We start from the raw sequence: 288,358 nt of genomic DNA on the forward strand, positions 1-288,358 counted from the left end.
AACCAGTGTAAGTCCCCCTGAAAGAGGCATTCTGGGGGTATAGCAGGGGCAGGACAGGGCAAGAAGACCTAGACCAACTGGCTTTAAGCTCACTCATATAATGTAGCACCTTGGTGGAACTTAACCAACAAAAAAAGTAGGGCATAAATGACACCAGCTTTCTATAATTAGGGTTGCTCTGCTGCTTGGCTGAAGTTAGATCCATTGAAATCAAGGAGACAAGATCGTTATGATTTAAGTCCCATTTATTTTCTAAACGCTAACAATGGCTTAGAATGTCTCCAGACAGCTGCTGCAATGCATATTCCTAGCAACAACAACAAAAGAGCAAAATGCAAAATATGAATGGTGATAACTTTTGAATGCAGAAGGAAAACATATGGAATAGAGATGGACTCTTGGTGAATTATTAGGATAATTATTAGGATTGTTAGGCTCATCCACACTTTCTCTTGTCCCACTGCTTTCCCCTGAGGAAAACTGCTCTTTAGCACTCAGTCGGAGCAAATGGCAAACCTTGTTTTCTCCAGATTGACTTTTGCTCTGATTTAGTGGTAAAGAGCAGCTTTTCCCTATGTAAGGAGCAGGGCAAGGGGAGAACCACTCAGACCTATGCTATCTAGGCAGGAGACAAGCAGATGTGTGGACAAGTCCAATGTTGGGCAATGTATTATGTATTGGATATTATACATTGTCCACAGTACTGAAGCATGCAACACCTCCCCCCCCCCACTTATATTAAGCTCATTGTATTATAAACACACAAAAACTGGATTCTCAGATACTTCCTAGAAAAATAAGTGCTATTTTATATGTAGACAGATACAGCTCTCCTTGTTTAAAAGGTTGGGAAGAACCATAGGAAAAAACATGTTCCGGCAAGCTTTGATCAGTCTGAAGACTGTTCACAAAAGTTTTTTAGCAATTTAACAACCATTGAGAAAGAGATCTTCCACAAAATCCTCCATTGATTCTACAAAGTCGTGGCACAAAGCACAAGATGAGTCAGTAGGCCACCATTCAATCCATGTCATGGCATCTAATGGATACTGGTATCTACAAAAAAGGGAGAAGGATAGGGGCATTTTAAACCAAGTGAAATAATGGAAGGAAAGCAAACTGCTAAAGTAAATTTGATGGATCTGGCCAATGATGTGTGTCTTGGTCATTTACAGTTAACACTACTGCAAGATGCACTACATGGGACTGTCTTTGAAGAGTGTTCAGATACTTGCGGGTGCAAAAAAATTCATTCTGTTTTAATGCTTAATTTGTTCTAGCAATTTCATTAGTTTCCAAGGGTGGTCATACACCATGTAGGGGGCCTTCTTTGCATCAAAAGGCAGTCTAAAAATATTATCATAACTAAATAAATAAATAAAAACCTGCATGTCTATTTTCTACTGTAGGTAGTACACAGGGCACAATGCTAAAACTGTACTATACATTATGGAACGAGAGATCTCCATTGAACATTTAACTTTATACATTTTAAAGGCTGTCACCAATTAAGTTCTACTCAGAGAAGACCCATTGAAATGAATGGTTTCTCTCTCCACCTCTCTTCACCCCAGTCTGCAAAAAAAACAAAACACCTTTAACTGCTCCCTGAAATACTTTGGGTTGTGACCAACTGAACTGTACTGTACTGAACTGTAGACCTTTTGAAAATAATGGAAATAGTCTGACATTGGGTACAACTCTTTCTCTTGCAATGCAGAGGTGAAGAATATATTTGGGTAATCTCCAAAAGAACACTATTACCACCTCACCTCTTCCCCATCATCCCAAATATTGCTGCTACAATCCTAATGTGTAGAATGGAGTACCCTGTTCAGGTTTCTAAGCAGCTAGCCCTGTTCTCTTCCTGAATACTCCATTTCCCACCCCCTCTTCATTGGGCTATTTATTGGGATCCCTACTTAGGTTTCTCCCCACCCCCACCTACATAAGATACCCTCGACTTTTCTCTAAATTAAAAAAGCCCCGAACATATTCTTTACATATCATGCACTGTAAATCCAAGCTTACTTACTTAGCATTGGCACCATCTCCTATCTTCAAGGCCTCTTTCCCCATGATCAGGTAATTCTCTCCTGGATTAAGCTGAACATCGACACACGAATTCTTTTTAATAAAGATGACTTCTGAGTTCTTCTGAGCAAAAGCCTCCCCTGGAGTAAAAATAGAAGGTTAGAAGGAGCCCAAAGGCCAGCTAGTAGTTCTGTCATTTCTACAAGACAGAACCACAAAGATAAAATTTATATTTATTGTTCTGCCCATGTTTGCCTCTGACCCTGGCATGCAGCCCTCAGAAGGCTGCCCAGATGGGAAGGTGGCCCTTGGGGTGAAAAATGTTTCCCACACCTACTGGGGGCAAAAGAGAAGGAAATGGCCATGACTTCATGCTCTCTTCATGGAATACTTTGGGAGGGGTGGGGATCTTCCTGAGATTAGTAAAGGTAAAGGGACCCCTGACCGTTAAGTCCAGTCGCGGACAACTCTGGGGTTGTGGCGCTCACCTCGCTTTATTGGCCAAGGGAGCCTGCGTACAGCTTCCGGGTCATGTGGCCAGCATGACTAAGCTGCATCTGGCGAAGCCAGAGCAGTGCACAGAAATGCCATTTACCTTCCCGCCAGAGTGGTACCTATTTATCTACTTGCACTTTGACGAGCTTCCGAACTGCTAGGTTGGCAGGAGCAGGGACCGAGCAACGGGAGCTCACCCCGTTGCGGGGATTCAAACCACCGACCTTCCGATCTGCAAGCCCTAGGCTCTGTGTTCCTGAGATTACTGGATGACGACTCCCACCATTCCTTTGGCTAGTTAAACAATCTATGGCCTTCTAAATGGTGGTAGGGTGTTGTTACTATGTTATGTGTTTTTGTGTTTTTATATTGTAAACCACTCTGTGGTCCTTGGATGAAGGGCGGTATAGAAATTTAATCAAACAAACAAACAAATCTCTGGCCATTGGCTTGATGGGGATTGGGACTCCAACAGTAACTGGAAAGCCACAGGGTTTGCTGCTCCCGTTGTATCTTAATGGAATCAATTCAGCTCAGGATAACAAATGCTCTCACCTCTTTTATAGAGATCTAGGACAGTTGCAGTGTATTTAACAAAGCTTCCTTCTGGCTTGGAGGACAGGATATTCACTTTATAGACTACAGAGGAGAAATAATAATAATAAAAAACCAGTAACAACAATGCTGGACAAAGGTTCATTCTTGAGTGTGTTCATTAAAAGTGATGGTAAGAGTCTCTGCATTTTCTCTGAGCAGAGGTGGAAGGCTGCTATCACCAATTCCCACCATCAATAGCAGACAGCATGTTTTCATCTGTGACATCCTGATGATGGAAGTCCAGTTAAGTCATTTTTGTTCCCCTGGGGATTTTAAATAATTGTTTGTATTTTAAAATGTTGTATTTTAAGTTTTGTATTCAAAGTCACAAGAGGACTACCTTCAATGTGGGCTGAGGAGGATCCAGTTGTTCAGCTCCACTCCACTGCCACATGAGCGGGCTCTGATGCATAGTAGGAAAAGGTCAAAGGGCAACACCAGGATTCCCCCATGGTCATCTTGTAGGTTTCCCTTTGGGGCTTCTGGTTGCTACTGTGAGAACGGACTAGATGGGATCTTTGAACTGACCCAGCAGGGCTCTTTTATAGTCTGAAGACCAGCCTTAGGGCAGGAAATGCCCCCTAAATAATCCTGGCACCTTGTTACTTATATTCCTGAACCAGATTTGAGCGCAACTTTTGCTGTGGGGGTCTTTTGTAAGTTGTCTGAGAGCCTCCTGGTGCTATAACGCAGGATATAAGTATTCTAAATAAAAATTTAAAAGGGCTGAAAGGTTGCTGAATTTTAAACACTAGACATTAAATTTTCACTGTTGGTTTAGTTAGTATTTGGGCCATTTGCTTACAGGATTTAATTTGCTTTATTGCACACCTTATTGGGATTTTTTTTTAAAAAATTAAAATTTAAAATTAATTTTAAAAATTTAAAATCAGTTAATTAATTTAATTAATTAATTAAAATTAATTAATATTTCCCCATATTACAGTAAAATAACAACTACAAAAATCAAATAAATAGAATATGGAGTCATCTCTTAAAAGTAATTATTGGATAACTCCCAGGTCACCCTTAACTACAGAGTGATTAAGTAGTCAGACTATCTGTCTCACTGTTATCAATCACTAAATAATTATCTTCTGTCAGCAGGAGCTAACAGAGAGACAGCCGAATCACTATTCCTCTCTCCTGGAAGTCCACACATCTTATTGTTTTAATTGGCATTACAAACTGTCCTGACATATATAAATATAAAATTAAAGATCATCTCCAGAGGGTGGAAAGTTTGGGCATTTGCTAGAATCCCAAGAACAGCAGAGGAGCCTGAAACCCTAAGAGTGCAACCATTTCCATATTTTTCAGAGTATCCAAGATAATCAAATGCAATACAAGAAAATGAGTACTTTTAATACCCTGCCTTTTTCACATGGGAGGGAGGCTGCACCCGAGGGTCCCAAAATCACTGGCCAGTAAGATTTTACAATATCTGAACCTGATTTCCATGTTGCATGCTTGCCGGAACACACTAAAATGGAGGCAGCCAATATGTTGCCCTCAAGATGCTAGACTACAGCTGGCAACAGCCCTGGAGATCTGAACATGCTCATAAAGGTAAAGGTAAAGGGACCCCTGACCATTAGGTCTAGTCATGGCCAACTCTGGGGTTGCGGCGCTCATCTCGCTTTACTGGCTGAGGGAGCCGGCATACAGCTTCCGGGTCATGTGGCCAGCATGACTAAGCCACTTCTGGCGAACCAGAGCAGTGCACGGAAGCGCCATGCTAATAATTTGCTCTTAAACATTCTCAGGCACAATCTGAGGCCACTGTATCATACTATAGTACCCAACTCCAAACCACAGTGTTGCTCCTTTACTCCAGTGTTGCTCCAATCCCATTTTTGATGGGGGGGGGGTGTTCTGAGCATCATTAAGCCCTAACTGAGAAATAAAATAATTCAGTTGATAATTAATGCTAGATCAGGCTGGAAGGTCTCCTAGATCAAGCTGACCCAGACACTACCACCTAGAATCTTACAGCAGCTCTGGAGTGCAGAATATACTTTTCCATGGGTCTTGAAGCTTGCAAAGGATGTGGACAGAGGCTGAACCTCTTCTGAGCATGCTAAGACTGGTCAGGTCTCTTTAAACAGAGGTTGGATCAGTCAGGACCATGGACAGCTCCCAGTGGGCCCTACTAGCTCAAGGATTCACTCCTGTTGGGGGTGTTGTCTAGCAGAGAGCTGGAGCCTTCAGCCTTTGAGTCAAGTATGAAGGCCCACATCCTCAGACTGGGAGATCACAGGGGGAAGTGCTGAAGGGTACTGTGTCTCTTTGTGACACAGCCTGTACCTCTTCTGCTTCATGGCACCATGATTACACAAACATAAGAAGAGCCCTGCTAGATCAGGTTGTAGGCCCATCTAGTCCACAATCCTATTCTTCTTTAGTCCACAACCCTGTTCTCACAGTGGATGACATGATGGCAAGCACATAAGTCTCAACAGGAAACACACAATCAGGACCTGATAGCAACAGAATTCTCCCTGCTTGTACTTCCCAGCAACCCATATTGCCTCTGACTCTTGAGGGAGAATATATCCATCATGGCTAGGAGACATTGATGGCCTTCTCCTCCATGAATTTGTCTAATCCTGTATTCCAGCTTCCTGGACGGCTTTTAAAACACTGCCCTGCTAGTCAGATTCTAGCTGTCATCAAGTCAGCTGTCTGAGGGACAAACTGCCCTGTGCTCCTGGCTTGGTCATTAACACCAGTTCTGTTCCTGGATCTGATGAAGGAAGGGTGCTTTCAGGGAAGAGGCTGTTCTTTATCAAGCCCAAGATCACAATAACCACCACTGACACTGGCTGTAACTTTAATAACTATAACTTGGAATACCTTGTGTTTGTGCTTGCTTTCCCCTCCTCCCTCCCACTCCTTTCTCCTTGTGTGTCGTGTATTTTTAGACTGTGAGCCTGACAGGAGGGGCTACCTTCATACTATTTTTAAAGCCTTTCTTGAACCCTTTTTAGTTGAAAGGCAGAGTAAAAATGCTGAAAGTAAATATGTGTGTGTGGGGGGGGGGACGAATAGCATGCACCAACCCTCAAAATCTTACCATATGCAATGTCCTTCTGGCATGCCACTTCATTCCGAGAATTGAAACTTATAGACCCATCCAGTCTTTTCTGCATGCGGCCACATTCCGCTATATTTGATCAAAACAGAGAAACAGCACAAGAAGAAACTTTTTGCCTTATTCCAACTTCCTTCCCCCATCCCACCCCAATTTCTGCTTAAGTTGTTCAAGTTCAGCGAACCAAGAGAATCTTTTAATTCTTCCTACAAATTAAAGGACAGGGGTCTAAAAAATCAGCCCAATAAGGCTGAGCGACCTCAGCAGCCATGGAATGCTGAATTACTACTGTGGGAGGGGAACAGAATGGAATGGCTTGAAGGTTGGTGTTGCTGGCTGGAACATTTTGTTGTAGCTCACACTTATAAATTCCTATTAACAGCAGGAAACACTTTCACACTAAGGCCCTCAATGCAATGAGTCACATTACACGATCCTGTAAAATATTAGCAATTTAAACGCTGGCAGCAATGTCACTTGGGAAGTGAGTTACACTGAAGTCAGTAGGAATTTACTTGCATGTAGAGTGAGGGAGATATTTGATTCCATTCTTATTTAAAGCCGAATTTATCAAATTTGCACTTTCCAAAACAATATGAGAACCAAAACACGACAACCCTCAAAATGTGCACTTATCTGAAATTTGCTATGCTGTTCTACATCCAAACAGTATTTTTATATATTAGGGGAACATGTGCACAAATATGAATATATTAGTGAAAATAACATACAAAAAGGCATTCTGCAAGCCATTTCTCCTAATATATTAGTCAAAACTGATTTAAAAATTGTTTATTGGAAAAAATGTTGAAGAAATTTTATTAGGTTTTTTTTTTAAGGAAAATTTGCAAATTGCTACAGAAATGTGGAGAACTGAACTGAAGATTGGAAAAATCAAACAGAGAGAACTAAAGCTGGCAAATTATTCCATCCCCATTTGCAGGGAAACATTTTTACCTTCCATACATTTGCACTCTACCCCTTCACAGAGTCTTACGAGTGAGTCTTCTCCATAAGGATCGTAAAATACAGAGCACTGTTTATCTGTGGGAAATCAAAGTTTCAGAAAGACAGAGAGTGGTGGTTGCCAAAGTCCCACGAGCCAAGATGTAAACAAGAATACAGAGCAATTCTACTCAGAAACTCAGAAAGAATTCGGAGCCCTAATGAGGACCAAATAAGATGTGAAATTGTGGACATGACTGCAATTAGCACACGTGTCTTTTGTTATGTAAACAGCAGCAGATAAAAAGCCTGAGAAGCTTTGGAGTAGTGTGGTGTGGCTAGGGGGAGTTTTTCTCTCACCTCTTCAAAGCTACTGTTTGCATTTCAGGGGAAACTCCTCTTGACACCAAAGGGAGTTGCTTCCCACGAAAAGCAAACAACTACAGAGAGGAGATTTTTGTTGCGATCATGACAAAGAGGGAAAGAATTCAACTCCCCCACCCCACAGCTCCATGGCCACTCCCGACTTCTTCATAGCAACTATTTCCATAACCGAGAACCCTGTGTAATTAATTGCATTCGTGCAATTAATGTAATGTCACATTTGGTCCTGGAGATCACACCACTCTGACTGGTGCATGACTGGCTTCAGACATGACAGAGGTGTGGCTCAAGTGCCCTTGGGCTGGCCCTCTGATGGTCTTACCCAGCGGAGGCAGCACTAGTGTAAGCAGCACCAGGTGGCTAGGGGCAGCCCCCATTCCCAGTAATATCCTCTATATAGTGTTGCTCCAGGGCACTGTGGGAAATTAAAATGGCAGCTAAGCCCAGTCACCTGCTTGGGGAGCTGGGCCAGGCAAATTTATTTCCAGGAGGGCTCAGGGCAGGGATCAATGATGGACCCTCCTGAGATGCCAGAGTCCTGGCAGCTGCTCAAGGATGCAAGCACTAGTGCAAGTCCAGCTGTGAAGATCAAGTGGGGAAAGGGAACAGAGGGAAGCTGCCTTAACCCCTGTCAAACCACTGCTTCATCTAGCCCAGCACTGTCAACACTCAATGGCAGTGGTCCTCCAGGTCTTCAGAAAGAGGTCCTTCCAAGACCTGCCTGGATTGAAATTTGGACCTCTTGCACCCAAAGCCTGCTATATACTGCCATAGAGCAATGGTCCGTTGCTTAGGGCAGAGTTCTCAAAACTTTTCATGCTGGTGACACACTTTTTAGGCATGCATCATTTCGAGACACAGTAATTCAGTTTTACTAGCAAACCAAACTGTTATGTACTGAGTTGAATAGGATCCAAAATGCAGCAGTCTGATTGGTCCTAGAACAATAGGATTCAGAATGCAGCAGTCTGATTGGTCCTAGAACAATAGGATCCAGAATGCAGCAGTCTGATTGGTCCGCAGGAGCCACCCAATCCAGCTCCACGTGGAAGTGAATCCGCAACCTGACTGGCCTACAGGAGAATCCCGGAATTAGCCAATCATGTGGGCCCCATTGTGTAAATAATGTATATAAAGCAGGCATTTTGGGGGAACTTCCATTCCTCGCTACTATGAGCTGAATAATGAGCATGAAATCCACGCTCGACTCCGAGTATATTTCACAAACTAACTCCTTTCCAGCCCTGGTAGAAGAGCAGAGAGCATTCACACGACACACCTACACACTGCAGCCAACACACTAACGTGTTGTGACACACAGTTTGGAAAGCTCTGGCTTAGAGGAACTGTCTCCTTACCAGGGGTGTGGTATTCATACACTGTGAAGCTTCCTGGGCTTGCCATTCCAACACGGAATACTTCTGTTACTCGGAACCCAATGCACAGAAATTCATTTGCTGGAATCTTATTGGAAACAGAAAACAAGTTAGGATGGATTGACTTGAGGAATTTCCCCACAACCATGGGGCCTATTTTTCCCCAATCTCCTTGCATTGTAAGTCCAGAGAGCCAGAGTTCATTCATGCAAAACAGTCATGGGGAAGAAATTTAAATTTAGCCCCTGCAAAAAAATATTCAATGAAATCTACTTGTGGTGTATGGCAAAAAGGTGGCATCATGCAGGGCAATGTGCCCCCCCCCCCGCTAATTCCACACAAACATCCTCCCTACAAGTACAGGGCAGTATCCAAATCACTCTTTCCATTAGTATAAGGATTTCCATTCTTACAATGAAACCTCATCACAGCGCCCTCCCCAAATCTGCTCTGAATGGTTAGTGCTGAGCTAAGCAATGGCTTGGTGTGTTGTCCAAACCCAGGTTCATGGTTTAGCTCTCTCCAAACTAACCAAATGCTGTATGCGACAGCTAAACTGCAACCTCAGGAACCTGCCTTATACAGAGTCAGATAGGAGGTCCATCTAGCCCAATACTGCCCACACTATCTGAGAGTGGATCCCCTGGAAATCAGGCACGCGTGTTTCTGAGCCCTATCTGGAGACACCAGTGATAAAGCCTGGACCTTCTGCATCATCATCATCTTACTGACCCAGAAACTCCAGCGGGTGCAGAATGCCGCGACGAGACTCCTTACAGGCTCCTCACTGCGAGATCACATTCACCTGGTGCTATACCAGCTGCACTGGCTCCCGGTGGGGTACAGGATCAGGTTTAAGGTGCTGGTTTTAATCTTTAAAGCCCTATACGGCCTAGGACCCTCGTACCTACGGGACCGCCTCTCCTGGTATGTCCCACAGAGGAACTTACGGTCTTCAAACAAAAACATCCTGAAGGTCCCAGGCCACAGAGACGTTAGGCTGGCCTCAGCTAGAGCCAGGGTTTTTTCGGCTGTGGCTCCGATCTGGTGGAACGCTCTGTCACAAGAGACTAGGGCCCTGCGGGACTTGACATCTTTCCACAGGGCCTGCAAGACAGAGCTGTTCCACCAGGCCTTTGGTCAGGGCACAGCCTGACTCCCTCCCTTGGCAATCTTCACAGAACTTTAGCCTAATGGTTGCCATCAATTTGAATTGAATTAATTTTATAATGAAATGATTTTAGAATGTTGTACTATTTTATTGTTGTTAGCCGCCCTGAGCCCGGCTTCGGCTGGGGAGAGCGGGATATAAATAAAATTTATTATTATTATTACTTTTATTTGTACCCCACCCACCTGACCCAACCACTCTGGGTGGTTCTGCCACCAAGCTATGGACCTTCCCATGGCTCAGCTCAGCATAATAGTGCAAGCAACAAAATGCCCAGGGAGAAGCAAAGTGGCCATAGTCTTCTCTTCCAGAGCCTACACATTTTGCACTAAGCCATGGACTGACTTAAGTGCAAATCAGGCAAACCTAACCACCTCTCCCCCTGCCACTGCAATTTGGAACACAAAATGCAACTGTATTTGAGTAAAAGGTGGAAAATATTGGGATATCCGGTCATGGCCAGCTTGCATCACATTGTAGTCTGGCCTCAAGTATCTCAGTCGTTGGCACGTTTTTAATTTGTTTTTAAAGTTTCTAGCCATTGGTTTTCACTGGTTAGGAAAGATGCCTCAGTACCCTGAAAAACTCAGTCCTCTACAGTGGTGCCTCGCAAGACGAAAAGAATCCGTTCTGTGATTCTCTTAGTCTAGCAGTTTTTTTCGTCTTGCGAAGCAAGCCCATTGAAGGATTAGCGGATTAGCGCTATTAGCGGCTTTTAGAGGCTTTTAGAGGCTTTTAGCGGCTTATCTGCTGATCGGATCAGCTGATAAGCGGCTTAGCGGCTTAGAAAAGGGGGGGAGGGGAAAAAACCAGCAGGAACTCGCAAGACATTGTCGTCTTGCGAAGCAAGCCCATAGGAAATTTGTTTTGCGAAGCACCTCCAAAACGGAAAACTCTTTTGTCTAGCGAGTTTTCCGTCTTGCGAGGCATTCGTCTTGCGGGGCACCACTGTATTCCCCTTTTTTGATACCTGAAAGAATGCTCTATGCAGATTTGGAAACCTGGCATAACAGATCATAATTAATTATTAATAATACACTGCATGATGATAATGATAATAACAATGAATTACAAGTCAACCCTACCCTTCCTCCCAAGCAACAAACACCAGACTGGTAAAACAATGTTGCGTGTCAAGACCCCAAGGCCTCCCCCTTATGTTGAATAATGTGGACACTGTATATTGGGTTAATGGGCAAAATTTAGGCCACAACTTTATTGGTTGCAGAATGTGAGTGGTATTGGCTTAGGCGCTGGAATTGAACTGACTACCGGTATATCTGACTCCTGCATGCCATGCAGGAAGTCTCACAAGGGTTAACCACCAGTAGGGGGAGCCCTGTTGATGTACATCAGGGACGTCCAACAGGTCGATCATGATCTACTGGTAGATCCCCGGGAGGTCTTGGTTGATCGTGGTCAATCGCTGGGTCCCTTTCCTTAGCGTTGGTAAAATAGAATCTTGCCCTGCCCACCATTGTTGCATGAGCTGCAGAACAGAAGATGGAGTTTACTCAGCGAGTAAGCTCTTTCTCCCTTGAGCTTAGGCTTGAATTCACAAAAATCTGTGCTTTCCTCCTACCTAAAAAAGCTCAACAACTTTGACCTGAACCCCCAAAAAGATCAATGCCAGTTTTTAATTCTGTGAGTAGATCGCAGTCTCTTGGGAGTTGTCCACCCCTGATGTACATCAACTCAGAGCTCCCCCCAGGGTCACCAGAAGGTCGTGCCATGGCCCTAACCTCCACCTGGGTTTCGGACAGGAACCACGACCCCCGGCTTCCTTTAATGGAATACCCTTTTAAATGGAGGGGCAGGTGATGGCCACACCTCCCCTCCCCCAAACCAGGTTTTTACCAATGCCTAACCACCAAACCTTGGGACGTGGGTGGCGCTGTGGGTTAAACCACAGAGCCTAGGACTTGCTGATCAGAAGGTCGGTGGTTCGAATCTCCACAACAGGTGAGCTCCCGTTGCTCGGTCCCAGCTCCTGCCAACCTAGCAGTTTGAAAGCACGTCAAAGTGCAAGTAGATAAATAGGTACCACTCCGGCAGGAAGGTAAACGGCGCTTCCGTGCACTGCTCTGGTTCGCCAGAAGCGGCTTAGTCATGCTGGCCACATGACCCAGAAGCTGTATGCCGGCTCCCTCGGCCAATAAAGCGAGATGAGCGCCGCAACCCCAGAGTCAGTCACCACTGGACCTAATGGTCAGGGGTCCCTTTACCTTTACCTAACAACTAAACCTTACAAAAGTTGTGACGAAAACCAAATGGCCAGTGCCAATTTGCCAAGTGGAAAAATTCCTACCAGGCCCCTCAACAGCAACCAACTGAGGTCCATAGCAAGGCCAATATGACGAACACATGAAAAGAGGGCGGGAGATCAGCGGAAGCCAGAACCAGAAGGGAGACCCCCCCCCACGCAGCTGTTTAAAAGGGGTAAGCCATGCCCCCCAGCCAACCAGATTTGCTGGCTGGGGGCCGTGATGTGGCTGGTGTCTCCCTAATGACGAGGGGGCTTAGCCCAGCCCCCGCTTAGTGGGCCTGCCGGCAACACCACCCACTGGGAAGTGGACCAGCCTTATCCAAAAAAAAACAACACTTTAAAAAATCAAAAACTTATGTTTTTGCCCAAATCAGTTTCCCCCTACACCAGTTGCACAACTTGGTGGATAATTCTGAGATACTGGTTCATGATAAGAATTAGGAGAAGATCCAGCCCTGTCACAGAAGAACTGGAAAATGATTATAACCGATGAAACATTTTATTTTAATGAAAAGGACAGAGAAGCCATAGAGAACCTACCGAGTCTATTTGCACCAGAACATGTCCATTGGTTATCTCATAGCTTGCAATCAACTGGTCAATGTTATTTGCAAGCTGAGCAGGGAGAGAGAGAGAGAGATAATTCAGCAACTAGTTTTGGTTGTGACCACAAGAACAACTATATTAACATATACAGTGCCTTCTTTCTAGGGAAAAATAGTTCCAGTACTCACTGACAGCGCCTGCACCCGCCCCGCCACAACCATCATGAGCTCTGCCAGCGAGGCAACCAGGGCACATGTGGCTAGCAGAGAGGGCAGGGCAGTGTGTCACATGCTGTGTCGCCCACTCTCACACTCCTTGGGGAGTGGGACACTTGCATTCCAGCCAGCCCTGGGGAGGAAAAGGTGTTGGTAGTGCATACTAGAGCATACTACCAGAAAAAAAGCACAGACTCTATAGCAGAAAGCCGTAAAAATAGGCTATGATGGTGCAAGTGGAATTGGGTTAAACTGGTAATCTAACCTGAACTGGGCTGGTTTCAGCTTGAGGGAGGCCTTGTCAAGAGGTTGCCTGATGGACCGCCTCTTACACTGGAGGATCCCCAGACTTGGGGTTACCCAGTGGCAGTGGAAAGTGACAACATGCTGCCATTTTATTTTTTTCACAATGCCCCAGGACAACATGGTGCATAGGACTGCAGAGCTACTAGCCACAATGGCCATGTTCTCCCTCCAGAGTCAGAGTCAGAGTTGCCAGGAATCACAAGTAGGGGGAGATCTCAGGTCCTGCTTGGGGACTTTCCACTGGGACATCTGGTTGGCTGTTGTGAGAACAGAGTGCTGGACCAGACGGGCCTTTGGCCTGATCCAGCAGAGCTATTCTGGTGTTGTTATTTATTTAACAGGTGTGACCACCTTCCTTACAATAGATAAGTCTTCTGTGTTTGCTTCCAATCCACTGATAAGAGATATATCCATCACGGCATGGGAGGAGGCAGACTGGGGTTCTCCTCTGATAGGCTTGTACCTACACAGGGTGAAAGCAGAACAAGACCCTGATTCCATGAAGAGAACAACCTTCTCCCACTCTGGTTCCAACATACATCCTCTACCTATTCATTACTAATATGCCTCTGAATACCAGCTACCCCTTCCATTGAATACACCCACTTAAACATGCCCAGCTTTCATGCCAGAATCAGATACTTACCTTCTTTCATTCTGAATAGAGAAGCACATAGATGACAAGTGTATATGCAGGGGCAAAGGGAGTATACCCACACTATGTTGTGGTCCTGTCTTTTTCTCCGCTCTTAGTTGTGGCAGCTATTATGCCATGCTCCCCATGGCAGCCATTTTGTGACTGCTGCCATAACACTCTAAAATTCCAAATGCGCCCACTCACTCAAAAAGGTTCATGGCCCCTGGCTTAGATGATTTGGGATGTATCCAACTAAGTTTCTACCTATAGACCTACTGAAATGGGCCCAAATCAGTCATGACTATTAATTTCAACAAGTTTACTCCATGTAGGACTAACAGTGGATGTAACCCTTGGGATGTAATGATCTCTGCTACATCCTCTGCTACGCTGACTTAAAAAATATGGCTAGCCAGCCCTGCTGCATTTGGGAGACACACGTACCTATCCTGCTGAGCTGGTTCTTGACAGGTGTGCCAAGGTCCAACACTGGGCACATTAATGGATGTGTTTCCAATTCATGGAGGGTGGCAGAAAGCCCTAAAGGTTCCCCAGACTAGAACAATTCTATGAATTCAAAAATCAGTGGTGTTGTATCCAAACAAGTTTTAGACTAGAGCCCATGAAATGAATGGAACGAAGTTAGTCATGCCCATTGATTTCAATCTGAGTAAGACTTATATGGATGTAGCACAGTAAAACTATATCTAAATGGAAAATGAAAACCAGAATAAGCAATCATATAAGATCAGAAGGTCGGCGGTTCGAATCCCCGCAACGGGGTGAGCTCCTGTTGCTCGGTCCCTGCTCCTGCCAACCTAGCAGTTTGAAAGCACGTCACAGTGCAAGTAGATAAATAGGTATCGCTCCAGCGGGAAGGTAAACGGCGTTTCCATGCGCTGCTCTGGTTCGCCAGAAGCGGCTTAGTCATGCTGGCCACATGACCCGGAAGCTGTATGCCGGCTCCCTCGGCCAGTAAAGCGAGATGAGCACTGCAACCCCAGAGTCGTCCGCAGCTGGACCTAATGGTCAGGGGTCCCTTTACCTTTACTTTAAGACTCAAAAAGAATGGATCGATCTAATATCCCTAACCCTTCTGTAACAGCTATTCTGACCACCAACATTATAATTAATCCATCTTTTCATCTCTTCAGCTCCTGTTTAACCGCCTGTCTTTCTCAACAGACCCCCACCCCATCCCACCCCCTGCAAAAGTCATGCATTCTTGGCTCCACTCACTATTTCACCACACACCACAGCTGCCAATCATTCTTCCATGTGTTCTCCTTTGACATGGAGACTAGTAGTAGGGCCAGTCCTCAGCCAGCCCCCACCTTCCTGCCTTCTTATATACAAACATACATACATGCACACAAACATTTTACTTGTAGGCCACCTTTCCATAGTTCAAACCATGCTCAAGGCACCTGGCACCTTACAACATGGGGGGGGGGGGAATTATGTAATTACAAATGTAACAAAAATAGCCGTAAGCAATAAATAAAAGAGCAAAAAGTACACAGCCACATCAAACATTTTCACATAAACCATAACCTCTAAAATAAAGATACAAAAAAGTAATATCAATAACAGCAACAGCCCCCTTCCACATGAAAGCCCCCAGCCCAAGAGTCTGTTCGGCAGTCTCAGCCTTTGTAGCTGGAGTCAGTCAGGGCCCCTCCCTCCCAGGCAAGGTGGGAAAAGGCCTGCAAAGAAAGGATCAGGTCTTCGAGGACTCACAGCCAAGATGAATAACCAGTTCAGAGGGTCGCACTGCCTGTTAGCCTCTTCCTTTCTAGCCTCAGTGTTGCCCTTGCAAAACTCAGAAGTACATAAACAAATCCAAAATAAGACACTTGTTTCCCAACCACCCTACCCTGGCATTTCTGACAACTGGCACACAGAGTGACAGGCGCTCTCTTGGCTCATCTGGACTTACTTTGCACAGGCCGTCAAGTGCTTTGCTTCATCCAAGTAGCTGGAGGAAGAGCTCCTCCCGTCGATATTCATTTCTGCAAATGCAACAGCAGGATGTATTTGCCCAGGCTTTTCAAATCCATTGTCCAGTACACAGATTTCTAAATGGTTACAACAACCCTGAGTCCTGGTTCTGTACACTCAACTGGAGGAAACTAATTAGTTCCAAAGTCTGAGCTTTTTTAAAATAACAACAACAACAACAACAACAACAACACCACATTGGCTCCCAGTACGTTTCTGAGCACAGTTCAAAGTGTTGGTGCTGACCTTTAAAGCCCTAAATGGCCTCGGTCTAGTATACCTGAAGGAGCGTCTCCACCCCCATCGTTCTGCCAAGACACTGAGGTCCAATGCCGAGGGCCTTCTGGTGGTTCCCTAACTGCGAGAAGCCACGTTACAGGGAACCAGGCAGAGGGCCTTCTTGGTGGTGGCACCTGCCCTGTGGAACGCCCTCCCACCAAATGTCAAAGAGAAACAACTACCAAACTTTTAGAAGACATCTGAAGGGAGTCCTGTTTAGGGAAGCTTTTAATGTTTAACAGACTTTGGATTTTAATATTTTGTTGGAAGCCGCCCAGAGTGGCTGGGGAAACCCAGCCAGATGGGTGGGGTTTAAAATAATAATAATAATAATAATAATAATAATAATAATAATAATAATAATAATATACAGCCCTGCAGTTCAAACCAGGATTTCAGAAGGTGCTCATCACTCAGGCAGGTGTGGGGAAACCCTTTACATCCTAAGCACCACATTCCTATCTGGACAACATTTTGGGGGCCACATGGCAGTGTTAGGTGGCAGGCCAAGGCAAAAGTGAGTGGAACAACAAATGTAAAATTTTACTTTTGCACGTTAGGGTATGTTCTACACATATTCACACACCTTCATTCAGGCAAGCAGAAAGAGTTATCAGAATTCAAGGACACCTTCAAACCTGGCATAAACACTCACAGAATATAATCATAGAATTGTAGTGTTGGGAGGGACCCCGAGGATTATGGAGTCCAACCGCCTCACTAAAGGTGTGAAACAAGGCTGGTGATGGGGGTGTGACCTGGAGAGAGTCTCAAGGGCCAGGCTGAGAGGCCTGGTGGGCTGCATCTGGCCCTGGGACCTTAGGTTTCCTAGTCTTGATTTATGGAATTTGAACACAAATACACTCCTCCAATGCAGAATTGAGGACACCAAATCCCATTTTAAAAAGGAAGTGCTATTGGAATGTTATTTCCCCCACCCCCACCCCACACACCCTAAATTTCAAATTAGGGTCAGGAGATCACTGGCAAATTAGGAATAGGCTTCTATACAGTCAAGAGATCAGCAGAAGAAGTTGAGATAGGTACAGCTCCTGGAACAGGAGAGGTGTGCAGGGATCAGAGAAAGGTGAGCAGATGGGTGTCAGATTTACCATATTTTGGACTCCTTGAGAAATTCGCCCACCTGAATGGGACACAGCTGTGGGCAGCCTGAGGAAGCACCTTCTGCCTTGGTACCTGCCCATAAAAGCAAACCTAGAGGGAGAGACTAGAGTGATGCCAGCAGATTCTGGGAAGCTTTTTTCTTGTGAGAATTTGGAACAGGTGATTGGTGAGTTTCTTTGAGCTATGGGTGAAAGCCAAGGTGGATGGTGGAGAGGTGTTGGGTGGAGAAGTGTGTTAAAGGAAGACGGAAATGCTATCTGTACCTATTTATTACTAATTTGTATTAATGGCTTTATTGTGTATTTTTTTAACATCATAGTTTTTAGCTTTCTGCACACTGTTCAGATACGTTTTTACATATTAAGCCATATAGAAATATTCTGAATAAGAGAAAAGAACTTATTCATGCAAGCAACATGAGAAAAGACGCTTGTAGCAAAATCCCCTCTTCTTCACAGTTTGATGAAAGAGTACAGAAGAACCACTCTGAGTTCTTCAGATAAAGGGTAAGATACAAAATTCAAAATTCAATTCAAAATTCAGAAGACCTTGCTTGCAACCGACCACCTTAAAGTACGGGGCTACCAGGTCCAAACTCTGAAATGTCTCTTGTCTCTTCATGAATTATTTTATTTCCCCCATACCTTCATTTATTTATGCTGCTTATAGACAAAAGTTGTCCGGGTGGCTTATGATAAAAGCATAATCCAAAACACTTTAAAACAGAAATTATTACTTTCTCACCAGATGGTGACTTGATAGCAATCTTCAGCTCAAAGTTGCAAATATCTTCAGAGGTGCTGATCTTATAATATACGCTCCTCACCTGTACAAGTCCAGATTAAAAACAAAACAGAACTCAAATTACATTTTAAGAGTTTGAACTCACCAGCCAAGTATTTGGCACCCAAGAATCTATCCATAATTTGTGTGAAAATCTCAGACCCAATGAAGAGTGAACTTCTAAGGCAATCTATTCATGGAAGCGAGTCTTACCTAAATAAATTCAGTTCATTTACAGTATTTAGGTCCAATAGGTTGCTCTCTGGAGCCCACTTTCTATAGGTGCTTCCAGACTCTCATTGTTTTCAGATGGGGTTCAAATAAATTACCAGTAAATTCACATTTCACAATTATAGTTGAGGGAGAGGCCTTCCATCACAAACCTACTTCCTCCAAAATATCAGACTTTTTTCAACAAGACATTGGGAAATGCACTGGGAAAGTTGGGATTACACATGATTTGGCACATGGTAATCTAACCTCCCCCACCCAAAACAAATCAGAACACATCTTCATTAAATAGCCAATGTCATCCATTCTCCCTGCAAACAAAACAGTCCTCAGCAAACAGGTCATCTGGAAGGGACCCAAAATGCTTAATTCACGTACATTCACTGTTGCTAAGCCGGTGTTGCTGCCTGTGCGAACCTCTAAGTCATCATTCAGGGGAGCCTGGATACGTAAAAATAATAATGCAGAAAGTGATGTTAGTGTAAATTAGATCCTCATTAAGTGTGGGGGCTTAAAAAAAAAAGTCTTCATGATAACTCATCAGCAAATTTTAATGCAAATTACTTCTAACAGACACATATTTGTATCTGGTTCTGCCTAATATCCACACATTTTTGCAAAGCAGTTTTCCTAAATAAAATAACATACAAAAATGCATTCAAATAATATACGCCATTTTTATGCATACTTGACCCCAGTACGCGCATTTGGCTGCACTTCAGTTCATGCATTCTCAGAAAGTGCAAATTAGGTAGGCTTGCCTTTAAATGCGAACCAAACCAAATTTCTCCCCCAGTCCTAGTGGTGCTGTTTTAGCCACAGAAGCAGCAATGCACCATTTTAACATTGGAAATAGAAGGGATAGTGATTCAAAAGGCATTTCAAAGCCATTTTTAAAAAGATTAAAATCCAGCCAAACATCTACAGTGGTACCTCAGGTTACATACGCTTCAGGTTACAGACTCCACTAACCCAGAAATAGTACCTCAGGTTAAGAACTTTGCTTCAGGATGAGAACAGAAATCGTGCCGTGGCAGCGGCAGCTGGACGCCCCATTAGATAAAGTGGTGCTTCAAGTTAAGAACGGTTTCAGGTTAAGAACGTACCTCCGGAACGAATTAAGTACTTAACCTGAGGTACCACTGTATTAGTCAGCCAACCATTAAAGAAAGTACAAACTGCAATACGGTGTCCAACTAAATTCTACTCAGAGCAGACCAACTGAAATTAGGTAATGTAGCCGAATTAGTAATGCCCATCAGTTTCAATGGGTCTACTCTGAGCAGGATTAACATTTTTATTAATTTCATAAAATTTATATGCTACTTGGTTGTGAAAAAAACCCAACAACAGCAAACAAACTCAAAGAGGTTTACAAAATGATTTAAAAAAACATTGAGAGAAATTTACAACCCTACTTAAAAACATACAAAGGTTAAAATACTAAAACAGATTTAAATTAGCTCAACTATCTAAGCATCTGGGTAAAGGTAAAGGTAAAGGTACCCCTGCCCGAACGGGCCAGTCTTGACAGACTCTGGGGTTTGTGCGCCCATCTCACATCTATTGGCCGGGGGCCAGCGCTGTCCGGAGACACTTCCGGGTCACGTGGCCAGCGTGACAAAGCTGCATCTGGCGAGCCAGCGCAGCACACGGAACACCGTTTACCTTCCCGCTGGTAAGCGGTACCTATTTATCTACTTGCACCCGGGGGTGCTTTCGAACTGCTAGGTTGGCAGGCGCTGGGACCGAGCAGCGGGAGCGCACCCCGCCGCGGGGATTCGAACCGCCGACCTTTCGATCGGCAAGCCCTAGGCGCTGAGGCTTTAACCCACAGCGCCACCCGCGTCCCAAGCATCTGGGTAGGCTTGTCTAAAGAAGAATGTTGCAGGGAATTCCAAAGTGCAGGTGCTGCCATTCAAAACAATCAAGGTCTTATAAATGTAGAACGGGTATAATGTGGTGCATGTAGAAGTGTCAATTCTGACTTCCAGTTTGGCTTGCCATGGTGGAGGGTGTTGATTACATCTGAGCCATTTCGCACAGGATATTTTGAGGATGAGATGGGAGTAATCATTCTTCCAACCACACACACACACACACACACACACACACACACACACACCCGGAACGTGGGGGCAGCTTCACCTGCAGACTGCCCAACACCTGCCCCCAATATGAAGGGGCAGGTGGCACTGGGTGGAAAACACCTTGTGTCTCTTTGGCAACTCTCCAAAGTCGCCACATGAGCGAACGAACTCCTGTTTTTAAGATGATAATTCGAACTTAATTAAAGGCCATGCTCTTAGCGAGGGGAGATAAACTGCTCTGCTAACTGATCAGCCACTGAGGAGTTAGAGGATTCTTAATCTTAATTATGGACTGGTATGTCGGAACAGAAAGGGGGTGTCAAGAGCAGAAGAAGGGAACTGAGGCTTCTAACCAAAGTACAGGCTTATCTTTTCTGGTGTGAGATGAAACGAAGAGGTTTAGACATATGCCTGAAATAATTGGCAGAAAACCAGATTTCCACCATTTTGGGACGTGTTGCAGGGATAATTACAGGTACGATAAAGAATCAAAAGCGAAAGACACAGATGAAAATAATCACCCACACAGAAACAAATCGTTTTGATATAACTCGCTTGCTGTATGAACTCAGAGGCTGTGAAAACGAACGAAGGATTGACATTGGGTTGATTTATGGGAACCCCATGGACTAATTAAGAAAGCAGTGCAAATGAGAGATGATCGCAATCCTCCGACCTAAGAGCCTGGGAAGTCAAACAAAGATTTATGATTTGGCTTAATATTTGGACTGCTTGATTATTGTATAATTTTGAATGTTTTTAATGTGGCCTTTATTGGATTGTTAATTTGGAAAACTTAATAAATATTGTTTTTAAAAAAAAGAAGTGTCATTTCTGCTAATCAAGGTGGTCAAATGGGCACATGAGGGATGACATGATCTTGTAGGTATACTGATTCCAAGTTGTTAAGGACTGTATATGCTAATAGTAACACCTTGAACATGGCCTGGTAGCAAATTGGCAGCCTGTGCAGATCTCTGAGCACAGGTGTTATACACTGACAAGGCCTCACTCCTGTCAACAATCACGTGCAACATTCTGCACTAACTCCAGATCAAGTGCGAGGGAAGCTCCGCACAGAGCACATTGCAGCAGTCCAGTTTTGAAGTAGCCAACACATAAACTACAGTGGTACCTCAGGTTACATACACTTCAGGTTACATTCGCTTCAGGTTACAGACTCCGCTAACCCAGAAATTGTACCTCGGGTTGAGAACTTTGCTTCAGGATGAGAACAGAAATCGTGCTCTGGCGGTCCAGCAGCAGTGGGAGGCCCCATTAGCTAAAGTGGTGCTTCAGGTTAAGAACAGTTTCAGGTTAAGAACGGACCTCCAGAACGAATTAAGTTCTTAACCTGAGGTACCACTGTACTGTGGCAAGGGTTTTCCCAGTCCAGGAATGACTGTAGCTTATGAACTAGTTGCAGTTGGTTAAAGGCACTTCTAGCCACTGAGGCTACCAAGTCTCCAGTGACAGAGCTGGATCCAGAAGCACAGCAAGCAGCAAACCTGCTCCATCAAGGGGAGCGCAACCCCGTCCAGGTAGGCAACGGATCCATTTCTCAGACATGGGAGACACTCACTTGCAGCAATGAACACATCAAGTGTGTGCCCTGCCTGGTGTATTGGCCCAACAGCAGCCTCCTCATGGATTCTGGATACAACCCATTAAAAATGCTAAATCATAGCCCCAGAAGAACAAAGGGAACAAAGTTAAGAGTTAACAGTTATAGCAGGTAGCAGGTCTAAGAAATATTACAACATTCAGATATGCTACCGCCTGTTCAGTAATGGATCTATTAGACCCTTTCAAGGAAGGCACTCAAAAGAGTCCCCAAGGATCAATGATTCCATCTTAATGTTGTAAGAAATCCAATGTTTAGTGTGGCACACTCATACTTTGGAACTCCCTGCCAATTGACACCAGGCAAACACCTTCCCTATGCTCTTTTGCTAAAACCTGCTAAAAACATTTTTGTTTAGACAAGCCTAACCAGATATGAAGAATGTTTACAAGTATTTTAATCTGTTGTGTTTTTTTAGCATCACTGATTTTAATTATTATTTGAAAGTTTTAAATAGCTGTTTTTAAACAGCCATCTATTAATATGATCTAATAACAATAGGCAATGTTGTTGTTTTATTTGATTTGTGAATTGCTCTAGGTTTTTCTTTACAATTAAGTGGTTTATAAATTTTATGAAATAAATAAATCTTCCATAGTCAGGACTTAAGATGACCGCTCATTGGAATTGCAGGTTACTGTATTAACCAGTGGAGAACACATGTTATGGCATTTTCTAAAAGGAAGGCTAACTATTCCTGGACCACGGATTACCACAGGTTGGTTCTTGCAAGTACCTTGGGTCCTGGTTTCTTGTTATTTATAATTCATACACTTACTTCCACAGACCTGCCAACATAATTGTTTTTTGTAAGCCTGTACTGATGAAAATCCCCATGGTTCTTGTAGGCCACTTTGATGTTCATGAACAGTGTCATCCGCTTAACGAGGATGGAATATTCGGTCAGGGCTTCAAGAGCAGTGATTGTGTCCTGTCAAATACAGCAAGGGGTTAGGAATTAGGAGCTGAACCATAGCCAGGTTTTATTTAACTAAGACATTTATGTCCTGCCTTTCCAAATATTCCGGCGGTGACATACAATTAAAAACAGCAAAGTGCTACCATACTAACAAGGAGGAAACAGCAACACAATGTGAAAAATCAGCAAAACTATAAAGGCAATAAAAAACACTTATTGTTCATTAAAAGCTCGGGAGCACAAGGCATTTTTAGCCAGACAATTGCATGGGATAAAAGGAAAGCTGTCTTTGGGCCAGTCCAGGCAGGTAGTAGAGTTTCACGGGAGTAGTCTGCAACATGTCATTGATGTAAGTATTGTGCACTAGCCATGGATTTATACTGGACTGTCCACACAATCTTCCTCCTTTTTAGTAGTTCTGTGATGCTGTCCCAACGTTGCTACATTATTACTGCTTATAGAATAATTCTTGCACTAGAGTGTAACAAAAGCAGAACATAATAAACTGCAACAGGTTGGAGGATTTTACTAGGAAGCTGAAGGATAGTAAGTAACTAATAAAAATTTTATTTATACCCCTCCCTCCCTGGCCAAGACTGGGCTCAGGGCGGCTAACATCAAATATATTAAAACACAATCAAACAATTGATTAAAATACAGCTTAAAAATTAGAATCAGGATAAAATTAAATGATTGCCCATGAATTACAACCATAGGGGTTGGGAACCTCAAGTATTCATCAGGGCCAGCTATCCATGTTGGTCCCACATGAGCCGATAAAAGAGCCAAAGAGGGAACTTACAGGGTCCCAGAGGGGGGTCAAACTGGGCCCGGACCAAAGGCCAGGCAGAACAGCTCTGTCTTACAGGCCCTGCGGAAGGATGTCAAGTCCTGCAGGGCCCTGGTCTCCTGTGATAGAGCGTTCCACCAGGCTGGGGCCAAAGCCAAAAAGGCCTTGGCCTGGGTTGAGGTCAGTTTAACCTCGAGGCCTGGGACCTCCAAGTTATTTAAGGACCATAAGGTCCTCTGCAGGGCATACGAGGAAAGGCAGTCCTGATAATGGGGGATGATAGGGAACAAAACAGGTACAAAACACTATGTCCACCTCAAATTTTTTCAGGCACAATGTGGGTTTGCATATAACAGTCCCCGATATCATCATGAAGACAAATCATTATGAATGCACGATAAAAACAATGTCTGTAGGATATTTTATAATCCATCAGGCTACTTGTACATCTGGCCCAGGTGTAGGAGCAGATCAGCAGGGTCACAGGGGAAGAAGGGTCTTTCCCACACCTCACATCTTTTCTTTTCTTTTCAAGGACAAGTTATAGATACTATACACAATATGCATACGCAATGAAACCAACCATAAGGCTGCTTGGAAAGGGACATTTGGAATGCTACCCATATATTATCTCAGCAATGCTTACAAGAATCCTGAAAGTAGGTCACCATGACTGTCCTTCTCAAATGGAGAATAAAAATGGGGCTGAGTTTGGGAGATCACTTTGGCTTGCCCAAGCTCGCATGGTGATCTTCATCACAACTGGGCTGCCCACATTCAAGTCCAGTACTAGGGTCTAAGCAGGGGTAGGGAATGTGTAGCCTTCCAGATGTTGCTGGGTTGGATGTGGGCAGCCTGGGATCAACGCTGGGCAGAAGATGGGTTTTCATCCCTGTCTATCATGGCCAAAACTTAGGGAAGATGGGAGTTGAAGCAATGTCTGGAGGACCATAAGTTTCCCCATCTCTGGCTGAAAAGATTCAGGTAGGTAGCCATGTTGGTCTGACACAGTCAGGATATATGAAAAAATGAAAAAATTGTCCAGTAGCACCTTAGAGACCAACTAAGTTTGTTCTGGGTATAAGCTTTCATGTGCATGCACACTTCTTCAGATACTTTTCGTGTTCATGCACACTTCTTCAGGTATCTGAAGAAGTTTGCATGCACACGAAAGCTTATACCAAGAACAAAATTAGTTTTGCTCTAAGGTGCTAAGGAATGCGGGTGGCGCTGTGGTCTAAACCACAGAGCCTAGGGCTTGCCGATCAGAAGGTTGGCGGTTCGAATCCCCACAACGGGGTGAGCTCCTGTTGTTCGGTCCCAGCTCCTGCCCACCTAGCAGTTCGAAAGCACGTCAAAGTGCAAGTAGATAAATAGGTACCACTCTGGTGGGAAGGTAAACGGCATTTCTGCACAATGCTCAGAAGCGGCTTAGTCATGCTGGCCACATGACCCGGAGGCTGTCTGCAGACAAACGCTGGCTCCCTTGGCCTATAGAGCAAGATGAGCGTGCAACCCCAGAGTCGTCCAGGACTGGACCTAACAGTCAGGGGTATCTTTACCTTTACCTAAGGTGCTACTGGACAATGTTTTCGTTTTTTTATATATTATGGCTGAAAAGAAATGGAGCATACCACAGCCTTAGAACTGCTACTGAAAACACATATGAACATAAGATGAGTCTGCTGGGTCATCTGGTCCAGCCTCTGATTTTCACAGTGGCCAACCAAATGCCTGTGGGAAACCTGCAAGCAGGACTTGAGCACAACAGCGCTCTCCTTTTACTGTGTTTTCCAGCAACTGATATTCAGGAACATTACTGCATCTAACCATGGAAGTAGAGCACAACCATCATGTTTAGTAGCCACTGATAGCTTTCTCCTTCAAGAATTTGTCTAATCCTCTTATAAAGCCATCTACACTGGTTGCCATCACTGCCTTCAGTGGGAGTGGGTTGCATAGTTTAACTATGCTCTATGCGAAGAAGGACTTTCTTCTCCAACTAATTGTGCTTCTGAAGGCAAAAAGGATTCATAAATGGTTTGCAGACTAATGGAAGAAGACAGTTCTTTGAATAATGACCAACCTGTGTTGGGAGGATTTATTTATTTATTATTTATCGCAGAGAAGTACCTGTGTGGAGTAAAATCCACCACCATATCTCTGTTGTTCCGACAACCACCTGATGATAGGAGTAGCGTAGTTTTGGTCTCCTTGCATTAGAGTGGCAAGCAAGGCATAAGCTGTAGTTTCAACCATCCTGGCAGTGTCCTCTGACGGAGCGCTTGGATCTAATTTGTTGAGGGTTTCTTTCCAATAGCGATACATAGGTGGGCCTGCTATTAAAGGAAGGCTAATGAAGATAAGTCACAGCGGGGAGGGGCAGAGTAAGGGACGGCGCCAGAAAAAAAATCACCTGGATGTATGTACATATGTATTACAGTAAGCCAGTAACTTATCCAGGGGTAACATTCCAGGGATTATTCCTAAAGCCAAATTGTGTATAGTTAAAACCCATTGGGTTCAATGAGGGGGGGGGGTTGCCAAAGTCATTTTTCCTGGAATCCCACTCCCTTGCCACCCCTTTTTAATGTTTACTGCCCACCCACCCCAAGCTGAATGTGCACAAGTTAAATGTGTGCAAGTTGCTGGCTTACTGTATTTACATTTATAGATTGCCTTCCATACAGACATAGGAAGCTGCTTTATACCAATTGATCCATTTTAATCCAGTATTGTGTGCACTGACTAGCAAGGGCCCTCTGGGGATTCAGGGAGGGCATATTCCCAGCCCTTGCTGGAGATGGCGGGGATTGAACCTGGGACCTTCTACATGCAAAGCAACATTGAAAACCATATACAGTGGTACCTCTGGATGCGAATGGGATCCGTTCCAGAGCCTCGTTTGCATCCAGAGAAGAATGCAACTGGCATGTGCGCGTGCGCGGGTCGCGATTTGCCACTTCTGCACATGCGCATGACATCATTTTGAGCGTCTGCGCATGCGTGAGCAGAAAAACCCGGAAGTAACGCGTTCCATTACTTCCGGGTCGCCACAGAGCGCAACCCGAAAATGCTCAACCTGAAGCAACTTCAACCTGAGGTATGACTGTAAAACAAATTACAATCACAATAATACACATCTCAAGTGTCAAAGGACAGAGTGAAAAGAGGTGCACCTTCATCATTAGGTGAAAACTGTATAGAGAAGGTGCCAGACACACCTCTATGGGGATAGAGTTCAGTAACTTAGGGGCTGCCACAGAAAAAGTCTCCTCTCCTTGGTAATCATTTTCCATACTTCTGAAGGTGCTGGAACTACCAAGAGGGCACCCTCTGCTGCTCTCAACACCAAAGGAGTCTGTAGAGAAGGAGGTTGCCTTTCAGATATTTGATTGAGATCAGAATCATTTAAGGGCTTTAAACACTAATGTGAGCACCATGAATTAGGCTTGGAAACAAGCTGACACAGCTCTTTTAAAACAGGTTATATGAGATTTAAATGAAACCCCAGCAAGTAACTCTGGGCTGCTGCATTTTTCACCAGCTGAGGTCTAGTGCCACCATCACTACAGGAAATCGCTATAAGTTGGGGAAATGGACATTCCTTTTTACCTTTCACAAGGGCTTCCCTCTTCAGTGCAAGGTAGGCTGCGCGTGTGCCAGGCTGCCTGGATCTTGTCAGAGTGAGTGCATAAGTAACTATTGCCAAGGAAAACGTGCTTTGTACAGAATGAAAATTTTGTAGCAAGTAATCTTTAGCTTTGTTTTTTGCATCTTCAATTCTCTGTGAAGACAAGAACCAAATGTTCTTATTTTATTTTATTTTTTCCTTGCTTCTGGTTACATTTGTACCACTCCACGAAGGAGGCAGCAGCAAACATGGTTCTCCCCCACCCTCATCTTATCATCACAACCACACGGTGGGGCAGGTTAGGCTAAGAAATAGTGACTGGCCCAGTGAGCTTTGTGAATAATACTCTTAACCATTACATAACAAGACATTGTACTGGAAATGTGCCTGGTGCTTTTCTGTTCTGCTACGAAACATCAAAGCATCAAACTATCCAGGTCATGAACTAGCCAAAGCTGAGCACCTTAAGGAACACAAGAAGCTGCTTTAGACTAAGTCAAACCATTAGTCCAACAAGCTCAGCATGATCTACACTGATTGGCAGTGGCTCTCCAGAGTTCCAGGCAGGGGGCATTACCAGTCTTACCTGGAGATTGCAAGGATTGAACATGGAGCCTTATGAATGCAAAGCAGACCACTGAGTTATGACCCTTCCTCAATGGCCTTTGGTCTATGTAGCTCAGTATCTACAATATATAGTTCTCTGGGGTTTCTCAACCCTGCCTACCAACATCAAGAATTGAACCTCAGGCCTTTTGCATGTAACGTTGATGCTCTACCACCAAGCTATGGGCCTTCCCCAGTCCTTCCTTTAAAAATCCTGCTGATCTCTACAGGGGCGAATGAAGGCATCGTGACACCCGGGGCGTGGCATTGCTACGTAGGGTGCATGCACCGTACATAGCGACACCACACATGTGCTGTACATAGGGGGTTGCTGGCAGTGCTGCTCCAGTGCCATACCGATGGTGCTGGAATCCTCTGCTCGCAGCTGAGATCCCACCACCATACATACGATGCGCGGGCGGCACCGGCAGCAAACCGCTATATGCAGCACATGTGCAGCACCGTTACGTACAGCGCATGCGTGTGACGCCACACATGCGCTGTACATAGCGTCGGGATCCTCTGCTCGCGACTGTAGCCACGAACAGAGGATCCTCCACATATAGCTGATGCGGCGCAGTGGCTGCTTGCCTCCGTGGGATGCCTTCTTGTCACCCCCTCAGACATGGCACCCAGGGCCCACACCCCCCCCCCCGCACCCCCATTGCGATGCCCCTGGATCTCTAGCATTCTTGGAATCTGATTGTTGGCTTGGAGTACAAAAATGCAGTCTGTGGGAAGAAGGAAGTAATCACACTACACGCACCTGCAACGGGCAGATATGAATTGATTTTTCAAATCCAATCAGAGAGAAAGCGGTGAGATACAAAGTCTTTTCTTTCTGTTCCTTAGGCAGTGTACCCTTTTAAAAAGCAGCATATATAAACATGCAGTCAGACAGATGATGATGGTGATAATAATAATAATAATAATAATAATAATAATAATAATAATAATAATAATAATAATGGTTACCCACCCTTTATCAGCAGGCCCCAAGGGAGGTTGCAACTATTTAACATTCAGAAGTTAAAACAGATTACCAACACAGGAGTAGGCCAGGCCCTGAAAACACACACCTCGGGTGTCAAAGGTATTGTGTGTATTCAATGGTCTTTATGATATACCTCACAAAAGCAACACACAAAACAAATCTGAGAGTAAATTAAAACAAAGCCATTTTCAGAACTGCAAATAATTAAAACTTAAAATTGCAATTGTTTTCTTGAAAGAAATCCCCATGGCAGGTGACAGTGTTCGGGGTCAAAAAAGTAGTAGAAAACTTAATTGCTGCTCCTCCATATATTGCTGCCCTATAGGTAGGAATGAGATGGAAATTCGATTCATTTCACAATTAAAGATGAATCCATCCAATTTGCACTTTCTGAGACAATATGAGAACTGAAACACAGCCATCACCCAAAATTCAGACTTATCTGAATTTGTAATGCAGTTCTCTAACCAATATGTACAAAAATGTATATATTATGAGAAAGTGTTCATAAAAATGCATATATTGGTGAAAATAATAAACAAAAATGCAAAGATACAAAAATTCATTGCATTAGCCAAAACTGCATACAAAAATCTGCTTGGAGTGAGATTTGCACCAAAATGCTGAGAAATTTCCAAGAGTCTTTTGTAAAACAATAAATAAATAGCAAATTGCTGCAAAAATATGAAAAACCAAGTTTACAGTTAGAAAAATGAGAAACTGGGGAAACAAATTGACATGTTTGTTTACCTCTATTCCCTCTCTCTGTCTAATGGTGGGGTCAGCCCTACAGTGGATGCGTTGTGCTAACAAGAAAGGCCTCATCTAAATCATAACTTTCTGTCAGTTGTTAGTTAGAAAACGAATTCCTAAAAAAAAAAAAAAACAGTTTCCTTACCTGTAGTTTTACAGGTTGGTAGCTTGAAATCTCCCTGAAAGATCCATCTGCCATTTGACAGTTGTCAATCATCCACGTCAGAGAATTGCACACAGAATTCTTATCAACAGCCACATACTGGCTCACTTGTCCCAAAATCCTTAAGGCAAAAGCTGTCAGCCTGCCCCATCAACAAAATAAAACAAATATATTTCCTGAGGAAAATCTGAGCTGGCTGCTAATTTTGAAATTAATTCCACCCACACCCTGCACACACACATTTGGGTTCTGCAATTCTGAAAGTACAAATAAAGTATTCCATGGCAAATATTAAGGTTAATTTTCTGACTGAGCATCAAACTTGATGACTGCTGTATTTATACTGTGCTGCTCTATGGCTTTAAACATTTCACTCATTCACTAAGGTAGCAATCCCATATGCAATGACCAGGGAGCAAGTCCAGAGAACCCAGCGGATCTTACTTCTTGGTAGATTGTCTAGGATTGCACTGTAAATGTGTGACCTTTCCAGCCCATGGACATATAATCACAGCTGCTGTGAATCACTCTTTTGCTTATACCAGGAGCTCCAGAGGTAGGAAGTGTGTGATTTTGCCACAACTTTGGGTGTGAACTTAAGGTAGAAAGATGGCAGCAGATGGCAAAGTGCTGCTGCTACCTGTAAACAAACTAGCAAGAAGTGCTTGATATTGCTTGGGAATTCTAAGAAGCCAACAGCAACCCTGAGTGACAATTGATGCAGCTCTGGAAGATTGTGTCTGCCACCTTGATGCAAAATGGTGCCCAATAGTATCCAAACATAGATGGAAGCCTGCTCATTGATCTCAGGAACCCGCTTGCAAAATGTTTTATAATATCTTGAGAGATGTCTAACTCGGTGCAGATTTGAAAAGTTGAGTCTGCCATCTTGATTCAAAATGGGATCCTACGGTATCCAAACACAAACAGAAACTTGCTCCTCAACCTTAGAACCCATTGTGTCAAATTGTGTTACTATATAATAAGAAATATATTTGTTAATATATATGGAGAACTCACCAGGCACTGGGCTCTCCGTTCTCCCACATACTGTATGAGAAATCTTTCTTCTGGAATGACAGGATGCTGACAAGTCCTATAAGGTACATAAAGCAGCGTATTCAACATTTATTCCACTCATGCCACTACTTCAAACATTAGGAGATCATTCACATTGACTATTATCTCCAGAAAGAGCAAACAAGATCTCGATAATGCCAAAGTTCCCTGCAATTATGCCAATCATAAGCCTCTGGCTAAATTATCATCACAAGGCACATTGTTTTGGTGATCATGCAAGGACTTCAGGTCTACCTTACCTTGAAAGACCACAAGGGAATACTAATTTACCTTCTTTCATCTTCCTCCTCAGGTTAACTTTTGGAGTGATAGTCTCTGGGCCAAGTATGTCCCAGCTGTCTGTCCTTTCCAGGTAGTCATATGCATAAAAGACTGGCACAACATTCATAAGCTCAGTTTCTGCACTCCCCTTTGGGAGGTTGACAAGAAGTTTTAGCCCTTCTGGGCTGACAGCTACATTAATCACTTCGCCTAGAAGAATTCCTGCAAAAGAAAAATGGTACCATGAAATCCTGTCCTTTTTGTTGGTGGGCGGATGGAGGTTGTCCATGCTGCTGAGCTGGTATAAAATACGGGGCCTTTATGGTGGTGAGGCCCAGATACTGGAACACCCTCCTAGGAGAGCTCTACTGTTAGCTACTTCTCACAAGGCAGTTAACACTCACTTTGTTCCCATTCTCTGAGTAACAGGTTAGATTACACCAAGGGTGGGGAACCTCAGGCCCAGGGGCCAAATGTGGCCCTCTAGATCTCTATCTTGCCCTTGGAACTCTCGCCAGACCATACACTCCTCTTCCCAAGCCACATGCCTCACTGGCCCTGGTCTGAACCCATAATGTTTTTGCCTGGCTGGAACGTGTCCTTAAACTCTCGCTTACTAGGGTAGAGGAAAGAGAAGCATGTGTGAGTGTGTGTGGAGACTAACCTGCTGTACAAAGTTAAAATTTACATTTGTTGCTCCACTCACTTTTGTCTCTGGGTCTGCTCACCACTAGCCAGGGGCCCTTAAAAGGTTGCCCACATGGAAATGTGGCCCTCAGGCTGAAAAGGGTTCCCTGTCCCCTAGGTTAGATACCAGATACGGAGCCTTCATAGTGGTGGCCCAGTATCTGTGGACTTTCTTTCCCCAGGAAATGTATATGACCCTATCATTTGTTTGTTTGTTCATTTATTCATTGCATTTATACACTGCTTTTTCTGCCAAGGCACCAAACTAAAACAAACAAAGTTGAATGGGCAGGGAGGGAGCAGGTTCTGTTGTTGTTTATGCCTTCCTCACTTGTGCTCTTCTTCCTCAAGACTGTCGACCTTTTAAAAGAAGCTTTTGTTTCAATCCACTTTTAATTCATGCCCCCACTTAGATGCGCTTTCTTACTGCTCTTTTTGAAATATTATAGTATTAACTCTGTTGTCTGCTGCCTTGTGACAGGTAAAAGATTGTTTTAAAACCCTTTAATTAATAAATGTAAATAAATATTTCAACAAGCATTGCTGCTGAGCAGAGTATGATTTGTCTGGTGTTCCTTGTGCATTTTACTTCTTACTCTCAGGTTGCCCTTGTAAAAGGAGGAAGGGGAGGAAACTAGAATTAATTGGCTCTGCTCGTCATTGGCTCTGGCGCCACCTACTGTTGTGGCCCTTGCCTTACTCCCTACCCATCTAAATGGGCACCAGTCACCACAGTTACATCTTATAAGCTGCTTCAATCATCACCAATAGAGAAGCAGGATTTGTAAACAGAAGTCTTCAGAAGAGATATGAACATAAGACAAGGCTTGCCAGATCATGCCACCAAACCAGTATTCTGATGGGACTAGTGGCCAGCCAGATGCTTATGAAAAGCCCACAACCAGGGCATGAGGGCAAGAGACATATCTCAATCATATACCCCAGCAACTGGAATTGTCAGAGGCATCCTGCCACTGATCCCAATATGAGTAGAATGCCACCATTACAGTGGTACCTCAGGTTAAGAACTTAATTCGTTCCAGAGGTCCGTTCTTAACCTGAAACTGTTCTTAACCTGAAGCACCACTTTAGCTAATGGGGCCTCCCACTGCCGCCACCACCGCACGATTTCTGTTCTCATCTTGAAGCAAAGTTCTTAACCCGAGGTACTATTTCTGGATTAGGGGAGTCTGTAACCTGAAGCGTCTGTAACCTGAAGTGTATGTAACCCGAGGTACCACTGTATCAGCAACCACCAATAAGCTTATCCTCCATTACAAATAAATGACATGAAACCTGATTCAAGGATAAAAACACTTGTAATATTTAGAGGCTTAAAAGCAGCAAGAAAACGTGATTAAAATAACTGTGCTCCACCCACTCCATTTTACCTTTTATATTCAGAGTCCTCTCAACCTTTGTCTTAGGGACCATGTTTGATGGTATCCTGTAACGAAATACTTGCTCTCTTTCCACTGTCCCTGTTGTTGAAAATATATGTGGAGAAACCATGGAAATTTATTGTGTTACATATGCCATTACTAGAGCTAAAAAATAATAATTGTGTACTATGTTAGCCTTATTTATTTCACATTTCCATCCTGCCTTTCAAAGGTATACATTTGCAATGATCAGACCTAGATCTTCAACAATGTGGTGTGCCTGCAGACTAAGGTTGAGGGAGTAATTTTGTTTGATTCACATTTAAAGCCAAATCTACATAAATCATACTTCCTGAAACAATTACAGTGGTGCCTCGCAAGACGAAATTAATTCGTTCCGCAAGTTTTTTCTTCTTGCGAGTTTTTCGTCTTGCGAAGCACGGTTTCCCATAGGAATGCATTGAAAATCAATTAATGCGTTCCTAGGGAAACCGCCTTCAGACCAGGTCCGGGGACAGTCTGTCCCCCGACCTCTTCTGAAGGCTGGGGGGGGGACAAGGGCTTTTCTTCCCACTGCCAGCCTTCAGAAGGCTGTTCTGAAGGCTGGCGGTGGGAAGAAAAGCCCTTCTTCCCACCTCCCGCCCCGCAAGCTCCGGGGACAGGAGGGCTTTGCTGCCGACCGCCAGCATTTTAAAAGCCCCTGCTGTCCCGGGGCGATTTTAAAATGCTGGCGGGTGGGAGCGAAGTCTCTGCTGTCCCGGGGAGATTTTAAAATGCTGGGGGTCGGCAGCGAACGCTTCGCTCCCGCCCGCCAGCATTTTAAGATCGCCCGGGACAGCAGAGAAGTCTCCGCTGCCCCGGGCGATCTTAAAATGCTGGCAGGCGGGAGCGAAGTGTTCGCTGCCGACCCCCAGCATTTTAAAATCTCCCCGGGACAGCAGAGACTCCCGGGGAGATTTTAAAATGCTGGAGGTCAGCAGCGAAGTGTTCGCTGCCGACCCCCAGCATTTTAAGATCGCCCGGGACAGCAGAGACTTCTCTGCTGTCCCGGGGAGATTTTAAAATGCTGGGGGTCGGCAGCGAACGCTTCGCTCCCACCCGCCAGCATTTTAAGATTGCCCGGGGCAGCGGAGAAGTCTCCGCTGTCCCGGGAAGGCAGGCGGGGGGGAGCAAAGACTTTTGCCCCCCGCCGGCCTTCAGAAGAGGTCCAGGACTTCTTCTGAAGGCCGGCTGTGGGCGAAAGTCTTTGCTCCCGACCGCCAGCAATTTAAAACAGGTCCCCGGAGATTTCCCTATGGGCTTTCGTCTTGCGAAGCAAGCCCATAGGGAAATTCGTCTTGCGAAGCGCCTCCAAAACAGAAAACCCTTTCGTCTTGCGGGTTTTCCGTCTTGCGAGGCATTCGTCTTGCGGGGTACCACTGTACATCAGGGATGTCCAACAGGTATATTGCGATCTACTAGCTCAACAACTTTTGTAGATCACTGCCAGTTTTTTTTTATAGTGGGAGTAGATCTCAGTCTCTTGAAAGTTGGACATGCCTGAATTCACATTCATATGAACTTTTCAATGCAGTTTGCCAACCAAGCAATGTGTATGGAAAATGCATATACTGTACTAAGAAAAGTGCACTTAAAAATGCATCTAGTCATGAAAACAAATTGCTCCACAAAAATGTATGTGTTAGAATAAGACTGCATACAAAACGTGTATATTAGGAGAAACGCACACTAAAATTCTGATGAATTTTCATAAGGACTTCTATAAAATTGCAAAATGACATGGAAATGTGGAAAAGTGAACTTTAGATTACAAAACTGGCAAATTCACCCACCCTTCTTACTGTGGGTGCTCATATATGATGTCAATGCTATAATGATGCTAACGTACATGGGAATGAGCTCCATTTAATTCAATGGGTCTCACTTCTACATAGATATAGTTAGGATTGGGACTGGCTTATAACGAAAGGATCACAGCAGAGTTTGGGAGGCAGGAGGCATGCTATGCAGTGACTTAAAAATAATAATAACCCACATGCTAGTTCCCTTTGTAAAATACCAGCAGCATCCTGCCTGGCATTGCTCATGAAGTCTAAGTAACCAAATAAAAAATAAATTTTAAAAAATCACTGCAGTTTTGAAATCAATGCATTTTTAAAAGTTTCATCCTGCTGCCTTGATTTAAAATGGCATCCAATTGTATCTGAATATAGACAAAAAAACCCACCCCTTAATCTCAGGAACCATCATGTAAAATTTTGTTATATCTGAAGAGGTGCCCAAATGCCGAGTGAACCTTCCAAAATAAATAGTGTAATCCATACAGTGCAATCCTTTACATGTCTACTCCTTAGGAGACTCTTCTGGGATCAAAGGTACTTATTCCCAGGTATGTGTGTACAGAACCCATGCCCAAGTGACTGTTCTAACAGCAAATCACATGAGCATGATAATGCTTATCTGAAAGAGAAAGAATGGATCAGGAAAACTGAAAGGAAGGGAGGGGGGAAAGGGTAATTTGCCATACCATAAACACCCTGTGGGTCCAGCGTGTGACCTTCGTGAATTTCCTTTCTTATCCCTTCAGGCTAAAACCAAAGAATAGGGAGATAACATTATGCAGGCCTGTCAAGCAACATTTGCTTATTCATTCCTCAACCCCAAGAATCTCTAGCAAAAACTAGTTTTTAAAAAGATATCACAGTTGTACATGCAACACACACGAAACACCCCAACAACTTTATTTGGGAACTGAAGTCCCTGCTAGTGCTGGTTACAGTTCATTTAAAACTGAATCAACAGAGTGAAATATTAAATTACAACTAGCGAAAGAAGTTACAAATGTTCCCTGCAAAGGGGGACTGAGAAGCCACCAGGAGGAAAGGCACCCTCCATCATTCCAGGTACAGGTACAGGTATAGGTAACGGTAAAGAATAAAGGGACCCCTGACCATTAGGTCCAGTCATGACCGACTCTGGGGTTGTGGCGCTCATCTCGCTTTATTGGTCGAGGGAACTGGCATACAGCTTCCGGGTCATGTGGCCAGCAGGACTAAGCCGCTTCTGAGCAGCGCACAGAAACGCCGTTTTACCTTCCCGCCAGAGCGGTACCTATTTATCTACTTGCACTTTGACGTGCTAGGTGGGCAGGAGCAGGGACTGAGCAACAGGAGCTCACCCCGTTATGGGGATTCGAACCGCCAACCTTCTGATCGGCAAGTCCTAGGCTCTGTGGTTTAACCCACAACACCACCCGCGTCCCACAGGTATAGGTACAGCTCAATTTTTTCCTCCATCTACCAATGCCCTCCCACTAAGGTTACCAGAAGGAGAGGAAGCAGCAGCCTTTCCACTCTCCTTAGACCCAGCTATGTGACTTGCATTCTGTTGAATTTTGCAACTAAGAACTTGTCGTCCTGGGTTTGCTTCCCCCCCCCCATCCCTCGTCCCTTTAATATGTTGTGAGAGGGATTAAAATCACGAGTGCAATCATTCATTTCTGATTTGCAGGGGTGGGAAGGCTTTTCAAGAAAAATAGCTTGATCTTACCACAACTCTTAATGTTCTCACAAGGACTTCATTGACAGAATCACCCTTCAGTGTAAAGTTGATGGTGTGGAGGCCTGTCTCCAGAGGGAGAATCTTGAATGTTGCTAAGGCAACGGATGATCCCTGGAGATCCCGACGCCTGCAAATGGTTTCTTGGATACCGTGCTGTCCAGTGCTCGTGCCTCCAAAAAGGCAAATGCCTTCACCCACAGATACCTTAGTGCAGTACTAAAGCATGTGTCAAAAAGGGTTAGAAGGGGTTTCCATCAGCTGACTCAGTAACATGTAGCTTATAAGCATGTGCAAAGAGGTATTTTATTTCGTTTGCCCTGAATCTTCCAGCATTAAGCTTCATTGGATGTTGCTTAGTTCTAGAGCTATGACAGTTCTAGTGTCCGCACCTCTTTTCTGATTCAGAATGGAAAGGAAGGTGGGTGCCCAGTTCTAGCATCCAATGAAATGTGGATATGTTTCAGTGAATGTATTCAACATAGCAGAGATCGACCCAGTGTAAATAGCAACTAAGCAGGAAGTGCAAATTATCTCACACACACATTACAGAGTTTTGTGAGGCTACTTAATGAGACTTATGGATGTGCCACAGGCACCCACAGGGATTCACATTATAAAGTGATTTTTTAAATAGAAATTTTGCATTCATAATCTCAATGCAACAATTGAAATTTTGGTAATTTTTGAACTGTTGCGAAATTTTGTTTCACTTGCTCTTCCAGTGTTAAGTCTCATCATTTACAGGGAACAATATACACTTTGTAGGGATGGAAGGATCTCTCAGTTTTGGTTCTCAGTTTCTCATTTCTCCAATACAGTGGTACCTCTACTTACAATCCGTTTTGGGGTGTTGTTCACACCCCGAAAAGTCTGTAAGCAGAGTGCCGCTACTGCATGTGTGCAAAGCGCAATAGAGCGCTTCTGCGCATGCGTGAAGTGCGCAGGTCGCTTCTGCGCATGCGCGCATGGTGAACCCGGAAGTAAACACTTCTGGGTTTGCCGCGTTCATAACCTGAAAAGCCGCAATGTGAAGCAAACGTAACATGAGGTATGACTGCATTAAATTCAGTTCTTCACATTTATGCAGGAATCTTTTTTTTTAAAAAAAAAACCTAATGAAAATTACTCAGCATTTTAGTGCAAATTTCTCCTTCATAAGCACTTTTTTGTAAGCAGTTTTGACTAATGTATTAAGAGAAATTGCTTGCAAAAAATGCATTTTTACATGTTATTTTTCATTAATATATTTATTTTAATGCACACTTTAAATTTTTATGTGCAGTTTTTAACAAAACATTGGTTGGAGAACCATATCATAAAACTGAGATAAGTGTGAATTTCAAATGACGGCTATGCTTGGGTTCTGATATTGTTTTGGAAAGTGCGAATCTGAGAGATATATACTGAATCCAACATTTCCCCCATCCCTAACTCTTAGCAACATTTTCTGTCAGAGCCTTACCCTGGTTCTGGAACCTTTGTAATTGTAAACAGATCCTCTCAATTCTATCTGTTCTCCACGGACAACAGAGTAGGGAACATGCACATCTATGAAGATGTTTTTCATTACCTGCACCTGAAGTGCATCAGCAACACAGATACCTGTGTGAAAATCGAACAGGCAAACAAACAACACCATTTGTAAGTAGTATTTAGTATTTAGTAATTAATTAACCAGTCAGTATTTAATAGCATTTACTAATGCTTTTTTAAAACTACTGATGCACTTTATACATATGGGTGAGCAATATGGTTAGTACTAACAGAATTAATAGCTTAACATGTTTATTAAAATACCATTAAAATGCTTTTTGGGAAGGAAGTGCTTTTTGTTTTAAATCTGCAGATTGATGTAGGAAATGGAACAGAATGGAATTATGAGTCAAATACGTGGAAGTTTACCCATTCCTTATGATGATGGTTAACATCATGGACGTTTTTAATGCTTTGATGGAATTGCTTTGTTTTGTTTTTTTAATTATGTATGGATTTTATCATTGATGTTACAAACAACTTAGAAGGCCATATTGGCATGTAAGCAGTATATAAAACCCATTTTCTGATCTTAATGCCCTTACAGGGGAAGATGGGTTTAATGTTGTTCAGGTTGGCAGCCATCTTGTGCCAAAATATTCCATGCTTTAACTATGCACAATACAAAGAAAGACTTCCTTTTTTCATCCTGAATCTCCCACCATTCTCTCTCTCCCTCTCTCTCTCTCTCTCTCTCTCACACACACACACACACACACCTCTCCTGAAAGACATCCCAATTCTCCTCTGTGTATTGGACAAGTAGGTCAAGCAACGCTGGAATCTCAGAGGTCCCCAATTGTCTCATTTTTCATATAAAATTTCACTCGCTCACTAAGAAGGGCTACAACAATATGAGACATTTTATACATACCTTTGTCTGAAATGCTAACTCCTTGTATTTCCCAGGTGGTGATAGAATCTGGCAATGTCACAGGAAGAGCCTTTGAACTGCATTTATTAGGAGGGGGAAATGCAAACACATCAAAAAAATGTAGCTAACAAGCATCAGTCAAAATTTTTAAAAAATATGCTACAAAAATGCATTATCTTATAGCAAAAAAATGTGTATATTAGAAATTTGCACTAAAATGCTGGTGAATTTTCAACAGGTTTTTTAAAAAATAAAATCACAGATTGTGGCAGAAATCTGGAAAACTGAAAAATGAGGAACTAAGAGAATCAAAACTCACAAATCTGTCCATCCTTACTTGAATAGCTGGGGATTGTGAGACCTCCAGGTATAGGGCGGTATATAAATTCAATAAATAATAAAAATTGAACTTGGGACCTTCTTCATGTAAGTTGTATGCACCGAGACAGTGCTCAATCCACTATAAGGAAGCTACCAGACAACTATCAGACCACTGATCCATCTAGTTCAGTCCTGTCTATACTGGCTGGCAGCAGTTCTCCTGGGTTTAGCTGTGAAAATGTTCTCAATGGATACTTCAGCTCATTCAAGAGAGCAGTTTCACTCTAGGCCACAGCTGAAGTCAAAATGACTGAGTCTCTCCCAGAGTACTGTACCTGTGAACTGGGTGAACCTCCCATAGCCAGCTTTCAGGAAAATAGCTTCGGATCTCTGGATCCAAATTCAACATGGCATCAAGGGCTGGAAAATATTTTTTAAAGGAATTTCAGAAAATTAGAAAAGTCAGCCAGTAGTCAGGAACTGCTAGGACCAGCACAGAGATGTGGAACCTGTAGTCCTTAGAGATGCTGTTGGACTCCCGCTCAAATCAGCCCTAGTCACCATGGCCAGTGATCAAGGGTGACATGCTCATTTGTATGGATCAGTTCCATATAGTGCGTACAGTGGTACTTCGAGTTAAGAACTTAATTCATTCTGGAGGTCCGTTTTTAACCTGAAACTGTTCTTAACCTGAAGCACCACTTTAGCTAATGGGGCCTCCTGCTGCTGCCGCGCCGCTGGAGCACGATTTCTGTTCTCATCCTGAAGCAAAGTTCTTAACCCGAGGTACTATTTCTGGGTTAACGGAGTCTGTAACCTGAAGCGTACGTAACCTAAGGTACCACTGTATTGCATTTTCTCTCCTGCCTCCCCGCCCCGCCCCTTTTTGGCAATGGAGGCTAGTTTTTAATAGGTGCACCTTGGCTATAGGTTGTGGAAGACCTTTCAGGCCTTTTCTACCTATCCTAGGAGAACAGCGCCCTGGCTAACTCCCGCTACAAAAGCTGAGGCTGCTGAGCAGACTCTTGAGCTGAGGGAAGGTTTAGTCAGTGGGTGTTGTTGTTTTTTTTGGGGGGGGTTGCTAATGTTGTTGATGTTAAATGTGGAAATTGTTCAATTTGATTGTGTTCTTTTTGATGTTTTGTTGTGTATGACTACTTCTGTTATGTTCATTATGTAATTTTTTATATTTTGTGAGCCACCTTGAGCATTGAGTTTTAACTTTGGAAAGGCAGAATAGAAATAAAACGATTGACTGGTTGATTGTCATTACAGCAAATACTATTTACGTACTAAACATTTATAACTATAATAGGAAACTTGCACGTTTAGGAGAATCTAATGGGAAATCTTGAGGAAATTTTGTAGTTCCATCAGCATCTCCACACTGTCAACATTTTGCAATAAGGATTCAATCAAAACTGTATCCAACTAAGGTTTACCCTAAGTGGACACATTGAAATGAATTGACCTAAGTTCATCATGCTTGTTAAATTCAGTAGTACTACTTGGAGGACTAGAATCGGCTAGAACCCTGTGTTTATGTAGTTAAAGTACTCAACAAATTTGCTTAATAATGAGGAATTGCGATTGGGGAAGTGCATTAAAAAGTTTGAGATGAATGAATGTCTCACAGGAAGATGTGTAAACACCCCAAAAGCAAATCAGGATGAAGGCAGTATGAATGCTCATTGCCATACAATCTTCCCATGAACAAATCAGTAAAGACAGGATATACCGTATTTTTTGCACCATAACACTCACTTTTTTCCTCCTAGAAAGTAAGGGGAAATGTCTGTGCGTGTTATGGAGGGAATGCCTACGGGTGGCATGCCTACGGATTTTCCTCCTCTAAAAACTATGTGTGTGTTATGTTCGGGTGCGTGTTATAGAGCGAAAAATACGGTAATCTGTTATGAGTTTGGGGAAGGTTGGGGAACCAGTCAAGAATGTTCATCTGTGGATGAAGACTAGATGGTCACTTTAGTACTCCACTTTAAAGGAATGAGCTGGGCTGCAGTTAGCTGCCTCTAAGTGAGAAAGAATCAAAGGTGTAACAAGTGGGACCAGGCTAAGGAGTTGCATGTGAGTGAGCTGGAAGAGATTGATGCTGCAGGAACTGGGGATAGAGACATGACTTGCTCTGTGCGGGATCTAGAGCTGTGACAAATGGAAAAGCAATATATTTCGGAGTGTTGATACAGTGAGCCCCTCCATCCTATGCCCAAGGTGTGTGTGTGTGTGTGTGTGTGTGTGTGTGTGTGTGTGTGTGTAAATCAAACTGTATATCCTAAAGACTCCACAGTCTCTGTTGACCTTCTTACCAGAGGAACCGAGCCCTGGATAAGCATACAACCCCACATCCACTGCTTAGGGTGGCATGCAACATCTAACATCCACACAAGCTTTCTGCAAGCAGATCAGGGTGACTGCTTGAACATCAGACCCCAATTTGATTGGCTGACCAAAACATCTGTTCGTTCCATTCATCTCCTTTGTTTAAAATCCCCTGTGAAACAGTAGCATGCCTCCAAATGGTGTCAAGGGGTAATGTTACCTTTTCTCGCCAGTATTAAAACCTTGTGAGTTTCATTCCGCCGCAGGTTTTCTGCAGTTTCGCAGCAGCGCTTAAAAGCTGCTATGCAAAGGCGACCACCAGACTTAATGCGGTTGGCTCTCTCGGCACAAGTTTGCATGATGGGATACAGTTCTGCTCCAGTTCTACAGCAGCTCCGAAGGTCTTGTCTTTTAAAGTATGTTACTGAAATGACAATGCATAATGCTAGTCTCTTTCTCATGGCATAGTAAAATCAGTACCAGTTTCAGGTTTCGGGTGTGTCCCTGTTAGGGATGTGGATAAAATTTATTATGGGAGTCCCATTTCCCCATTTTCATTTCTTTTTGAATTTGCATACTGCCTTCCTACATTGCTGTTAGGGATGGAGGGAATCTGTATGCATTTAAAGCTAAATCTTATCAAATTCAGACTTTCTGAAACAAGATGTGCAATGAAACACAAGCTGGCCTTTGAAATCATCTGAGTTTTGCAATGCAATACTCCAGTGAAAAAATGCTTACAAGAATGTATATATTAGATGGAAGTGCGCATAAAAATGAAAATATAAGTGAAAAATAAGATACAGAAATGCATTATCTTAGGGATATTGCTTCCAAGAATGATGGATTTAAAAGAGGATTTTTTAATATTCCCAAAACCCCTATAGAATGTGGAGAACTGAATTTAAGATTGAAAAACCAAAACTGATGGATCCTTCTATCCCTAATTTCCAAGACAGTTTACAAGTCGTTGTGAAAAACATGACTATAAAAATAAATACAACAGTTCCTCAACAGGGAGAAATTTAATTTTGTTTGCATTTTTATGAGAAACTTCCTAATTTATGCTTCTCAAACCAATTATGAGCTGAAAAGCAGCTTTCCTTTGCAATTCATACTTCATCGAAGTTTGTGATGCAGTTCTCCAGCCAAATAATGTATATAAAAATGCATATAATTGTGTGCAGTAAACACATATATAAGTGGAAACAACATTAAAAGTCATTATCAGGGAAAATGGATTTCAAAAGTGTGCATATTAGTTAAAGCTTTACACAAAATTTTGTATAATGGGAGAAATGTTCACTAATATTTCCATGAGCATTTTTTAAAATTGCAGATTGATGCAGAAATGTAGAGAACTGAATATAAGTTTGGAAAAATGAGAAGCCAAGAGAAGATGAAATAGACAGATCTATCTGTCCCTGTCCTCTGGGCAAAATGTTACGCTCGACTCCCATCTGTGGCAGCCACCCCCATCTTAAGTTACCCATAATGCAGTGCCCAAGCCCTTAGATCTATGAAATCATAGATATGATTAAGAAAACCAAATATATTTCCCACAAATCGCTTGGTTCCCCTCTTCAACACAAAAAATGCTATTGAGTAAAACATCTGGCATATGCTGTACCCATTTTGTCGATTTCCTCTTCGATGGTGGACCGTGAGGATCTTACAACAGATTGACAAGCTTCATCTGTGGAAACAAATCAAAGATAAAACCAGTGGCAATGGAGAGAAACGTGTTTTTATAAAGCTGGCAGCGAAATGAAAAAGCCTTGACACCCCAGATATTTAGGGAGGACTTGCGAAAAGGTGTCACTTTGTGGTTAAAAGGGATGGGGGGCACCTGTTTCTGTTGAATCATCAGCATTCGCATTGGTCAGGAAGGTGAGTCCAGCCCTTCGAAACACGTCGACATTGCTTTGTCCCCCACCAGCACCACAACCAAGGTCACTTGTTTCCAACTGCAAAATTGCCTATGGGGGGAGGAAAAGGACAAGAGGGGAGGACTATTTTCAGCTTATATTATCAGGGGTAAGAAACCTGTGAGCCTCCAAATGCCACTCCCACCTTCCCTGACCATTGGTCATGCTGGCTAGGGATAATGGGAGTGGGGGGGGGCTTAGGAAACACCATATACAGTGGTACCTCTGATTACATACTTAATTCGTTCTGGAGGTCCGTTCTTAGCCTGAAACTGTTCTTAACCTGAAGCACCACTTTAGCTAATGGGGCTTGCTGCTGCGGCCGCGCTGCCGAAGCCTGATTTCTGTTCTCATCCTGAAGCAAAGTTCTTAACACGAGGTACTATTTCTGGGTTAGCAGAGTCTGTAACCTGAACCGTATGTAACCTGTAATTTAAAACCACTGTACCACTGTAATTTAAAACAAGGATGAGGAACCTGCGACCTTCCACATGTCACTGGACTACAACTCACATCTTCTACTACCATTGGACTTCAACTTGCACCTGCCCCAGCCAGCATCGCCAATGGTCAGAGATAATGAGAGTTGGAGTCAAACAATATTACATTCTGTATATTTAAATGAACTTATTCAAATATTATATGTTCATTGTCAAAATACGCATGCTGTAAATATGAAACATAGACGTAGGGAAACTCAGGCGCTGGAGCCGAATGTGACCTGCACCCAAGGTCAGATTACTCACTGGCCCTGCTTTGCACCCTCCTTGAGTGTTTTTGCCTGGCCGGAATGTTTCCTTGAGCTCTGGGAATGCTCCTTGTTCGTCTAGCTAGAGAGAGGTATGTGAATGTGTGCAGTAACTAGACTACTGCATGAAGTTAACATTTATATTCACAGTTCTGCCCACCATGGGCATTTGTGCCCCCGGAGGGTGGCCCCAGAGGGATTGAGGCCCTTGGGCTGAGAAAGGTTCCCTGCCCTTGGTGTAACAAAATGCAAACAGGTTTTTGTTTTGTTTTGTTTGGAGCATAAGTACGCAACTCTTTCCATGGGCCTTGTCTTCGATCTTGTGATGCCGTAGATCGCCACATCCATAGATGACAAAGCAACCAAAGAGTCAAACTGGGTTTTCAAAGAAAGCAAAATGGAATCTCCTGGGCTGTGTGACCTTTCACTTGTTAATAATTTAACCTATATAGGAGAAGAGAGGGGGAAAGAGGATTCACTAAAGGAAATCCATTATTTCAATGGTACCTAACTGGGTCCCAGTTTTCTCTAAAGTGTGTGCATTTAAAAAAAAAAATACACACACACACAATGGAGAAATTCACACTCCTCTAAGGTTTGAAATTCAGTTTTCCCCCCAAGTAGCAAACCTTGAGTCCTAGTTCTGGGAGAAAGGCAATACATACATACATACATACATACATACATACATACATACATAACTGGGGCTCAGCATACACATACACCCATATATTAGTTGGAGGTGGGGAATTAAAAATGCATTATTATTTTTTGCAAGATTACTTTGAAAAAATGTGCTTTTAGGCAATGTTGCTTTAGAAAAAGGTGTTCGCATAAAATTTTTCATGAGGACAATTTTAATCTTTTTTAAAGATGCAATGAAATAAATTGCAAAGTGACGTGGGGAAGTGTTCAGAAAAATGGGAGAAACCAAACTGGTCAGTGTCACCAACCCATTACATGTTACTCACCTCAAGGCTGTTTCCACATTTCTGTTCTACATTTAACCAGACTGAATCAGCTACCAACTCTGCAGCTCCCTCTCCTGTAACTATGTAGTAGACAAGTAGGCGGGCTGAAGGGACCATTTCCTTCGTTAGCTGAAATCTTAGACTTTGATAAGTGGAGTCTTTAACTCTCTCCTGAGTCCCGTGGGTTTTTATTTTCCCTTTGGATAAGATCTAAAGGAAAGGAGGAAAGGAACTAAGTTAAAAACAATGGGCTTTGGATGAGAGAGAGAGAGATCTCCAGGGAAGGCTGGGAGAGAACCCTACTTGAAACATGGAGAGCTGCTTCCAATCAGTGCAGACCATACTGGGCTTGGCCCTGACTCAGCCACTGGCAGAGGAAGAGGAGTGCGGGGGGAGCACACCACCCCCAGCAGCATGATCCCAGTGGGGTGCCATCGCGGCTGCCCCCCACCTGCACTGGGCGCCACGCCCCCGCAGGTGGTGTGCCATGCCCCCAGGACATGCGCCACACCCCTGTAGGTGGCATGTCACACCCCCGGGACGCGCGCCAGCCCCGCCCCCGCTTGCTCCCCCCCCCCTGTGATGGAGCATGAAGCTCCGTCACTGGACTCAGCATAAGGCAGTTTCCTACAAAACTGACATTGAGAATCAACAATGTGCTTTGCTTGATGAAACCCTAAAAATGCCAGAGTAATTGGCAGTGAAATTGAAGAGGGCAATTTCAAAGAGTTAGCAGAGTGTAACGTGCTCTAGAGCTACAATGATTAAGGTGTCGTATCTTTCTGAGACACATCATTGCAGGAGGTGATTTACAGGACAACATGTTGTGTGGCAAGTCTATTGGGTTGTATCCAGTGTTAGTCCTACTCAGAGTAGACCCATGGAAATTATTTGAACTAAGTTAATCATGGTCATTAACTTCAACAAATCCACTCTCAGTAAGACTGGTACTGGATACAATCCTGTATCCACTGCTTAGAAAAAGCTTTTTGCACTTCTCTTCTCGTTCAGAGTGGAAGGGTAGGCGGGTGTTCAATCCTGGCAGTAAATGAGATGTTGGCATGTTTAAGCGGGGAGGGGGGGGTTGGTTCAATGTAGGAGAAAATGAGCCAGTGCAGACCTGAGCAGGAACAGTGAAAGGTCTCATCCACATTATGAGTGACTGAGACCCTTTGTGAGCACCATAGGAGGTATATGTAAGCAACACTGGTGCCTCTGCTTTAGTATACATAACATTGAAGAAAGCATAGTGAGAGACAGACTTAAATACTTGTGAATTTGCTGGTCTTTTGTGTCACCCAAAATCTCCTGGTTGAGGTGGCCGCTTCATAGCATGCAATGGCAGGATGAGACCTGGAAGCTTGAGGGACAATTCAATGCAATTAAAGACAATACATTAAGAGGCAAGTGGGTTGTTTTCTTCTGTGCGTACCAAATAGCTATAGTGATGTATTTTATCAAGATAGTGGCTTGATGGGTGTATGTTGATGTGAAGGGTATCACCCACACGTAGCAACTGGTGGTTTGAAGCCCAGTCGATGTAAAGGTAACTTCCACTGAGGGAAGCATATGATTTTGCCTCGTAGCTTTCACTGGCCTGATTTTCTTCTGGTAAACTGGTATCTGCGGTTTTTATCTGGAAATGATAGGAAACAAAATGAATTTAAATCCACAGGGGCAATAAGAGTCTAAAAAAGTACAAGTCAACAGGCAGGAAGGTCTAGGAAACATCAGTCGCTCAGAGGATAAGTGTTGGATGCAGAAGGTCTCTGATTCAATCCTCAGCATCTCCATGTAGGGCTTAGAGTTCCAGCTACATGAAACCCTGATGAGTCCCTACCAGTCCGTGTAGGCAATGTTGAGCTAGATGGAACAATGATCTGACTCAGGATAGTGCAGCTTCCTTGGTTCCTATAACCTCCTATCAGCTGAGGGTCCACTTATTTTGTCATGACTGCCATTCCTTCCCCCACACTCTGGGAACCTGAGGGTGCCTTGAGAGCCACTGACAAGTCAGCACTGACAATACCGAACAAGGTAGACCAATAATCAATATAACAGATGAATCAATTAAATGTTGTAGTTCAAGTCTTAACATGAAACACATCTCATTTTCCCAACACCTCTTGCTGTCAAGTTTCTAAATATGGTTTAAGACAGGCACTCTCCCTCCCTTTGGGGGGGGGGACACACACTCAGTATACTTTTTAGTAGTATTTTTTGTTGTAATGCACTGTGTTTAAATATAAAAATCCAGTTTTCAAGGTCACCCTTCTGAACTAGAAAGCGGGGCGGGGAATGTTCCAAATGCGCTGCACACAGGCCAAAATATACAGTCTCAAAGTACAGCCTGTACAAGAACGGAAACCCGAAAAGAATTTAACTCACTCGAAACTCCAGCACTTTGCAGTCAGAAGGAATATTAACCACAAATAAAGCTGTCCCGTCGTTCTGGCTTGTTTGCCTTCTCCCAGATTCTGCACCTTCTTGAACTAACACGTTCTCTTCCATTTGCTCATTGAAAGCAGTAGCCGTGAAGACAATGGGTATGTTTCTAGCAGGGGCATCTGCCGTATCCTTCACCTGCACCTATTAGCACAGAAACAAAATCATTTCACTATAATATACAATCTTCTTTTAAAGAAGGGATGGGAAGCTCTTTTCAACCTGAGGGCCACCTTCCATGGGCCATGGGCCAGCTGGGGGCAAAAGTGAGCAGAGCAACAGGTGTAATTTTTACCTTTGCACTGTTGAGTAGTTTACAACACAGACACATACTATCCTAAAATTCTCCAAAAAAACCCCCCACAAGTTAGCTGTTCTACATACACTTGCTAGAAAACTTGATACTGATTAGGATCCAGTCAATGTCTAAATCTCAGGTAAAGATTTTTGTGTGAGAGAGAAAGCTTCTATCCACAGAATCACAGCACTGTAGAGTTGGAAAGGGACCCTAAGAATTATCTAGCCCAACCCCTGCAATGCAGGAATATGCAGCTGTCCCATAAGGGGAACGAACCTGCAACCTTGGAGTCATCAGCACCATGCTCTAACCAACTGAGCTATCCTTGAGATTTTCTAGGCTGTGCCCATGTATTAAGACAAGCCACCCGAAAGTTATCTGGAGTTAATTACTTTCGCTTCAGGCAAAATGAGTCTTACAAAATTAAGACTTCATGTTATGCCCTCAGTGTTTCCAAATGGTGTCTATAAGGAATTGCCCTTGGGGCACCATTTCTTTGTGTTTCATTCCACTCGCTACACCACCCAGTGTCCTCTACATAAATATCTGTCTGAGTGCGCTGCTCTGGTTCACCAGAAGCGGCTTAGTCATGCTGGCCACATGACCCGAAAGCTGTACGTCGGCTCCCTCGGCCAGTATAGCGAGATGAGCGCTGCAACCCCAGAGTTGTCCATGACTGGACCTAACAGTCAGGGGTCCCTTTACCTTTACAATAGCTGCAGCAGGTGGGGATCATAACATCAAGTGATTTTGTGTGCATTCTGCTATCGGACAAAGAAAATTATGTTACCTTGCATGCATCTCTATTTGATTTAGCTGCCAGAAATTTGTGGCTTTGCTGGGAATGTTATGGCTTACAGCTAAACAAATAAAATTGTTAATACTCTTATTACTGCTGAACTCTACCCTCTGTACAGGTAAACAACAAGGGTATGAAGCACAGCCAGATAAGGTGTGACCTGGGGAGAGTCTGAGGGCCAGATAGTGAGGCTTAGAGGCCTAAATTCTCTTCTCTCTCTCTCTCTCTCTCTCTCTCACTCACTCACTCACACACACACACACACAGGCCTGACACACATCACCCATGTTTTAAACCATTTTCTTGTACAAAATATGTGTATTCTTTTATTATTAGGAATCAGAGACAGGTAACTGTTACCACATATACAATGGCAATCAAGGGATCCCCAGTTCAGTTGCAAATCTGAGCTGAAACCCTCTACAGTTTTTCACAGGCATTGACAGCAGTGTCAAAAATAACATCCATTTTCAATTATTTTTTGGCATATTTATTGTTGTGAACCACCATGAGACCTATGGATATAGAGTGGTATACAAATTTAGTAAATAATAATAAAATAATAATAGTTGAGTAAATGTTTGCTTATTTATGTATATTGCCTTCACTTTCAGTTGCCTTCAGTTGCCCTCAAGCATGCTATCACATAGCCAAATATGATTGGCTATGTGGTGCTGTGATGCCATCCTGTTCACTGCTGTGGGATTCCTGATTGAATGGGACCAACCCATGTGACCAGGAAGCACAAAGAAACAGCATCAATGGAAAATCTGTCAAAGGAGCAGCAGCCAGATGAAACACTGGCACCAAACAGAGTGGGGTGGGGAGAGAGATGACAAATATTTGCACAAACAAGGTGGATTTATTTGGGATCATTTCTTCCTCACTATCACACCAAGTAATAATGTTCTACTATATGCTTTATACTTCTCCAATTTGGAAAAGAGGGAGAAATTTTATTTAGTTCACTTTTAAAGGAAAATGTGCCAAACCTGCACTTTATAAAACAACACTATGCCAGCCTGCATTCGTTCCTCATTTAATCTGGATTTACCCATTCTCATTCATTCATTCATTCATTCAAAGGATTTATACTGTTCGCTTCAGCTGGAAAACCTCCCAGAGTGGCTTACAAATTGATTAAAAAAACAAACAGTCCCTGCCCTCTTACTTAAAATCTAAAAAGACATGGCAGGTGGTGGGGAGGGAAGAGGAAAACAAGGAAATTAATTTTTCTGGGGGAAATCTAATTAAGTTGTGTTTGTTTGATCCTGTTACTGGTGATCAGCTGGCAATCTCTGAACAATCAATTTACATCTTTAAGCCCCCTCATTTTAGTTTGGACACAAACTAAGATTCTTTCTTTTGAAGGAGTAGATGCTGCGTGGGAGTAGGGATCTCATGATGTTGTTATTAACGTATTATGGTAATTCCACTGAGTGTGCATTTCCTTTAGTCACATTAACCAACCTTAATATAGAAGGGGAGTCCAGGCTTCACAAAAAGAGGAGTAGCAACCAAATTGAGTTTGTAAGGTGACAGAACATAATGGACACTGAAAAGTTCACTGTCTTCGCTATGGCCACCTGGAAAAAAAAATAGATGTTTCTTGTGAGAACAGGACTGAATACAAAAAACAACACCAGTGTCATGTTAGCCATCCTGAGTTTCTTTCAGAATAAACTTTGTTTAGAACAAAATAATTAACCATTCTAGTATGAATTTTGACAAATAAATGAACGTTCATGGTTTGTTTAAGAAATATTGCTTTTATTGATAATTTAAGTATTTATTGTAAACAACTTAGAGTTTTTCCTACAAGTAAAATGGTATATATCAAGTGGTATATATTAACAAATAAATAGATAGTAAATTTATATCATGGTTCCCCCTTACTTTTCTTTAAACTAAAATGTTCCAAATATTGCAACTTTTCTTCATAGGCAAGTTGCTCCACCCCCTTGCTAATTTTGGTTGCCTTTTTTCTGAAACTTTTCCAACTCTTCACTATCCTTTTTGACATGAGGTGACCAGAACTGAACACGGTATTCCAAGTGTGGTCACACCCAGTGATTCCCCCCCCCAAAAAAAAACACGTTTAGGGATACTCTCATTTTCCTGCTCATATTGAAAAAGTGCCCCTCAATGAGGCCAAACTTAGATTCACAAAATGTTTAGGGGTATGCGTACCCCTACGTCCCCCCAGAAAAAAGCACTGGTCACACAATATGGCATAAGTGGGGCCAGAGATAGTGTGTGTGTGTGTGTGAACATGAGATAATTACCTGTGGATTCCAGCACTGAAGCGGCAATATAAAGTATTGCGCCATCAAGCTCTTGGAGACTGCCGTAACCTATTTCATCAACAGCCACTTTGCTGTTAAAATTGCACTCTGCTAATCCGTTCTCCATCTGATGATCAAGATGCATAACAGTATCAGAAACTATCCAGGCACAGAGACAGTTTTATTCGTTTTATTTACAAAAAAAATTCTATACCACCTTTTATCCAATGATTTCAAAGAGGTTTTTAAAAAATACAGTTCGGTTTCATCTGCACTATACATTTAAAGTAGTATCATACCACTCTAAACAATCATGGCTTCCCCCCACAGAATCCTGGGAATTGTGGTTTGCTAAAAAATGCTGAGAGTTGCTTAGAGAACTCCTTTCCCCCTCATCTATATACAATTCTCAGGGTGCTTTTACTGTACAACCCTCTTCCCAAGGAACTCTGGGAACTGTAGCCTTGTAAGGTGAATAGATCTACTAATTTCAGGGGGTCCAATCTGAATATAACTTAGTTGAATGCAGCATATACTGCCAATTCTGGCCCAACGGCATTGGCTGCCAATCATTTTCTGGGCGGCACAATTCCAAGTGCTGGTTTTGACCTACAAAGCCTTAAAGACTCAGGACCACAATACCTCCAGACCTGCCTCTCCCCTTACAAACTGACCTGGACCTTGCAATCGCCACCTGAGGCTTGCCTGGCACTTTCATTATATATTGTTAGACACTAGGCAAAAACATTCCTATTCTCCCAGGCTTTTAGCTAATTAAACAATCTATGGCCTTTTAAACAGGGTGGGGGTATTGCTTTTGTTTGATAATAATAATAATAATAATAATAATAATAATAATAATAATAATAATAATAATAATAATAATATTCTATATTGTAAACCGCCCTGTGATCCTCAGATGAAGGGCGGTATAGAAATTTTAACAACACTGAAAGAGCTGTGGGTTCCTTATCCCTGGCATAAAGCAATTCAGTCAACCAATTAGACTTGGATAGCATCCTGCAACACAGTACCAACATAAGCCATTTCACACTATTGCGATGATACCCATTTCCAGCACCAAAGTGTTCATCAGTGGGATGGCTGACTGATTCACTTTTGAAATCAGGACACTAAAAAGAACAAAAATAACTTCATTCGTTGACCTAGTTTTTGGGACAAATGCTTCTGAATCCTGAAAGGAGCACAAAAATAGTTGGCAGTTGCTTGCCGAATTACAAATCCCGGAAACTCTGAAGTACGTTTCTCATTTTTAGCTGATCTGAAGAATGAAAAATTCTAAAGAACACCAACGTTTTCTTGCCTGGAAAATATATTGGCACCCGCCCAAGTAATAGCAAATATTTCAAACTGAGTTCCCAGAAGCAGCTGGAAATGGAAGCAGTTCAAAGACGTGCACTCTCACCCACTCAAGGGAGGACCTGGCTGGAAGCCGGGTCTGCATCATCTTAAATCCAAGTAACTGATGTTTAAGTGGCTTGTGGACTGGGCTGTTAGTTAAAATGTGGAAACGGTTGGCTTCCAAGTCAAACCATTTATATATTTTTAAAGAGTGGAGATTTGGGATGGGGGGAGAAATTCAGTTGGGTTTGCATTTTAATTAACACCGAAACAATGCACAAACCAAAATGGTTTTGTTTTGTTTTTAAATTCTCCAATTCAAAAGTGTCCAAATTGCATATATGTACATAAATGTGTATTATTAGTAAAAATATCCACATTAAAAATGCACGTATTGTAATGTGTGTGTGTGTGTGTGTGTGTGTGTGTGTGTGTGTGTGTGTGTGAAAATAACACAAAAAATATTACTGGAAAGAACATTGGGAGAGACTTTGCAGTTGATTCCAACTCATGGGCTAGTGGTTGTCTATTCCTGCTATGAGACAATCTTCCTCATAAACATTTCTGGATGCCAATGGTGGCTGGTGCCTACTTGGGACAGGTAGAGCATAAGGCAGGGAGCCCAGCAGCAGCTGGCACCAGAGCTAGTGACAGGCAGAGCCAACAAATTATAATTTTGTCCCCATCTACGTCCCTGCTGAGTCCTGAAAAGGGCAACTTTGAACCTAAAGAGGAGGAAGCTGAGAGGCAGTGCCACCCCCTGGACTGCTTGTCAGTAAGAAGCCAGACTGAGATTGGTGGAGAAGTGCCCCCCTCACCCTAACGGATGAGGTACCACTTGTCTGTTTCAAGAGAGTGCACCTCTGGGGATGAAGTCAAACTGCACAGTGACCTCTCCAGGATGCTACCCTGGGGAGTGTACAGTCATACCTTGGGTTACAGATGCTTCAGGTTCCGTTTTTTTCAGGTTATGGGCATGCCAAAACCCGGATGTACTGGAACGGATTACTTCCGGGTTTTGACCGCCGTGCATGCACAGAAGCACTAAATTGTGCTTTGCACATGTGCAGAAGAGCTAAATCGCGATTTGCACATGTGCAGAAGAGCCAAATCGCAATCCGCGCATGCACAAACGCAGCTCTGCAGGTTGCGAATGTGCGGGTTGCGAAAGTGCATCCCGCACGTATCACGTTCGCAACCCGAATGTTCACTGTATACAGAAGTCCTAGGCTGCTCAGATAACAAGACTCCCCTCTCAGCCTCATCCTACACCAAGAGCGAAATTTATCCTTTACTTTTGAAGCATGGATGTAGGAAAAGCTCAAGTTCAAGCAGGCAAAATATACTGGTGAGCTGACTACTGTGAACCTCTCATATGTGTTAGAATTGGTAGCTTTTCCGTGCACACATGCAGAAGTGGCAATCAGAAAATGACAACAACAGCAAAAATCCCCTCACACAGTTTCATGTTCGCTAAAGGGAAATTCAAGCGCACTTCCATCATTCACAGCTGACAGCAAACCAGAACTATGTTTGCTCAAACAAAGTGCATTTCTGTAAACTACCCTGTGATCTCTGATGGAGGGTAGTATCGAAATTTACATAATGATGATGATGATGATGCACCTGGCACAACAAATCCAGAGTTTTTGCTGGGAAATGCACTGAAAAGCATAGGATGAATGAATAATTAGCAGGAAGATGTTTAAATGCTACACAAGCAAATCAGAACAAAAGAAGAAGAAGAAGAAGAAGAGTTTGGATTTCATATGCCGCCTTTCACTCCCTTTAAGGAGTCTCAAAGCGGCTCACAATCTCCTTTCCCTTCCTCCCCCACAACAAACACTCTGTGAGGTGAGTGGGGCTGAGAGACGTCAGAGAAGTGTGACTGGCCCAAGGTCACCCAGCAGCTGCATGTGGAGGAGCGGAGACGCGAACCCGGTTCCCCAGATTACGAGACTACTGATCTTAACCACTACACCACACTGGCTCCCAAAAGCGCAATAAAGTCCAGATATCGTCGAACCACCACGTAAACTTTGTGCAAGCAAATCAGGATGGATGCTCAATAAATAGGTCCTCTGAGAGAGCCCTTAAATGTGCTCTTTCAGATTTAAAAATGAAAAGCATTGACTGTGAATACAAATATTAATTATTATAGATTTGGGGACACACACCCCAAATCCTAGAAATTAATAAATGGTAGGATTTTGATTATGTGGAGTGTTGAAGGGAAACTTGCAGGCCAGTGGGAAAATACAGGCTAAGCTTTCTTTCCAAGCCAGGGCCTCACCTGGGATCGAGGCATTAAAATGACGAAATGTCATGTTAGCCCATCTGAGAGCCCGAGCGTGGGAAGACAGGGGTTGCCGTGGTGACAGGATGTGGGTTCACAGTGACAGGAAGAGTCTTTTGGAACAAGGTGTGCTAGGAAGAAGATGGGGAAGAAGAAAGACTGGAAGAGATGCCTTTGACTCCACGGCTGCACTGCTGTAGGAGACAAGCCTTGCTTGAAAGGACCATGCTGTAAGATCTGGACTTTTTAATAAATTGCTGGTCCAAATGTGTTTTGTTTTGTTTTAAAATGTTACATGGTCCTGCTAGAGTACGGCTTACTTTCATGGAAAATCAACAAGGCATCAACTGATGTGGCCTGGCTTCTCAAGCCAAGATAAAACCGTTCTGTGATGAGGTACTGTCTGCTCAATTTCAGCCCAAAGTAGCCTGTGGTTTGTTCATGTTTTCCTTATACCCTTGATAATACTAGTTTAAAATTGGAATGCTGACACTCAGTAACTGTCAGGGTAAACCTGGAGACAGATCTAAACCTCAGAAGCTACACTGGGAACTGTGACAGGAGGCCTGATGTAATTATTTTTGATCCAACCTTACCTCAATGCGTTGCAATGCTCTGGGAAGCATCTTTTTTTCAGCTCCTTGAATTATTCCAAAACGGACATAAACTTGAGCATTAGCCAATCTCTTGTTGTAAAAATATCTTGAAAATAACAGCAAAGTAGAAGTATTATTATTATTATTATTATTATTATTATTATTATTATTATTATTATCACTACTATTACTACTGCTGCTGCTACTGCTATTATTATTATTTCAATTTAGTACCCACCCTTTATCATAACACCACAGGGTGAGATACTACAATTTAAAAGACATTATTAAAAACAGTTCAAAACAAAACCACTCCACCAGTTATTGACACTGTTTCACAGAAAACTATAAGCTAAATTTATAGTAGTAACTGATTTATTTCAGACAAGAAGGGCTTTGTTTCTTTGTTTAAAAAATGTATCACAATGAGGTAAAGAAATTTCAGAAGCACTGGGTTCTGTCACATTAGTCCTACTTGGAGTAGGCCCACTGAAATTAACTGACAAGAGTAATTTAGGTAGATTAATTTCAGTGGGTCTACTCTGAGTAGAACTTAGTTAGATTAACATGTATTTTGAGCTATAATTTTAGCTTCAATATATGTTTTAACGATTCATTATTGTTCTATTTTGGGGGTTTTAAGCTCTTTAACTTTGATTTTTATTGACAATTTTAATGTATATTTTATATTGTATGTAAACCGCTAAAAGGTTTTATGTTGTATCCATTGCTAGTCCTAATCAAAAAGGACCCACTGAAATTAATGCTCGTTACTTACTTAGATCTAGAAATTTCAATTTGTCCACTCAAAGTAGCAGTTAGATGAACACAACCTTTTATTCACAATTATTTGGTATATACATTTTGTTAGATAAATAACTTCAACCAATTATAGCAGAAAACAAGAGTACAAACAATTAAGAGGAAGAAAGCCATGTTTTACATTCCAGAATCCACTACAGCTTTGCGGTGGATACAAGACAAGACTCTCACATTGCAAATCCCGCCCCCCCCCATTAAAAATAATTGCTTTTAAAAAGCAAACCCAAAGACAAACAAAAAGGATGCAATATGCACAAGCCCGCCTTACCTCGCTTTAATAATGATCCTGAATTGTTCAAATTGCTGAGAGCTTATAAAATTCTTTTCTGGTTCTATCATGACAGAGAAGCTTGGCAATGCTTGAAATGTGAAGTGGAAGAAAGCTCAGTTAAACCCTTTTACTTTTAAGTACTGTATAAAAGAGATCAAATCTATTTCTGCAGAACATTCACTGCTAGGGCTAGCACCTGTTTTCACCGGCCCTCCTTCCAGAGTTTGGAGGCATGTGCTTAGACCAGCTCCTTGCTTAAGAGCAGGAAAGGGGGAGAAATTTGATTCAGTTCAAATTTAGAAGCAAACTTGCCTTATTCTCACTTTTTGAAACAATATGTGAATTGAAGCACAATCCCCCTTCAAAAACTGGCACTACTCTGAATTTTGCAACATAGTTCTCAAATTAAGTAATTTATACAAAGATGCATATATTAGGGTAAAGTATGCATATTAATGCAGTCATTAGTGAACATAATATACAAAAATACGGGAAGCTGCTTTTCAAATATCTGGATATCAGGTAAATCTGCTTATAAAAATGTGCATATTAGGAGAGATAGCACCCAGTGGGTGCTATCATGTCCTAATGGGTGCTTTCATGTCCTCTCTCAGTTCTCTCCATGCTGATAACCAGCTGGAAGTTTTCCTTGCATAATTGTAGAACATGCTTCCAATGAGCTTATTATTAATTAGATTTCTTACTCACCCAGGGCTGGTTACAGCAATTAAAAAATACATAATGAAAACAGTTTGAAACACATTATAGTCAAGGGGATAAGGTGGGTGCTAATCTATATATTTGTATATCTATACGGTGTTAAAGGCCAGGGTGAAGATGTCTGACTTCTGCATAAACCAGAAACTACATAACAAGGTTGCCAAATACACCTCTGTGGGGAGGGAATTCCATGCCTTAGGGGCTGTCAAGAGAAGGCCCTCTTCTGGGCCACCAACCTCCATACTTCTGAGGGCAGCAGAACTACCAAGATGGCTCCCTCTGCTGATCTTAACACCTGAGAGGGATTGTAAGGAAGGACGTGGTCTCTCAGATATTTGGGGCACAAGTCGTTTAGTACTTTAAACAGATAATTAGGTATGGTAGTCCTCAACTGCTTAACCATTCATGAAATTAATCCACTGATGAAATTCATTAAATTTATATCCCACTCTTCCTGCCCCCACTCCCTGCCAAAGGAGCCTAGGGCAGCAAACCATGAGCAACAAAACAATACAATTAAAAGCAAAACAAAACATTTACAAACATCTAAGGACATCTAAAGACAGTTAACAAATAAATATGTCCATCTTACTCATTACCAATTGAAAGAATATTATAATGCACCTCCCCCAAAAAGAGAATTAGTGAATTGGCTTTATAGTATCCATATAAATATCCACATTACCATATTCTTTAACTTGAAACCCTGTTTTGGCAGAGGTTGTGAAATCCTTTTGATACTTGGCTTTTATTGTCCAGTAACCATATCTATGGGGAGAAAGATAAGATTTTTTAAAAAAAATATGGGGAAAGGGAGCCTTAAAGCCACACACTGGGCTTCTTGGCTGAGCAGGAATTTGGATCCAGTTTCCCTGGTCAAGCCTCTAACCACTAAGGTTGTGCCCATGGGCCAGGCTAGGGAAACTTTTTTTCTTTTTCTTTTTGCAGAAAAGTGGCCCCTGTGCTGTTTTAGACTTCAAACACCTTTTCCTCTGTATTTTAGTTCCTCCTCCTCTGCAAAACTGCACAGACAGAGGGTGACCTACAGAAACGAAGATGTTAATTTCTCTTTATTTCCTTTCAGTAACGTTTTACAAATGCTTGTGGTTTCAGATCGGTTCCAAGAAATTGGGGGAATTGTTACTGTGAAGTTCCTTCCAGGCTTGCCTCTAAGCAAATAGCTTTACAAAGTTTTACCCAGCAGAGCTCTGCTGCGCGTGTAGTAGCCACTGCGTTTCTCCTGCCATGCCCCTATGTGCCAAAACTCCAACAAACTATATGTTTCCCTGTCTTGTGGCAAAATCCCAACTCCTTTCCCTATTATGTTTGAAGGCAAACCACTGCTTAATGCAGCAAGAAGTGACAGAAAGTAGTCAAGGAAGGTGAAATGGAGAGAGAGAGAGAGAGAGAGAGAGAGAGAGAGAGAGAGAGAGAGAGAGAGAGAGAGAGAGAGACTATATTCTCAAAACAGAATGACTTGCTGCCTGGCACTTTCCACAGAAACAAAGATGTTAATTTTGCTTAATTCCCTTCCAGTATTGTTTGAGGTTACAAACAGCTTGCAATTGATTGGGCTGAACACCATGCAACTGTGATGTTCCATGCTGGTTTGTATCAAACCAATTAGCATTACAAAACCCAGCTATGGCATGTAATATGCAATATTTTCCTTATAGTTGTAAATTAAAGTGCTTTTGTTTTTTTAGCTTTTTTCATTGAATAAAGCACTGTTAACTGTGTGTGCCATTGTAATGGATTGCTTTGAAGTCATTTCTGCACCAAGTAATTTTTAGCCTCCAATTCCCCCCCACAACCCATCCCGTATTTTGCCCGACCTGTCCTTTATTTTGCCCAACCAAAAGTGGCAACACTACCATGGGCCCTACGACCCTACAACATTTCTCTGATGAAAATAGGGATGTCCTACCATACCCTTCAACATTTCTCTGATTAAAATTAGGACATCCTAAGGAAAAGCAGGGCATTCTGGGATCAAATCAGAAACTGGGGATGATGGCTTCTGTAAATCCATGACTGTCCCTGAAAAATAGGAATACTTGGAGGGTCTGCCTTGAGGTCTTCACCTTGCACTCACAAAACCTGATTCACCACACACAGAGAGACACAGCTCCTTTGAGACGGTGAAAGTTATTTTTTTTTTTTAATCCTTTGAAATTTACACAGAGTTTAAGAAGGAAATTAGAAGGGTGACTCTCTTGCCCACTTCCTCTTTCAACTCTGTGTGCTTTTCAGCACTTGGATTAATTCTACAGGACCTGGCTTGTGCATTGATTGCTTGGAAAACGTAGTCTGTGTGCATGCATTTCCAGCGGCGTAGCGTGGGGGTGCAGGGGGGGCCGGCCGCACCAGGCGCAACATCTGGGGGTTAGGGTTAGGGGGCGCAAATCCACGGGTTAGGGGGCACAAATTACTTGCCTTGCCCCGGGTGCTGACAACCCACGCTACGCCACTGTGCATTTCATTTCTTTCTGTTTTGGGGAAGGGCAATTGCAGGCAGAATGGGGAGGCAAAAAGTGGCCAGGGGGGTGGCACCCACAGCACTCGCTCCAAAATCTAAATGTGCTGCGGGACCTAAAAAGCTCAGCAACCCTGATCTAGTCACTGAACCACATTGGTGTTGTTAAGTGTGAGAGAGTTCTTGGGAGACCCCCTAATCCCCTCTCAAAGCTGGGAGGAGGGATTGATAGTTACCGTAATCACTCTGAGTATTGTAGCTGTTTGATGGGGATAGCGGTCTCAGCACCCTGAATAAACTACAGTTCCCAGGATTTGGGGGGGGGGAGGAGGCAATGACTGTGTCGTGTGCTTTGAAACTGCTTTAAATGTATAGATGAATGTATCAGATGGGGGTCTGTGCGTGTTAGTATCTCTCTTTTGGAACTCGTGCCCATTCATACCCTCCCAACATTTCTCAGATGAAAATAGGGACATCCCATCCCAGAATAATAATTTTACTATGTATACCCCGAACATCTTACTGGGTTGCTCCACTCTAGGCAGCTTCCAACATATATAAAACAATAATAAAACATTAAACATTTTTTTTTAAAAAAACCTCCCTATACAGGAATGCCTTCAGACGGCTCAGGGGTCAGATAACGCCATACCCTCCAACATTTCTCCAATGAAAATAGGGACATCCTAAGGAAAAGCGGGACATTCCGGGATCAAGTCAGAAACCAGGACGACTTCTCTAAATCAGGGATGTCCCTGGAAAATAGGGACACTTGGAGGGTCTGCACAATGAAGCCTACAACAACTCTATGATTCTATGACTGCGGTCAGTTAAGTCTGAAACAGTGCAATGTAGCATGCGATTAGAGAGGGCTGGCGGACAGCGTTAAAAAAACAGAGCTGTCATCTTTTCCTTAGGCAAGAAACCAGTTACGTTGCTCCTTGCTTTCAAACACCAAATGAATTTCCAGCACCCCCTCGAGGGCTAAAAGGATACATGTTTTGCACCCTTTCAAATACAGTGGTACCTCGGGTTACATACGCTTCAGGTTACATACGCTACAGGTTACAGACTCCGCTAACCCAGAAATAGTACCTAAGGTTAAGAACTTTGCTTCAGGATGAGAACAGAAATCGCGCTCTGGCGGCCCGGCGGCAGCAGGAGGCCCCATTAGCTAAAGTGGTGCTTCAGGTTAAGAACAGTTTCAGGTTAAGAACGGACCTCCGGAACGAATTAAGTACTTAACCCGAGGTACCACTGTACATTGAGAATGCTGCACATCTCCTTTATTGTATCTTTAAGGCATTTTGTAAGGGCCAAGCGAGATGTGATGTGATGTTAACTGCACAGGTGACATTAAAATGCATGGTTTTTTTAAAAAAAATCTAAACAGCAATCGAGGTGGAGCTGGAGTTCCAGGAAGACCACAATGGTCAGGGAAGAAGAATCAAAGTATTTTCGTCACAGCTGTAGTTCCAACCAAAGGCCCTCCCCTTAAAACTGTTCTGTGGGACTGGTAGGGTGGAAAGCAGGTGGAAAGGGGGGGGGGGCAAAAGTAGGTATAGCTAGAGCCAATGTGTCAACTAATTCTAGTTTTGTCTCCATCCTCCTCCATGTGGAATTCGTAAAGGAATAACACTCTCTGGATTGGTTGACAGTAAAGCGAAATGAGCGCCACAATCCCAGAGTCGTCTGCGACTGGACCTAATGGTCAGGGGTCCCTTTACCTTTACGGCAAACAGGTAAGGCAGGGTAAGGGCAGGCGGGTTGATGGGATGGTGTTCCCATCCCCCTAATGGAACAATCTCCACTGAAGCTGCTATTTATACATTGTTAAACTATGGAAAAAGGGATGCGGGTGGCGCTGTGGGTTAAACCACAGAGCCTAGGGCTTGCCAATCAGAAGGTTGGCGGTTTGAATCCCCGCGACGGGGTGAGCTCCCGTTGCTCGGTCCCTCCTCATGCCAACCTAGCAGTTCGAAAGCACGTCAAAGTGCAAGTAGATAAATAGGTACCTCTCTGGCAGGAAGGTAAACGGCATTTCCGTGCACTGCTCGGGTTCACCAGAAGCGGCTTAGTCATGCTGGCCTCATGACCCGGAAGCTGTACGCCGGCTCCCTCGGCCAGTAAAGTGAGATGAGCGCCGCAACCCCAGAGTCAGCCACGACTGGACCTAATGGTCAGGGGTCCCTTTACCTTTACCTTTAACCAGTTCTGCCTCGCTGGGTACAGAGCCTGGGCGTGGGTGGGTACTACAACTATGATGTAGTGAATTGAGCAGAATGCAAGAGGCAATGGAACATCAAATTTTGGACTTGCAGAGGGTGCCGCTGAGATTTGAAAGACCGAAGTCCACCCCTGCCAGACAGTCCAGCAGGTGGATCACTGTCTCTTACTGGGAACCTTTGAAGGCAGCCCTGTATCAGGATGCTGTTAATGTTTGATGTTTTACTATGTTTTATATATGCTGTAATCTGCCCAAAGTGGCTGGGGAAACCCAGCCAAATGGGCGGGGTATAAATAATAAAATTATTAATCATAATAATAAGGGATGGGATGGAGTAAGGCAGTCAGGAGGGTTTCAGGGTGCAGAAGTATCAACAGGAGTACTGGATGGGCTCAGCCATCATGTTTGCACCTCACCCCTCGCCCTCTCAGAAATGAGCAGCAACTCACCTGTCAGATGGTCAGGTAAGTGCCTCTGCCCCATCATATCATCCACTAGTGGAGACAAGCCTTCTTCCTTTCCCTTCCACTCAATTTCTGGTCTCCAGTTTTGAGAGGTTTTATCTAATGAATGCATTTGTAAAACAATACTGGAACCCCCACCCCCCTCCACCATGTCAAGGCTCTAAAATTACTGATTTGACAGTAGTGACAAATATTCGCTGCACCATGGGATAAGTCGTGATCAATCCACTTGGATTCAGGCTATATAAAAAAGATTTTTAAGCTGACTGAGCACACATCCCTTATACTAAATAAAGGAAAGGTTTCATTCAACCTGTAACATTTAAAATATGAACAGATCTACTTAGGATATGGTGGGATTTTGAAGTCAGGGAAAGATAAAATCCCAGTGATGTCCTCTTCCTCGATAATATCCACTTCTACTCCATCAGGATCCTTTACAGAAAATAAAAACAGCTTTTACAGCTATGGCACAATGTTAATTATCCAAATGAATAAGATAGCATATATGTCTTCGGATAATCAAGTATAGAAATCCACAAAGGTTGTATGCTCTTTTGAATCTTTTTACCAATTTTTTAAATGAATTATCTCAAACTTAGGATATTTTTGAACTGGACAAGGCTATTACATCCACACCATATGTTTAAACTACCTCTAATGAACTTTAAATCACATTGCTTCCCACAAAAGGAATCTGGGAACTGTAACATACCTATTACAAGAACTGCAACTCCCAGCACCCTTAACAAACTACAGTTCCCAAGATTCTTTGGGGTGAGCCATGTGCTTTCAATGCAAGGTGTGACTGTAATGAAGCAACGAAAGAACACAATTATATTCCATGAAGAGCTTGAGCATTCCCCTAGCTGCTCCGTGAAAACTGCTAATTCAAGTTCTTGGCGGAAATGGCCATTCCAGGCCACAAAAGGACACCTGGTGTTCCTAACTATTCCTGGTGCTCCTTGACTGCTTTGAACGGCAAAGTGTGGCAGTGCCTGTACTTTGGAACTCCCTGCCTATTGAAATCAAGCAGGCACCTTCCCCATACACTTGTTGGTGCCTGCTAAAATCACTCCCATACTCCACATGGCATAATTATGAAGCTGAGCCCGCCTCAATCCGAAACAGAAGAATTTTTCACATGCGCACAGAATAATGTGAGGAAATAATTTTTCACATGCACTATGGCATAACTGCATGATATTCTGCTTGTTTTCTAATTGCTTGTAACCATCGTACACCTACATATATGCTTTAGAGTTCAATATGAGTCAATAAACCCCTTTGACTAGTCAAGTACCGTATTTTTTGCTCTATAAGACTCACTTTTTCCCTCCTAAAAAGTAAGGGGAAATGTGTGTGCGTCTTATGGAGTGAATGCAGGCTGCACAGCTATTCCAGAAGCCAGAACAGCAAGAGGGATTGCTGCTTTCACTGCGTAGCGATCCCTCTTGCTGTTCTGGCTTCTGAGATTCAGAATATTATTTTTTTTCTTGTTTTCCTCTTCCAAGAACTAGGTGCGTCTTGTGGTCTGGTGCGTCTTATAGAGCGAAAAATATGGTAATTGGTTCCATAATACAATATTAATAAAAGCTTACAAATACTTCAAGAGGACTGGTTTCACCATCTTCTTCTTCTTTTTCATTTTTTTCTCATCTGTCCCTTTTAAAAATAAGCTGCCTAGCTCCTTAATAAATCTCATATGCACAAGTGCACAAAAGCTAATTTCACACTGCAAAAATTAATATTTTTTGACACAGCATAAAATGTGTCTAGCTGCATGTTAGACTCACCACAAATGTTAAGGTGGCAGATCGTCGTGCTGGCTTCAGCTCTTCATTCAAAGAATAGACCCTGACCTTCACTGTAATGTAAAAAATTTTATTTAACTTACTTTATTTATAAGGAAATCTTTCCCTCACTTTCAGTCCCATTAGGGCCTCCCAAGGCAGCTACCGACAAAATCATAAGCACAAGAAAACCATTTGCTTTGCATTTCTGTGTGTGGGTTCTATTTTTTATTTATATCTTGCCTTTCTCCCAAGATGAGATTCAAGGCTACTTCCAAAATTTAAAAACATCAATTAAAAAAAGAAAGAAAGTTAAAAGCAATAGTTAAAATACATCAAAACACATTTAGAACCAACAATTATCTCAATAGGAAGGTTTTAGCCTGCTGGTGGAAGGCTATTAAGGAGAAAATGGCCACAATATGGGACTGTTAGCAGACCTTGTAGCTTGGATGAATTATATTGGAATAATCACTTGCAGTTTCTGGAGTTCAAAGGATATATTCATGCTGTAACGACTTATAGGATGAGAGGAGATGCAAGAGAGAAAGTAGCTGACATCTTGTCTCAATAAGTTGAAAGAAACAACAAAATAGCTAAGCTTGTAGGAGTGGAGTTAACTTTGACAGAGATCATTGGCTAGATCACTGGACAATCAGTGTCTTGTGTGGTTTAAAGTAACACATGCAGTAACTACAAACTCAAGAGAAGGAAATTTATTTGCTTTTCTGCAACAGAGACCTACTACTACCACACTATTATTGTGTCAATGACACATAGCAGAACACACACAAGAAGTTTGGAAGACCACAAGCTGAATTATTAATTGATTCAGTGTTATAGGTTAAAAATGTTTGGGACTTTTAAATAAAAAAAGATCAGGATAATGTGAATTGCCACCAAGTGTTTAGCAAAAGGAAACTGACTTTACCTGACTGATCCGGGGTGTAAACAGGTTTATCAGTCTGAATAAAGAGAAAGCCATTCTCATATGTAATAGGCATTTTCTTCTCTCTTGTAAAGTGTGGAGAAATGGCTTCCAAATACACATGCCCAATTGAATTCTTTGGGTCTCTGCTTGACAAATCTTTTGGCTGAATCTAGAAATGTGATAGAGAATAGTTTTAAAAACATGCATGCCAGAGTAACCCATTGGAGGAAAACAGTGACAGATAGCATTTTGTGGTTGCAAGGGTATTGCCCTGCATATGCTAAGTCACGATTTATTTATTTAAACATTTTAAAATGTTTTTGGGCAAAGCCTTCACACGAACATAAAGAAACTATATTAAATACACATATAAGCACATGTAATCAAAAATACAAACAAAAAATAATTAAAAGAGTATAAGAAAGCTAGAATGGACTTATGATTAGGTTGATGTACTAGGTATTAAATAGTGGGTAGACATAGCAGACGACACAGCGATTTCTCCAAAGCAGCTCTTTATTAGTAAGCTGGAACAGAACTGAACAGCAAACAGCTCAGCCGGCCTGCTTTTATAGGCAGCCTGATGTCAACATTGTAGCAACAACAACCCAGGGTTTCCTGCCTAAAATAACTGACGTGGACCTGAGTGAAAACTATATACACGATACTCCTGGTGGCCAGGGTGAGAACTTCAATACATAACACCAGGACCTAGGAGACCAAGGTTCAAATTCTCACTCAGCTATGAATCTATGGGATGGGCCACCCCTGCAATGGTGGGCATGACCAGAGGCAAAAGTGGATGGAACAATGGATGTATTTTTGTACAGTAGGTGACTTTCTATACACAAATAACCCTTCTTTGTCCTCCAACCAGGCAAGCAAGAGGCATTATTAGAATTCAAAGACACATTCAAGCCAGACAAAAATGCTTTAAAGTACAAAGCAGGGCCAGTGGTGGGTAAGGTCTGTGGGGAGTTCTGAAGGCCACATAGAGAGGCCTGGAGGGCCTGAAGTTCCCCACCATTGTTATAAACCAAGCACATACATGTATCAGAAATGCTGTACTACGTACCGTTAACGTTACAGCTCCTTGAAACTTATTGGCAGGTGTCAACTGAACACGACCAGAGGCAAAAGTAGTTTGCTTATCTGGGAAGCTTTTCACAGATATTGTGACTGGAAACTCTTGTTCATATCCAAAGGCTTGAATCACCACCATCTCAGAGGCCCCAACGCGGAACATTTTGGGTGAAGAAACAACGTAACTGTAAGAGAAAGGGGCATCAAAAAAATTTTTAATGGATTCCAAGGAAAGCTGATAAAGTACTGTCTGAAAAATGGGGGTGGGGTAGGTTTATTAAGCACTTAAATGACAGTCAACAGCAGGGGGCCCATGTACTCCGTTTATATAAGGATAAACTGTGCTCAGTTTCCATATTTAAAACAAACTGACCATACCCTATAAGAAGACATTTTTTCTCACAACCTCCTCTTCCTGTTCTTCTCTAGGCAGGTAATACTTCACCACATCCTTGTGAATACCCCTCAAGTACTTTTTTCTTCTTCTGCATCTATTAGTTACTGAATTGGGGTAGGTAAGAACTTCTGGCTCCCCTAGAGAAACCCGAACTGACTGTGGTGACTTTAGAGCAAGCAGGGCACAGGCCTTCCATCCCAAATGCTGCCAGCCACCACTGCTAATAGAGGCGCAGTTATACAGGCAAGTTAAAAAGGTGGCAATCCTAGTTATACGTATTCACTTCTGCACTGAGTTTATTCACATCTCACTTTATAGCAGCTGAGAAAATACTCTCAAAATAAAACCACGCTCACAACTGCTACAGGAAATCTGCTCCACAACTGAGCTATTTAAGGTGGCTTAGGTTGTGCCTTCCCAACCGCTATTCTGATCCTAAACAACAAAGGGCATTAGGCTGGATCCATAGCAAGGAGATCATTGTAAAGGTTCTTCAGGGATGGCACGCCAACCCTAAGCTGTAGCTCAGAAGAGAGGGCAGACTGCCACTTAGGGCTCATCCAGACTGCCTTTTGTGCTGGACTTTAAAGCTCTGTATCCAAGCTTCCCCGCTTTCCCCAGGCGAAACTGTGTTTTACTGCTGAATGGTGAAATGTGAGTTTTCCTGGGGAAAGTTGCAGGACAAAAGAAAAACCACTGAGACACAGACCTGTGCCTGGGAAATGTGGTGCTAAAGGAAGTCATCAGTGGTGCTGAGTTGCCCCCTAGAGTTGCCATGCCTGCACAACATGATAGTGAACCACCTCTCTTTATCTTTAATGTTTCTTATCTCTCTGTTCTCTCCCCCTTCCTTCCTTCCTTTCTTTTTTCCTTTTGTTTTCTTTTCCCCTTTCTCTCTCTCCTCTCATGTCTTTTCAATTCTATCTGTTCTAGATATTATTTTATTGTATTGTGAAAACTTTAATAAAAATAATTATGAAAAAAGAAAGGAAAGCACATTTTTAAACTTACCAAACATGTAGTCTTTTTTTTCTATGCTAGGGGAATAGGGAACCTTTGGAAATCAATTTGAAGTGCATATTTTAAAGGTCTTACAGCCTATATTTCCATACTTTACTTTGCTGCATATTTTGTGATTTCGGATCTCTGCTGGGGTTCTCTCGCCAAAATGTACATGCACCAAACTTGAATATCCACAACCAGAAAGAAATATTGAAAATAAGGTGCCTCATATCCTTAAGTGCTGCAGGCTTTGCGGGGCTGAATTCCTGCCCAAAATCACATGGCCATTGTTTCCATGAGGGTTGTCAGATAAGTCAGCATATTGCAATCAGCATATCGTCTTCCTGATCTTACCCTGGCTGGCTGGCTGCCACTGTGTATCTGACCTTATCCTCTTTATTATTCTTTCTTACCTGGCTTTTGGCATGAAAGGAGCCCTCAAGGTGAATTACACAAATCACGTAAACAACACCGTCAGCCCGTAATCATTTAAATAAATAAGACAAACAGAACCAGTCTGACAGCAATATTAAAATGTCACAGGGGGATCAAAAGAGTATCTGAAAACACAGCTGAAAATACAAGTGACATAGAGTCCTATGCAGGTTTCCCCTGCCTGAGGTTGGTTAAAAGGAAGAGGAACATAACTGTGAAGGCTGACTGAAGCAACTCCCCCCCCCCCCCAAAGAAAGGAGAACATATTGTGCAGATGGGTTCTTAACTATTTTCCCTCCAGCTACTGTTTTTCCCAGCCCCAGATGTGGTAGAGATGGGGAACTTCAGGCCTTAGGGATGGATGTGGCCCCTCCAGACCACTCTATCTGGCCCTTGCGACACTATCCAGGTCACGCCTTCTCCCTAGGCCATCACTGGCATTGCTCCATGCATTTAATTGACTTCAGCTGCAACAATGCCTTTGTGGTTCAGTATGCACCATACCTTTAAAAGCACATAAAAAGGTAAAGGTGCCCCTGCCCGTACGGGCCAGTCTTGCCAGACTCTAGGGTTGTGTGCTCATCTCACTCTATAGGCCAGGAGCCAGCGCTGTCTGCAGACACTTCCGGGTTACGTGGCCAGCGTGACGAAGCTGCATCGGGTGAGCCAGCGCAGCACACGGAACACCATTTACCTTCCCGCTGGTAAGCGGTCCCTATTTATCTACTTGCGCCCGGAGGTGCTTTCGAACTGCTAGGTTGGCAGGCGCTGGGACCGAACGACAGGAGCGCAGCCCGCCGCGGGGATTCGAACCGCCGACCATGCGATCGACAAGTCCTAGGCGCTGAGGTTTTACCCACAGCGCTACCCGCGTCCCACTTAAAAGCACATACACCCCCCCAAAAAAAGAATCCTGTGAACCGTTGTTTGTTATGGGTGCAGGAAACTGTAGCTTTGGAGGGGGTAAAGTACACTTCCCATGGGGTTTTTTGGGGGGGCGGTGCTTTAAAGATATGGCGTTGGCACAGCCTAGTTTGCTTGCCTGCGTGAAGATCTGAGTTTCATCTTGCTGGAATGTAGCCTGGAATGTAGGGAGGGATTGAATCACCCCTGGAGAATCAGGGTTGTGGTCTGAGGCTGCTCTTGGATTCCAGCTGCCACTCAATTCTCAAATTGCTTCTGCAGTTAAGAGTGCTTATGCCCAGGGTCAGTTGTTCATACTCCTGTGAACTCCCACTTGGACTATGTGGGGCTGCCCTTAAAGATGGTCCAGAGACGGCAGCTACTGCAGAATGCAGATGCTAGATTGATAAGTGGAGCAGCCTTATGGGACCACGTGACACTGTCCTGAATGCACTGCACTGGCTGCGCATGAGCTACCAGGCACAATGCAATGTGTTAGTTAAAGGTAAAGGTACCCCTGACCATTACATCCAGTCGTGGACGACTCTGGGGTTGTGCGCTCATCTTACTCTATAGGCTGAGGGAGCTGGCATTTGTCCACAGACAGCTTCCGGGTCATGTGGCCAGCATGACTAAGCCGCTTCTGAGCAGTGCGCGGAAATGCCGTTTACCTTCCCACCAGAGTGGTACCTATTTATCTACTTGCACTTTGACGTGCTTTCGAACTGCTAGGTGGGCAGGAGCAGGGACCAAGCAATGGGAGCTCTAAAACCCTAATTGGCTTGGGACCCAAATACTTAAAAGGGTGACTTCCCCTCTACCAACTATCTCAAATCCTACAATTCGCAGGTGTGGCCTTATTGGTTGGCCCTGATCCCTGACAGGCCTTTTCTGGTTGGCTCTGATCCCTGACAGGCCTTTTCTGTGGTGCCCCCCCCCCATTTGTAGACTGCTCTCCCTGATGAGGTGCATCTGTCTCCATCATTAATAACTTTCAGGAGGAGTTTGAAAACATTGCTGTTCACCCAGGGAATTGCAAACCAAATAATCCTGATCCTGGCAACCCTGGAAACACTATTTCGGAGAATGTTTGTTACTGTAAACTGCTTTTAGATGTTTTAAATTATAATTGTTTTTAAAATGTTTTAACTGTTTTAAAATATTTCTGTCTTTGTTTTAAGTTGTGTATGTGTTTGCCAGCCTGGCATCTTTTGGGAGGAAGGGTAGAATACAAATTAATTAATAATTAAATGAAACAAACAAACAATAGTATAAACATAAGCATTGCATATATTACTCCATCCACTTTTCTGCCTCTGACACTCAGAAGGTTGCTCATGAGGATATGTGGCCCTGTGTAGGGAAAAGGATTCTCCACCTCTGGGAAAAAAACAAGACCCTATAGTTGTTCCCCTGCTGGGAGGGGAAGCATCTTGAGAGGGAGAGGGAGGTCTGATGAGAAAGCAGCTGAAGAGAAAACAAGCAAGCAGTAAACTACCCAGGATTCAGAACTGCATATAATTTGAGCGTCACATCTCCAAATGCCTTTTTGTACCATGACAGGCTAGTTGGTGGGCATATTTGGGCAAGGAGCTCAGGAATGAGGGTGCTACCACTCAAAAGGTGCTGCTTACCTGAGGCAGGGTCTCAGGTGATGCCAGCAGCAGCGGAGACTAGTCCATAAGGACAAATGGGGTACTGCCGCACTACCTTCAGCCTGTTCTCAGCCAGCCCCCATCTGCCTGTCTTGTTGCTTTCAACCATTGGCTCTGACCACCTAAAGGTAAAGGTAAAGGGACCCCTGACCATTAGGTCCAGTCGTGACCGACTCTGGGGTTGCAGTGCTCATCTCGCTTTATTGGCCGAGAGAGCCAGAGTACAGCTTCTGGGTCATGTGGCCAGCATGACTAAGCTGCTTCTGGCGAACCAGAGCAGTGCACGGAAATGCCGTTTACCTTCCCGCTAGAGTGGTACCTATTTATCTACTTGCACTTTGATGTGCTTTCGAACTGCTAGGTGGGCAGGAGCAGGGACCGAGCAACTGGAGCTCACCCCGTCGTGGAGATTCGAACCGCCGACTTTCTGATCAGCAAGTCCTAGGCCCTGTGGTTTAACCCACAGCGCCACCCGCGTCTGACCACCTACTGTTGGCCTTATACTATCAGTACAAAGCTATGGAAGAAGAGGCTTTTTGAAGTGCAAAGGGTCCATATTACGGCTTCCAAAATCAAAAGCACCACTTTTGCATCAGCAATGGTAAATGGAATCCAGCAATACTCTTGGAGAATTCTTTGCAATCTTGTCATAGTTAGCAACCCGACAGCCCCATTCTGCATCTGCCCCATTTTAACACAACAACAGACACAAGCAACCCTTACTTACGTTTGCTCCTGAGTCAAACCTCTTCCACAAAAGGCCAGAAATAAGAAAATACCAAGAAGATTCATGTTTGCCCTGAGCAGCTGAGACTGATGGGGAGACAAGCCTTTTGGTGTTCTGGTTGCCTGCAAGTCTGTAAATGGAATTTGCTATCAAAATTTCTCTAAGTTAATCATTCATCAGATCTCTGGTATCTGAAGAGGATTTTCATTTCATCACAGAAAAATTCCCCTTCCCTATTCCAGAAAAAAATTAAGTTGGCTGGGTCAAACTGGAGCACCTAATTCGGAGATTTCATTTCTGTATGTCTTTAATCTTGTGCATACAGAGGAAGATATTGTCGAGGGAGGCACTCCTTCCTCCCCAGAGAATACAAACCTTTTAGGAAGTAATGCAAGACCTTCCTCTTTTGAAAGGTTTGCAGAGATTGGCTGGAACATGATGCTTCATTTTGGTTTATCTTTTCTATGCCTAGCTTGATGTTGAGGCAACTGCGTTTTTTAAAAGTTAGCAAATATGTCTCAGGATAAACTCACTGTATAAATAAAGATAAATAAAGATTACACAATTATTGAACTGTCTAATAGTTGTCAACTGTGTTTTTTAAAAGTTAGAAAATATGTCTCAGGATAAACTCACTGTATAAATAAAGATTACACAATTATTGAACTGTCTAATAGTACCACACTAAACATATGTTTTTAAAAACACTAAACATGTTTTTTTAAACAACAACACGGTTGCTTAACATCTTTTATTCATTGTTATTTCATGTATATGCCTTTTTAGAATTTGCTTGTTTATTTAAAACTAGGAAAGCCACTTTGATAACCTCCTTATTTCATTTCTCAATCCATCAAAAGGAGAAGTGGGGCTTTAAGCCTGCAGATCAAATGCAGCCCTCCACACTTACCGGTAGCTATCAGGCCCCTGGAACTGTTTCCAGCCACAACCACTTTCATCAGGCCATATCACCTCACCACACCCTGTTCCAGACCCTTCTTAATTGCTTTTGCCTGGCTGGAATGTGTCTTTGAAGTGTCATTATGCCTCTTACTTGACTGTATGCTGGTGAGTATGTGTAGAAACTTCTGGCTTCAGCATGGCTGGAAAATACCCTACCATATAAAGATAAGAATCATATCCATTGTTCTGCTCGCTTTTACATCTAGCCTCACCCACTTTTGTTTCCGATCTCATTCAGCACTGACATGTACGTATCCAGAAGGTTGCCTGCAGTGAGAGAATGTGGCCTCTGGGATTAAAAAGATTCCTTAAAGGTAAAGGTAAACTGACCATTAGGTCTAGTTGCGGACGACTCTGGGGTTGCGGCGCTCATCTCACTTTACTGGGCGAGGGAGCCAGCATACAGCTTCCAGGTCATGTGGCCAAGCTGCTTCTGGCAAACCAGAGCAGCGCACGGAAATTCCGTTTACCTTCCCGCCAGAGAGGTACCTATTTATCTACTTGCACTTTGACATGCTTTTGAACTGCTAGGTTGGCAGGAGCAGGGACCGAACAATGGGAGCTCACCCCGTCGCAGGGATTTGGACCGCCAACCTTCTGATCGGCAAGCCCTAGGCTCTGTGGTTTAACCAACAGTGCCACCCGCGTCCAAAAAGATTCCTTTGTTTAGTCGTTTAGTCGTGTCCGACTCTTCGTGACCCCATGGACCAGAGCATGCCAGGCACTCCTGTCTTCCACTGCCTCCCGCAGTTTGATCAAAAAAAGATTCCTTACTACTGCCTATATATTGATGCTGGAACCTTACTTCCAGTAAAACCTAGAGCCATTATTGCCACACTGTGTGCAGTATCTAGGGCACACTAACATGCCAGGCTGTGTACACACCATACAGTTGGAGCATATGATTCCCCCTAAAGAATCCTGGGAACTGTAGTTTGTTAAGGATGCTGGGAATGGTAACTCCATGAGAGATAAAGTGCAGTTCCCAGGATTCTTTGGGGGAGCCATGTGCTTTAAATGTATGTTGTCTGAGCATCTAAATAAAGCTTGTGAATAAACTCTGGAGTGAGTTTTTGTTTGAAAGAACCATGGACTGTGATATGAGCTGAACAGAGGGACCCTTTCCCTTAATTCTAAGATCGTATGGCCATACCCACCCACCCCAGCAGCAATTTTGCACTTGCCTTCATTTGCTGGATGTTAGACTTTTAGTGTAAGAACAAAGTTGGTATTGTAAGCTTGCTGTCTTCCGCTTTTTTAAATATAGTATAACTGTGTAGACATGTGCCTCTGTAGATGTCTGTCTTTGATTTGTGCACACTAAGTGGAATGTCCTAGGAAAACAGATGTTATGCAAGATTTTGCAAGTTTAAACAAATACTTTAACCAACGTTTACAGGAAAGACTGTTTGCAAAAGAAATCATTGACCAATGAAATCATACCCATACCCTTCACACTTAGCAGGAGGTCACTCCTCCCTCCCATGTGAAAGTAAGAAAGCTATCCCTTGTCATGTGCAAAGAGGGGAGTCATCCTAGCTTTCTTGGGGCTCCCTCACAGGTTAGAAAAATATTATGTGGAAGAAAAAAAATCCAAACACATGGGACACCATACCCAGGAATGGGAGATCTATTGTAAACAATACTGTATTTGATAATATACTGCTACAAAGTGCAACAAAATGTTGCAGCATGGAACCACAACAAAAAGTTGTTGTGTGAAATCCTTCAGGCCCATTTTCAGCATACTGCATTCCAGAAACCAGAGGTAGCTTGTGAGGTGAGCGGAGACAGTGGCATCCTCCCACCACCAGCACTGCTGCACACAATACGGATCTCCTTCACTGTTGTTGTGATTATCGCCCTGTTGTTCGATATAGTCTAATTGTAGGCTCTGAAAGGCCTTGGGGGGAAAAATTAACCTCAAACTTCTTTATTTATTAATTTTTATTGAATTTTACAAGAAAAGAAAAAGAAACAAAAAGCAATACATAACATTGTAAACACATTTATATACCGTATTTTTTGCACCATAACACTCACTTTTTTCCTCCTAAAAAGTAAGGGGAAATGTCTGTGCGTGTTATGGAGGTAATGCCTACGGGTGGCATGCCTACGGATTTTCCTCCTCTAAAAACTACATGCGTGTTATGGTCGGGTGCGTATTATAGAGCAAAAAATACGGTACATGTTTTCCAAAATGCAACCTAAAAAAGAAACTACTTTTCATAACCAATAATATTACCAAATTCATGCCTGAAACATTACAATATATAAATCTTAGTTAAAATATTATAAAAGGCCTTCATGTGGCAACCACATTGCTGAAGTTAAACAGGTCTCAGCCTGCTCAGTGCCTAGATGGAGTAGCCTGATGTAAGCACCCTTGTAAGTAATAAATAATAACTATATATGCTTACTTACAAATCACTATGATCACAGAACCTAATTAATTGTTACAGCAATGAATTTGTGTTGCTGATCATTAATGCATAGATTAAACAATAGGAAACTTGATATGTTTACTGAAATTTTGATTAAAGCAGTCCTTGTACTTCATGGACCACCTCTCCCCACATGAGCCAACCTGAACCCTGCAATCATCCATCTGAGGCCCTTCTTCATCTGCCCCATAGGAAGTTCAGAGGGTGAAAGCACAAGATCTGGCCTTTTCAGTGGTGGGCCCTTTCCAGTGAGGCACACTTGGTGCCGTCTTAATCCGTCTTTAGGCACCAGGTAAATACTTTTATTTTCCCATGGCCCTTAACTTTGGCCCATAATTTGAAGGGTAGCATGGTTCTGCCTTTGTTCGGCATAGCTATTTTTTTTATATTTTTATGGCATGTTCTTACTGGCTTTAAAGGAAATGTAGTAGTGTACTGAAATTTCAGGACATTTTAGAATTTCCAACATCTCCTCTCTTGCCCATCCTTTAGCCTTTCACTATAAATTAGACCCTTAGGCACTGCCCCTTACTTCAGAATGAGTATTTATAGTTCATCATAAGCTGAACATGAGATTGCAGAGTGATGAGACTGCAAAAAAGATGAATGTTTACCACATTTCTCGAGATTTTCTAGGTACTGAAAATATACACAAGATATAAAACTACTAGAATAGTGTTTACAGTGAGATAAAACAGTAGCCTTCTATTTTTCAGAGCCATGCTGACAGAAACAATAAATCATGCTATCAACTGAGATTAATACAGTGGTACCTCGGGTTAAGAACTTAATTCGTTCTGGAGGTCCGTTCTTAACCTGAAACTGTTCTTAACCTGAAGCACCACTTTAGCTAATGGAGCCTCCTGCTGCCACAGTGCCGCCGGAACACAATTTCTGTTCTCATCCTGAAGCAAAGTTCTTAACCCGAGGTACTATTTCTGGGTCAGCGGAGTCTGTAACCTGAAGCGTATGTAACCCGAGGTAGAACAGCTTGCTCTATGGTATTAACCCCTTCGTGCATTAATTAGACTTTTGCATGTTGGTTATACGAGGCTGGCTATCCCACAATATGAACCTGCCAAGGTTTTGAGATCTTCAAGGAGGCCCTTCTCCCAGCCCCAGCACCCTCACAGGCATGCTTGGGAGGGCGAGGCCTTCTCGGTGGCTGCTCCCAGACTTTGGAACACCCTTCCTAGAAAAGTTGGATGGGGCTCCCTCCTTGTTGTCATTCTGCTGGCAACTGAACATTTTTCTGTTCCAACAGGCTTTTGGGAACTGACTGCTTTTGATGAAAGGACTGCGTGCACTACTTTTTTATTGTCATTATTTTCATTGTTTTAATAGTTGTTATTCATGCATATAGTTTATTTCTATAACTGTTTATTTTATTTTATTTTACAATTGTTTTGAAATACCTGCCCAACTCGACAGGCAAGGTGTTCATTTGTTAAAACTACTAATTTTATGAAACAATGCATTTCTAGAAATGAAAAATTTTCTATTATGAAAAACCTTCATCCTACATCACTGATTATTTAAGTTACTTTGAACTCTTTAAAAAAGCAGCCTAAGACATGGCAGGCCTGTATTCGGAAATTTTAAATGTCTGGTTTTTCCCCCAATTTTTTTATATGTGATGTAAGCAGCCCAGAGTGGCGAGGGAAATCCAGCCAGATGGGCGGGGTATAAATAATAAAATTATTAATTTTATTTCCTATATTTTTAGTGGTTCTTATTTTAATGTGTACTCTGCCTTGAGTCTCTGTCAGGTAAAAAGATGTGGTGTTTATGTGCTATATATAATCAAATATCGAGAGAGAGTGAGAGAGAACATGTTCTGTACAACACTTTTCCCAAACAGAGGGTCTGCATTTTGAAAGCTGCCCTCGGAGGCTTCGCCCTGAAAGGCCTTTTATACATGTGTTGAAATAAATACAAATAAACAAAACAACAGTACCAACCTATACACAAGCCTCCCACTGAGTTAAATGGGGCCTACCCCAAAGTAAGTGGATCCAACATTGCAGCCTGAGGCTATAACCTTAGGCTCATTTAACTTTAAGTCCCATTTAACTCTCTAGGACTCGCCTCTAGATGGGGCTAGTTAGTTATAAGAGCCATAGTAAGAGACGCGGAAACAGTAGGCGGGGACATTGACAATAAAAGGCGGGAAAGCGCCCAACGACCTAAATCTGGACGAAGAACAGTTAAAAAGAGACAGCGAGGAGGCGGGGCGGGGGCGTGGTCACTGCGGGCAGCCCCGCCCCCGTGCTCCAACCCTCTCTCTCCTTTTCAAGGCATCAAAGATGGCGTCGCCGGGCTGTTAAAAGGTTCCGCTTGTCAGCGTGAGGCAAATCCTCACCGGCGTGCGCTGAGCCGCCGCCTTCCTGTTTAATTTCCATCAAGTTTCAAAACTGGAGGGAAGAAGGAAAGGGGAAGACGGTCGAGAAGACATTTATATAAAAGCGAGCTGGGCCAGCAGCGGCTCCCCCGCAAGCCCTCGATGTCAGCCGCGACGGTGAGGCTCGGCCCGCGCCCTGAGGGGTTGCCATGGCGACGGGAGTAATCAAAGCGGCGCCCTCAGGGAACGCAGGCGGGAATAGGCCGTTGGGCGGCTGCCGTTGAGTGGCTTCGTCCCTTCAGCGCATCCAAGGGGAAAGGAGGAGTCGGGACGCCCTTACTCTCTTTTGGGGAGGTGTGTGGGGTGTCGGACCTCAGGGCCCCCACACAGGTTAAGGGAAGGAGGAAGGATTAGTTTATTTTCTCTCTCTCTCTCCTTCTAGATATTTGATTATTTGGCTTTCTGTTGACTTTTAGAAGTAAGCGGATGGGATTTTTTAAAAAATGTGTTTCTCTTTCCTCATGGTTTTAATGTATCTAAGTGGGCTTTATTGTCTGTCTGGTTGTAAGTGGTTTAGGGTTGCCGTGGGCAGGATCATTATACTGCAAATCGCCCTGTGCTCCTCAATTAATTAATCAATAATAAACAACGGGCAACTTTGATAAATAATAAATAAATAATTTCTATCCCACACACTTTCAGCATAAATTTATGTTTTAACAGGGTGAATGGTAAGAGTAGTTTCAGGGGGGTGGGGCCAGAGGAAGAAAAGGAACGAAATAAGCTCTGACCTTTCCTTTTTAAACAGAAAGAAGCTCCGGTTGTGTGCACTTGTCACATATGCGATGACAAGTATTACTACGAGTGTTCATTTGTTAAGGTTTCGTTTTGGTTTTAAGTGTAAGTAAAGGTAAAGGGACCCCTGACCATTAGGTCCAGTCGTGGCCGACTCTGGGGTTGCGGCACTCATCTCGCTTTATTGGCCGAGGGAGGCAGCGTACAGCTTCCGGGTCATGTGGCCAGCATGACTAAGCCGCTTCTGGCGAACCAGAGCAGCGCACGGAAATGCCTTTTACCTTCCTGCCGGAGCGGTACTTATTTATCTACTTGCACTTTGACGTGCTTTCGAACTGCTACGTTGGCAGGAGCAGGGACCGAGCAACGGGAGCTCATCCCGTTGTGGGGATTCAAATCGCCGACCTTCTGATCGGCAAGTCCTAGGCTCTGTGGTTTAACCCACAGCGCCACCCGCGTCCCTTCTGTTTTAAGTGTACCTGGTTATAATTGTTTTATCTGTAAATTGCCTTGAGATGGTGATTTATAAGGTGATTAATAAATCAATAATAATAGTTCCTACTGAGAAAACAGGCCTACTGAAAATAATGAGCATTACTTAGATCTGTTATTTTCAGTGGGTGTCCTCAGTGTAGAACTTAGCTGAATACAACCAAATCCTTTAAAATAAAGCACACTACATGTCTTCCAGGGTTGCAAACAGAATACAGTCGTACCTTGGAAGTCAAACGGAACTTCAAAACGTTCAGAAACCAAAGCACAGCTTCCGATTGGCTGCAGGAAACTCCTGCAGCCAATTTGTAACCGCGGAAGCCCTGTCGGACATTTGGGTTCCAAAGAATGTTTGCAAACCGGAACACTCACAGGTTTGCAGCGTTTGGGAGCCAAAAGGTCCGAGTACCAATGAGTTCAGGAACCAAGGTATGACTGTAGTAAGAAAGAGAGAAGTGCAATTTAAAAATAATGTTCATAATAAAAAATACTCACATTACATGTCAGTCTTCTTTTTTAAAAAATAATCATAATAATTTCATTGCATATCAGTGCAATTTAAATATGATTATCCTATACCACTGTTTCTATGTCCTGCTAAATAAATAAATGATGATGATGATGATAAATGATAATAATAATAATAATAATAATAATAATAATAATAATAATAATAATAATTAATAATAGAAAAATATTGTTATGACCTTCCTTTTTCAAAAATCCTTTAAAGTAGAGATTTTTATCCCAGTCTGTGTCTGTCTTGGATTTGAAATTGTTTTTACTGTTGATTTATTATTGGTGTTTTTATTGTTACTTTCTTCAAGGTGTTTCATGGGAAGCTATTCATAAATGAAATGCAATAATAATGCACACTAATGTAGCAAATTAAAACAACAAATTCAAGCAACAGCAGCCCTATTTTCTACCCAACTTTCTTGGTAATCCAGAAAAGATGAGGAACCCCACCCACTGAATGAACTTTTAGTTCATTTAGAGAATGAACTAAAGCTCCCACTGAACTGAGTCAGGTTTACCTGAGTATAGTATAGCACAGTTAAGAATCTCCAATGCAATCTACAGTGCATGTCTATTCAGGAGTAAGAACCATGGAGTGCAAGGAATTTATTGTCAATATGCGAGTATAGGATTGCAAGCCTTTCATGACAGACGTTTCATTGGTGAACAGACAGCATGCTAAGAGCTCGAGGCTGGTGTCTAGTTCCCAATTTCTTATGTAAAAATTTTAAATAGAGCAGCATGATTAAAAGAAGCAGTTCTTTTTAAGGATAGTAAATAAGCTGCCTCAATAAGGTACTTGTTCTGCACACCAATATAATCACAGGGCTACCCTATTTCATACATCACAATGACCAGAAGCAACAGCATTTTCTCTGTTTAAAAGTGTTGTTTTTGCACAAGGGACTTTAATATTTAATATTTCATTCATGCCACACATGAATGAAAAACTGGGGATTTCCCACCCCAGAATAAGTGAAAACATGCACTACAAGAGGGAAACTGCCCTGTATGAAGCACAAGAGGGAAACTGCCCTGTATGAAGCACAATAACGTCATGTCCAGTCCAACACAGTTTTGATACAAGATGCTGTTAAACATAGCACCCCTATGCTAATAATACACATATAGATGAATAAAGGTGTGCAGCCCCAAATAAGCTTTGGGCCACTGCAAATCCTACTCACACACACTCCAAAAAAAGCTTCCTCTAGGAAATGCCTTTGTATCACATGTGGCCCAATGCTTCTTGAAGAATGATTGGGATAAAGATGTAAAAAATAATCTGCCCTTCTTTCAAGTGCCACATTGTTGGGGGAGGCTGTTCATGTTTCCCAGCTTCTTCAACCTCTCTGCTTTGAGCGTTTCATGTCTTCCATATTTTGGAGACAATCTACTTCTAGGAGTGTGTGGGATTGTGATGTACAATATGGTGATTGTCGTCCAACATCATATGGATATGAAAACAAAGTTCTGTCTGAAGTTACATTGGCTTGTTTTATTAAGCATCATCAAAAAGACAGCTCTTAAAAAAATAAGCTACTCTGAGTGATGTGTCTTTTAATGATGCTTTCAGTAAACAAGGATAAAGAGCAGTATCAAACGAGTCTGAAGTATTTAACCACCAACCACAATGTTAAATAGCTAGGAAAGAAAAAGTGAAGATGAAAGAAAGATAATATGTGGGCAGATTAAACAAATCAATGAAGCTGTTTGCAGGATATGTAGAATTATGAGTATTAAAATCTAGGTGAAATAAATTAGAGCATGTATGACAAAAGGGTTTTTGTCAACCGAGCTCTACTCAGCAGGGCTTTTTTTTCAGCCGGAAGTTGCCAGAACACAGTTCTTGCACCTCTCAGGTGAGCACCTTTGCCATTCTAAGAGAACAAGGGAGGTGTTCATTGTAAGTTCCAGCATCTCTTTTTCTAGAAAAATAGCACTGCTACTCAGAGTAAACCCATTGAAATTAATGCATCTAAGTTACTTTTGTCCATTATTTTCAATAGTTCTACACTGAGTGGGATTAGCATTGGCTAAAACCCCCCAAAATACTCTTTTTTTGAATTTTCTTTTTCATCTCAGCCTCACAATGTTAGTTTTGTTAGTTATACAAGTGTTTAAGAAGCTAGTTAAAATAATAAATGTGCTATTCTTACCTTATAAAGAACCCATTGTTTCCAAGTGTTGCAGAGAGATTAAAAGATAATTCAGTCCTTGCCTGCAGACTCACAATCTAATAGACATGTATGAAAAAGAATGGGTAGGGGAAAGGAAAGAAGCAAATTTAGGCACCAGTTCTTGATGTTCTTGTTCTCTCAGCATTAATACTATATTTCAGGCATGTCCAACAGGTCAATAGTGATCATCTGGTTGATCCCGGGGTGTTCCTGGTCAATCTATGGAGTTGGACGTCCCTGCTGTATTTGATCTGGAAAACTGAGCCTCCCTGCCTTTACATTCACACAAATAAGAAGCCTTTGGCAGAGACCAACTGGCTGTGCACACTCAGGGCAACTGGCAGTTGGAGCTGAGTGTTATTTCTGCCAGAGAGGACAGAAGCAAGCTTCTCCTTCTGCAGCCAATGAATTGGGCCACATTCATTTCTCTTTTGCCATGATGTGCTTCCTAGGAGAGGGGACACGGGTGGCACTTATGTCTAAACCACTGAGCATCTTGGGCTTGCTGATCAGAAGGTTGGTAGTTCAAATCTGCACGACAGGGTGAGCTCCTGTTGCTCTGTCCCAGCTTCTGCCAACCTAGCAGTTCAAAAGCATACCAGTGCAAGTAGATAAATAGGTACCTCTGCCATGGGAAGGGAAACAGCATTTCTGTATACTCTGGCTTCCGTCATGGTGTTCTGTTGCACCAGAAGTGGTTTAGTCATGCTGGCCACATGACCCAGAAAGCAGTCTGTGGACAAACACTGGCTTCCTTGGTCTGAAGTGAGATGAGCGCCACACCCCATAGTCGCCTTTGACTGAACCTAACCATCCAGAGGTCATTTACCTTTTGCCTTACCTGCTTCCTAGGAGACAAGAGGTATGGTCTTCCCTGGCCATTGGATCCCTGACTGGTGGCAGAGGTTAAAATGTACTTTCCTTTCCTTCTGCAGACTCATAGCAGCAGAGAATGTTAGAGAGAAGTACCTTAACATAGCAGTTTAATAAACAATGGCCTTAGTTTTAAGTTAGCTTTGGGCAATATGACTGGTTGCTTTGAAGAGCCTACAGCAGAGACCATATGAGTCATCAAAAGGTGCATGCTTTATATATCAAGTGAACTAAAATTAATGTTGTGATCTGCTTTTTGTTACTGTCCAAATGAGATGGCAGATAGTAGATGTGCTTTACAACAGAAACAGTTTGAACTGCCTTTAGGTATTCTTGGGAAGGCAATGTGTTATGTAACACAGGGTATTACATATAATACACACAGAGGGACACACATGCTGGGCACAAAACACTCTTAGGTGTAGACTTCCACCCTACAAATCTCAGTTTTAGTTGTTTGTTCTCTGGTGTATATGTGTGTGTGTGTGTGTGTGTTTACCATTTGTCATCTGTTTGCCTCCCATTTTGCTGAAACAGTTAAGGAGAAAACAGGCCTGATGTTTGCCATTCATGTTTATAACTGTAATAGGCAGGCAACTGACAATACTCTTCCTCAAGAAAGTAGTTGTAGGTGGAGGAATCTCTAAGGTAGTTTGCTTCTTTGGCTGGTTTTCTTATCCTACAACTCTAACAGAAACTGTTCATATAAGCTAAAGTGTTTCTGCACTAGTGGGGGTGGGGTGGGAAACCACAGCTTCCTGAAAGCAAACTGAGGACGTGGTAAGTAAGCAAAGATAGAAGGCATGAAATTTGAGTTAGCTCTGGCTGCCTAGGCAAGTTGCACTGAGGAACGTGTGCACTAGTGGCTTTCCTTATTATTTTTTGGTTTATCCTCATTTTTAAAGTTCATTTTGTAAGTCACTTTGAGTTTCACTTTTTGAAAGAACAGTTAAAAATAAGGATGAAGAATGAGAGTTGTAAAAGCTCTGAAAGAAAGTTTCTTTAATGTTCATTTAACATAACCAATAATTAAGATCTGTAGATTACATTTGAGCAGCTATATGAATATTTTTATGCCCTTGGAAACGATTTAAAGAGGATCTTGTGTTTGTCTGCTTGTAGCTTTTCACCTAATACTATGCAGCATTCTGTGCAATAAGGAAAGGCCAGCCACAAAGAGCACCATTTAGAAAGAGACTGTTGTCTTCATCTCAAACTCTGAGTCCAATGTCTACTGTGAGTTCAAGCAGCAGGTCACCATCTCCGTTGAGCAGACGAGGTATTCCAGCTACTTATCTGACAAAGGGGAAAAGGCGTCAAGGAAATGCACCTGAAGAAAGTGATACAGGAATTCCCTCTGAATCTTCAATTGGACAAGGTATAGTAGTTAATAGCATTTTAAACTATACATTTTTGACATTTAGATCTAGACATATGCCCGGATTTTATTTTATTTTACTTTGGTGGGGGAACAATATAATATGGCTTTTGAACTAGCTTTTATTTCTTGATTGTTTGATAACTAGGTATTCCACTATAGAGCACGGTATTTCCAGGCACCTCAACAAATTATAAAAATAAAAACAGTAATACCAAGATAAAATTTCATATAATAATAACACAGGAAAAAAAGAGTTAAAGACAGGAAATAACACAATGCCTTGTTTCACCTGGCATGAAAATGACATCAACAGAAGGTACCAGGTGATGCTCCCTAGGAAGAGCATTCCAGAAACTAATATCTATTTAGAGCATTTTGTAGATAATAAGAGCACAACATGTTCTCAGGCAGGTGCAGCTGAGTGTGTTTAGAGGTGCCAGAGGGCCCACTAGAGAGTTCTTTTGTTCAGAACTGGAGGTCCTTCTCCATGTGCCCCATCCAAAAGAAGGTCAGAGGTTGGTGACACAGGAGAGGAGCTTTTCAGTTGTCCCAGCACACCTTGCCCAAAACTATGACATGTTTTAATGTGGCAGCAAAAAGTTGTTGAAGTCAGCACCAGGCAAGGCACACTGAGAAGAACATGGTTGGTGGAAGGACCCTGAGTGAGTGACTGGGAGAAGAAAGGAAAGAGGTGGGAGGGTCCACCACTTTCTGTGTGAGACAAAAGTTAAGAGCTACCTTTGAGAGAGGACTTTCTCTATTTTTGTTTTTGTTAGATTAGTTTCTTTTATCTTGCTGTATTATTTGGAACTCTGTCCCTACTCTCCACATTAATGGATGGTGGAGAAGTTAGCATAGTGCTTATAGAGAGCAGCAATGCTGGGTAGTTGGACTTGCCATGGTGGAGAACTTAGCTGCACCCATGTGGGTGGTAAGCTGCAGGAAGCAGTTTTCCCACCAGCAATAATTCACAGAAAGCTCTGAAAGGGGGCATTCTAGGCCAAAGACAAAGACTGGCAGCTTTGGAACATAGGATCTGGGTATGTTCATGTTGGGATAAGTGTTCTGTCAGGGTATGCCTGCTTGGTTTCAGTTGGGAGTGAAATCTAAGCATTAGGCCAAAAGGTTTTATGGAAAAGTAATTTTTAAGAATGCCTTTAAAGTAAGAGATGTTCAGGAAGAGAGTTCAGGAGAAGAAGTGAGGGGAAATGGAAGGAACCATAAAAAATAGAAAAAGAATTATTGAAAGATAATACCCTTCTTTGAAAAGACAATTACTGAACTTTTAAAATGGATGGAGAACCTGTGGCCCTCCAGATGTTTTGCCCTCTCCAGCTACTATCACCCCTGACTTTTGACCATACTAGCTGGGGCTAGTAGGAATCGGAGTCTAATGATATCTGGAGGGCTACATGTTAGGCACTCCTATTGTAAAGAGACATGATAATGGAAAGCAAAGGGGACAAATGGCAAGTTTGATGGTCAATAAACATAGACCATTATGAGGTTCATGATGGAAGTGTCAGTATCCAAAGTTATTAGCTCAGTGATAGAAACAACTCACTAATAGGTTTGCTTTGTCATACTACATATTTTATGAACATGCTAAAAGCACTTTTTGATGCAATCAGATATTTTGTCCTTTATGACAAAACTTTCAGTTGAATGCTTTTCTTTCTATTATTGTATTGTCACACACAGCAACACCTTATTGTTCATTTCAGATGACAACTGTATCAGTCCAGGTATCAGATACATAACTGAGACTCTTATCAAGAAGCTGTCCAAACAGGAAAATCTGGCACGCGTAACTATTCTAAATCTTTCCCTTGCCAAAGATGGGGGAAAGAAGTTTAAGGTATAATGTTTATTATTATTTTTCCTCTCACCTTTCCCCCTGATGGGTCTCAGGGGAATGTCACACTTGTGTCTATTCACCTAGAACAAAAAAAAATGCTGCATATAGAGCTACCACTGCACATTCCAATTTGCCTACAAAAACTAACCATAGAGTCCTTGACTTTATATCATGCCTTTTAAAAAGTATACAGTCGAATTTTTTATACTATATATTGCTGGTACTCCCTGTTCCAGTGACTTGCTTCTGGGGCTATTTATCAAGGCAGATTATCCAGACCAGAAGAAGTGAATTCCCTAGCTTAGAGGTTTTATCTAAAAGCAATAACCTTTCTACAGCCCAAGCAAGGGTGGAAAACCAGGCTCTCCAGAATTTATATCGAGTAGTCAATGCAGAGCATTCATACAAATTGCAAATCACAGAGGCTGATGTTCTACACCTTTATTTCCTTCTGTGCCTGAAGAGAGTAGTGTAAACAAAAAGACTCCTAGTGAGTTCACTTGGCTGGATCCCATTCTGAGAGGGCAGGAGGCTCCCCAAATAAGTCCTGACACCATTTTAATAAACTAAATACAATAGCATATTTCACATTTCATTGTAGACCAGGAGTTGCTAGTATGCCCTATATATGTGGGACTAAAACTCCCATCAGCCCCAGCCAGCATGGCCAATGGTAAGGGATAATGGGAACATCTAGAGGAGGTACCATGTTGGCTATCTCTGCAGTAAATCATAGTTAATGGTTTACCCTGAATATTGTTTCCCACTAGCACATGGAGAAAACAAAATAAACCCGTGACTTAGCATTATGTCCCTGATAAAAGGACCCCAGTCAGTAAACCAAGAACAAACCATGGCTCCAGTTCCTGATTTTGGGGGTAGTGTAACAAAGCATCATCCCTGATTTGAATGTAAAGCTACACCAGCAATTTGTTTCTTTCTAGCATGAGTTGGAAAGAGCAAAAATTGGCCAAGATCAGCACATTCACAGCAAACCATTGACTAGTTTACCAGGAAGTGTGAATAAGACAATTGGAAGAAAAAATAAAACGTGGTGTCCTGTTGAAGAGAACTAGGCACAGCTTAAAATAACTTTAATTCAATTGAGTTCATTAGCTTAAAATGATGAGTAACCACATGAGTGTAGCCAAAGGTTTGTAGGGGAGGGAAGGTGCCCTTGCCCCAATTCAAATAAGTAAATAAAAATATTTAACTAACTAACTAACTAACTAACCAATTGCATCACAAATAACTTGGTTCTGCCCCCCCCCAACATAAAGTCTGCCACCCTAAAATAAATCGTGGCTATGTCCAAAGGTAAGCAGAAAACCTAGTAATGATGTCTTTCTTTGCAATTTCTTTCTCAGTATCAGACTGAGATAAAGCTGGTTTTTTACAACCGTTTTACATCTCTGAATTTGGCCACTTGAGAAGCTGCCTCCAAATATTTAAGATGCTCAAAATAAGTTTTTAAATGCCTCTTGGGTTAAACTTAAAAAAAATTTCAAAATCAGTTGGTACAATTACACTCAATTATTAATCTCAGTTGATAGCATGATTAATTGTCAGCATGGCTCTGAAAAATAGAAGGCTACTGTTTTATCTCACTGTCAACACTATTCTAGTAATTTTATATCTTGTGTATATTTTCAGTACCTAGAAAATCTCGAGAAGTGTGGTAAACTCGAGGTCCTCAATCTCAGTAACAATTTGATTGAGAAGATTGAAAAACTAGACAAACTTTTAAAGCTACGTGACCTCAATCTATCATTCAACAAAATATGGTAAGCAAGATTATAGCCAAATACTGTTTTCTTAGTATGGTGCATTAAAAGATTCATTGTTGCAAAATGTTGCTACATTGGGATTGTGAACCATGAAACAGGAACAGCTTCCACCAAAGAGAGAACTAAAAATAACCCAGGCTGTAGGAGTCTGTAGCTCTAGTGCTTTTGTTTTGGTCCTGGTACTTTTTTAGCAAAGCAGCTTTCATAATTTGATGCAGAAATGGCATCAAGGTATTAAAATCCTTCATGATTGTAGAGGTAGAACATGGGAAGCTGTCTTATGCCACATTCTATACCACATTGGTTGTGTTCCTGCTCACTCTGGATATGTAAGTTATACCTTGGAAGTCGTACAGAATCCATTCTGGAAGTCCATTTGACTTCCAAAACATTCAAAAACCAAAGCGTAGCTTCCAATGTGTTATTGTGGGGTCCAAAGTCCCCATGGCCCCTAGGAATTGGCTCCTTTAGTGGTCAGTGGACTAGGGGGACTAGGCTAGTCCCCTAAATGTTCCCCTGGTGCCTCCTTCCCAAAGTCTGGGAAACTTCTTCCCAGCTTAAGGAGGCACAAGGCTCCGACGGGTCCAGGATCCCTTTTGTTACCTTCCCAAAACCTGGGAATCTTCTGCTTGGCTTAGGGAGGGAGGCGCAGTGCTCACATACATGATGTCCTCCCCACAATTACTCTCTCAAGCTGACACCTCTGACCTTACTGTTGCCCTACAGAAAATTTTGCTGCATGCCGCTGCTTTGAAATACCCAGCCAGATGGGCAGGGTATAAATAATAAATTGTTTGTTTGTTTGTAGGTCAGAGCGAGAACATAGATTTGCAGACCAGGTATTACCAAGTGTCTGTATTTAAAATGACAGGCTGCAATCCTAACCCCATTTACCTAGGTGTAAGCATCATGGAATATGATAGGACTTTGGATGACACCGGTTTTCGCTGTCGGGCTGCAACACTTCAGAATAGATATGTCTAGGATTGCACAGTTAGCTCTGTGAAGTTAAGTTGCCTAAACCTGAATGCTACCATTTAACTATCTTTTTGGATCAGGCTGCCCATTGATTTCTACACACTACATTTGATGTAACTTCCTCACTTGGTGAAACAGCTTTTCTATGATGAAATGTGGATTAGAGCAATGAGTTGTGGGGTTTTTTTTAAAAAAAACACAACAACACCACCAAGGCATAACAACGCAGGCATGATAAACCTTTTCAAACGAAAGCAGAGAAGGGCACAAGCAATTTCCCTCCTACCATATGCTGATTAGAATGGTATAGTTTTTGGAGCGTAAAATAGAACCTTTCCAAACAGTCAATAGTATTTACAATAATATTTTAATGAGTTTTGCTTAACATTCCTGAAAATCCCCAACAATATTGCAACAGTTTTCTGATTTCAGAAATTTTATTTACTGGCATAGTACCTTGATAGCTATCGTTTGTCCTCCCTAAATATATGTTTTATTCTATATTTGTTTTAAAATGGCAAAATGAAAACAGTTATGCAAACACCAAACCAGGTATCAAGCCGAAAAGCTGCATATAGTTTTGGAGGAACTCAATTTACATGAAATAATCATTTATCAAACATCTATTGTAATTGCATCTTATTCTTGTGCTTGCTGTAAATTTAATTCCTCAAAGCTTTTTGGCTTGGAGTCTCATTTTCTGCTTGTAGACTAAACAAAACATACTTTACAGATGCAGAGCACTAGGATTCCATGACTCCAAACCCAAAGGTTTAGGAAGAAATAGCAGAATATTCAACAGGTCTCCAGTGTTTGTGGCTAAGCCTTTTAAAAAACTATGAAGCCAGATGTGAGCACGTATGAGAGTTGTTCCTGGTTTTATAAATCATGGTTTGAAAATGTTCCCTGTGTCCTAGGAGAAACTTAAAGGTATACAGATGTTGTTCATCTTATAATATATAACTTCAATATTTCTCTCTGTTCACCAGTAAAATAGAAGGTATTGAACATCTACAGAATTTACAGAAGCTGAACCTTGCTGGGAATGAGATTGAGCACATCCCAGCATGGGTAGGGAAGAAACTCAGGTCCTTGCGCATCCTGAATTTGAGAAAAAACAAAATATCATCAGTAAGTGATTTCAACTTAGAGCGATGCTTGCAGAACACTCCTTGTTTTTGGATTTTAGTTGTTGTCTGCTTACTTCTTTCTTTAAGCCTTTTCCTTAAGATAACAGTTATAGACATTTGAAAATCGCTGTCTCTGTAGAAGATTGATAATAACCATGTGTACCAGTTAGCTATATTTAATTATTATTTCTTTACTTTTAAAGAATGAGCCTTCCACCTTTCATCTGGTGACAAATCACAGAAATACATGATTTTAAAGGAAGATAAGATGAAGTAGGGTACATTTCTCATGTGATGAAATGTAAAGAGGACTAGAAAATTAGAGACAATCATATAGTTCCAGCAATTTTTCCATAAAGCCAAGAGCAAGTGTCAGTGTAAGGATTTCCCCTCAGAGATTCCCACTGTATGATGATTAGAATTATATGTTGACATATGCTAAGGCAGTAGCTTGCAAAACTATTTTCCAGAAGGCCTTTGGAGCTTTTCAGGAGTTCTTCAGTGAGAAGATTAGTAATTCTGGCTGAGTGCCCCTGATAGGCACATGGCACTCTCTCCAGCAATGCGCAGCTGGAGGAGAGTGGGTGTGTTCTCCATCCAAGTAGAGCAACAATAAGGTTGTATACATCAGTTCCCTGTATGAGCTTAGTGACTGTCCTAGAATTTATCATAGAGTGCTACGTGGAGCACTGAGATCAGTGGCATAGCGTGGGTTGTCAGCACCCGGGGCAAGGCAAGTAATTTGCGCCCCCTAACCCATGGATTTGCGTCCCCTAACCCGTGGATTTGCACCCCCTAACCTTAACCCCCAGATGTTGCGCCCGGTGCGGCCGGCCCCCCCTGCACCCCCCACGCTACGCCACTGACTGAGATTCCATGACAGTCACCTTAGAATGCCCCAGCAGACACAATATGCTAAAGGATTCCTGAAGTTTTTTTTTTAACCTATTGAACTGAGGCCTTTTGTCTTCATTCAGGTCCATGTATCACAGATGTTGGGATCCTTTGACCATCAGCCCCAGCAAGCATGGCCAGTGGGTAGGGATGATGGGAGTTGCAGTTCAGCAAAATCTGGAGGGTCAAAGGTTCCCCACACCTGATATATTTTCTCCATTTTAACTAGGGCTGAGTCATAACTATTCAGTTTTGCTTTAAGTTTTGGATGTGCTTCACTGAATTATTTAAACTTAAGACCTTCACAAAGTTTCTTGCACCATTAGAAACAGCTCTTGGAGGCATTTTGTACAACACTCTGAACAATACTTGTGTTTAGGACTTGGATGAAAACTCGAGAAACAGTTCTGATGGGGGGGGCATATCTCTTCATGGAAAGATACGCCTTGTTGGGAACACATGTTTCAGCACTCAAATGAAATCTCCTAACATTTTGACTCAGGAGCTCTGGTGTTTTTTTGCCTTTGTGTAACACTGTTAATGCCTTGTTATCACTGACACAGTATGATTTCACTGGTCTGGGTTCAGTTTTAACATAAATAATTGACTTAATATTTTATGTTAGATTATGTGTCTATAAGCAGAAAATGGAATATGTTTCATGCTTCAAAGGATATCTAATTCTTGTACCTCCCCTCCTTTCTTTCAGCTCCATGAGGTAGCTAAACTGAAGTCTCTTAAAGACTTGACTTCTCTGTTTCTGGCAGACAATCCTGTTGTAAACCTTCCTCATTATCGTCTGTATACCATATTCCATTTGAGGTCACTGGAAGATCTTGAGGGACAGCCAGTGACAAAGCATGACAGAGAAGAAGCTCTTGAGAGGTTTAATTTAGGTAAATATGATAATCATAGGATTACAAAACAACAGTTCTAGCTAATACATGTCTACTCAAAAGTCATTCCTGTTGAGATCTTACATGATGAGGGGCTGGAAGAATAAAGGAAAGCTCTCAGCTGAAAGCTGGGAGGGTCCACCACTTTCTATGTGAGACAGGAATTAAGAGCTACCTGTGAGAGAGGACTCTGCATGTTCATTTTCTTTAGTTTATTTTTTAAATTGTATTGTATGGTTCGCCAGAAGCGGCTTAGTCATGCTGGCCACATGACCCGGAAGTGGAACACCAGCTCCCTCGGCCAGTAAAGTGAGATGAGCACCGCAACCCCAGAGTCGTCCATGACTGGACCTAACAGTCAGGAGTCCATTTAACTTTACCTATTATAAGTACAGTAAAAATGTTTTAAATCTTGCCAAAAATAGGAAAGTGAGAAAACTATAATAAACATGAGTAACAACAATTACTTGGGAAGCCATGATTGGATGTGACTCTTTTTATTGTCTTCTTGGCAGCACACATGGGTAGTTTGTAAAGTGACCTAAGATTCAAAATATATAGGCAGTAGATATAATTTTACTTTGGGAGTATCACATCTACGAAAAGCACAAGGCATGTTCATGCATTCACTTGAGCATGTGAATCTGAATCTTTAAATGAAAGGGTGGATCTGAACACAAATCCTGCCTCCAATGTCCCTACCACGTGTGGCCCTGCCTCATAAGTCCCCAATGTTCTCTATGTTGAGCAGAGACAGTTGTTATTCCACAGTCATACACCATTCAGAAATAGGTTGGCTCTTCCACTTATTCATATAGGCCAGGCTTCCTCAAACTCAGCCCTCCAGATGTTTTGAGACTACAATTCCCATCATCCCTGATCACTGGTCCTGCTAGCTAGGGATCATGGGAGTTGTAGGCCAAAAACATCTGGAGGGCCGAGGTTGAGGAAGCCTACAATAGGCGGAACTTATGCAAATAAGCTTTGGAATCTTTGTCCTTGGCAGTTAGAAGGACAACTGCTCTTTTCTGACCTGTCTGCTGTGTGGTGACAGGGCTTCAGAGGAGTTCCAGCTTCCCTGACTTTTTTAAAACAACAAGTGTGAGGGTGGTAGGTATCTTCTCACCTGAACCTAGATTAGATTGGATGGGAAGACCTCTTCTGTCTATTAAACTGTGAGACTTGGTGTTGATTTTATGCCCATCAAGTAATTTGCAGGCTTTAACCACATGCATCTTTGGGAAAAGCCACTAGTGTCGTTGGTTTCCTTTTCTGTCAGTGATCAGTAAATGTAGCAAAAGGAGTGTATATGATTTGCTGATTTGCCTTATTCTGCAGAAGAGATAGAAAATCTAGAAAAGGACTTGGAGAAAACTGTGAAAGAGTTGGAAGACCTTAAAACCAAACACTCTGACCTGGGTGAACAACTTCAGCAACAAGATGACCTTAACAAATCATTAAAACAAAAAAATCTGCAACAGAAACAAAGCTGTCATGACCTGGAGAGTGAACTAGAGACAAAAAATGAGCTGGTAAAGCAACCTTGGTTCTTAAAATCCCAGTAGACTGTTGAATATCTCTAGAAATTTCTTATGGCATTGAATGATACTGTTTTATCTGTTTATTCTGTTGAATGACACTAGGTTAACATTTACAGTGTGGTAGTACAATTGACTCCAGTAGGACTACAGCAGTACAGTTGTACTTCGGGTTACATACGCTTCAGGTTACAGACTCCGCTAACCCAGTTTAGAACTTTGCTTCAGGATGAGAACAGAAATTGTGCTCCGGCGGCGCAGCAGCAGCAGGAGGCCCCATTAGCTAAAGTGGTGTTTCAGGTTAAGAACAGTTTCAGGTTAAGTACAGACCTACGGAACAAATTAAGTACCTAACCCGAGGTACCACTGTATATCAAGTCGTGGGAATAATCTCATTATTTGGCTTTCTATTTGGTTTATTTGACAATAGCCATCATTATATTATCATATTTGTATGTGTTATGTTTAAAATTATTAGAAAGCTAAATGTTTTCTAGCCTTAGTACACATTTTTTGTCTTCAGATAGATGGATTAAATGTTTTCTGGTTAGGCATTAAGCCATGTGTTCTGTTGTTGCATAAATCCCATTGTATCTATGGTTTATTTCTAACATTCAATGTGCTTCTGAACAGAGCCCCAACTTTTATTTCTGGATGTAAAATCCACAGGTGGTTTGGTGGATTTTGTATGCAGAAATGAAAAATTAGGATTGTATTTAAAAACCTTAATGGCTAATTAAGCTTTGAGTTTCTTTATTAAATCATTATTTGTCATGTCTGCAATAATTACTGGGAGTTAGGTCTTCCCTTTTAATTAAGATTCTTCAGAGCTGGGCTTACTGAAAACTGGCTTTGTAAGCTGCGTGTCTTTATGACCACACTGTCATTATCCCACTGAAATGAATGGGAGCTAGATTTTTTCAATGGATTGTATTCAGTAGATAACACACACATCCAATTGAATAAACAGAACAAACAGTTTAATCTTATTAGTATCTTGATCTGGTAACATATATTTTTCAGCACTGTCTTCTCTTGTCCTTCTGGTGACTGATTTAGTTTGCTCCTCTTTTCATTTAGCCTATATCTTGGTTTGTTTGATCCATTTCCTTTATTGCTGACTGAGCCTTTATTCTTCACTAAAGGTAGCCTCTGTGTGTATAAGCTTGACTACGCTTTTTTTTGGCTGCAACCCATAGTGCTTCTTTGCATGGTCCTGTTTCGAATTATTCAATAATGTGAAAGCTGTACTTGTTTTATCATTTGTTCACCAAAAACACTTCCCTGTGTCAAATATTTTTCTAAATTAGAAGTTGTGCATGGTGTTGGATACTTTGATTTAGAAATCTAATTCTTTTCCTTCTTCCAATCTTTCCTGTTTCTACCCTTTTCTTTCCCCGTCCCTTCAGTTCTTCCTACTGCTACCTATTGGAACCTTGCTGCATGCTCTCCTACAGGTATCTAACAATAAAACAGTCAAAAGAGAGAGAGCACCCACTTCTCTTCCAGATAAACGAAAATAATAGGATAGTTTCAAATTGGGACTGCTTATGTTTCCATCAGTCTGTTTGGTTCTTCAAATATATTTGTGAATATAGGTAAAGGTACATACAGATTTAGGTGGATCCAATGCATTTATTATTCTTAAGCTTTGTTTGTTTTCCATAGTTCATGGTTAGGCACAAATCAATATATGAAACCAAGGTTTGCGTGAGCTGTGGTTAAGTGTTATAGTTGCACTTGATCAAGTCAGAGTTAAGGCAGTTTCTGCATCACTCATAGTAAGAAGGTCTCCCAGGTGGCTCTGGAGTATGCATGAACTCTGGGGCAGGATGAGCTGCATTTGACTGTTAACCAGGCTTAGGCTACAAACCATGGTTTGTGCTTACCATCATCAAGTATTATATCTGCAGAAGGCTGTAGTCCCAATACAACTTACATGCAAAAATTAACTGGAAAAATATGACCAAGACAGCATTTTTATTTTTGTTGTGTTCTGCTAGCTTCTAAAAGTAAGAGAGGGGGGGGGGAATGCTAACAGAGTAAGTACCTCATTCTATTCAGTTCAGAAAAATTGAAATAATGAGGCTAGAGCACTTGGTGCCCTATTTTTATTTTAGTATCAGATTTATCAATATTTGAATACTATAGTAAAGTGAATGACTGGTTAATTCTTTTTTATTTTGAGTGTACATGTATTTTCAGCATTGTGCATGACATACCATTTGCAGATACCTTAACGTGATTTGCATTAGATAGTAAATTGTTGTGATGCAGCAAATCTTGCATACAACTATTGCCAGCCGCTCCATAGCAGACAAGCCACTCGATAGCTGACAATTTGAAAAGACTCGAAGTGCATGCTGGGACTGGCTTGCTTTGTCATGGCCGGTGTGTTTGTGTGTGTGTGTGTGTGTGTGTGTGTGTGTTGTTTAACTATCTGTATAAATGCAACATCTAAAGCAAATGCATTTTGTTATGCAAGTCTGACTAGTGTACCCTGTATTTTTACTATATAAAGATGTTTGTGTTGTGTCATTCATGCATGGATCATATAGCGACCCATGACACTGGCATTCCATTTAAATATATATGTTTATAAGACACAATTTGTTAACCTTTTGTTTGTTTTTTTTGTTTGTTAGCTAAAGCAGAAGACAGTGGAATTAACCCGAGCCTGTCAGAAACAATATGAGCTGGAGCAAGAACTGGCTTTTTATAAGATTGATGCCAAGTTTGAACCGTTAGGTTATTATCCAATAGAGGTAATTATTTGAAAATAGTATTTTCAGTTTTAGAGAGCCTACTTGATCCCAAACTTGTGCTGCACATCTGAATCAAAGTACAAAATCAGAACTGACACTCTGTTCCCCTCCTCAACTCCAAACTGATGGTGAGGATGGTAGAAGAGCATATCTCCAGTTGCACTAAACTGCCATGGCACTCCAGTCTGGCTGAATTTGTACTATTATGTCCTATTTCAGGATGTTGAACTTGATGATGTACCGGGTGAAAGCCCTTACATTGGGAAATCTAGATACAAAAGGAACATGTACGCTGTAGAAGGCTATATCCCTAGCAAGGCTCAGAAGATGCAGATGGGAAATCTGAAAGAAGCAGAAGAACAAAAGATTCAGAAGCTGAAACTGAATATTCTTCAGTCACTAGATGCACAACTAGAAGAAAAAGAGAGAAAGGTTAAAGGAGGTACTTCCAACCTCACCTCCCCTTGCAAAGTTAAATGTAGAAAACCTTTCACTCTGTGTGTATTGTCTTCCATCTGATGCTCTTGATTTCTGCTGAATGTTAAAGCTGACAGTTAAATTACTGACTCAACAGCATCTGAGTATCAGTCTAGTGAGGCGAGGGCTGTGGTGACATTTGAATACAAGACTTCCCAGTTTACACTCCTAGCCATTACAGTAGGTTTCAGTAGGCCAAAGGAATGGGTTTTACCAAAGCAGCTTCAGATCTCCTTCAAAGTGGAGCAGTTCAGCAGTTTTAGGCCCTGAACCTAATGGTCTAAAGAGGGGTGGCCATATGTGTTACATCAGTGTTATGTTAAAGCAAAATCCAAACAAGTTTGCCAACTCTGATGAAAAGGAAATGCTCTGTGCATGTTCCACAGTTTAAAGCCAAATCATGACCATCATGACTACAGAAATAAAATGTGGCTTGCTTCTGCCACCCCAATTGTAAAGAATCATTTAGTTATGGAAAAGGATAACATGTTTATCTAGTAACAATAAATAACCATGTGCAACCATGTACAAGTTTAGTCGGTTATCTCTTGATTATAAAACATTTTACAATATAATAAGAAAACATGCTGTAGCAACCAGAAGCAGGCCAGCTACAGTACTGGATCTGTTTGTCACTGTCCTCCTCATCTGCTGTTCTCTGGGTGGTTATTTGGGGCCCCAGATTTAGTCTCAAGACCCAGCTCTAGTCTGCACTATTATTCAGTCACTTGAATGCAACTCCATTCAAACTGGCTCACAATTGACCTTTTTCCTAACACCTTCCTAATTTTTGACCTGCTAGATCTCATTCAGTAAATCTATGTAAGCATATACATAAAAGACTACATATAATGCAATCCAAGCCTGCTCAGAAGCAAGCTCCATTGCCTTCAATTGAATTTATTTCCAAATCAGTGTATATAGCACTATAGCCTAAAAGACTTGCAGCATCGACAAACTTTCCTGTGCACTTCCCTGGATTGTGACCGCTGCTCTCTACCCTTCTGGAGACATTCACCATAACTGCAACATATGTCCATGTTGGCACTGGATAGCTGCAATTGGCATGTCTTTATCATTTGTTTCTCATTTTCCCAGCCCAAGAAAAATTAACAGAATTGCTAGGTGAAGTAGCCAATGCAGAGCACTGTGTTTTAAAAGCAACAGAGGAGCTTAAACTAGTCCAAGATGTTGTGGCTCAGAAAAAGGTATGTATATAAGCCTCTACTCCCCTGCTAGGTTCTCCCCTGGAGCATTCTGTACATATTTATAGTCACAAGGTGAAAACATTTCTCTGTAACTATGGCCTTTTAAATGTGTTTGTGGGAGGGGGGTATTGATTCATTTTTGTTTCATTCTGTATGTTGTGTTCTCAGTTTGTATTTTTATGTTGTATATGCATTAATGCAGTATACAAATTTAATAAACAACAATGTGGCAATAAACTGAAACAACTGAAAAGACCTGTTTATTTTTTTGTGCATAATTGCCAAATTTCAAGCATTCCAATCTAATGCTTTGGGGCTGCACAGTAAAGCTGCATACCTTATTCCAACACTTGGCCATATGTAGCACTAAGGAAAAAGGCAGGTTTTCATAGATGATAACTTTTCCCTGTGAAATGCAGTGATAGACTGATAGCCCTGTGGATGTTTACTTGAGATGCACTGGCTGCATTGGGACTAACTTCTACGTAAGCATTTATAGAATCGGGCCCACACTGCAGAATTCAAGTTCACAAGGAAAATCACTGAATCATATTTTTAAACCATACAGCTTGTGTAGTCTCTGAATCCTTTGTATCTCAATCTTAGTTAGGTGTGTTTTCTGTTTGTTCAAATCTAGATGTCAGACGTGGAAAAGGATTGTCTTAGGCAAGAGCTAAGCAACAAGATACTTCTCCTAAATCAACTACGAGAAGAAGCTCTAGAACTAGAGAAACAGATGGAAAGGCAGCAGGAAGACATGGCCAAAAAAGAGAAGGAGTTAGGAGAACTGCAGCGTTTTATAGATTCTCTAGATCCTGAAGACCCAAGACATGTAAGTTTTACACACACATATATACATGAATTCAATATATATAGTATTAATAGGAAATGCCAATTAAATTATTGAATACATATCCAGTTAGCAGAAATAAAATTAGAATCTAGTTTTGTTTGACACTGTAAATGACACTGTGCCCACAGGATTGTAGGAAAAGAGTTCTGCTAAATTTCAGTGGAGTATCTTTGCCCATTAAAATATATTTTTTCTAAAGAATTGTTTCAAAAATATTTTAATAAACGTATACAGTGTTTGACATTTAACTAGCACATTGCTGAAACATCATCAGAAAAGTTCATAGGTTCAGATGCAGTTCCCTAGGTTCTTTCCTTCATATAATGAAACAAGCTTCATTTATGAAAAGAAAATATATGCATTCATGGGGTGGTGAATATGTATTAGTACTGCATCTTAGGGTGATATTATTATTAATTTGATCATTTTATGTTTTTATTTATTTGATATGGTACAGAAGATACATTTTGAGAAAACCATTGCTACCACAGTAAACAATAAGCAACATGTCCCAATAAAATTACTGACTTTGGTCGCGCTATGTAATAAAGTTGAATTAGATTAAGAGATTATGCCATATTTTCCCATGCGTATTGGGTGGATTCCTGCCATAGTCTGAACAATTTATGTATTAAATAAACATTTGCCCTATGTTATAAAAGGAATAGGAATTGTGTTTGCCCTTTGCTGCTCTGTCCTAACATGATAATTTCTTAGCCAATATTATTGTCCATATTCTGGTGTACCAAGAATCAATGTTAAGCCCAGTGCCAGTTTTCCAACAGCCAGGGCAATTATTAATTTGATATTGGAACTCTGGAGTCCTGGTCACAACATTTTCAAGTAATAAATGGATTGGAAGCAAGCTACTTCAAGGTCTGCTTCTTTCTCTATCTGGTATGGAGAGCCTCTGGCCCACTGGGCCTTTTTCATCCACACCCAAACATTCTTCCTGAGACATGCTTGCTTCTTCCATACTATTCTGCAGAAATCTAGCCATGCAGGAATACACCTCTTCCTACATGGTCAGTTTGTTTTATTTTGGGTGTGTGACAGGAGTTTCCCTTTCTCTGTGCACAGCAAGCGAATGCAGAAAGAGATTTCCTGCCTAGTCAGCTTGCTATGTTTCATCTCTAGGCATTGAGAAAGGAGATACAGTCATACCTTGAGTTAAATATGCTTCAGGTTGAGCATTTCCAGGTTACACTCTGCAGCGACCCAGAAGTAACGGAACACATTACTTCTTGTTTTCGCCGCTCGCGCATCCGCAGACGCTCAAAATGACATCACACACATGCACAGAAGCGGTGAATTGCGACCCGTGCAGACGCACAGTCATGGGTTGCATTCTACTCAGGATGTGAACAGGGCTCCAGAATGGATCCCGTTCGCATCCAGAGGTACCACTGTACTTTTTTCCCAGGCCTGCCTGCCTTCTCCAGAAGGAATGTTTGGGTGGCCTCAGGGACCCATTCTACATTGTTCTTTTAAAAGCATGGCTGCAGTCTTTCAGATCATGTGACAGATAAAAAATACCATGTGAGAACATTCCAGATAATGGACTATGCATGCTCAAGATGGTCAATCAGCCATCCTCAGTCTGCATGGCAAACTGCTTTTGAAACTGAGTACTGTATGGAGATTTGCTATTCCAAAAAAAAAGTCAAAATGTTCCACAAGGTTCACCTAATAGCTCTTTGTATTCTAGCCATTATCCTTTTTAAATCAATGTAGTAAGCTGCCTTATACTGAGGAAGTCCACTGTGCCATATAACTCAATACTGTCTACATTGACTGGCAGCAGTTCTCCAGGGTTTCAGGCAGGGGCCATTTCCAGCCCTACCTGAACATGCTGGTGATTCACCCTGGAAGCTTCTGCATTCAAAGCAGATGCTCAGCCACTGAGCTATAGTCCTCCCTCTATTCAGGTGCTTATATTACCCTCACATGAAATTTCAATCCATATTCACACACAAATATGATTCATTTGTGCCCTTGTCTTAAGAAGCAACCATGTGGCATGACCCTAAGCATGTTTATGCTAAGTAAGCCAACCAAGCTCAGTATTATTTGTTATTAAACATATTTTTTGAGCTATTGCAGATGAGTTTGTGGTTTTTTGAAATAGTATGCACAAAGTCTTATTTCTCAGGAAAAGTTGATGCAGTCTGCTGCACATCCTAGGCTAAGTTCTAACCTCACATTGGTTAGAAATATTTTAGCAGGACAGAAACAAGGAGAAGTAACAGATTTCCTTCTCTCCGCAAGGCAGCATGTGATGCAGACACACCCTAAGAGAAAAATTGTCATTCCTTCTAAAACAATGTAGATTGACTGGTTTCTTAATCTAAAGATGACTCATATTTTAAAGTTGCCTTTAACTATTTTGGGTGTGGACAGCTTTGTTTAACTGATCACACAGAATAATGAATGCAAACTGGACCTACATTTACTGGTGTAACTGTATAAGCTTCTTGGTGTCACAAAGCTCTAATTAGGCAGACCGGACCATTCCATTGTCCCAAGAGAGCAGTTATGCATAATTAAGGCTGCAATTCAGTGCACACTTTGGACTACAGTAGTTGCACCAAGCTTAGTTGGGCTTGCTTCTAGCTAAACATGCAAACAACTGGGCTACAAGAATCTGATACAAAGTTACCCCCATAAATATTAGTTTCATTAAAAAAATGCATTCCTTTTAATAAACCAAACAATTTTATGTTGGCACAAACAAACTATAAATGTTAAGAGATCCATATTTTGCAAAAAGAAAAAAAAGTTTTGCAAAACAAAAAGTTAGTATAGCCTTTCATGCTTTCCAGTTATGTGGATATACTTGAAGTCTCATTCATATCTGGCTTATTTTTGAAGCTCAGAGGCTGATTATAAAAAGAAATTGTGAAGTCAACAGTCCAAGACCTCAGTCTCTCCAATAATAACTTTCCGTGTGTTTCAGGGAGGCTTTCTAAATGAAAGGAAACTGCTTTATTTAAGCTCAGCCTCTTGGAGAGTGGAGCTGCCTGTTACAAGCTGTAGAGTTGATTGGCTGCCTGCACTGCTTCCTGTGTTGTGATTTGAAGCAAACAGGACGCAGCCCAGCTAGCTGAAACAAGTAGGGATTGGAGCGCATGTTACCACTGTGCAGGCCTGACAAAGAGCTCTCACAGCTCCTGGGGCTTAGTTTCCCCCTTTCAAACCACATCCTAACCAAAGTGCAACTGTCAAACAGAAAAGTTTGGTGTACGAGACTAGAGACTAGATAGAGATTAAGAGAAACCGTGTTTGAGCTGAGCTACTTTTTTAGTACTGCTCGTCTTTCACAATGAATTCCAACTTTTAAGTGGGGCTTTCAACACAGGATTTGAAAAGAAGAAAAGACAAAGCAAACGCTGTAAGTGCCTCCCTCTCCCCTCCCTCAAAATACCATTGAGGAATCTCAACAGCAGCATACAATTTTAGAAGATAACATTGCTAAGTTATAGATACTTTTAAAACAGGACAAACTTGACTTGGCTTATTATGGATATTTGGACATTTGCCTCTTTTGTTATCTGCTCAGAAAATTAAATGAAGATTTGGTATGGGGATAGTCTGATAAAGTGAAACTTTTGCTTCAGCCATTTTGCATTACCTCAGTATTTAGGAAAGCATGCTTTTTCCTGGGATTTTAACTAATAAGGTTTTTGTTTTAAGTGTAATTGGTGGAGTTGTGCATTTATTTTAAAAGTACCATCGGATAGTTGGATTGCATTTTTGTATTAACTATTTTTTGTGGGGGCTGGTTCTGTACTCTTTATGCCAATTAGCACTCTGCTATTTTTGGTTCATAAAAAATATGTACCATGTTGGATGCCTAAAACCATGAATGGAAGTAGTCTGCCCTGTAAGATTTGACACTGTGTTTCTAAGCCAAGCAAACACTATCAAGCTTATAACCAAACTTGTCATTGTAACAGTTTCATTCAACTGTGGTTAAGTATAGCAGCTTGAATAAATGTGCTATTGACAAAATAAAATAAAATCTGGGTTGTAGATTTTGGGGGGAGAAGTATACAAATAATATTTTGGCATGAAACTGAAATTATTGGCTTATATTTTAATGCAGAAGATCTAGTATCCAATTTCTTTAGCACCCATTGGAGAGAGGCATATGAGGTTAGTCTGACTGGGTTGAGAAGGGTTTACAGAATGGTCTGTGTAACTTAAGGGGAGAATGGTAGTGTATAAGAAGCACTGGGCTGCAGCTACAACACCCGTGGGTTGAGTTGTATCATTCTGTAAGGCAGAATACAAGTTACATTATACCCTGATGTCATCACACTGTACACTTCCCTATTTGGAGGTAGAGGGACACTTAGCACAGTGACATTGGGAGTGAAGGTTAGAATTACACTTCGATTTTACAAGATACTATGTACACCATCTCCTAATTACCATGCTTAATCTGAGGGCACAGTTGAATGAAGCTGTCACAATGGTATGTTTTATTATTAGTGCTCAACTTTACAAGGAATGCATGAATCTCATATTGGTTAGGCATTCAGTATATATTGGGCATGCTGAGTTGCCCCCAACATTGCAGGGGCCTGTCATGTGTGTAAAACAACATACATGTGCCACCCCCCCAACCCATCCAGGCCAACTCAGCGTGCCACACACCCCTTCACCACATCCCTAGCAGAGGACAAGCCAGCTTCTCGTTGGCAATCTCCCACTCTCGCAATCTCCACCAGAGCACTTTCCTGGAAGGTGGCCTGGTGATCATCAAAGGGACGGGCCAGCGTTTTCTACTGGTGCATCCCTTTGAGGATCATAGTGGATATTTTTTTTAAAAAAAAATTGAGGCAGTGCTGCTTGAAAATTTTAGGGAGCCCTGCTCCCATGGCCCCTCCACAGATGGCACCAGTGGTATGTATAGAGGCAAGAGAGAGAGAGAGCACAGATTAATAAATTCTATGTAAGCTGCTAGCCACTTTAAGGATTTTGTTTTAAAAAACAGGCTTCAAATCTTAAAAATAAAAGTTCTTCCAGGTAGAAATTCCAGGTGTGCAAAGCCAACTCAACTAATGCAGAAGGAAATAGTTTGGAGAAAGGTGTAAGAAATGATGTGGCCTACCAGTTTCACAAAAGTAGATCCCTGTGGGCTTCTCCCAGAAGGATATACTGCTTATAAATGATTTTTCGACCGTTCAACAAAACAAAATAAAAAACATACACATTTAATAAAATAAAATAAAAGATTTTTCAATCATTTTCAAACTTCCTGCAAATTGTTTGCTTCTAAGAATTTATATATGCTGTGGTCAGAATTGTAAGAAACTTGAAGCCCATCTAGCTGAAAGCCCTGTGACTGAAGTAACATTGTCCATTTACATAATTAGGTTAATCATATAGGCAAAGCAACATACTTCAACGGTAGAGCACATGCTTTGCATGCAGGTCCCAGGTTTCATTCTTGGGCTTTAAAGACCCCATCAGGAACCCTGGAGAGCCCCAGCCAATACTAAATTAACCAGTTGCCTGACTTGGCATAAGATAGCTTTCATTGTTCTGTACTGTGAAGTAGAGATGGTGAAACTTCCAGATGTTGTTGAACTACCAACTCTCATTAGCCCCAATCAATACAGCTAGTGCTCAGAGATGATAGGAGGTGTAGTCCAGCATCATCAGAAAGTTCCCCGTCCCTGCTGTAGAACATTTGTGGCAAGGGTGCAGGAAGATCAGGATTGTTTGGGGTGCTTTGTTTGTTTTTAAACTACTGCCCTGAGATGTCCATTTAACTTCCACTCACAGGCTCATATGAAGGCTCAGAAAGCAAGCAAAGAACAACAACTTGACATGATGAACAAGCATTACAAGCATCTTGAAAGTCGCCTGGATGACATGCTGTCTCGGATTGCAAAGGAAACTGAGGAAATTAGGGACCTGGAGCAACAGCTCACAGATGGTAAAAAATGTTATTCAAAACAGACTTTAGCTCAGAGGCTTTGGGCTTTTCGATAGTTTACATAGCATATACAGATTTTACACTCTACAGGCAACAGTTCTTAGAAGTACATATGCATGCTTTTAAGTATTTGCTGTAGGAAGTGCTCACTTAATAAATGCAGCAACCATGTTTGTTATTTGAAATGTGGAGCTATCCTTAATACGTGGCATGAGATTAAACTCCATCACCTTGGCTCTCCCTTCTGAGCACACCAATACCAGCCAAATTCTGAAAGCCTCAAAGCAGCATTCTGCCTCTCCTAGCAGGAAACCCATAAGTGGCATCCAGGTTATCTTTCCAGCTCACTGAAGAGGTTTGTGGGATGACTTTATTTGATGGATTCAAGTGAGGTCACCTACTAGTGTAAGATACCTACTACTGTTGTTTAGTCAAGTAGAATTTTTTTATCCTGACGTTATTTCCCATTTGTAGTATGAGAACTCTTGGTGGAAGTCTCTGGAGATTAGTTTCCTGAAGAACTCTTGTTGATTTTCTCTTAGAGCAGTTAGGAAAGTGAGGAAAAGTGGCACTACCTAGAGAAATGATGAGATCCTCGTCAAGAGAAATGGAACTTTCCACCTAACTTAAAATTTGTGAACTTTTACTGGTTAGGTTTAAAGAAAAAATGTATAGTTTCTGGGGGAAAACATTGTCATTGCAATTCCTGGTTATCCAGTACTGTATTTCTCCCTCCCTTCCCCACTTTATTTTAATGTTACTGTGCTGATTTAACAGAGTTACAAGCACAGTAAAAATGTACATGGCTGCCAGTCTTATTGGACCAGATTTCTTCTTTAAAACATCAATGTTGGGTAAATGCAAATATGCTATCACTTCAGATACTGAAATCAAAGTTTGTGTCTCCTATGTAAGTCTATTTTGAGACATACTCAGTGATGTCACCTCACCTTCAGATAATCAGGGATAGCTCTCATGACTTTTTGGTGTTCCCTTGCAAACTGAAATACTTCTTTTTTCGTATTTCTTAACTCTTTCTCCTCTACCATTCACAGGCCAAATAGCAGCAAATGATGCACTGAAGAAAGACCTGGAAGGAATTATCATTGGGTTACAGGAATATCTAGAGAGTGTTAAGAGTCAGGCCAAACAAACCAGTGATGAATGCAAGGAGTTGCAGAGGGATAAAGAGGTGTTATTGCAAAGGCTGGAAGAACTCGAGGAGGAGAGAAACCAGCTGGAGATAGTTGCTATGGATGCAGAAAACCTGAGAAAAGTAAGATGCAAGAACTGTTATATTCCAAAAAGTCCTGATGCTTTTCCTCACTGGCAAACATAATTTAGAAACCAGGACAAAACAATGAGGTTAAGATTGGCAGAATCTTTTTATTTATTTCAACAATTTATATACATTGGTACCTCGATTTACGAACTTCTTAATCCATTCTGGAAGTCCGTTCTTAAACCAAAGCCGTTTTTAAACTGAGGCACGCTTTCCCCACTGAGGCCTCCTGCTGCCAGTACCCTTCCACCAATCGGCTTCCGTTCGTAGACCGATGTAAAGTTCACTAACCGGAACACCTACTTCCAGTTTGTGGAATTCGTAAACCAAATAGTTCGTTAACAGGGCTGTTCGTAGACCGAGGTACCACTGTAGTGCTTAACACCATAGTCTCTAAGAGGTGTACAGTGAAGTTACAAAACTGGTATAATGGAGATAAAATCAGTTAAAATTAACCGAAACATCAGGAAAAAAATGCTTACTAAATTGAGAACGTCTTCACTAACCTCTGGAAGTTCAAGAGAAAGGTGGCCTGCTGGATCTCAGCCAGGTGGGAGTTCTACTGGGGTGGACCCACAATACTAAATTCCTCAAAGACCTCAGTGATTGGACAGGGATATATGGAATTGATCAGTCTTTAAGGATCAAAGTTGTTATGAGTCTTCTAAATTAATATAGGAATGTTGAACTTGGCCTGGTAGCATATGGGTAGCCAATGCAAGCTTTTAAACACCAGAGTTTTATGCTAGAGTAATGTTTTGCCACACTCATAAGGTTGGTGGGTGAGTGGTTGTGGCCCATCAGAGGACATTCTCTTTGCTGGCTCCAGATTTGTGGAATCTCCTGACTGAAGTGCATCCAGCATCTTCACTTTACAGCTTTTGTCATGTGCTGAAGATCCACTTCTCTACCCTTGCCTTTGATGGTTAAAAAGTATTTATGACCTATTCAAAAATGTGATTAAATGTGGTCATTTTTTTATTTTAGTGTAATTGTCTTTGTTTGTTTTAAACTGTATTAATAGCTGGTGGGCAGCTCAAAAGCACCTGCCACTAATCATGGTATTGCAGTTTCCTGAATCAGAGCAACTGCTGATGCTCTGTAGACCTTGGCATGTTTGACCATCCTGCTTGTCATCCTGGCAACACCAGGATGTTTTCTATCACTGGGGGGGAAGGAGCTGGTAGGGAAAGCTTGATCATCCTTCCCATCCCACTTTTCCTCTGCAAACATCCATTTTTCTGTCACATCACACACTGGGATAATATGCAGAATTGGGAAACCCACATTTGCCAACAATTATGTACATCTTATCCTATGGACTTCAAAATAGTATGTTGGGGAGGTACGCCTCCAGTCCAGCAGCAGGGGTGGCTTAGCTCCCTTCCCCCCACTCCTTGCCCCCATGGTAGATGTATAGGAGCACAGTCTCTGTTTCACAGGGATACATGCTACAACCATGTTACTGGAGAACTGATGAACTCAAAATTATAAAACACACTTTCGGTTCCAGGAAATTGCAGACCTTGAGCAGGCACTTGAAGAACAAAGAGAGCTCAATGAAGCCCTGCATGAGACTCAAAGGGAACATATCACATATGAGGCTGAGCTGGAGGCTGAACTGAAAGCCCGAGACATTGAAGCCAATCAGCATGAGGAAGAACTGCAGAGGCTAAAACAACACAGTCAAGTAAGTGGACATTCAGAGAGAAATGTCTCCTTTCCTTATACCTTTCATGTTTCTCCCAATCCATATAGGTTCCAAAACGTGACTTCTTTTTTCTAAAACTTATCTGTAAAGAATCCAGGTTGGTAGTAGTCATAGTGAAATGGAAAGAGCTCTCAGGTAGGTGGGTGGCTGAGGGACATTTTGTCTGGTTTTCCTTGCTGCCGCAGTCCTGCCAGCTCTTCCAGTAGCTTAAACTGATTGGACTCTGGCTTTTTAACACAGTAGGGAAAGAAGACATAGCACTGTGCTGATAATGCCAAGGTTGCAGGTTCAATCCCTGTATGGGACAGCTGCATATTCCTGCATTGCAGGGGTTTGGACTAGGTGATCCTCAGGGTCCCCTCCAGTTCTACAATTCTATGATTCTAAGACAGGGAGTTGAATTGCTGAAGCATTGCGATTGAGGAAGCTGGGGGACTTTATCTTACTCAGTGAACAGTTTCCTGCTGTGAGGATTCCTGTTAGGTTTGTGTTACCTTGTCACCCACCAATCAAAAAGCAGCTATTAGTATTGTCAGAAATATGTTGATGTGCTCAATCTTTCTCCCAATGAACCTTTTTAGTTCCATGAGAAAGAGTTTTGACCCTCTTAAATGTGATTCAACTTGGTAGCAGAGGCTAATCTAGGCGTGTCAAATGCATTGGCCCAAGGGAGGTGTACTAGGGTCATGGGGCTGGCCCAATCAAAAAGAGTAAAGGGTCCACCCAACCCAACCCATACAGCATCCTAAATTATTGATTAAGGTTCAGGACAGATTTATAGTACTAGGACAATCAAGACATGGTCACGGTTTGTACATTGCCCATGAATACATTTTGAAGTGTGAAAAACTCTTGTGGGCACAACCCACTCCATACTGCAACTACACATGCACATGCATGCACACATTCCCCCCAGCAATTAGGCTTGAAAAAGTGTTTTTCTCCACCCTCCCCACCAAGATAGGTGGGGCATGATCTCCTGGGGAGTGCAACTGGAGAGGGAAGGTTTATCTTCCTTTTCTAGGTGCTATCTCAAGGAAGATCTCTCTCACACACTGCTGCGTTTAGGTTTGAAAAATTATAGGTAGTAACAATTTTTTCAACCCTTATGGCAGTTGGTAAGAGGTGACATCAGGGTGACAACTCCCCTGCCAACTGTGACCCTCTGCCTCTGAAATTGTTCCTCTGTTGTAATTAGACTTGAAAGAAGCCTTCTATTAGCTACAATGTGGCTTTTTCAAGCCTAATTGCAGTGGCAAAAGGGATGGTGGTGATGATCCTCAGGCATCCATGAAAACTTTGGTGGACCAATATATGCCCACAAGTGCTGGGTTGGCAACTCATACAATATCCCATGGTTAATGGCATATTCGGATTGAGCAGCATGTTCATACTAGCATGCTACTCAAGCCTGATATCATTATGCATAAAAGAGGCCAGTCATGACAATAGGGCAAATGGAAATTGAGAAGTTTGCTTGTTTTATGGACTGTCAATGTCTTCCTTAGAAGAACGAGCTGTCCTTGCAAAATACATATTCTATTCAAATGTTACCTAATTCATTGTTTTTTTGTAGAGGAAAGTGAGAATTTTTTTCTTTTTTCTTTTTGGGATGGGGTAGCTGGAGCACTCTGCTCTCCAGGCTGAGCTCAGCAAAGAAAGGCAAGCTTTAGAAAATGCCTTGACTAAAGCACAATTATCAGACGAGAGAGAACAGGAAAATAATAAATTGCTTTCTCATCTTAAACAGCTACAGGTACAGTATTTTTTTCATTTTTTTTGTTTTTGTTTTCAGAGAGCATGTCTGGCATTCTGATATATAACCTTCTTCAAAAGGCTCCAGCTGTTGAAAGTCAATCATGCAACCACCTTGTATATTCTTTCTTGTGTGTCTGTTAAAGATTAACAAGAGTTGTATCTTGGAAATCATCCAGAGTTAATAGGGGAAATTATCATGCTTTATTTATTGATTGTTTTCTGTAGTAACTAGTCATTTAGCTCCACAGGTCAGCTATGCTAGTGAAGAAATGCAGTGAAATAAGTGTTATGTTTAGTCTTCTTACATTCTTATACAGTCAGTGCAAGACGAAATCATTGAAAGCATATAATGGTAAAAGTGACCTCTGAAATCTCTTTTGTTACAGAAAGATAATAACCTTTTGAAGCAGCAGCTTAAAGATACTCAAAAGCAACTGAATCATGCAGTTGACAGCTTAATTCATCCTGAAGAATTCTTGGCTCGTGTGAGAGAACTCAAAGAAAATCTACAGACTGGGGCAGAATTCAGGTGAGCTAAATTCAGAGGTTTCATACCTTTATCAGAAGGGGAGATCTAGCTGCAAACACTTGGCTAGTTAATGCCTAGGCAGTTCCCAGCTGTGTATCTGTCAGTGTTTGAAGATAAGCATCACTCTTTCAGATGGAGAACACTCTGCAGAACACCTCTCTTTTTTGGTAGTTGTATGAAATGGCCTTCAGTCTCAAAGTAATATGTTGCTGTCAAAATGGATGGAAAGACTTGAAACTGGGAATCTCATAGAATCATAGAGTTGGAAGAGACCACAAGGGCCATCGAGTCCAACCCCCTGCCAAGCAAAACATCCAAAAACTGAGAGACCCTTCTCTCACCTATTCTTCACAACCCTTATCTCCCTCCCCCTCACTTTTTCCCCATCTTGAGTTTGCAGATGTGTGTTTGCTGTAGCTGGAAAATAACAGTCTGGGCATGGGAGTGTGAATGGGGTAAGAAGTATCTCTTACCTACCAACTTGCTACTTCTCTTCGAATTCTGCTCTGCCACTGCTTTTTAGATGTTTTGGCAAAGACGTCCAACATTTAGTTTAGCCATAAGACACAGGTCTTCAGATGAGCATTGATGGTAAGCCTAGGTAGCAATTCTCCATAACGCATTTTCCTTTTTTTGTATAACTGATTATTTCAGGTGCCATAATGCAAAGGATATTTTAGGGAAAAGCCTTGCAGATCTACAGAAAGAGTTTGGTAAGGTCCTTGCTCAATCTCATCAAGAAAATGAGGCCATCCAGGCCAGAGAGAGACAGCTTCAGAAGGAGATGACATCCCAGCAAGCTAAGTTGGAAGAGGCACAAGAAAAATACAAGCTGGCCTGTAACAAAGCTGCAGAAGCCAAAGTAAGAGAACCAACTACAGTCATACCTCGGGTTAAAGTAGCTTCAGGTTGAGCATTTTCAGGTTGTGTTCCGCGGCAACCCGGAAGTAACAGAATGGGTTACTTCCGGGTTTTGCCGCTCGCGCATGTGCAGACGCTCAAAATGACGTCATGCGCAGAAGTGGCGAATCGCGACCCGTGATTGTGTTCTGCTCAGGATGCGAATGGGGCTCCAGAACGGATCTCGTTCACATCCAGAGGTACCACTGTATTACCAAAAGGCGAGAGAAAGGAACTTCCAAGGAGATAGCCATTCTGGTCTGTTGCAACAAAGTGTCTTGTTGTATTTCAAAGACAGAGAGGTTTACTGTGGTATAAACTTTCATAAACTAGAGTCTACTTCATCAGGTGTCCACAAAAGTTTTCGTTGTAAAATTATTAAGGAAAGAATTGCCACAATTATTTTGACAGAAACCTTGTTTAATGGTCAAATACATGTCAATCCTTCATGAATATTTGCATGATTTGTGTCTGTCTTCCTTCAATCCCTCCTCAAAATCAAACTTTTCCATAAAGTACTTACCTTGAGTGGTAACTAAGACTTCAATTATTTGCCATAATTCCTGGGAGTGAACCCCACTGAACTCAGTGAATTTTCTTTTGAGACAACTCCTATAGGATTGTGCCTCCATCCCAATTACCTTGTTTTTCTCTTCTTTGCCTTGCTGTTGAATTTAGATTATATTTCCTTGAGGGCATTTTTTTGATATGGAATCATGAGTGATCGTGTGCATTGGTGACCCTGAATTATTATATTGGAAAACTTCAAATTGGTGATGATTTTATGTTGCCTTTTTCATGGTGTGTCTACTATTTGCAGTTTTGGAAAAGGACCAAATGTACTTGTTTGTAAAGGAGGTAAAAAGCAGAGGCTTTTGCAAAAGATTCCACATGCTGCTAACTTTATGCCCTGGGAAAGATTACAACTATCCTCAAGCTCTCATCATCTTCCCTTTGTTTCAACTTCAGATTAAATCTGAGAAGATGATGAATGAAGCCAGAGTACATCAACTAGAGAATGAAATCCAGCATCTAAGTGAAAAGCTGAAGAATATGGAAGAAATCCAGGGCCTAACAGATCAACAGCTGCAAGAGGCTGATGAGGAGAAAGAAAGAATTCTTGCACAACTAGAATATCTGGAGAATAGGGTAGGGCTACTCCTGTTAAAAAGCCTGTGACTAGTAAGGCATGTCCCTCTGTACAACACTTTAAAAAATACTGCACTATTTGCTTATATTTTAATGTGAATGCATCCTACCAGAGAAGAAAGCAAGATATACATATATTTGTGTGTGTATGTTGTTTGTTTTGTCACATCTGTTGAATAGCATTTTCCCGCTCTTTCAGAAAAAGGTGGAAGATGCTAAGGCACAAATGCAATTCATTGACATTGATAAAGAGCTGCAGGAGTTAAAGAGAGCGATATCTACTTCAGATAAACAAGCAGCAGCAGATCTCTGTGCAGCCAAAGATCAGCTCAGGTCACTCCGTGGAACTGTATGCAAAATTAATCAGGAACGCAGTGAGGTACATAATTGGTAAAATTGTAAAACCGAATTGAAACTACTTCTCTTGCACCACATAGTGTGTTTCAGTCTCTATTAGTCATTCTTATCATTAAGGTATACATTTCTGCATGGAAGCAACTTTCTTGATTTCATTTAATAATAAAATATCATGTAGTTGTTGTTATTATTAACAGAGAAGGCTCTGCACCTGACTGTATTGAGAACCTAGAATAAGCATAGTGAAAGAGGAACAGAGAAGGGATGGAACCACTGCTCTGGTCAAAGTATTGATTTCTTATAATCAATACTATCTTGTTTATTATATGTTTTGCTGCTATTTTATTGGGACAGTTTTGTGTTTTAATGTATGATTGTTATTGTAATGTATTGTTTCTTTTTTATTTTCTGTTATACTTAATGATTGTACAATTTTGTAAGTCACTTGGAGTTTCTTTGTGACAGGCAACTACTAAATTTATTAAATAGTAATAATACAAAACATCAACAATTGCATCAAATAAGCTAAGTAAAACACCTTTTCCTCTTCTGTAGGAACTTTGGGAAGCCGAGAAGTTCTGTATGCTTGCTACTCAAGCTTCTAAAGATCTTGCCAGAGCAGAATCAGAAATAGAATTGTTGCAGAAACTTCTGAAAGAAAAGGAGGAATGGGTAAGTTATCAGTCCCCTTACTGTACACATTGATAAGAAACACGAAATAGAGGCAAGAGTGAAAAATTCTTACATGAATATGAAAACTATGAGGCTTAGTGATGTGTCTCCCATTGAGTTCTAAAAATTCAAGTCCTGGTCAGATATATTGATTTCAAGGGACAGAAAATCTCAGTGATATACAAATGTTCAAATTGACTGAGCCAGTAATGATTTAATCTGCCTGGCGAGAGAGAAGTCAGGACATGGCATGTGAGGCCAAGACTTGCTCATTTTAAACCCCTTTTCAGAAAATAGGATCAAAATGGCCTGTAGAATCTTCGTCTACATTTTTTTTACATTGTGCACTCTGATGTTGCTTTACTCCAATGTACACAAGGGCAAAACATGAGAAAATATGACTAAGATGCTTTTTAATAGTTTCAGAGTGAAGTGGGAAAAGCTGATGCCGAGACTGCAGCTTCTGCTTTTCAGAAAGAGGAGATTGGTAAATTAAAGCAGCTATTGAAATGCCAAAAAACAGAAATTGACCGACTGCACCGTGTACTAGATCAAGTTCAGACAGGTAATGCTTTCCTTCCATTTTTTCCTGGAGCATGTTTTCAAACTAATTCAGATGTCTTCCCATCATTCTCTGTCCAGACATGTGTTGTTCCACCCATTGTCCAGGACCAGCAAGGTCATGTAGTCCTGCTTTGTAGACCTAGGCAGGCAGACGAGGTTCCACCCTAGATTTTTTTTACTGCCTCTCTAGGTCAGAGCAGCTTTCTCATAATTTGTCTTCCAGTGGGGGGGGGCGGGGGTGGGTAAGTGTTGTGTCTCAGAGTCTTTTAAAGAAACAATTGGGGTCTACCCAACTAAGTTATACTCAGAATAGACTCATTGAAATTGATGGATCTAAGTCATGTCCATTATTTTCAATGGATCTACTCTGCCTTGGATACAGCCCTTGTTTTTTCTTCCTTCTTAAGTTTATTTTCCCTGTTATTTTTTTTTGCCCAAGCATGGGGCTGCTAGAGATTGCACATGTCAGCAAAAAGAAAATAGTGTATGAAAGGAAGTCATTTAAACTGCTGAGATGCAGGTTTAAAAGCACTGCTTTGAGTGTCAACCTCCTTACTACTATCTCAGCTATTGAGATTCCATCCAGCAAAGGAAGTATTGGTATAAATGGAATGCTGAGCCTGATTTTTTTCGGGGGGGGGGTTTCTTTAATTAACTGTAGTCCTCACAAATATAATGGGCTAAAAATCTAAATTCTTCTGCAGGCAATAGGGAAGAAATTGATAGCATATTGGATGAAATTGCTGCACTCAGGCATGCTATATCTCACCAGAATGACGCTATCACCAGCATAATGAATCCACTGCAACGGAGGGGCCATCTGTATTATGTGCCATCATCGCAAGTATGAAAACTAGAGTGGCAAATGATGGAAAGGAATCAGATATGGAGATCTTTCCCCACCTACTTTAGAAGCACTTAAATTAATTTAGAAAAATCATATTCGGAGATAACTTGTAATTTTCCATTAATATAGTTGGGAAAGGTCATTTTATTCAAAGTCCTTTGCCTCAAGGAGAGCCCCTTCAAAACAGGAATTCTCCAAAGTTAACCATTGAAATATTTTGAGCCTTATGGATCTGAGGCCTAAACTACACATTTATTTAACAAAATTTATATACTGCCCAGTTGTAAAAAGAAAAGTTTACACTTTTCTCCAAATTCTTGCTTTTTCCCTTTCTCAGCCAATTCCCTCACCCCTTTGGATAGCAGACATGTGGAAACATGCCACAACCTGGAGAAAGAAGAAATGCTGCAGTTTCTGATAGCTATTTGTGATGAAAATATATATGCCTTGCACAAATAGCTGAATATAAATCTTTACTTGTCAGGCTGGCAACATTTGAACAACAAGTATTATTTACAAAATCCTCCAGACAGTGTCTGCATGAAGTCCCCACACCTGTCACCTTCACAGTGAAGACAGAACTACGTAGGATAACCAACCAACTTCCAACTGCCAGCTGCCATCTCCTTTCTCCAATACCATCTATTCTTTGTGAAATACATTCCCAATGAAATTACATTACAAATACTAACAGTTTGTTGAATAGCTTCAAGCAATGCTTAGACATGGACTGCCTTCATTTTATTAATAGAATTCTTCAGTTTTTGTGCAGTGCATTTCCAAACATGTTGCTCAAGTCAGTAACTTTTTGCTTTGTGTGTGTTATACCTGCTTGGAGTTTAACCCAAGCCACCACTCAAAATGAAATTTACTTAGTCAAATCTCAGTCACGTTAGTTGCCACTTTTAATAGGCTTATATATTTATATAATCACTGCTGTTGTTTATTTATACATGGATAGTTGTTGCATGCTTTTCTGTTTGTGTCCATGTATATTGATCAAGAAGCATATACTTTCAGGCAGCATAGTGTTGCCCTAGTGTTGGCTATTCATTGTAAATACCGCTTACTAGAACAAAAAACTTTCTGTGATTTGCAAGACAGAATAAAATACTCACTTAAAATACCAATCAAAAATGGAAACAAGAGACATTAAAAAATGAAAATATAAAACAAAATCAGTATTTTTAAAGGACTTACATCTACTAAAATCATGTGTCAAAAATGCATGCCTGGGTATGTTTGCTGGAACAGAAATGTTTTTAGCAGATAGACATGTTTAGCTTGGTGGAAGAGCTAACTTTGGCATTGACCAAACTATTAACTAGCTTATCTAAGTTGCACATAGGAGAGTATTTCCTTCCTTCTGCTAGTGCCTTTAGATTTTTTGCTCCTTTGATGAATGGCCCTTGTTCACCTGTCTTTGCCTTGAACTCTTCCAGTTTCTTATCAAAGAGCACACAGATGGCAGCAGGGACTTTCTCCATGTAATATTTGCCTCAACACAAATTGTTCATTATTCTTACTTTCACTTTCTTAAAAATCTTTTAAAGACATCCACTCCTGCATCTCAGAGTACCAAGGATTCTGGTGTTGGCCTGCAGTGTCCTATGTTGACCCCAATAAAAAAAGGGCAGAGCAAGAAGGAATGTTCCATGTGTCCTGCTGCCAGAGGGTGCTTGGTGCATGCACCAGGCAGGAGTGACCTGCAAGACTCTCCTTCCAATGGAGGTAAGTCAGTTGGCTTGTCTTCCCATGTCTGGCAGTTGTTCTTGTGCTTTTGTTCATGGCTGTCTAGCAAGAAACTGTTCTCTGTTGGTGTAGGAAAGTCACTAGGTTGGCCTTTTCTCCTCTTGCTAGCTGAAGAGGCATGGAGGAAAGCTAAGATAGTTGTCTTCTTAGAACCCCTTTCTGCCTTCCTACTTTGAAGCCTGGCATGGGCAGACCACCCTATTTTTGTAGCCATTCTTAACCAATATCCTGACTGCATAGGAGCAGCTCCATATATATTGCTCTTATGCATTGCTATTCTAGAGATTATTTGTTATTATATTTTATTTTTTGATAAGTATGGCCTATTTAATAGCCCCCCCCCCAAAAAAAAATTTCATCATGGCACATAAAAGCATTTCATAAAATTGCAATAAAATTAGACAGGTAAACAACAAAAAATAACATCAAATATATAATCAACTTATTAATTTTATGTATCTTATCATTTTTATCATGTTTCTGTCTCCATCTTATATTAAGGGCTTTTAAACTATGCCTTTAATCTCTTAACGTGGATTATTTTTGTTGAAACCCAAAATTCAGGGATCCAAGAAAATGGAGAAGTGAAGATTCACAGTGCCTCATCTTTTGTGCCACCCCCTGGCTCCATCATTTACACTCTACTTCCAGATGGTGCTCCAGCCCCTCCAGCAACAGTGGTGTGTGGCCCACCTTCTCCTGTCTCTGCCAACGGAGGACCACTTGCTGCTACTACAGTTATATATGGTTCTTGTCCTGCTGGAGCTCAGCTTGTATATAGCCCTCTTCCTGCTAACTGTTCAATGTCTTTTGGAACACATCACTGCAACATACCTGAGCATCATAACTTGGTAAGATTCTTGGCTCATTTGAAATTAGAGTAAGCATTTTGCCTTCCCATTTTCGGCAATGGGAGGGAATTAACTGTGTCATCCCCAGAGCTGGTTTCTGAGATGTGATTGAGAAATGAAGATGTTTAGGACATGTTCTTCAATATTTTCCACCTCTCTGCTGGTAAAATGACTACACCAGTGGAGTTTCTGTAGGTGGGGGCCAAGGGGACTTCAGTGTCATCCTGCTGAGATACCTACATTTTCACTGGCAGAGCAGCACTTACACTAGCAACTAGAAGTTCCTTGGGCCCTTTAGTCAGGAAACTGGTGAGGCTAAGATTTTTCCCTTAGCCAGGAGTTTATAATTTTTTAAGACCAACTGATTTCAGCTTTATAAAGAAGACTCTTTTTCCTGCTGAGTCTTTCAAACAAAGAAATATGTACAGCAGAGCTTTCCAAACTTCCTGTTGGTGACACACTTTTTAGACATGAATCATTTCGTAACACAGTAATTCAGTTCTACTAGCGAACCGGAGATTCCAGCCCCAGGTGGAGCAGTCACACAACACACCTACACACTGCAACCGACACACTAACGTGTCATGACACACAGTTTGAAAAGCTCTGATGTGTAGTAATGTACTTTGCACATATTGGGAGAGAAGTACCAGCTGATAACACGTGTTGCCAGCAGTGCATCATTTGTGTAGAAGTAAATTGTGAGTATATTCTTAGAAATAAGTATTTACCAATACTGTAGGTAATTCCAGGGTAGTGAATCAATATAAAACTGGGGGTTTATTCTTTCTCTTTGGAAGTCTTTATATATCCATTTTGTTTTATATATCTGCAATTGCCGTATTTTATGTAAAATACACTAAACCTCAAGAACGGGTACAAATGGTTACCTGCAGCACAGTTTTCCAGGCATTATTATTTCTATTTCACTTTCATGTAGTGAACACTATAATAACTGATGCTAAGATTCATATCTAAATATACAGTGCACAGAGCCATGGCCAACTGTGACTTCCCAGGTTGTCTCTGCCATGTGCTTCCACATCTTTTCAGACATGTATCTTCATTTCAGACCTTTCTCTGGTCTGATTCACACATAATGCTTAATGATAATTAATAAAACTTAGATGAAGCTGAGGCATCTGGCAGATGTTCACTTAAATTTTGGTTTAACACATCACAGAATAGTTAAAAGCACCAGCAAAAGCCTCTAGAGCAGCCTGATTTTTTTGCAACTCACAGCTTTATAGCTTTTCATCACGGACAGTCCTTTATAAACCTTGGTTAATAAGCAATCTTTAACCTTTGTTAATAAAACCATAGTTAAGCTGCTGGGCTGGGTTCACACATAACACTAAGATGCAGTTTAATATATCATAGTTTAATAAACCATGGTTTAGCATTCTGTGTCAATCAGACCACTGCTCAATGCACATCATGCAGTGAACAAGCTGGAAGCATCATGTCAGCAAGTGAAGCTCCCTTATATAATCAGCAAGAGTAACCGTTTCATTGCACTGTTTATATTCATCTGTGGCAGGAGAACGAAATCTCAAGGCTAAAAGACAGCATAGAAAACTTAAAGTCTCAACCCAAAAGCAGTTGTCCTAGATCTTCTCATCGTGAACATGATCAAGAGATGGATGAATTGCATCAGGGCATTCAAGATCTGTTGAATGAAAGAGAAGAGCTGGAGTACCAAGTAGCAGAGCTGCGTAGAATAGCCCAGAAACGGAATAAGCGAAAGTGAGGATGCTGTATTAAATCTTTAACAAGTCTCCTAAGTATTTTTCCCTCTTTGCTCTCCACTCAACAGTGCCACAGAAGCCTGTTGTGTATGCGCTTTCAGCAGGAAGAATCTAAAAACTCCCTGTAGGAAGTTGCTTTCTTCCAAATCAAATTGTCCAGTTCTGATTCAGTATTGCTTACTTTGACTGGCAGTGACTTTCTGGGGTCTCAGGAAGAAGAAATCTCCCATCACATGCATAGTCTTCTTTTCTTCTTGCAACTCAGCCCAACTCCTCCACTTCAGTCTACAGTATATTGGGGGTGAAAGTTGAATTGCCACCTGCTTACCATGACACAGTCCTATTTTGGTTCAAACAAGTCATCCCCCCCTGCCCAGTTGAATTTGCCTGCCCATCTTTTATTTTACTTTGCCCACAGATTTCTTCCAATGTGAGATCCTTTACCCATAGGGTAGTTGCTCCCCCCCCCTTTTTTTTTTTAGAGCTGTGGAGAAAGTAATAGTATAGGGTTGCAGTATTGGGGAAAACAGTGCTTGAGTTCCCAGGGGTCAGCCACTTTTTGTTATTGTTTTTAGAAAGCTATATAGGGAGATCAGCTAAAATTGAGGGAAAGACAGGGAGTGGGACTTGGGGGTTTTTGTTTGGGTCACCTTCCTTAAGAGAATCTAGAATTTTAAAAAGCTATTGATGGCTATTCACTTTCTGCATTAACTTCTTAACCCTCTTGTGTTTTAGAGACTTCATTGATGGGCACCTGAGTGGCCTGATTTCAGAACTGGAGTTAGAGAAATCTCTCCAGCACCATGAAAACATTGTGGATGAAATAGAATGCATAGGAAAGACTCTCCTAAAACGACAGGCAGAACTAAGGGAGGCCGACAGACTTCTTGCTGAAGCTGAAACTGAACTTGAAAATACTCGGGGGAAAGTAAGGATTTTTATTACTTTGTTTTAGGAAGATGCAGAGAAACTTTGAATTACAAAGGAGAGCTTAGAACTCCCCACATCTCTACACTTTGGCTACAAGTAGAATAGTAGTATATGAAATAGGAGGTATTTTTTCTAATGCTTTTTCTTTCTCTAGACCAAAGAGACTATTCAGAAATACAACAGTGCTAAGCAGCATTTGTCTCGGATGGAGAAAGAAGCTGAAGAGCTTGAACGGCGGGCTCAGGTGATGGCTCTGAAGCTTGTAAATGCAGATCAGCAACTAAGGTAAACCAAAAATGTTAACATCACATTATTTGGTCCTATATAGCAAGGGTGGTCATGCTGTGGTTTAGGAGGCACTTGTGGCTTCTGGGCAGATGCACCACACATGACTGAAGAAAGATAGAAGCTACACACCTGTTTATGGTTTCACTGGATCCCCTCATTCACCACAGTAACTATGTAACAGCTACTCTGTGAAAGGGACTAGAGTGACAGGCAGACAAAGACACCCTGGTTTCTGGATCAGCTGGGAGCCTGTTACAAATGACATGATTGTTTTAATTTTTTTTATAATGCAGCTGCTTTGGTAAGAATCATCAATATTTCATTAATAGTGTTGGTTTGTTTTCATGGTGTGCTTAGTCATTTTATTATATGCCTCATCTGGAGCCTTTTTGAGCCAGCATCCTATATACTAATAGCAAACTCGGCCTCAAAGTGTGGATCCTTATGTAGGACAAATAGAACAATTGTCTCATAACAGGGATATATTAGCAGACTAAAGCTGGGATGGGGTAGAGGAAATATACCCCTCCAGCAGCCCGGTAAAAGTTGAGCATGTTCAATAAAGTTAATGGAAGTTGATGAGAAAGGTCTGTTTCTGCATGCATACATGTCTCACCACATCATCTGTCTTCCAGACATAAGCTGTGGGGCCAAAGCAGCTAGGTAGGGTGTACTCACTTTAAAGTGATCGGTGTATTGAGGGTGTTGGCTGCATGAAGATTCTGAAGTTTTGTTCTTTTGTCTTAGATTCTAGAACTTGGAACTTTGATGGCCCATGATTTAAGAATAAAAACCCTATAAGAATTTGGACCTATCATTGCAATGCTACTCAAAAGCAATCAGCACTAGAAAGAGTTTTTTTAATGCATTTCAGATTGCTTCAGGCAGATGCAAAGGACCTAGAAGAGCACAAGGTAGAACAAGAAGGGATTCTGAAGGAAATCAACAAAGTTATATCTGCAAAAGATTCTGAATTTCAATCCTTGAGCCAGAAGATTGAAATATTGACTGAAAGGCAAGTTAAATTGGTTTGGTTTCAAACTCAAGTATGTGAAATATCAATTTTTCATGTTAACTAAGGCAGTCCATGAGAGTTTTTGTTTTTAATTCACTTCAAAAAAAATCCTCTTGCTACTTTATACTGCAACAAATACTCATAATATGATACTCCAAAAAGCCGCACATAAACAAACAAATACATTTGTCACTACCTCTGAAATATGCCTACACTTGGACAGTCTCCACCTATCTACAAGTCCTCACTGTTCAAACTTGGTGTTGTGAAAGACTAGATTCTAGTCCTAGAAAGTGGGTGGCAGAAAGAGAAATAAAAGGGATGACCCTGTCCATTGGTGACATATGCCACCCCAACAGTAAATGAGGCCTTCAGTAGAACACAGGGTTCCCCATTCCTGAACTAGAGCTTTGTTCTTCATTTGAGCCTCACACCAGGCCCACCTATTTAGATATTCCTATCCTCTCTCCTCTATAAATTTGTCAGCTGCTCTCAGTGGCTACCAGTACACCAGGCCCTAGAAATTCTCTTCTGACAGCAGTGTGCTTCAATGGGCATGTGGCATCAGCAAGAGAGGCTGATTGGATGCTGAGATGAACTGAACCAGTGACAGTTCCATGTGGCTGACTAGCTCAGCAATTCAGATGATCAACACTGGACCACAGCGTATTTTCATTTCCTCAAAATCATTTTTTTGCTTCTAAACTTTTCTAGCCTTCAGAAGCTGCAGGCCGATATACAAGTTGCAGAAGGTAATGAAGATCACCACCTCCAAATTCTTAAAGAAGCAGAGAATATTCTTCGGAGCAAAAAGAGTGATCTAGTGAGGCTGAAGGATCAGGTGAGTAGAATTGGTGGTACAGCAAATCCTTCCTCACCCACACTTTGAAATGCAAGTGGCCCAAGATGCCAGGCCCAAGAGTAGCTTTCATGAGAAGGGCAGAAGTAATAATAATAATAATAATAATTTATTATTTATACCCCGCCCATCTGGCTGGGCCTCCCCAGCCACTCTGGGCGGCTTCCATAAAAACCAAAAATACAGTAAAATATCACATGTTAAAAACTTCCCTGAACAGGGCTGCCTTAAGATGTCTTCTGAATGTCAGGTAGTTGTTTATCGCTTTGACATCTGCTGGAAGGGCGTTCCACAGGGCGGGCACCACTACCGAGAAGGCCCTCTGCCTGGTTCCCTGTAGCTTTGCTTCTCGCAATGAGGGAACCACCAGAAGGCCTCGGCGCTGGACCTCAGCGTCCGGGCAGAATGATGGGGGTGGAGACGCTCCTTCAGGTATACTGGACCGAGGCCGTTTAGGGCTTTAAAGGTCAGCACCAACACTTTGAATTGTGCTCGGAAACGTACTGGGAGCCAATGTAGGTCTTTCAAGACCGGTGTTATATGGTCCCAGTGGCCGCCCCCAGTCACCAGTCTAGCTGCCGCATTCTGGATTAGTTGTAGTTTCCGAGTCACCTTCAAAGGTAGCCCCACGTAGAGCGCATTGCAGTAGTCCAAGCGGGAGATAACCAGAGCATGCACCACTCTGGCAAGACAGTCCGCAGGCAGATAGGGTCTCAGCCTACGTACCAGATGGAGCTGGTAAACAGCTGCCCTGGACACAGATTTGACCTGTGCCTCCATGGACAGCTGTGAGTCCAAAATGACTCCCAGGCTGCGCACCTGGTCCTTCAGGGGCACAGTTACCCCATTCAGGACCAGGGAATCCTCCACACCTGCCCGCCTCCTGTCCCCCAAAAACAGTACTTCTGTCTTGTCAGGATTCAACCTCAATCTGTTAGCCGCCATCCATCTTCCAACCGCCTCCAGACACTCACGCAGGACCTTCACCGCCTTCACAGGTTCTGATTTAAAAGAGAGGTAGAGCTGGGTATCATCCGCATACTGATGAACACCCAGCCCAAACCTCCTGATGATCTTTCCCAGCGGCTGCATGTAAATGTTGAAAAGCATGGGGGAGAGGACAGAACCCTGAGGCACCCCACAAGTGAGAGCCCAGGGGTCTGAACACTCATCCCCCACCACCACTTTCTGGACACGGCCCAGGAGGAAGGAGCGGAACCACTGTATGACAGTGCCCCCAGCTCCCAGCCCCTCTAGACGGTCCAGAAGGATGTTACGGTCGATGGTGTCAAAGGCCGCTGAGAGATCCAGCAGAACTAGGAAACAGCTCTCACCTTTGTCCCTAGCCCGCCGGAGATCATCAACCAGTGCGACCAAGGCAGTTTCAGTCCCATGATGAGGCCTGAATTCCGACTGGAAGGGATCCAAATGGTCCGCTTCTTCCAGGCGTGCCTGGAGTTGTTCGGCAACCGCTCGCTCAATCACCTTGCCCAGGAATGGAAGATTTGAGACTGGGCGATAGTTGGCCATCGTGGCCGCATCTAAAGATGTTTTTTTAAGAAGCGGTTTAATAACCGCCTCTTTCAGCGGGTCTGGGAAGGCTCCCTCACGGAGGGAAGCATTCACCACCCCACGAAGCCCATCGCCCAGCCCTTCCCGGCTAGCTTTTATAAGCCAGGATGGGCAAGGATCCAGGAGACAGGTGGTTGGTTTCACTCGTCCAAGCAGCCTGTCCACATCCTCGGAGGTAACAGATTGGAATTGATCCCACTCAACTTGACTAGACAGAACTCTGGTACTCTCCCGCCCCGGTCCTGCTCCCACGGTGGAGTCTACTTCTTCCCGAATCTGAGCGATTTTATCTGCAAAAAACTTTGCGAAATCATTGCAGGAGAACATGTGGCCCGTACTGGGCCCCGATGTTGCAGGTGGTTCCGCTAAATTGTGAACCACCTGAAAAAGTCTCCTGCTGCTGTTTTCTGCAGATGCAATAGAGGCGGTGAAGAAATTCTTCTTCGCCGTCGCTATCGCCACTTGGTAGGCTCGACGTTGAGCTCTAACCTGTGTCCGGTGTAATTTTTACTGACCAAAGAGAATGAAATATATCAATCTTATTAGCTCACATTGCTTTTTTAAAATAAAGCACCTACAGTTACTAAGTACTGTAGAAACATTTAAAACATCACAGGCTTTGCTATCAGGTTTTCAACCTAAAGGCAAACACAAGATATGTTGGTGAGGAAAGTGAATGAAGGTCATTTGAAAGCAGCCATAGTGAACAAAATGTGTCTTATGGAGATGCTCAAATGCAAGCATGAAGAGAGCTGGATGTGAGATGGAATAGGAAAAGGGAATAGAAAGGCATAACTAGAAAATTGGTACTTGCAGAGTGAAAGAGGATCACATAGGAAAAGTAGATAGATGTACAATGAGGCATTTGAAAACTCGTATTTTAGTCTAGGGTGATCTCACAGTAAATCAGTAGAAAAGAAAAAGAGATACATTGACTAAATATAAATAGCTTTATGTTATAAAATGTACATGAGAGAGCCTGATTGTTTGTTGCTTGCCAACAGCAGACTTCACACTCATAGGGCCCCTGCACCTGTTTCCCCTGCTGAAGCTCAGCATTTCTTTTTCTTTCTTTTTTAATCTGTGACCCCTTTTAGCTAACATAAAACAACCCCCTCCCTTCAAACCTGGTTCCTCTAAGTGACTTTTCAAAGGGGTCAAAATGTTGTGACTATTAATTCGAAAGAAAATCCAGGGCTTAATAATGGGGGGGGGGGAGTTTTTAAAAAGTGCATTGTGCATGATAAACTGCTGTGCACAGTATATCATCTGGTGCAGTGCTTGCAAGATCATGCCAAATGTGCAACTGTGATGGCATGCAGATCATGTAATAAGCTGCATACAGTCTTCTCACCTTCTGAACCTAACACTTAATACTTTTTTATTTTAATATGCTTTGTTGCTTTTTAACTAATACTGTGTGTGTGTGTGTGTGTGTGTGTGTGTGTATGAAAATCCCACCCTGAGATGTTCATATGCCCCCTTGGGGGTATATCCCCCTTCTGAGAAACACTGCTTATAGGTGGTAGTGATTGTGGTGGTGGTAGTGGTGCTGATGATAAGTATTTAGTTGTGCTTTAGGGTGTTCCCAAAATATAAAAATAATGTATTATCTCAATAATCCTTATAACAATCCTATAGACTTACTGTTTTATCTCTTTATTAAAGTTAGGAAGGGAACAGGGAGGGGGGTTAGGGATTTACAGACAGAATAATGGACTGCCTGAGACTACCTTGTGAGTTCACAACCAGGAGTGAATTTCAAAGCAAAATCCCCTTAGCCCAATAGCTCAGCCATCACACTCAATCAGCTCTTGAGAATAGCAAGTGTCCTCTGCTCAAAGAATCTCAGAGGTCACATAGGGAGTGCATAGTCCCAAAGTGTGACCGATAAAGACCCACATTGTGTTTTTCCCTCCTCCTCTCCTAATTTTTGTAGACTGCAGCTCAACAGCAGGAGCTGCTAATTTTGGACAGACTGCTTGGTCAAAAAAATAAAGAGCTCCTCCTCCTCCAAGAGAGCATTGCTCAGAAAAATGCTGACCTAACAGAAGCTCTTGGGCATGGCGAAGCTGAAGTGGCTGAAAAACGGCGACAAATAAAGGTTTTCTAGTTTCTTGTTTATTTTGAAGCCAGTTTGGATTTTTCTTGGATACTGTTCCCTTTTGAAGGTTTATATTGAAACTATTCCATTGTCTTAAGTCACAAAAATTGTGAATCAATGTCCAGCTGATAGTTACAACAATTTGAATTTTGTAAGTAAGATTATTAGGGGTTGTATCAAGTGCTAGTTTTACTCGAGAGTAGACCCATTGAAAGTACTGTGCATAAATTAGTCATTTTTTATTTTCAGTGGGTTTACTCTTGAGTAGAATTAGCATTGGCTATCATGCTAAGGTTGCAGTCCTGTTCACACTGACCTGGAAGTAAGTTCCATTGAACCTAATGGGTTTTGCATAGGACTGCACCTAGTGGTGGAGGAGAACTTCAATTCTGATCTCACTTATAGGTGAATCTACCTAATTCACTCTTCCTAAAATGTTATGCAAACATAATAATAATAATAATAATAATAATAATAATAATAATAATAATAATAAATTTTATTTATATCCCGCCCTCCCCAGCCGAAGCCGGGCTCAGGGCGGCTAACAACAATAAAACAGTACAAAAGTACAGCACAAACAACACTCTAAAATCATTCATTATAAAATTAATTCAAGCCACTGGCAACCATTGGGCCAGAGGGAGGGAGTCAGGCTGTGCCCTGGCCAAAGGCCTGGTGGAACAGCTCTGTCTTGCAGGCCCTGCGGAAAGATGTCAAGTCCCGCAGGGGCCTGGTCTCTTGTGACAGAGTGTTCCACCAGATCGGAACCACGGCCGAAAAAGCCCTGGCTCTAGTTGAGGCCAGCCTAACTTCTCTGTGGCCTGGGACCTTCAAGATGTTTTTATTTGAAGACCGTAAGTTTCTCTGTGGGGCATACCAGGAGAGGCGGTCCCATAGGTATGAGGGTCCTAGGCCGTATAGGGCTTTAAAGGTTAAAACCAGCACCTTAAACCTGATCCTGTACTCCACCGGGAGCCAGTGCAGCTGGTGTAGCACCGGGTGAATGTGATCTCGCAGCGAAGACCCCGTAAGGAGTCTCGCTGCAGCATTCTGCACCCGCTGGAGTTTCTGGGTCAGTCTCAAGGGCAGCCCCACGTAGAGCGAGTTACAATAATCCAGTCTGGAGGTGACCGTCGCGTGGATCACAGTGGCTAGGTCAGGGCGAGAGAGGTAAGGAGCCAACTGCTTAGCTTGGCGGAGATGGAAAAATGCCGCCTTTGTTGTAGCTGCAATCTGCGCCTCCATGGAAAGGGAGGTGTCGAAGATTACACCCAAACTCTTAACGGACGGTGCTGGCACTAATTGCGCCCCCGCAAAAGATGGGAGTTGCCCCCCCCCAATCCCATATCGTCCCGTCCCAGCCACAGGACCTCTGCCTTCGAAGGATTTAGCTTCAACCGGCTCCCACGTAACCAGCCAGCCACAGCTTCCAAACATCTGGTCAGTGTGTCTGGGGCCGAGTCAGGATGGCCATCCATCAACAGATAGAGTTGGGTGTCATCAGCATACTGATGGCAACCCAGCCCAAAACTCCAGACAAGCTGGGCGAGGGGGCGCATAAAGGTGTAACACAGCCATTATTTGAAAATCACACTTCTCTGAATTTTGCAATACAGTTTCGTGGCCTAATAGTTTATAAAACAATGCATATACTAGGGAAAGTGAACATAAAATCATAACTGTCAGGGAAATAGCATTGCAAAAATGTGTATATCCAGGAAAATTACATACAAACATGTATATTAAGAGAAAGTCATTAGAATGCTGATGAATTCACATGAGGACTTTTTTAAAATTGGAAACTGGTGTGGAATATGGAGAATAGAACTTAAGAGAAACTTAAGAGAACTTAAGAAAACTGAGGGAAACTAAAATTGACAGATTCACCCATCCCTAAACTGTACTGTCTGTATAAGCATACTTTTTAAGCATGGCAATTTTTGTTCTTTTGCTTAGGAAGTAAAGTCTTTTCTAGAGGATCTGAGTGTTCAGAAAGGAGAACTCAATGCCCAACTAAGTGAGAAAAGATCCCAACTTTCTCTAGTAACTCAGGATATCCAAAAAGAGGAGGAGAAACTGCAAGACGTCCTGGGACAAATAATGAAGCATAAGACAGGTTTGGCTTAAAATGATTCCTATTTTCTTCACAATATACCCATTTTTGCAAAAACAACCAGGTGACAAGATTGTGGGTTGCTGTTCCAATGATTAAGCTAATTGCTTAGAAACAACTAAAAAGAGAGACCAAAAACAGTTGGCTTAAACGTAGGTTTCTTGCTTCTTAGGTTATTTGATTGCGGATAGTTTAAAACCTTGAAATAAAGATGAATGTTGTTTTAAACCTATTCCCAAGACTAGTTTTGCATGAGAATGCATGGGACAGCACTAACACCGTGTGAGGAATGTTGAGCTGACAGTTCTGCATGGTTAATAGAGCTACTTGAAGTCTCTTCTATAGCAGCCTCTGGCTAGTTGCACATATCTTAGTTTTTGACAGGGGACGTGGGACTAATCCCACCTTCAGACCCCACACCTGCTGGAAGGCTACAACTTTTGCAGGATCTCTGTCCCTCTGTATAAATATTGCAAATGAGGATCAAATCTGAACAGAATGTGATTTCATAGGTTGTGTAAATTCACAATGAAAAAATTATTCATAAAGCTCTCCTCTACCAATTCAGGGTGTAAGCCTGTCTGGCCCAGTATGGTAAGGAGCTTAAGCCTCCAGAAGTTGTTGGGCTCCAGCTCCCTTCTCCCATCAACTACAGCCATCATGGTGAAGTCAGGGGTGATTGGAGTTGGATATCAGCAACTTCTGGAGGGTTGCAGGTTCCCAGCCCCAGTTCCAATAGGGGGGTCTTTCCCAGCATTATTATCTGGGGTTTTTTATTGTTGATGTTTAAACTGGAGATAGTAGAAACTGATCCCGGGGGGCTGTGTATGATTCAGTTGGCTTATTTGGAACTTACCTAGTTTTGTTTCTGCTGTCAAATTATTAGAACTCAGGCATGTTCTTGAAATGTTGTGCCTCAAAAATGATGAACTAGAAGGCCTAAAACTCCAGCAAAGCCAAAAAGTTAATGAATTGGAAAAAATGCAAGTTGCAGTCCTGGAGGTAAGTGAGGGTTTATTTTGCCATGATTCATACCAGAGAGAAAGCATTTTACAGAGCAGTTTGCAGGCATCTTTTATCTCAGCAAGATCTATGTTCACACATTACCTTTATAAGTTCTATCCCATAGATAGGCTATATGGAAATGACATAGGAAGTGTGGTTTCTCAAACTTACTCAAAGTATCAGTTGGGCAGTCAGAGTGCAGGTGTATGAAAACTTTCATAAGTATATATCCTAAAACAAAGGAGCTGGAATAATAGTGTACAGAAAGCTATGTCCTACTAGGCACAAGGCAAGCATGGCAAATAGGAACACTGTGAAGTAAAATCCAGTCTGCTCCACTGTTTCATTTGTGTTTAATTTCTAGAAGAAACTTGAGTTGGAGACTCTCCAGCAAGCATCTCAGCAGCAGTGCAGGGAAGTGGAACATCAAAGACAACTTCTTGAGAGGGCTCAACAAGACACTGAGAGGCTTAGTTCCCAGCTCCATTCTCTGCAAAACAGTATCAAGGCATTGAGCACTGAGAAGCAAAAGCTGGAAGAAAACTGTGAGAGTCTAGAGGAGAAATTGTCACAAACCAAAAGGTGAAGGGGAAATGTTGCTTTGAAAAAATATATTGTGGTATTATGAAGGATATTATCTTTTTGGATAATTCCATGATTTTGTGGCATGATTTTTGTTCTCTGGATTGGGTAAAGGAGGCGTCCACTAATGGGTTAAGTTTTTCCCATCCAGCAATTTTGTAGACTATCCACTGCCTTCTGGTCACTCCCCGGTTTCCATTTGTGGCCTAGCCTGTAGGCAGAAATCTGATGGGGGGAAATGAAAACTTTTCACTTGAGAAAAATAAGTATAAAGAAGATAGAGGGGAGCATGACACTTGGAAAGAATCTGGCATGAACATGCAAGCATCAGGTTAGGCTTGAAAAGCATGGATGGGAACTGTGTGGGAATAAGTGAGAGGTAGACCGGTGCTTCTTTCACTCCAGAGAATGTACTTCTTTTCTCTGGTAAGCTGGAACATGTGCATAGGATGGCAATATGATCTAGGGTCTAGAAGCCAAGCCTTATGAGGAACGGTGGAAGGAGCTCTAAAATAGCAATTATGGATCAAAAGTCCTGGTCAACTTGAGATCTTTTTGGTGATGACCGCTCTGTATTCCCATTTTAATGTTTGCAAGAAAATTTAAACTTGTCAAAAATATCAACATGAACCCAAAATAAAAGTTTATCTTATCCCATTTTACAGATCCTTGACTTCTGCCGAAGATAACAATAAAGCCACTCTCACCAGCATAGAGAAAATGGACTTAGAGGTCCAAAAACTGCAGCTTGATATTAACCAACTACAAAAGCACAAAATGCTTTTGAATGGCAACGTTACTGACTTACAGAAGCATATTCAAGGTAAATAATAGCTTTCCGGATTCCAACAAAATAGTCATCTTTTTTAAATATATGCCTAATGTATGGAATTCCTTTCCATATCCAGTATTTGCACCTTCCTAGATTATTGTATTTTCTTTCAACAAGCTGTAAAATGTATTTTCTGTAGAAAAAAAGGAGGAACTGAATATTTTGAAGACTGAACTGAATGATTCCAGGCAGCATCTTCAACTATTGGAACAGGTTGGTTTATAGCATTGGAATATAACGACAAGAAGCCTACAACTGTATTGAAAGAGGAGGCCTTTATAAAAAATTAACAGCCCAATCCTCTCCGTGCTTAACTTGGGTTTATCTCCCATTATATTGGAAGCTGCCCAAAAGTGGCTTGGGCAACCCAGTTATATTGGCGGGGCAAAAGTAATAAATAATAGGTGGTGGTAGTGTTCAGCTCAAAGGGATTCATCTTCTGAATAAACATACATGGGCTGAGAGAAGGCATCTACAAATATGCCATTTTGAGAGTTGTGACTGCAGTTTTTCACCTATGGTGTGAGCCTAGCTCATGCATGACGTCATTGCTTGGCAGCAGTGGTGCATTTTGTAGGTACCTGAAGTCTCACGGCTGAAACATTTTGGAGTGCAACATTTATTTGCATGTGTTTCCTTTTTTGTGTTTTGTTTTCTGGATTTTCTTGCTGGGAAATGACAGGATGTGAAAAATGCCACAAAGCAAAAAGAGGAGCTACTTCAAGAACAAGCAGCTCTGAAAGACACCATAACAGAATCTTCAAGAAAGTGCAGGGAATGCCAGGAAATACAGAAGAGGAAGGAGAACGAGCTGCAGAAGCTTTGCAGGGAAATAGAAGAGCACGAACTACAACTGAGCAAACAGGAGATGGTATGTGTTGCTCTCTCTCATGAATGATCTGCTCAGCTTGTTTTCTTCATTTTAAAAGATTCCAAACTGACTAGTTCTAGAATATAAGGATAACTCATCTTTAAGACACCAGCTCTAAGTAAATCCATTTATAGAGTGGGAGCTCAATTAGAGAACGTATATTCTGATCTCGAGGAGCATAAACTGTTGCCTTGTGCTTAATCTGAACTATAATCCATATTCTGGGTGGCAGCAGCTCTATGAGATCTAAGTAGGAATCTTTCCCAGTCCTTTTGATTAGAGGGGCCAGAAATCAACCTGTCACCTTTTGCATATAAAGCATGTGTTCTTTCACTGAGCTGTGACCTTTCCCCAGTTACTTCCTAAATTTAAATACAGTAATCAAAGTGTTTATCTGAGGATGATGGATGACATCCCCATATTCCATACTGGAAGGAGCAGCCCCTGGTCCTCTTGTTGTGTCTTGAGTGCTTGCCTTTTCTTGGCCTTGTGCGTTTCCTAGTGTACATTTTGTGAGCTGCTGATTTTTTACCCACCGTATCTCAACCCAAAAGAACTGTTTTGACCTTCCTCCCAGCAGAAGTCCACCCACATCCTCCACCTGGTTGTGATGCTCTGTGATGATGGCAAGAAAGAGCAATGTCTTCATCAAGTAGAGTCTTTATGGAGTGGTTGGACAGGGGACATCCTTCCCTGGCCCCAATTAACCCTGAGATACTGTATTAGAATTTAAAATACCTTGCATAAAATGTATCAAGCTCCACTTTGAAAAAGGAAAATTTTCAGCCCAGAGCTTTTATATAACTAAAGAGACAGAAAGAAGAGCAGCTGCCTGTGAAGGTCAATCCCCACCCCTGCACCCCACCCCTTGCAATTGAAGGTTCACTCTTGACGTGTTGTCCTTGGCCAGGTCCTTCATCACCTCAGGGAGGACATACAACATGAAGAAAAGAAGCTAGAGAAATGCACAGCTGAACTGAAGGATCAGAAACAGCTGTTGGAACAAGGACTAGCAGAGCAGCAATACCAGCTGGAACAAGCAATTGCTAAAGTTCAAGGAAAAGAAAAACAGATCCAGAAGCTTCAAGAGGAGGAGTCATGGTGCAGAGCTCTTGAAGAAACAGTCAGCAAAACCCGTACGTTGAGATAAAGGCTGCAACAGCCACTGATGCATTTTTATAAATTTACTTTAAAAAAAAAAAAGTATATGAAGAAGTCCTAATATAAACTCTGTAGTATTATGGCCTCATTGTGGATGTGGAACTCTCAGATTGAGATACACACTGAACTGTACAATCCCTGGATAGTCATAGTCTCAAAAGAACCTTGTGAGATAGGTTTAAATGCTTCTCTAACCTCTTTAGCGAAAGGGAAGGATGTACATGTAATAAATTAAAATTGCATACAGTATGTAATATTTTAAAATTGCAAAAGTACTTCTTCACTATATAGAGAACTGAAATTTGGTACATGCTTTTCTGGTGACATAGGCTGAATGAATCTTCTTGATTCCAGGACATAAGCTCTCTGAAAAAGAACTGAAGTTGCAAGAAAAAAATGGTGAGGTTTTATCCCTCCAAAGGGAGCTAGAACTCTCAAAAGCCAAGGAGACAGTGCTCCATGATCAGATTCAAACTGAGAGGGAAAAGGCAGAAAAGCAAATAGAAGGACTGAAGGAAGCCATCAAGATGCAGAAGGCCCAACTCGAGAGAGCACTTCATGTACGTGGTTTTGTTTTTGTTGTAATAAAAAATGTGATAGTTGGTTGAACCTGATTCCTACTGAAATCAATGGGACTTGGCTGCTTCATTTCAATGGAATATAAATTCAACCAGTTAAGGCTGCAATCTAAATCTCCTTTACACCAGACTGAGGGAAGGGGGTGTATTGGAAGGAGGTACCGCAGCGAGGGACTGAACAAGCCTAGGATTCACTAGATTCCAAGCTGGCCCCACTGTTGCTATGTTGTAGGCCTCGTCTTTATAAAAAACTTGTGATGTAGGTCAGTATTATTATTATTATTATTATTATTATTATTATTATTATTATTATTATTATTATTATTATTTCTACCCCACCCATCTGGCTGGGTTTCCCCAGCCACTCATTACTGTTGGGGAGGGGAGAGTTCACCCAAAGCCATCTTCTGACTCCTTGGCAAGGTTAAAGCTAAGCTGTTCACAGGCCACTCTATTAGCTGCTGCAATCACATGTGCATAATTTAATGTCATTTGCCATGGGTTGGGCCCTGTCAAAGCACTGTTACCTGGATGGTAATTATCATGCCAAGTTTTTGTTTCACAGGAGCATAACTGTTCATCTGAAGGAAAACAAAATATAAAACTGTGAACATGCCCACCCACCAATTTTTATTTTAGGAACAAAAACAGGAAAACCACTGTTTGCAAAAAGAAGTTACCTCCATAGAGCAAGTGGCACAAGACAACCACCTGCGAGCAAAGCAGCTTATGAGGGACCTTAGCCAGATCCAAGTGGAGTACGTGCAGCTCAAGTCACAGGTAGGTCTTGGATCCAACAAATTGCCTCTCTATGATGCGCTACATCCTGCAGAAAGGTGGGCAATTCCACCTTCCCACCTTCCTCTGTATTTTTTACACCAAATACAAAAGAATAGGGATCATCAGTAGGGTCGATGACCATTTCATGTGGGGGTTCCGTTCCTGGCACTTGTGCATGTCAGCAGAGCGCATGTAAGTGCGCCCTGCACTGCCCACGTCACCCTTTTAGTGACATGTTTTGTGACATTTTCAGTCACTTCTGGGTTTGGCACTGTGCGCGCATGTGCAATCACATGTCTTTTGAACATGCGTTAATCAGTCGTTGCCTGTATATCTAAAGTGCAGAAAAAGTGGATGGAGAGTTTTCCTTGCTGTTTCCCATAAACATTAAAACTCAGGATTATCCAATGAAATGCACATTCAGGGTGAGCAAGAAGGGAAGACTTCACAAAATGCAGAATTAATTTATGGAATTTGTTGCCATAATATGTATTTATGACTACAGAATTAGATAGCCTTTGATAGACCTCACCTCCTCCAGGAAAAAGCTATCAGCCATCCATGTTCAGAGGCAGCAAATCGCTGAGAACAAACAACACAGGACATGTGTTTACTTTCATGCTCCGCTTGGGGATTTCCTATGGGAAGGAAGCAGGTTGCTGGACTAGATGGAATTTGATCCAGCTAAGATAATTTTGAATGCTTCCATAGGAACAGTTTCAAGGCAGGCTTGACTTCTAACACTGCTCACTTTATAACTCAAGAGCAATGGCTTCTTTTACACATACAGAGGTTTGATTCCAAGGGTTCTGTGTATACACGAAAACACACATACTCAAACCCTTGGAGCCACACCCTCATGCGCATCCCTAACCTTCCAAAGAACTTTTAAATTCTCTCTACCTGAGAAGGCCCACTCAGCACACTGGCTCTGAGATGCTCTCACAAGATCTTGCAAGGCCATCAGAGTGCCTGCAAGACCTTGTACAACCATCCCAAGTCTTCCAGAGCCAGCACGCTGAAAGGCGTTGCCTAGTAAGCAAGGCAGAGAGCTTAAAAGCTGTTCTTGCATGCATTTAATTTGCACAATTTCAACCAGCCAGCCTTCAAACGTGTAAGATTAAAATAGTACAAGTTACATGTGCATAAGAAATAATTGTAATGTAGCTACAAAATCTGTGGCTCCAAGCTGTGATTTCAGTAGGAGAATTAAGCCTGGGCTCAAAAATTTTCTGTTGGCTTACACTCGGGTTGGATTATGTGCCATCTTTTATCATGCCCAAAGAAATCAAACTCCTCATAAGGAGGAAATCGTCATCACCAACAGTACAAGCTGGAATTGTGTACAGCAGTAGGTCTTGCCTATATTTTTAATACTTAAAGGTGGTTGTATGGAAGTGGCTAAGGTGGTCTTTGTAATTTGATAAATTAGTTTTCATTTAGCCAATTTTGCACCTGCAAGTCACATGGAGATGGCAGTTACAGGATGCAGCTGTTGCAATTTTTGAGATAATGGAGGCCTGAAGAAAGACAAACCGCACCTATGATGTTACCATTACCTTAAAAAGGTAAAGGTAAAGATACCCCTGACCATTAGGTCCAGTCGCGGACGATTCTGGGGTTGCGGTGCTCATCTCGCTCTATAGGCCGAGGGATCTGGCGTTTGTCCACAGACAGCTTCCGGGTCATGTGGCCAGCATGACTAAGCCGCTTCTGGTGAACCATAGCAGTGCATGGAAACGCCGTTTACCTTCCCGCTGGAGCAGTACCTATTTATCTACTTGCACTTTGACGTGCTTTCGAACTGCTAGGTGCGCAGGAGCTGGGACCGAGTAACGGGAGCTCACCCTGTCATGGGGATTCAAACCATCGACCTTCTGATCGGCAAGGCCTAAGCTCTGTGGTTTAGATCACAGTGCCACCCGTGTCCCTTTACCATTACCTTATTCTCACATAAGCAGCAGTTCCTCCAATGCTAGCCAGATTAGGAGCCCCACCAGTGACCCTATTCATTTCTGCCACTCATCACATAGGGCCTGCTGGGTGTCTGCACTGGGTCTGGTTTGCTAATTGGCTGTTAATCCTTAGCATCCTCTCTGAAATCCTGCTGTCTCACCCTTGTGTTCCATTGCTTAGATGAAGAGTCAAGAGAATTTAGAGAAACAACACAAAGAGATGAAAGGGACAGTGAAGTCACTTAAGCTGGAAGTGAAAGACAAAATGAGAACCGGTTTGAAGGATCTGAGTCAATCCCCTCCAAAGCTTTTGGGAGAACTGGAGACTACTTTTGAGATTGAAAGAAGACCTCAGAGTGACTTGGAAAGTCTGAAGGAAAATTATCCTTTCACAAATAATGAGGGAAGAATGCTGTGCTTTGATGAAAAGCTGGACCTTTCCAAAGTCCACATCACGGTAAACACAACCCTACTAAAATCAGTGTTAAAAAAAATCAGAGCTGCTTCAGACCATCAATTTTGCATGCAAGCAAGAATCATTCTTCCTGTATTGTGCGTCTTATGAATCTCAGTTTGAAGCAACCAACTCCTGCATCTTCCCTGCTGTGGTACACCTGCATTGGAAACACAAACACAGGAAGCTTTCCCCCACACTCAAGCTCCTAGACTTTGATCTCTGCCACTTACAGTCCTAGTTTCTATTTCTTTAAAAATAAAAAACTAGAGGTCTAAAACCTGTTTTAAATAAATAAATCCTGAACTCCTTGAGCTGCTGGAACTTGTAAGTAGGGTTCTGTATTTAAGCAGAGTAGCTGCAGCTGCATGGTGTTCATAGCCCTGCTAGTTTATTATGTCACTGTCCTATGTTCATTATATGATGATTACCAACCAGCAAATCCTACCTTAATCTTTTTATCAGGCCACCTGTTTCAATCTGTTCTCTTTTCTCTCAAGGATGAACAATGGCGTGGAAAAGCACGCCGAGAGCAGCTGCAGCACCATGAGGATCGGCTCAAGGTACCACAACAGTTCTAGGTTCCCAGCCTTTGAGTGGGGCAGGGGGCTAATATTTCCAGTTATTGTGGGGGGTCATAGTTTTCCTTGATAGTATGTACACCTTTTCCCCGCAACGGGGTGTGTTCCTGTTGTTCGGTCCCAGCTCCTGCCCACTTAGCAGTTTGAAAGCACGTCAAAGTGCAAGTAGATAAATAGGTACTGCTCCAGTGGGAAGGTAAACGGTGTTTCTGTGCGCTGCTCTGGTTTCGCCAGAAGTGGCTTAGTCATGCTGGCACATGACCCAGAAAAACTGTCTGCGGACAAACATCAGCTCCCTTGGCCTGTAAAGTGAGATGAGTCATCTGCAACTGGACCTAACGGTCAGGGGTACCTTTACCTTTACCTTTATGCACCCCTTTATTGATATAGCACAGAATTATCTAATAAACCAGTCAGTTAACTCAGTGTGTTCTTTAAGGCTCAGCTTCGTCAGTGCATGTCAAAGCAAGTGGAGGTGTTAATTAAAGGAAAGCAGCAGACTGAGGGCACCCTCCATAGCCTGAAGAGGCAAGTTGATGCATTGGATGAACTAGTTAGCAGTACTTCAACAGACTCGCAGTTTCCTTCCTTGAACTCCTCAGGGTTAACTGACTCTCTGCATGAAGAGTCAATTCTCACAATGAACCAGGTAAGTTTCCACATTCATTTGGATTTACTGCTTCTGTGTAGGAAAGAGCCTTTCTATTTTCATTCATTTTAAAGTATACCCTGCCTTTTGATCAAGTGATGATCAGTGGCTTACACCAGAAAAAAATAGCACATGGCTCTTGCTGGTGGCAGGGTCCAGAGTGTCCTCCTTTGCCTCCTTACCCCTCCCAGAACAGCTGTTGAAGCAGTTCTTTCTGGCCGGAGGCAACTAGTAGAAAACTTTCTCCCCGTGTATTGGGTTTGCTTGAATATCAGAAACTAATTCTCTGTGGTCTGAATATGCATTGATTTTTCACATGCATATTTTCTAAAAATTTTGGAGCTTAATTGTATGTTGGTTTTTAACAGGATTTTGTGATAGCTTTGTGTTACAATGTGTGTCCCTCCATGCATAACCTGATACTTCAACATTTCATCTCACTGAGGCTGTTTCTCCCAAACTACACCCACCTGTCCCCCATCTGATGTCAGCTGTGGGGCAGGTCGAGATGTGGCTAGATAGACTGTTGAACTGATCCCTGCAGAAAGCAGTCCTGTCAGTCTTATGCTCAGCACTTGGGGAGCACTGAGCACAGGACTTGCAAAGTGCTTTCCAAATGCCCTGACAATCACCTGGCTGCTGGGCGCTGGGAAAGCACTGCACAAGGGACATCCCAACCATCTATCAAAGTTGCCCCATAAGGGCTGATAAGGATCTGGCCCATTGAGCCAAACAGGCTTTTCACTCTTGATTCTCTGAAAGCAGGGGTGTGTGTCTTGAAAATTTAGCTGCTCCTCTTCTAGTTCAGTCCCTGCTTTCACTCAAAGCAGATATGTTCTTTTTCTCCTATTTGTGTTTCTGCTCAGATTTTTTGTTTAGCATTTCTTTAAATTCCTTAGTATCCTTTCTCTCCTATTTGTTTCTACTTAATCACTCTAGTTTGTATTTTGCTTTTTTCATTACCTCTTTGCTTTTGGCTCTTCTTGCCCTCTCTCCCTGTTTTTGAGATGGCTGCAATCACCAAAGCTAAAATAAAATGCATGTTACAATGGTTAAGAAAAAGCCTCCCAGATGGCTGCCTTGGAATAAACTGCCATGGATCTCTTTCAAGTCCTTTTAGTAGACTCTCCAGTAACAGGCTTTCTCTGCAGAGCCAATTGCCTAGACTATAACAGGTTTGCTTCTAGTTATATCCTTTTACTGAACCACCTTGTTAGCAGTTTATATTTTGTAAGGGTTTTCAGCACAGAGTTTAACACAGGAGGAAGGGACTGGGAGATGTACTACTTTGAGCAATGAATTTATTCACTTTGAATGTTCTGACCTGCTTATCTTGAATAAAAGTTTTGTGTATCCTTTCTTTTTATATTTTACCAAATATCTTAGCCTGCTGTAAGTCTTACAATAATATAATCAAAATAATAATCATAGGGATTATGCTGCTGCTATTATCCATATCCCAGAAGCAAGTCAAGGGCTCTTGCAATGTGTTGTCTTCTCAGTTTTTTTGCTCATTGAATGGGGACATCTTTTCTAGTTTTCTAGATCTCCTTCCAGGACATCAACAGGTATTTCAACACAATCTCCAGGTATTCATCAGTACAAGGCATAATCCCAGCAGGTAAGGGTGGTGGGGTGATAACAGTGGAATGTGTGGAATTGATCAATAAATGTTAAAATTTAGACTGAAATATAAACACAATTTCTAGGGCAATGTGACTGTGGCCCTCCATTGGTCTGTGGCATAGCCATTGGTCAGGCGAAGTCCAGCAACTCCTGGAGGGCCACAGGTTAGCCACCTCATTCAAGGGAGTATGTAGTTCTTATTTCTAAGTATGACACTTTTTTTTTGAAAGTCTAGCATCTGTGTAATCAGCCTTCCTCCATGTAACTCGGGGGCGGGGGGCGAGTTACAACTCACACCTATATCTTGCATCAAACACTGAGGCCATGCTCATGATTTAGGGCACTTATGCTTACAGCTTTTAATTGCTAATGGCAGCCTTCCCCATCCTGGTGCTCTCGATCTGTTTTGTACAACTCTGCGTAGCCCCAGGTTGGGGTAGGGTAACCTGTGGAGAGCAGTGCATGAGGTTCTTTTACATCTTCAGTAGGGCATTCCAGAACCTTAAGTGGGATCCAAGCCTGTTCCGTTCTGGAGCAGGAAAAGCTCACAAAAGCAGGGGGGGGGGGAGACACCACTCCAAAGTCACATCTTGCCACAGGAAAATGAAGAGGACATAATTGCCCTCATCTGACTGTTCCTCCATAGCTCCTCCAGATTTGCAGTCTCCTGGCTGTTGTTCTTGCAAGCACATAATTAAGATTACACCCCCACTGAGTGATGAGCAGGACTCCTTAAAGTCTCCAAATCATGGAATTCTGCCCATGGTCTCCTGGCAGCAGTTTTGCCTTCAAGCAATGGCACATCAGCCCTGAATAAAGAGCACCTGGGTTGGACCAGGCGGAGGACCTCTCCCACCTAATCTGAGGTGTTAGTGGCCAGGGAGCTATCAGAGAACCTGAAGACATTTTCAGTCTCTCAGGACTATCTTTCCCCCCTAGATTTTATCTCCAGCATTGTTGGTCAAGCCCACATACAAACCACAATTTAATTATAGCACCTCTGCCCTGGATGAGGTCACACCAGCAGTTCCCAATGGAGTAAAGGTCTGCCTAAGCCTATAACAGTACCCTTCGCAGAGTTTGACAGGATGCGTAATGTTGAATGAACCAACCTTCCAAAAGGCAAAGCATTTCTGGGTGGCATAATCCCCACTGCTCCCTAGTGGACCATTATCATCTCTTTAGACCTCATCTGTTTCTAGAGTGGCCTCCTTGCTGTAGTGATCTTTACTTCTCCCTGCTGCACATTGTGTTGGATTCATTATTTTTCTATAGTCATAAAGGCTATGTGGTGGGTTGCCTTGCTTTTCTAGTACTGTACATTGTGGGGAAAGCTAGGTAGCCCCTTCCACTGGAGAGCATCAGTTGGATTGAACCCTATCTTGTCACCTAGAGGGAGGTGCTCTTGCCAGCCTTCTGGACTGCCCTTCCTAGATGCAGAGAATAATTAATTCATGGTAAGCAGCTCCCCCTTTCCTAGCTCTGCTAGCAGTTAGGAAGGTAACAGCTTACCCAGAACCTGAGGCAACACACTACTTCAGTTTACTTCCAGCCAGACCAGCATTACCTTTCATGCTTAAGAAATGACTTCTGCTAAAAAGTTAACTGAAAATTCTTTGTTAATCAATCAGTAAATTGGTATGATTGTAACCTTGCTTGCCATTTGCAGCAAGCATATTTTACAGTAATCACTGAAGTTTTTTATTATTATTATTATTATAGGTAAGCAGCGAAATGCAGCTGTATTGGTGCAGCCCGTGCCAATAGCCTGGCTTTGAAGGCATCAGAAGACTACCTCATTGGTTTCCAATCCCTGTTAACATTCCTAAAGACATTTTAGGTGTGAGCTCAGGTGTTTTTATTACGTATGCACACTTACTTGAATTTTTATTTCTATGCAGCACTTCTGCAATGCAAGCTAGAGTGTAGCATTTGCAGTATTGAAAGTTACAGCCATTGATGTCTGCATCCTTTTGTTTGTGGGGTAGGGGTGCGTGCATTTATTTATATGTGGGTGAATGGGCATAAGCTTTTTAAGCATTTTTAGTGAAAATTTGTATTCTGTTGAATTTTTTTTACAAAAATAAATATTCCCTCCCCCCCCAAAAAAATACACCTTGCGTTTTCTTCTGCTCTCTATAAACATAAATATTTAGTGACTGGTTGTTCCACCAGGTTCCTATGCATATCTAGGATCTTACAAGGCAGGGATGGGGAACCTCAGGCCAAAAAGCAAAGTACAGCCTTCCTAGGCTGCTTTATGTATCTGGTCCTTTGGTAGATACCCTTGTGTCATGCATTCTTTGCCTGTATGGTGTGTTTGTGTAGAAATATCAACCTGTGCACAGCTGGAATGTTGCCTACTTTACAAATGCAATGGATGTGACTTTTTGAAACTAGCTCCACCCAGGTTGCCTGTAAGGGATCAAGGCTCTCTGAAAAATGTTGCCCACCTAAGGGATTTGAATGTGTCCTAGATTTTGCAGCAATAACTGCTTCCATATTTCCACCAGAAGCAAATTTACTCCCCACTATGAAGGAGGTATTTAAAGTATGGGGATTGTCTCCATCTACCTACTTAGAAGATGCAGGGTCATGTGACGTAACTTTTATACAGACTGGCTGTCTCACCTCACTTCCCCTCCTCACCCCCCCAACAGAGCTTTTTCTCAGTTTACGCACATAAGTTTTGTCTCAGCTCTTAATTCTGTTGCAGTTTACCTCAAATAGTACTTTATTCTAATTCCTGCTTAAACTCTTAAAATAAAAAGTAACTTTCTCCTCTATTTCTCTTTTTCCACTCCCATTCTGTGATCCAGGACTGCAGTGGATTCTGCCACAGCAAATGGCTGTTGTCCATTTGAGCTACTGTGGAAAACTAGCATAAACTTTATTAACATAACAGAAGCTGACGTTTGTTCACTAGGGGTTGTTCTAAGTTGACTCATTGGAAGTAACATGACGTTACTTAGGTTTACTAATTTCAGTGGTGCCTCCCATTTGAATAAAAGGGTGAAATACAAAACAACCCTTAGCTATTTTTTACTGGTCTGAATGTTGAGATCCACCACGCATACTTGAAACTTAAGCAATGCTGCACTTACAAAAATGAAGTGAGCCCCCTTTACCCTTTAATAATAAAACGTGCTTTTCAAGATCAGTTTTTCTTCCATCAAACTGATTATGCAACTTCACAATTCTTCAGTGATATTCTCCAATGAACTTTAATGATTAAGACTGACGAGATCCAAGAGCAAGTAGAACCAGAAAGTTCAAAAGCAAAGCTCAAGAGGGAGAACTGTACTTTCCACCATTCCAAATCTAGGGCTAGGTAATGCTGCATTGGGTGGGATTTTCAACACCATTCCACCATGTGTGAGGATTGCCCCTGTTAAAATGGGAACTTGATTTTTTTCTAACAGTTGCCTCTATGTGGAGAGCCTACCTTTCAGCCAAGATTAATCCACAGAAATGTACATTTGTGATAAATGAGTGTTTTCTAGCAGCCTTTCTGGTTGTTGCCTGTTTATAGCAATAAGGTTTTAGGCTCTTCCCTACAGGAGGTTTAGATAAAAAAGATCTGCAACTAGACTTGAGGACTGGTTGATGGTGAAGCAGCACATCTGTTGGTCTTAACATTCCGTGCTTTAACTAAGTGTTCTGCAAAAGGATTTAAAGTCTAAAGGCAAGCATGCTGATTGTGCTTCAGCTACATAGGCATGTAGCAGCTCACCTAGAATGATGGCGGGGTTTTTTGCTTTCACACTACCATAAATATTCATAGAGAGCAGGCTAGGGAGGATTAAGTTTGATACATTATACAATAAAGCCATCTATCACCTTCGGTGACAAATATTACACGGGTCTAGAACCTTCACACATGGAATAATATAGCAAAACTACAACTGTGGTCTAGTGGGTTCATATAAAAAGGGATACTTGCTTCATGTGACCCACAATCCACACCCTCTTGAGTGCACATTTTCAAAGAACGACCACTGTCATTATCTAGATACAGGTACTTTATTTACAAATATTTAGATAATAGCATTGTTACAATAAATGAGTACAGCAGCCCAAATAAGTCCTGTCACAGAAACAAAGACCTACTGTAACTTATAATTTGGAGGATATGGGGGGGGGGGGTATTGCACCACCAACAAGCTGCAGAAAGTGATTGCCTTTGCCCAAACTTAAAATTGTATATCAACTGGTCATGGTCCCCGGGCAAAAACCCCACATGGTGCAATCCAAGCTGCATCTTTTGTAATACCCATCTATTTTAAGAATCTTAGGTTGGGGGAGAGAAACCTATCCAGAGCCAAACAAAAAGGAAACACACAAAGGGACAGTGTACACATTATCCAAACACTTAAATCATCTGCACATTCCAGTTTTGGCTTTTATTTAACATTGACTGTACAGTATGCTGGTTATCACCCTTTGCTTTTACATAGTTGAACATGGCCTTGCTTAGTGTCTTTACAGGGCTAAAAACAAAAAAAACCCTATGCTATATTTGAAGCATTGCAGTCAATATAGTGAAACATAGTGAAACATAGTGAAGCCCAATCAAGCTTAACCCATTTGTTGCCCTCTTTTTATTTTAAACAGCAGGTTGTTATGGAAGAGTTACAGTACAGTTGAGATTGTTTACATATGTGGTGGCTCCAACCCAAGTAGAGAGACAGGTCTGCATATACACAATTGCTCTGAATTACTTCTCTCAAAGTTCTTTGCAACCACAGCATGGAGGAAGAACTGAGGAGGAGCAGAAATTAAGCCTATGTCAACTGTAGTGTCAAATGCCACGGTATGGTTCAAAATCCCTAGAGTGTAAAATGCTTGACAGTCCAGTTGAGAATATATCTTTTCATAAAAGTGTAAGGTGTCCAACAGCCCATCCTTCCTATACAATAAGGCAGGAAATGAAGCTGGATTAATGCAAAAAGTCTTCCCAAAGAGAGAGGAAAAGTATATTAGCACACCAGCAATTGCACAAGACCAGGAATATTAAACAAAAGCAGCAATAGGCTGACGACAGTGCCAAGATAGGACAGATACTATTACACTGGGGTAGGTGTTCTTTTGCACTGTGTCAGGAACCAGCTTCCTAAGCACAACCTCCAAATGCCAACACCACGGAATCAAGCCAATGGTCAGTGAACTGCAGTTACTAAAGCTGGGGGTGATGTGGTCATTATTAGGTTGAACTGTACAGACCAATATATTACCTATTCTAGTGCCAGTAAATCAGTTTGTTTTTATTTCATTAAGATCATATACACAGAATGTACTTTTAAAAGTGTTAGCTCTGTTCCTTCAAAATTTATACATATTTACGTTCTGTTAACAAGGGCCACAAAAGGTAAAAATGGTAAGGAGAAGGAAGAGGTGGGTGGCATCAAGCTACAGAGCACAAGCACAAGATAAGATACTTGCCATGTGGGAGGCCAAGATGGATGAAGGCTAACACTCCTGCAATGAGTGCTCCCACGCCGCCGCCACCACCACCACCAACTGCATAATAGGGAATCCTTCCCACTAAAAAAGGAATCTTATGCAGGATTCCACTCTAATCATGTAGGTTGTTTCACAGCAAATCAACTTTTTTTTGTTACTAAAAAGGACAGATCCAGACCACTTGCAGACTGCGAGGAAAGGCTGAAGCTAGTAAAGTTAAATTTTACAAGAGACAAAGCCCTGCAGAAAGAGAAAGAATAATAATAAAAATCATGAGGTCCAACCATCAGTGCTCTGTTTTGTAAATCATGTATTGGTGACACCTATTCACAAGGACTAGGGTGGGGGGAGACTTCTAGATTTACCATGCAGGGAGAGGGTATGACTCTACTTGCCTTTGATAACCTGATTACATCTAAGTTTCTCTTATTTATTTTTTAGCAGTTTAGTGCTGTGTTAAACTGTTGCCTCAGGAGTTTTAATTAAACCCAGTAAGATGGACAGAGGAAACTGAAGCAGCCAAAAGCACTGCTCCTAACAGAGGTGAAAGGTCAGAAACAGAGCCGAGAAGTGAGGTCACTAGCAGCCACAGCCTTCTCTCTGCGGCTGGGGTTCACTGGTTAGTCGGCCACCCTGTGGAGCTGAAGGCTTATGTTGTACACCAGATTCTGCAGCATTTAGATCCAGGCTCCCGTCTTGGATGTTCTGATAGATTTTCTTGGCAGCCTCTAGGAATGCATCCTCAACATTCTCTCCTCTGATAAAAGGGAAAGCAGCAATATTAACTTAGAATATATATAGAAAGCCTGTTGCACAAAGAATTTCACATACCCACCATTAACTATCCAGGAGCAATGTAGCACAGAGCTTCTACCATTGTTTCCATTCATATTTCATAGGTATTAAGGCTGCACAACCCATCTATTTTAGCCGCCACCGCTATGGAAACATCAACAGAACATCTTGCAATGGCCATTTTCTGTGCTTCAGATATTCTGCATCAGCAGCCCTAGTGTCTTCATAGCACACATCAGGATGGTGTGGATTCCTGCACGCCTTCCTGCCACATGTCCCAACTAACCCCAGATTACTCTTCTCACTTTTACATGGGGCAAGGAAAGCAGATGCAAGAGGATTCTCAGTTGGTACATCCCACTTCAGATTAATGGAGCCAGCTGAGGATGCCCTGCCTGAAGGACCCCCAACTCCTGTAGTCAATGTTGCTTTTTACATCTGTTCCATGGAGCACTTCAATTCCACCATGCACTACCTTGCTTTAGAGCAAGAATTTCTAGTTCATAGGGCAGAAATTCCTGAAAAGTTCATGAGTCTATGATCCCAAAACATCAAATGATTGATAAATTATGTTTAACTTAATGGAGCAAATTGCAGTGCAACTATGGCTCACACACTCCTTCCCTCCTCTGGCACAGCCACAGGGAGATTTGAAAGCCTCCTTTTAAAAAAGTAAACCTCAGTTTTAGCATGGCACCCAAACTCTAAACTGCAATTAAGATTAACTATTCCCTGTTTGAAACAAACATGGTTTGAAGATGGTTTGTTTCAATAAAGTGCAGTTAAATTAAAGCAGTTTACTTGATACAAAGACAAACGAAAGTTAAAAACCTGAAACAAAAACTTCCACTCTCTTCCTCGAGGCCATGCCAAAAGAGGAATGTGTGAGTCCAAAGCTCACTCTACCTCCTTCCCATCATGATAAACCATGGTTTTTTGTGACATCTGAACACAGCTGTTATATTATCTTTTTTGAATTGCTGTGGTTGGCAACAGCAGGGTTGGGGTTAGGTCAGTGTGGACATTCTCAGTCAAACCCCTGAAGATGCCAGAATTGCTTCTTACTGTCAACAAGGAACAGAAAACAGATTCCTCTTGTTTCCCCAACACCAAAGCCACCTTATGGGGCTTAGCTAAGCTTCTATGCCCTCACTATAATGTATATTAGTACAGTGGTACCTCAGGTTAAGTACTTAATTCATTCTGGAGGTCCATAACCTGTTCTTAACCTGAAGCACCACTTTAGCTAATGGGGCCTTCCGCTGCCGCTGCACAATTTCTGTTCTCATCCTGAAGCAAAGTTCTTTTTTTCCATTTTTTTAAATTGATTTTTCCAAGAGAAAATAAAAAGAACTAGCACACAAATAAGCAGAAAAAGATAGGACACAAAGAAAGAATAACAAAGAAAAGAAAAAGAAAAAAATGCACAAAATTGTAAGTTTTACATCAACAATTTTACATAACCATCCCTTTCGAGACTTCCTTCAGCTTGTCCGTAAATCATTCGTAGTGATAATTAAGGTTACGCATTTCCTAGCTTATATTGTCGTTATACATTTCTCTGTCTCCTATTTTCTTTGTACAATAACTCTTAGTCTTTCACAGTGCGTCTCTGAATCCCATTAGCGTTGTTTGTCCCTCACTAATATATTCCAGATAGTCTACATACTTTCCCCAATCCTTGATGAACTTTTGGTCTCTTATATACCTGACTTTTCCTGTCAATTTATCCAGCTCCGCGTAGTCTAACAACTTTGATCTCCACTCCTCCACCGTTGGTATTTCCTGCTGTTTCCACTTCTGGGCTAATATTACCCTTGCTGCTGTGACTGCATAGTATACTAATCTACAATCCTTCTTTTTTATCTCGTGCCCTAATATCCCTAGTAAGAAGATTTCTGGTTTCTTTGTAAACGTATATTTTAGGATCTTCTTTAGTTCAATGTATATTTTTTCCCAAAACTGTTTCACTTTTCCACACTCCCACCACATGTGGTAAAAGGAGCCCTCTTTGTCATTGCATTTCCAGCACTTATTATTCACCTTATACATTTTCGATAGTTTCACAGGTGTTAAATACCACCTGTAGAACATCTTCATGACATTTTCCTTTATCGTTGTGCACGCCGTAAAGTTGAGCCCATCCTTCCAAAGTTTCTCCCAATCCTCAAATTGTATACTATGACCTACATCCCTAGCCCAGCGAATCATTACCGATTTGACTTCCTCATCCCCTAAATTCCAATCCAACAGCATCCTATACATTTTAGATATTATTTTCACCTCGTTGTTTATAATCTCCATCTGAAATTTGGAATCTTTGTCTGCATAGCCTCTTTCTTTGATATCTTTTCTAAGCATCTCATTAACCTGAAAGTGATGTAGCCAATCATATACATGCTCCTTAACTTGCTCATATGGTTTTACTTTCCATTTCCCATCTTCCTTGATTAGTAATTGACTATACGTTGCCCAATTGCTTCTCATATTGATAGTCTTCACGCTCATTGCTTCAAGAGGTGATAGCCAATGTGGTGTTTTACATTCTAGCAAATTTTTATACTTTTCCCATATTTCAATTAGTGGCCCTCTAAAAATGTGGTTTTCAAACCCCTTGTGTACTTTCCTTTTGTTCTGCCATAAGTAGGCATGCCAGCCGAATCTATTGTCGAAGCCCTCTAAGTCAAGTAGCTCCCTATTCACCAACTTTACCCAATCTTTTACCCAGCAAAGACATGATGTCTTTGCATCATGTCCTGAAGCAAAGTTCTTAACCCGAGGTACTATTTCTGGGTTAGCGGAGCCTGTAATCTGAAGCATATGTAACCTGAAGCGTATGTAACCCGAGGTACCACTGTATTCTAATGAGCAAAAGTCAGACATGTGACACTGATGAACACAGCAACTAATATAAGGAAGTAAACAGTTAATTAACAACTGAGTGAAGAATTACACTGGACAAAGGGGTAAGCAATACCTAATGCTTTTCCAGGAAAAGAGCAAGTAGTGACAGCAAGATTGGGAAGGTACCAAGGGGGTATAATTGCTCAAGCTACAGATCAAAGTACCCCTCAAAGCAGATTATGGATGAATCCACATAAGCAATTTTGGTTTCAAGAAATCAAGACTCAGTACTTACGTTTTAGCACTCGCTTCAAGAAACAGCAATCCTGTTTAGAAACAAAATACAACTTTAGCATAGGCAGGAATAGCAAGTGCCCCATACCAAACCTCACAGGTAAGAGTTCCCAAAGAACTCCAGGGTCAGTAGTTTGTATAACCAGATCTGTGAGTGAAACAACTCAGGCCCTGAATCGCTGAGGTCTCCCCGCTCCCCAAAACGGCTTCTGGGAGTTATCATGGCCTAGAATCCAACCTATACACTCACAGCACTGGAATAGCAACACCCACCATTCTCTTCAGCAAACTGTTTGGCTTCTTCATATGTCACATCCCTCTGCGCTTCCAGATCCGCTTTATTTCCTATAAGGATTATCACCTGCATCAGGAATAAGGCACAAAAAGATTGCTGATAAACTGGCAGTCCCTGTTGAAGGCAAGAGGTCAACAGCTGCATGCTAGTCCTACTCCCTAGGCTCCAGCATCCTGCAGCTGCCACTTTAGCCCTCCTGTGACACGCCCGAGTAGAGCTGGTAAAGATAATCCTTTTATGCAAGGCTATACAGATCAGGAAAACCAAAATCAAACCACCACCATCAGAAGAAGAGCAACAACTTGGAGCTGTTGGAGGAGCCTTAAGAAAATAACAAGATGGCTTTGCAATTCCTTAGTTGGAATTGTAATGGACTGAATGGGCCTTTGAAGAGAAGACAAGTATTTCATATTTTGAACAGAGAACAACTGGACTTGATATGTTTACAAGAAACTCACATAACCAGAGCCCACAGGAGATTACTCACAAATAAAAGGCTAGGACAAGAATTTATTTCATCAGACAATGTTAAGAAGAGAGGAGTGGTAATATATGTGAAGGAGAAATGGGCTCCAAAAATGATATTCAAAGATGAACAAGGGAGATATCTGGCTGTGGAGATACAAGTACAAGGAGAAAAATTTTTAGTTGTTGGAATTTATGCACCAAATGAAGGCAAATCTGACTTCTTTAAGAGACTTCATGAAACTTTGACGGACTATCTGGATTACAATATGATAATCATGGGAGACATGAATGGCGTGGTCTCCACTAATATGGACAAGGCACAAAGACTAACAGTCACTAAAGAAGGGAGACTCCCTAAGACTTTTTTCGAAATGACAGAAAACATGGACTTGATAGACATTTGGAGAACAAGGAACCCTCTGGAGAGAGAGGGAACCTTTTTCTCCCAAGCAATGATGACCTGGACCAGAATTGACCAAATCTGGGTTACTAGTGGACTGGCTCCAAAGATTAAGAAAGTGGAAATCTGCCCAAAAACTTGCTCCGACCATAACGCCGTGAAGATGGAGATGAAACCCACAATAACTGGTCAATTTAGATGGAGAATGAATGACACCCTCTTTCGAGATAAGGAGATTCTCACGAAGGCCCAAAAGACCCTAAAAGACTATTTTGAAATAAATTTGAGGACCGACGTGGAGAAAAGAGTGATCTGGGACGCAAGTAAAGCGGTTATGAGAGGATTTTTGATTCAACAAAATTCAATAAAGAGGAAAAAACAAAATGAGAAAAAAGAGAAGATCTTGGAAATGATAAAGGAAGGAGAGAGGAAATTAAGAACAAAACCAAAGTCTCAGGACATTTTAAGAGAGATCAAGTTATATCAAACTCAATATATGGAATTGATGAACCAAGAGATTGAATGGAAGATAAAGCAAATGAAGCAAAAGACTTTTGAATCAGCAAATAAATGTGGCAAACTTTTGGCATGGCAATTGAAGAAAAGGCAGAAACTAAATACAGTTACAAGCCTAGAGGTGGATGGAAAGAACATATCTAAACCCAATGAAATTAGAAATTGCTTTTTAAGTTACTTCAAAAAACTCTACACCCAAGGCCCGCAAAATGAAGAAGATATAGACAAATTCCTTGGAAGATATGGATTACAAAATATCTCTCAGCAAAGTAAGATGGACTTGAACCAGAGAATCTCAGAACAAGAGATAGAGGCTGCCATTCAGAATATGCAACTGGGCAAATCTCCGGGACCAGATGGACTGACTTCTAGATACTACAAATCGCTGAAGGAATGGCTGATTCAACCACTAAGAGAAGTTTGTAATGAGATTCTTGAGGGAAAAAGGGCACCTGAATCGTGGAAAGAGGCATATATTTCACTCATACCAAAGTCAGAGACTGAAAAGACCCAACTCAAGAACTACCGCCCAATATCACTCCTTAATGTGGATTACAAAATTTTTGCAGACATTTTGGCAAAAAGATTTAAAAGAGTTTTGATGGAGAAGATTCATAAAGACCAAGCAGGCTTTCTCCCTAAAAGACACCTAGCAGACAATGTAAGGAATGTAATAGACATCTTGGAAAAGCTGGAGGTGAATATAAACACTAAAGCAGTATTGATCTTTGTGGATGCGGAGAAAGCCTTTGATAACATCTCTTGGAGTTTTATGAGGAAGAATCTTCATGGGATGGGGGTAGGCCAGGGTTTTGAGAATGGTATGGCTGCAATATATTCTGAACAAAAAGCTAAACTGATTGTAAATAATGTTGTGACTGAGGAACTTAAGATAGAAAAAGGAACACGACAGGGGTGCCCAATTTCCCCATTACTTTTCATTTCGGTTCTGGAGGTGTTGCTGAATATGATAAGAAATGACCAGCAGGTCAAAGGTGTGCAGGTCGGAGCTAAACATTATAAGTTAAGAGCGTATGCAGATGACCTAGTATTGACTTTGCAAGAGCCAAACACTAGTACGAAAAGGGTCTTAGAAATAATACAACAATTTGGCCAGGTAGCTGGATTTAAGTTGAATAAGCAAAAAACTAAAGTTTTAGGGAAAAACCTAACAGATATGGAAAAGGAGAAATTTCAGGAGGAAACAGGTTTGACAGTGGTCAAGAAGGTGAAATACCTAGGGGTTTATTTAACACCTAAGAATGTCAATTTGTATAAGGACAATTATGAAAAATGTTGGTCAGAGATTAAAAAAGATTTAGAAATATGGTCAAATCTGAAACTGTCAATGTTAGGCCGAATTGCAGTAATTAAAATGAATGTATTGCCTAGAATGTTATTTTTGTTTCAGACCTTGCAGATTCTTGACAAGATGGAATGTTTTAAGAGGTGGCACAAAGACATTTCGAAATTTGTCTGGCAGGGCAAAAAGCCCCGAATTAAATTCAAAATACTGACTGACGCTAAAGAAAGAGGGGGTTTTGCCCTGCCGGACCTAAAATTGTACTATGAGGCAGCAGCTTTTTGCTGGCTGAAAGAATGGATGCTCCTCGAGAACACGGACATCTTGGATCTGGAAGGTTTCAATAATGCTTTTGGTTGGCATGCATATCTTTGGTATGACAAAGTTAACAGTACTTTTAAAAATCACATTGTTAGAAAAGCATTATTTAATGTTTGGATAAGATATAAAGACCTATTGGAAAATAAAACCCCTAGATGGGTGTCACCAGTGGAGGCTAAAGCAGTGAAGAAACTCAATATGGAGGTCGGATGGCCGAAGTATTGGGAAATCTTAGAACAGGATGGAGACAAGTTTAAACTACAAAGTCAGGAGAAATTGAAGCACAAAGTAGAAAATTGGTTTCAATATCGCCAAATAATGGAATTTTTTAAACAGGATAGGAAAATCGGTTTCCAGGTGGAGAAATCAAAACTAGAGACCGAATTGTTAGAACCCAATACTAAGAATTTATCTAGAATGTATAACTTGCTGTTGAAATGGAACACACAGGATGAAACAGTTAAATCGGCTATGATTAAGTGGGCGCAGGATGTTGGACACAACATTATGTCAGATGACTGGGAATGGTTATGGAACACCGGTATCAAATTTACGGCATGTAATGCCTTAAAGGAAAACATTATGAAAATGGTTTACAGGTGGTACATGACCCCAGTCAAACTGGCAAAAATCTACCATTTGCCCGATAATAAATGTTGGAAGTGTAAAGAGACTGAAGGTACTTTCTATCACCTTTGGTGGACATGCCCGAAGATAAAGGCCTTCTGGGAAATGATCTATAATGAAATGAAAAAGGTACTTAAATGTACATTTCCTAAAAAACCAGAGGCCTTTCTCTTGGGCATTGTCGGCCAATTGGTGACAAAGAAAGATAGAAATTTCTTTATGTATGCCACAACAGCAGCAAGAATACTCATCGCAAAGTATTGGAAGACACAAGATTTACCTACTCTGGAAGAATGGCAGATGAAAGTGATGGACTATATGACATTGGCTGAGATGACAGGCAGAATCCGTGACCAACGCAAAGAGACGGTGGAAGAAGAATGGAAAAAATTTAAAAGCTATCTTAAGGACTACTATAAACTGAATGAATGTTAAAATGTTGTGGTTGCCAGAAGCAATAGGGTACAGGGATACAAGGTTAGACAATAAAAGAGGACTAAGATGACAGAGATTAGAAAGTAACAATTGGGAGTTGCTAGTTCAAATATGGACATTGGGATGCAGAGAGGGGGGGTATGGGGAAGTCCAAGAAAAGAGGTTTATGAAAATATCTTTGAAACTATTCTGTATGTTTGTCATTTTTTGTGTTTGTTTGTTTTTCTTAAAAATGTTGTAAAACCAATAAAAATTTATTTAAAAAAAAAAAAAAGGAAAACCAAAATCAAATGCTGCCAGAACTTCAAGCGTGAATGTTAAGTGACACTTCAACTTCTTATTACTGCAGGGCCATTCAGATTCAAGAAAGGCTATTATGCAATAAAATAGTCACACTAATGAGGAAGTGAACCTAGCTAGCTAGAACTAACTTCTGTGGAGAACAGAACCAAATCAGGAACAGATGTATTCAAATCACTTGATGCTACACAGGGTGGAAGGAAACCAACTTCAACTGCAGAGATAGGGTGGTATTTAGCCTCAAAAAAAGAAAAAAGAAAAAAAGAACAACAAAAAACCCAAACCAAATCATATGTGTCTTTCTGTTAAAAAAATAATTTAGATCAAGTCTTACTGACTACAGTGGTGACTTAAATCGATTTGATTTAAATCATATCCACCCTGGTTGGCTCTTTCCAACTATTTTTCTTCCCTTCTCTCCTTAATGACTCTTGCCATTACCTTCACATTGTACTCCTTCTGGCAGCAATTATGTTCATTTATAATTTTGGGGAAATTATACTTCATAAGATGACAACCAGCAGCAGCTTATGCAACAGGGTGGCAATTTAGCCTTGTGTTCTGATTCCATGCTTTAGGACAAGGCCTTTTAATCAGAGCCACGACCTTCGCTTTAACAATTTAATCACTAGTAGCAAATTTAAAGCCAGTTCAGTGTGGATGAGCGTTAATGACACCCTTGATTTCAAACCAACCCCATTTTGATGTGTTGATGTAATGGGAAATAAAAAATAAAAGGTAGCTTTTCCTTTTGGCAAGTACTGTAGTAGTTTAAGTGGTAACTTTGTGTCTTTATCAACAAATTGCTACTTATCACACTCTCAACATCTCCCAAAGATATCAAAATAGGTCATATTTGTTTGATTTTAAATGTAAACAACGAAAAGGCAGATGTTCAAAGGGTGTTTGACAGCCCTACATTTAATGCAACCATTTTTAAACAGCCAAACTCACAGTATTTGGATTAGTTAGGTTTCTTGCATCTGTCAGCCAGCTGCTTAGATGGTTATACGTGCTTCTTCTGCAGAAGACAGAAAAGGCAAAACTAAGTACTTATAAGGTCACACCAGCATAATATGTCAGTTTATTTCCTATTACACTTTGAGGATGGTACTGGACACAACAGGAACATGTTACTTCCAATTTAGGCAATTGAACTGAGCTGTTAACAGAGATTCTTGCTTGTTTTTCATTTCCCTGATTTTCAACAGGAAATCTGTTAAGACAAAATGTTGCAAAAATCTCCTCTTAAAGAGCTATTGTCTGGAGGGTGGGGTCGGGGAGAACACTGATCTTGTGCGTCTGGGGAGCATACACATATGCAAGATACAGAAAGGTGAAGTATTGTTTGCTAGGGTTTGCAATGATCTGAAAAACCATTCTCTTCTCTTGTAGGATTAACCAATGTGCCTCATTCCCAAGCTTGCTCTGTATCATTTCCAAAATTAGAATAGTTAAACTTAGTTTAGAAACCTCTGGTTTCAATTCACCCTACTGTAAAGGCAGTAAAATATCAATCCCATAACTAGACTCCATAATTTATTTGTTTAGTAGCCCAACACAGAGCTGACAAATACTCCCAACTTCTTGCACTTAGCAACAGGCTTCATGTCCTATTTAAGATAGAGTAAAATAGGACTAAAATAGTCATATTTTTTCCATGGGGCACTCAGTTCAGTTCCATGACACCATACAGGAAGCTAGATGCACAGGAGATAGTGATGTATTCCCAAAAACAGATGCTCCTGATGAGCCAATGTGTCTCTGTCCCACTTACTAGCAAAGAACCTTTGGCAAGCTACCAAAGCCCAGAAACTCAACAACCCCAGATACTTGACTTTTAAGAATACTGCTCTTCCTTCTCCAGACTGTTGTTCCTGGGCATGGCCAAAAAAGAGAGAGGTGTTTACAGGTATTACATAACATTAAGGGCTAAGAAAGGAGCAGCTGTTAAAGCCGCAACCTTGGCTAAAGTTCCTCTTAAAATCAAGACAATGACTTGACACTTATATCATCCTGAAAAGATGTAATTAGGTTTGTTTGTTTTTCTAAAAAGTGACCACGCTTTAAAAACCTGTTTTGAGTCACATGCCCCTTACAGAAATATCAGCAAAAACAAACAAACAAACAAACAAAACCTTGGTGTATTGTGTTCATAAAGTCGGCAGAAAAGGCCATTCTACCACCAGCACCTTTCTCCTGCAGTACTAGAACTTGGGGTCACCTAAAGCAACAAACAGTAGATTCTGGACAGACCAAGAGAATAAATACCCTACTTTGTGCATAGCTAACCTCTGGAATTCACTTCCATAAAATGTAGTGACTGCTGCTAGTTTTGAAATGAATTAGCTAAATTTATGGAAGCAGGTCTTTCACAGTTGAGATGGCACCTTCATGTCCAGAGCCGAAATTCCTGGGATTCTGGGGAATATTGCTGGGGCAATAATGACAGAGAGCCACTGTGTTCATGACCTGCCTGCGGGCTTCCCAGAGACATCTGACTGGCCGTTTTTTGAGAGCAAAGTTATTGATGAGAAGGAGCCCCCAACTGATCCAGGAGTGTCATTCTTGTCCTACTAAGAGCTAGGAAAGTAGTAAGTTTAACCTCAGCAGCTGCTGTATGACTGCTGTAGGTAACATAAGAGTGTACTAAGGGTGTCTATAGCACAAGAAGGCCTCTTACCTAGTAATATCGTAGACCATAAGAGCGCCTGCTGCTCCTCTGTAGTAGCTCCGTGTGACAGCCCTGAATCTCTCCTGTCCTGCTGTATCCCAGATCTGCAGCTTAATTTTTTGGCCACTAACTTCAATTATTCTTGTACCAAACTCAACACCAATTGTATGGGGACAATCTGCCATAACTGTTGCCAAAAAGGAGAGAGAGAGACAGAGAGAGAGTCAGGCGACCAGTACTTCCATTTAGAGCTCTCAATAGCAACACTGAGCATGTGCATGTAAAACTGAAAACCTGCTTAATATCAACTTCAGATTTCATCTCACCCATCCCAACAAAAAGAAAAAGGAAGGAAATCTAACTGCTGTCAAAGTTCTGTACTTCATTAACATTTTTTATCTTTTTTCTATATAACACTATCCCATCCCCAAGCTGTTCAGGTTCATTTTCTCATCAGGAATGAGAAAAAGACAACTGTCCTGCCAAAGACCACACTAGCTCTTGACCTCTGTTATTTGTTTTGTTCTTAAACAAATTTAAGGTATGCCTTATTTTTAAAAATCCTGGTCAAAGATAGATAGCTGGACTTTAAGGGCTCTAGTAACTTACAGTCCAGTTAAAACCTACGCCTAAGCTGGGAAAAGTAATAGTGGACCTAACTGCTGACCAGGCAGTCAATCTTAAGTAAAGCAGCACAAGGCACATAAGGGAGTCATGTGGCCTCAAGGGAATGTAGAAGCTTTGTCAACCCATGATGATCTTCCAACCCCAGTTAAGACAGAGACTGAAAATAGTGTCCAACTGTAATAGTGGCAGATTAAACAATTTTGCTAAGTGTCTTTGCCTCAGCCATGTTGGACCACTCTCACAAATAGAGCCAGGCAGATCAAAGACACAAGAAAAGCCCAAATCAACTTGTGCAAGGAGGAGAGAGAAGAGGCATGCTGTGGATTACCATCTAAAATCACTTGAAGGTCAATATGTGAAGAGACTTACATTTCTTTTCTGTAAACTGGTGGAGCAAGCAAGACTTTCCTACACCCATGTCCCCTACGGGACAGGGCGGAGGGAGGGGGGAGAAAAGAAAGAAACAAGTCTTAGTAACAAGCCATGTACTATTATCACTGTGCTTGAAACTTAGCATCACAGAAGATGACTGTGCAATAATGTGTCATTCACACAGGGCTGGCCCAAAACATTTTGGCACCTGAGGCTCACCTAAACATGCATCCTCCCGACTGCCTTACTAGGACATTTTCCACATGGGTATAGCGCGTTTGTACAACACCAAGCACTCACCAGCCCTCAGGCAGCTTGATCAATGGTCAGGGATGATATGACACTGAACAGCCAGTGTGATATAGTGGCCAGAGTGATGGACTAGGTCCTGGGAGAGCAGAATTCAAACCCCCACTCAGACATGAAGCTCAATGGGTGGCCTTGGGCCTGTCTCTCTCTCTTCTCTCCGTCTCCTCCTCCCCCACCCCTAAACCTACTTCACAGGACAGTTGTGAGGATTATATGAGGAGAATCTGTGTATACCACCTTGAGCTCATGGGATAAAAAGGTGAAGCATAAATCCAATAAATACTGTACTGAATGTGCCACTGAATCTAATGTGCGTCCTAAACGTAATTTGGCAAAAAAATGTGTGCATTAGACTCAAGTAAATATTGCCCAGCCCTACTGACCACCAAAACTATCTTGAATTGCAGGGAGGGGGTGCCTACTTTTTTACAGCCCTCATCCTGCCACCCCTGTGAATCAGAGGCTCCTTCACCGCCTGGGCACGCTGAGGACTAGCCATGTGGCTGGCGCGCTCTCCTGCCGGCCACCTTACCTGCCCAGAAGCCCGCCTTCTCTTCCTCCTCCTCTGCTTCTCCATCACCAACCACAGCCTGGACCCCTCAGGAAACCACACAGCAAAGTCACCCTGCCCTGCCCAGTGGGATTCACTGCAGCCTCCTGCGCAACAGCGTCCACCTCCGCTTCCCTCCGACAGAGGAAGCTGCCAGGCTGACTCAGCTGATCCCGCAGCAAGGCCCTGGAGTGTGGCAGCGCAAAGCAGGAGAGCAAGCATGCACCAAGAAAACAGGCCCCACAGTGCCAGCTCGCCTTTCTCTCTCTCTCGCAGTGTGGAAGTGCTGGGCCCCGCCTGTGTAGAGGAGCTGAGGCAGGTGGGAACCACGCTTTGGCTCGGCTCGCTGACAAAAAGGGTATGGGGGGCTTTTCCCTCATGGCACTTTCACTGAGGGAGAGAGGGGTTTGCTTATTATCCCCCTCTGCCTTGCTTTAGGGTGCTCAATAGAAACCTCCCCAGGAGCTGAGGAAAACAGTAACAGTTATTTCCCATCCCCACACACTTTAGATAACTCAGTGGGTTACACAGCCCACTTAACTGCGGAGAAAGTACCAGACCTACTTCTGAGTAGGTAAATCAGGATCAGCACTATGCACTGTTGTATTTACTTGAGTCTAATGCACCATCGAATCTAATGCACATCCTAATTTTCACAGTGTAATTTGGCAAAGGTATGCTTTAGACTCGAGTAAATATGTAGCCCAGCAACATTTGAAATATGCAATCCAATGGAGGCAGCAACCAAGGCAAAAATTAAGGGAATGGGCTGGAGGGGTGGGCAGAGGAAAGTCAAGTGAGTGTAGAAATGGGTGGGTAAGGAAGGAGGAGGAGGAAGAGGATGCGGCAAGGAGGAAGACACTGCTCCACAAGGTGGGTCCTCATTGTCGCTGTGTAATGCAGCGGCAATAACAGAGCAGTAGCTTGCTGATCTCCAGGTGCTCAGTGAACAGGCTAGCTGCTCTCATACATAAGTTATGAAAGTAGCAAGCCTGTTCGCCACGGCCATCCAGAAAAGGGTGGCACTTGGAAGAGGAAGCGGACGAAGAGAAGCCCCTGCCTTGCTGCCACTTTACACAGCAACTATGGCAACCCCACCATGTAAAAAGCAGCAGCAGGGCAGTGGCTGTGGCTGTGACTCTTCAAAACCACTTCTCTCAAGTGCCATCCAAGGCAGGTGCCTCACCTCACATTATTGAAGGGCCAGCTCTGTGTTCTACAGTCTACTGGTGAATAATCTCTGTGCACCAGTTGCTTGTAACACTTCACGAGTAAGAATTATAAAAGTAAATTTTAAAAAAATGAAACTGAAAGCACTGCTACAGCACTGCAACAGACAGCACTAGAACTATTAACCTCAGCATCTAGTGCAAATGTTTCTCCCCTCCATTCCCTCCACGTTTTAGAAGACAGAGGATTTTTTTTATTATCCTGCACTTCCTCCAAAGAGTTCAAGGTTATGAACACTCATCCATTTTCATCCTGACTGCCACTCTGCTGTCAGAGTTGAGTTGAAGAGGGAGAAACCCAGAGCCACACAGAGAGCTTACAACCAGGCAGGGAGCTGAACCTAGGCCTCTCCCAAGTCTAAGACTGGCTTGTTAAACATTAATACAAGATCAGCTACTTTCAGAATAGCAGCGAGTAGTCCAACAACTAGTACACAGACACTTTAGTTCTTCCTCACTCAGAAGTAACCTAAGCCATGTCTAACATGAGGAATGCGCAAAATATTTAAGGCTTGGTGTAAACAGCACATAAGCCATGTTGCAAGTTTAGGGCCCAATGACCTATACAATGTCAACTATAAACTCTCCCCTGCTTTATACCACCATATGACTATTTGTAGGCCAGTGGGTCATTGTGTGCCAAGCACTGAGCAAATCACAGCACAACAGCCACCGCAACTAAATTAAAGGAAATGGTTTGGAGTAACCATCTCAGTCTCCACTTCATGACCATCAAGCACGAAGTTTTACAGGTGCTTTTACAGGTGCACAGTGAGAAAAAGCTTTGTGCAACGGGAATTCCTTGCCCAACATGGCATACCCCCAAATGAAGTTTCCAGTGAGCTTTGCAGAGGCTGAATAGCTAACAGTCCTGCAGGCTAAGCCCCTCAGAGCAGTTTAAAACAACCAACCACAGCCATGAACTTAGTATTGCTTAACTCTGTATCTTTGAAGGCGGCTGTCATTAACTGAAATACGCTGGGCATTTCATAGTTAACTGGTTGCCAGTTAATTTCAGGGCCCAATTCAAGGTGCTCACATTGGTGTTTAAATGACTTCACCGCAAACGCCTGAAAGACCAACCCCTTTCCAATAGATCCTCTTGGGTGTTAAGCTAGGCACAGAGGGCCTTCTTGGTAGCTCTACCATCCTCAGAAGTGTGGGGAGTAGTGGCCCACGGCAGGCTTTTTCTGTGTCTGCCCCAAAATTGAGGAATTCCCTCCAAGTAAAAGCACATCCAGGACCATCATGATACAGGTTCGGCCATATGCTAGCAGATGTCTTTACCCTGGCGTTGACATCATAGACATCATTTTTAGGACTTGTCCTATTTTTCTAATTCGAAATTGTTTCAACCAATTGTAATAATCTATTTTTACATTGTTGTAACCCGCCCTGATGGTGAAGGATCAGTGAGAAATCAAATCAATAATAGCAATATATTTATTATCATTGTTACTTGTCCTGGAATCCAATGCGGGTTGGAAATTTTCTTCACAAATGCTTTGTTTCATAAGGACTATCATTTGATTTCCACTCCACACACCACCACCCCCCCAGTGCAGCTGAGACTTCGTTCTTCCTTCAATCAGCAAGACAGTTATACCAAGAGCATATCAACAATTCAAAACAATTTTTAAAGGAAATACAAAGGTAATAAAAATTTCAACAATCCAGTAAGTATTACAACAGATATTTCAAAGTAAAAAATACAAAATTCATACAAGGAGGAAATTTTTTAAAGCAACAAAAGACGACTGAGCTGCTTCCATTTTTAAGCAAAGGTTAAGAGCTACAGTTTTCTTATCTGTAGTTCTAAATAGATATAGCACTTCTTTTCATACTGCCTCCTTAGCTGCTCTTTTGAAAAGGAAGTACATAGAGATTACTGGCCTATCAGAACACCAAAGCATGCTAACAGTAGTTCAACCCTCTAACAAAAACTTACCCACCAAGTAAAACAAATGATACATACAAAGACCTGGTTTATATTTATACTTACCAATAATGATGTACTTAAAGATGTAGGAATAGTTGTAAGGTGCAGTTGCCATGGTGGCACTAGAAAAAAAAGAGAGAGGATGTTATCACATACTATGTCAGTGGTTCCCAATTAGCTAATTACTGAGGACCCCGTATTTTTCAAAAGTCAAGCCACAGACAATCTACTTTTGATGATTCTGATAACTCTATGGTAGTTACCTCTGCAAAGCAGTGTTTTCAACAAAATGTGTAGTAGCCCCTAATAAGCAAAGGATTTTAGGTATACTAAAAAACAGACTAGGGCCAAGCGATGTCTGGTTTTCATTATTATTATATATCAGCAGCTAAACATCACAATATTCCAAAATATCACAATGTCTGAAATTGGAGATCAGGCACAGGGATGAGAGGAGAAGTCATGGGGATCAGATGGTAGAGCTGGGGAATATCAGCTTTTCAAAACTGCGGTGTATCGCCAGCCAAACAGTTTGGCGATATACCACAATGCTGAAAAAACAATATGCACTGGCCTCTACCTGCAAGACACCAGGTGAAACTTCCTCAGCTCTCACCTCAAGAGCTGAGGCAGTTTCACCCAGGCTCACGGCCTGGAACAATGCAGCTTGTTTGCGCTGCTCAGGCGGGGGGGGGAGGGAACGCCCCCCCCCAAGCTGAGACAGCCCTGCAGCTTCGGGGCTCCTTTAACTGCTCACTGCAGAGAGCAGCAACTGTGCTCCCCTCAGGTGAGCAGTTTCACAGAGCTGCCAACTTGTGGGAACCAGCAACGGGCTGGGGGCTCCTTAAATGTGTGACTGAGGCAAGGGCAGCTGAACATTCTTCAGTCTAGCAGTTTAAAGATGCAGAGGGAGGAACAAGCTGTATTGGTGCCTCACCAATACAGCTTGTTTCACCCTCTCCATCATATGAGTGGGATGGCGGGTTCACACAGTGATCTATTGCTGGTAAAACCGCTGCTGCTCCTAAGTCCCTCTGCTAGAGCGCCTGCTGGAGGAAGGAACTTTGGGCTCCCGCCAGCAGACGCTGCTAGCAGAGGGACTCAGGAGCAGTAGCAGTTTCACCAGCGATATACCAATGAGTAAAGCAGACATCGCAGTCTGCTCCTCGGTCCTGGGCAAGGCACGACGACTTTTGCCACAGAGCCAGGCTCTGATGAAGGAGCCTGCAGTGGGATGCCTGTTTGCGCCCCCTCTCAAAATTGTGTCTGGAACCATGGACTCCACAGATCCCCCACACTGCATCTCTGTGATCAGCTGCCCTGTTTTCCCTCAGCGTGGGGAAAGGCAGCTCAGATCAGCAGTGTTATCGGCTAAGATCCTCGTGCAATATGGGCAGTGCCTTGAAATCAGTTGCTCTGCTCTCCCTCGTGCAAGGAGCGATATATTGCTGTGTATTGCCAGATCAAAATCACTACTGCGGTCTGATTTCAAAACAGCTTTTGGTCAATATATTGCAAAATCACACAGTGGTAAAACAGACCATAAAATTTGTGATATTACCATGCAAAAATGACAAAAAAATTGGTTGGAGGAGAGGCAAGGGATGTGGCCACGGACCTCTTGGATGTATTCTGCAGACTACCAGGGGTCCCCGGACCCCTAATTGGGAACCACTGCACTAAGCCATTACCACCAATTCCCAAATTACAGTGGTACCTCGGGTTAAGTACTTAATTTGTTCCGAAGGTCTGTTCTTAACCTGAAACTGTTCTTAACCTGAAGCACCACTTTAGCTAATGGGGCCTCCAGCTGCCACCGCACCGCCGGAGCACAATTTCTGTTCTCATCCTGAAGAAAAGTTCTTAACCCGAGGTACTATTTCTGAGTTAGCGGAGTCTGTAACATGAAGCATATGTAACCCGAGGTACCACTGTATATGTTTAATAGTGCAGTAGACTTAAGGTAAAGAACTACAAAATCTCAAGGTGACCGAATCCAGTTCTGCTCACATATGTTCCTAGATAAAGTTTCAAACACAGATTACAAGAGTTTGAACTTAAAAGTCATTTTTACTCCTAAAATGCTGAAGTATTTTCTCTGATTACCATACTCATAGCCTTCCATAAATGTTATCACAAGTAGAGGAATGGGGGAATTTTGGCCATCCAGATGTCATTGGACTATAAAAGTCCCATCATTCCTGACCACTGTCAATGCAGTGTGGGGTTGATGGAAGACGAAGTCCAACAACATCTATAGCATCCCAGGTTCCCCATCCCTGCTCAAATCCAGCACAAATAATCCGCAAGTGGTGCTGATGGAGAGCATATTAACTTCTTGCAAAAGCCAAAGTTGCAAGGGGCACTTGGGATCCACAGTTGTGAGGTAACCCCTTTGGGGAAAAAACACTAACAGTGCAACACTTCTTTATTCTGAACAGTTAAAGCTTCTGAACAATCAGTAACAGCCCCAGCAATACTATAGCACTCAATGCTTTGAAGACCCAGGCTGCACAGAAGGTAACAAGGACATGAGCAGTCACTCAACACAGCCTGCTAGCATCTGCCTATCAGAGACAGGATGAACAGTCACATCCAAGCTGGAATGATATTTTGCAGACAAAAATGGTAGACACTTTCTCTGTCGCCACTGCTCCATCTTCCATTTCCAAGAAGCAAACCTCGGGTCAACCACAGTGATGGCACAGACTTCCACCACCACTGTTCTTTCCAAACAAAAGGTGATCTGCCCTGTTCTGCACATTATTTTTAAAAGAGTTGATCCACAGCATAGATGCTGCACTCTACATTTTACTCCAGTCTAGACTCTACTCTGCACATTTAGTATTTGGCCTGTATCAACTGTAGCAGCCTTGCAAATAATCCATAACATTTACTAGCTTGATCATCTAAATATCTCTATTGTAGGCACTTATAAACTACATGAGAGATCAACTTTTTCAAAAGCTTCTCACAGTCCAGCCACATGGAAGCAACTTTTAACACCACAGGCAACCAAATAAACAGCTATTTTACAAGGCACTATATCCCTTAACAGTAGCCAACTAAAATTATAATAGCTGCCTATAGACTTATTTAGACTGCTAACAGAGTCACGCAGCTTCACTACCAAGATAGCTACAGACCTAACATAGCTGCCCCTAACATACCTTTTACTCATGGGTAGCTAAACATCTTCTGGCTTTGCTTAGCCTATTACAAACTTTTCTTCATTGAAGTATTCCCTAGTCTCCTTTTAGAGAGGAAAGGAACACCTGAGAATTCATTATTTTAAACACCCACAGAGAGGTTACTTGAATCAGAGAGCTTACTGGATGCTCTTTCTAACTGGTTCTTTTTGTAAACTGAATCTATTTATCTACTTAGCCACAAATAGCCTCTCTGTACAAAATTTATATTTAAGGATTCCTTCAAAAAGCCATAGTAGATTATCAGGACTAACTAGACTATCCCAGTGTAGCAACCAAGGAGTTGTATCCAACTAAGTACTACTACTCACTTGTCCCTCACATACAGAAGGATAAGGGAACTATTTCCACAAAGAATCAAGAGCTAGCATAAATGAGATTGTAAAGTAGGCTCTACAATTTAAATCAAACAATTCTAATCAAAAGTGGTCATCTTAATACAGTGAACAGAGTTGCCATGCACATCTTTGCACTCCACTCTTGAACATTCTCTTTAGCCTGAAATGACACTTCAGTGTAAAACAGATTTGCCCCATGACCAGACACCCTGTGAAATTTAATGTAATGTTTTTTTACAGAATGCATGTAGTGAGCAAGAGAAACGCTGGTGCTTCTGAAACATCAATGTACCCCACATACATCATTGCTTAAATAGATGATCTGAAATCCAGGAGAGGTAGAAAATAAAAACCAAGCCACATTTAAGATTCCCCAAGTGAGATTATTCCTATACAAGGAATTTTACTGCCCATTTTATGCTGCACTTATTTACAATTGCAGGTCTAACTGCGGTTCTACCAAGAGTGAAGAGTGAAGCAGCTACACAACTCATGCAGGGTACCAGAACAGCTTGCAAATCTCACATCTATTCTGTAATGAAATCAGATCACAATAGCTGCTCTTGGGAAGCAGGGGTGTGTGTCTTGGTGTTTGGTAGCTTAAAAGAGCCAACCAGGAATGCCTGGGAAATTGTTGGTGACCTTTTCTTACATTTTAGGAAGTCCACACCATAGTTTTCAAATGAGAACCATTGCACATCCCTAAAAAGACAGCATCATTGCTAGAGAAGCACAAGTTCAACCAGCCATCTCTATAGCCTTGATACTGATTGAAGAGAAACATCAAACCGCATCCCACCTTCATGTGACTCACTAATAGCAACAGTTCATTAACTAATAAGGAGATCTGCATACCTGTACAGTGGTACCTCGGGTTAATAACTTAATTCATTCCGGAGGTCCGTACTTAACCTGAAACTGTTCTTAACCTGAAGCACCACTTTAGCTAATGGGGCCTCCTGCTGCCGCTGTGCCGACAACATGCAATTTCTGTTCTCATCCTGAAGCAAAGTTCTTAACCCGAGGTAATATTTCTGGGTTAGTGGAGTCTGTAACCTGAAGTGTATGTAACCCAAGGTACCACTGTACATTGGTGTGAACAGAGGCAAACCCCATAATTGCCATTTACTTCTCCCCACTACAAATCTGAGAAGGCAGATAGTGCATGCAGTTTGTGGTAATACGTAATGTTTGTGTGTAAGTGTGGATCACCCATTTCTCCAGGCTGCTTCTCTCCTGGGTCACTTAAAGCTCAGGAACTTGAGATGCTCCACAGGGCTGCATCCTCCCTGTCCATAACTCCAGCAAAAGCCATCAGATTTCCTTTGTTGCCTTAATTATCTTTGCCAATCATGTTTCCCTTGGCTAGCTACAGCCATTGTTGCAAGTCTTCAAGCTAAGTATTTGTTGGGTGTTGCTTTGCGTCATCTTGGGAAGGAGAATATACAAATCTATTTTATAAAATACAAGGACTCAAATGGGTGGCATCCAACTAAGTTCTATGTAGAGGAGACCTATTGAAATTAATGGACTTGAGTCAGTCTTCTTGATTAATTTGAGAGGGGCTACTCTAACAATGTATGCTAACACTAGACCCAATACAAATACTGAGGTTTTGGACCAAGAGTGCAAATCAAAGGCATAGTTGAAACTACATTCTAATGAAATCTAAGGGTTGAACTTTAAACGCATGTGATTAGCACAGGATTATACAACAGGTCACCTTATGCTTGCATTCCTTATTGATATAGCATACGCAAAACTGGTAAAGATACCTAGCCTCTAGGAGTCTGCGCCAAGCTTCCAAATGCCTAAGATTTCTCCCTAGGCCTGCTCCAACAATAATTCAGAGCACCACAAATATTTAACAAGTGTAAGCTTTCAACGGCCACTGACCTAGTCACCTGTATGAATACAGCATGACTCAGGTGACCATGTGGGGATGCTACATCAAAGTTGGGTTTATTTACCTATTTATTTTATAAAGTGCTTTGAAGTTTCATTGCAATCAAGCAGTATACAAGTATTATGAAATAAATACATATTTTAGGCCACAACTATACTTACTGTGTTTCTAAGCTTACTGTCTATCCACTGTGGAACTTAAAGGAGCAGAGTTCCCAGGCAGTCTCCCACCCAGGCACTGACCCAGAAGTACTAGGTTTCTGGAAGGTAGCTGGAACAAATTCCTTTATCTAGCCAGAGTAGGAGGGAAAATTTAGTACTTTCTATTTTTACAGATTTGCTTGCCAAATAAGAGGACATCCCATGTTGGGACAAGTAATGTGAGGAAAAGCAACTGCTAGAGATAATTCCAAAAGTAAGCTATTGTCTACTTTCTTCACATCATCTACAAGACATCTCCAAGTTGTAGAAAAGCACTTCTCACCCACAGAGTTAAGTGGGAAGCTAAGATTCTCCACAGCTTTGATTCAAATTTATTAATTATGACACAAGCCAAATGCATGAAAGCTTTTTTCCCATGGTAATGCTTCCATTGTTTCATAGAATCATAGAATTGTAGAGCTGGAAGGTACCCTGAGGATCATCTAGTCCTATCCCCTGCAATGCAGAAATATGCAGCAATGCAGGAATATGCAGCTGTCCCATATGGGGATCGAACCTGCAACCTTGGTGCTATCAGCGCCACACTCTAACCAACTGAGCCATCCAGGCTATATTATGCCTGGATATGATGGAGGGCAACAGAGCAGGCAAGGGGCAAAGAATGGAGCAGCAGAGCTCAGGGGAACTGGGGAAGAAGCTCATGGGAGGGTTAAAGGGTAGAAGGATTGGGAGTTCAGAAGGTCCCATGTTCAATCTCTGGCAGCATCTCCACTTAAAACTGGGGTTGCCAACCTGGTGCCCATGAAGACCTTTGTTGGGGGCTCCAGGCTTGGAGCTTTCATTTAAAAAAAAGCACCTAACCCACTTAGAAAGTTATAAACAAAATGTGCAGGCATCGTTCTAAGAAATTTCTGTGAAATGAAGCAGCCTGGCTGTTCCCGCCTGTCAGTGATTTTAGCCAATGAGTGAAATCAGAGAAGGATGGTGAAGAACAGGAATTATCCTGCCCAGGGACAGTGGAGTTTAAGTTTATAGTGCATCTTATCTTCCTATCTTTAATGTATACAAAAATCCTATCTTATAATGAGCAAGGAAATACTAGTCCCTAGAGAGCTCAGTGATATTTTAAAGCTTACAGCATTTCCTCCATCAGATTCCTTGCAGAAGTTACCATATTCACCAACACCTTTATTTCAAAAAGCTACCTCAGCTTTGTTAACTCATTCTTCCTCCAGCACACAATGTCACAAGAGCTTTTCCCACAGTGAACACACCCAGATACTGCAGACTTTCTAAATGCACCTACCTGCCAGGCCTCCTGGTAAAAGTAGCAGAGCAGAAAGCATGGATTATTTCCAATATTTTCAAGGCTCAATTCCACTATTTTTACTACCAACTTTCCCTGTGAGAAGTATTCTGAAACACTTTAATTCTAGACCGTGAAACTGAAACCATGCTTGAGCATTTACCCAACTCTAGGACTTAATAAAGGATGCACAAGTTAGTGACTAACTGATATGACTATGACAAATGCAAAGTGTTTAGAATTAAGGCTAGGATAGGACAGCCAGATTCCAAACCTCTGGAAGAACAGATGTTTTCCAAGGTGCCTTTTGCCTAGAAAAAGTGCAAACTTTTCAATGCAAGTCTATCCTGCAATGCAATCTACCTATATATACTGCAAGGATTCATTCAGGTCTCCTGCTGCCTCTCTGTCTCTGAAAAGCCACCCACAGCTTGCAAATGCAGGCTGTATCCAGACAGTTTTCCAACATGAAAGGGATCCAAAGGTTCATCTAGTCCAACCTCCTGCAATGCAGGAATCCTGCCCAGTTGCCCCTGGGTAGGCTTGAACCACCAACCTTCTGGTTAACAGCCAGACACAGGGCAGAAACTTTTTTTAACTTAAACTGCTCTAAAGCACCATGCCCATTGATACCATGGTGCACAATCTTTTACCCTTCATATGCTTCAATATATATGTTCAATAGTAGTCATTAGCAGTTCCTTAATATGTTAAAAATAATTTTGAATATTTAGATAGTGGCTCTGTGGAACACCCTCCCATCAGAAGTCAAACAAATAAACAATTATCTGACTTTCAGAAGACATCGGAAGGCAGCCCTGTTTAGGGAAGCTTTTAATATTTGATGAATTATTGTATTTTAATATTTTGCTGGAAGCCGCCCAGTGTGGCTGGGGAAACCCAGCCAGATGGGGCAGGGTATAAATAACAATGTTGTTGTTGTTGTTAAATGCAGTCCTCTAGTCCAGGCATGTCCAACAGATAAATCGGGATCTACTGGTAGATCACTGGACATCTGTGGTAGATTACTGCCCCCCCAAAGAAGCTGAACAACTGTGGCTCCCCTAAAAAAAGCTCAACATTTTACCTCCTCCCTGAAAAAACTCAGCAACTTTGACCCAACCCCCAAAAATGGGGTAGATCACTGCCAGTTTTTAACTCTGTGAGGAGATTGCAGTCTCTTGGGAGTTGGCCACCCCTCGATCTAGTCTCTCTACCTGGCCACACTCCCTCCCAGCCACACCCACTTTCCCAAGGCAACATTCCTCACTGGTCCCTGTTTGCTGCACTCTCCTTGGGTATTTTTGCCTCAGTAGTGTGTCCCTGAACTCTGATCAGGCCTTTTCCTTGCCTGAATGAAGGATAGAGAGGGTGTGACAATGTGAAGTAGCCTTCTGTACAAAAGTAAAATTTACATTTGTTGCTCTGCCCACCTCTACCTCTGGCCCCACCCACCACTGACATGTGGCCTCTGGAAAGTTGCCCATAAGGGAATGTGGACCTTTGGCTGAAATGCATATAAAATATACTATCTATGGTATACAATGTAAGTCAGTTTTTGTATAATGTTGAATTAACAAAACATTGCCCCAGGGCTAGGATTACCATACTGAACACTAGGTTAAGGTTGTTTGAAAACAAGACCAAGTCCACTAAGTATTTAAACTGTAGTGGGTGCTTTATATGCAAATAGCTACACTCCACTCTTGGGCCAACTGAGCTACCCTCAAATATACAATCCCATTTTATGACACCATAAAAGGCAATACCTATTTTAGAACATAAGCAAATCTGCCACCTTAATAAGGCACTTCAGAGATTTAGGATCAGATAAGCCTGCTAAAGAATATGTTGACACCAGAGATTAGATGCTGACCAGCTATGTAGAGTGCCCAAGGGAGTTTAAGTGCTGTGCCACACACACACAAAAAGTATTTAGCTTAGCAGATATTGTCCAGTTTGCATATATCTATTTTACGCTACTGCTACTATTTTACAGGGAAGAACAAATAACAATGCTTGGTCATAAGCTCATCTCCCCTGTAGGGGGGGGTCAAAGGTAGAACTAGTACTATATTACGTTCTGTGTCCAACAGAAGGCAAGAGTCTTCCTCTGGACCACTGGTAACCTTGTTCTGGCCCAGCTTTCTGACACTGATAGGATTGTCAAGCTAGGCACTTTTTAGAAAGAATCTTTTTTTTAAAAAAAAAAAAAAGCAAAACTGAGATGACATGGATGCAGTTCTCCAGTACACTCAGCGCAGACTCCACGCTGCAAAATTCCATTCCTCTTTTTTTGCATGCACTAATGACTGCTTCTCCACTTCTGCTGGGACTGGATGGCTGATCCATTTCATAACCCTGTTCTGAAATCCAAGTGCACTTGCCAGCGAGAAACATTCCAACATTTAGGCTACATTTCCTAGCATCTTCCTTTCTGCAGAGGATCTTGAGGTGCCTAATCACCCTCCACATACCACTTTCTGCATTCTCTGAGGATTCCTTACACTATTATTCCCCTATCCCGCCAACAGAACAAGAGACAGCCCTGCCTAAGGCCACCTGCTGAGTTTATGGCTGGTCTGGGAACTTCCTATCTTCTATCTCATGCTCTCAAGCCATGGTGCTACATCAGCCCAGGGAAATAGGAACTCAGAACAAATTAACTGCAAAAGAATATCTACCTCACATTATGCTCCCATACACATAGCTCATCTTTTCCCAGTCCCTTCACATAACATTCATTTTTTGAAATTAAGAGAGTAAAGTATTGGTAATGGAAGTAAGAAAGCTGACCAGAACATCTCCAGTTTGCTGCCCTTCCCCCTTCCCTACTTCTGGTTTCTAGATCCCCATGTTTTATTCAGTTTCTCTCTGCTGGAGAGCACTAGCTCCAAGTGAAACTCAGTTTGATACCTGCAGCAGAAACAATAGCTGTGTTCAAACCTGAAAACAGGATTTTGAATTAGACCCGAATGAATTCCATAAAGAGGGCTTCTTACAATCCTACTGTGAAGCACAATTGTGTTCAGCTTAAAAAGCATTTAGAAATCCTTGGACAAAAAGGTGCTTTAAAAAAATACACTAAACTTGGGCTCTTATTTCTGAATCACTTTTGAGTCTGCAAGTATTCTGCTAGTGTCCCAAACTCTCCCAGAATAGTTCAGCCGTGTTTCTACTATTGCTCTTCTATATTCCACATCTCCAGGTCTACGCTTCACTTCAATGCTAGTGATTACATGCTAGTAATACTTGGTTCATCCACTACCAAGAATAGCAGGAGCTGTAATTAGAGGAATGATGTGCACATACTATGTGTCTAAATGATGTGCACTTTTGAGCAATATCTAGTAGATCTGGGTGATGTATTGATACATTGCTTGAAATCGGCTTGAAGTTAAACTCGCAAGAGCAATTTCAGAATTTCCAACCAGGCAAAGTATCATGAATCCCTGGGCCTGCTCGCAGCCAGCATAGTGCACTTCAATCAGGGTGCATGGTGCTCACCAAGTCCCTCCAACCCTCCCTTTGCAGCCGTGCCACTAGCCTCGGGAGTGGCGCTTTCCTGCCAGCCAGCCCCTTCGTTTATTTCTCTGGCTGTATGAGTGGTAGCAAGCTGCCTACTCCCTCCATTCCTTCTCATGCCATGCAGAATGGTGGCTTCCAGTAGCCACCACTTGTACAGCAAGAGGATATTGTCAGGGCAAGCCACAGCTAGCAGTTCCAGGGAGGCTGGCGGCTTCACATTGCCATGGCATGTGGTGCCTCAGCTGATGCGCACTGCCTTAGGCAGTACCACCCACCTGCCCTCACCAGGAAGATGATGATGCACATAGTGATGCTAATTATCTCCATGACCAGCAACTGCCTTCTTCCTCCCCACCTCCTTTCCAACATCATAATATACCACCTTATCACAAAGTTTAGCTGGTGATCTATTACAATGTTGGAAAGCAGGTATCATCCAGCTCTTGTATTTAGTTTAAATGCTACACTAAACATGATTTTCTGAGCAGCCAATGGCACTTTTGACTTTTTTTTTAGACAAATCCTCTCCCAATCTATCCCATGAAACCAACAGCACCGACTGCCTGAGAAAGAACAATGCTTATCAGGGGCTTCTGCTTTCATCCCTATGCTCACCACAGCCTTCACCAACCGGACATCATTCAGACATTTTGAACTACAACTCCCATAAGCTCCAGCCAGCACATACTAGACTAGGTGGGTTTGATGCAAGTTCAGCTCTAAAAAGCTGGCCAGTGCCAGGCTGGCTTATCAGCGCCAATCATCTACTCAGAAATAATTAAGGCCTCCATCAGAGCAGCCACCACCACCAGGTCTGAAACAGCATAAGCTACTTACAAGTAGTTAAAACGAATGGGTAGGATTTTTGCCAACATGGAAGCAATGCTCAATATAGCCCTATATTCTACATAAGAGTGGTGCTACATGCTAGTGGAGCACAGGACAATGGTAATTAGGGTTACCTCAATGTTGTGATTTTACCATCTCTGCCATAGTTTCCCCTCAAAGAAAGGAAATTTAGTTATGTAGCACTTGGGCAGCTAGTTTCAAGGCTCATGTTGCCACGGAGACCATAGGGACAGTGTTAGAAACTGGGATAGGAAAGCTAGGTGTCATGTGACTCCTGAGACCTATGTTGTGGGCAAGAAAACAAAATGTCTATGCACCTTTTTTCTTTTCTTTTTGCTGCCATGATACCAGACCAGGTGATTTGCTCAGCAGCGTGGCAGAGAGAGAGAGAGAGAGATGCTGATCAAATCAGGTGGTCTGTGGAGTAGTGTGGAAATCAATGAGGTGCAATAGGGAATTTTAGGAACAGAGATCACCTCTGGAACTCCATGCCACAGGGCAGCACAAGACTAACTGAGCTTAGGCAGGGAGCAGACAGCCTCCAAGGGGAAGGCAGCTGCCAACCAACAAAGCTCACAACAGATGCTGAGCCAGAGCAGCACCCTTAATTCTTTCCCCCCAAATGTTACTCCGTAGCCTCCCCACAGCTCAAATATGAGGTTAGAGGGACCACTGAACAAGGGTTTAAAGAGCTATTTCAACCCATCTGTCCCCCAATCCTTTAACTCCTGCATAAATGTTAGATGGCCTTTGGCCAGATCCAGCCGTGGTTTTCTTAGTTTTTTATTGTAAGGGGCCAGCGAAAATGTAATTAATGTAAAGGAAACATAGGGAGCTGCCCGAGTTCATACCCGAGTTCATACCACTGATCGATCAATCAATCAATCCCAGTATCGTCTGCATAGGCTGGCAGCAGCTCTCCAGGGTTTCAGGAAGAGGACCTTCCCTGCCCCCACCTGGAAACGCCACTGGGGATTGAACCTTGGACCTTTTGCATGCAAAGCAGATGCTCTGCTGCTGAAGCAAAGCAGCAGCAAGAAGAAGAACCACTATGCATTCCAGATTCAGAGTGGGGGCCCATTAACCCAGAAGCATCAAGGCCTGGAAAAGGGGCTTCTCTCACACACACTAGTCAATATCACATGATTGCAGGCTCAAAAGCAGCTGCCACCCCAGTAGCTCCCCACAGAAATCAAGTTGATTACCCTGTAGAAAACTCTGATTATGGAAAGAGGAGGAACATGGAGGATAATCTGGAATCTAAATTGGGGGTGGAGCTCTCAAAATGCAACCCATCACTCCTCAGCTATGACGTACTACAAGCATTAAATGCCACACCCCCCAACGTTCTCCTATAGAGACAGTAGGCTGTGTATGCTAAAAAGGCTCTTTTTGGGGTGGGGTGGGGGAGAAGAGAATACAGTGGTACCTCAGGTTACAGACTCCGCTAACCCAGAAATAGTACCTCAGGTTAAGAACTTTGCTTCAGGATGAGAACAGAAATCGCACGGGGGCAATGGAAAGCCCCATTAGCTAGAGTGGTACCTCAGGTTAAGAACAGTTTCAGGTTAAGAACGGACCTCCAGAACGAATTAAGTTCTTAACCCATGGTACCACTGTACTGTGAACCAAAGCCTACCTACCATCTTTTCTGGCCCCATACTGCAAGCATCTTCCAATACCGATTAGACATGGAGGCAGGCTAGCTAGGAAAAGGCACTCCAGGTTGCCAACCTGATCCCATTTACATGGGATTAAGCCGCACCATGTTTAATAGGACTTGGTTAATCCTTACCATGAGTAGGCATGGTTGGAATTAGAGCAGAGAAAAAGCACTGTGACCCTACCCTTCCCTCTATTTCTCTATCTTCCCCCCACCCTTCGCTATACCACCTGTATATTCTCTTACTGGAGAAGGGGTTGGGGTAGGGGTCCATCAAAGCTCCTTTTGGGGGAGGTAAGGGTACAATTTGGGTGGAAGAAGCCACCAAAGTCTTCACTCTCACCTAAACATGCCATCCCTTTCATCCCCCCCCCCCATAAAAAATTAACCACAACTGTAAGTGGAAGGGGAAACCCAGGCAAACTTCAATTGTCGCTAATGTTACCATGGGGAGCACATTCATGTGAGCTACAGCAATAAAAGATCTATAAGTAAGTTAAATAAGCTCTCCCCCTCCCAGTATAATGTATTGCTGAAATAAGTTTAAAATTTTCCAAGGAGAATGCAGTATCTCCTTTGCTGCAAACTGTCAAGGAAAAAAGAATGAAGTAGCAGTGTTAGAAACTGAAAGCTAGGAGCTAAATGGCACCTTAAACGTAGGTTATGGGCACACCAATGGAATGTCTAGACATACTTTTTATAACAAGAATACAAAGCTGAAAATGATTGAACTGCAGCTAAAATCTTATATTCATTTTTCATATGGTCTAGTCCTCATTTGAAGACTGCAAAAAACAAAGCCATGCTTCCCCTGCCAGCCCCAATATTCTTAAGAGGGTCTCTTTTCCAGTCTTCAGAGTGGCTGGAAGTGGGGAGGCAGAAAGGGGTCCTCCTTTTTCTCGGAGTTTTGAATGCTGGAAGCAGGTACCAGCAATCATTTAAAATGGGATACCCTCTCATAGACTTAATACTAGAATGTACAACTGCTGGATCACTTACAGTGGTACATTGGTTCTCAAATTTAATCCATTCCGGAAGTCCGTTCCATAACCAAGGCGTACTTTCCCATAGAAAGTAATGCAAAATGGATTAATCTGTTCCAGACTCTTAAAAACAACCCCTAAAACAGCAATTTAACATGAATTTTACAATCTAACGAGACTGTTGAAATAAGCAATGTATTGTATTATGAAATAAATAAGGCTGTATTGCAGATGATAAAAATTAAAATTAACTTTTTTTCCTTACCTGCACTGATGATAGTCATTGTTTGAATGAGGAGCTTTTATTCATTTTGACAGTCACACAATCAATTAATCAGTAGCTGAACTGGGTTCCACACAGTCACAAAAACAAATTAACCAAAAAGCCTCAAAAACAAAAATGCAAAATAAATAGCTAAAACAAAACAAACTTAATCCGTTCCGGAAGTCTGTTCAACTTCCGAAATGTTCGAAAATCAAGGCACACTTCTGAGTGGTGCAGGCGCCCCGGAAACAATAGCCGACAGCCGCATCGGACATTCAACTTCCGGAAAACATTCAAAAACCAGAACACTTACTTCCGGGTTTTTGGTGTTTGGGAACCAAGGCGTTTGAGAACCAAGGTACCACTATATAGCTATGATAAACCAGCAACTTCAAAGTTTGCTCTTATGTCATCCTCAATTTCTACTCAGACATTTCCCCAAGAGCAAACTTCAGCTATTAAGCACAAGATCCTGTTCCATCACCTGATTTGAATTCATCAATTTTGCACTGAAGAGCATGCGCACTATACCACAGCGAAGTCAGTGTTTTATTGTTACACATGACAGCCTGCTGTATTTATGAATGACACCAACTGAGGCTAGTCCGTGTTGGGAGTATCATATGACACTTGGTTTTGTTAACTTTTTGCAGCAGTCACTCACAAGACAAATAAACACCAACTCTGAAGATTATCAGAATAACTTGGTAGAGGAAAAATCTTCAAAAGCATCTTCTGTTCCATACATACACCTTTTTACTTCTGAGTTGCATTCATAAGACTAAATCAGGAGCTCCCAAACTTGTTTCCCCCTTGGACCTCTTGAATATGGCTGAGTGTATTAGCAGACCATTTAATGATTTTTTATGTACATTGTAACAATTTTAATGTGTTGTGCTAGATGCTGTATAATTTTCAATTGATTTTTTATTGATTTTTATTTCTTATATTGCATTTTATTGTATGACAACTGAAATTCCACAGAATTTAAATTGAAACACAAAAAATACAATATAAGAAATAAGAGAAGCAATAAAAATAAAACTGAAAATCACTATGAACATTCACAGACCACCTGAATGAAGCTCATAAGCCACAATTTGGGAACATCAGCATTAATTGATCTTAGGGCCTCTATTCTGTTTCATACATAAGATTGTCTTTTAAACATTAGTACAAAGCAATCCTAGTGGTCATCCTTTAATTACCAACATTAACACTATCCCTTTTCAGAGGAGCCACCCTCAGTTAATAGGCTAAATCAATACTTTTGTTTCCAGGTCAGTCATTAACAAATACTGCTAAACAAAGCAAATACTGCCTGAATGTGTTAACAAAGGCCTCAAACATGTCCAATTTTTGATCCCAGTTAACACTACTGGGGATTCTTACCTGACCAAATATGACTGAAACCCATTGAATTCAAGGGGATTTTATTATGACCACAGCCTAACAATGTGCAAAAACTGTAGTTGTGACAGTTATAATTACAGTGGTACCTCTGGTTGCAAACGGGATCCGTTCTGGAGGCCCATTCACAACCTGAAGCGCCGTATCTGCGCAGGTATGTGGCGCGATTTGGCGCTTGTGCGCATGCGGCAACACCCAGAAGTAACCCTTTCTGGTACTTCCGGGTTGCCACAGGATATAACCTGAAAGAATGTAACATGAAGGAAACGTAACATGAGGTACTGTACTGTACTGAGGAATTTTGGGGAGCATATCCATGACATAAGGTGATTTTTAACTATTACCTGGTGCTGTACCCTTGTGGCTGCTAATAAATATCCAATGTCATTTTTTATTGGCTACTTTAGGTTGTCAGGATATAATTATTATTGCAACAGGAACAAGCTTAGGTTCCTGCACTTCCCCTTCTAGCACAGCTACAATGAATAATCTAGAAGCTTTCACTTCCATTTTATTTTCATTAAGCGCAGCTTAGCATTTGTCTCCCAAATGCAACCAGCTTAACTATGATTTATAACAAGCCAACACCAAAATGTTGTTTATGAAACTCGCTTGTAGTTCCAACAAATCACAGTTAAGATTAACCACTGTTTAGAGTTTGGACTCTAAACTGTGGTTAATCAAAAATGTAAGTGAAAGCTCCTCCCTCCAGCAGCAGCAAGAACGCGCAAACCCTTTCACGGTTTACCATGAAATCCAAATGAAGTCATTAACTCCTGGAGAAGAGAACACAAGACAGGTAAACTGCAGCCCTTCAAGACTTTGTGGGATTACCACTACTACTATCTTTGACAAGTGGTTGAAAGGAGCTGTATATATTCTGAATATATATGATACACACATCAGAGCTGTTGAAGGAAAGTGAATTAAAATTCCCACAGCATGCAAGAATGTTTTGACTGACTTACACCTCAGAAAAGAATACATTCATCTGTTGCATTCTGTTTGGCATAAGATTCTGGCAACATGTGCACACATCACAGACACTGCTCTCTTTGAGACTGTAAAACCTGTGTCCGCATTAAACCACTTTGGGAGAGGAGAGGATCATATGTTCGATGGAGGAGGAGATTCCTTTTGTAGAAACTAGCATGTTGGGAGAAAAGCTAGGTTCATCCTGACATGCTATTTTTCACTGGGAAAGGGAGAGAGAATAAGTGCACGTGAAGGAGCATTCCAGCATATGAACCTTCAACCTGTGTGATGGAAGTGGCACAGGACAATACATACTTTTACATTAAACTGCAGCTTAGGGTGTGGCCAATGTGTAACTTCAGAAATTTCAAGCAGCAAGTATTACCTGAAATAATGTTCCCCTATACAGTGGTACCTCGGGTCAAGAACTTAATTCATTCTGGAGGTCTGTTCTTAACCTGAAACTGTTCTTAACCTGAAGCACCACTTCAGCTAATGGGGCCTCTCGCTGCCACTGCATGATTTCTGTTCTCATCCTGAAGTAAAGTTCTTAACTCGAGGTACTATTTCTGAGTTAGCGGAGTCTGTAACCTGAAGCGTATGTAACCCGAAGTACCACTCTTAAATCAACTTGCAGCTCTATTCTTATTCAAGTCCTACCAAGCTCAATGCAGCGTTCGAAACTCCCATTGTTCCAGGCGCATTTTGCGAGGAGACTCATGAACGCAAGCAGTTTCTGAGTTCTGGGTGCAGTTCTGCGCCTAAGATTTCAGATTAAAATTGCCACTGTTACTCAGAAGTAAATCCCTACCAAGTTCAATGGGGCTTCCTCCCAAGTAAAACATTTAATTTGAAATATACTAGCCAGTTAGTTATGATGGTTTAAGTAGTGAATGTTAAAGTGTTATCTACCTCAGACTCCTAATAGTGATGCTTAAAATCAGAACACATTTTGGAGTGGGATCATTGAAGGACCCTTAAGTCTTAGGTTTGCGACACTCAAGGTGGATGTCTCTGCCATCAGTTATATGGTCATTTAATATGCTTTGATTGTGGTGCAAAGAAGAAGAAGAAGAAGAAGAAGAAGAAGAAGAAGAAGAAGAAGAAGAAGAGGAGTTTGGATTTGATATCCCGCTTTATCACAACCCTAAGGAGTCTCAAAGTGGCTAACATTCTCCTTTCCCTTCCTCCCCACAACAAAGACTCTGTGAGCTGAGTGGGGCTGAGAGACTTCAAAGAAGTGTGACTAGCCCAAGATCACCCAGCAGCTGCATGCGGAGGAGCAGAGACGCGAACCCGGGTCCCCAGATTACAAGTCTACCACTCTTAACCACTACACCACACTGGCTCTTCATATAAAATATATTTATATGAAGGAAAGGGGGTACAGAGACAATCCAGGGTTTGTCTGCAGAGTGGAAGGAAAGGAGGACCTTTTCTGCTTCCCCACTTCCAGCCACTCATTCATTTTTAGCTTTGTATTCTTCTTATAAAAAAGTACGCCTAGACATTCTGTTGTTGCGCCCATAATCTAGGTTTAAGGTGCCATTTAGCTCCTAGCTTTCATATCTCAGTTTCTAACACTTGCTCAATAAAATTTATTTCCAATTGTGCTTAAAAAAGCAGTTTTAGATAAGAACTCTGTATAAAAGCATGGCCGTTGCATAAGTATGCCTGTGGTAACAGCACCACTGTCCTTTTAGTAAGTTTATGATCCAAATAAATGTTATGAATGTTAACTGCTATGAATCTAAAACACATACATCGGTATAGGAAAAAATATGAACTCTTTAGCACTGGCCACATTTGTACATAATGCTAAGCGATGGTTCACTAAAGCCTTAGCTAATAGCACAAGTTAACCACGAGCTGTCCCACAGATGACTGAACAAACCATGGCTTACACCACTGCTCTTACCTCACGCCTTTAGCTAGGTGAGCATCTAGTGTGGAATTGGCAAAAAAATCCTGCTGTTCACACCTAACACTAGGTTTGTAAGCCAATAACAAATAAAGGCTTCAAATTGTAGTTAATTGGCAGACCATTGCTAAGCCATGGTTTAATAAATCAGAGTTTAATAAACTACGGCTTAGTGTTGTGTGAAAATCAAGATGCTCAATACCGACTAAATTAAAATACATGCAGTCACTTCCATTTCTAAGCACAGACATCAAGATGGAGGCACAGCAATTGAATCTGACAAGGTTTCCCCAAAATGCAGAGTTTAAGGCAGATCTCCCATGGAAAGGCAGATATAGGGGGAAGCTATTCTCACACATACACACAGTCACACTCCAGGATGCACACACATCTAGGATGCACAGATGACAATTCTCGTTTCTTTTTCGTGTCCGTTGAAGTTCCTGAAACTAACTCAAAGGATTTCACATAAGCATGAGTTCTTAGAATCTGAGTTCAATGAGATTTCTTTTGAGTATTTCATTAGAAAGCAGCCATTTCAGTGGAAGGGGGGAAAAACTGTGTGTAAGCAGGGTAAAAGAGGATGCCTTAGCAACCATAAATCAAACTTTTTGGTGAGTTCCCTTCTATGAAGCTTTCTAAAAGACCCTGCTGATAGGGTGAAAATATATTCCAGGATTTTCCCCATGCAACATTAAACTCTTTTTCTAACTATACAAAGCCATAAAGCAAAACTTTGCTCTTTCTAATATGAAATAATAATTGCTTTTCATTATTAGCAAACGACTGCCATGTCAATTTCAACTTAAAGTGTACATATTAAAGGCTTGCTTACATTCACCCTGAATGCTCATAGGAAAAAGTGAGTGTATAAACAAGCACAGCCTATCCCTCATTAAGGATCTACTGTTTACATACAGTATGAGAGAGGGAGGAATGCACCCAGTTCATCCTACACATTAAGAAACAGAAGCACTTAATCTGCTATTTCTCTTACTGAGGAAGTACTACTACAGTTAGTTATATAGTAAGGATTGCACAACCTAAACTGTGAAAATTAGAGCGCTAGTAAATGATGCACATACTGCCACTTGGTACCCTTTTAAGTTCAGATCCAAATTTTACAGTTCAATTCTATGCAAATCTATTCCAATTAAGTTCATTTGGGCTTACTCCCAGGTGAGTGGGTATAGGGCTGCAGCCCAACTACGCTATCTCAGACATTTTCTGTTTGTTATTCAAGCCACAGATAAAATGCACATTCTTCACTGTGTTGTATGCCAGCATAATACAACTAGCACATAATGAGCACTTTTACAGAGCTATAAATTGTGTGCATGTGTGCATGGACACACAGGGTGTCTCGATAACAAACAAGGGAAATTTGCACGATGTTCCCCTGCATAATAGATTCCCAGTGCATATAACTGTACAAATGTGCAAATTAAAGGCACACAAGCTTTTCTCATTATCACAGAGGCTATCACCATGTATTAAAACATCATGCATGAAACACACACGCATTCACATAGAATGCAATGTCTGCAATGCTTGTCTTACGCATTTGCATAACAGGCCTTTCTACAATGCCTTTTCAAGCAGACTGGTCATAAATGGTGATGTGCCTCAGACACACCCTGACACTTACAGGTGCATATAGCAAAATTGTTATAGAAATAAGCACCTATCATTAATCTGCATACAAATCAGATACACATCTAATGGATTTGTGTCATATTATCCCCTTAGACTTAGAGATGGGCGGACCTCAAGACCCACATAAAGAGTTCAAATAAGAAGAAGTTTGCCATATATGGGTGAACAACCTTTTTTCTGTCAAGGGCTCAGAAGTAATCAAAAGAGCCTGTACACTGGCAACTGGTAAACCCAGAGCCAAAATGGGCCACAACAAAAAGAAAAGATTGGTGGGGGTACTCCTTTCTCTCTCTCTTTCTGCCACCCACTTTCCCTATCTTTTTTCCTCCTTGCCGCCTGCAAGAAATTAGGCCTATATAAGATACACACAAACATATTCCACCCTCTAGCAGGGCAGTTATACTTAACAATACACCTAGATTCCATGGGAATAAAGACCACCCACCAATACACCTGGAGTGAGCACCACACTCCCTAGTAGCAGCATTATTCACTCTACAAGGCACTTACCAATATTTGAGACACAGGGCTCAACAACTTAGAATCTGTGTAGTGCAAGAAGCAAATACCACACAGAGGAGCATCTATTAAAGCCAGGAGTAGCTATGTTAGGCTGCAACCCTTACTTTTTTTGCACAGGGGTGTGGGGAGACAAGGCTCAATGAGCCCAGTGGGCTATGCATCTTCAATACTTACAAAGGCTGATGTGGAGAAAATGGATAAAAGAGGAAGTCTTTCTCCCTCTCTCATAAAATACTAGAACTTAAGTATTGGGAAAGCCCAGACAGAGCAGAACAAAATCATTTCTTCACACAGCCCAGAGCTGAACTATGGAATTCTCACCTCAAGAGCTAGTGGTGGCCTCTTGAGTTGGCTTTAAAAGAGGATTAGGCAAATTTATGAAAGGTAGGATTATCAATGGCTATGTTCCTTCCCTACTCTTGGGGAGGATGCTTCTGAACACCAGTTGCTGGGGATGACAAGAAGGAATGAGGGCTGTTGCACTCGGACCCTGCTTGTAGCCTTCCCAGAAGCATCCCCTTAGCCCCTGTGAGAACGAGAGGCTGGGCTACATAGGCCTCCCTTGGCCTCATCCAGCAGGGCTCTTCCTCACATCCTCCCCCTGGACTCAGGCCCATCGAACTCAAGCTGGCAATTGAAATCAACGATGCTGAAGCCCCGCAGGATTATGGTGGGGCTTGCTCTGAACATGACCAAGTCCGGATCCAGCCCACCCTATCTGGGAGGGCAACACCTGTGCAAGAGCAACACCCGTATAAACATGCACAGGTAGGGGCGGGGGCGAAACGGGAAGGGATCGGGGTGGGAGTCTTTCAATCCCACCCGGCCAAGTTAGAGAGAGGAAAAGGGCACGTCTCCAAGGGAGGAAAACGTGAGCGGCGGTTTTGCACGGGCGGAGGCCCCCCCCTTTCCTGTGGAGCTGGGTGTGGTGGGCCCACCTGCAAAGCGGTGAGCAGGGAGGGGAGGCCTGGGCACCCGCAGGCCTCTAACACGCAATACAAAGGAGGAGGAGGAGGCCTAGCCGCCCTCAAGACTCGACGCAGACCCTTCCCTCAAAAGCCCCCCTTCACCACCGCCCAGCAAAGAGAGGGAGGGGTCAAGTGCCCCCCCACCCCGTCTCCGGTTGCCAGGCAACCCCGCGCGAGGCCTCGAAACCCGGCTAGGCCTCGACAAACCTACCTGGGTCCGAGTGACTGGTGACTGGGCAGCTTGGTTCCGGCTGTGGCGGCAGCAACAAGGGAGGTCTCCTCCCCTTCTCGTTCCGGGTTCGAGACTCGGTCTGGCGCCGGCCCCACCACCGCCTTACGCGTGCTCTGGGTATTGTGGGTGGGGAGGTGGGGGCCTGTGTCTGCGCGCGCGCAGCGAGCTCCTCTCCTTTCTTTCTTTTTCCCCCACCCCCACTCGTCCCTCGCTGCTGTTACTGCCACTCGCCACCGCCCCTCCTCTGCTCCTTTCAATCCGCTCGCACAACACACTCTGTCCAAGATGGCGGCCACCCCTTACACGGGGTTTCCCCGCCCACTACTGACGGAGGGGGGCGGGAGGAGGGGAGGGGGGCGGTGGGAAGAAGAGCCGCAACGTCCTGTCGCAAAAAACCGGCCACACACACACACGCGCGCAGAAAATCGCCTCACTCGGAGAGGGGAGGAGACGGAAAGAATACAGGCGGGCTACTGATGCCAACCCAGAAAATAAAAATGAGAAACAAACAAAAAAAAAAAAGAGTTCCGTTGACAGTGATAACCAGGAAAGGGACCAATCATCGAAGTAGCCGGGGGAAAAGAGGCGGAGCGGGAAAAGGGCAATACTAGGGGTGTGGTTTTTTGGGGGGGGGGAGAAAGAAAGATTGACCTTCGGGGAGGCGCGACGGGTGCGCGTGCGCACAGCCAAGTGCCTGCGCGCACGCAAAAAATAAAAAATGATAGGAGAGTCTCGGTGTTTCCTTTGGGATGATTTTTCTTTCATTGTTTGGGAGCATGCGCTCTTGCGAACGACGCGCGAAGTGGGCGGGCGCGTCTTAGACCTTGTTTTTAAAGAGCTGAATCGGCTCCGCTTTAGAGCTCGTTGGCTCCTCTCGCTGGTCAAGGCCTCGTCCCGACCCCTCAGCCTCCGCAAACACACACGCCCCAAAATCATCCTCCTCTACTGTGGGGGGAAGAGGAGCCCCTCCCCCATAAGTTGTGTGTGTGTTGTTTGCACTTCTTACGCACGAATGTTGACGCATTTCTAGTCACGGCTCTGGACTTGGAGGCCCAGTAGGCAGGAATTCAACGGGTGAAGCTTTTTCCTGAGTGCCAGCTTTACAAGTTGAATTTCGGCCTTTAGCAAGCTCCTAGCAGTTCAGTATTTTTTTGGTCCCGCTTTAGGTAAACGTTAAAACGCACGTGCGTTTTCAACCAGAGGTTATTTCACCATTAATTGATAATAATTTTATAAAGAGAAGAGGACTATAAAGCAGCATATAAATACAAAGTATAAGGTGACCCAACGCAATAAAACAATTGCAGCAATGCTTGTAACCACTCCAGGAACACAGCTTCAATCACAGGAATGCTGTAAAAATTACAAAATCACACATTCAGTGAAGAGTTCATCGCAGGGAAACAAATCAGATTACAGTACAGGCATCATGTGCAGACGTCCCCACCCTCACTGGTCTGCACATCAACCTAAGAATGCAGCTTTAAAAAAAAAGTCGGTTTTTTTATTGAAAGTTTTCAGCAGAGAATACAAAAAAAGCCAAACTAAGCTAAATTAAAATAAAGCAGAGAGAATAAGAGAAATACGATGATGAAGTAGAAATTAATACAAAGCCCTCTGTCAAGGCTGTGTCTTAACCTTTATTCCACACAAGAAGGGTGAGCCCTCACAGCCCCCACTTGGGAGCTTCCCCCTTTTCTCCCCAGCCTCCCACCTTCAAAGACTCTCTCTACACTGGCCCTTTATCTTCCATCCATTACCTTCTTGTGTGTATCTTCATTAATCTAAAAAGGAAACATCAAAGAAGAAAACATAAATATAGAGTTAGCAGAAGAAAATAAGAATTAGAATTCATAGAAGAGAGATAAGAAATAAGAAGGGCTTCCAATTCTCCATCTACCAATTATGTACATAAAGATTATTCAAAGTACAGTGGTACTGTAGGCTGAGCCTAGTCCATGCCAGGGAATCGTTGGCCCGCGTCCTCAGATCCAGAGAGAGAGTAAAAGAAAACTCCAGGAAAGATCCTTCTTTGGAGGAAAGCAGTTTTATTCTCTGTGCACAGGAGACAGCCAGCAGAATAAATTCTGGAAAAACTGACTGCCCAGAAAATACCCCTCTGCAGATTTTCTTATACCTTGAGTGGGCTCTCTCCCTCCTCCCCACGCCCTCCCGAAAAAGTTTTCAACTTATTTTTAGCATGTCTATAGCCTTCTAAAACAGCCCTCCCTATTGTTCTTTCTAAGCGTCCTGCATCCCCCCGTCTCCTCCCGTCTGTGTCTTTTTTATCTTGCATTCCTAAGGCGAGGCTATTTCTAGCTTACAGTCTCTGTCTTATCTTGCATTCCTTGAGGGGCCCTTAGCTCAGAAATTAACTTACAGAGAATATGAAGATTCTTCTTAGGTATATATGAAGATCCTTCTTAGGTATAAAATATAGAAAGCAAAGGTACAAAATATAGAAAGCAAAGGTACAAAATATAGAAAGCAAAGGTACAAAATATAGAAAGCAAAGGTACAAAATATATAGAAAGCAACCCTTCCCTCTCCCTTCACTCCCTCCTCTTCTTATGAACAACCTAATACTTAGGTTCGTTCTGGGGTAGGGGTCTATAATCTCTTATGAAAGCAAGCACGCGAGGTCCCATCATGCGAGACATCATCTTCTCCATCATATTTTGCATACATTGCATCAAGCAGGGCATACAGAAGCAGAAAAGCAATAGAAGCATTATTGGACCTATCACCATAGTAAATATTCTCCCCATCCATCCACCTGGGAAGATGCCGTCCAACCAAGACATATCCCAGCCCTCCCAGGTTTGTACAGGGACATGTGCTACCTTTTCAATTCTTGCTGCCAGATCACGGATAGCCTCGCCATGGTCTGAAATGTTGAAGCAACATGCTCCACCTGTCAGGTTCAGGGCAGCACAAAAACCTCCTTGCTTAGCTAAAATGAAATCCATTCCCAAACGCAATTGGAGAATAGCCGTTCGGGTTTCATCTAGCTGGGTGGCAACAAGGCGGAGGGCGGTGGCTGTGGCATTGGCCACAATTTCTACCACTGCCTGGAGCCTGATAATTCGGTTGAGATTGTAAATGGGCTCTCTGGCGCCTGCTACTAGCTCATCGGGGTTCCAGGAGGCAGGATCATAGTGGGCGATTATCCGCTCAGGTGGCCATTCGTCCTTTCCCCAGGTTTGTTTACTACCCCCCGCGATGTTGGAGATATCAGCAAAGCGGCGGGTACGATGGGATGGGGAAGAGGGTATCCACATTGGAGGTACAAGAAATGCTGGGAAGCAGACACCATATCCATTTTGTGGATAGATGTGATAAGCTTTTGTTCCACAAATCCAATAAATATTACTGCCGCGCTGAGAAGAGGTCCAGCTGGCTCGAGAACTTCCCACCATGAATGCAAGGTTGGTACAAGCCCCGCCACATTCAGAGATGTCCAAAGGACTACTACATGTACAGTTACATGATGACCGTCCTATAAACCTCGTATAGTTGTAGACGGCATTTCGGGTTTGATTAATACAGAACCATCCAGAGACCCTATAAACTCGTAAAGGAGCTGAATGGTTCCAATAAGGAGTTGGGCGGGATGGACTATATGTATATTGGATCTGAGAACGATTGAGGGGTATGGGGAGCATGGGCATTCCTCCTCCTCCATCCAAGGGTCCAAGGGTACAAACTAAACAAGCAGTTTTATTTGTTTCATGGGCTACTATTTCTGCCAATTGAAGCCACTTGTTATAGGGACTCTGAGCCCCCTGTTTTCTCATTTCCTGTGTGGGGAAAATGCTATTACGATTTAAGACCTGGAAGCATTCGGCCTTGGGAATAGATTCTCCCATCATAAATAGGAGAAGGATCATCAAGGGGATGGAGGGGGATCGCTTCCTTCCACAAAACCTATGGCGCTCGTGCCAACAGAAATACGAGAGCATCCATATGACAAGGGCGGTACATATCACTCCTACCCACCAAACCCAATCCTTCCATGGTTCCTTCCACCAATACTCGGGGTTCATTTCTAGTTTTCTTTTACAGCTGAAGGGCCCACTGATACTCGTATTCAATTATTTGCCGGGCCTCAGGAGTGCCTCTCCACTTCTCTGCTGAGGCACCTACTATATGAAGCAATTTCCCTACAATCCCTTGTGGGTGGACTGGGCTCTCGTGTTGTCTCTTCAAGATATTATACCCAAAAGGGGCTCCTCCCTCTTCATATATCAGCATGCACCCACAGGAATATGTCCACCCCTGCAATGGCCTGACACTTGGGGTGACTATATCAAGGGGTTCCGGGCCCAATACCAAAAGTCCGATTGGTGCCTCTGAATTTGCTGGAGAGCAAGTTTCTACGTTGGGGACGCTGCCCGCGGGCGCCCCTCCCATCCAATTCTTCAGCCGTGCGTGGAGATATCAGCCTCCGGAGTGATATCAGCAGGGCGGTTGTCTACCGGGCGTCTGGAGATGGTCAGCCGAAGGGAATTCTCTGGATCTGGTGTTACTGTCCAGTCTGAAATGGCTTTCTTCACTCGAGTATGGTGGACCCACGGGATGATGCCGGCAACCTTCACAGCAGTAGGGGTAGAGAGTAGCACAGTGTAGGGTCCCCTCCAGCAGGGCTGTAGGGGGGCTCGCTGCCAGTCTTTCACCCACACTTCGTCACCTGGCTCGAACTGATGGAACGGTTCAGTTAACACACATGGGGTGCGAGCCTGGGTCCACCTATTGAGATAAGAAAGAACTCGGGAGAGTGACTGTACATAATTATTCAATTGCACATCTTGGCTAACATATGGAGTTAACATTCTAACATATGGAACTGGTCTCCCAAACATAACTTCAAAAGGTGATAAATGGGTCCGTTTTGACGGGAGACTGCGGACCCTGAGTAATGCCAAGGGCAACATGGTCACCCAATTAGACCCGGTCTCCTGTGTCAGCTTGGACAGTTGATTCTTTAGAGTTCTGTTCATTCTCTCCACTTTTCCAGAACTCTGGGGTCTATAAGCAGTATGCAGCTTCCAGTTGATCTGCAGCGCTTTAGCCAGTCCCTGTAGGACTGCATGAACAAATGCTGGTCCATTGTCAGATCCTATGGACCTTGGCAGTCCATAGCGAGGGATAATTTCCCTAAGCAGGCACCTGGTTGCTTCAAGTGCCTTTTCAGTCTTTGTGGGCCATGCTTCAACCCATCCGGTGTAGGTGCACACTGCTACCAGCAGGTAGCGGTGCAGTCCACAACGGGGTAATTCAGTAAAGTCCACGACAAGATCTTCCATAGGTGCAGTTCCACTGTGCTGAATCCCTGGGGGAGCCAGTGGTCCGGCTCTGGGATTATTCTTTTGACACAGCAGGCATTTCCTGGAAATCTGGGCTGCCAGTTGGTAAAGGTGGGCTATATAGAAGCATTTTTCCAGCTGCTTGGTTGTAGCATCTGGTCCTATGTGGGTTGAATCATGGTATCTCTGAGTAACTTGCCGAGAAAGGGACTCTGGAATCCATATCCTACCATCGGGGGTAAGGTACCATCCTTCGTTGGACAACGTCAACCCCTGAGCGTCTGCAGTGTCCCTTTCCTGCTTCGTATAAGCTGGCTTGTCAGTAGTGCTTAAAATCTCTTCTGGGACCAGTGCTCCAATGACCGAGGCGGGGGCCAGTTCTCGGGCTGCTTCCTTGGCTACTCTGTCTGCCAATCGGTTTCCTCTGGCCACTTCCCCTGGTCCAGTCTTGTGTCCATAACAATGGATAACTGCCACTGCCTCGGGCTCCCATACAGCATCCAGAAGGTTCAATAAGGCTTGTGGGTGGGCCACCTGGCTTCCTCTGGAGGTAAGCAAACCTCTTTCTTTCCATAAGGCTCCATGGGCATGTAAAGTCAGGAATGCATATTTAGAATCTGTATAAATGTTTATCTTCTGTCCCTTTGCCAGGCTCAGGGCTCTGGTAAGCGCAGTTAGTTCTGCCAGCTGGGCCGATGTTCCAGGTGGGAGTGACTTTGCTTCGATCACCTGGTCTTCCAGGGCTACCACTGCATAGCCTGCCTTCCGCTGTCCAGTCTCAACAAAGCTGCTTCCATCTACAAACCATGAAGGCCAGTGGGGGTTTGCTTCATCTTTTAGGTCAGGTCTGCTGGAATATACTTCATCCATCACTTCAATGCAATCGTGCATCTGCTCCTCACCTTCTCCTACCGGCAACAGGGTAGCTGGGTTGAGGGCGGTGGTAACCTGGAACTTCAAACGCGGGTGCAACAATAGCATCTGGCACTTTCTCATTTTTGCTTGGGAGAGGAAATAGGTACCCTTCATGTCAAGCAGAGCTGGGACTGCATGCGGGGTCACACAAACAGTGTCTTGGCCAAAAGTAAATTTGTCTGCTTTTTGCAGTAGGGTGGCTACTGCCACTATTGCTCTCATGCATGGCGGTAAACCTTGTTCTGTAGGCGTCAGGCGCTCAGATAGGTATGCCACGGGCTGCTGCCAGCTTCCCAATTTTTGGCATAGCACTCCCTTTGCTGTTCCCTGGTCTTCATCCACAAATAGGGAGAAAGGCTTCTCAGGATTTGGGATGCCCAGCGCTGGTGCTTGCTGCAATGCCTTTTTCAGATCCTTGAAGGCATGTTGTTGCTCTTCTCCCCACACAAAGGGGTCCTTTTCAGTTCCTCTGGTTGACTCATGCAGAGGCTTGGCAATTGTGCTGTAGTCTGGTATCCATATTCTACAGAATCCTGCTGAGCCCAAAAAGCCGCGAAGTTCCCTGCGATTCTTTGGCTCTGGAATCTGGATGATGGCTTGCTTCCTTTCTTCCCTTAGGGTCCGTCGCTGATGGGATATATCAAATCCAAGGTATTTCACGGTGGGTTGACATATCTGGGCCTTTTTCTTAGATACTCGGTATCCTGCTCCAGCCAGGTGATTTAACAAGTCCTTGGTGGCCTCCATACACGTGCTCTTGTCTGAACAGGCCAAAAGAAGATCATCCACGTACTGCATCAAGACTCTGCGCGGACTGGTGGGGAAGCTAGACAGGTCCGAGGCCAATGCAACCCCAAAAAGGGTTGGAGAATTCTTGAAGCCTTGTGGAAGCCTCGTCCACGTGTATTGCACCCTGGTGCCTGTTCCCGGATCTGTCCATTGAAATGCAAACAGAGGCTGACTTTCTTCTGCCAGGCGGCAACAGAAGAATGCATCCTTCAAGTCCAATACGGTGAAATAACATGCGGTGGGAGGTATTAGACTCAACAGCGTGTAAGGATTGGGCACATTGGGGTGGAGGGTCTCCACGGCCTGGTTGACTAATCTAAGGTCTTGGACCGGGCGGTACGAGCCATCTTCCTTCTTCACCGGCAAGAGTGGGGTGTTCCACTGAGATTGACACTGTCTCAGGATGCCATGGCGGAGTAACCGTTCCAAATGTACCCATACTCCTTCCGCAGCTCTTCGGGGGATAGGATATTGGTTCACAGCCACAGGGTTGGCGAATGGCTTGGGCTTGACTATTATAGGTGGGATGTTCTTTGCCATTCCGGGCGGGTTGCTTTCTGCCCATACACCAGGGTTAACTTCTTGCAGGAGGTCTTCTGGAATAATCCCCTCCTCTTCTTTTACCATCATTAAGCGCCAGTGTTCCCTCAAGGGTACCTCTAAGGAGAACTCTCCTGCTTGCCCCGTAGTCATTGTCACTTCTCCTGTCGGTTGGAAGGAAATCTGGGCTTGCAATTTTGATAGCAGGTCTCGGCCCAATAATGGGATGGGACACTCTGGTATATACAAAAACTTGTGTTGGACCACTTGGCCGCCCAGGCGACAGGCAACAGATTGCAAGAAGGGGGCTCTTTGTGATTTGCCTGTAGCTCCTATTATGTTAATTGTTTGCTTGGTGGGCTTGGACACTGGTACTGGCAAAACAGAGTGGGCGGCTCCTGTGTCAACCATGAAAGGGATGGTTCGGTTCCCTGTTTGTATTTTGACCATGGGCTCACGGGAACCTAAATCAGCTGGGCCCGGTCTGTCCTAGTATTCTTCCTCCTCCTCTCTCAGGCTCATCGCGGCGGGCTGTCTTTGGGCTGGAGGGTGCCAGGGAGGTCTCTGTCCACGTCCTCTACCCCTGCCTGTATTTGCAGATGTCCAAGGTCTCAGTTCTTGTCCAGGTCCCGCGGGGATTGGGCCTGGGATTCGCTCTCCTTGTACTCCTCCATCTGAGTGAGCCTGTGGGCATTCTCTTTTCCAGTGCCCTTCCTGCCGGCAGATGGCGCACTGGTTCCTCCCCAGATGACCTTGCCCTCTTCCCCGGGCACTTCCTCTTTCCTGAGGGGTGGGTGCAGTAGCCTGTAGCGCCATCAACTTCTTTGCTTGATACTTCTCCTTTTTCTTTTGTGCCTCTTCCCCCCTCTGATTATAAGTGGTTTGAGCCAGTTCTAACATCCACTCAAGGGTGTGGCCCATGAACCCCTCGTGTTTTTGAATCTTTCGGCGGACATCGGGCGCCGCTTGGGCCACAAAGGCAGCTTTTATAATAGGGGCGTTGGCAGCCTCATCTGGGTCCACAGGAGTATACTGGCGGTAGGCTTCCTTCAGGCGTTCCAAATATGCTCCTGGGGCCTCTTCATTCCCCTGCACTACCTCTCTAACCTTCACAAAGTTGGTGGGTTTCCTAGCTGCCCTTCTCATACCATTTAACACATTCTGGCGGTAGGTAGTGAGGATGTTCTGGCCATCAACAGTCTGATAATTCCAATTCGGGGTGTTTTCTGGATATCCTGCTGCCAGAGCTGGATCCTGCACTCCCTGCGCTCTCAGGTGCGCTCGGGCTTCAGCATGGATTCGCCTAGTTTCTTCTGTGGTTAGCAGCGCATCCATCAAATACTGCACATCATCAAAGGTGGGATTATAAGTTTTAAAAATCCCTTCAAACAGCTTTATGATCTTCGCTGGGTTTTCCTCAAAGGATGGGTTTTGATTTCTCCAGTTACAGACATCTGTACTTGAAAAGGGTATATGCTGGACCGTGTAGGTCCGTTCTGCTTCCGCTCCATTATCCCCTGGAGGTCCTGGTGGGTCATAAACCCTTCGGAGGGGCATTACTCCGACCCCACCCTTTTTCTGTGCCTCATGGGACTTATGGAAGGCTGCCCTGGTTGCTGCTTCTATCCATTCCCTCTGCCATTTCTTCCTTTGTGTTGAGGAGCATCCTGCTGCAGCCAACACGTGGGGGCTAACATCCACTTCTTCTGCATAGGGTTGTACATACTGTTGCAATCTCAAAGACTGATACTGAGTCCACTCTCTTCCCTTCTTTGCTAATTCAACCAATCCCTTTACAAATTCCTCATCATCCTCTTCTTCCTCTTCAGATTCAGTAGCCTTGGAGGGTTCAGGCTGGGGGCTAGCTCCTCCCGGTGCCTGGGGGCCTGGGTCCAGGGGAGGGGCAGTTGGTGGGGCATAGGGTGGAGGTGGTTTAATGATTTCCCCCTCCTCTTCTCCTGGGTCTGGTATCACTGGGGGCTTTTCTAACTTCCCTGTCGGTCGAACTGCACAAACTGTACTTTGTGGGGCGTCGCCTCGGCAGGCTTTCAACCACAATGGGTTCTTTTCTACATTGGTTTTCCAAGTAGAAATGTAGGGGATCTGGTCTGGGTGGGCGTTCAAGATATTTTGATACAGTGGGTTGATTAGTTGCAAATCAAAGCTCCCCTCCGAAGGCCAGTTAGTTTGCTGCAAGGGCCAATCAACCTCACATAATGTTCTCATCCTCCGTTGCCTCAATTTGATTCCCCAAGAATCATGCTTTGTGGCTGCTTTCCAGTTGTTTAAAAAACATTCCAGAGGACTACATTGGCTTGCCCCAGACCCCATTCTCAGATTCTCTGCTGCTAACAGGTTGTAAATTCTTTCACTCTCCACACACTACAGCCCTACAATCGCTCGGCCAAAGGGGACACTAAGCCCTGGCCCACACTTGACAATTCAGTCACTAGAATATCTGACATGCAACATACAACATACAAAACACGTCAATATAATTTCAACATGTAACACACTAAACACACCAAAATAATTTCAGCATGCAATACACAAAACACCAAAATAATTTCAGCATGCAATACACAAAACCCCAAAATAATTTTCCCCTCTGTTCCCCTTTTTACCAAACCTTCCTGGTGGCACACCACTGCCACGCCTCTGTTCCCCTTTTTAGCAAACCTTCCTGGCTGCACACTACTGCATAACCAGGTGAGGCTGATCAGGCCTCCTTTTTTTTTTTCCTTGGGCCCCACGCCCAGCTGGTGGCACACCACTGCCACGCCCTTTTTTCCCTTCCTGGCTGTACCCTACTGCATAACCAGGTGAGGCTGATCAGGCCTCCCTCTTTTCCCTTGGGCCCCACGCCCAGCCCTTTCCCTTGGGCTTACCGTGTTTCTGCTGCAGAGTCCCTTCCCTGGCCAGTCCTCTTTCCTCCCTCAACCTGGGTCCTTGCTCTGGAGCGGTGTGGCTGGTTCCCCCCACAAATTGGCAGGGTGCGCATGGAAGCTGCAATCACCGATCCGAGCTGTCCACCAAGGTTGAGCCTGGCTCTCCCCAGCCCTCTGAGGTGGGGCAGATTCCCGGTCAGGGAACCAAGATGTAGGCTGAGCCTAGTCCATGCCAGGGAATCGTTGGCCCGCGTCCTCAGATCCAGAGAGAGAGTAAAAGAAAACTCCAGGAAAGATCCTTCTTTGGAGGAAAGCAGTTTTATTCTCTGTGCACAGGAGACAGCCAGCAGAATAAATTCTGGAAAAACTGACTGCCCAGAAAATACCCCTCTGCAGATTTTCTTATACCTTGAGTGGGCTCTCTCCCTCCTCCCCACGCCCTCCCGAAAAAGTTTTCAACTTATTTTTAGCATGTCTATAGCCTTCTAAAACAGCCCTCCCTATTGTTCTTTCTAAGCGTCCTGCATCCCCCCGTCTCCTCCCGTCTGTGTCTTTTTTATCTTGCATTCCTAAGGCGAGGCTATTTCTAGCTTACAGTCTCTGTCTTATCTTGCATTCCTTGAGGGGCCCTTAGCTCAGAAATTAACTTACAGAGAATATGAAGATTCTTCTTAGGTATATATGAAGATCCTTCTTAGGTATAAAATATAGAAAGCAAAGGTACAAAATATAGAAAGCAAAGGTACAAAATATAGAAAGCAAAGGTACAAAATATAGAAAGCAAAGGTACAAAATATATAGAAAGCAACCCTTCCCTCTCCCTTCAGTACGTCAGTTTAAGAACAGTCCGGTTTAAGAACGATTTGGTTTACAAACTCCACAAAACCAGAAATAGTGTCCTGGTTTGAGAACTTCACCTCGGTCTAAGAACAGAATCCAAACGGTGGAAGGGTACCGGCGGCGAGAGGCCTCTTTAGGGAAAGCACACCTTGGTTTAAGAACGGTTTTGGTTTAAGAATGGACTTCCAGAACGGATTAAGTTTGTAAACCAAGGTAGAACTGTATTCAAAATATACACTCCAGGATAACATCTAGCTGTGTTTCAATATAATATCCAGCTATTTCTCAATCTGCTCAGCAGTGTTTTCCCAATCTTCAGTCCCAGTCATCACAAGTCTGTTCTTTTTTTTCCACCCCAAAAAGTCCAAAAGGAGCCTGTTAATTAGTGCTTTTTCATCCTCCAGCAGTCTTTGTTTTCTGGGTGCTAATTAACTGGCAGATAGAAAATCTATTTCATACTTCCATTCCAGTCTCAAAAATAATTAAAAGAAAAATAATTAAAAGAAGAAGGTTCTGCTGACCCGGTGCCTTGAATTAAGGGCTATTATATTCCTCCATTCCCCCCTCAAAAAAAAGTTCACATAGAAAGCTATCTTTCAAGGTGAAGTGATTTGACCTAGCCACTCCATGACCTGCTAATTTTCTATGTGCAAGGGAGAAGGGGGTGCCACAAATTTCTCATAATGTATTGTTTGGGTTTCAGGCTATAGCTGGATACTGAATAAGCATGGAAACCAAAAAGCTCAAATCATATTAAAAATAATTTGGAGTTTGTTACCAGCAAGGTGATGGTGTCCTCTAAATCCAACTGCCAGGGATTCAACTACCGGTATATATAAAATGACTAGACTGGAGTCAGGGGTGACAGAGAGGGAGAGAGACAGAGGAAGCTGTCTTATATTGAGCGTTGGCCCATGTAGTTCAGTATTGTTTACACTGACTGGTAGAAGCTCTTCAGGGTTGGAATAGAATCCTGAAGGTCCCTTCAAAAAGAGTATGGTGTGGTGATGGACCAATCATCCTGATAAAAAAAACCTGAAGAATGACAACTCTGTCTAACTCAAACTAGTAAATTAGAACAAAGCATTCCCAATTCTCAAAAATCGTGACCAGCAAAGGGCAAACACAATTCATATTTATTTTATAACATATGGCAAACGTTTATTGAATACATAAATTGTTCAGACTGTGGCAGGAATCCACCCGGTACTCATAGGAAAATGTGGCTTGATCTCTTAGAGGAATCAAATGAAACTTGTAACACATGGTATGATAAAAGTCTGTAGTTTTTTCAGGAAAAATTGTTTGTTGTTTACTGTGGTAACAATTGTTTTCTCAAAATTTACCTTCTGTTCCATGAAAATAAATAAAATCAGTATTTTAAAAAGATGGGGGTGGGGTGGGAATAGTGACTAGCAGTGAGTTATCAGACACAGGTTCCAGAAAACAATGGGCACAATTGCAATAATCTTCTTGACTAAGCATTGAAGCAATTCAATTATGTTAGACTCTAGTCTTAAATAACCTCCTTACCAGCACTCGTTTTGATGGTGTTGCAGGAATTTATGTATAGGTTGGGGGGGGGGGTTGCCCCTCCAGCAGATATCATGCACATGCAGCCCACTACCAAAATCAGCACAACCACTTTTGTGATTTGTCCCCACAAAACACTTCATCACAGTTTCTTCCGATCTATTCAAAGGGCCTTTGCTGCACGATACCAAATGTAACAATTCACTGATAAATGTATCAGTGTATAAATGTACTGGCTCACAGGGAAAACTTCAGAGATTCATATAGACATGTGAGCTCAGCTACTCAGCAGCCCCTCTGCCTGAGTGATAATCCCTGGCATCCTGATACCTGAGTGCCAGACAGGTAGCCATTCCAGAAATAACAAACCCAGATGAAGACAAAAGAGTGTGATTAACTTGGCTGGGAAATGGGGAAATGTAAATATCTCTTTTGTTACACTTGATGGGTGTTTGGTGGAAGGCAAGGAGAACCATGGGGCAGGGTCCAGGATGCTCAGATTACTGCCACCAGACCTCCCCTTTCATGATGTAACTGTGATGCATGAGTGATGTAGTTTGGGGGCAGGTGTAACATGGGGATAAGCAGCTAATAAAAGTTTGGGGCTCTTTTGTTTGGGGCTTCCATCTTGTTCCATCTTGTGACAGGTGGGAGTCCTGTCGTGACAGTCTTCAATAAAGACCAAGCCTACTGCTGCCTTGCTCTGGTATTCCTTGCCAGTGTCCTTGGGTTTTTTTGTCCAAGGGAGCCCTCAGATTTATCCGTTAACAATGGCAATGTGCATGACGTTAGATACAGTAAAGGTAAAGGGACCCCTGACCATTAGGTCCAGTCGTGGCCGACTCTGGGGTTGCGGTGCTCATCTCACTTTATTGCCCGAGGGAGTCGGCGTACAGCTTCCGGGTCATGTGGCCAGCATGACTAAGCCGCTTCTGGTGAACCAGAGCAGCGCACGGAAACACCGTTTACCTTCCCGCTGGAGTGGTACCTATTTATCTACTTGCACTTTGAAATGCTTTCAAACTGCTAGGTTGGCAGGAGCAGGGACCATTGCGGGGATTCGAACTGCTGACCTTCTGATCGGCAAGTCCTAGGCTCTGTGGTTTAACCCACAGTGCCACCCACGTCCCAGATACAGTACTGTACTTCAAAATGTGGCACACAAGCCCTGCTGTGTTTGTGGGCCTTCTTGCTGATTCTGCTAGTTGTGGGCCAGGATGTCTGCCTCAAAATCCTTTCCCACTATGGCTAAACAAAGATCTAAACCCGGGCCTTCCTCCTTTCTTCATCAACCCAATCCAACTCCAACACACTATCCACTGCACCACACAGAAACACGCACAAAAATCAGCTCCTAAATCAGCTCACGAAGGAGCAACACAATGTAACGTGTTGGCAGATATGATAGAACATCATCAGGGAATCACAAGCTGGTAGGAAGAGCATGTGGGGTGATTAATATATGAGCCACATTTGCCCAAACATCATATGAGAAAATGAGGCAATTGTGTGATCACCATCAGTTGTATTGTGGTTGAATTGATTCTGGCAAAAAAAAAAAAATTCTCTGTCACTGCTAGAGGGCAGTCATGCACCACAGCAGAAAGGCTGGAGAAGAAACTATCAGCTTCGACAGAGTGAAAAATAAAATAAAAGCTGGGGTTTAGGGAAGTCAAGAGGTTCAACTGGCAAGTTTTAGAATTAAACACATACATATGCCAAGCTAAACAAAAACGTGCAGCAACAAAAGTTGCAGCCTTTGGTCACGGTGGCACATGGCAAGCACATTATGGGATTATATTTCAATCACTGGGCCAGTTTCTAAATAAACAGAAGCAAAAGCAAGAGGGATGTAGCTGGAGGGATGCTTAATGAAACAAAGAATCATTGCAGAACCAAAATGCAGGCCACTAAATATATTTACAACCTATTGTTGAAAAAATTAAGTTTTTTATTAATGTAAAATTGAAAGTACTGTACAAACAAGAAGAAATGCAATCAAAATTACAAAACATAGCAGTGCAGAGTTGTATTTCCCCAGTGCTTTCCTGGGGGGATGCAGGGGTCCTCCCTAAACATTTTGTGAATCTAAGTTTGGCCTCATTGAGGGGCAGTGTTTCAATATGAGTAGGGAAATGAGAGTACCCCTAAAAAAAATTATTTAGAAAAAAGCGCTGTAATTCCCAATAAAGAGAGAGCATATAATGTAGAAAAGTAAGAGCAGAAAAAAACACATCATGAACGCCAAACTTTGGTTGAGGAAAAGTTTTGTACAGTATGTCTGAATTTGGCACGTGAAGAAATTAAATCCCACCGAATGGCGTAGAGATTGGGCAGCCTTATACTGCAATCCTAAACATTTTTACTTAGAACTATGCCCTACTGAGCTCAATAGGATTTCCTGTCTGGTAGGTTCCTGATTTTTCTCAGTTTCTGTTGTTGTTTCCTGCCTTTTTCCCTGACAGGGACTCAAGGCAGTTTACAGCTAATTTTTTATTTAATTCCATTTATCTGTTGAAGGTGTTCTACATGAACCCTTCCCTCACACATTTTTTTCTTTACAACAACCCTGTGAGGTAGGTTAAGCTGAGAGGTTGTAATTGGCTCAAGGCGGCAGATGTATACATGTATATGACATCTATGTGTGTGGCGAGATCAAATGTGGGAGAAGCTTCCTGGTGTAGAATAGAACGTCTCTATTTTAATTGGGATGGTGACAGCAGCCACGAAATTAAAAGACGCCTGCTCCTTGGGAGAAAAGCAATGACAAACCTAGACAGCATCTTAAAAAACAGAGACATTACCTTGCCAACAAAGGTCCGTATAGTTAAAGCTCTGGTTTTCCCAGTAGTGATGTATGGAAGTGAGAGCTGGACCATCAAGAAGGCTGATCGCCGAAGAATTGATGCTTTTGAATTATGGTGCTGGAGGAGACTCTTGAGAGTCCCATGGACTGCAAGAAGATCAAACGTATCCATTCTTAAGGAAATCATCCCTGAGTGCTCACTGGAAGGACAGATCCTGAAGCTGAGACTCCAGTACTTTGTCTACCTCATGAGAAGAGAAGACTCCCTGGAAAAGACCCTGATGTTGGGAAAGATGGAAGGTACAAGGAGAAGGGGACGACAGAGGACGAGATGGTTGGGCAGTGTTCTCGAAGCTACTAGCATGAGTTTGACCAAACTGCGGGAGGCAGTGGAAGACAGGAGTGGCTGGCGGGCTCTGGTCCATGGGGTCATGAAGAGTCGGACACGACTAAACGACTAAACAACAACAACAATTTTCATTGGAGAACAGTTGGAGGGTACGCAATTGCTGGAGATCTTGGACAGGAGAGTGCTATTGTGTTCCTCCTCTGCTGACTGGCATGCTGAGAGCAGGCTGTTGGACTGGATGGACCATTGGCCTTATCCAGCAGGACTCTTCTTAAGCTCTTACACTGCATAAAAGTTTTTATTGCTCTTAATATTGCCAAGGTGAAACAAAGACAGCTTTCAAAGGTATTCTGTCTTGATAAGAACATATCCTTTGTCTCAAAAAGCACTGGACTGATGCAGCCACTATTGTGTTCCTTAGGGCATGGCTTCAGCCTTTAGTCTATCAGTTTTTATTTTTATGAGACACATACACACCTTCAAAAGACTAGGAGGAGGAGGTGGAAGGCTGAGCCTTCAGCAAACACAGCACAGTGGAAAATATCTCCGCTAGGCTGAACAGGATTGAAATCCTGAACAGATTTACAAGAGTGGAACAGAAAAGGCCAGTGGAATGGTTCCATGCAACCAGATTCAATGCATGTTTTCTTGGAAGTAAGTTCCACACTGCAGTCAATTCCATTCCTCATGTTCTCAATCTTAAATTCAGTTTGCATTTTTGCAGCAATTTGCAAGTTTCTTCTTAAAAATTTGCATCAGAATTAACTAGCATTTTCATGTAAACACATTTTTATATACACATTTGACTAATATACATCTTTTTGCAAACATTTTCTCCTAATACAATGTATATTTATATTCTATTTTCACCAATATATGCATTCCTATGCAATTTTTTCTTAATATGTCTCTTTATATGTACCTCACTCTTTTGCATTGCCAAATTTGGGAAAATACATAGTTTGAAGGACAGCCATGTCAGTTCACACATTGATTTGAGAAGTACAACCATAGCTGTCAAGTGTCCCTTATTTGAAGGGACAGTCCCTTATTCCAGCGCCATGTCCCGCTGCTGTCCCTTATTGATGGATGTCCCTTAAATGTCCCTTAAATGATGTCCCTTAAATTTCAAAGGAAGCAGCTCCTCTCCCTCCCTCCCTGCCGGCCAGGGAGGAGGGAGGCTCCAACTGTGTTGCTTGGCTGCGTTGCTCACCCAATAAGAAGTCTAAGAACGACTGGGGGGGTGGAGCTTGCATGCCTTGTGTGTGGCTAGTTAATGCAAGCTGAGGGGGTTTTTGAATGCTGGACGCCATTTTGTTGCACGTGCTGCTGCAAACTTTGCAGTGCAAAGCCAGGCCGGGGAGCCATCTTAAGTTGAGGCTGCATAGGCCTTGTGGTGCGTGTGATTCAGATTCTATTCAGTTGAACCTCTGGTTACAAAGTTGGTTGGACAGTGTTCTCGAAGCTACCAGCATGAGTTTGACCGGACTGCAGGAGGACAGGAAGACTGGAGTGCCTGGAACAGGTGAGGCTGCAGGTCCCTTATTTTCAAGGCTGCTGGTCCCTTATTTTCAAATCTGTAAGTTGACAGCTATGAGTACAAATCAGGTAGTTTCTCATTAAAATGAAAACAAAATCAAATTTCTCCCCCATCTGGATGCAGAGGAGAGATGGGAGGCACCAGTTGGGGAACCCCCAGGCAAAAAAGGCTCAGAGCCGGGGATGGGACAATGGCTTTTGTAATTCCAGGACTGTCCCTGGGAAATAGTCCCCAGTGCATATGAGCCACCACTGAGTGCCTGAGGCAACTATGAGGAAGTGGTATATATATGTGATGAAAGAGCTAGACATGTGGAAAATTCTTTTAAACACACAGAAAATGTTAGGCCCTCATCAAACCACTTCCCTTTCCTTCAATTGCTGCTGATGGATTTCTTGGTGCTATCAACTACACTGCATAAGTCTTGTGGTTTCTAGAAACCTTCACCTGTTGCTAATCTTTGTTTCTGTTTGTTTCCTTGCTTGGGATGCAACTCAAATCTTTCCACCTCTCTCCAATGTCGTTTTTACTAACCCTGACAATTACTGTGGGGGGGGGGACCCCATTGCTTAAATAGGATGCACAAGTGAGTTTCAGCAATACTAACAAATTCAAACCCAGACCTGTTATGGCATCACCATGTTTTTAGCTGTTTGTGGCAATAGACTATGCTGTTGATTTAAATTGTTGCTTAGGCTTGAATCAGGATAGTAGTTTCCCATCCTAGAAATTGACTCTGCTTCATTGGAGGTTTTTAACAGAGGTTGGATGGCCATCAGTCATGGATGCTTTGGTTGCGATTCTTGCATTTGCAAAGATTTGGACTAGATGACTCTAGAGGTCTCTTCTAAGACTACATTCTATGAATAGTGCAGTAGAAAGAAGAAACAATAATTCAAAGGACTTGGGTGTGTTGTTATTCACTCACTAAACAAAGCCCTCTCCCATTTCCATAGAGCTTATTTGGGTTTAAACTATACTTAAAGCCTGAATTTTCTATCTAAGTCAGCTCAGAACCCTATCAGGAACCCCTCTTAGCTCCACTGTGATTTGAAGGACCACTCCTCACTTTGCTGGCTCACAGACCAAAGAATGGGTGCGAGACTGTTGCCTTCCTGGCATAGGATTCTGAAGAGGGGAGCTTAACTCTTGGAGAAGGCACAGATCTCAAATCACTGTCTTTGTGTTCCACTTGCTCCAAGATCACATGTAAAGGTAAAAGGACCCCTGACCATTAGGTCCAGTCACGGACAACTCTGGAGTTGTAGCACTCATCTCGCTTTATTGGCCGAGGGAGCCGGCATACAGCTTCCGGGTCATGTGGCCAGCATGACTAAGCCGCTTCTGAGCAGCACACGGAAACGCCATTTACCTTCCTGCCGGAGCGGTACCTATTTATCTACTTTGACATGCTTTCGAACTGCTAAGTTGGCAGGAGCAGGGACCGAGCAACGGGAGCTCACCCCGTTGCGGGGATTCGAACCGCCGACCTTCTGTTCAGCAAGTCCTAGGCTCTGTGGTTTAACCCACAGCGCCACCCGCGTCCTATTGATCACATGTACTCCTCCCCTATTTTTATTTTTTTTCCGTGTGAATCTGTCACAAATTGCTGCACTCACTCTCCATACTTTTGGCATAATTAGGGATCCCTTTTTCTCTATAATCAAGGTGTGTGTTGATGTAAACAAAATCTGCTCCTTTTCCCTTATGGGGTATCCAAGAGTCCATGTAGAGTCCTTAAGTGGGTTCCCTATTGGTAGGTGAAAATAACAGAGACCAACCAGAGAATATTAAATAGTAAGTCTGATCTTTATTAAAGCTGTTGCAACAGGGTCCTCACTCACCATATGCAGGAGGAAGGAGGAACCCAGAACAATGGTGTGCAAGCCCTTATATAGACTTTTGTAGCTCAAGACCATCCCCAAAAACCTTATACATACATCACAGAAAGAGGTGGTCTAGAACAGAAATCCTGTCTGCCAGGATACCTGACAATGGCCAGTGATTGCTCACTTGGGCAGCCTGGCCATCTTTTGTGATGGTAAATACTTTAATTCCTGAATCCAGGTCCCAGGCTCCCCCTATTCATACACAAAGATGCCCTAAAGATCAGTAAGCAAAGGGCAATGTTACAGATAGGTAGCCGTGTTGGTCTGCCATAGTCAAAATAAAAAAATTCCTTCCAGTAGCACCTTAAAGACCAACTAAGTTAGTTCTTGGTATGAGCTTTCGTGTGCGTGCGTGTTTTTAATTGATGGATAGCCTGGCTCTACACAAAAGATTGTACCCTTCTTAGAACTATATGTACATTGAGTTCACATGTTAAGTGGATATATACCTCATAACACATCCTCCCCCATCTAATAAATACATATTTATTACATATATATCACATCTTTCCTCCAGTGAACTTACAGTGACACACAGGGTTCTCCACCTTCCCATTTTCTCCTCACAACAACCCTGTGAAGAAGGTTAGATGATGATTGGTACAGTAGAAGTTTACCCAATGAGCTTTAGAGCAGAGTAGTGATATGAACCTTGGTCCCCAAGGTGCTGGTACAACCACTATGCCACACTATCCCTCTGTCTTTAGAGGAGAGGGGAGGATAATGCTTAATGGATCTGATAAATTGTTTTCTTCCAGTCCACTAAAACTTAAGACATAATATATCTGTTTGTATTAATGATGCAAGAAACCTCTCTGTTCTTTTTGCAGTTCCAGAATAATTAACATTCATGCATGGACCAGATCTGGACCAGCTTAGCTGCAGCAAACTGGGCCTATTTGTGATGAGGATTCTTGAGATCACAAATGTATTTAATACATAGTAATGAAACTGTGTCCTCAGTTCATGCCCCAGAACTCAAATCATGTGGTTCAGTATCCAAAATATTCCAAATGATTTTAAAAAAACAACAACACACCTTTGCTGCCAACATAGTGGGTTGTACATCACACTTAAATTAAACTATGGTTTAAAGGTATATGCCCAGAATTCTAGGAATTATGTAAGTGGCAGATTTATTTTCAGCCCTCTTCCAATTATGGCCTACTCCTATACATAAGCATACCAAACTATTTTAGACATTTCTTTTGTCCTGCTTAGCAAAATCACATGGAAGGGTTGCCAACTATTTTGTCTAGCACAGCGCCTCTCCCTTCAACAGCCAGAGCTTTTCCTGGGGAACCTGCACTGGGAGACCTTACACCAGCTGGATTTCTGCCCTCTGCTGCTAGCCACTGTGTCCCATGTCCTGCAATCTGAAAATAGATAGTGCAGCAAGATAGTGAACTGTGCCAACACCACATCCAATTTGTCTCAAGGCTGCCTGCAAGAGATTCCTCACCCCAAGAAAACAGATGTTTGCATAACTATTCTGAGAGAGGTGCATCAATCAGATCCTGGGTCAAAACTGTAATAAACACATAAATAAAAAATAAAAATTTATTGCCTTTAATAAGGTAGCACATTTCATTCAGAAGTACTATACACCCAGCTGAGCTGGTGGTACTTATTCTCCCTAGTAAGTGGGTACAGGCAGTTCCATTCTTACTTGGAAGGCCCAATTAACTCAGCTGAAGACACACCAGATGCTGAGTGCCATGCGCCATGTACCTCTCTTTTGTACATGTATGATGCTGGTTTGGCTACATAAGGAACCACCTCTGGAGAACTGAGTTTGCTGTTAGTATAAATAGGGATGCTAAATGGAACCTCCACAGTCAGAGGCTGTCTACCTTTGTACTAGACACTTGGACAAAAGAAAAAAGGAGGAACACAGAAAGCTGTCCTACTGAGTCACACCACTGATCCCATCATGCTCAGTATTGTCTACAGGTGAGTGGCAGCCGCTTTTCTTGGGGTGGCTTTTCTTTCAGGGATGGCTAGTTTCCAGCCCAAGGCCAGGGATTGAACCTGTTACCTTCTGCATGCAAAGCACATGCTCTGCCCCTGTAGGCCACCAGAGGACCAGAATCATTGAAATTGAGTAGGAGGGAATCCAAGGGGTCATCAAAGCTAGTCTGAAGGAGCGTCTCCACCCCCATCATTCTGCCCGGACATTGAGGTCCAGTGTTGAGGGCCTTCTGGCGGTTCCCTCCCTGCGAGAAGCCAAGTTACAGGGAACCAGGTAGAGGGCCTTCTAAGTGGTGGCACCAGTCCTGTGGAATACCCTCCCACCAGATGTCAAAGAGAAAAATAACTACCAAACTTTTAGAAGACATCTGAAGGCAGCCCTGTTTAGGGAAACCTGTTAATGTTTAATAGGCTATTGTATTTTAGTGTTTTGTTGGAAGTCGCTCAGAGTGGCTGGGGAAACCTAGCCAGATGGCCGGGGTATAAATAATAAATTATTATTATTATTATTACTGAGTTCCGGAGCGGGTGGGGAAAGGGAGACGCTTTGCCGGACTAGACGGCTCTGACTCTTAGGGCTCTCTCGTCGCCACGTCTCTCCCGCCCACATGCCCCTTCCGAAAGATCAGCTACCGGACGCTCAGGACCAGCTCTCTGCAACACCAAAATGCTCCACCCCTAGGCGCTTCTGAGTGGCCTGTGGGTCTTCAATGCGCTGGGCGGGGCGCACAGAGGCAGAGGAGGCGGAAGATGCCCTGCCCCTCCCAGCCCAGCCCAGCGCTCCCTCCCTCCCTCTTTTCTTCTTCTCTTCTTCCTCTCAGCTGAGCTCAGTTCGGACCGGCCCACTCGTATCTTACTTCGGTGGGTTGGAATCAGCTTGAGCTCCTTTTTGCTTTTCCATTGCAACCCCAGGTAAGACCCCTGAGCAGGCCGCTTGGAAGGGAGAAAGAGAGGGAGGGGGCGGAGACGAGCGCAACAGATCCGGGTTTGGGGGTCCCCCTCCTCCTCCTTTCCCCTCCTCCGGGCGATCTGACGTGTCGGTCCCTCCCCTCCGGGTCTGGGAGATGCTCTTGATGGGGTGGGAATTATGTGGGTTGGGGGCGCGATCTTGCTACTTTGGGGAGGCTTGGGTTCAGGTTCGAGCTGGACCCGCAACTTGGAAGAAATCATCAAGGCTTTGACCAAAGAGCCCCTTAAAAGCGAACAGATTTATTGCGGTATAGAATTTTCGCGGACTCCCACGGTCCGTGAGAACCAGAAGTTTAGGGAGTCGGCGTGTACTAGGCAGGGAAGAGGCAGAGTGGAGGGTGGGGGTGTGTGCGCTATACGCTTTGGGGGGCGTGCGTTGATACGTGGATTGGGATGGTCGTTGTTTGCAGGATTTCCAGTTTAGCTCTCTCTTGATATGGGTCTCTCTCACACACACACACAGCTGGGTCACCTGCTCCTTCATCACACGCAGCTCCTTAGCTTATCTGCAACACTTGTTGAGGCTTCTGTGAAACAATCTGGGGCTGTCAAAAGGGTGCTGGGAGGCTAGGAGGAGCGGCCAATCAAATCGCTCCCTCTGAGGTTTGAGCCCGTAGGATGCAAGTTGCTCTTTGATGAAATGTAGAGATCCTTGGTCTTCCGTGGGGACTCAGAATTGGACCAAAACATTTTCTTTTCTTTTCTTTTCTATCTCTTTTCTCTTCCTTCCTCCTCCTTTCTGTTTCTTTTTATCTCCCTCACACAAGACTTCGCCACAAGAAGGAAGGAAGTAAAGTTATTCTTCCTTTCTCCTCATACGAGAACCAAGGGCTGTCCAGTGAAGCACTGGGGAAGAGGCGACATCATAGAAGTATATAAAATGATGCGTGGTGTGGAGAATGTAGACACAGAAAAGTTTTCCTCCAGCTCTCATAGCACTCTCAGCAATGAAGCTGAGTTCAGGACAGATGAAAGGAAGTCCTTCTTCACAAAGCACATAGTTAAACTATGGAACTCACTCCCACTGGAAAAAAGTGATGGCCACCAACATGGGTAGCTTTAAAAGAAGATTAGACCAGTGGTTCCCAAATTGTTCCCTCATCACTTAAAAATCACTGAGGGTCTTGGTGGACCACTTAATGAATTTTCTGCCCATTATAGCAGTTGCAATGTGTTGGGCTAGATGCCAAATTATCATCTTCTTCTTTTATTTCCTTCACACTGCTATTTGGCTGCATTTTATGGAATTCTAATTGTAATACAATAAAATAAAATGCAAGAAACAGAAGAAGCAGTAAAAATTACATGTACAGTGGTACCTCGGGTTAAGTACTTAATTCATTCCGGAGGTCCATTCTTAACCCAAAACTGTTCTTAACCTGAAGCACCACTTTAGCTAATGGGGCCTCCCACTGCCGCTGTGCCACCGGAGCACAATTTCTGTTCTCATCCTGAAGCAAAGTTCTTAACCTGAGGTACTATTTCTGGGTTGGCGGAGTCTGTAACCTGAAGCGTCTGTAACCCGAGGTACCACTGTAAAAGTTGGTGTGAATATGTAATGCGGCAGGTGTTCCATCTCCTGTCTTCAACCTGCAAAACCAGAATCATGTTGGGGAGCTCCTGAGCAAACCTTGCAGGCAAGAGTTTGGGAACCCTTAGAATAGATAGATGCATGGGGGAATAAGGCTATTGATGGCTACTAGCCACAATGGCTATGTTCAGCTTCCACGGTTGGGAGGCAGTCAGCTTCCAAATGCCAGTTGCTAGGACCTGCAAGTGAGGAGAGTGCTATTGCATTCAGGTCCTGCTTGCGGGCTTCCCAGAAACATCTGGTTGGCCACTGTGAGAACAGGATGGTGGACTACATGGACCACTAGCCTTATGCAGCAGGGCTCTTATGTTCCACCTCCAATGTTAGAGGCAGTATGCTTCTGATTTCCAGTTGCAGGGAACCACAGGAGGGGAGAGTGCTGTTGCACTCAGGTTGTCATCGTGAGAACAGGATGATGGATTAGATGAGCCACTGTCCTGGTGCAGCAGGTCTTTCTTGTGTTCTGTCTTGTGTTCTTTCCTACCCTTCCTACTACTATCCTTCTTTTTAAGAAAAGAAAGAGGGAGGAGGGAGAAGAAACTGGATGTCCTGATTCAAAGACAGATGTTCTCTATCCAAGTTCCTTAATTCTTATTTACTCACCTTGAAAATAATCTGGTTGAAAGGCAGGTAACCCCCCCCCCACATTCAATAAGAAAATAAATACTTGTGTAGAAGAATGCATTCTGATACAGCTGTCACAGTTAAAGAAAGCTTAGATGAGTCATTTATTATTATGCTCAGGACAGGTTACAACAATTAAAGCACAATTTTAAAAACAGTTTAAAACAACTTACAATCACAGAAATAAGGCAGGTGCTGAAAATATGCAGCCTGGGTGTCAAAAGCCAGGGCAAAGAGCTTAGTTTTAGTGAATGAATTGACTGTATGAATTTGCATAGCCAAAAAAGAGCACTCATTCTTTCTTAAAAAGAGAAAAAACTTTCCCCCCCAAGAACTTGTTTTTTGAAAAACAAAATCACAATTTCCTTATTTTTAGAAGGTGCAATGCACAAGTTTTGCTTGGGGATGAAAAAGTGTCTTAAGTCTGAAAAGACCGGAGAACTAGATGTATGGGCATTTGTGGGATCATCATGCTCTAAACAGCTTAGTTTGTACTGAATTGTATTATTATTATTATTATTATTATTATTATTATTATTATTATTATTATTTATTATTATTATTATTAATCTTCCTATGCTGTTGTGTTTTTGATACTACAGGGGTTGTCATGTTTGTTAGTGTCTTGATGTTTTTATTGTGAGCCACTTTGAGCTCATCGCTATTGTTGGAAAAGCAGGGTACAGATATTACATTAAACAAATCATCCAAATTGGGTACAACAATGCTGTGTTGTGCTGTGCTGACATTACCCATGCACTCTAGCCACAGCCTTGCCCTATGTAATATAGGTATAATAATGGAAAATTCTGTCTGCATTGACATGCTGGCAGGGTCATTTGATAAATGGGGGAGGGATAACATTTTTTTGTATGAAAGAACACCTGAGTTTGAAATATCATGAACTCCGGTTGCTGTTTTGCTACTCCTTTGTTTTTTGAAACTATAACCCCCCCCCCAATTACAGCTGTATCCACCCCACCCCTCAAAAAAAAAATCCTGGATACTTGAACTGTTTTGTACAGGGAAGTGATCACTTTTCCAGCACGGGAGACGAGCATAAAAGCCTCCAAAGCAAACCAAGAAGTTCCTTCTCTAGAGTGTAGAAGACAATGGGTGTTTCACCCTAGCTAGCCAGATCCGCTTTCTTAAATGTCACTCATTGTTCCGACTTAATTCACCAGCTGAAAACACTGTTGAGATAGTAGCTGCAGTGGAGGTTGTCCCATTCAGGCAAATGGGGCAGTGCTCTACCAACCTTGGTCTGCTCTCTGCTGCTCCCGCCCCCCCACTCACCTGCCCTCCTTCCTGATAAGAACCAGTCCAGGGAGTGGCATTGGCTGTCAGCTTCCTCTTCCACCACCACCACCACCACTTCCTCCCCATTTGCAAAGCTCAATGGGAAAGAGGATGGGGACAAAGCTAAGATGAGTTGACTCTGCCTGTCATTGGCTTTGGCACTGCCTAATGTTTGGGCTTCCAGTCTTCTGGCCCACCAGTCACAATGGGCGCCAGCCATCACTGAGTAACTGGCTAATTTTGTGCAAAAGAAATAAGGAGAGCATCACCTGCGTGTTTTGCCTCATATATCAGGTTTTACTGCTAGAAATTTACATTAAAAATAGAAAAGCCAGCTAGCTAGGAATTTAGGGATTATGGAACATACATGGGGATTGGGGGAGCAATTGCTCCCCTTGCCCACTCCAACAGACACCCATGAGTGTAATCTTCCTTGCCTCCTTCCACCCCCTTTCCCATTCTGGGCAATCTCATGGGGGGGGGGTGACATGCCAGTGACGCGAAAGACCAGAGGTAAAAGTGGACAGAGCAATGGATGCAAATTTTGCCTTTTTACAAGTATTATTAGTTTTATGCATGTTCGTGCACCCCTCTCTGTCTTCCATCCGGGCAAGCAAGGGGCATTTGCAGAGTTCCAATGACACTTTCAAAAGCTCCCAAGCAGAATGTGAAGCAGGGCCAGTAGGGAGGGGGACTGAGGAGGGCATGTGGCCTGGGGAGAGACCCAAGGGCTCTAGGTTCCCAGTCACATCCCTAAAAGTGGATCTCTGAATCCCCAAAGATCAATAATAACTTTGCTATATTCACTATTAGAAGGGGGGGGGGGGCTTTGAATACAAAGCAGAAAAAGTTGGGAGAACTTCTAAATTAAGAACTCACAGAAAGCTTTTTTTAAAATGTGAGCTGAAAGCTGAGACACAGTCTGGGGTGCCACACCTTTCTGGAAGGGAAGGTTTTGTGAATTAACGACTTCCTAATGTTAAATCAATGCTGATAATTTGTGCAAAAATTGTGTGTTTTATGGCTGCCACAAGGCTAAATAGCAACTGGATACCTCTCTTTATTAAGTAAACCTGCAACCTTTCCTGCTGCTGCTGCTGCTGCTGTGCATTTAAAGGCAGCATGAAATCCAGTGCAAGACATAGAAATAACCAGTCTGGTCAAGCTGGTGGCCATACGCACATGGAAGTTTTCTTCCATACATCCGTCTCTGGATGCCCAAAGGTGTGTGATCACGGTGGTTCCTCTTCCTGATCCAGCTGCCAGGCTGCACACAACAAATAACTCTGTAAAAAGCAGTCATAGTCAGTGGAAAGTAGTGCATTGGAGTGAATGGGGCAGTGCCCCACCAACCTCAGTCTATCCTCAGCCAACCTCCCCACTTACAGTGGTACCTCGCAAGACGGAAAACTCGCTAGACGAAAGGGTTTTTGGTTTTTTGAGTTGCTTCGCAAGACGATTTTCCCTATGGGCTTGCTTCACAAGACGGAAACGTCTTGCAAGTTTGTTTCCTTTTTCTTAAAACCGTTAATACAGTTGCGACTTGACTTCGAGGAGCAACTCACAGCACGCGGTGTGGTAGCCTTTTTTGAGGTTTTTTTTAAAAAAAGATATTTATTAAGTTTTCAAAGGAAAAAAATTACATAAATAAAAAGATTAGAAGAAAAGACAAAAAAAATAAAAAAATACAAAAGGAAAAATACAAAATACAGAAAAAGATAAAAAACATTTAAAAAGAAAACACATCAATCTTTCCATGTCATATATTCATATCCTTGCTTCCCTGACCTCCTCACACCTCCTTTTTTTGTATTCCAGTTCAGTTAGTTAATTCAGCAATTTCTTTCCCTCTTTATTTTTATCTTAATCCTTTAACTTAATATAATATAACTTTGAGTTCTCACCTGTTAATAATCCATTTTTCATACACCTTTAAAACATTGCTGCTTAAACCACTTAACTTCATTCTGACATCATTCTAACATTCATTAATTTTGCAATATTTCTGTAAATAGACTTTAAATTTCTTCTAATCTTCTTCCACCGACTCTTCTCCCTGGTCTCGGATTCTGCCAGTCATTTCCGCCAGTTCCATGTAGTCCAGCCTTTTTTGAGGTTTTTGAAGACTTTGGTGATTTTCGAAACTTTTCCAAAACTTTTCCGAAACCGTGCTTCGCAAGACGAAAAAAACCGCAAGACGAAAAAACTCGTGGAACGAATTAATTTCGTCTTGCGAGGCACCACTGTACCTGCCTTCTTACTTAAATCCAATGCAGAGAGTGGCCTGGCTGCCATCTTCCTCCACCTTAGGCTCAGTGTCACCCCTTGTAGAACTCTTTAGGGAGGAAGATGAATGCTCTGCTTGCCATTGGCTCCTGCTCTGCCTGCCATTGGCCTCTCTGCTGTCTGCCCAATGGCACCAGACACCACAGGTAATAACACCAATCAGGAGTTGGGGAGGGGGCTTGAGCTACAGTGGTGCCTCGCAAGACGAAATTAATTCGTTCCGCGAGTTTTTTCGTCTTGCGTTTTTTTTCGTCTTGCGAAGCACGGTGTCGGGAAAGTTTTGGAAAAGCTTCAAAAATCACCGAAGTCTTTAAAAACCTCAAAAAAGGCTACCACACCACGTTCTATGAGTTGCTCCTCGAAGTCAAGTCGCAACTGTATTAACGGTGTTAAGAAAAAGGAAACAAACTTGCAAGACGTTTCCGTCTTGTGAAGCAAGCCCATAGGGAAAATCGTCTTGCGAAGCAACTCAAAAAACCAAAAACCCTTTCGTCTTGCGAGTTTTCCGTCTTGCGAGGCATTCGTCTTGCGAGGTACCACTGTAATTCTGCCATTCCTCACTCAACCAAAGGCCAGCACAATTGCTGCTTTATCTGAAGGAGCTCCCTACATGTAGCCCTCACTACTACATGAACACACTGATGGAAATGGGCCAGCCCATGTTTCAGGTTCTGATTGGAGAAAAGCAGGGAGCCAGCAACTGGTGGCCATGGCAGCTGCAGTATCGCCCGCCTCTTATTCTGTACAGTAGTCTCCTGTGCAACAGGAGTTTTGCGTTTGAAATCCATTTGCAAGTCCAGTCCTGAGGTCTGTTGCACAAGTGAATCCTGATGGTGCCTGAAGTGGAGTAGCACTGCATCCACACCAACAAACTCCCCCTCTGCATGCACACAGGCAAAACACAAAAATAAACTCTTTAAAAAGCAACAAGGAACGCCATGGTCCACGGCTTAAATAGATACAGAAAACTAACTATAAAGGGACGCGGGTGGCGCTGTGGGTTAAACCACAGAGCCTAGGACTTGCCGATCAGAAGGTCGGCGGTTCAAATCCCCATGATGGGGTGAGCTCCCATTGCTTGGTCCCTGCTCCTGCCAACCTAGCAGTTCAAAAGCACAAAGTGCAAGTAGATAAATAGGTACCACTCTGGCGGGAAGGTAAACGGCGTTTCCGTGTGCTGCTCTGGTTCACCAGAAGCGGCTTAGTCATGCTGGCCACATGACCCAGAAGCTGTATGCCGGCTCCCTCGGCCAGTAAAGCGAGATAAGCACTGCAACCCCAGACTTGGTCATGACTGGACCTAATGGTCAGGGGTCCCTTTACCTTTACTAACTATAAATTAGAAGCTACTGTAGAAATCACCAGTGTTCCCATGGGCACAGTGGGAATCCCCACTGCCTCTTTGATGTGAAGTACTTTCCTTTTTCTCCCTCCAAAGGTACATAGAGTGGCAGGGGGAAGTTGGAAGAACGACTCTCTTTCCCACTTCCTCTTTCCACTCTATGCGGTTTTTAAGGCATTGTTATGTCTGCTGGATCCAACTTTTATGCATGTCCCATGCAAAAGCAAAGCATAGCATGTGCGCACATACGTTTTCTCTTGTCTGTCACCAGGGCTGGGGTGCAAGGCAGGAGAGAAAGAAGTGACCGGTGGAGGGGAGGGAGTGTTCACAGTATTTGCTCAAACATCAAATTGTGCCCATAACCTAAATAGATTGGTGGCTCTTGAGTGACATCTGTTGCTGCAGATGCTCAGACGCTTCACATACAGGAATGTGATTCTAGTCCATGGAGCCCGGATCCAACCCAATTGCCTTCTAAATCCAGCCTGTGGACGGTCCGGGAATCAGCGTGTTTTTACATGAGTAGAATGTGCCCTTTTATTTAAAATGCATCTCTGGGTTATTTGTGGGGCATAGGAATTCGTTCGTCCCCCCAAATATAGTCCGGCCCCCCACAAGGTCTGAGGGACAGTGGACTGGCCCCACAAGGTCTGAGGGACAGTGGACTGGCCCCCTGCTGAAAAGGTTTGCTGACCCCTGTCTAGTCCTTGTGATCACATACATTTGAGTGTTTGGGCTTAAACTGCTTTGTGAATTTAGTGAAGAGAAACATGTTCCATAGGATGTGTAGATGTACGTGTGTGTGTTTGTAATTACACCAGGTATCCAGTTTCTCTCATTACACCTATGACTTTTCATTTGGGGGAGGGGATTGGATTGAGACCCAAAAGATCATACAGTCCAACCCCCTTTTATTCAAATATATGAAAACATCGTCAATAGGAACCCATTCAGTCTTCTCTTAAATGTTTGCAGGGCTAGTTCCCCTGGCAGCCCTGCAGAATTTCAGGAGACTTTTCTTTCTAGCTGCTACAGCAGCTATGAGTCCTATCCAAATCCTCAAGAAGAGGAAGGAGAGAGAGAGAGAATATGAGTCATTGCTGCTTGTAATTTGCGCTCCCACCCACCTCAAGGCTTATTATAGAAGGGGGTTCCTGATCACTGGCAGGCTGAAATCACCAGCCACTGTTAATGGGAGAGACAGGAAAACGCAAGCCTACAGAAATCAAAACTTCCCTCTTAGAAAAGAACATGAAATTAGACAGTTGTTAAAATCCAGTCATTTGGGAGTGTGCTATCATCTCAGGCAGAGGATTTTGCTACATGGAACGTCAAGGTTTAGCATAGTTGGGCATCTGCCAAGGCTCAACTCACCAGCCTGGGAGCTCGCACACAAGAACCCCCTGGACTTCCTACAGTGAGGAGGCAGATTCTTCCCCAAGTTCCCTCCAATATCTGGAGCTGATATGCTAAATCATAGTTAAAACTGAGATTTCTGCCCTCCTCTGAGCCTGAAGAGAAGGTGGAAGCTGACGGCCAGTGCCACTCCCTAAACTGGTTGCAAGTAAGAAGGGCAGTGTGGGGCCAGACAGATGGTGGGGCAGTGCCCCATTTGCCCCAGTGGACCAATCTCCATTGAGTGACAGCCAGTCTCACCCCTTTTAACAGCTGGATTCTGAACACAACTGCTCCATATCTCAAAGGCAGTGGGCACAGACATAGGGAGGAAATGATGTTCTGTGGGAGGTAGGACCCAAAAGCCCTTTGGCAGTGTTTACGCTGGAAGTAATTGCAGTGTGCAGATGCTAGAGTCATCACCATAGGGATGGGATGAGGTGCAATTATTCCAGACGGGGTGGGGGTGGGGAGAGAGAAACAGGCACACCCGATCAAACACTAAGCCTGGTAGCGGTTCCATTATTCCAAGCTCTGAGATGCATCAGACTGCATGCCTGGTTACAGGAAGGGGATGAAATATTTCTTCATATGAGGGCAGGGGAAAAAATATCAGAGTTACTTTGAGAATATTTTGTGGTTTACAAGATTAAAGAGTGAGGTTGCTGTCAGGCTCGCTGTTCCATTCCTCTCATATTTTTGGGCAGCCTATAATATGACCTGCTTTCTTTGCATCCAAAAGTGCTTAAGCTAGAGTGTTCATCTTTGAAAACCCAGGGCTGCAGCATCTCATTGTGTCAGGGCACATTTCGGGGTTGCCAAGGTAATAGCAGTGGTTTTTTTCTAATAAACTCAAGAAAATCACCATTTTATAGTTCAAATTGGGAAAAATAAATACAGTAAATAGACAGAAGTACAAATATTCACAAAATGTTTAGGAGTATGCGTACCCCTGCGTTCCCCCAGGAAACCTGCAAGAAGTGAAGTTGCAGGGAAGCAGGCAGAGGGCCTTCTCAGTAGTGGTGCCCACCCTGTGGAATGCCCTCCCATCAGATGTCAAAGAAATAAACAACTATATGACATTTGGAAGACATCTGAAGGCAGCCCTGTTTAGGGAAGTTTTTAATGACTGATGTTTTAATGTATTTTTAATCTTTTGTTGGAAGCTGCCCAGAGTGGCTGGGGAAACCCAGCCAGATAAGCAGGGTAGAAATAATAATAGTAGTAGTAGTAGTAGTAGTAGTAGTAGTAGTAGTAGTAATACTGGAGCATTGGTGGTATAAATGGATTTCAGCAGGAAGTTATGGGACATGCACCGATTGGAAAAGAAGCAGTATGTCTGCCCCAAAACATTTGCCAAGCAGAAACAGTGGAGTGATGTTTAACTGCCCCAATATGATAAAGTACCCAGCACATCATGAATGTACACTCAAAACGATGTCTCAAGGGACCCTTGCTCTATTAATCATATGGATTTCAGTCAAATTATTAATGATAATATGCATTCTTTGTAAGCACTTGTATTAAAAATAATAATTGGATAACCTTTTTAGTCAATTAAGGCTGCAGTCCTTCCTAAGCATCAAGCATATTGAACTTGACAGGATTTACTTCTTCATAGCCATGTGCAGGATTAAGCTACAAGGATGCAGTTCTGTGTACTCTTAGTTAAATCTTATTGAAATCATGCATGTTTTTGAGTAAGCATGCCTAGCATCACCCTGTCAATGTTTCTTTCTGGAAGCAAACCCCAAAGAACACAGTAGGACTTCACTTCTGAGTAATCATGCATAGGATTGCATTGCCAAGTGAATTTATAAATCTACGCAGCTGCATTGTCATATCTACTCAAAAAGATAGATCGGGGGTCAAGCAAAGTATGTTTCCAATTTTAATCTAGGACTCTCTCTTCACACACACACACACACACACACACACACACACACACACCACTTCCCTGCATTATCAAATGTTTTGGGGAAGCTGTTCTAGAGGAATAGAAATCTGCAGGGCTGTAGTTAAAGTTGCATAAAGAGAAGCATTTATTTTTCTTTGCCGATGGTTTTTTCCTCTCTCCTCCGTTGCCTTTGCTTTGCCTCCTCTTCTTGGTGTGCCATCAGCTGACCAGAGGGCGGAACAGCTGATGGTGAGATGAATGGCAAATCCTTGTTTCCTACTGGTTTTATGACCAATTCTGGCTGTCTGCCAAAAGCTGGTAAAAATAGCCCAGAAGCACTTGAATGCCAGGAACACAAAGGGAGTTACTTGAATGCACTTTTAGATTAGGGCTATAAGCTTGGGATTTTTTTCCTTTTACCTATAAGCGCGTTAATGAAAGCTGTCTTTGGGACCCAGTCTGTACGCTCACAAAATTATAAATGACTGGGGTTGTTTCCATGCTAGTCATATTCAGAGCAGACCTGCTGAAAATAATGGATATTACTGTTAGAATTCGTTGTAATTCCTATTAGATTCCTTAATTTAAGTGAGTCTTCACTGAGTAGGACTTAATTGGTCTTTTACTGGTGGGATGGAGATGGGCAAATTCAAATGGGGGGGAGTGGCCCTCCAGTCCTCTGTGCCTGGCCCTTGGAATACTTCCCAGGCCATGCTCTGCCCCAAGTGTTTTTGCCTAGATGGAATATGTCCTTGATCTCCAATAATGCTTCTTGCTTGTTTGGATGGAGGAGAGAGAGGATGTGTGAAAGTATGGGCAGAAACTCACCTGCTGTACAAAGGATAAATTTACATTTGTTGCTTTGACCACTTTTGCCTCTGGCTCTACCCATCACTGGCATGTGAGCCCTGGAAGGTTGCCCTTGGGCTAAGGAAACAAAAGGTTCTCCACTGCTACACTACCAGAATTTGGCCTGATCTCTGAGAGAGAGAGAGAGAGAGAGAGAGAGAGAGAGAGACTATATATACATATCAGAAATAGAAGCCCAAATGCATGTTTGGTTTAGAGATGTGTCTCAGCTCTGAAAACATTGAAGACTACTGTTAGTAAATAATGTAGAAATCTGCAAGAGAAAAGAAATCAAATTAAAAATGTAGCGACTTAAACTTTATTTAAAATGTTTCCTAGGGAGTGTTATTTTTTAAAAAAAAGTTATGGGGATGACTTGTGTCAAAGACGCCAAGGTAGGACGCAAGACCTACTTTAAATAAGCTGCTTGGAATGTTAACTTGCTTTTTTTATTTTTTGGATGTTATGAATCAATCTTAACTTTTGCTAACCACAGACTCTCCAACTTCCACTCCCAACTTCGCCCCCTTTCTATGCAGTTGTACTTTGTCTCCCTTCCGTGATCATCTAAATTTCTCTTCCCCCTCCTCCAATTTTCAAAACCTACTTATATGCATGATTGAACACTTTGTCCTTGGGCATGCCTGGGAGAGGGAGGGAATTTCTTATTCAAAGAAACAATGTGGTGGGGGAGGTGGGGAGATGTATCCTGGTACCATTCTGAGCCCCAGGCAAGAGATCTGTGGTTGTCCCCTCTCTTCTCTGCCCCATACATAGTGTGACTGCTGCAGGACTGGGATAGCTGGGGCTGACCCTCTGCCCCGGCACCCTACCCCTCTGGGTTTTTGTCTTGTGCAAGGGAATTGCAACATTTTAATTTTATTTGTAAATACATGTATTTGCTCCATATCCTCCAATGTGTCCAGGCCCAAAACCAGGATGCACATCTTCCAGGCCACATGCCCAGGTGAGTCACATGACCTGCATGAGATCCAAGCCCCAGAAGAAGCACTTTTCTCAGGTCGAGATCACCCAAAATAGCCGCTGTGCACAAGTGAAAAAACAGGATGCCCTGGTTTTCCTGGGACAGATGTTTCCCGGGGGTATGTTACTGCTATTCATTAAGAATATCAGAGCAGTTTACAACAATGATTAAAGCCATATAGTAAAAAGCTAAAATTACAACCTGAAACCAGATATCTATTGTGGAAATATGTACTCTTACTGGCCTGCACAAATCTACAGAATAGAAGAGTTTTTAATCAGGCATTTAAAAGTTGGAACCAAAGGTGCCTGCTGAATCTCTGTTGGCAGAATTCTGCTCCAGTTGGAGCTTCCAAACATGATGACTATTGGAGCCAACCCTGCTGAATAAGAACAGGGATTATCCTACCATTATTATTATTATTATTATTATTATTATTATTATTATTATTATTATTATTATTATTATGTTTATATCCTGCCCTTCATCTGGAAGGAGCCCAGTACAACAGACATGTCAGTAATAATAATAATATTAAACATAGTGTTAAAACAGTTAACAATATTCTCTCAGCCAGTGATTTCAGGGTTGTCAGGACCAGTATCTTCCAGCCATCAAATGCCTAGGTAAACAGGATTGTTTTAAACTTTCTCCTAAAAATCTGTAATGAGGAGGACAGATGCACCTCACCAGGGAGGGTATTCCACAAATGGAGAGCCACCACCAAGAAGACCCTGGCACAGGTAAATAAATTCCCAGCAATACTGAACAAAGACAGGAATGTGGTAAGGATGGGAAATGAGATAAGGAAGTGATGTCAGTCCTGCCTGAGCTTGTTGGAACGGGACTGGAAATTTTGACTAGAGGGGAAAACGCAGGCATGCTAAACCTGTTTGTGTGCCCCGTAAATCAAATCTCAGTTGAAATGAGTTTGCCTCAGGCTTGCAACATGGTATGCAAAAGCACGACTGCATTCTTCCTAAGCACAACTGCAACCTAATTTTGAATCATGATTACACAGACATTTAGTCTTCTGAATCGATACCAGCTTAATGTTTAAGTGAATATGCATAGGATTTCGGAGCCTTAAAAGGATGCAAGCCCTAACCAGACGCTACTGTACATCTTATTAAAAAATGATTCAGCAGCGCATAGAGAATCTGTGCATCAACTTGTATCAAGAACACACCACTCAAAGATAAGTGACTCAGCAATTGCGTAGCCCCTATTGCACCCCTCCTCATGGATGAGAGAAGACAGAACCAGCTGCAAGAATGATCTCAACATAATTTATGGAATTCCCTTCCCACGGAGGTGCACTGAGCATCTTCACTGTGTAACTCCCATTGCATGCTGAAGATACATCTCTTAACCCTGGCATTTGACAACTGAGATACATGTTTTAAGAACCCATCATGTTCTTCTAATGGTAAATTGTTCTAACTGATTTTGTATTGATGTTTTATGTTTTGGTAACCTGCCTTGGGACCTTATGGTGAAGGGCAAGTGAGTAACAACAACAACAACGGCTTACAACCACTGTACTGCTAGTTACCATTTAGAGAGCAGTATATGGCAAAGGTAAAGGTAAAGGGACCCCTGACCATTAGGTCCAGTTGTGGCCGACTCTGGGGTTGCGGCGCTCATCTCGCTTTACTGGCCGAGGGAGCCGGCATGCAGCTTCCGGGTCATGTGGCCAGCATGACTAAGCCGCTTCTGGTGAACCAGAGCAGCGTATGGAAACACCGTTTACCTTCCCACCGGAGTGGTACCTATTTATCTATTTGCACTTTGACGTGCTTTCGAACTGCTAGGTTGGAAGGAAGTACGTATATGGGAAACGACTGTACAATTCTTCATGGTATTTGAGCTCATGATCCCCTATGTGAAATTGGCAATTCTTGTTCCCATCTTACACAGGGAGAGCTAGAGGCTGGATGCCAACTTGTTTCAACAGCATACAAAGAAACTATAGCTAAAGCAGGGGTTGAATGAACACCAACACCACAACCTAGTTCTTGCCTTTCCTAACTCAATTGCCCCTTATTTTAGATACATTTTTAAAACAGAGAAGGTAGCCACAGCTAATAAAAGTAAGATTTCAATCTTGATCTCACTTGCGCAGATGGCATGTCCTCCACACTTAATCTCTCTCACACCCACACACAACTCTGCAGTCTCCTTTCTAGACTCCCAAGTATGTCATCAGCTGCTTCACTCAAGGCAAAAGACTTGCATGCAAGTCCCCTATTTGGAGGTGCAAATCCCCTGGGTTGCTTTTGTAAATAAGCTATGAATTGCAGATGTGCCCATTTTGCTGAGTGCATATAAGCGCTTAGGAAGTAGGAGCACAGTTTGCTCATTCATTCATATGTGCCTCAAGGGCTAAAACCTTGATTTCTGTCTGCTGGGCATAAAAACATAGGAAGCTGCCTTACACCAAGTCTGACCATTAATCTTTCTAGCTCAGTACTGTCTATAGTGACTAGTAGTGGCTCTCCAGGGTTTCAGGCAGGGGATATTTCCTGTCATACCTGGAGATGCTGGAAATCAAACGAGGGGTCTTCAGTAAGGCCAGTAATGGGAGACCCATTTCCCTTGAAAGATCTCTTGTTTGCATCTCCTGTGGCTGTGGAGGCTGTTCGATTTAGGCAAGCGGTACTGTGCCCCCCAACCTTAGTTTGCCCCAAGCCAGACCCTTCCTTATGCAAGATTCATTCACTGTTTTCCACATGGCAGTGATTTGCTTGTAGGGAGTTTCAGCTTCTGCCAAGTGGCCCTGATATTAATAGTCAAGATCATACAGAAGAAAGAAGGGGAGGAATTAGAGCACTCTCTTGACCATCTTTGGGCTTCATCTTGTAGTTTCCCAATTGTTGGGGATGACTGCAGTCACTTCCCCTGAGGCTCAGCTTAACTGGAAACAGAGCTATAAGCCACGGAGGCGTGGCTTGGGTCAGTGTCGCAACCTCCCTTGGCCATTCTGAGTGCAGTCAGTGGAAGGGAAACTACTACTTCTTCAAAGAACCTGTGAGTTGATACTGCAGGCAGGGAGCTTTCTTGTGGCTTAACAGCTTCCCAATTGAAAGGGGAGGGGGAAAATAACCTAGTAGCAGCAGGTGGAAGAAGACAAATCAAAGGAAAACAAAGGTTTAGCAAGTAAGGGCTAAATAGAAAATTTAGACACAAGAGTTGCTTTTCTGGATCTATCATCCAGTTTCCAAACTTGTTGATGCCTTTGGGTACAAGATGGATGCCCATCCCCAGGGATTTGTCCCCAACTTCTCCTTCATCAAGGTATACTGTCCCTGTATGTGGAGGTTTCACCACTTTCCCACTAAGCATTACTGATAGGGTCTTAGGTCCATGGTTGTTGTTTTTTTGTTTTGTTTTGTTTTTAAAGTCATGACATCTCAGCTCATAGCCATCTGGCGGATTCCATAAGTTAAGAGTGTTGAAAAGGGGGAAGAATGAACCTGTCATTTTTGGCTCCTCTCAGTTTCTCCTTTGTCCAGTCTTCAGTTTGGTTCTCCACGTTGCCACGCCAGTTGTGCATGTTTGTTTTTAAAGTCCTTGTGAAAATTCCCCAGCATTTTAGTGTAATTTTTTCCTAATGCGCACGTACACACACACACACACACACACACCCCAAGCAATTTCCCATAATATAAGGCATTTTTGTTTGTTGCTTTCCATAATATATTCATTTGGATACACACCTTCCTGTAATATTTACATTTTTCTAAACATTTGGCTGGAGAATTGCATTGCAAAATTCAGACAAGTGTGAGTTCTGAATGAAAGGTGTGTTTTGGTTCTGTAGATCAAGCTGCTGTGTTGTTAACAGCAGGCCAGACAGGTATTTTCTGGTCACTGGGCACCCCTAACATTCTATTACTGTCATATAAGAACATAAGAAAAGCCAATTGGATAAACAAATGGCCCATGTAACCCACCATCCTGTTCTCACAGTGGCCAGCCGGATGCCTGTGGGAAGCCTGCAAGCAGAACCTAAACACGAGAGCAGCCCTCTCCCCTCCTGTGGTTTCCAGCCACTGGTATTCGGAAGCATACTGGTTCCAGCCATGGAGGCACATCAAATTCCAAAATAGTTCCACCAAAACAAATATGTGTCCTCTCCTGTGAAATAAAAGAAACATTTAGTTAAACTGTGAGCCCATACACTTCTTAACTGTAGCTCAAAATAAGCAGCTTCCCAGCCAGGGTGTCTGAATAATTGACTCACTCGCCATAAACCAGCCAAGCAAGTGGCTATGTTTTGTTGCAAACTGCCCTGTGTGCCGATCTCTGCAAGAATGGTGAGATATAAAGAAACTCTGAAATAAATATTTACAAGCTTCGATTAAACCAGCTTGTTTCTGCCCAGGCTGAGTATGAACTTTGCCACAGCAGTAGCTGGTCTTCAGGGGAGAAGGCTATTCATTTGGAAGGTCACCATTGCTAGTGGGTCTTCTCCAGTGGTGCAGCCCCAAAGGGGAAGCACCAAAGTTGTTCCTTCAGAGTGCGATGATGAGGATTAGGGCACTCCTGCAAGGCTGAATGCTTCTGGATGGGCTTGGCTCCTAGGTGAGAGACTGGAACAGTTGGGTAGAGTGAAGCAGTTCTGGAATTCAGGGGAGCTGCCTCTGTGCCAAGAGCATGTATAAGATAACCTTTTCAGCACTTCAGGCAGGGAGGCTCCCCATTCCTACCAGGAGATGCCAGGGATTGAATTTGGGACCTTCTGCATGCAGAGCAGTGCCCTGCCACTGAGCTTCAAGTCTTCCCAAATTGAAATCAATGGGCTTGAGCATTCCTGTTCTTGCATTGAGTCAGGCTGACAAGGGTGCAAAGGATGAAAAATTATTCAAAATAATCTGGTCCAGTTGTGCAGGGTGCATGGAAATTACACTGAATTGCTGTCCTGTTGCATTGCTTTGAGGGCAAACAGACATCTTTGAAGGATTCACAATCGAATACACAAGCGACCAAGCCTCATCCTCACTTCTCAGATAAAATTAGAGCTATGCAAGAAGGAGTGATAGAGGAGGGAGACTAGAAACCCAGAGGCGTTGGTGATTATTAGCAAGAGGACTGCGAAATGTCCATCCCAAAACTGAAAATTCTGTGCCAAGGGATCCCATATTCCACCTCAGTAAAAGTGGAATTCTGTGACCTGCAGAAATCATGCATGTTTAATCATAGAAAGGGGGGAATTGTTCCGTGGAGAACCATAGCCTCGCTTTCTGCTGGAACTCCTTCTCATAGATTTTCTCAGACATTTTGTTGTTGTTGTTTAGTCGTTTATTCGTGTCCGACTCTTCATGACCCCATGGACCAGAGCACGCCAGGCACTCCTGTTTTCCTACGTTTTCCTCTGCCTCCCGCAGTTTGGTCAAACTCATGCTGGTAGCTTCGAGAACACTGTCCAACCATCTCGTCCTCTGTCGTCCCCTTCTCCTTGTGCCCTCCATCTTTCCCAACATCAGGGTCTTTTCCAGGGAGTCTTCTCTTCTCATGAGGTGGCCAAAGTACTGGAGCCTCAGCTTCACAATCTGTCCTTCCAGTGAGCACTCAGGGCTGATTTCCTTCAGAATGGAGAGGTGTGCTCTTGCAGCCCATGGGACTCTCAAGAGTCTCCTCCAGCACCATCTCAGACATTACCACAACACATTTATTTGCATGTGCCTAATGGACAGGAAACTTGATTTCTCCCTGTGTGCAGCTGTTTGCTGCAGGAACCTTTCTCTAAGGAGAAAACAATTGGCAAGAATAAAAGTTTCTGTATGTTTGATTGCTTCTTCATTCATTCATGTATGCCTTACGGGCTGAAAGCTTAACTTCTGTCTGCTGTGCTTGGGAAGCTGCCTTATACTGAGTCAGACTATTATTAGTCCACCCACCTCAGGACTGTCCACTGCACTGACTGGCAGAGGCTCTTAGCTATAGCCTTTCCCCATCTGTTAAAGCAGTTAAAGGAACAGGCTTGGCAGTTCTAAAGACTTATGCATGTTCCCTTCTGGTTGCTCCTTTCCTGAGAATTCTTAATCACTGCGTGCCAGCCATGAATAGGCTGCGTTCCCCAGTCTTGCTTGGAAATAACATGCTGGCCTGGAGGTGGTTGGAGAGAGTGACTGTAGTTCCTGATCATCTTATACCACCATCCTGCCAAGTCTGACACAGCTGACCAACCAAGTTTGTGAGGAATGACCTGGCATTGCAAATAGGCAGACATGATCATCAACGCTGTGCTTTGCAGGCCTGCCTCATCTCAGGACTGAGGAAACAGTTCAGATTCCTGTCTGCCAGGGCTCAGTCAGGTTTTAAGTGCTGGCCAGTTAGGTGCTTGGGTGATATTACAAGTTACAAGGAACCAGGCAGAGGGCCTTCTCGGTAGTGGCACCCTCCCTGTGGAACGCCCTCCCACCAGTTGTCTCCTACCAGACTTTTAGAAGACATCTGAAGGCAGCCCTGTTTAGGGAAGCTTTTAATGTTTGATGTATCACAGCATTTTAATATTCTTTTGGAAGCCGCCCAGAGTGGCTGGGAAAGCCCAGTCAGATGGGCAGGGTATAAATAAATTATTATTATTATTATTATTATTATTATTATTATTATTATTATTATTATATTTTACCAGCTCCACATAGTCTTCCTCTGTGCAGATCATGCAATATTTTGGAGATCAAGCAGACATTTTCTAAATCACTGTTTCCCAAATTCCTGAGAGCTGAGCTACATTTTAAACACACACACACACATAAAAATTGAATTAACATGGGGGACGGGGCTCACTTGTACACCATTTGGGGGGAGGTTTACTTCTAGACCGTCTTTAGAGAAAATAACCTGCCCTCAAAGGAGCCCATCCTTTGATGTGTCTGCTTGAGTCTCTGTGATGGACATGCCCCTTGAAGCATTGGTGCATGCAGAGGTGCAACAGAGAGCTTCCTCTGCGACAGAATAATTCTGCTAAGTCCCTGCATTGGAACTAGTTGAATTATTTAATCATGCCCAGAATTATCTGCTCTTGAGTAGAGGCTGACTGGCAGGAAGGAGGTACAGAGCAGAGACTCAATAGACCCAACTGCAAAAGTCCTGAATGATTCTGGCGCATCTCGGCCCTGGAAACTTCAGCTGTCTTTGCAAAGCTGTCACAGAGGAGAGTGCAGTAAAACCACTTGCCCATATTAGGAACTTGTGAGTGAGGCTTTAGGAAACTATCTGAGAGAGGTTGCATTTTAAACACACATGCTTAGTAAGTGTTTCCACCAAACTGGGAGGGGGGGGAGGAGTATTCCAGCTGCTGAATTCAACCTCAAGTGCTGGATAGACAACATTGAGAATGGGTTGGCAGCATAGATGCTAACTCTAAGGGGCCCATGTCCCTCCCCCCCCTTAAAATATTTTGGGGTGAGTTGTGGAGGAGGCTGAGCACAGAGCTGAGAGTGGCATGGTACAGCTTCAGTGGCTGGCAGCTTCTCCTGCTGCAGAGGGAAAGGAGCAGCCCTGGGCCAATGGCTGTGGTAGGAAGAGGAGATCGAGCACCAGAGAGAAGAAGCCAGAAGCTGGGCTGCTGCCCCCTGACTCCTCCCAGCACCCCTGCGTCATATGCATGTGTCATGTATGCATCATCGCACATGCACCCCCACCCCATCTTCTGCTCAAGCCGGCGCCTCTGGATGATTGATATATGTTTCTGATTTGAAAAGGTTTCTCCTTGTTGCAGAATGCCAGAGCTCAGAGAAAACAAGGGATATTTATTATTGGTGAACACTGTGACTCTGTGGATTGATTATGGCCAATTCCCATCGTCTCTCTCTCTCTCTCTCTCTCTCTCTCTCTCTCTCTTGCTTTTGGAATCTAGACCCAACAGAATCTCCCATTTTGTGCTTCTAAGCCTTTCCTGCATTGTGTGCCGTCACAACTTGCAACCAAAACCCTCATTCTGAAACAACATTGGACTCCCTCTTTGTATAACATTCCTAAAAGCTGCAAATCTGTTTAGATTTGCAAGAGCTCATCAGTTCTCTGTGTGCATACTGTCTCTCTGTGGGATTTGCCTGTCCACCCTAGCCTGTTTTTGTTTTAATTTAAGTTTCTGACCCTTGTGACTCGGGAGTAAAATACTTAACAAAATCTGAATGGTAGGGCTGAAGCACTACCTCCTTCCCTACTGACTCTCTCAGGTACTAAGATAAACTGTGAGGCCCTCTTGGTAGTTCTGCCTCCCTCAGAAAAGGGCATTCACTGTGGCAGCCCCTAAACCCTGGCACCCCTTTCCCACAGAGGTCCACCTGGAACCTTCGTTATATAATTTTTGTTCATTGGTGCACCTCTTTCCCCTGACCTTGGATACCAGAAATGTATATACTTTTGGAGCCACCCTGTTCTTAGGATTGTAAATTGTTTTAACTGATTTCAGTGTTGTATTTTTAAATTGCCGTAACCCTCCCTGGGACTGCACAGAGAAGAGTGGCTACTTTTAAAATAATAATAATAATAATAATAATAATAATAATAATAATAATAATAATAATAATAATAATAATCCATGTAGACTAGCAGTTAAAGGGGAATTGGTGCTCTTGCGCAACAAACCCTTAAAAAAATAAATCCAGACTTTTTGCATTAAGGAAAGCGATGAGAAAATGCACTGGAATGTGTGGTGTAACAGTTGCTTGATGTGATGTCGTCTATGCTCCCTGCAAGCAAATCAGAATGAATGGTCAAGAAACAGGCAGAGTTATCTAACCTTCCTGCAAATGTTGCACAATAAATAAATGAATGAATCAGGATGAATGCTCGGTAAACAGATAATCTTTAAGTGACTCTAGGAACTTCCCCTCCTGCCGCTACTAAAAAAGATATTGATTGTAATTTCACCAGGTTGCTGGGCATGTGTGTTTCCAGATAACATTGCAGGTGGAGGAACCAGACCATGACTGCCAGTTCCCCATTCCGGCCCGTATAGCTGACTTTGAACTTTGTGCTTAATTGTCAAGTTTGATTCCTTTCTCAATTTGTTCAGAGGGTGGATCTACTCTGTGGTTGGCTGACTCAGTGAGCTCCTAACAGTGACTGTGGTTTTAGGGTGTGAGCCTTGGACAGCTTTTGCTGTTGTACTAGGATGTTTGCTTAGGCTCTAAACCAGGGGTCAGCAAACTTTTTCAGCAGGGGGCCGGTCCACTTTCCCTCAGACCTTGTGGGGGGCCAGACTGTATTTTTTTTGGGGGGGTGAACGAATTCCTATGCCCCACAAATAACCCAGAGATGCATTTTAAATAAAAGCACACATTCTACTCATGTAAAAACACGCTGATTCCCGGACGACCCGCAGGTCGGATTTAGAAGAAGATTGGGCCGGATCCAGCCCCTGGGCCTTAGTTTGCCTACCCATGCTCTAAACCCTTTAAACCAGAGGGCACTACGTCTAGGGCTATTTAATGTTTTGTTCTGGGTTTTGGGTTGTATTTTTGTTTAGTGAAATGGGGTGGGAAAACACAAGTGTATAAAATTATGCAGTGCGCAGAGAAAGTGGCTAGAGAGAAAAAATCCCCCCCCCTCTTGTAACACTAAACTCAGGGACATCCAATGTAGCTGAATGTTGGAAGATTTTGCAAAGATAAAAAAGAAAGCACTTATTTACACAGCTCATGATTAAATCAAGGGACTTGCTCCAACAAGAAGTAGCCATGGCTTTAAAAGAGGATTGGACAGATTCATGGAGGAGGCTAAAGCTACTCTCCACAATGGCTATGCTGTGTCCCCACTGTCAGAGGCAATGGTCCTCCCAATATCAGTTGGTGGAAATCACAAGTGGGCAAAATGCTGTTGCACTCAGGTCCTGCTTGTGGATACTTCCCATTTGAGCATCTGGTTGGCCAATGGGAGAGCCGGTTGCTGGACTAGATGGGCCCCTGGCCTCACCTTAACAGCAGGACTCTTCTGAAGTTTTTCGTTCTGCATTCTTATCACGCTGCTTCTCCAGCATTGTGCCAAATACCGTTAGTGCTGTTCGCACACATCCAGGTTTTCTAGGTACACATTCTCAGATTCACCTTTTCCTGACAATAGGTTTTTATTCTGAAAACTGTTTGAAACTGCAATGAACAAAACCTCTTTTTCTTGTGTGCCTTTGAGTGCTGAAATCCATAAATAGTCTTCGTGTGCCCTCTGCTGGTCTGAAGCAGAACTGAAGTATTTGCAGCTGCAGCAGCTAATTGTTTTTGAAAAGTTAAAAAACTTCACAGTTCCTCAGATGTAAAGATTTCTGAGAATTTCAGAATGCCTGGAATTAAGGCATAAGATAGAACCTTTTCATTAAGCCCACGTTATGCTAAAAAAACACACAAAAATAACAGCCAACAATGTATTCTACTCCATTTTGGGTGGTTAGCTGGCTGCAAATTGGTAGGATATTGCTTTTCAGTACAGTCCTGTGTGGATTTACTAATAAATAAGTTCCATTAAACTCAATTGAACTTACTCCCAGGTTTGTGCATATATAATTGCTGCCCAGATTATTGGGAGAAAATAATAACAATAAAATATTTATTTTATTTTATTTATTTTTATTCAACAAAATTTGTATACCACTTAATTATAAATAAATCTTCTAGGTAGTCTGTGAAAAATATAAACTATAAATATACAGTAATGTATACAGGGGGAAAAAATAACATTAAAACCAAGTTAATAAAAAACCAATTGCATTTCGTTGTTTTGATATTGTGCCCTGAAATGCTTCTATGTATCTTTTGGAGTCTTTTTGTCTTACCTTTACACAATTCAGTATTATTGCCACTAAATGCACTGTAAATAAATTTAAAAAAGCAAGATGAATAAAAACATCAGTTAAAAGTATACATTGCAAGTTGGAATGACAGGTTAAAATATACATTGACTTTACCTATGTGGGTATCCTTGCCTAAGCAGATTTTTTTTAGCAGACACTGAAAAAATACAGCGAAGGAACCTGCCTAATGTCAATAATAATATAAATTTAACAAATTATTGTTATCATGATTACTTGTATGAATATTATGAATAATTCCATTCTTTTGCTGACATTCTGAGTGGCATAACAGCACAGATCAGAAACAATAATCATAGCAACTTACAATATAAAACAGATAATAATGCATTAATAGTAAAACCCCCAGACAAAGTACAATAGCTGTTTAAAAAGCTAGATGGGCAGAGAGTACTATAGCTTACACCAGTGTAAGTTTCAAAACTCTTTTCAGAAGCCTCTGGGTGGGGTTACAGCAAGCTAAGCAAGCCAGTGGGCATAGGCCTATTTTTTGAGGATTCTTTGAGCTCAGATGAACCAAGCTAACCAAAGTCTGGAATAGGTGCAAGTCTCTCCTTGACCTAGCTGTCCTGATTGAGATCTGTCCTTGAACTGTGATCATACTCCCTCACTGCCTGGATGGAAGAAAGAGAGGGACTGTGTGAATGTAAGTAGAAACCAGAGTGCTGTACAAATATTAACATTACATTCATTGCTCTGCATACTTTTGCCTCTGGCTCTTTCCACCACTCGCATGTGGCCCCTGGAAGGTTGCCCAGGAGGATATATGGCCCTCAGAAGGAAGACTCTTTAATTTTCAGAGAAGGGGAATGCTGGCACCACTGGTAACCTCCTAAGACAGAGCTTTCCAAACAGTGTGTCGCAACACATTAGTGTGTCAGACGCAGTGTGGAGGTGTGTCACTTGAACACTCCCCACGTTCCTTCCAGGGCTGGAAAGGAGTTCATTTAACCTCTGGTTTGCTAGTAAAACTGAATTACCATGTCACGAAATGATGCATGTCTACATGAAAGTCTGGAAAACTGCCCTAAGAGGAACTTCTAGTTATGAGATTTGTATTTGTGTCTCTGTCTGAATTATGCAAAATAAGAATATTTGCACGCATGCACAAATTCTGCCACTCCTGATAGGGAGGGCCTTTCTTCCATAAGGTCTAGTCTCTTGTATTATTGTTAAAGTTGATGTTGCCGACATGTTTAATTTTGCACTCAGGACCACATATTGGGCTTGCATAGATTGCAAATCTCATACCAGAGGAAGGTAGGAGAAACCATAAGAGAGTACAAAACTGTACTTTAGATAGGTAGGTACTGTCTTGTCCAGAAGTAAGAGGACGCATAACTGAAAGTTTAATTGACTTCTACAGTGTTGCACAGCAGGAAAAACCAGCCGATGGGAGTTACCAGTGACATATTGATGTGTGATGCCCAACCATGTTTTGGTCCTGTGCTAGCAAGTCTGGATTGAGCCAGGTTCTTCTGCATAATCCTTCCCCTCCTACATACTCAGTGAGGGCTGGTGCACATTGGAACTGGTAGGGTAGAAGGCAGGGAGACCACCAGTAGGGGGAGCCAGAGCCAATGAGAGGCAGAACCAGCACATTCTAGTTTTGTCCCCATCTGCCTGCTGAGTTCTACAAGGGGTAACACTGAGATTGGACTGGATGAAAGTAAGAAGGCAGGGAGGTGGGGGCTAGATGGGGCAGAGTGGGGCTGATGGGGCAGTGCCCCACTGGCCTTGGACCAGCCTCCACTCTACAAACCGTCCAACATTTTCCAACACAAAACCAGGGCACATGGCTTCTGCACTTTATTCGGGATGATGACACCCAGCTCTACCTCTCTTTTAAATCAGAACCAGTGAAGGTGGTGAATGTCCTGTGTGAGTGTCTGGAGGCGGTTGAAGGATGGATGGCGGTTAACTGATTGAGGTTGAATCCTACAAGACAGAAGTACTGTTTTGCGGGGACAGGGGCAGGCGGGTATGGGGCACTCCCCGGTCCTCAATGGGGTAACTGAAGGACCAGGTGTGCAGCCTGGGAGTCATTTTGGACTCACAGCTGTCCATGGTAAATTCTGTGTCCAGGGCAGCTGTCTACCAGCTCTATCTGGTACGCAGGCTGAGACCCTACCTGCCCACAGACTGTCTCGCCAGAGTGGTGCATGCTCTAATTATCTCCCGCTTGGACTACTGCAATGCGCTCTATGTGGGGCTACCTTTGAAGGTGACCCGGAAACTACAACTAATCCAGAATGCGGCAGCTAGACTGGTGACTGGGAGCGGCTGCCGAGACCACATAACACCGGTCTTGAAAGACCTACATTGGCTCCCAGTATGTTTCTGAGCACAATTCAAAGTGCTGGTGCTGACCTTTAAAGCCCTAAACAACCTTGGCCCACAAACGGTCTTCACCCCCATCGTTTCCTCATTGCAAGAAGTGAGGTTACAGGGAACCAGGCAGAGGGCCTTCTCGGTAGTGGCGCCCACCCTGTGGAACACCCTCCCTTCAGATGTGAAGGAAATAAGCAGCTATCCTATCTTTAAAAGACATCTGATGGCAGCCCTGTTCAGGGACGTTTTTAATATTTAACGCAGTACTGTTTTTAACACTTGATTGGGAGCCGCACAGAGTGGCTGGGAAAACTCAGCCAGATGGGTGGGGCATATTATCTTGTGTGGCACCCAAAAATGTTTGTTTTGGGACACCGTGCAAGATCATGGCCCTGAAAAAAGTGCTTTTTCAGGGTGCTAGAGCATGCAGGATTGCCATCGAGATCTTATGCGAAGAAAATTGAATGTCCATTTTTTCCGGGGCACTTGGAAGCTTCCTGATTTGTAACAGACCTACACAGACATTGACATCACATGGAGAGAGAGGAGGGTCAACCCTGCTATCATGTCACTTGCTGGCCCAGTCTCCATTATATCCATGCATTTGTGGTATGTTTGCAGCTCACACAAGGTTCCAGCTCACGGGGGGAGCCTATGTAGGTTTAGCAGGCTTCCCCTTCAGAATTTGTCCGTTTGTGTAAATGCATTTCAGAACAGCTTAATATTTTAAATACTCTTAAGTGGTATATAAAAATTTGATAATAAAAACAGGTAAAATACAAAATCAGTAAAAACAGCATTATAAAATCTTATAAAGTTCAGGAGTAGTAATGCTTCTGAATACCAGTTGCTGGGAAACCACAGGAGGGAAGAGGGCTTTTGTGCTCAAATCCTGTTTCCAAAAGGCAAGTTTCCAAAAGACATCGGGGTAGCCATTGTGAGAACAGGACCCTGGACTAGATGCACCATTGGCCTGATCCAGAAGGCTCCAGATGTCAAAGAGAACAACAACTACCAGGCTTTTAGAAGACATCTGAAGGCAGCCCTGTTTCGGGAAGCTTTTAATGTCTGATGTATTATAGTATTTTAATATTCTTTTGGAAGCCGCCCAGAGTGGCTGGGGAAGACCAGCCAGATGGGCGGGGTATAAATAATAAATTATTATTATTATTATTATTATTATTATTATTATTATTATTATTATTATTATTATTATTATTATTTTCTTATGCAGGGGCGTAGCATGGGGAAAAGGGGGGCCATATCCTTGAGTGCATAATAATAATAATAATAATAATAATAATAATAATAATAATAATAATAAATTTATTTATACCCCGCCCTCCCCAGCCATGGCCGGCCTCAGGGCGGCTAACACCAAATATGAATTACAATAAAATGTAATAGAAAAACAACAACAACAAACAAACAAACAATTAAAATATGGCTTAAACTACAGCTTAAAATGCAGCCTCATGTTACCTTCTACCAGGGCTAGCCCACCCATGAGGTAAGGTGAGGCGACCGCCTCGGGCAGCAGTATGCACATGGGCATCAGATCCCAATGGAGATATTTATTCCCTCCTTGTTCCTGATGTAGACCTTAACTCACGCCTCCTTCTCTGGTGGGGAGGGGCACCATTTTGTGCTTTGCCTCAGGTGCCACAATGTCTTGAGCCAGCTTTGCCCTCTACCCAATCTAAACATATATTTCTAAAGGTTTTAAACTGCTCGCATTGTAACATATCAGAGCAGGGTACAGAAAGCAAAATATAAGTATAAGAGAAAATACAGGTAAAGTCACAGCAGTACACCACCTAATAAATGGATGAAAATTAAGAGAGCCTGTTTGGCCAGAGAACTAAAGCTGTTAAAAAGCAATATTTTAAGACGGAAACCCAACCAAACTTGAACCAGGTGTGTTCAAGGATCCCTTTCCCACCCTGCCTGCTCCAAGGGTTTCTGAGGCCCGGAGCCCAGCCTGGCCTCGCCACTGCGCTCCCAGCCACCTCACTGAATTGGCCCCCCAGTCAGTATCTGGGAGATTCATTCGACAAGGGCTGTGTCAGCCAGCTGGGCTCCCCCCTGCCCCAGTGGGTAGGCAGTGCAGCACAGCTCTGGTGGTGAGGACAGGGCTGGTGTGGCGGACCCTGTGAACCCTCCAATTGCCGCCCCTCCCTAGCATGCAAGTCCACATGCACCCCAGGGGCCAACAAAGAACACAAGGGTGCTGTTTTTATGTTCACTTCCAGATGAGCTGTCACTGAGCATTCATCAGCAGAGATCAACATCTTCTAAATGGTTGCCTTCCCACCCTGTCTGCAGGATAGTATCTCTTAGGATTCAAAACATTTGCTTGTGGTGAAAACTGTTTTTACCAAGCCGTTTAGCTAAAATTAAGGCCTTTGAGTGTGAGACAGTATTCTTGAAGGCCCTCCTTTCTAGGGGATTCAGTCACTGCGACCGAGCTCAGCTGATTTGAAGGAGGGAGTGGTGGGAACATGCCAATAATTTCCTCTTGACACCTGCACTCTGGCCAGTGTTACATGAGTCACCCTTTCCCCTGAATTAGCAGTTGGAATGCTTATGCACATTCCATTGCACCAAGGTAAGTCACCCTGTGGGAAAATAAGATTTCAGCTTATGGGCAGTAGCTCATGTTATTAAGCTGATATATATTCATTGGTGTTTATATGTATTTTTAAACCCTCTTATTCTGGGCTCACTGGAATGGGAGGAGCATGTGAGCTGTGCAGACAAGAAAACTCCCTATGGAATATGAAAATGCATCTTTTGGTGTCTGGTTGCATCATAATGTCCACTGTGTTGCCATATTGTTCCTTGAGTAGAGTGTATTGTGGGAAGCTGCCCTCTTGGCTTACAAACAGTGACCCTTCAGTAGTTTCTCCTGCCCCATGGGAGATGGGGGGGGGGGGAGACGACCAGCAGGATCAAGGCATTAGCTGAGAAGTAAACTCTTGAGGACATCCAAGGAAGCTTTTATTTTTGTTTTGTTTCAAAAAGTTATTATTACGAAAGGTCTTGGACAGAGTTACTGGCCGCCATTTCTCTGCCAAAAAGGAGAGCAATTTCATCAGCTCAGCAGGGAAGAAGTTGAGCAAGATGAACACGGTGTTCTGCTAATATCCCCCTGGGAAGAAGCAGTTCCAGATGCTTTGCTTGGACCCCGATTTGCTTCTGTAGGAGGCCAGTCCTCATTGCCTGACCTCCAGTCTCAGCCCCACACTGTGCTACGTGCGCAGGGTATTTCTGTCAGGGTATTTCTGGATCAGCTGGAGAGTGTTATGCAACCCTGAGCTAGTCCAGTGAAAATAAAGGTTGCATCTTGTTGCCTGCTTTGTTGGCATCCATCTGTCTTGAGATGGACACCACCTCCGGCGGTGAAGTCAAACTGCTGTTGTTAGCAGCACCGAAGTGAACTACCCAGGGCGCAAACCTAGGCAGTGTGTATGGAGGACCTGAGCTGCCGAGATGACAAGACACCCCTCTCATAGCCTTACTGATGTTTTGTTCCAAAGGAAAGTAGAGCGATAAATTTGGCACCAACCAGCTTGGCTGCAGGAGTTGCCAGAAGGAGGCGTACAAGGTGTCATTCAACTGTTTTAGGGGCTCCACTCCAGATTTGTGTAGGGTTTGCTCCTTAGCCTTTTCTTCTCCTGAAGATATCCTTCAAGGCAACAGACATTTAGGATCAGAGTTGTCCATCTCCTGGATAGGCTATCTTCCCAGGTTAACGAACCCCATCTGACCTTCACTTCCTGTTGGACCCACTACTGGTCTCATCTACTCAATCCACCAGAGCCTGTCTTCACATGCAGGCAAAGACTCAAACTCACTGAGAGTTTGAGACCCACTAGCTACCCCCACTTGGTTTAGCGGGGCAGTCGAAGCCACTGTGTGGCTCCTGTTGCATGCTGGCAGCTTCTAGGAGCTGCAGGTGAGAGCTGAGTGCAGGTTAGGAACCAAAGCTGGACAAACTACCCCAGAAGGAGCACAAAGCCCCCCCGCAAGGTACCACCCTTGCACCCCATACACCCCTGCAGGACAGGGGTGCCATCTAGAATAAAAGATTGGGGGGGGAGATAAGCCCTGCCCTGCATAATCTATCACAAGGTGTAGTGTGCACATCATTTGAATGGCAATGTCCATCAACTTTGGGGAAGCCCAACCCCCTCAATTTTTTTGGGGGGGGGGCAGCAAAATGACCTCAGTCCCTATGAGTTGGCTCCTGTGCCTGCAGGGTCACAGAATCATAAAATGTTTGAGTTGAAAGTGGACTTTGTGGGCATTGAGCCCACTCTCTGGTTCAGTACGGGAATTCTGAAACTACAAGATTCCTGACAGATAGCCAATCAGCCTCTGCTTAAAAGTTTCCCATGAAAGAGAGCCCCCTACCCCCTGAGGCAGACTGCCCCGCTGTCAAACATCTCTAACCATTAGGGAGTGTCTCCACTTAATCTTTTCTTCTGGGTGCTAAACATCCTCAGTCCTTTCAAGTGTTCCTGATAGGAACTGGTGTCTAGACTCCACTCACCTTCCTAGTCGCCATACTCCTGATATGCTAAAATTTGTCAGTGTCCTTCCTGATGCACTTAAGTTTATCATGTCCTTAACATCTGGCAGGGCTGGACACAGGAGCCTGACAGTGCAGGATAAAAGCTAATGACCCTAACAAAGTGTTTCTGTTTATGCAGCCTAAAGATTGCATTAGCTTTCTTAGCACATGCACCACTTTGCTGGCCCGTGTTCAGCTTGCGATCAGCTAAAGACATCTGGAGCCTGTGATTTGTCCTCTTTTTGGCTCCCTCCCCTCCCCCATCCCATTTATGGTTGGAAGTGCAACAGCATAAATCATTCCATTTGCAGTATAAGAGTTAATCCTGTTATTGATAAAGTGAAGAGGGTGGAGGGTCATCATGTTTGCTGAGGTAGCACATGGGCTCTGGAAGGTTGCTGATGAAGTAGTAGTAGTAGTAGTAGTAGTAGTAATAATAATAATAATAATAATAATAATAATAATAATAATAATAATAATAATGTTTATTTATACCCTGCCCTCTCCGGCCAGAGCTGGGCTCAGGGCAGCTAACACCAGTAAAATTACAGTAAAAACATAATAGAGGGGGAAAACCAATTTAAAATGCAGCCTCATTTTAAAAGTAGCCCATAGATCAAAACCATAAGGGGAGGGAAACATAAGGGTCAGACTGAGTCCAAGCCAAAGGCCAGGCAGAACAGCTCTGTCTTGCAGGCCCTGTGGAAAGATATCAAGTCCCTGGTCTCTTGTGACAGAGCATTCCACCAAGTCGGGGCCAGTACTGAAAAGGCCCTGGCCCTAGTTGAGACCAATCTAACCACCTTGCAACCTGGGACCTCCTAAATGTTGTCATTTGTGGACCTTAAGGTCCTCCGTGGAGCATACCAGGAGAGGCGGTCCCATAGGTACATGGGTCCTAGGCCGCATAATGTGACACCCCCTGGCTGCCCCCCCAAATAGTTCCTCACTCCTCTGCTAAGGCCAAGTCCCTCCATTCAGATGCGCAATCTCAGGCCCTGATTTAGGCTTACAGCTGGCATACTGTGAGTCTATTCACTGCCACTCTGCAACAAATGTCCCTTTGTCACCTCCTGGCTCAAACCCAGGCTCCCAAGCCCAGATTTCCCACCAAACGTGTTGCTCTGGTCTTACATAATTTCTTGGCCAAACGCCACCAGTGGCTGTGGGTTGCTTCCAATGGCTTACAGCCTGAATGTAATAGACACCACATGTCAATGTGTTATGATGGCCCTGAGAGACAGGGCCTCTGACCCCTGCAAAGCAGAGCCTGTACACAGAGGCGTGGCTGGCTGCTGCCTTCCAGCTGGGGCAGGGCGTGCCTGGGATGGGCTTGCTCTCAATTGTTGCACACTGATGGGAGATAAAAGGCAAGCCCCAGGACTCCTCCAGCCTCTCATTCCTCCAGTAGCTTCCCTGGGAGAGCAGACCAAGGAGAAGGCCAGGTTGGTTCACGTTTGAGCAGAGGAACCTCTCCAGCTGCTTAAAAGCAGTCAGGTGAAGCTGTCCGAAGATGGCTTCCCTTTGGAGATTTGCATCTCTCCTCTGGGCTGTCGCTGTGTTTTTGGCTGCGGTGAGTGACAAAGACCTTTGGGGGTCAGCAAAAAGAATGTTGTGGTCCCTGAAAGACTGACAAATCTGTGGCAGCACAGGCGTTTATGGGATCCTTTTTGTGCGGCTCTGGGCACAATTTGCTGTGTGTGTTTAAAACAACAACAAGAGAGGGGGGGAAATTGGGTGGTTGGTGTGGTGTGGTGTGGTGGTTTGAGCTGTTGGCCAGATTGCTAAGTTTTGAATCTTGTCTCAGCTCCTGGCTCCAAAGTTTGCAGTGCCCTCTTAGTCTCAGGTACCCCATCTGTAATGTGTGGGTCAAAATGTTGACCTTATAGAGTGTTGCAGAAGATACTGTGTGAGTGTGCAGTAAGTGTTTTGCCCACTAAAAAAACAGGTTATTGGTATTGTCAGTGCTTTTTTCCTTAAAAAAAAAATTTAGGGGTACTCTTTTTCCTACTTATACAGTGGTACCTCGGGTTACATATGCTTCAGGTTACAGACTCAGCTAACCCAGAAATCTTACCTCAGGTTAAGAACTTTACTTCAGGATGAGAACAGAAATCGTGCAGCAGTGGCGCAGCGGCAGTAGTGGTACCTCAGGTTAAGAACAGTTTCAGGTTAAGAACAGACCTCCAGAACGAATTAAGTTTTTAACCCGAGGTACCACTGTATTGAAATACTGCCCGTCAATGAGGCCAAACTTAGATTCACAAAATGTTTAGGGGTATGCGTACCCCACCCCAGAAAAAAAGCACTGGGTACTATTATGATTACCATGATTTTTGGAAAAGTCTGGGGAAAATCTGCTTTAGTAATATTAATTCATTTGATTAAGGCAAAAGAGGCTTTCACATACCAGGAATTAAAACTGGTAGTCAAATATTTTGTTTAGATCAATATTTTCAGCTGAGAAATTGGGTACAAAATTGATCTAAGAAAGGAAGCAACTTTTGAGAATACATTTCAGCAGAGAAAGGCAAAGATTGATACCTAAGATCTATAATGCATTGGTATATATTGATGGTTAAGATGGAATAAATATTGCAATAAATGGAAGGCAGAGTTATGGAAATGTATTCCAGATAAGATGTGGGTATCTATATGAAAACAAAGTAAACATTTATCCTCTAAAGTAAGTTTGGCCGAATCATTTTCAAATATGGGCCAGATGGTATATTAGGATTTTGGGGGTGTATTGCATTAGAAGCAGAAAAAAGTATCAATTTATTATTCATTGATGGTAACTAAACACTAAAAGTTCAAGATTGAAGAGAAAGAGCAAGTTCCAAAAGTGATAGACTGGGAGATGGTGTGTTATAAAAACAAGAAAAGTTTGGGAGACTGAATTATTTTAAAGTATTATGCTAACATTAGGTTTTAGAGAATATAAATTGGAACAAAATAATATTAATTGCATATGTATTTGTAGATAAAAATAATTAAGAGGAAGTTTATAGCTGGGGCTATGATTAACTGTATTTATTGATATGTGTACTAAGATTTGTATATATATATGTTTTGTTTAGGTGTATGTAGATTGATTTAAGTTCTTAAAACTTAAAAAAAAAATTACACATCCATGGCATCACAACATCATACAAAACAAAATTACACAAAAGTGCTTTAACATAGCCATAAGAATACAGCGCAGAACAATTTACTACATGTTAAAATAGGGAAAAAACACAAATACATAATAGAACAATAGAATTGTAGAGTTGGAACCCCCTGCAATGCAGGAATCTTTTGCCCAACGTGGGGCTCCAGCCCATAATAAGAGTCTCATGCTCTACTGACTGAGAACTTGGATCCACTTAGCAACTACCACCAGGGGAAGTGTCCAAGTAATACAGTGGTACCTCAGGTTACATACACTTCAGGTTACATACGCTTCAGGTTACAGACTCCGCTAACCCAGAAATAGTGCTTCAGGTTAAGAACTTTGCTTCAGGATGAGAACAGAAATCGTGTGGTGGTGGCGTGGTGGCAGCAGGAGGCCCCATTAGCTAAAGTGGTGCTTCAGGTTAAGAACAGTTTCAGGTTAAGAACGGACCTCCGGAACGAATTAAGTACTTAACCAGAAGTACCACTGTACATCTAACCAAAACATTTTCTGGAGAAGTGGCAGTTATATTACATCTCTCTGACCAGCCACTTGATGCAAGACCTTTTTCTTATCTGTCAAGTTGAGCAATGCCCTATTGCAATAGCTATAATAAATGCCGGATGCTGGATTTGAATTGATTTCCTTTGTTTTGAACAAAGTGGAGTAGATATAAATTCTTACCACATCCTTGTATCTGCATACTTGGTCCCCCTGCTTTCACTCGCCATTACCTTACATTTTTGCAAATGTTTTTCAGATAGAGCAAGGGTGATTCTTTGATGATATAATGTTATTGTTAAATGCATTTTTAAAAAATAGCGGGAGAGATTTGCCTGATGCTGTGTATGCACTAGACATCCAAAGCACATTTAAAACACATGACTTAAAAAAATCCTTGGAACTGTAGCTTGTACTGGGAATTTTGCTCTGTGAGGGATAAACTACAGTTCCCATAATTCTTTGAGGAAGTCACATGCTTTAAATGTATGGTATGTATGCAATTTGGGATCTTGAATTTGGTAGTGCTCGGCTTTTGAGCAGAAGCTCAGTCACAGAGCATGTGCTTTTCCTGTAGATCAGGGATGGGGAACCTGTTGCCCTCCGGCGCTTGCTAGACTCAAGTTCCCATCACCCCGACCATGCTGGCCAAGGCCCATGGGATTTGGAGTCCAACAACATCTGTAGAGCCACAGGTTCCCCATCCCTGCTGTAGAAGGACTTGGTTTCACTCCCTAGCGTCTCCAGGTAATGGGTGGCAGGAAAGTCTTTTCTCCATCTGAGACCCTTTGGAACAGCTGCCAGTCAGAGTTGATGATATTGGCCTAGAGATAGACAAATGATCTGATTCGGTATAAGGCAGCTTTGTATGTTCGAGGAGTTTTATAGTTAAACAGGGATTCAAATCTGAGTGATCCAAAATATTGGTTGGCTTTAGAAGCTGATTGCACAAGTTCATGGAGGATAATAAGTCTATCAGCAGCTACATGCCCCTGAATACCAGTTGCTGGGAGCAGGAAGTTGCTGGGAGCAGGTTCTGCTTCCTAGAGGCACCTGCATGGAAGCAGATTCTCTTTATCAAAAGGGGAACCTTGTCTGTCTTGCCAGTGGGAAACAACAGAGCCCTGAGGCAACTTAAAGGCTCTTTGCGCTCCTTGTGATCAGTTCACCAGCTTATCTGTGCAGTGCTGTTATCATTCACTGTGTCTCCTGTGGTCTTCCTTAGCTGGGGGTTGGGGGGGGGGTTGTACATTTTGCATCGCCCTCTCATAATTGCATTATTCCAACGTTGCGTCAGAAATGCTGACTCACTATTTGGAAGAGGCTATAAAACAAATCAGTCATGGGTGTAGCCCAGGGAGGGGCGGGGTGGGGGGCAACTCCCCCCACCTAAATCAATAAAAGTTAATAAAAATACATAGCAAACTGAGGTTTTGCTCCCTCTGCCAACAAAAATCCTGGCTACGCCCATGAAATCAGTTGTTGATCTTTAAAATCACAACCAGGTGAAGAGTTGAAATTCGGAATGCAGTGGACCACTTTGTAATTCTCAGATGTTCCTCTTTGTTTGCTGTTCCACTAGAGGGAACACAGCTGTGATATTTAATTTGGATATGGGGAACCCATGGCCCCCAGCACTGTAACTGTTTTTAGTTCATGTTGTGAACTAACTTGGATCCCGCAATGGGAGGAAGGCAGGGTGTTGTGGTTGCAGTTGTTGTTGTTGATGATGATACAGTATTATTATTATTACTACTGATTTATTAATTGCCTTCTAAACTACCGTCTCAAGGCAAATTTACACATAAGATAATTAAACCAGTTAAAATCTCGAAAGCAACAAATACATTTAAAACAAGACTAATACCCTAACAAGTGGTCACTTGTGGTACAGACCCATTTATCCAGCTGGGGAAGCCCATCAGAACAAAAATCTCTCTCTCCCCCCCAAGTAAGTGCATAAAGGGGGTGCCTGTCATCTTGACAGGAATGCTATTCCACAGAAGAGGGGCAGCCCAGCTGAAAGCCCTGGTCCATGTTGCTATGGGGCTGGCTTCTGAGAACTTTGGAACTTGCAGGAGAAACTCTTTCACATCTCTCAGCAATCTTCTGGGTGTATAAGGGAAGAGGCAATGTCTCAGATAACTTGGTCCTCAACTGTTTAGGGCCTTCACCTTGAACTTGGCTTGGTAGCATATTGGCAGCCAGTGCAAACCCTGCAAGCAGGGAAATTAATTAATTAAGCTCCAACTCACCATCTTTGACCATTGACTAGGTTGGGTAAGGATAATGGGAGTTGTAAAGGTAAAGGGACCCCTGACCATTAGGTCCAGTCGTGACCGACTCTGGGGTTGCAGCGCTCATCTCGCTTTATTGGCCGAGAGAGCTGGCGTACAGCTTCCGGGTCATGTGGCCAGCATGACTAAGCCACTTCTGGCGAACCAGAGCAGCGCACGGAAACGCTGTTTACCTTCCTGCCAGAGTAGTACCTATTTATCTACTTGCACTTTGACGTGCTTTCAAACTGCTAGGTTGGCAAGAGCAGGGACCGAACAATGGGAGCTCACCCTGTTGTGGGAATTTGAACCGCTGACCTTCTGATCAGCAAGTCCTAGGCTCTGTGGTTTAACTCACAGCGCCACCTGTGTCCCAATGGGAGTTGTAGTCAGCAACAAATGGAGGGTTACAGGTCCCTCTCCCACCAGTTTATTTGATAGTTCGTCTAGATAAACACACACACACACACACACACACACACACACACACCCCACACACACTTTGAATCAGATAAAATCAAATAAACCTAACTTGGTGACAACAAATGTCTGTGGCATCACAGACTGAGAGAAGCTGGATCAAACAGGTGGAGTTAAATAAGGGTGTGGAAGCCGTCCCTAGTGTTGCTTGACCTGCTTAGAGTAAAAAGGCTCCTTGTTTTTGACAGTGCCCACTAGAGCTGATCAGAAGCGGCTCTTTCCATGGGCGATGGCTGGGTTGAATTAGGTTTTAAGTAACCAGAGCAACACAATGAAAACACCACCCTAAGTCACTCCTACTGTATGCAAAGCAGCTCTGCCTAACCTCAGTGTGGCTTACAGTGCTGGGTGCTGACTTAAAGTTAGGGTGCTCTTTGCCCAGAGGAATCTTATAATATCCCAGGAGGCTTTTGCATAGTGTACGCTGGGAAAAGGCCACAGCTTAGCGATTGAGAAGATGCTTTGCAGGCCAAAGGGCCCAGGTTCAAATCCTGACACCTGCCCATTATTATTATTTCAGTACAGTCATAAAGGTAAAGGGATCCCTGAGGATTAGGTGCAGTCGTGACTGACTCTGGGGTTGCAGCGCTCATCTCGCTTTATTGGCCAAGGGAGCTTCCGGGTCATGTGACCAGCATGACTAAGCCACTTCTGGCGAACCAGAGCAGCGCACGGAAACGCCGTTTACCTTCCCATCGGAGCGGTACCTATTTATCTACTTGCACTTTGAGGTGCTTTCGAACTGCTAGGTTGGCAGGAGCAGGGACCGAGCAATGGGAGCTCACCTCATCGTGGGGATTCGAACTGCCAACCTTCTGATCGGCAAGTCCTAGGCTCTGTGGTTTAACCCACAGTGCCAACCTTGGGTTAAATATGCTTCATTCAGGTTGAGCGTTTTCAGGTTATGTTCTGTGGCGACCTGGAAGTAACGGAGCACGTTACTTCCGGGTTTTGCCGCTCGCGCATGCGCAGATGCCCAAAATGACGTCACAGACATGCACGAAAATGGTGAAATGCGACACACGCAGACGCACAGTCGCGTGTTATGTTCTACTCGGGATGCGAACGGGGCTCCGGAACGGATCCTATTCGCATCCAGGGGTACCACTGTATATTTAATTCTTGCTTTCCCCACAAAAGCGTCCCAAAGCAATGTGCAGTATAAAAACAACATGCAAACCAAATATAAGAGTGAGAATAAAACAAGAGCCCATAACTGTTCCATCTGCTTTCGACTCCAGGAGGGACCACTTTTGCATCTGACCTCACCTGTCACTGGCATGTGAGCACTGGAAGGGCATCTGACCCTTGAGCTGGAAAAAGGCTCCCCTCCTCTGCTTAAATAGAAATATAGTAAATAAATTAAAGAACAGGAAAGAGCAGAATGAACATCAGAGAGGGTGGGTGAAAGGAAAGGAATTGTAGGTGGGGAGATCTGTTGCTTTCCGGTCTTCCCAGAGCCACCTGGTTGGCCACTGTGAGAACAAGATGGTGGACTAGTTGAGCTCTTGGCCTGATCCAGCGGCACTTTTCTTATGTTAAGCTCTACTGTATAACTAATCCAAGTTTATGAAGCCTGAAAGACTGGAAAGGAGGACTGGATCTCTGGGGGATACCTGGCCAACCCTGTTCCAGAGGCAGGGCAGGGATATGCTGCAGTTGAACAAAGCCTTCATTGTGCTGCCCAGACTGAACTGAGTCATTTATTTCGTTTTTATTTTCGCAAATTCTTTCCTTCTCTCTTAGCCCATCAGCATGGTGGAACACGCAGAGTTCTTGAAAGCCGGGAAGGAGCCTGGTCTTCAAATCTGGAGAATCGAGAAGTTTGACCTGGTCCCAGTGCCCAGAAATCTTTATGGGGATTTCTTCACCGGAGATGCCTACGTCATCCTCAACACCATCCGCCAGCGCAATGGGAACCTGCAGTACGACCTTCATTTCTGGCTAGGTAAGGTTGGGGTTTTGTGCAGGGACCCCGCAGGTGGCTCAGGGTGAAGACTTGTTGAGAAATCAGTACAGGAAGCCTTTCACTTCCTATCCCTACCATTGCTAGGTAAAGGGACTCTTGACCATTAGGTCCAGTCACGGACGACTCTAGGGTTGCGGCGTTCATCTCGCTTTATTGGCCGAGGGAGCCAGCATACAGCTTCCGGGTCATGTGGCCAGCATGACTAAGCCGCTTCTGGCGAACCAGAGCAGCACACGGAAACGCTGTTTACCTTCCCGACGGAGCGGTACCTATTTATCTACTTGCACTGCTAGGTGGGCAGGAGCAGGGACCAAACAATGGGAGCTCACTCCGTCACGGGGATTCGAACCACCGACCTTCTGATCGGCAAGTCCTAGGCTCTGTGGTTTAAGCCACAGCGCCACCTGCGTCCCTTCTACCATTGCTACCATTCCATGATTTTAAACCTATCTCTGGTTGATTTCTGCATTTTTAAAAACTTGTTTTATTGTTTTTATTGTATAATTGTAAATCTGCTGCCATGAAATTGAAATTGCTTTGGGGGAAGGGATGTAGTTCAGTGGCAGAGAATCTGCTTTACATGCAGAAGCCCCCACTTTCAATCTGTGGCATCTCTAGGTAGGACTGAGAACGTCCTCTGCCAAGATCCTGGAAAGCCACTATTGATCAGTGAGCTAGTTGAGGCAACTATTTGACTCAGAATAAAGCAACTTCCTATGTTTCTAATATATATGAATAGATTATTATTATTATTATTATTATTATTATTATTATTATTATTATTATTATTATTCACCTCATTGCAATAATATGGCTATCAGTGAGTGCTAGCCATAGTGGCTATGCTTTGCCTCCACTGCTTCTGAAGACCAGTTGCTGGACACCAGTTGGTGGAAACCACATGAGGGGAGGTTGCTCTTGTTCTCAGGTCCTCCTTGAGGGGCTACCACAGGCATCTGGGTGGCCACTGAATAGTTGGGCCACGGGCCATATACAGTGGTACTTCTGGTTACGAACTTACTTCGTTCCGGAGGTCTGCTCTTAACCTGAAACCGCTCTTAACCTGAGGTACCACTTTAGCTAATGGGGCCTCCCACTGCCACTGTGCCACCGCAGCACGATTTCTGTTCTCATCCTGAGGTAAAGTTCTTAACCTGAGGTACTCTAGGTTAGCAGAATCTGTAACCCAAGGTATTTGTAACCCGAGGTACTGCTGTATCCAATGGGCTCTTCTTATATTCTTCCTTTTCAAAAGTGCTGCATAGTTCACGGTTGGTTGGTTGGTTGGTTGGTTGGTTGGTTGTTTACTGACAATAAACCAAAGCAGTGATTGATATATTCAAGGTTAAGGTTTACCTAGGAGTAACCCCTATTGAACTCGTTGGAGTTTATTTCTCAATAGGCATGCTTCTCTCTCCTTTTCTGATTCCTAGGGGACCAATGCAGCCAGGATGAGAGTGGATCCGCTGCCATTTTCACAGTGCAGCTGGACGATTACCTTGGTGGGAAGGCAATTCAGCACCGGGAGGTACAAGGGCATGAATCGTCCACTTTCGCAGGGTACTTCAAATCAGGCATCAAATACAAGGTAGGTGTATACAAGTTCAGTTCCTTGCTCGGTAGTACATCTGTACCTCATTAGCAAAAGCATTTCTGGACTGCCTGCCATCCAGGAATATAAATTCAAACCAGGTGATTTTTTGATTAGCCCATCTTTGGAATCATAGAGCTCCCATTACTCCTTAATATTCCCCTAAATTATGGAATTGTTGGAGCTTCAGACCTGCCTGCGTTAAGTCTCCCAAAGTACAGGAGAGCTATGGGCGCTATTCTACTAGTAAGGATTTCTGTTTGCTCAACAGTTGGATCTGTTTTGTATAAATAGTTGCATATTTTAGGGGTTTTATCCTTGTTTTGAATATTGGTTTTTGTATGTCAGTTTCATGGGGTGTGGGGAGAGCAAGCAAACGTAACAAAAAATCTCAAGTTGTGCCATCTCCACTTGATCAGGCTTTTTTAGATGGCTAAATTGTACAGTGGTACCTCAGGTTAAGAACTTAATTCGTTCTGGAGGTCTGTTCTTAACCTGAAACTGTTCTTAACCTGAAGCACCACTTTAGCTAATGGGGCCTCCCGCTGCTGCCACGCCGCCGGACCACAATTTCTGTTCTCATCCTGAAGCAAAGTTCTTAACCTGAAGCACTATTTCTGGGTTAGCGGAGTCTGTAACCTGAAGCGTATGTAACCTGAAGCGTATGTAACCCGAGGTACCACTGTAGTTGAATTTCACGAACAACAACCTAGGGCATAGGTAGACAAACCAAGGCTCAGGGGCTGGATCCGGCCCAATCGCCTTATAAATCCAGCCCACAGATGGTCTAGGAATCAGCATGTTTTTATATGAGTAGGATGTGTCCTTTTATTTAAAATGCATCTCCGGATTATTTGTGGGGCCTGCCTGGTGTTTTTACATGAGTTGAATGTGTGCTTTTATTTAAAATGCATTTCTGGGTTATTTGTGGGGCATAGGAATTCGTTCATTTCCCCCAAAAAACTATAGTCCGCCCCCCCCCAAGGTCTGAGGGACAGTGGACTGGCCCCTGCTGAAAAAGCTGGCTGACCCCTGTCCTAGCATGTGGGTGAACTGACACACCACCCTTCTCAGCTATCTGCATTTGACAATTTGCTATCCTCCTCCTCTCACCTTACAAAACTCTTGCTAAGACAATCTCACAGAAAGGTCACAGCTCATCCTCTTCATTTCCATTTCCCTGTAAACAGGGAATATTTAAAATACTCAAGCCTGACCCCAAGAATCCACAGACAACGACAAGGATGAAGTGTGTTTATACAGCTGTTGTGTAAGCTTACGAAGAATAAAAAGGGCATGCAGTGCAGACTTTTAAAGCCACAGTGTCCATTTCTCCCAGAATAAATGCAGCAATTATAGAAGGAAATGATAAATAGATAAAGAGGTACATTTGAGGTTCCTCCAGACTGACAGTATTTTGTAGGAGGGAAACAAGTGCATATCAAGGAAATTTAGGTTTAAGGAATTAAAGTGCACTGGTGCCCTGGAGCTATAAGCCCACTATGAAAAAGAAAATTTTATTTATTTATTTATTTATTTATTTATTTATTTATTTATTTATTTATTTATGCAATTAGGAATGGGCTCCTCCAGAGGACCTGTTTCTTGAGCATTCTTCTTGATTTGCTTGCACAAAGCTTATTAAATTATACCTGGTTTATATCTGAATTCTACATGGCAAAGAACATCCATCCTGATTTGCTTGTGGGTGCTTAATTTTCCCATGAAGCATGCATTAATCCAGCACTTTCCCCTGTGCATGTTAGCATTTCCTCATCATTTCCCGTGCTTTAAAAATTGAAATTCCTTGTTGGATTTTTTTGTGCTGGGCAGTGTTTCTCATACTTGGGTCTTTAGCTGTTTGTTGTCGGACTACAGTTCCCATCATTCCTATCTAGCAGGGAGTTGGTAGTTCAACAACAGCTGGAGAACCATGCTTGAAAAACACTGTACAGTGGTGCCCCGCAAGACGAATGCCTCGCAAGACGGAAAACTCGCTAGACGAAAGAGTTTTCCGTTTTGGAGGTGCTTCGCAAAATGAATTTCCTATGGGCTTGCTTCGCAAGACGACAATGTCTTGCGAGTTCCTGCTGGTTTCCCCCCTTTTTCTAAGCCGCTAAGCCGCTTATCAGCTGATCCGATCAGCAGATAAGCCGCTAAAAGTCGCTAATAGCGCTAATCCGCTAATCCGTCAATGGGCTTGCTTCACAAAACGAAAAAACCGCTAGACGAAGAGAATCACAGAACGGATTCTTTTCGTCTTGCGAGGCACCACTGTACTGGGGTGACAGAACACTTTGATCTACTTTAATTGTGCAAACCTGAATTTCTCCTTCAAAATAGGGACAGTCTACAGGCAGTCAAAGTGACAAGGAAATGCACTGAAAGGTGTGGAATGAATGTTTAAATGGGAAGACGTATAACCACCATGCAAGCAAATAAGGATGAATGCTCTTTGACATATAACTCCTGCAAACAACTTAGAACAGACACTTAATAAAGACAAGATATAATCAGACCTCTTCATTTCAGGATAAATTCTCATTGAATAGGTTGTCTACAGCAACTGTTACTCAGCTGCTAGGGACAGCTTTCTCATTGTGATGCTAATCTGTCTGAGACTCAGGTAGACCCAAGCAAGGTGTTCAGCTTGGTGGATGGCCAGTCAAATTGTTTCTTTGTTCTTCTAGGCTGGTGGTGTGGCTTCTGGCTTCCGCCACGTGGTTCCCAATGAAGTGACTGTCCAGAGACTCCTTCAGGTCAAAGGAAGGCGAACTGTACGTGCTACAGAGGTGCCCGTCACCTGGGACAGCTTCAACACCGGTGATTGCTTCATCTTAGATCTGGGCCAGGTGTGTTCTGTTTCGTTAAACAAACAAACAAACAAACAAAACTCATTATTTTTCCTTAGGTAGGAATATCTAAATCTGTCAATTTCAGTTTCTCTCAGTTTCTTACATTTTTGCTAGTCTTAATTTCAGTTTTCCACAAATCAACATCAGTTTGTATTAAAAAAAAGTCTCTTGAACATTTTAATTAGCATTTTATTGAAAAATTCTAATATACACATTTTTTCAAAGCCGTTTTCCCATACATAATGCATTCTTGTTTCTTACTTTCACATTTTTATACACACTTTTTTTTACACCCTTTTTTAACACATTTTTATACACACTTTACCTCAGAATATGCATATTTTTTTTTTTTGTACGTTACATGTCTGGAAAACTGCACTGCAAAATTCAGAGAAGAGTGAATTTTGAAGGATAGTTGTATTCCGGTTCACACATTTTTTCAGAAAGTAAAAATTAAGTAGATTCACCTTTAAATGTGAACTGGATCTAGTTTTTCCACCACCCCAATGCATCTCTGAACCAGAACATGATACTTTTTTGAGTTTCCCTGGTTCTGCTCTGGTCCCTTTTGTTATGGGGCATGAAAAGACTTGGAGGAAATAATAACATGTGGTCAGTCCATCCATGCTTGATACGAATGTGTCCTGCCAAGCAAGCACATTTTCCTAGCTGATTGTACAAACTGCTCAGCTCCAGCCTGAAGCCAGCTTTGCCTGTGACACATTCCCAGTTTGAGGGCAGGCACAGGCTTAAAGTGGACACAACTGGTCTGGCCCCCTAAAATAAATTATTTTGTTATTTTGTTATATTGCTGATTTTGTGGAAGCTATTTTGAACTGTGGAGAAGTAGCATATAGGTGTTGTCAATAATCCAATCATTACCTTATTTAGGCTGTGACCTGGTTCGCGCATAACACTAAACTATGGTTTATAAAAACTATGGTTTATATAGAGTTATGTGTGAACGGTGGTTTGTTAGCTTTGATTGCTCATTCATAAACCTCCGTTTATAAACCTTAAAAAGGTAAAGGTAGCCCTGACCATTAGGTCCAGTCGTGGACGACTCTCGGGTTGCGGCGCTCATCTCGCTTTATAGGCCAAGAGAGCCGGCGTTTGTCCGCAGACAGCTTCCAGCTCATGTGGCCAGCATGACTAAGCCGCTTCTGGCGAACCAGAGCAGCGCACGGAAACGCCTTTTACCTTCCCGCCAGAGTGGTACCTATTTATCTACTTGCACTTGACGTGCTTTTGAACTGCTAGGTTGGCAGGAGCTGGGACCAAACAACAGCAGCTCACCCCGTCGCGGGGATTCAAACTGCCGGCCTTTTGATCGGCAAGCCCTAGGCTCTGTGGTTAACATTAATCATAGCTTAGTATTGTTTCATGTTCTCATTGGTGTTTTCAACCGTTATGTGGCATGGTTTAAGTGATCAGCTGCCAGGTGCCTCAGCTTTAACTGCAGTTGGTTAAACCATGGTTCACATTAACCACGGTCTAATGGTATGTGAGTACAAGGTCATTTCTTTGAATCATAAGAAATCTGACTCCCGCTTCCCACTATACAGTCATAGTATTTGCCTCTTTAACCTCCTTCTTTCTGTGCCCTGCAGAATATTCACCAGTGGTGTGGCTCACAAAGTAACAGGTTTGAAAAGCTGAAGGCCACCCAAGTCGCCAAGGGGATCCGGGATAACGAGAGAAGTGGACGTGCAAGGGTCTATGTCATAGATGATGGTGCTGAGCGGGAAGAGATGCTGCAGGTCCTGGTCTATTTACTTTCTCACAAATCCATACGTGCTACTCAGCTGCAATCCTACATGCAGTTACTTGGGAGTAAACCTAACACAGGGAAACTTACTTCTGAGTAACTATGTGGGGTCAAGGTATATGCTTTACAGAGAATCCCTGACTAGATTTTGCAGGGAACTTAAACGCAGTTGCCATTTCTGCCTATTTGCTTGCATCAGCAGAGGGATGGGGCATTCTGTTAATTTCCCAATCTCCCGTGTGGAAGTCCAGTTGAGGGTCCTACAGATTAAAATCCAGCCTCTTCTGAATTTCAGTGCTTTTCACCAAAAGTGGTGGGTGAGAGAAAATGGGGCAGTGTTGCTACGTGCACAAAGGTACCGTTTCAGCATGTTTTTGTTAATCGAAACATGAAAGGGTCAGAGCCCAGTTGATGGTGAGTGTGTAAGAGCTGCCGCCTCCCACCAACCCCTTGCACATTCAGTAAAACTGCACCGGGATACTGTAGGAGAGGTTTGAATTCTGAATTTTTATAACAACAACAATTTATTATTTATGCCCCACCCATCTGGCTGGGTTTCCCCAGCCACTCTGTGTGGCTTCCAACAGAATATTAAAATACAATAATCTGTTGAACATTAAAAGCTTCCCTAAACAGGACTGCCTTCAGATGTCTTCTAAAAGTCTGGTAGTTGTTTTTCTCTTTGACATCTGATGGGAGGGCGTTCCACAGGGCGGGCGCCACTACAGAGAAGGCCCTCTGCCTGGTTCCCTGTAACTTGGCTTCTCGCAGTGAGGGAACCACCAGAAGGCCCTCGGTGCTGGACCTCAGTGTCTGGGTAGAACGATGGGGGTGGAGACGCTCCTTCAGGTATACTGGGCCGAGGCCATTTAGGGCTTTAAAGGTCAGCACCAACACTTTGAATTGTGCTTGGAAACGTACAGGGAGCCAATGTAGGTCTTTCAAGACCGGTGTTATGTGGTCTTGGCGGCTGCTCCCAGTCACCAGTCTAGCTGCTGCATTCTGGATTAGTTGTAGTTTCTGGGTCACCAGAGAGGAGGAAGGTAAACAATCCTGCTTTTGGGCATCCCATGGACATCTGGTTGACCACTGTGAGAACAGGATGTTGGAGTAAATGCACCCCATCCTTCTCCCTGCTGAGTTCCACTAGGGCAGGCATGTCCAACTCCCAAGAGACTGCGATCTACTCTCAGTATAAAAAAAACTGGCAGTGATCTACCCACTGTCACTGGAGGGAGGAGGAACGTGCGTGGGGTGGGTGGATTGCCCAGAGTTGTTGAGCCCAGAGTTGTTTGTTGAGCTTTTTGGGGGTAGGGTTGCCCAGAGCTCTTCAGCTTTTATTTGTTAAGTTTTGGTAAATTTTATTTAATCCCCAAATTGATAAGGGTCCCACGACCTACCAGGATCAGCCAGGGATCTACCGGTAGATCGCCATCTACTGGTTGGACATGCCTGTACTGGGGCAACATTGCGACTTAAGGAGGGAACTTGCAACCAGTACCACTCCCTGGACTGTTTGCTAACATGAAGGCCAGGAGGCAGGGTGCTGGCTGAGGGCAGACTTCAGTTGGTAGGGCAATGTCCCATTTGCCTTAGTGGACCAGCCTCCCCTGTCAAAGCCATGCCCTAAAATTAGCCTTTGCACTGGTCGATTTCCATAAGGTTTTGAATTTGGCTTCTCCTTCCTGCCCTCTCCATTTCCCACAACTATCCTCTTGTGCAACAGGCATAAATCAGGGTTAAAAAGAGAGAGTAAATGACTATTTTTCCATGTGGGATCCTGTTTATTTCTTCAGTTAAAGCATCTGGCGAGCAGAGAGCCTGTTTAGTCGGCATGCACTCCTCTAGAAACTTTTATATATTATTATTAATAATTTTTTGCGTGTTTGCTTTTCAGGTCCTGGGACCCAAGCCCACCCTGCCAGCAGGCACTACTGATGACGGTGCAGCTGACACAACCAACCGAAGGCTGGCTAAGCTGTACAAGGTATAACAAGATCCAGATGGCCAGTGAGCCAGAGGGAGGGAGCCCTATGGAACAGTGGAGAGAGACAGCGCTCAAAGCAGTATTTGGGGGTGTGCTTTTTATCTCCCAGGGAGAACAAAGAGCTGTTTCAGCATTGCCTGTCAATGACTGGCTTTGGCTAGAGTGCATGGCGGGAACAGTGTCAACGCCATGAATGCCAAACCACCCAATAAGCTGAACTTTCATTTTATTTTATTTTTTCATTTTGCTTTTGCAATAGAAACCTGTCCAATGGAGTACTGTATAACCAAAAATATTAAGATAAGTGGAACCTGCAGCAAAATGTTGCAGAATATCCTCATCCCTTAACAGAAGTGTTGGATGTGTGTGTGAGAGTTTATACTGTGCCATTTAGTTGTTTAGGGTTCCAGACAGCTGGACGTGCATTCTTCCAGAAGACTAGAAGGCCACATTTACACTGTACGTTTAAAGCACTATCACTTTTAACAGCCATTGCTCCCCACAAAGAATCCTGGGAAATGTGGTTTGTTCAGGGTGCTGAGAGCTAAATGTACTTAAGCTTTGTTTTAATCAGGGTTGGCTGACTGGGGTTAAGCCAACACATTTGTGGAGGAGGAGATTTGAGCCGTGAAAAGGAGAGAAGTGGCAGTATTTGTGAGAGAGGACAGTGGAGATGAAATGTGTTAGCTGTGGCTGGAGGGCCCCTTCAGACTGCTTTTGGGTTTTTTTAGTGGGCGGATGTATTCTGCCACATGTCATTAATGCAATAATAGGTTTGTATCAAACTGAATTTCAATCAGAGTAGACCCATTTCAATTAACGGACCTAAGTTAGTCATGCCCATTAATTATGGCTGGTCTACTCTGAGTAGGACTAATGCTGGACACACCCCAAGAATAACAATCTGTTCTGCTGTACTGTTACAGGTATCCAACGGCGCAGGGAATATGGCAGTCTCTCTGGTGGCTGATGAGAATCCATTCTCTCAATCAGCCCTGAGCTCGGATGATTGCTTCATTCTTGACCATGGCACTGATGGCAAAATCTTTGTCTGGAAAGGTAAAAGGAGAGAGATATACAAAAGTCATATGGCTGACACAGGCCATGTTCACACCACACACTTAAAAGTGCTGTTATAACACTTTAAACTGTTGTGGCTTCCCAAAGCGTGTTGGGAGCTGTAGGAGCTGTTAGGTGACTCCTATTCACCTCAGAGAGCTACAATTCCCAGAGTTGGTTTAAGAACCAACTCCTCTTCCCAGGAATTGTAGCTCTCTGAGGAGAATAGGTGTTGCCTAACAACTCTCAACACCCTTAACAAACTGCAGCTGCTTTGAGGGGAGACCATGAATGTTTAAAGTGCCACCATTGTGCTTTAAATGTATGGTCTCTGTGTGTGCTAGTGAAATACATGTGGCTTGGGAATCTGGGGTGGGTTCTCAAGTTCTATGGAGAGTGTGCCTTGTTGTTTTGTTGTAGGGGTGTGAATTTTCTATAGGGGTTAATAGGCAGCATTAAAAACACATAAACACACTCACTGTAAACAAAAGAATGAGTGTACAACAGATTTGGGGAACCTGTGGTCTTCCAGATGTCATTGAACTCCAGCTCCCATCAGTCTCAGTGGGCATGGCTGATGGAGGTTGGAGTCAAACATCTGGAGGGCCAAAAGTTCCTAATTCCTGGTGTACCAAGAAGCACACCACCTGATAATATTACTTTATGCACTTCTCCAACTTGATGCTACATTGAGGGATTGTGGAGGGTGCTGTTTGTTTATTTGTTCAGGTTTATTTAAAAAAATTATCCCACTTTTCTTTTTGAAGAAACTCATACTAAATGCCATTTTTGGCAGGAAATTTAAATGTATTGTCACATCTAACTTGAGGGGAGAAATTGGTGAGGGTGTGTGGAACAGCATAAGGCCTTGCCACTAGACAAGATTTGAAGGTATAAATAAAAGATGGCAAATAGTTATTTCATTTGTTGCTTATAAATTTTCCCACCATGGTTTGTGTGCATGCACACACATATTTTTTGCTGCAGGCCTCCAAATGTCTTCATGTATTTAAATTTTATCTATTATTATTATTATTATTATTATTATTATTATTATTATTATTGATTTATACCCCGCCCATCTGGCTGGGTTTCCCCAGCCACTCTGGGTGGCTTCCAACAAAAGATTAAAAATACATTAAAACATCAGTCGTTAAAACCTTCCCTAAACAGGGCTGCCTTCAGATGTCTTCTAAACGTCAGACACTTGTTTATTTCTTTGACATCAGAAATACATTCTGCCTCATATGATTGATTTATTTTTTTTTTGCCTCAGAAATATGTTCTGTCTCACATACTTGAATTTGTGCCTGAAGCACAAAATGTCCACATGAAGGACTTCTAAGACCATTTCCCTTTAAAAAAATCACTCCATCTGGTAGCAAATTTTATATTCTCTTTTAATATATCTATCTTCACTCACTCCTGTTGCTAACTTGAAGGTAAAAATGCCAATGCTGAGGAAAGGAAGGCTGCCTTGAAAACCGCCGCAGAATTCATCACCAAGATGGGTTATCCCCGACACACACAGGTAAGGATACAAGAAAAGTTATCCATAGACTTCCTTCTGTTATAGCAGGGATGAGGAACCTGTGGTCCTCCAGGTGTTGTTGGATTTCAGCTCCCATCAGCTCCAATAGCCAGGGCCGGCTCACCCTTGAGGTGGGGTGAAGCAACTGCCTCAGGTAGCAGAAGCCCCTGAGGCGGCACTCCTACAGGCACACCATTCACCGCCACCCCAGTCAGTGGTGGAGAAGTGGCACCAGCAGCAGTGCCGATTTCCAGTGATATCTCACAAGATCTTACTAAAATCTCATGAGATCTCAAAGAGTGCGAGTCATCTCACAGGATTTTGACAAAATCTCGTGATATTGTGATGGAAATCAGCAGTGGAAGTGGCACAGAGGCAGTGCTGGGGGGGCACAACAGCAGTGCCAGCTGAAGAGGTGATGGGGCACATGATGCAGCAGAGCAGGGTGGCACTTTCCATTTTCCCCATTTTCACACCACCCCTGCCAATAGTCAGCATAGTCAGTGGGCAGAGATTCTGGGAGTTGTAGTCCACTAGCATCTGGAGGGCCACCAGTTCCCCACCCAAGTTAAGGAATGAGGTTAGGATTCTTGGAAGGTAAGTGGGAAAAAAAGGTGTTGCAGAAAACACACAAGGTTCAATTCAAAGCAAGATGTGGGAGGGCTGAAATGGGATGGTTGGTTCTCAAACCAGGCTTAAGGAAGGTTTGTTGAGTTTTGGTTGATTTCTTCAGTTGACAAACCATGAATTGTGATTGTCCAGTAAGCCAGAATGTGAAACTATGGTTTGAATTTGACTTTCAATGCTTTTATACTAACCCTGGTTTGCGGTGATGTTTACATTGTCATAGTTCGATCGCCACATAGATTGCTGGTAAGTAAAGGGAGTGAAGTTAAGAACCTAAGGGTTGAGATGACAGAATACAAAAGACGACTAACAAGGTTAAACCATGGTTTGCTTTGGGACTTCTGGGTTGGCGCCATCGCCGAATGGCGGACTCCCCCCCGAGCTCCGGAGGGAGTCTGCTCGGCAGGGGCTGGGTCCTACCGCGCCGGCGACGCGGGGACCCTCAAAAACCACGGGCACGGAGCCCGTGGACATGGGGACTCGGCTGGTACCGTCAGCGCCCTCCCGACTCGTGAAGGAGCCTTTTTAAAGGCTACGGATCGGGTGCCGGGGAGCGGCGTGGTACTGTGAGTCTATCGCTTCCCCTGCCGAGCGCAGCCGCATGCCATTCGTCGGAGAGCGCTGGCTTCTTCCATTGGAAATTCGGACATTTAACAACAACCCGTGAGTAATTGGGTAACCGGGTATAAAAGGAGAAAAAAATGAATTTTTTTCGGATTCGGCACGAGCGGGGGGGGATCTAAAAAGGAAGTCAGTCCCCTCCCTGACTGTAAACATGCTAAAACAAGGACTGAGAAACCAAGATCGATTCAGAAGTTTATTGCTGACAAAAAATATCAATTCCACGATGGGATACTACAAGAATTGTGCTGGAGGAGAAAAGTCGAGGGTGAGAGGGAAAAGGCAACCCCCCCCCCCGGGAACCGGGGCGATTCGGAGAACCTGGCGGAGAGAGATGGAGAGTTTGACAGCTGTCGAAGTAGCTGTCAAATCTTGAGAATACAAAGAGGACTTTGTTACAAGTATTTTGCTGGTTAATTTTGTTACAATTGGATATAAATATGGATACAAAATGTCGGGGGGGGGGGAAAGAAACAACAACTTGACTTTTGGATTAGAGGACACAAAGTTATTGCAACCCCCCTAGAGGGGCTTTGGGACATTACAAGTGGCGTATGTGGAAAACTACTCCGGGATGTGTACTGGGCTTAGCTCCTGGGAAAGTAGCAAAACTGAAATGTTGTTTTGTCTACAGAGGTGACAACACAATAGAATCTTTCTATTGAAGCAAGGTAGGAACTGGACGTAAGTTTTTGTTCCTGAATAACAAACCTCTGTAGAGATACTAGATTTCAGAATAAGAATGGTTTTGCAGCTGAACAAGACAGAAACCTGAGAAAGTAAGAAACAAAAGAGCAAAGGACCAACTACGCCACGGAAAGAACAATGGGAGGAGCAACAATGACCAAGGGAAATTAAAGGCCTCTATTAGACTGGATTTTTGAAATTAAACATTATCAAAACAAGCAAATTCAAAGAAAACCGGCAAGATGGATTGAGGAAAATTTGGCTGTGGACTTGAGACCTCCAGGCCGACAACATACAGACTGATGGACATGGGGAATCCAAACCGGGGAAGGGAGGGGGAATTCTAGAATCCAAAGGCTATGTAACCAACTTTTGGAATCTTCTTCTATCTTCTATCTTTTATCTTTCTATATAACTTTGGTATTTTGATTTAACATGTTTTGGAAAAAAAAGGGGGAATTCGTGGAAGGAAACGGGGCAGATCTTGGGGGAAAAATCTTTGTTCTATTTTGTTAAAGATGAGGAGTGATGTTAAGATTGTAATTTAAATTGGCTAATAGGTACAACATATTAGGTTTAAATTGGGAATGAGAACTTGTGGAACCAACGTTGGGAAAGGGGAATATAGTCGGAAGGGGAAGGAGGGAGTCCCAGAAAGAAGGTTATGAAAATAAGGGTTTAAAATTGGTCTTTCTTTTTCTCTCTTTTCTTTATCTTTTCTATTTTTTCTATTCTGTTATTATTGGAAATTTTAATAAATATGATTATAAAAAAAAACAACAACCATGGTTTGCTTTGGGTACATCTGGAACCTCAAACGATGGTTTGCCATGCTGTCTAAATTGAGCCTATGTGGCTCAATAGCTAGAGAACTGCACTGAGGCCTAGTGTCAATAATAAATTGTGCTGATAAAGCTTTTTTAAAAAAAGAACACTAAATAAATACAATTCTGTCCCAGTTTGGCTTCAGCTGAGACCATTCCATCTCAGGATACTTTCTTTGTTTCAGATCCAAGTCCTTCCAGACGGTGGCGAGACTCCTCTGTTCAAGCAGTTCTTCAAGAATTGGCGTGACAGGGACCAGACAGAGGGCATGGGTGTGGGCTACATCAATTCTCACGTGGCCAAGATTGACAACATTCCTTTCGATGCTGCCACACTACACACCTCCCCAACAATGGCAGCTCAGCATGGCATGGAAGATGACGGCACTGGAAACAAACAGGTAAGTGGGGGAGATGGTGGTTATGCAAAATCGTCACTCTATTAGGCAAAAGGATCTATCCAGCATTTGGCAGCTCAGGACTCCGAGCAAGAAAGATAAAAGCTGAGTGTGTATTGTACTGCAGTCAGTGAGTACAACAAGAGAGAGTATTGTTATGATTTGGGGGGTCAGTGTGAATAATACCTTAGGTCCCTTCCAAATCTGTGATGTTGCGTATGTGGGGTAGAATACATAAGTTAAGTTAATGGCTTTGGCTGGCCAGTTAAGTGCTGTGAAGTCTTGAAGAGGATGCCATAGAGATAAATGGGTTGGCCTTTTCCCGCCTCACCTGGCTGGAGGCCATGGTCATCCTAGGAGGAAGAAGAAACTGACCAAGGAAGGCTGTCTAAGAAGTGACGAGTTGTGTGAGTGAGTTTTGGCTAATGTTGGAAGTGGAGACAGAGAGCAATGTTTTGCTCCGTGCTGAACCTAAGCTGTTGACTGGGGGCTTCGCTGGAAACCTAACAGGGAATTGAGACCTGTTGGGGTGTTAATTCTGTGGGCCCCTCCATCCTGTGCTCAGGTTGTGTATATGTGTAAATAAAGCCACCTCTCCTAAAGATGTCTCCATTGGCCTCTCCTGTGGCTGATCTCCACCCACTGCAATTCCTAGACATGCTGTCTTCAGTGGTAGCTTGAGTCCTTTGGGACTGGGAGGACAGAAGGCAGGGAGCCCCACAGTAGGTGGCGCCAGAGCCAGTGATAGGCAGAGTCTCCTCATTTGAACATTGCCTGCATCATCCTCCCTGCTGAGTTCTACAAGGGGAGCACTGGAACTAAGGACAAGGAAGCAGGCAGCAGGGCCACCCCCTGGACTAGTAAGTTGAAAGCCAGGCAGGTGGAGGCTAGCTGAGAGCAGACTGTGGCTGGTGGGGCACTGCCCCATTTGCCCTAATGGACCAGCCTTGATCCTGGAGGCAGATCACTGCCATTTCCGATAAGTAGCCATCAATAACCTTTTCTTCCTCCCTTAATCTGCCTCATCTTCTTTTAAAGCCATGAGTTTGCCATTTGAACCATCCCTCAAAGTTGGCAACTTTCAAAGCATTAGAGGACTTAAGTCATATTCACAGCATACATTAAAAGCGCATGGCTTCCCTTAAAGAATCCTGGAAACCATAGTTAGTATCTCTGCGAGGAGTAAACTACAGTTCCCAAGATTATTTTGGGGTGGGGGAAGCCATGACTGTTGAAATTGCTATAAATGCACTTCAAATGTGTGGTGCAAAGACACTTGTCCATACACCTGTCTCTCGCTTTCCCTACTCCTTTCACTTACATAATTTGTATGTCTTCATTTATTATTTCAAGAAGCTGGAACTCATTCCACCAATGGGATCTTGTTTGCCATTTATCTGATTTGGATGCCATTTCTCTTCTCTCTCCCCCCCCTTTCAGATCTGGAGAATAGAAGGTTCTGCCAAAGTCCCAGTGAGTCCCTCAAATTACGGACAATTCTATGGTGGGGACAGCTATATCATCCTGTATGATTACAGACATGGTGGAAAACAAGGCAAAATCATCTACACTTGGTATGATAACTTTTTTTCTTATTAGTATTTTTTTTTTTAAATTAAGACAACTTTTGCCCTCCAGATGTTGCTGAACTGCATCTCTCATCAGCCACAGCAAGCATGGCCAATGTCCAAGGTTGAAGGGAGTTATAGCTCAGTAACATCTGGAGGACCAAAGCTTCCCCACACCTGATTTAAGGTTTTCTAACTCATAACAATACGGGACGCGGGTGGCACTGTGGGTTAAACCATGGAGCCTAGGAATTGCTGATCAGAAGGTTGGTGGTTCGAATCCCTGCGACGGGGTGAGCTCCCATTACTCGGTCCCTGCTCCTGCCAACCTAGCAGCTCGAAAGTACACCGAAGTGCAAGTAGATAAATAGGTACCACTCCGTCGGGAAGGTAAATGGCGTTTCCATGTGCTGCTGTGATTCACCAGAAGCGGCTTAGTCATGCTGGCCACATGACCCAAAAGCTGTATGCTGGATCCCTTGGCCAATAAAGCGAGATGAGCGCTGCAACCCCAGAGTCGGTCACAACTGGACCTAATGGCCATTGCCTTTACCTAACTCATCACAACATAAGAAGAGCCTGCAGGATCAAGTCAAAGCCCATCTGGTCCAGCATCCTGTTCTCACAAATGGCCAACCAGGTGTCCCAGCAGGAAACCTACAAGCAAGACCTGAGCTCTCCTTCTTCAGCTTCCAGAAACCAGTATTCAGAAGCACATAACCTCTGCCCATGGAGGCACAAAATAACCATCATGCCTAGTAGCCATTGATAGACTTATCCCACATCATTTTTTAAAGCCATCCAAGTTGATAGCCATCACTGTGGGAACAAGTTCCACAGCTGAACTTTCATTGTGCATAGAAGCACTTTCTTTTATATTTCCAGAAACTTCCAACATTAAGCTTCATTGGATGTTCACAAGTTTCTGGTGTTTTGAGAGAGGGAGAAAAGCTTTATTTTATATAACGTCTATTGTGTTACTGCTTACTCCCCTTACTCTCTAGACTAAAAAGCTCCGAACTGGTTTCCAACAAATGTTTCCAAAGTGGTGTAAAAAAGGAATATAAAAAACCCCTACATATATAGCAAAAAACAAATAAATGTGTACATAACCTTAACAAAAAGTTATTGAAAGCATCAAATTACACAAATAGTATTTATAATATAAAATGACCAAGTTGCTTTCAGAAAAAGCCATTTTTAAACGGTAAGTTTTTAATCATCAACTAAAAGCAAAAATGCTAGGTGGTTGTCCGTTCGATTCTACATGCACACCATAAATATAGATTTCTATGATACCACTTGAATAGCCATGACTTTCCCCAGAGTCTTGAGAACTGTTGTTCTTTAAGGGTACTGAGAGTGGTTAAAAGACCTCTATTCCCTTCACAGAGCTACAAGAGCTGCATGCAATCCCCAAAGGATTACCCCTTGAGAGGAAAAAGGTTCCCCAATTATGCTGTGTACACTCATATTTTTGCCCTTTGTTTTTTCAGGCAGGGCGCTGATTCCACTCAAGATGAAGTCGCAACCTCTGCTTTCCTTACTGTCCAACTGGATGAGGAGCTGGGAGGCACTGCAGTGCAGGTATTCCCATCTGGGCCAGCCCATGTGGCTTAACTAAAGATGGGTTCAGTTAGATTGAGCCGAAATAAGGGGACAAGAAACGAAACAGATCTGTTAAATGCCAGAGCTGTAGCATGCTCCGAGAGATGATGAGACTATGCACCTGTGAACATTCAGGTTTTAAGACTACAGGACTACTTTTGAGACTGCTTTCATGCGGTGCAAAGTACACGTACGTGAAAAAATCCAGAACTTTTAATTGGAGCAAATGAGAGTGCTAACAATATAAGATGAAAGGTTGCCATACGTCTGTAATTTCCTGGACATACCTGGAATATCACAGATGGAAGCAGTGTCCAGGCAAAAATTGGCCAAATGTCTGGGAAAATCCGGACGTATGGCAACCCATGCCGGTGGTGTTTTTGCCGATTTTCCTTAAAAGTAGCTAAAAGCTAAAGGTTTTGTGTCTGATTTTTCACTTTTTGAAATATGGCAACCCTATAAGATGAAACCTGAATGTTGAGCAGATATTTCAATAAAATTTGTCTGCCCAGATCAGGAAAATGGACAATAATTAAATTATATGGCAAAAGTGTTTAGAGAGATCACAAGAAACAGAAAAGAGATGGGGGTCCTCTAGAACAGTGGTTTTTTGTGGGTGTATTATGCAATATATAATTGACACAAAGAAAGTGGATAAGTGGTGGATTTATACTGGACCGTCCTTACATTGTTCCACTTTTTCAGTTATTTTTCAATGCTTCCGCAAGATTTCCACATTATCATCTGGAGAGGCACTGTTGTGCAACAAAAGCAGGAGAAAAAATAAACCAGAATATTTGTGGTATAAAAAGATACAAGATTCCCGCATAAAGTTATGGGGCACACACTGATTAAATGAATCAGTATGTCTGCCCCGAAAGCTTCACAGGTGCAAATAGTACTGAAAGCGGAATCACGTGTAACTCCCCAGATACCATCGCAAGCACAAATAAACATGAATGCACAATCAGGAGAATGTATGGAGGGCCCTTAATGTCCAGTTAAGCTGGCTGTTTGGTTAAATGGCAGATGATTTGCTAGCTTTTTTCTCCTCCTGCTGATTCACCGCCCTCAATAGTTTTGTATGCTCCGTGGATCCTCTGGTCTGTTTCCATGGTAGCTGCACATCGCAGGCATTCTTATGGTAGGTTGATGCATGACAGAGCTTGAGCCCTCAGGTGTTTTCTTCCTCTGTGGAGTGACCGTGGCCTCTTTTGTGATAGAAACGAGTGGTCCAGGGCAAAGAACCGCCTCACCTCATGAGCTTGTTCGGTGGGAAACCTCTGATCGTGTACCAAGGTGGCACCTCCAGAGAGGGAGGTCAGACAAGTCCTGCGTCCACAAGGCTCTTCCAAGTCCGGTCTAGCACATCTGGCACTACCAGAGCTGTGGAGGTAAGTGACCTGTTGATATCTGTTGATCATGGACAGGCTTCATAGCAAGGCCTTTCTTTTGGGGCCTTCTCATGGTCGGTTATTCTTTTTTCACCAGCTGCTTTCTTAACTAGTGTTGCTGTCAAATTCTATCCGAAATAAAATTTGGGGTTCCATTGATGTGGGATCCTGTTCCAAAGCAGGCAGCCACCTAAACCCAAGCTGCTGTTCTTGGAACAGGTGTGTGTTCTGCCAGGGAAAACTGGTTTACACTATTTGCAATCTGAGCAAAATAAGCATGCACAAGAGCTGTTGCTCACAAAAGACTACAAAATCATTGCACAGTGTGATTTCTGTGCAATTAAAAAAAATTGTGAAAAATATACATGGTTTTTAATTGAAGCGAATGGCAGTGCTGACAAGATGGAGTTTGAAAAATGAGCAGGCAGCCTTGGGTTTCTGCTGGAAAAATGAACCACAGTGACTTCCATTTTTGGGATACTTGACACACCATGCCCAAATGTTCAGCTTTAATTTCTCAAAGCTATATTTTACTTGTGGAAATATAAGGAAGAGCATTCAGGCATTATATTGCCTATGGCTAAATTATTACAATGGAATTTTGTGACTACCTTTACTTACGTTCTGGAATACAGTCATACCTCGGGTTAAATATGCTTCAGGTTGAGTGCTTTTGGGTTACTTCCGGGTTTCACTGCTCGTGCATGCGCAGACGGTCAAAATGACGTCATGCGCAGAAGCGGCAAATTGCGACCCGCAGACACGGGTTGCATTCGCTTCAGGATGTGAACGGGGATCTGGAACGGATCCTGTTCGTATCCAGAGGTACCACTGTAATTCCACTCTCACATCCCAAGCCTCCTGTCACTCCTGATTCCTGGTTGCTCAATGTTCCTCAGGGAGTCAGTATTCTGTTTTTCCAAAGGCCTCTGCCTTGTTGAAAAGGCAAGTCGAATTGGCACCTCTAAGTTCTGTAATGTTGGGGAAGCCACTGGGTGGCTAAAAAGTGTCTGTGCTGGCAGCCCTGATGGCAGGCTTACATTTGTCCCTTCACAGGTGGATGCGGCTGCTAAGGAGCTCAATTCCAACGATGCCTTTGTGTTGAAAACCCCCTCTGCTGCTTACCTGTGGGTTGGCAAAGGAGCCAGTGAGGCCGAGAAGTCGGGGGCCAGAGAGCTACTGAAGGTCTTGGGAGCACGTGCAACCGAGGTTGCTGAAGGCGGAGAACCAGGTTTGAAGTGTGGCTCATCCACACATCAGAATGCTTTATTAGTTGTTCTGTGATGCTTTCCCTAATGTCATAGCTGTCAACTTTCCCCCGTTTTTAAAGGGAAATTCCCTTATTCCGAATAGGATTCCTCGCAAGAAAAGGGAAAAGTTGACAGCTATGCCTAATGTTACAGCATTATTGCTCTTTGGAGGGCCATTCTTGTGCTACAATGCAACAAGAATGTAGCCAAAAACTACCTGGGAATACTTGTGGTAGGAAAAAATAAATCAGGATTTTTGCAGGAGGTTATAGGTGTGCATCAACTGGAAACAAAGCAGCATGTTCACCCCTAAAGTCTTGCAGGTGTAGAGAGTCCTGAAAGCAGGATAGTGTATCGCTGTCCTAGTACCATCACAGCACATGCACGTTGGTGTGTTTTTAATGTTTATTACTGATAAATTTAATTGTTTTTATTTATAATATATATATATTTTTAAAAAGAATGCAACCTGCTTAAGAGGTTTTGCTGCAATTGAATGATATATACATTTTGTTAAATAAAAATAGATAAGACCATGAACATCAACCATCATGAAAGAAGAATAAAACAGACATGGGGACAGGCCATAGTTCCGATTAAAGGCACTGGGGTTTGCATGGTTCGTTTCAGGTCCTAAATCTATCACTGCGCTGTCTCAAAACCAGAGGCAGCCACATTCTTCCTGACGATGATGACAAACCTGTATGTGTGGTTCCTTTCCTGTCTTGCAGCTGGTTTCTGGGAAGCACTTGGTGGAAGAGCTGACTATCGCACCTCCCCACGGCTAAAGGACAAGAAGATGGACACTCACCCACCTAGACTGTTTGCCTGCACCAACAAGAGTGGCCGCTTTACTGTGAGTACCCCGTGCATTCAGGGCATTGCTGAGAACTTAGACCACCTTCAGGCTGTCAGCATTTTTCAGGAGAGATGCAGGCATGTACCAAGACATTTTGGTTTGTGCAATTACAGTAGATTAAAATGCACCGGTTTGTAGCCAGCTAAACTCATTGAAACTAATGGACTGAAGTTAATCATGTTCATTAATTCTAATGAGTCTGTTCTTAGTAGGACTAACATCGGATGAACCCCTTGTCATCCTAGCAGAACAAATCCACTTAAAAAAACCCCAAGACTGTTTCGGGTTAGGAAAGAAATTGGAAAATGCACAGAAAAGTGTGGGATGAATGTCTACACACCACACACACAAATATGGACAAATGCTTATTGTTGCATATCTTCCCCACACATAAATCTCAGCAAACACTTAATGAAGACTAGATTTAGTCTAACCTCCGCACAAGCTTTGTGCAAGTAAATCAGGATGAGTGCTCAATGAACTGGTTGCATGTATTGTCTAATACTGTACTGCATTGAGGAATTAAAACCAAAGGAAGGTTTTGGAGGACGATGGCAATGGGTAGTAGAGTGTCATGGGCTGCTCTGAAGGTGTGCTTAAGCCAGCGAGGGAGAACCTGTGGCCCACCAGCTGGTGCTCAATTACAGGTTCCGTCATCCTGGACAATTGACCATGTGGTCTGGAGCTGATGGGAGCTGTATTCTAACCATGCCTATAGGCTGCACCTTCCCCATCCCTGGCTTAAAATAACCCGGTCTCATACCTGCCTGGCAGACAGGTGTGTGGCACCTTGTTGTGTTTGCTCAGTGATGAGGGCCAATCCGCAGTCTCCTTTGCGATGACTTAGGCCAATCAGGGTGAAAGGAGGTGGGTCAACCTCTGAGGATTGGCTCCCTAGGGTCACTCTGGAGTAGGCTCCTGGGAAGAACACTGTGGAGGACAAATCTAAGCATTTCGGAACACCAGCAACACAAGGTGCTTCAGTTTCAAGAGAATGGTGTTCAGGTTCTGTTACGTACAATGGAGCCTAAGGGATAGTGCAAGCTCCTTTGTGCAAGCTTTGGCTGTTTGTCCCCTTTAACATATCAGCCTCTTAAATATTTGGTTTAGATTGAAGAAGTACCTGGAGAGCTGACCCAAGAGGATTTGGCCACAGATGATGTGATGCTCTTGGACACCTGGGACCAGGTATCTCACTATCTCGCTAGCAATCAGTTCTTGTTGTGCTCCATATCAAAGAGACCAGTATGGAACAAGGGAAATTCAAAAAAGAGTCACATTCAGTGATGCACCGTGAGAGCCAGTGTGGTGTAGTGGTTAAAGGTAAAGGGACCCCTGACCATTAGGTCCAGTCATGGCCAACTCTGGGGTTGCGGCGCTCATCTCGCTTTATTGGCCAAGGGAGCCAATAAATACAGCTTCCGGGTCATGTGGCCAGCATGACTAAGCCGCTTCTGGTGAACCAGAGCAGCGCACGGAAACGCCGTTTACCTTCCCACCAGAGTGGTACCTATTTATCTACTTGAACTTTGGCGTTCTTTGGAACTGCTAGGTTGGCAGGAGCAGGGACCGAGTAACGGGAGCTCACCCCGTCGCGGGGATTCGAACCGCTGACCTTCTTATCAGCAAGTCCCAGGCTCTGTGGTTTAACCCACAGCGCCACCCATGCCCTTCTGGTGTAGTGGTTAGAGTGTTTGAATAGGATCTGGGAGATCAAGATTCAAATCCCTACTCAGCCAGAAAGGCCACTGGGTAACCTTGAGTTGGGAACAGCCCCTCAGCCTAACCGACCTCACAGCATTGTTGTGAGGATAAAATGAAGAAAGGCAGAAGTATGCACGCCGCCTTAAGCTCTTTGGATAAGAAAGTGGGATATAAATTCAATTATAATGATGGGAGGGAGAAATTTGATTCAGGTCACACTTGAAGGCAAATCTAGTTCACACTTTCTGAAACAAAACACAAACTGAAACACAGCCATCCTTCAAAAGAGACATCACTTTGAATTTTGCAGCGCAGGTTTCCAGCCAAGTTATGTGTCCAAAAATGTATATACTGGGGTGAAGTGTGCCTGAAAATTAGTGAAAATAGCATACAATATTGGGGGGAACTACCTTGCAAAGATATGTATATTAGACAAAATTACATTAAAAGCAAACGTGTATATTAGGATAAACTTGCGCTAAGATGCTGATGAGCTATCATGAAGACTTTAAAAATGCAGAGAGTAAAACAAGACAGGAAAAAATGAGACCCCAAAACAGACTCAACCATCCCTAGTTATACAATAAGCTTCTTTATACCAGCTGTTGGGAATCACAAGTGGGGATACGACTGTTTTCATCAGTCAGGTTCATGGGCGTAGCCAGGATTTTTGTTGAAGGGGCAGGACTTTTTTTAGGGAGGGCTGTGATGCGATTGGTGAATTAGTTAAGTATTTTTATTTATTTACGTGATCTGGGGGGCAGCTTCCCACACCCCTCTGGCTACACCCATGGTCAAGTCCTGCTTGCACGCTTTCCAGGACCATGTGGTTGGTCACACTGTGACAGTGCACATACAGATGTTAACATTTCTCATTACCTTTTTTTTAAAAGGTCTTTGTTTGGGTTGGAAAAGACGCAAACGAGGTGGAGAAGACAGAGGCTCAAACATCAGGTAGGATGGGTATACACCTCTCAAATCTGGATTAATTTCTCGCTGACCAATCAGACCGTACATATCAGCATGTAGTAAAGCCACACTGAAATAAGTGCATGCAGAATGCGTTACCATAAGATCTAATTCTCAAGAATTCCATAACCGTGGCCACATTCACACCCTTCATGTAAAGCACTTCGATACCACTTTAAACAGTTATGAGCTTCCCCCAAAGAATTATGGGAGCCCCATCACCATTGGCCATGCTTGCTGGGGCTGATGGGAGTTGTAGTTCAGTAACATCTAGAAGGCCAAAAATTCCCTACAGCCATCTGAAAATGACCCTCAATCCATCATCTGGAGATCTCTTTGTTGTAGCCCCTCAAAATTATTATTCCATTTATTACTCATATTTTTGCACTTAAGTGCCTCAAAGCAACATACACAGGGAAAAATAAAGCAGAGACATTAGAATTAGACACAAACAGCGAAATGAAACAAGCCCCACCCACCACACTTAAAGGATGGTCGCAACAAAGGCCACAGACACATTTAACTACCCTCACAATTAAAAAAAAAAGAGTTGTGTACAACTTATGTTCTATTCAGAGTACACCCATTGAAATCAATGGATCCAAGCTAGCCATGTTAATTATCTACAGTGGTGTGTGTTGAATAGTACTAGCATTATATGCAGGCTCAGAAGCCTGGATAAATAAGAATGTTTTAGCTTGGCACCTAAGAACAGACAGCAATGGCACCAGGCATGCTTCCTAGGGAGCCACCATTGAAAAGTCTTTCTTGTGTCATTACCCTCTGCACCACCCTCAGACATAGAAATGAATTCACAGGGTCCTTCCCCATGTCCTCATATATGCCTATAAAAGCTTATTGATCCCTCTTAGGGGATTGCCCCCTTAGGATATCAGCAAGAAGCTCATTTTTCTCTTGTGTTCTCTTCTTTTCCGTCTTCACTTGCATCTTTACAGCCAGGAGATATATTGAGACCGACCCTGCCAATCGTGACAGAAGAACTCCCATCACACTCATCAGACAAGGGTTCGAACCACCCACCTTCACTGGCTGGTTCCTTGGCTGGGAAGATGATTACTGGAGCACTGATCCTCTGGATAGGGCCATGGCCGAGCTGGCTGTGTAAAAGGAACAGCTTTTCTTTTTTAAATACATATATAAAAGTTTGGTGCCTTCACTGCCTCTTAAGAGCTACTCCTTTCCTCTACCACCAGCTGCAGAATTATGTCACTCTTTTTTAAAAATAATAATAATAATAATAAATAGCCTAAGTAGCTGTGCCGTACCTGAATCTCACCATGAACTGTACTGGCTTTTCTGCTGCTTTGAAAATGGTCTTTAATAAAGCTTATGTGGAAACTCAGAGGGTTTGTTGGCTTCAGATAAAACTTATTGAGAGACACTGGGGTCTGCGTCTTCCAGGAATCATCCTAAGAACATATGTAGAGTCCAGCTGGATTGAGCCAGAAGTCCTGTTCTCACTGCGGTCATCCAGATTCCCCCTGGGAAACCCACAAACAGTAACTGAGCACAGCAGTCACTCTCCCACTCTCCCCTCCTGCAGTTTCCAGCAACTAGTATTCAGAGGCATACAAATTCCAACAGTGGAGGCAGAATGTAGCGGAATCCTCCACTCATTTGTCTTAATTCTCTTTTAAAGCCCTCTGTGTAGGTGGTCGTCACTACTGCTTGTGGTAGAGTCTTATAAGCTTCTTGCTAAAGTCCTCACCAACACAGGCAGGGTCACTGGTGCTGCACAGTCCAAACAGACAGTCTTGGTCTAAAGGTTATCCAGAAACAACATCAGAAAGCAGTCCAAGGTCAACATCACATGGGGTTCTTCTAGCAACAACATGGGCCACATTCACACTGTGTATTTTAAGCACTACGATACCACTTTAAACAGTTATGGCTTCCTTCAAAGAATCGTTGGAGCAGTAGCTTCTCAAGAGTGCTGAGAGTTATTAGGAGACCCGGTATTCCCCTCACAGAGCTTCAACTTCCAAAGTTCCCTGTGAAGAGGGATTGATTGCTAAACCACTCTGAATTATTGCTGTCTGAGGGTGAATAGGGGTTTTCTAGCAACTATCAGCGCCCTCATCAAACTTGCAGATGATACCAACTGGGAGCGGTAGCCAATGTCGCTAAAGACAGAATCAGAATTCAATATAACCTTAACGGATTGGAGAGGTTCTACACATAGGCAGGAAGAACCAGATGCACAAATATAAAATAGGGGACATCTTGCTTGCCAGTAGTACATATGAAAAGGGGTCTTAATAGACCACAAACTTAACATGGGTCAACAGTATGATGCAGCAAAAAATAAAAAATAAAAAAGGTATTCTAGGCTGCATCAAGAGAACTATGGTGTCCAGATCAAGGAAAGTAATAGTCCTTCTCTATTCTGCCATCGTCAGACCACACCTAGAGTACCATATCCAGTTCTGGGCACCAAAATTTAAGAAGGATGTTGACAAGTTGTAACGTGTGCAAGTTGTCAAGTTGTAACGTGATCTAACTCTAGTTAGATCAGCAGGGCACCAGTTCCAAAGTGGGAGCAGCTACTGTCTGTAGAGCTACATCAGTGACATTGGAAGAAGCAATGAAGTCATTGCTTGGTATTCTCAAACAAATTACGGAAGAAAAATGAATGCAACCAACATTTTGCTTGAAACATGAGAAGAAGTTCCACATGTCCCCAACTGAAGAACTTGAGGATGTCATCAGAGATATTTGATGAGGGAGAAAAACTCTCCAAATGCCTCATTCCCTGAACACAGAAAACTGATACTTCAGTATTGTTGTTTTTCCAGTGCTCATAGCTTTATTTCAGTGACATGTATATCTACTCTTGAACCAAGGAAAATCATTATGAATGCTCAGTAAACATCAGGTTCAGTGGTAGAGCAACAGCTTTGCATGCAGAAGGCGCTGGGTTCAGCAGGAGAGCCATTACCAGTAAATGGTCTGATGCTGTAAAAGGCATTCCTGTGCTCCTATTTAATTCATCCTATTCTTCAGAACCACAGAATCGTTATGTTGAGGGGAAGGACATAACTTGGTGGTAGAGTATATGATTTGTATGCTAAAGGTCTCAGATTCAATTCCCAGCATCTCCAAGTAGGGCTAGGAGAAAGCCCTCTCTGAAACCCTTGGGAGTCTTTGCCAGTCAGTGCAGACTGTATAGAGCTACATGGATCGATGGTCTCACTCAGCATAAGGCTGTTTCCTATGTTCCTAAGTATCGCTATGTTGGGGGTGAGAGAAAGGGTGTAAGGATGGCAGATTGAGAATATATTGTCCATCATATTTCTACTTTTATTCATATTTTGGGATGAGGGGCAATGAAACAACAAAATGTAAAACTTTAAAAATAGGCAAATAAATAAAATCACTTCATGCACTTAAAAGGAATCTAGCCTCCTGTGAAAGAGCATCTCCCTGTGCATCAGTGTCCTGAGTTAGCACTTCATTCCCACAATGCCTTGCAGCTTATCTACTGTTAGTGGAATATGACAGTCTGTTGATTGATGACAGTCTGTTGATTGGTAACACTGGCGTCCTCACAGGTCCTGGTCTCCGTCTTCATGCAGTGAAACTTGAGAGACTTGGGAGATTCAATCATGATAACAGAAGATTCCTTCACAGTCTTGGGGCTGGTCCTTTCACTCTCTCCCACAGTGACCTGAAAGAGATAAAATCACAAGGCCAACAAGCCATTTGAGGCCCTGGCAAAACACCAGATAGTGCAGATTGAGTGATGAGCTGTTGACCAGGGGATTCCCAATAACATTTCTGGTTTTGACCAATAAAAGCAAGAGTTAGAGAGCTTATCAGGAAACTATTTTGAGCTGCAACATCGGGTGGGGGTGGGAAGATCCACACTGTCAGTATTTTGAAGCTGGGATTCAAGTTCCTATCTGGTGGGGAGCTTCATGGAAAGCATTGTTGTGTAATCCAATAAATCCACTTTGCCATCCAACAGTGGAGGTAGAACATAACTGTCCTGGCAAGTAGTCATTTAAGTACCTGACTTGGTACAGCTAAGGAAGTATTTAAGAGAAACTTGATCCTCAAAAGCAGGGGGTGGCCTGCACAGAGGCTACAGTCCCCAGATGAACAGCCCCCATGCCATTGAATCTTTGGCTGTATACAAACTAAGCCATTTCCTCCACAAAAATGTTGTTTCTCTCAATCCAGAAACATTCCTGCTCAACATGCTGCTGCTCTCAACCTAGATTGATTCTATGGGAGGGCTGCCATATTTCAAAAAGAGAAAATCCGGACGCAGAAGTTGTTGAGCTTGCCAAAGAAGCTTGCCAAGCCAGTTCCTTTGACCAGGTAATGGCTTTGGCTGGCTAGTTAAGTACCACAATTTAGCATATCCAAATAAGTTGCTCTGTGCTATAGAACAAATAGGTGGGCCTTTCCCACACCCTCCTCTCACGTAGTTGGTAGTCAGAAGAACAAAGGCCACAGTTGGTGGAGTGTGAGAGAGCTAGAAGGCGAAGGACACATAAGCATCTCTTGTTCTGTGCCAAGATCTGTTGCAGTATTAATGCTGTGAGCCCCTTCATCCTATGCTCAGGTTGCATATATGTGTAAATAAAACTATATATCCTTAAGATACCACAGCCTCCTCTAAACCTTCATTCCAAGGAAACTGGGCCCTAGTAAATGTGTGTGGACTATGCGGAAAAAGCAAGTACTCCATGTTGTGTGTACCCAGCCTTAGTTTTCTTTTGCGGCTGCACCACTTTCCAAGTGACAGTCCCACCATCTTAACAGGCTATTATTAACATGCTATTATTCCATCTATTTGTTGCTTTCCACAAAACAGCTTCAAAGTGACACACAGTAGATACAGAGACTCCTACCTTTACTTTTGCTTTCACGTCATTGATCTCCACACGCTCCACCTTTATGCCCCAGTCACCTGTGGTGTTGTTCAGTGTGGTCTGTTAAAAAAAATGTGAGGGAAATATAGTAGTCAGCCATCAGCCATTATACATACTGTATAGCAATTACATGACCCATAAAACTCAACAGAACAAATGAACAGGACTTAAGTCACACACTAGATATTTTGGGTTTTCTGCAATTAAAGTGGATTAAGGCACCCTGGCACAACAGATCCATTTTAAGAACTGTAATATTGCAGTTAGGAAAGTGGCGTCTAAATGCACTAAAATGTATGAGATAAATGACTGACTAATGGGAAGACATAACCACCATGCAAGTAAATCAGGATGAAAGCTCATGGTCGTATAACCTCGCAGCTGAAACAAACGAACAAACAAGCCCTAGAGCAAATTGCTCAGTAAAGATCAGACATAGTTTAACCATGGTATAAGCTTTGTTCAAGTGTTACTTGAAAAAAATGACATTCAAATCAAGAGTTCTTACAGGCCAAAGTGTGTGTGTGTGTGTGTGTGGTAAGATTTTGTAATGTATATTAATGTGCAGGGACAGGGACGGTCCCTTTTAGTGGATTTGGATGATCTGAGTTCTATCTGTGTTCATACCTCCTTTATAGAGTTCTTAATTCTGTTACCCCCACACCCTGAAATGGAAAAATGGGCAAATTTTAGAAATCTGTTCAGATATTTATTTGATGTAGTTACCTGAGTAAATCCCTTAATGAAGGTATTTATCATATGCCTGTCCAGAAAGTTAACATTACTTCAAAATTTATTTGCTGTAACTAGATTTTGTTTTCCTTTCTATGTAGCTTATACTAAAATGTATCTTGTTTTCCTGCATGTTAATAAAATAATATAACATTTAAAATAAAATATTATTTTAAAACACAAAGAGACTTACTTCTGAATAGACATGTATACAATTGTACTGTAAGCTTATTACACTGTATAGTGGGTTCTTAACAAGTACCTGGACAGCAGCCTCTGCACAGCAAGAAACATGCTTTAAGTCTCTTTGCAAAGTTTTCAGATTTTGCATTTGCTGTTTGATTATGGGAATCTTTAACATCCCCCTCCACTTATTTTGTAGGAGTATTTGTGGGAAATAACCTCTAGGAAACACCTGATTGCAGATGAATGCACTACAAGAAAAATGAATCCTGCTTGCTAGCAAAGGGCAAACTACAAGGACTTCTAAAAAATAAGTCAGAAGTAGGAAAAGTGCGCTAAAGGGGAGAGGAAAACCGGAGCTCTTTAGGACCCCAGGGATTTCTGTTGCCTGGTGTCCACACAACTCACTTAACAATCAGAGCTCTGACTTCAATTACTGGCTAGAAACACTGATAGGCAGGAGCAGCCAGGCTAGTTCAGTTCACAGCAATACTTAGAAGGGGGCCTGCACATTTTGCTTCATAACTTTCTTTCTAGAAGGCTAGAGACTTTTTTTAAAATGAAAAGCTCAGAGTCTGAGGCACCTGCCTTGCGGGGGGTGGGGTGCTCCAATGAAGGCCTTGGCGGGCACCAGGTTGGGAACCACAGCTTAGCCATACCTGTATAGTATGTGCAATTTGTTCCCGGTTGGAGATGATTTCAGATAAGTTCTTACTCCCCAAAACATTCTTGAAAGTGGTTTCAGCCAAGAGCTGAGTGGCCATGACTGCTTCAGTGGCATTTGTGACAGCAAGGATGGGATTCTGCACTCGGAAATAAATCACACCATCCGCATCCACAGTCATTGGATCTTTGGTAAAAATCTAAGGGAGAAGCAGCAGTGAGGTAAGGAAAAATAGAAAAGCTCCAACATATAAGAATGATAGAGATGTAAAGTGTTTTGGTTTTTTTTAATTGAAAATATTTTGGGTAAGCAAGATATAGTGAAAAAGGAAATAAATATGCATTAAAAATACAAAATCCCCCACTACAATTATACTTGTCTAATACAAAGGTATATAAATGAAATTATTATTCTAATACATATAGATCTATTTATAACCTATTAAATTTTTTATAAATGCTTTCCAAATATATTTATTCATACATCCATTCACATGTTGCAAGAGTTGCCATGTTTTGCTTCCATTGATTAAAGGGAGCCATAAATTCATCTTTCCAGTGCATCAATATCAGTCTTTTAGTCACAGCGAGGGCACAGAGAATCCATTTACAATCACTAATTGTCAAATTCCATGGATACAATTAATAAAATACCATGAAGTAAATAATATTCTATTCTAACAATGCTAGCTTCCCCCTCTAAGAAGTAATATTGATATAATCTAGTACTCTCCCCCCAAAACAATTATTATTATTAATTAAACTTATTAGTCACTTTTTAAAACAAATGTAACTCAAAGCAACTCACAGCAACATATACAGTAAGACCAGCATAAAACAGAGCAAAGAAAAATCTAAAAGACAACCACATTTTTTAAAGGCAGCATTAAAACCTTGCACTCACTCAAAGAGGCCACAAAGAATTAGAAGCCAATGGCTTGGTGGAAAAGAAATGCTTTTCTCCAGCACCTAAAAATACGTAATGATGCTATGTTCCAGAGCTCCTGAAGAAGGGCCTCAGATGACAACTGCAGGGCCCAGGTTGCAGGACCTGAACACAAAAGCAGCTCTCTTCACTTGTGATTCTCAGGAACTGGTATGCAAATACATATACTGCCTCTGATAACCTTATCCCCCATGATTGTGTCTAATTGTCTTTTAAAGCCATCCAAGTTGATGGCTGTTACTTCCTCTTGGTGGAGTCAGTTCCATAGTCTCACTATGTGCTGTGTGAAGAAGTCTATCCTGACTCTTTCAACATTCAACCTCACCGGACATCCCCAAGTTCTAGCATCATGAGAAAGGGAGAAAACATTGGTTGGGGCTGTCAAGTAGGAGTTGTACCGTACTTTTCTGTGTATAAGACTATGGTTTTTTTACTGAAAATTTATGTTTAAAATAGGGGGTCGTCTTATACATGGATAGTGCTTATGGGTGACGTTGCACTGGTTGATGCCGTGAGCCAGAGATGGTATTCAGTGTGTTAGTGGTCTCTGTGGCAAGGGGTGGTGTTGATTGGGTGTTGCTGAGGGAACTGGGAGGGCAATAGGCTGCTTCTGCCAGTGGGGGGACAGACATTAGGAGGCTGTTGCAACACGCGTGAGTGTTAGTGTCGGCCAGGTGGGTGAGTTATTTTTGGCAATGCCCCCCTTTAAAAAGCTCAACAACTCTGTGCAATCCCCCACAAAAAAGTTCAACAACTCTGGACAATCTCCTCACATTTGTAGTCCCCCAAAATAGGGGGCGTCTTACACATGGGGGGGGGGTGTTATACATGGAAAAGTACGGTATATCCAGCAGATTGAACTAGTTCACATGAAGAGCCTCTTTAACCCTCACTATCAAATAGTTCAATGTATCCCATTTCTTCTAGGACTTTTGTCCAGTTAAGGCCCAGTTAAAGCAGGGGTGAGGAAACTGTGGACTCTAGTTCCCATCAGGAGAAGAAGGGAGTAAGCCTGGGAAGCGGACTACTTACTTCCTGGAATGGTATAGTAAATGACTTTGTCCTCATGTCCACTCTGATAAGGGTGTCTGTGCAAGGCAAAAGGAAATGGATGCCTGCATGAACAGAAATGACAACCGTTCAACTCACAAGAGGTCGTATCACAGCAGTAAGGAAACCCTTTTCAGCCCGAGGGCCATGTTCCCTTGTAGGCAACTTTCGGGGGGCTGCATGCCAGCGGAAGTTGGGGCTGCCACCCTCTGGAGAGGCTATAAACAAGATGGCAGGCCAACTGAAGTTGGCTCAAATAGACCAGCCTCCACTGCCTTCATTTCAAGGGCATCCTGATCAAATTTGCAGATGACACCAAACTGGGAGGGGTGGCTAACACCCCAGAGGACAGGATCACACTTCAAAACGACCTTGACAGATTAGAGAACTGGGCAAAAACAAACAAGATGAATTTTAACAGGGAGAAATGTAAAGTATTGCACTTGGGCAAAAAAAATGAGAGGCACAAATACAAGATGGGGGACACCTGGCTTGAGAGCAGTACATGTGAAAAGGATCTAGGAGTCTTGGTTGACCACAACCTTGACATGAGCCAACAGTGTGACGCGGCAGCTAAAAAAGCCAATGCAATTCTGGGCTGCATCAATAGGAGTATAGCATCTAGATCAAGGGAAGTAATAGTGCCACTGTATTCTGCTCTGGTCAGACCTCACCTGGAGTACTGTGTCCAGTTCTGGGCACCACAGTTCAAGAAGGACACTGACAAACTGGAACGTGTCCAGAGGAGGGCAACCAAAATGGTCAAAGGCCTGGAAACGATGCCTTATGAGGAACGGCTAAGGGAGCTGGGCATGTTTAGCCTGGAGAAGAGGAGGTTAAGGGGTGATATGATAGCCATGTTCAAATATATAAAAGGATGTCACATAGAGGAGGGAGAAAGGTTGTTTTCTGCTGCTCCAGAGAAGCGGACACGGAGCAATGGATCCAAACTACAAGAAAGAAGATTCCACCTAAACATTAGGAAGAACTTCCTGACAGTAAGAGCTGTTTGACAGTGGAATTTGCTGCCAAGGAGTGTGGTGGAGTCTCCTTCTTTGGTGGTCTTTAAGCAGAGGCTTGACAACCATATGTCAGGAGTGCTCTGATGGTGTTTCCTGCTTGGCAGGGGGTTGGACTCGATGGCCCTTGTGGTCTCTTCCAATTCTATGATTCTATGATTCTATTATTTCATTTTCATTTAAAAACTGGGGCACTCCCAGGTCACTTGTTTATTGAGCATTGTTCCACCAGGAGTTTAAACAACATTGACTCTTTAGTTCCCTGGCTCTGGTGCCACCTACTGTTGATCTCTCTGTCTTCCATCCTACTGTTTCTAATGGGCACCAATCACCACTGGGTGCAGGTTCGAGTTGGTAGCCCTGTTGATTGAGGCCAAATGAGTGACTCTTGCCCAAGAAGTACCAGCCCAAAGCTCCTTTGGCAGATTCATGGTCACATCCACACCATACACTTAGGGTCACTCTCTTGCCGCTGTAAGGATCATGGCTCCACCCACCCACCAATAATCCTGGGAACTGTAGTTTGTTAAGAATGCTGAAAGCTGCTAGGAGATTTGTAGCATACTACACTTCCCGGCATTCTCTGGGGGGAGCCATGATTCTTAAAGCAGCGATTTGAATATATGACCTAACCACAGTCAGGGGGAAGAATGAAAAATCGCAACAAGCCTTCAGGACATTCCCATGAAACTGATCAGCATTAACGTTCTGTCACATGTTGGAACTATAATATGAAACCCTCACCTGGCCCTTTTGCACCTCCTTTTTGTATGCGCCCCAGTCTTACAACGATAGCTTGCTCGTATTCATAGACAACCTGTTATAGGAAAGGGGTGGGGAGTCACAGGTTGATTTCCATCTTGTACATTTCAGTCTATTTTTGTGGGGCTTTTGCACCTTTTACGAAGTGGGGAGGAGGAGAACCATGTGCACCATGTAGAGGTCCTTGGAAAATAAAGGCGGTATATAAATGAAATAAATGAATGAATGAATAGGAGAAAGTTGCAGCAATACAGGCATTTTAGGGGTCCTCCAGATGTCCTTTTGTATTGTGAATTCAGTGCGGCTGTCCTTGAGGTTGGTCCAGAAGCTGCAGTTGGTGCAAAACACAGTGGCTCAACTGCTCACTGAGACAGGATATTAGCAACACATTACCCCACTGTTGAAAGGATTGCACTGGCTACCAATTAGCTAGTGGGCTGTGTTCAGGGTGCTGGTTTTGCTGTATAAAGCCCTATATAAGCTTGGGGCCAGGATACATAAAATATTGTCCCACTCCTTATATATTCAGTTGGTGACTGAGCTATGCAGGTGAGGAGGGCCTCTTGGAGATGCCACCTCATCAGAAGGTTCATCCTGCAACAATTGGAAATGGGCCTTTAGTGTTGTGGCACCTGCCGTTTGGAATGCCCTCCCCTTGAATATTTGACAGGTGCTGTCTTTGTCTTTTTGGCACCTACAGAAGTCCTTCTTTCAAAAAGCCTTTTAATTTGAGATCTTTCCTAATTTGCTATCTAGACGTATATAAAAAATGCTGTGAAAATACTTTTTTAAAAACGTTTTGAAAAATATATTGAATTTGCCATAGCACACCATCGCTGTCTAGTATCACAATTGTATCCTGCACTTTACAACACACTTAAAACTTTGCAGCTGCAATAGCAGAGTCCCTGGTCTGCATCTGTACTACATTAGAATTGCCTTTAGTTTTCAAGATTTTTGCTTTGTTTTATCACTTATTGTTTGACCCCCATGGCTCCTCTGGAAGGAAGAGTGACATATAAATTTCATAAATAAATAAATAAAGATTTGTGCTCATTGTGAGATGCTCATGATGGCTAGATGCAACCCTGCTTTTAATATTGTGGAAACACTATTTGTGGTGGGCTGGTGCGACACTGCCTCATTACTAATCAGTACCGTGTTTTGTTAACTTCCTGCTGAAAACTAGGGTTCAAATCCTAATTCAACCATGAAGCTTAGTGGGTGATCCTGAGCCAGTCACTGCCTCTCAGGCTAACCTACCTCACAGGGTTCTTGTGGGGATTAAATGAGGATGGGAGAACCATATATGCTACCTTGAGCTCCTTGAAGGGGGAAAAAGATGCGGTATCAGTGCAATAAATACATATAAATAAATAACCCCACTTTTGCTGAACTACAGCCCCTTAAGACAACAATAATGCAGTTGCACTGGGGAGGCATTGCAAACAACTTTTCATTTATTACTTTGTTTTTACCCTATCTGTCTCCTTGACGGGACTCAATGTGACTTATAGATAAAAACAGATAACTAAAATACAGTGGTGCCCCGCAAGACGAAATTAATTCGTTCCGCAATTTTTGCCGTCTAGCGAATTTTCCGTCTTGCGAAGCACGGTTTAAACAGCTTAACAAAGTCGCAAGACGTTTTCGTCTTGCGAAGCAAGCCCATAGGGAAATTCGTCTTGCGAGGCAAATCGCGGACGAAAAAACCTTTCGTCTAGCGAGTTTTTTGTCTTGCGAAGCATTCGTCTTGCAAGGTACCACTGTAACTAAGAATAAATCCACCACTAACACCCTGCCCTGCCACCTCTGCTGCCGGAATCAGCACTAATTTCTGGCAATATCTCATGACACATGAGAGATCTTCATCAGAAGCAGAGGCAGAGCAGCAAAAGTGTCAGTGAAGATGGGTGGCCTGGCCAGGGGCGGCAGGCAGTGCACACAATGGGGTGAAATGGGATTTGCAGCCCTTGTGTCAAGGGCAAGTTGCAGAATACAACTATGATAAAACACCAGATGGGCACATTTATTTTCATTGTATGAGCTTGAATCTCTTCCACAAAACCGGAGTGGGGAGAGTCACTTTTAAATCCGGGTGCTCAGCTGTATGTGAGCATTCAATTTAAGTAAGGAATGCATCTAATCTCCTTTTGGGGAATGTTATTAGCAGGAACATTCTTACCTCTACGCACAGCCAGATGGATATGGGAAAAGTCAAGAGCGCAAAGATGAATGAAAGGATAACTAGGAGCCACTCGATTGGCTGGAGGTCTTGGCCAGGCTTCTCTGGAGGGGCTGAAAAGGACATATACATTTGGAAGAAAATATAATTCAATTATTTTTCTCTTTCATTCTCTCCCTCTCTCTTCCATATCTGGCAGGGAGGGAAATTCTGTGATCCCCATAAATTAATTGCACCTGTGTGTTTTATATACATTTACTTAATGCCATGTTTATGAGGCTGCCTGCTTGTTGTGCATTTGTGCTATCACAACCAAATTCTGCATGATGGCTCACAGAGCAGGTTTTTGTCTATGTTTGGACACCATTGCATGCCACTTTGAATCAAGACGGCGGGCTGAGCCTTTCAAAGCCGCGCTGGTTTTAACCCTTGATTAAAAAACTGTACTGATTTCAAAAGTTCTCTGGAAAGATGGATGGCTAAGCCACTTGGACAATTTCGCTCTGGAAGGGGGAAAGGGTCCTCCTGACAAGTCTCAGCACCCTAAAAAAACTTCACTTCCAAGGATTTAGGTGAGGAGGCCCACTGTTTAAAGTGGTACGGTACTGTTTTAAATGTACAGTGGTACCTTGGGTTAAGTACTTAATTTGTTTCAGAGGTCCGTTCTTAACCTGAAACTGTTCTTAACCTGAGATACCACTTTAGCTAATGGGGCCTCCCGCTGCCGCTGCATCGCCAGAGCACAATTTCTGTTCTCATCCTGAAGCAAAGTTCTTAACCCGAGGTACTATTTCTGGGTTAGCGGAGTCTGTAAGCTGAAGCGTATGTAACCCAAGGTACCACTGTATAGCGAAATCAACACCCAGCAAATCTACCAGTCAAATTAATTTATTGCCGCTGAACTTTTGCTGTACTCAGAGCACACCATCAATCCATCCTTCATCCAGTCAGCTAGTTGCTCAAAATATTACCAGGAAATCCAGTATCTCCCAGCACTGTGGAGTGGGATTTCACTTCCTCAAAGCAGCTGCTAACCCTAGCCTATAAACTCTACTCTTATATGCCGGGGTGGCCAGCTCCCAAGAGGCTGCGATCCACTTTCCTTACAGCATTCAAATAAAGCCCAGGCACATCCAAAGTCCGTTTCGGGGGCCTAATCCGTCCCGCTGATTGGTTTAATCCAGTGGCGTAGCGTGGGTTGTCAGCACCCGGGGCAAGGCAAGTAATTTGCGCCCCCTAACCCGTGGATTTGCGCCCCCTAACCCTAACCCCCAGATGATGCGCCCGGTGCGGCCGGCCCCCCCTGCATCCTCCACGCTACGCCACTGGTTTAATCCAGCCCCTGTGGCAGTTTATTTCGTGAGGTAAAAGCCAAAAACAAAAACAAAACAAAACAAAACCTCAACAACTTCAATCCTAAAAGAAGCTCAACAACTCCAATCCTTAAAAAAGGTCAACAACTTTGGTTGGCCCTTCGGTCAGCCCCCACATCTCTTCACTTCATCAAATCTGGCTCTCTCAAATTTGGACACCACTGTAAGCGGTCTCAAACTATTCTGAAAAGACTTCTTCCATAGTCTCTCCTTCAGGCTGCTGCCATTCCCTGAGGACAGCAAAATAAATTCCCTTCCTGAGGACTGTAGTAGATCAGTGATTAGGGGGACACTTTGCACATCTTCAGAAACCGTTATTCTTCCCTCTGTTTCACCCTGGATGGAGTCAGAGCAGGTGCACTCTTAAACTTGTCTTAAAATTATCATTGAGTATCCCACAGATAAAAATAAGAAAGACAAACTATGTGCGTGCTTAAAGGGTAACCTGGTTTTATAGTTAACACGCGGCGCCGCAAGTAACAGGAACAGGGGAAGAACAAGTGAGGACGTGGGTTCCTCTCGCTTGGGGAAGGCAGAAAACCTCAAGGAGAAGCCCACTTTCACAACAAAGTTCCTTTCTCCTTAACGGCGAGGCCCTTTTTGGTCGCGATGAAGCACGGCAAGGCTCAGAGGCACGCTAGGCTTTATTACCGTGCGATGAGGGAGAGCGGGAGGTTCTAGCCCTGCCTGGGTTTCTAAGCAGAGGAGCTTTTCACGGAAGAGAAAGCAGACTGCTTTCCCAGATCTTTACACACTTCCCCAGATCTTTACACACGCAAACCCGCCCGCCCGGCCCGCCTGCCCCAAACTGCAAATCCTCCAGTCGCTCACGTGGAGGAGCATCGACGACTTCCGTCTTTTCGGAGACATCCTTCTCTCCCTCTGTCATGAGGGCTACCGACTTGACCAGCTCCGCGCGCACTAACCGACCCAACAAGATTCCTGCACAGCCCGGCTCGATTCGAGGACGGGGCGCCAGCGGTTGCTCCAGCAACGCTCGATCCGTCAGTTACTCGCCCAGGTCCTAAATGAGCAGGCTCCGAGGCCTCGGCTGCTTCGTTCTGCCCGCACACGGATTTCTTAGCAGTCTGATATATATCCATTTACCAGGCCCGTGGTATCATTAGGTCCACCAGGCCTCAGAAGGGTGCTGTACAGACTGACCTTTAAAGGGCACAGTTTTATACAGATCATTTAGCCTTGCAACTTAAAATAAATTTAGTAGTTTCAAGTTTTGTGCTTTTCGGTTTTTTCTATCAGACATCTTTTTTCTTTTCTTTTTTTTAACTGAAGTTAGAAAGTTGGTGGTGTGTGCAACTGTGCCTTTCCCTAGAGCACAAAACAGCCCTGCAACCACAGGCTGTATGCCTGAGACTTTTCTAATCCCTGGATCCAGCAAATGTTGAAATATAAGCAAGGTTTCATATACCGGTACCTGGAATAGTTATTCTGGTGAGGTAATTGCCTAATTATGTGCCCTTAAAGTAACAGAATTAGGGACATGGGTGGCACTGGGACGCGGGTGGCGCTGTGGGTTAAACCACAGAGCCTAGGACTTTCCCATCAGAAGGCTGGTGGTTCAAATCCCCACGGCGGGGTGAGCTCCTGTTGCTCAGTCCCAGCTCCTGCCAACCTAGCAGTTCGAAAGCACGTCAAAGTGCAAGTAGATAAATAGGTTTACCTCCAGCGGAAAGGTAAAACGGCGTTTCCGTGGTTTGCCTGAAGCGGCTTAGTCATGCTGGCCACATGACCTGGAAGCTGTGCGCTGGCTCCCTCGTCCAATAAAGCGAGATGAACGCCGCAACCCCAGAGTCAGCCACAACTGGACCTAATGGTCAGGGGTCCCTTTACCTTTACCTTAAGGTAACGAAGAGGACGCGGGTGGCACTGTGGTCTAAACCGCAGTCTAGGGCTTGCCAATCGGAAGGTCGGCAGTTCAAACTCCTGTGATGGGGTGAGCTCCCGTTGCTCGGTCCCTGCTCCTGCCAACCTAGCAGTTCGAAAGCACGTCAAAGTGCAAATAGATAAATAGGCACCACTCCAGCAAGAAGGTAAAACGGTGTTTCCGTGTGCTGCTCTGGTTCACCAGAAGCGGCTTAGTCATGCTGGCCACATGACCCGGAAGCTGTACGCCGGCTCCCTTGACCAGTAAAGTGAGATGAGCGCCACAACCCCAGAGTTGTCCATGACTGGACCTAACGGTCAGGGGTCCCTTTACCTTTAAGGTAACAAAGTGGCTCTGTGCCAGAAAACAAATGGGTGGGCCAACCTCCCTCAACTGGCTGGTAGTTAGAAAGACAAAGCCCAGAGTTGACAGTTGAGTGATGGGGCCTGAAAGGTAGAAGCAAGCTGTAGGCTGGGAAGCCAGGTAGTCAGAGCCATGCCTAATTTCTGTAGGAATTCAAGGCTGTGGCTATGGGAGAAGCAATACTCTCTTGAGGTGTTAATGCTGTGAACCCCTCAATCGTAGGCTCATGTTGTGTATATGTGTAAATAAACCATATTGCATAAAGACACCACTGTCTCCGTTATCCCTCATTCCAAAGGAAACCAAACCCTGGGTAAAAGCCCCAGAACTCCAGGAATCTCACACTGGTTTGGCATGTGTTTAATAGACATACATCTACAGCAAACTTAAAAAGCAACCATCTGTGTCTTACCAACCTATCTGGAAGAACATTTGATTTGCTTAATTGCATATCTTGTTTATTACATTTCCCCCATACTTTAATTTTCAATATATGAATGGTAATTTCCAGGATATTCAACCAGTTGTCAGAGAGAAAACATAGAATTCTTTATTACTGCATATTCCTCAGGCATATGTTTGGTTTGGACTAGTTTACATTCGTATGAATAATACTGTTATTCAAGTTATGTTTAATTAATAATGGGGGGGGGTTGTTGTTGTTGTTTAGTCATTTAGTCGTCTCTTTGTGACCCCCTGGACCAGAGCACGCCAGGCACTCCTGTCTTCCAGTGCCTCCTGCAGCTTGGTTAAACTCATGTTGGTAGCTTTGAGAACACTGTCCAACCATCTTGTCCTCTGTCGTCCCCTTCTCCTCGTGCCTGCAATCTTTCGCAATATCAGGGTCTGAAGGTGCCCTAAGTGGTTTTTGGTATAACCGGGGTGGGGAGAGTCACTTTTTAAAAAATGCTTCAATCTGAGTGCTCAGAAAAAAGAAGATATGAGTGCTCAGCTGTGTGTGTGAGCATTCAGTTTAAGTAAGGAATGCATCTATTCTTTTGGGGAATGCTATTTACCAGGAACATTCTTAACTCTATGCACAGCTAGATGGATAAGGGAAAAGTCAAGAGAGTGAAGATGAATGAAAGGATAACTAGGAGCCACTCGAACACCTGGAGGCCTTGGCCAGGCTTCTCTGGAGGGGCTGAAAAGGACATATACATTTGGAAGTAAATATAATTCAATTATTTTTCTCTTTCATTCCCTCTCTTCCATACCCGGCAGGGAGGGAAATTTGTGATTGCTGTCACCATCTGCAGTGATCATGGAGCCCAAGAAAGTAAAGGACAAATGTTGAAAATCCAACGGGGGGCATTTTAACCTCCCACGACATTGTGTAACTGACTTTAAGGAACACAGGAACTTCAAAGTAAGACTGCAACCATTGCCTTATAACTATTGTAAGAACAATCTTGTGGGCTCGAAACACCCCACCATGCAATTCTAAACTCATTTACTCATCAAATAAGTCCAGATAAGTTTAATTCGACTTACTCATTAGTAAGCATGTAGGATTGCAACATGTTGGTCTCACATCAAAGTTTCATTAAAGTGTGACCCCAAAATTTTGGATCCCCTCCCAACTGATACCAATGTTTTGTGCTCATTTTGTGCTGCAAACCATGTGTTTTGTGCCATCCCCCAATGGAGTACTTGATACTCAACCCAGGGTTATAAATTGACATCCCAAAATCCAATTTTTTATGATCTCCTTCAAACTGATGCCAAAGTTTTGTCCTAGTTTTGTGATGTAAAGTAAGTGGTCTTTCCTGTCCTGCCCTCCCCTCCCCCCCCCCCGCATCTGCTGTGATCCACAGAAAATCTTAGCAATACAGTACAAGCTTTTAAATGTTTGTTTAAAAAAGAATTTATTGTAATCTTGTGAAATAAAAAGATACAAATACATATAACAAGGTGGGGGGAAAGGCACAAGGCTTGAATGGCAATTCCTGCATGGATGAGATTGGAAAAGATGGAGGGAGGCAGATAGGGGCTGTTGTTGCTTTTTTTGCTATTATTTTTGTTAACATTTATGATTACAAGGATTTGGTTGGTTAAGTTCAGTTGATTGCAGTATGTGGCTTGTTTGTATGCTGGGGGGGGGGGGGTAAGGTTGGGTCAAGTTAACCACACTGGTGTGGGCCGTTGTCTTGTTGTGCAGCTACGTGATACTGTAAAGGGGAACCTTTATTGGAAAAGGTGGGGTGGGGAGATTATTTTTGTTATTATTTTTGTTAACGTTTATGATTGCAAGGATGTAAACATGTGCTTATAAAGTAAGGGTTCAGAATCTCTCTCCTCGCCCCCCTTGACTATGGAAATATGTAAGTGAGGGTTTTTAAACAAAACGGGACGGGAAATCTGCGACGATGAGGTTCAGGATAACGTGGATGCTGCTGCAACAATGGAGGAAGGGGAAGGCTGCTCTGAGTTATACATGCACCGTTATGTCTAGAGAGAAACACCATTCCCTTACTAGATTTGAATATTAAAAGCCCTTAAGTGCCGGAGCACATAAAACATATAAAAACCTTGCCTCCGAGAAAAAGAACAATAGAAAGCCCAGCCGCGAGCAATCCCCGTCATGTAATTAAAAAAGAATCTGTGCAGCTCTGGTGAGCGTCTTACCTCGACGCCATCTTCCTTCCTCCACCCCAACCCCCTCCTTACTATTATTAAGACTGATTGATTGATTGATTGATTGATTGATTGAATTTTATATACCGCCCTATACCCGGAGGTTTCAGATTGATGGGATTAAAGGAAGACAAAACTATTAATGAACTATAAGGAAGCAAATTAAAATTTGGACTGTTGGATCGTTGGACAATTTATGATGGAGGAATTAAAAGCAAACCGGCCAGAAAGGAGCAGATTTTTCTGCACAGAGAGCTGGAAAGTCTTAACGGTGGGGCAAATCTGCTCGAGTGCCTCGGATCTCGGGGAGAGACTGTAATAAGAACTTGAACTGTGAAGGAGAAAGTGGTTAGCCCGCCCCGCCGCCGATGATGATTATTATTATGGGCTGGTTGGAAAATGCACCAAGCGAGATGGTCGACCTTTGAGTTCCTGCTGTAAAAAAGAAAAGAAAAAGACCCCCATTTAAATGCGACGAGGGACAAGGGAGTTGAGCAGCAAGAAGATTATACACGCAGATGAAAGGAGAGGAATTTTTATTTAATGTTATATACCGGTAATATTGTTCAATAATTCAGCAGGGATTGATAATCTGATAAGTAACCTCACTCCCTGAAATTGGAAAATGTTAATTTAATATATGTGCAGGAATTGATTGATAGCTGTTTGAAAAGGAGTTGTTTTTTTAAAAAGAAAATATAATGTACTGGAAGGTTATTTGCAATGTTTGAAGGCAAACTAGAAATAATTGGGGAATATGATGCAGCACTAAGAACTATTGACATATCTAGGAGGGTGTGCGGGAAGTCAGATTTGGAAAAATGTTAAACTGGTGTTTCTTTGGAAAAATGTTAAATTTGGTTCAGTTAGTGGCCTGTTTGTAAAAAATTGAAAATCAATAAAAAAGATTTGGCAAAAAAACTAGAACACTGAAATAATAATAATAATAAAGGTCAACAAGAGCATACATACATACAATCAGTGTTCTGGAAAATAGCACCAACCATTTGAGGAGTGTCCAATTGATGTGCAATTGCTGACATGCGGGTCCAGCAGAACGGGGGAAGACATGCTCATGTGTGTGTGTGCCACTGGCAAAAGTGGGCAATTGATGCGAAATAAACAAAGGCTGGAGGTGTTAACAGTTGTATATCAAGGTTTCAAAGTCACCACAATTTTTTGGTTCGAGGGCAGAGGTGTCTACTTGGCATAATCAGTGGGTCTCTTTCGCAGATGACAGCCGTTCATGGAATCTTCTGTTTCCGGAGTTGCTGTCTTCCACAGAGGATGGTTGTAGTTCCAGATCCTCTGATGTTGACCTTGCTGGTTTGCGGCCACTGCAGGTGATCTGTACGAAAGGGACTAATTTCAGCAACGTAAAACCCAAGTAGCCCACTAGATTTCTTTGTTCAGAACTCACAGCATGAGCTGTGGTGTGGCGTGGGAGGGGCATGGGGGACATGGCCCCGGGCACAGAACATGGGGGCGGCCGTGAACCAGATAGCCTCGCCCCCCCACATTCTCTTCACTCCCTGCCAGAGGCGGGGGCTGATGGCTACGGAGGGTGAAGATCTCTGCGTGTCCTGCCATGTGTGTCCTGCATTCCCAGCTGCAACTCCACCTTCCCTGGGTCAGGAAGGAGAGCAGCTGTGGGGCGCCCAGCTGAGGCTGCCCCTTCCCTGGGTCAAGGCTGACCTGGGGGCAGAGAGAAGCTGCGGTGTCCAAACCATCATCCGGGACAATAGTGCCCCCTAGGTAAAGGTAAAGGGACCCCTGACCATTGGGTCCAGTCATGACCGAATCTGGGGTTGCGGTGCTCATCTCGCTTTATTGGCTGAGGGAGCCGGTGTACAGCTTCTGGGTCATGTGGCCAGAATGACTAAGCTGCTTCTGGCGAAACCAGAGCAGCGCACGGAAACGCCGTTTACCTTCCCGCCGGAGCAGTACCTATTTATCTACTTGCACTTTGACGTGCTTCCGAACTGCTAGGTTGGCAGGAGCAGGGACCGAGCAACGGGAGCTCACCCCGTTGCAGGGATTCGAACCGCCAACCTTCTGATTGACAAGTCCTAGGCTCTGTGGTTTAACCCACAGCACCACCTGCGTCTCACAGTGCCCCCTAGCCCTCCCTCAAATCAAATTAAAAGCAGTTAAAAGCCACCTTGAAAATGACACACAACACAACATTCCTAAAATCTGTGTGTGTGATGGTAAATTGATGCCCACCCCCCCGTGGCGTATTACCAGACGGGTGGTACATTTCCCCCAGGCAGTAGAGCCTATAGAATGGAGGAAGAGTGCCTGTCTTGGGGCCAGAGGGTTGTTGGCCCCTTAAAGGCTTTGAAGTTCTAACAAACTGTGTTGTCCCATCCTTCTTCGGACAGAGCTCATAAGGGCTTGTCCACAGCTCCGTATGACCCACCTGCACCCGTGTTTTCAAGGCACGGGGCAAGTGGAAGTGTGGATGAGCCCTAAGATCCCATTGTGGTGTAAACACGAGGGCAGGGGAAGTAGTCACTTTAAATAGAATGTATTTACAGCTGGGTCATGCAACGAAACGTTGCAGTCTGGAGTGCTGGCCTTCGGGATTTCAACCACTCCATTCCTATCCCGCCCTCCCTGCCAAGCATTCAACCTTCCATGGCTCCACTCAGTCCTCTTTAGGCTACTTTTTGAATCACTCCCCTCTGCCAAGGTGGGTGTTGTTGTTGTTGTTGTTTTTAAATCAAAATCAAAAAACAATAACAACAATTATTCTGTGCTTCTGTAATCCTTGGGCTTACGGTCTTGCAGGCAATACATTCCTTCCAGGCTTACCTTCTTTCCCGGGGCAGGATATTTCAGAGGGTTTGTGCAGCCTGCTGGTGGCATTCCATGTCAGGACCCAAGGCACAAAGGCATGAAACTGCCACCAGCGGATGTCGAGTGCCAGCTCGACATCCGAAGAAATCAGTCTCACACCAAGATAGGTTGAAGAAATATGGCTGCTCTGGCTCCTTTAGAGCTACTGCAGCACAGCCTTTATTGTGTGAAGTCAGAAAGATACAAAATACAAGCAAAGCAATTTGTTCTCTCTCAGCAGATAAGGACCATCGCACTAGACCACGCAAGCATCAGGCCATGCTAGTTGACCAATCATTTGGGACAGCATGAGGTGTTCACGTGCTCATCATGCTCTTAGCAATATCTCGTGCTGTAAAATCACTCTGCAATAATAAGAACTCTGCTCATGCTCTTATGTACAAGCAATCATTTTCCCACAAGCGGACCCAGCATGGATGTTGGAAGTTCCAGGGAGGGCTGAGGAGAGACCCAGAGAAGTTACTGTTAGGACAAGAAGCCAGCATATAGGCAGTGCTCTGGTTCACTAAATGTTGTTAGACTGCCGTCATCACCACCACCTCAAGACAGTGGCTGAAAACAGTGCTTTCCCCCCTAAAAGTATGTTTAGGGGTACCTCATTTTCCTACTCATATTGAAATACTGCCCCTCAATGATGCCAAACTTAGATTCACAAAATGTTTAGGGGTATGTGTACCCCTGAATATATATTCAGCACTGGCTGAATATATATTTTTCTTTTTCTGTCTCTTCCTTTCCATGTTAAACTAGATTAGAGGGGGGCCAGCCTCCCCCCAGAGTTGATGAGCATTCCCATTCAAATGGTGTGTGTGTGTGTGTGTGCGCGCGCGCACACACACACTGTCATGTGATCAAGTATGTGCCCCCATATTTCATTCAAATTGGCACCCCTAACTATATATAATACTAACATTTCCTTTAGAGCCTTCATTATTCTCTTCCAAAAACTTGCCTTTCTTTGATAGCTATTTGCCAAAGTTTGTGTTGCCAATATTCTGGACCCTAGAGCT

At 43.0% G+C, this 288,358-nt stretch overlaps 5 protein-coding genes and 1 long non-coding RNA gene across 13 annotated transcripts in view; 2 read left to right on the forward strand and 4 right to left on the reverse strand.

The window, feature by feature from the left end:
* Positions 1–227: 227 nt before the first annotated feature.
* Positions 228–72,071, reverse strand: C5 (complement C5). Of its 3 annotated transcripts, none has more exons than XM_081180024.1 (41): positions 71,729–72,071; positions 66,602–66,794; positions 65,527–65,695; positions 64,599–64,669; positions 63,146–63,237; positions 58,321–58,403; positions 56,913–57,003; positions 55,823–55,928; positions 51,569–51,695; positions 50,754–50,869; positions 48,130–48,330; positions 47,174–47,377; positions 45,742–45,951; positions 45,065–45,214; positions 43,944–44,073; positions 43,725–43,790; positions 42,315–42,518; positions 40,093–40,177; positions 39,437–39,513; positions 38,492–38,631; positions 37,018–37,245; positions 35,996–36,056; positions 33,478–33,567; positions 31,409–31,621; positions 31,079–31,154; positions 30,041–30,200; positions 28,915–29,010; positions 27,524–27,695; positions 26,042–26,244; positions 22,978–23,130; positions 18,864–18,926; positions 18,216–18,297; positions 16,006–16,078; positions 13,790–13,892; positions 12,903–12,977; positions 8,908–9,013; positions 7,178–7,264; positions 6,203–6,292; positions 3,085–3,168; positions 2,036–2,174; positions 228–1,056 (listed from the first exon to the last, which is right to left on the reverse strand). In XM_081180024.1, the coding sequence occupies exons 1-41, from the start codon at positions 71,791–71,793 to the stop codon at positions 927–929; spliced, it is 5,064 nt and encodes a 1,687-aa protein (XP_081036150.1). In that variant the 5' UTR covers positions 71,794–72,071; the 3' UTR covers positions 228–926. The 3 variants fall into 3 exon arrangements, with proteins under 3 accessions (XP_081036150.1, XP_081036149.1, XP_081036151.1); XM_081180023.1 differs by having other exon boundaries at positions 26,042–26,247; XM_081180025.1 differs by lacking the exon at positions 71,729–72,071 and adding an exon at positions 67,001–67,018 and having other exon boundaries at positions 26,042–26,247.
* Positions 72,072–77,426: 5,355 nt separating this feature from the next.
* On the forward strand, positions 77,427–140,236 carry CNTRL (centriolin). 4 transcript variants are annotated; one of them, XM_081179958.1, is made up of 46 exons: positions 77,427–77,653; positions 77,919–77,954; positions 83,458–83,713; positions 85,441–85,574; positions 87,228–87,358; positions 89,329–89,470; positions 91,073–91,259; positions 92,598–92,791; positions 94,207–94,254; positions 95,443–95,562; positions 95,782–96,004; positions 97,138–97,247; positions 97,885–98,079; positions 103,894–104,047; positions 105,103–105,323; positions 106,843–107,019; positions 108,662–108,796; positions 109,185–109,327; positions 109,982–110,189; positions 111,197–111,376; positions 111,576–111,755; positions 112,289–112,405; positions 112,826–112,970; positions 113,674–113,813; positions 115,370–115,547; positions 116,133–116,419; positions 117,960–118,165; positions 118,903–119,095; positions 119,252–119,382; positions 120,260–120,400; positions 121,115–121,241; positions 124,771–124,935; positions 126,895–127,054; positions 127,938–128,053; positions 128,421–128,638; positions 129,304–129,461; positions 129,610–129,683; positions 130,153–130,341; positions 131,252–131,477; positions 131,857–132,062; positions 132,720–132,860; positions 134,997–135,272; positions 135,770–135,832; positions 136,290–136,499; positions 138,037–138,120; positions 139,848–140,236. In XM_081179958.1, exons 3-45 carry the CDS (start codon positions 83,563–83,565, stop codon positions 138,109–138,111), a joined length of 6,975 nt encoding a protein of 2,324 aa, XP_081036084.1. In that variant the 5' UTR covers positions 77,427–77,653; positions 77,919–77,954; positions 83,458–83,562; the 3' UTR covers positions 138,112–138,120; positions 139,848–140,236. The 4 variants fall into 4 exon arrangements, with proteins under 4 accessions (XP_081036084.1, XP_081036083.1, XP_081036082.1 ...); XM_081179957.1 differs by lacking the exon at positions 77,919–77,954; XM_081179956.1 differs by lacking the exon at positions 77,427–77,653 and having other exon boundaries at positions 77,761–77,954.
* A 1,893-nt stretch (positions 140,237–142,129) lies between these two features.
* RAB14 (RAB14, member RAS oncogene family) lies at positions 142,130–182,075 on the reverse strand. Its single transcript, XM_081179960.1, has 8 exons — positions 181,758–182,075; positions 159,950–160,008; positions 155,857–155,910; positions 154,870–155,047; positions 153,141–153,207; positions 147,795–147,882; positions 147,523–147,553; positions 142,130–144,345 (listed from the first exon to the last, which is right to left on the reverse strand). Exons 2-8 carry the CDS (start codon positions 159,999–160,001, stop codon positions 144,168–144,170), a joined length of 648 nt encoding a protein of 215 aa, XP_081036086.1. The 5' UTR covers positions 160,002–160,008; positions 181,758–182,075; the 3' UTR covers positions 142,130–144,167.
* Positions 182,076–203,917: 21,842 nt separating this feature from the next.
* Positions 203,918–267,150, forward strand: GSN (gelsolin). Of its 3 annotated transcripts, none has more exons than XM_081180094.1 (17): positions 203,918–204,056; positions 242,265–242,466; positions 243,921–244,075; positions 246,769–246,930; positions 248,544–248,693; positions 250,599–250,688; positions 251,615–251,747; positions 253,190–253,278; positions 256,223–256,438; positions 257,876–258,009; positions 259,500–259,590; positions 260,835–261,005; positions 262,062–262,236; positions 262,987–263,111; positions 264,225–264,302; positions 265,712–265,772; positions 266,744–267,150. In XM_081180094.1, exons 2-17 carry the CDS (start codon positions 242,274–242,276, stop codon positions 266,911–266,913), a joined length of 2,193 nt encoding a protein of 730 aa, XP_081036220.1. In that variant the 5' UTR covers positions 203,918–204,056; positions 242,265–242,273; the 3' UTR covers positions 266,914–267,150. The 3 variants fall into 3 exon arrangements, with proteins under 3 accessions (XP_081036220.1, XP_081036219.1, XP_081036218.1); XM_081180093.1 differs by lacking the exon at positions 203,918–204,056 and adding an exon at positions 215,753–215,791; XM_081180092.1 differs by lacking the exon at positions 203,918–204,056 and adding an exon at positions 235,486–235,677.
* LOC308579244 (stomatin-like) lies at positions 267,030–280,693 on the reverse strand. Its single transcript, XM_081180095.1, has 7 exons — positions 280,433–280,693; positions 278,229–278,341; positions 276,026–276,098; positions 274,245–274,327; positions 272,263–272,466; positions 270,668–270,748; positions 267,030–269,475 (listed from the first exon to the last, which is right to left on the reverse strand). Exons 1-7 carry the CDS (start codon positions 280,488–280,490, stop codon positions 269,293–269,295), a joined length of 795 nt encoding a protein of 264 aa, XP_081036221.1. The 5' UTR covers positions 280,491–280,693; the 3' UTR covers positions 267,030–269,292.
* A 3,007-nt stretch (positions 280,694–283,700) lies between these two features.
* Positions 283,701–288,358, reverse strand: part of LOC308579155 — a 5,931-nt gene continuing 1,273 nt past the window's right edge. Inside the window, exon 3 of the long non-coding RNA XR_014004320.1 lies at positions 283,701–285,834. This is a non-coding gene — a long non-coding RNA (uncharacterized lncRNA). The remainder of the gene's footprint in view (positions 285,835–288,358) is intronic.

Source organism: Podarcis bocagei (genome assembly GCF_964188305.1).
Source record: "Podarcis bocagei genome assembly, chromosome: Z".
Taxonomy (NCBI): domain Eukaryota; kingdom Metazoa; phylum Chordata; class Lepidosauria; order Squamata; family Lacertidae; genus Podarcis; species Podarcis bocagei.

Bases quoted from the DNA above. Each gene is read 5' to 3' on its own strand.
- RAB14 (XM_081179960.1), bottom strand. From the start codon at position 160,001: ATGGCAACTGCACCTTACAACTATTCCTACATCTTTAAGTACATCATT. The intron at 153,208-154,869 runs GTAAGAGGCCTT...TGTCTTCTGCAG, and splicing joins ATGGTCTACGATATTACTAG to AAGAAGCACGTATAACCATC. The intron at 147,554-147,794 runs GTGGGTGTTGCT...GTTTCTAAACAG, and splicing joins ACAGTTTGCTGAAGAGAATG to GATTGCTGTTTCTTGAAGCG.
- LOC308579244 (XM_081180095.1), bottom strand. From the start codon at position 280,490: ATGACAGAGGGAGAGAAGGATGTCTCCGAAAAGACGGAAGTCGTCGAT. The intron at 272,467-274,244 runs GTAAGTAGTCCG...CTTCTCCCTTAG, and splicing joins TTACTATACCATTCCAGGAA to ATTTTTACCAAAGATCCAAT. The intron at 270,749-272,262 runs GTATGGCTAAGC...TTTTTTTAACAG, and splicing joins AAATTGCACATACTATACAG to ACCACACTGAACAACACCAC.
- GSN (XM_081180092.1), top strand. From the start codon at position 235,618: ATGGCTTCCCTTTGGAGATTTGCATCTCTCCTCTGGGCTGTCGCTGTG. The intron at 242,467-243,920 runs GTAAGGTTGGGG...TCTGATTCCTAG, and splicing joins CGACCTTCATTTCTGGCTAG to GGGACCAATGCAGCCAGGAT. The intron at 264,303-265,711 runs GTATCTCACTAT...TTTTTTTAAAAG, and splicing joins TCTTGGACACCTGGGACCAG to GTCTTTGTTTGGGTTGGAAA.
- CNTRL (XM_081179958.1), top strand. From the start codon at position 83,563: ATGTCTACTGTGAGTTCAAGCAGCAGGTCACCATCTCCGTTGAGCAGA. The intron at 119,096-119,251 runs GTAAGGATTTTT...TTCTTTCTCTAG, and splicing joins TTGAAAATACTCGGGGGAAA to ACCAAAGAGACTATTCAGAA. The intron at 129,684-130,152 runs GTTGGTTTATAG...GGGAAATGACAG, and splicing joins ATCTTCAACTATTGGAACAG to GATGTGAAAAATGCCACAAA.
- C5 (XM_081180023.1), bottom strand. From the start codon at position 71,793: ATGAATCTTCTTGGTATTTTCTTATTTCTGGCCTTTTGTGGAAGAGGT. The intron at 64,670-65,526 runs GTAAAGTCAGTT...TTTACATTACAG, and splicing joins TTACACCCCGGATCAGTCAG to TGAAGGTCAGGGTCTATTCT. The intron at 29,011-30,040 runs GTAAGGAAACTG...GCTTTTTAAAAG, and splicing joins ACCAACCTGTAAAACTACAG to GGTACACTGCCTAAGGAACA.